This window comes from Passer domesticus, chromosome 5 (assembly GCF_036417665.1).
Source record: "Passer domesticus isolate bPasDom1 chromosome 5, bPasDom1.hap1, whole genome shotgun sequence".
NCBI lineage: Eukaryota > Metazoa > Chordata > Aves > Passeriformes > Passeridae > Passer > Passer domesticus.
The window spans coordinates 30,584,119-30,827,911 of record NC_087478.1 but is presented as its reverse complement, the minus strand read 5'-3'; the positions used below and the strand labels follow the sequence as shown (position 1 = coordinate 30,827,911).

Below are 243,793 nucleotides of genomic sequence, written 5' to 3'. Positions count from 1 at the left end.
TGTTTCTGTTTTTCCCCGTCCTGGAAGATGTCATTACCATTGAAGCAGCATTATGTTAGCATGCACAAGCATATATGTGATTTATATCTTAGAAGAATGGTTTTAAATGGTAAAAACCCCCAAAAACCCCCATAGTGTTTATCTGTATAACTGAAATGTTGTAGGAAAAAAAAAGACTGGTTACTTTCTGTTGTTATTTTGCATCAGTTTTTCCATTTTATGTGGAAGCTTTGAAAGATCAATGATCATTCCAGCATGCTAGTTAAAAACCCCTTTTTCTTCAAAATGCAATACCCAGCATGATTTTAGAAATGCCTGTGGGAGACTTATTAAGGAATCCCAGAATAACTTTGCTCCATCACTTTTTCATTTTCATCAGCTTTTCAGGAGTCAATTACTTTTATTTTTGTATGGAACATCTGGAATGTTGCAGAGCTTATAAAGAACTTAAATTTGGTGGACCAGATTCTCACCTGTGGTAAAAACATGATTGTGCGTTTGTGTATCTGTACACACATTGTAAAGGGGACTTGTAGGCACTTTTGGATTGCCTCAGCTCACACAGTGTCAGGATGATAACTGCAAATAGTTTACAGCAGCTGACATTTGAGATCCTTGCTTTCTCTTCCCCAGCTTTATGGGATGGCAATAAAGGAATGCTGTAGCATGCTGCTGTACATCAGGCTCTACATCACTATACATCTCCTTACACTGAGGTGTTCCTGGTGAGTGCTGTGGTCTGAGCTGCTGCTTATTTTAGTATGTGAAGCTCAAAATTAATATAGGTGGAAAACCAACCAAAATCCTAATTTTTAGGTACAAAATGAGAAACCAAGAACCTAACTGCTAAAATGAAAAGCAGTGCCAAAACTGGCACTTTTAGCTAATTTAGATTATTAGCATGGTGAGTAGTGGGAGGGGAGGTGTCTCTTCAAAAAGATAAAAGAGAAAAACTATATAATTAACAGTACTGACAGTACTGACATTGGCGTCAATTCTTAGAGACTAATCTACATGTGGCTATCAAAATATAAATTTTCCTTTTTATTTTTTTCTATTTAGCAGCTCAGAAAATGCATACTTCTGAGTAAAATTAGTGTCTAAAAGATATACACACCAGATCCTCACATAACTAGTCAGAAAAAAATTTTACTTTCCTGATTTTTATGCTGTGCTATTCACCTTGAAATGGAACTGCTGAAGTTGCTCCAAATATTACACCTGTTGCAAATGCCAATGCCCATTTTCATGTTTTATGCTTGTCTTTTAGCATGGAAGAGACGTACAAATTGATGAAAAGTAAGAAACAGTGACACTAACTCAAAAATGAAACTAGCTGAAGGAATAAAGAGAGAACATTCATGTAATAATTGTGGTTTGTAACTACGTTGTGCTCTAAGGTCACAGTATTCAGCTGGGGATTTTTCAGTCAGAAAGATATAAATACAGGCTGTGTAAGACAAAGACTGCCAATCTGGTGTTTCTAGATTATGGTAAAATTTATCATATTGTACATGTGCAGCATGTACAAAGGTACCTTTGGAGATGACTCAGACTTACCAAGTAAGCATCTGTACAACCAGCTGCACTCTATAGGTGCAACAGATCATTTCAGTTCTTCCCAGGAGTGTTGGCCATACTGTGAAAGCAACCAGAGAAGCTTTCTGAAAGCGTGGCTTTCAGGACATGCTTTCATGTGCATGGTGTCACACAAGCTGTGTGTGAGTACTGCAGATTTGTTCAGATTTTCAGATGTTGTACAAAGAGATTTGGAACTGCTCATGCGCAGCAGCATCATGACATAAACAAAGACTACATTTTTCAATATTTTCACTGACAAAATTCTAGGGTTTCAAAACAGGTCGGCTTACTTACTGCTTCGTCTGCTACTTTTTGTTTGGTTGTTTGCATAGGACTTCTTTGTTTCAACATGGTGATAAGAGTTCTGTGTCTTCATATGTGTTTGCCAGATTTCTGCAACAGCAGGATACCAACATGAAACTACCAAATAACCTCTGGTCTTACAAGATGCAGTCAACTTGAGTTTAATGGCGCATGCAGGAAAAATAGACATATATGCTCCTATAGCAACAGGGTGTTTGCCACATCAACATTGCAACAGCTGCTGTAGTTGCATTTTAGTTGCTCTAGTTGTATTTTTGGTGTGCTTTCACTGTTTTTAATGAAGTAGCAATACCTAAGGTCCTATACTGAGGCAGGGAGCTGAAAAGATTACCTTTTATGCATTCAGGACCCCTGGTCATTTGGAATTGGTGGGGCAGGAGCATCCAACCCCTGTGGATCAACTTGAGTCTGGATCTATCTCTTTTCCTGACATTGTGGTGCCGATAGCAGCACAATCTTGGTTTTTTCCGGGTCCCTTTAAATTATTTTTTAGCTGTCTGCTAATCTAGAAACATGGTCACCAAATAGGGAAATTCTGAAGTTATTGTATCAGCTTCCAATGAATGAGACAAGACCATATTTGTCTTTACAACCAGCAGTCTTTTAATTCAGCTGCAGTCAGCATCCAGCAGTGTGTACTGCAGTGCTTTCTGCAACAGCTCTTGTGACAGTCACATACCATGCTACTTTTAACTTGCCCTTTCAATACCAGCCTCTTTGTATTTTATCCTACAGCTGCATCACTGCATGCAGAGTAGTCTACATTAAGCCTTCATTTTACATCCCCCCCCCCCTTTTTTTTAACTGTATGGATCTTTCAGTCTGCTTTGGAAAAAAATTTCAAACATTCTACAGATGCTTGCTTGCATGGAAGAACTCTAGCAAGGACAATAACAAGAAGAGAACAGTTTTCCTTCCCTCTTCTGTTCCTGACAATTGATTATGAACATCAGGTAAGATGTGGTAACAGTTAAGGACTGAGCAAAAGGTTCTTTTCTGAAAACTGGCCATTATACTAGCTTGTAGAATTGAAAAAACCCCAATAGATGGTCAGGTATATCAGTACTTCTCAATGCTGCATGCATTCATCCCCATTTAATCTAGGAGTGGACCAGAAGTACAGGACAAAACTGAGAACTTGACTCTGATATCACTGTAACAAACAAGGTTTCTTTCTCACCTATTTTAGCTCTCTCCTCTCCACTTCTCTGCACCACCTTTTGAACGGCACAGAACACAGCAAAATAAACCACAATACTCTGCTTTTAATTATCCTCACTCAGCAACATCTTCCCTTATTAATCAATGGTCGTGGCAGACAACCACGACCCGCCACCCGTCTTTCAAGGTGTCTTAAGAGACACAAGAGGTCTTTAGGACCTGACCTGTACTACCTTTACTCACTGCCTCTCGACCGCAGGTACCAAGCTCGGACCAAGCTCGCCACCCCACCGCCCAGGGGAGAAGAGCCCGGCCGAGTCCTAGGCTCTCCTGCCGCCGGAGCTGCCGTGCGTGTCTCCCTTCTCCCTCTGGAGGGAGACACAGTCCAGTTTTTGGCTGCCGCCGGCGCCGCCGCGTCCCTCCTGCCCCTGCTCCGGCAGCCGCGGCCCCCGCTCCCCGGGGCAGCTGCCCTGCCCGGCCCGGCCCGGCCGCTCCCTCCCCGCCCGGTGCCCCGGCCTCCCACCGCAGGGCAGAGGGGTCCCGGGGGTCCGCGGGGATCCCCCGGCCACATGCGCCTGGGCGTAAACTTCGCACCCCCGCCCCGCCGCTGGGAGCGGAGAGGAGAGAAGGGAGAGCCGCGCTGCGGAGCGGGCGGCGGAGGGAGGCGGCCCCAGCCCTAGTGCGCGGGGGCGGCGGGCGCTGCCGGCTGAGCCCCGCTGCTCGGTCACACAGAACGGCGGCCGCCGGGACCTGCTCCCTCCTAAGGGCTGGGGAGGAGAGCCGCGAGTGGCCGGATAAATACGGGGGAGGAGAAGGGCGTCTCTCCTCTCCCCACCTCCCTCCATCTCCTCCCTCCCCCCCGCCGCGGAGGGCGCGCTTGGAACTGGCTCTGTCTGTCCGGGCGCCCGGGGCGTCTCCGCGCCCTTCCGCGGTGCGGTGCGCGCAGGCTGGGTGCGGGAGGCGGCTGAAGGTGAAGCTCTCGCTCTCCAATTACTTTTCCCAAGAGAGAGAAGGAGGCAGCAGGAGGGGGAAGTCGTGCTGTGTGTGGAAGGCACACCAATCAGAGATGCTCTAACGGAGGGACTGCTGCAGGACGCGCCGCTTCTCCTCCTTCCTCTGCCGGCGGGGCTGAACCGGGACCACGCGCAGCTGGCGTAGGGACCGGAGCCGTACTGGGCTGCAAGACTTACCCATCTCCGCTTTTGCAATAGCTCGACCATACTTCGACCTCTCTATTTTTTTCCTTTTTTTTTAATACTCTGAAATCGTGCACAAGAAACACTTCAAGTATTCTCTCCATTCCCAGTTATTTCACCCTTCCTCTAGCATCTCTTAGCTGGATTCCTGGTGTATTCCCAGAGAGGCGGGGTGAGAGAGCCGGGCCCCGCGGACGGCTGCTGCCCCAGCCCGGCCGAGCCGAGGGGAGCCGGGCGGAGCGCGGCACGGCGCCGCTCCATGCCCCCGAGCGCTGGCGGGGCGCGGGGCGTGTGCCGGCGATGCCCGGGCGGTAAGGCTGGAGCTCCCCCCGGACGGGAGGTGGCCGATCGCTAGGCATTTCTAGCAAGAATCGGGACTGCAGGTAGGTGAGCGGAGCGCTCCAGGGTCGTGTGTCTGTCTGGGTGTCTGTCCGGGCGCTGGTGGGGCCGCCGGGTGATTCCCTTCGCGCTTGGCGGAGACCCCGCGGGCGGCGGGCGCGGCGGGGCAGGTGTGAGCTGTGAGCTGTGAGCTGTGAGGTGTGAGGTGTGCGGAGCGGCTGCCGCGGGCTGCGCCCTCCCGCTGCCCTGAAGTTGGAAGCCAGATGTGAAGAAGAGCTGCTTTGCCGTCCTTCCGCTGGGCACCTGGAGCAGCCGGCTACAGCCTTTCGCCGGGCGATTCTCAAGGCTTTTGTTTTTTTTCCCTTTTATTTTTCTTTGATTTTACTTAAAAAAATTAGTTCAACAATGCCGAGAGGGAGGCGGGGGGGGGCAGGGGAACCCACCCGGTTTTCAACTTTTGTGGAACGGGTGGCCGCTAACTCGCAGGACCTTCGGGCACTTGCGGGTTACTGTGCCCGGACGCTTTATCAGCCGCCTTGGAGAGAACGGCTGGAAGAGCGGGGTAGTCGCTTTGTGCCTCCTCTAAAAACAAAACAAACAAGCAAAAAAAATGCAATAAAGGGAAGGTTCATGGCTCCTTTTCTTTCTATGTATAGTGCTCTTCAAGTTGTGCATATATAGTATGAAACATACCTTGTCTATCCACGTTGCTTTTGCAGAGAAAGTTTTAAAATAACCTGCTTTATTCCTGTGGAGCTGTAGGATCGGACACCAGGTTATCAATGCAAAGAATAAAGAGCAAGACCTTGCACTGCCCTGTTAGGGGCTGCCACACATGGCTCTTCTGTATGTTCCCTTCCTATGGGAGTTAAAATGATTGCTTAAAGCATTTTAAATTTTATGTGTAGCTACAGTTCTCTCCAGCTTTTGCTTGGAGCTTATCAGTTTGGTTTTTTTTCCTAAATCTACCACCCTCCCCCCAGTAGACACTGGCTCAGTATTTAAAGAACCGCTTTGACTCCTGCAGAACTGTCAATTTAAATAATAAACATACTCAACTCCTTTCTCTGAAAACCCCATAAAGGTCACAGGGTCTTTGTACCACAGTGGATACATTTAAATTACTATTGACTAAATGATAATTGTTATCTGGTTTCTCTGTCTTAGCAACTAGTTTCTGACTTTAGCATTCAGCCTACTGTATGTTTAACACTTTAAAGCTACTTTATGGGCTAATTTAAGTCAAAATGAGAAATTAAGATTCTTTCCTGTAGTGTTGGGTACACACACGTGAAACTTAGTAGTTCAGTGATGCTAGGAGGATTGCTTAGCTGAAGTTGGAAAAGAGCATACTAAGATATTTTTATCTGAGGTGGCAAAGGTTACAAGTTTCATTATACTTTTTCACATTAATTGGGCTGTCATCGCATACTGATGCCCAAATTGTTTCGTGAGTGTATAATTAACAGTAGTAAAGTAATTCTTATACATTTCACTGTTAATATTTTATTTCAGATAGCTGATGCTGCTGAGGCAGTATTGCAAACCATGTGGGTTTTGTTTCACATAGTCCCAATTTCCAGTAGTTATTATAAATGTAAACTACATCAGTACCATAATTTCAGTGGAAAGCTTTGCTCAGTTGGTACAACAAATCAGATTTACTACTCACTGGTTCTGCAAATTTTTTTGTACATAGAAGGTCCCTCAAAAATATGTAATTAATTTTAGATACACTCATGGTAATGTGTGGCTGAGATAAAATCTTGATTCTGTCTTACTGTTTTAATCAGAGAATGATGACCTTTAATCATACTGGACACACAGGGTAACTTTTTTACCTGTCTCATGATCAGAGGGATCTCAGCTTTATGTGTAGATGCTTGTAGTGCACTTGATTATTCTGGTGGGGAATACACGAAAAACTTGTTCTGAATGAAAGTAAATAGATGTGTGTACAGATGGATATTGGAGATTGTTTTACTGGCAGGTTGCAAAGTGATGATTCATTGAGCTCTATTTAGATTTACATAAAGCAAATAATACTTTATATTGAATTGTTATGGCAGAGAAGAATGTAGCAGCCAAGAAGTTTCATGATTTCATCACAAGTGATGACAGACGATAAAGGACATCTTTGCAAATATAGGCAGTATGTTTTTGGTAAGCAAAATATAACCATGAAGTTTTTCAGATCTGAGCATCTTCACACCAAAATCTATTGCTGTCTGTGTTGCTACTTACCAACCAGTGTAAAGCCTAAATAATGTACTAGAAAGATGTTACATTTATTATGTTGTATGTTTTGCTTACTATAAATAAGTAATGCAACAGTGCTAACTAGTTATCTCACTAAAGTAAATCACTGACTTGGAATACAGAAAATCACAATGCCTAATACTCATCTACACAGAAATGTGATCACCATCTTGAAAAATTATTCTGAATGATACAACTATCAGTGAGCAAGTGGTTCTATGCCTCTGTTTTATCTTCTGCAGGATTTTATTAGAAATGCTTCATTAAGTCACATTATTCTGCAGCTGTTTGCTCACTGAAAATTAAAATAAAAATCAGGAAATTTATCCAGCAGAGCAGTAATATTTCCTTTGTTAAGTACTGAAAGTTCAAATAAAACAAAATCCTTCAGCTTCAGTGTGCCAGAAGCACTGAGTACATCCTATTTTTGTGATGTATGGATGGCATTTACAGATGCAATTCATCAATGTATTTATTAGTCAAATGTCATCAAACAAAGAAGATAAATGGCAGTAAACAAAGACTGCATGGTAATACAGAGGCTAAAGCAACAGAAGACCCTACAATCTAATTAATTAATGTTCAGTTTCATATTTCCAGTCTGTATTTAAATATCTCATTTAAATGTCTTTCATCATTTTTCTGTTGCATGTCCAAGTAATTTAGGTAGCAATAGCTTTTTATTGGAAAATATATTTTTCCTTTACCTTTTGAAATGCTGAATTTTGAAGGCTTTGAGGCAAAATTTATGTAAGGATGAATGTAACAGAAGGGTCCTATGTCAGCAGAACTGAATACTGACCTGTCCCTGTTCATGACCATTTTTGTGTTGAGGGTTATCCCCAGCTGATGTAGACTTTCATTGCTCCCTTGGAGTAGTTGCAGCTCTGACATTTTAAACCAGCTGGAGTATTTGCTCCATTATCCTTAGATCACTGAATTTAAGAGTGTACTACTTAGAAGGATTTTGCTTGTGCTTTGTTGATTTTTTTAGCATGATAAAACAATTACATAGTATACTCAGCTTCACATAGTCCATTGTAAGCACACACTTTCACATTTGAAATATTTTTTAAAAACAGAAGTTCACTCTTAGAGCTATTTCAACAGGAAAATTGGCTCATTGATTTGGTTTTATAAACTGTTAATATTTATGTTGAAACACTTCTCCCCATGACTAAGTTCAGATATATAACATTCACCAGACATAGGAATGAATGTGGAAACATCAACAGTAATGTTGTTCATTTTTCCTGGTGACAGCTACAGAGCTATCTCTTTTTGCTCTTGTAGAACTTGGGAAGATAGTGGGGTTTATGCTTTGCTTCTCTATATACCCAAGCCAGCCACTCTTCTTTGCCATATGTAGTGAATTATTTATCAAAAGAGATAACAAAATAATAATGGCCACTAAGGTACCTTTTCATACTACTAGTGCAGAGCAGTCACATTTTTAAGATAAACAATTCAAGGCATCTTCATATAGCTTCTTTCATGTCGTGTGTTCTGAAAAACACTTTGGAGATAGAAACGAGAAAGCAAAGACCTTATGCTTTACTAGTTAAAGTAATTAATATAACTACCAGGTATGGCATGCCACTACATAGTTAGATAAAATGGCATGAAGTCACTGAAAAAAGCTTTCTTAGCTTTTTCTTGTGTCTGAATGCATCAGTAGAGTGATCTGTAGAATGCACTTCAAGCTGTTGCTTGAAGTAGCACTGAAAAATGCTTTGTATGGATTTGATCCTTAGTCCTTAACTAAACACTTATAGGAGAAGCTCCTATATGTTTTGTGGTGTGGAAGAATAATTTACATAATTGCATGTGTAAATGTTAGAAAATGCTTTCCCCCCCATCTTTGAAGTTTATCAAACCTCCTAATCTGTGCTGTGTTCATAGCTTGCATTTTCTAGTTGCCTCACTTCACATCTTGCTGATCTTGTAATAGGAAACTTGAACACAGGTCTCTTGGCACCAGGACAGCGTTGTATACAGCCGCCTCAGCTGTGAGCATCCCTTGAACCATGCCAAGGGGAAAGCCACGATACAGGGTAGCACTCAGGTGAAAGAACACATAGCTTTTTTGACTCCTGGGTGTTTGGTAATCTTCTGTGTCTGTATCACAAATCCAAGCTAATGTGGCAGAAAGTGCTTTGCATTGGCAAACTTCACAAATAAATAATAAACAATCACAGTTCAACAAACCTAGCTGGTTGTATAAATAGCAAAATATTAATAAATGAGTCAGTAAATAAACACTTTAAATAGATAAATTTTTAGTCTTGGTTATATGCTGGCCTCTTTCTCTGTGGAATATTTCTTGCCTGCTCTGTTGCTATATTAAGGTCCAGTATTTGAAGATGACGTACTGGACTAGACGGACAACTGTCTTGATTCAATAAAGCAATTTCTTTCTTGAAATGCAAGGAGGCAGTATTGCAGTACTGCATATTTATTTTACTTATAAGAACCAGAGTGTAAGAACCAAACTGCAATTGCTTAGTGTACTGCTTTTGGTTTTTTTCACTTTTAAAAGCAGGATATAAAACATTTCTAAAATAAATCTGTCAGTAACATGCAGTCTCACACCAGCTCTTTTAGAGACAGGAGCACAGACCTGACTAGTCTCTCACATTTGCAATGATACTCTCATATTGGATTTCTTCTACTCCCTCACTGCATTTTCTCCATCACATATTGATAAGGCCTCTGATCCATCCTGCCACAAAGCAGACAGTTATGTGCGGGTGCTCTCCCTCATCACTGTCTGGCAGGTTGTGCCAGGGACAGGGTCGAGGGTGTGGCTTACCCCTTGGGTCACCCAGGGGATTTTCATGCTTTTGCAAGCATCTTTATACAGAACAGTCTTTCTGGTTACAGGTTGTCCCTGCCTTGGCCTTCACCATGTGAAACGGTGTATGAGAGAACCTGTACCAAAGCCTTTGATATGCAGTCATGCACTGTTAGGATAGGTGCTGCCTTTGGCCTCGTGACTGTGCATTTGGGAGAGCTGTGAGCTAGATCCCCTTTCAGTTGAGACTTTCAGTATTTGTTCCCTTTTAAGATACCTGTTTCGCCTTTCAGGTTCTAGGCTCAATGATATTTTGTCACTGGGTATTGTGTTACTGCATTTAATGACACTGCAAAGTCACACAGAACGGCTTGATGCCTCTGAGGAAAGCCAAGGTCTTTCTGTGCTATTTGTATGTTGTAAACTGTTTGAAATGTGGATCTTTTCCAGTAAGGGATGAAAGTGAAGCTTGTCTCATGGTTTATCTAAGATGGATTAGTTTTAGTTCAATTTGAATTGTAGAAGTGTCCAAGTCCCAAAAGTCATCACTTGGAAAAATTAGGTGTTCCTGCTGTGTGCAGAGAGGCAAAACTTGGGATCCGATCATGTGAGACATTTCAGCTGGTGTGGCTTCAATGGGACCAATCAAATTAATTATGTGATTGAAGTCTTTTCTGAAGTGAGCCTGAAAAAATATTTCTAACTGCTTAGACTGATCTGTACTGAAAGCATGTAGGTGGGGTGCTGTTTTGATAACTATGTTTGTTTCTCTGTTATGGGTATAAATTTAAGACTTGAGCTTTATTTCAGTGGTTTACCACTCCTACACCTTTTATGAAGCTTCAATCCCATTATATTCAGAAGAGAGACTATATAACAGCAAGTACCTTTCAGAAAAATTCTACTGGTGTGTGGGTACTCTGCATTATAAAGTTAGAGGCTACTATTACAATAATATAAATTTTCAAATATGGTGTTGCTGGTGTGGCACCAAAATAAAACATCACTTTCTGACTAAACATATCAGGCTCTGGTATTTGTGCAGGAAATTAGGTCATGTTTAGAGCCTAATTGCAGAAAAAAAGATCTGTTTCAGCACCATTAAAAGAGAAGAATACCCTCTCTGGGGTATATCCTCTCTCCAGACTGTTACCTGTGTGAATTTAGGGTAAAAAAAGGTCAATCTATGCATTGCAATAAATAAACTATTATTAAACAAGATGGGATGTTTCATCTTAAGATCTGGTAACAGCAGCAAATACAGAGATAAGTTCAGTTCTATGGGCTTACTGGAATCAAGACACAGGAAATATTGTATTTATATGCTAACATAACATGCCATAAATTTAGATATGGTATTATCAGCCAGTACACTGACATTTCTCATTATTATGAGCCTGCTTTTTTCTGTTCAGTCTAGATTCACGAGGGATAAACCTTGCATTGGAATTTAGGTAATATTTTAAATGCATTACTGCCAAAGTGTCCAAACCTTCATAGGGAAGGCATTGCGCTGGTATTTGTGTAATGGATGTTCAAATAAAGAAGTGGCTGTGAATCCTGGTTCAGCTTATGATTTAGGAAATGTTGGAGGTTTATTCCCTAATGCAGATTCATTTTTCCTTTATGGCAATGAGATTTTATTATTCTGGTTATAAACATTGTCATTGTGATTGTTCTGGTTTAGCCCCAGTAGGCAGCTCAGCCCACTCAGCCACTTGCTCACTCCCTCACAGTGAGATGGGGAAGAGAATTGGAACAGTAACAGTGAGAAAACTTGTGGGTTAAGACAGTTTAATAGGTAAAGCAAAAGCTGCACACACAAGCAGAGCAAAACAAGGAATTAATTCAGCACTTTGCACTGGCAGGCAGGGGTGCAGCCATCTCCAGGAAAGCGGGGCTCCATCACACATAGCCGTGACTTTGTGAAATGTATGCCAATTCCTGCTTCTTCCCTTCCTGTGGCTTTGGGCATGACCTCATATGATATGAAATATCACCTGGCTATTTGGGGTCAGCAGTCCTGCACCTCCAATCTTTTCACTGGTGGAGCAATGTGAGGAAGAGAAAAAAGGCCTTGATGCTGTTTAAACACTAAGCTTAGTGCTTAAGCTACTGTGTAGCAGTAACTAAACACATCTCTTTTATCAACACTGTTTTGATCACAAATCTAAAACACAGCAACCTAAAAGCTGCAATAACAATGTTAACTCTATGCCAGCCAAACCCAGTACAATCTCTACCACTTATTCTCATAATTTGCATCACACTTTGGTTCCAGCTAAAACCAGTACACTGATATAAGTATTTTTGGTGATTGTATTCCAGATTTTGTTTTACCACATAGATCAGCTTGTGACCAAAGCCTAACAGCATAAAAGAATGTAACTCTGGGTACTTTCTTCCCCTTGTATACTGCTTTTCTATCAGATGTGATTCTGAGCCCACAGCTTGCAGTTCTTGGTACATTACCTTGGGCCTTTAGATGACTCTGTGAGGTTTTAGGCAGCTTTAGCCCTCCTGTTTGTGCAGGCTGGTGTGGCATCTGTTTGTGTACATGCAAGTACACAGCTGCCTTCTCCCATCCTGCTCATGTCTGCGTCCCCTTGTGTAAGTGTTGGGGTCACTGCTTATGGAAAATGTACTAGGAGAAAGTTTAAGCCTAAATCAGCTGTTCTCAGCTTCTCTCCCTTTGAGGCTGTGGTACAATGCTTTAGGTTTGAGGATTTTTGGACAGCTAAATTATTCTTAAGTATTTCAAATAGTCTTTGGACTTGCTTTGTTTTGTTGCATTAGTATGAAGATATATTTGACACAGTAAATACACACTTGGTAAGTTTTTCATTGGAAGAAAAATTTAAAAATTCTAATTATTCATCAAATATACTCTTCATAAAGCCCCTCTGGAAGAAAAATGTTGACTCAGCTATTTCTATAGCTGCTTGAATACTCTTTGATATGACACCTTATTCCCATTTCCAGTTTCAGAATGGAACACCCAGTAATGACACTCATATTCTCTCCTTTCTCATCATGTCTCAGCTGCTCATAACCTAACTTTTTCTCCTCTGGTTCTCCTTGCCCTTCCTTTTCTCTTCACTGTTCACCTCATCTGCATTGGTGTCATATGATCTTTCCGAATGTCAAGTAAATGCAGACTGCAGTCAGCATTACCAAATTGCTTTTCTGCCAGAAAAGTCTCTTTTCATGTGCATGACCCATCATCTCACAGTTAGCTGCAAGTCATTCTGATTCCCAAATTTACAATGTATTTTCTATTTAATGAGCTATTAGACATTATGCACTTTTTAACTTCATTTTTTCTGACTAACTGCTTTCCTCCGGATAATTATAGCTTTCGAAAGAAACAATTAATTTGAAACCAATTCTGCAACAGAAGTGGCATTATTTAGATAGCATTCCTCCATCTACATGCACTAGGGATTATCTCATTAGGATTCATTTATATTTGGAAACTCCTGGAGACCACTTTATCAATCCAATAGCCACCATGGTGTCATCAATAACATAGGCAAGGCTACTGCATATGCTATTTTAATAAAACGTAAAATGAAGGTGGATATATGGCTGGCTGGGTAGTTAGTTTTTGCTTTGTCTAAATGAAAAGAAATTAGTTTATATACTTTCTTCACCCATGAGAATGCTTTGAGTAAACCTGAGCACAAACACAAGTAATATTTCATATGTATTGCAAAGATTTGGGCATTTTTAATTGGTATGTTATTCTCATATATTCTTTTGGTAAGGATAATATTCTCTTTGTTAGAATAATTCTTCAAATTAAGTGGTTGTCTAATAACAAGCTGGCAAAAATTGCAGCTGACTCAGTTACAATAAAGGAGTGAGTTCAACATTTGTGGCTTACATGTAAAGTTCCCTTACATCCATGTATTTATTAAATCTAATGATATGTACTAATGCAGGCTATATAATCCTGGTTTTGTCATTGTGGTTGATCACACCTAGTTAATAGATACTAACTAAATGTATATGCAACCTGCCAAAGGATCATCTTGTGTAAATCCAAATAATCCTTCTGCGAATGCTAATATTTTTGTTTTTTGCTACTTTGAGTTCCACTTAAGCAAAATATGGAAACGATTAACGGAAGGAAAACTTATCCATGACTCTGCCATGGAAGTTGGTAGAAATGTCCCAGCTGCTGTAAAACAGTCTCTGATAAACTGCCTTCGTTGGTTGCGTATTGGAGCTCATACCTCATTCTCACAGTTACTTTGTGGGAACAATATTGAAAATGTTCCTGCGAGAAAATTTCCTTTCTCTGAATCTGTACATGTTAAATGCAGATTCAAAATGAATACAAGATACATATAGTTGAAAAATATGCTGAGAAGTTTTGGTACTATGTAAAATCCTTGTTGCCTTTGTAGCTAAAGGGTATGTTGTGTACTCCCTTCTGTCTTGGATACTGTAAGGTCACAATTTACCTGTGCCTTATGCACCTTTGCACCCCTGTTTGAGAAAATAGCTACGTGTACAGGTGAGTAACTAGTCAAGCAGATAGCTTTACTTATCCCCTCATCTCTCTGGAGCTTTTTGGTTCAGCACTGCTTCAGTTCAGTTGCAATCTTTTCTGGTTTCTTATCACAGTATCATGACAGGCCTAGTTCTGTCAGCTGAAATAATAAAATATTTCTCACTAGTGAATGATTCAGGTGATTCAAAGCCAGATTTTTAAAGCAAAATACATTTTAGTCTCCCAAACTTCCTACCCATTAAACAAAGAGATACAATAATCTGCGTATACTAAATCCTTCCTAAACTTTACTGTTTTACTGGAAAAAGTAAGAAGCTATGATTTCATGCTTTGTCCACTGCTATTCTATGAGCTGCACATTTCAGTCTCTGTGTCTTTTTAGTCCCTTTTTGTCCTAAGCAATTGTTGGTAATTCATGGCCTTCTTCCTGCAGAGACAATTTGTAGCTGTCTGGTTCTTCTAATTTCTGTGTCAATTCTAGTTTTGACCAGAAGATCTGTATAACTTTTATCTAACACCCGAAAATAACATTTTTCCATTTACTGATCAAGCCATTATGACTTTAAATTATTGTCTCTCCGTAGATATAGTTCTTCTTTCTATTTTCATCTTCTTTCTATTTGGTACTTGCCTTTGCATGTAAAATGTGTTTACAACCCTATAAGCATAACAATCCTAAAAACATTATGTACTGACCAAATATGATGGTCAGTAGCTGTGTGACGGTCTACATTATCAGCTGAAACCATAAGATAAACATTCATGTTTTTGCTGAATATATAGTGTACTCCTAGATCAACAGTGGGCTGTGGAGTTCAGACCTACAGTGATGATCATAATAGGGATGAGACATTGGAAAGATTTAAAGGTACATCTTTCTTTGTTCTTCCACTTTTGGGGTTGTTATTTGTTGGCTAATTAACATTTTTGAAATTGGCTTTGCCAAAGAGTGAATCAGACCTACTGTAATGTTCTTAGGTATTAGACTACAGGTAGTTTTGGAGGTAGAGGTAAATGGATGATGGAACTGTCTATAAAATGATAAGTTTGTTCCCACAATATGAATTCTCCCTCAGATCAGGAGAATTCTTGAACTTAATTCATTGTCATGAAATAAGTGATTGGAGCCCACTGGAAGAGGACATAGAATACTGGACAAGCAATTTCTCTGTTTTGTTTTTATCAGCTGTTGCTGAGGTTCTCCAGTGAGTCTGATCTTAGCAAAAACTTTCAGTTTTTATCCATTACATCGCTTTTGTGAAAGAGAAGTTTCTCTGTTAAGGTACTTCAGTAATGGCCAGAGTCAGGGAACAAGTGGGACTACAATCTAACAAAAGAAGGAACTAAAAATGTAAGAAATGTACTTCTTTGTACTTTGATGAATACTTTGTCAAATTCTTTCTGCTGGTTAGTGCCAGATAGTGTTTCACATAGCACTGTCACAGGACAAATGCAAATTTGTCCAGGCACTAAGTAGTTGTTTCCACTTTGGAGGAAAGAAACTGCACCTGGCCTCTGCCTTCTGTTCTATTTTGGTTTTATGCTCTTTTCATATTTTTGGAAGACATTTCATTAGTGTTTCCCAGAAATGTCTAATCATGCATTGTAGAAAAGAATGTCTGCCTATGACTTTCTATGGAAGCCTGGTTTGTAAAACCGTTTCATTTTTGACTATTGTAAATGCTTTCTAGCACTGAAGAAAACAAAACCATTATTGGGGAACAGTCCATGTCCCTCCTTTTTTTAATTTAAACAATTTCTAACTTAGGCTTCTGCCCAAGAAATACTTCCTTTGAAAAAATGAACCCGAATTTATTGTTCTACTACATTTTTTGGTGTTTTTTTTTTAAAGAATTGTTATTGAATGAAATAATGTCTTTGATTAATAGCAACATACTAACATTTAGAGACTTTTACTTACCTATAAATTAATTCTTCTACAAAGATTTGATCTCTAAGTTCTATGAGAACTACCCCTCTATGAGTTCTATGAGTTCTACCCCTCACCCCAATGAATGAATGCCAATTACATTAAATAGTGATGTAATAAAGGAGCACAACTCCTTGATTTTGTTTCTTCAGCAAAATAAGTTATAGTAGTAATTGTCTGTGAGAGTTTTAATTTTCTAGTATAATATGCAGTGAACAGTAATGGTTCCTGAACTAGGTCTAATTGTTTCTCTTTCTTTGCCATTTGAGGGCACTTCCGCATACCTTTGAATGCCTTCAAGCCTCTAGTCCTTTATCTGTCTTTGAGCATAGCTAACATTTTGCCATTCCACTGACTTTCAACACGAGGCTTCCGTGGTGAATCTAACTGATTTTTGGTCAGGGTTCAATAAAACAGACAGAAACATTTTAAATCCAAAGTTACTTTTAATATTAAAAATCAAATATGAAGTGGATTTTAAGTCTGTTCTTTCTCTCTTATGCTGCAGCTTACCTTTTCCATTTGGTACCTTGAGTTGGTTTGACATCAGCAGTTGCTCAAAGATCTGGGTAACACAGGAGCTTTTTCAGAAAAAGCTAAAGGACTCAAGCAACAGACACTACAATCATTAAAAATGGTTTTAAAAATAGCATCATTTCCCTTCATGGTTAGCTTATGTGTTCAGTTTCTCTCCTAGCCCACAATACTATAAAGCTTTCAGACTGAGTACTGCACACCTCCTTTTTAATTTCAGTCTCAGAGGTGACGAAGGAGGTTTAAAACCTGCTCAGATGGCCTAGATCTGTCAGAGAAAAGAGAGGCAAGCCCTTCACATAACCATTGCAGATACTCTGAAATTCACTCTGAGAATCTCATATAACAAAAGCTCTTTGGGTGGCTGATTTAGACTGAAGAGGTGAAGGTGAAGCCACCTCCCAGCATTTTCAGCACTAATAAAAGGTGTGGTTGGAATTTACCTTTTCACAGATATTATCATATCCAGAAGCTGAATAACAGATACAATTGTGTTTTACCACCCCCTTGTGTTACTTGATTGGCCTGAATATCTTTTTCCAGCAATTAAATTTTGTGACTTGGAATGATACAGCTAGATGTAACAGTCTCACAGGTCTCATAGTATTATGTTTCCTTGCCTGTTCAAACATATGGTAGTAATTTTATTTTTTGAAGTTATTCTTTTTAATCTTGAAGACTCTGCTCAAAAATGTATTAAACCTCCTGGTATTTGGAGAAGAGTAATAATGGTGCATCATCAAATAAAATTCCTGAGCCAGCATACAGGATCTGAAAAGAGCACCTTTTAGATATCTCCCTCTCTTTTTCAAAGACCCCCAAAACCACAAGCTCACAAGATTAAAAGCAAATACACCTTTAGTTGTGATTTATTTTGTTGTCAGATAATGAGCCTTTGCAAAGCTACATTTGAAATGACAGTATCTTATTTTAATGGTAAAATAAACTCCTTTAGAGACTTCAGTGTTCTGCAAAATTAAAACACTACGTATGTCACCTTGATACTACTTTATGAAGTTTAAAAAAGATTCCTGTGCTGCTTGGCTCTAGGTGTTTAGGTGGAAATTTGGCCATAAGGGGCATTAAAGGCAGGATTCAGCTTGAGACTGACACCTAAAATAGGTGTCCAATTTCAATTGGAGGTGGGTGCTTTAGCTTCATAGTCAAGGGAGGTCCAAGGGTAGGATTCAGGTGTATAACATAATTTAAAACTCTTAAACATCTTGTCTGGCCTCCAAGTGCTGCTTCAGATGGTTGCAGAAGCCTATCTGAATCAGATGCAAAATGGCTTGCATCACATCTGCTGATCCCTTCTCTTGGGCATTTCAGATGGCTCTAGATGCTTATGTTTGGGCACTCGAATCCTGTTACTTATCAATAGACCTAGAAACTGATTCTGCTTGCTTTAAAATGCCTATCTACTTTGGATCAACTAAATTGTACTTCAAATCACAGCAAGCTGGTTAAGTTGAATAACTTGCCTTAAAGGTAGCATTTTAACCGTTTTAGTGAACATTTTAAATGTGGCAAAATATTTAAGATATTTGGATGGACTTTGTAGCAATGTGCCAGATCAATAACATGTCAAAAGTTATGTTTCTCTCTGTAGTAATCGCTGCTGGAGCTTCACCTTGAGGACTGTGTTCAGTTCTGGGCCTCTCACAACAAGAAATATATTTTTGTGATGGGCAATGAAACTGGTGAAGGTCTGGAGCACAAGTTGTATGAGGAATAGCTGAGGGAGCTGTAGGTGTTTAAGCTGGAGATGAGGAGGTTCAGGGGAGACCTTATCACTCTTCACATCTGCCTGACAGGAGCCTGAACCTTGGTGGGGGCCAGCTTCTTCTCCCAGGCAGCTTGTGACAGGACAAGAGGACAGAGCCTCAGGCTGTGCCGGGGGAGGTTCAGGTTGGATATCAGGAAAAATTTGTTCATGGAAAGGGAGGTTAAGCATTTGAACAGGCTGCCTAGTAAGGTGGTGAAATCACCACCTCTGAAGGTGTTCAAGAAATGACTGGACACGGCACTAAGTGCTGTGGTTTAGTGGACAAGGGGGTGATCAGACAAAGGTGGACTTGATCTGGGAGGGTTTTTCAAACCTATGATTTAGGTAACCGAACTGAGTACTTACATTTCAATGCCTAAATGTAGGTGTCATAATCCTGAACGTGTTGGTACCTATGCCACGATAGATAACAGAAAGAATAGTAGCATCATATACAAGAATAACAAAACTAATTAACACTGGACACAATTTCTGCTGAAACTTTTATTTTCCTTTCTTTTTTGTCTGTTGTTTAATGATGTAGTCTAATACAAAATCCTAATGTGTGGAAAAAATTCTCTACTGCCCCTTGAAACTCTGGATATTAAGCTGAAGTCTGAAATATCTCATAAGTTATGAGCCTTTTAATCAAACTCTTGAAGCTAGATTGAATGTGATAATTATAAGAGAAATAAATAATCAGAGATTTTTAATTATTAAAAATATATATATGTTGCACATATTATCCATATATGTATTAATAACAAAGAAATAATCAGCTTTTAAAAGTAGGTCTGGAAAGGGTGCTTCCAGCTTTCCTTCTAGTTTATAAGGAGCATGACATTAACTAAATTTTTATTTCTCAGCTCAGGTTTTGTTGCTGACACCATCATCCAGAAGGATAGTTAATTTTAGAACAAGCATTTATTGGACTGTGATGTAACAGGGAAATAAGAGAAGAAGTTTCCACAAGAATGAATAATCATATGCTGAATGTGTGTAGAAATGTACTTACAGAGTTTCAGAGCAGTAAACCAAATGCAAAGTCCTGAAAGAGGTATACTCTGTGTGAAGTGTTTTTGTGACAGGGACACTTAGCATGACCTTTCAGGGCTGTGGTGCTGAACAATAAAAAAGCCCCTTTTACTGTCCTTTGCTTTGGTTCACTTGCAAGACTGATGCCTGCAAGAGAATCTTTCAATTCTTATCCTCACTGCATCTGCTTGTTATTAAATGTACAGCTCTAAGTCATAACAGTGTGTAGCTGTCCATGTGTCCTGGCCTTTGAGGAGTGGGCAGTATGTAATTTCTGACATCTACCAGTGTTCTATCAAAATACTGAGGATGTTATAAGGATTTCTTCTGGGGTTTTGATTCTCTAATGATCAACTTGCCTGTGATTCATTAAGCTCCTCTAGTTTTGGCTCTTTGTAGAATATAGGTCTATTGTCATCAGTCCCCAAACTCCCACTCTGCTCATTGGCCCTGGACAGCATCAATCTATGGAAGTGGAAAAAACAACCATCATAAAACAAAGCAACTCTCCTTCCTTTGTCTAATGGGAGTGAGTAATGCAAGAAACACACCTGCTTTGCTACTTCTTGGATTCTTAAAATCTATACTACAGAATTACAGAGAATTTTATACAGAACTACTTTTGCTTATCATTTGTGTGGTGAAGTGATTCTTAGTGTAGACAGCAATAGTTGAATTCACTTAGTAGATAAAATGCTTGGGCCCCAATTCTGGCATGATTAGGCCATGTACCCTCTCTCCCCATATTGCCCTTTTTTGTCTTCCCCAGAATTACTCTTTTCTCAGTAAATGCAAAGTAATTTTTGTCTGTATTTTTATTTGCTGAGAGTCTTCATGGCTCTTAGGATGTACCTACCTTGATTCTTCCAATAGCTGTATTTGTGAAGTATTTTTTTGCAGGACACTTCTATTAACAGAACATCAATATCTGAATAATTAGACATGAAATGTCCAAGCAGTATTTAGTAATGCAGTTTTCTGACTTTCTAATTAATTGCAAAACAGGAGAAAATATTAATTAGGGTTGGAAAGATCCTAAACATAATTTTGCCCATTTTTACCATTTAATTGCAAGAAATTATGCAAATAACCCAATATATAACATTTGGAAAAAAAAAAGGTTTCTCGTGTTTCTCATACTACTTGTAATACAGTCATAAAATGTTTTATGGTAGGTAAAATTTTAAGCTACTGAAGGAATTTGAGGATTAGAGTTCTCTCAGTGAATAAACATCTTTCTTATGTACTCAGCGGCCATCCTTTATAAATGTCCCCTTCAAAAAAAAGTTTTTTAAAATTTTTCTTTAGAATGATTATACAAATGGAAAAATTATTTGTGGTATCGTATGACAACTGTAATTGCAAGTTCAAAACGAAGGACCTAATCTGTCTTAAAATGTTAGAGTGGATATATACATATATTGATGGATGCAGTTTAAAACCCTAGGGCCTGTCTATAATAGAAAGAATTAGCATCAGCATTTTGAGCAGCTGAACTGATGGTGAGTTCTATTTAGGTAAAAATGAATGAAGGGTGAACTTTGTTCAGCCCTGGTTCAAAGCACCATTACATATTGGACCAGGTTTTGACTGAGCCATGAGCCTGCATATGGCTACAATTCCCATGAGCTGTGTGACAACAGCTTTAAAACAAGATATCTGATGGTTTGCCTATTTTTAGGCTATTTCTTGGTCGCTTTTGTAGGACCCACATTAATGAGGATATGTTTATATTGTGTTTGTAGTGAATATCTGTCAAGAGTCAGTAAGTTCTTTCTCCATAATAAGCAGATGTATATAGATGTACTTAAAATCAGTCTCCATTACTATAATAAAATAGGTGGGAGATTACAGAACTTTGCAAGTTCTTCTGAATACTTTCACCTTTCATTTCCTCAAGTCTCCCAAATAAGTACATCAACGTCATTTCCCAGAAGAAATTTTTCTACCATTACTTAATTCTACATACAATTTTATTTCCCTTTCACAGCAGCACAGAAGAGACCCTCAGAAGAACTCACTAAAATCTTGACTTTCATCCTACTTTTACTCTAAATGTAGATCAGGAAGTCAGCTTTCTGGGAAGCTCACTTGTTTTTTGTAGTGTCCATATGACCTGCTGGGCTACCTCAGCAGCACTGCTTAGAATTAATGGGAATAAAACATGGAGAGACAGCGGATTTTACTTTGGGTGATGCAGATGCCTTTCTCAGAGCCAATAAACCAAATCATCCCCAGTCAAAGCACTTGTTGGACAGCAGGTCCAGCATTTTCTGCCTGCCCATGGTACTTTATGCTAGGGATTTGAAATTCTTAGAGCTTCCATTGACCTCAGTTATAATTTGCAGTTCTGCAAATCCATGTGGGAACTTTCTGTGAGCACAAATTAAGATCGCATGTGCAAACTGTGAGACAGCCTGCATAACTTACTGTCATTTGCACATGTAAAACAATTATGTGCATACAATTCAGGCCATATGTTGGAAAAACAACACTGTATTTTAATCAAGTTCCTTAGTTAAATCAAATTTAAACTACTTTCCAATCTTACCTGCTCAGGAGAGTCCTGTCTCAAATCTGTATAAAATTCTTTTCTACACTAAGCAGATCAAAATTTGAAAATTTTCTGGACATACAGCTTGCTTAAAAGACTGTCAAGAAATCCTGGAAAAAGGAGATGAACATTAGTAAAGTTTGTAATCAATTAGTCTACTCAGAGAAGTTAATTACCATATTCAAACAATCTTTGCCTAAATAATATTTTTGCATGCCTTTACTCTAATGATACCTGCAGTGGGTTTTTTTTTTTTTCCCCAAAGACTTGTGCAAAACATTCCCAAGAGAGGGAAATTTGCTGATTGCTAATAGTGTGTATAATTGCTTTTTTCCCCATTTAATTCAATTGAAATTTTGGGCTTCTAGCCAAATGTGATTTAAAACATTTTTAAGTCTCGACCACTAAACAAATTGTTGTAAGAACTGCATCCTCATTGCACAGAGGGTGGATCAGCATTTCTAGTTCAGCTTATTTAGTTCAGTGACTGTAGCTGTTATGCAGCACAGGTGACAAGAAGGTCCTTTGCCTTTATGCATTACTTAGAAAGCTTAGTTAGCCAGGGGATGCTGTTGTGTCAGCTACAAGGTTAGAATTGCTGTGGACTTCTGATGCTTGAGAAGCTGTTACAGCCTTGAGATGAAGAGATGTGGCTCTTAAGTGCAAGGACTGAAATTCAATACGTTTTGAGTTGTGACATTCACTGTTTCAATCCCTAGTGAAACAACCTTGAAGCAATATTCACCTTTGCTAATCCAAACAGAGTCTGAATCACTTTTCCTGCTCATGGGAGACAAGGCTATCAGGATAGCTGCTGTTACCCTGAGGACCAAATCTGAGTTTTCTGCAGGTGTTTTTTATTGGTTCATGAATGTATCTGAAAACAGAAACAAAAAATCAGCTGATCAAATGTCTTAGTTTAGGAATGGTACTCCCCAGTTTAGTGCTCCCTCTGGGACTCTCCAGATCATGTGCTGCTCATTTGCTTCTCTCTCCTGCTCCAGTGGTGGGAGGGAGAGGAGAACTGGAGGCACAAAATGTGAAGATTACGTGTTGAGATAAGAATATTTACTGGAAACAGCAGTGAGATAAGAAAACAAACAGCAACAATGCTAAAGGAAGCAAGAGCAGGGTTGGGTGGTAGAAGAAATGAATGCTGACAATAAGCAATACCTGGCCACTCCCTTTGTGCCAGCCCTGAAGGTAGCACTTCCCTGCCCCTTCCCCCACTCCCTCCCAAAAATTACGTGAGGTGGTATGAAAAAATCTCTGGGTCCTAGCCATGCCCCTTCCTGGCTATAGCAAAAATTTTCCCAGTCCCAGAACCAGATCATCAAACTTTGGGATTTTTCCGTGGTTCAGGACTGATGGATTTTGATCCTTCATATGTGCAGAATTTAAAAAAATTCTACAGAGGAATGCTTTTGTGACCTTGCTTGTAATTATTAAAAATGCTGTATTTTGACCTTATAGTTTAGAGAGCAGTTTTCAAAGTTGTGGAAAATTAGAACTTGCATAGCCACGCAGTTATCTATGGTGACCTGGACAATTTGTATTGACCTGCTTTAATTTTAAAGGAAAAAGTATCTCCCTTTATAAATGTTTTATTTACCTGAATCTGTACCTTTTACACATTCTGTTTGATCTTATCACCTTGCTGTATTGTTGATGCCTCTGTATATTGGAAATTTACTGTCCTATTTTGGGGATATGGATATATACTGTGTTTCTCAAAACAGGTGCAGTAGAGCATTATTGAGTGCCAGTGATGACTTATGCAAATTGGAACCCCTCATCTCATAGGCAGATGATTTATAAATCAAGCTTTGTATTTTTTATAGGTCTGAACTGAAGTTACTGATTTTCAACCATTCAGTTTGGAGGACTGAAATTTCTCCAGAAACCGGGAAGTTGGGTATGAAATGTGCTCTTTGACATGGTACTAATTAAGGTTGAAGAAAAACATACTCCATGGGTGACAACATCCCTCATGTGGAATCTGCTTGGAGGTAGCCAATTCTTGGAAAAAGGCTTTGAAGTCTTAGTAAACACATAAGACTGATGAGTAGTTCAGCACAGTGTTCAACTCTTGTGCTCTGCCTGAAGCAGAGTAACTGCTTTCAGAATCTTTATGTAGTCAATTAGATTACCCACTTCAGTTATGACGTGTCCTTCAAAGGGCTAGGGGAAGGATGGTGTTCATGAGATGGCAGTTCTGTGGAGAAAGGTCATCCTCATCAGAAAGTGTTTTATAGTAAGCATAGGGGCCAAGCAATTGAACTTGTGCATCTTCAAAGAGTGCCAAATAAAGGAATGTGGCAACATTTAAAAAACCCAACAAACAAACATAATGAACCCACATTGTTTTCACTACAAAGATTTTTTTTAGAAAAAAGTCTGCTCTCTGTGGTTAACTTGAAATACAAAACAAAATCCTGGTAATTATAGGCCAGTTAGCCTGACATCAGTACCAGGTAAGGCAATGGAACAGTTTATATTGAGTGTCATCATGCATCACTTACAGGATGGCCAGGGTATCAGACTCAGCCAGCAGGAGGAGCAGGTCGTGTTTGACCAACTTGATCTCCTTGTATGACCAGGTGACCCGCCTGGTGGATGCAGGGAAGGCTGTGGATGTTGTGTACCTGGACTTCTGCAAGGCCTTTGACACTGCCTCCCACAGCACACTCCTGGAAAAGCTGGCAGCCCACAGCTTGGACAGGAGCACTCTGCTGGGTTCAGAGCTGGCTGGATGGCCCGGCCCAGAGGGGGCTGGTGAGCAGTGCTGCACCAGCTGGGGCCAGTCACAGAGGTGTCCCTCAGGGGTCTGTGCTGGGGCCAGTTCTGTTCAATATCTTTATTGATTACATGGATGAGGCTGTTGAGTCTTTCACTAATAAATTTGCAGATGACACTTAGCTGGGATCGTGTGTTGGTCTGTTGGAAGGTAGGAGGGCTCTGCAGGGAGACCTGGAAGGGTTGGATGAATGGGCAGAGTCCAGTAAGTTTAATAAGTCCAAGGGCTGAGTCCTGCATTTTGGCCACAATAACCCCCTGCAATGCTCTGGGCTGGGGACAGTGAGGCTGGACAGTGCCCAGGCAGAAAGGGACCTGGGGGTGCTGGTGACAGCAGCTGAACATGAGCCAGCAGTGTGCCCTGGTGGCCAAGAAGGCCACAGGCATCCTGGCCTGTGTCAGGAACAGTGTGGCCAGCAGGAGCAGGGAGGTCATTCTGCCCCTGTCCTCAGCACTGGTGAGGCAGCACCTTGAGTGCCGTGTCCAGCTCTGGCCCCTCAGTTTGGGAAGGACGCTGAGACGCTGGAGCGCGTCCAGAGGAGGCAACGAGGCTGGAGAGGGGCTTGAACACAAACCCTGTGAGGAATGACTGAGGGAGCTGGGGGTATCCAGCCTGGAGAAAAGGAGACTCAGGGGTGACCTTATCCCTCTACAACTCCCTGAAGGGTGTCTGTAGCCGGGTGGGGGTTGGTCTCTTTTCCAGGCAGCAACTGACAGAACCAGAGAACACAGTCTCAAGCTGCATAAATGAAAATATAGGCTGGATATTAGGAAAAGGTTTTTTATGGAAAGAATGATAAAGTACTGGAATGGTCTGCCTGGGGAGGTGGTGGAGTCACCATCCTTGGATGTGTTTAAAAAAAGACTGGATATGACACTCAGTGCCATGGTTTAGTTGAGGTGTTAGGGCTGGGTTGGGCTCGACCATCTTGAAGGTCTCTTCCAATCTTGTGATTCTGTGATTCTGTGAAAATGTTAAGGATGTCTTTCTTCTTTTGACCTTTCCCACTTCTCAGCAAAATGTTGTTTACAATGTAAATACATTTAAGTATTTTAGGAAAAAGAAGCAAGACCTCAACTGGAAAGAGCAGAAAAATGATGTGAAAGTTTTGGCTGTCCTTCAAAAACCTTAAATCCACAAAACCTTAGATCAATGAGTTTACCTCATCTAGACTTCTGAGAGGAAGTGGTGTATGTATGGATCTGTGGCCTAAGCATAGATGTTTTCTGAACTATGCCTGTGCAAAATGGATCAAATATTAGATTTCATAATCTAATATTTCATTTAAAAAAGTTTTTATTTTCAAAGTAAATGGACTGTGATTACTAGGGAGATTATTGAAATTGAGATTTTTTTTGTAATGTTCTTGAAGAAGAAGTAAGATACAGTGGAGTGAGGGTTTTTTGGTGTTTTTTGTGCCTTTTTCTGTTTTGGCTATTTTGAGGACTCTTAAATGTAACTGTCAAAAGAAAAGTAGCATGCTAATATGAATGATCAATAAGAAGCTAATGTTGATTAGATTTTTTCTTGCTTATTACTGTGGCTCACCTCTCTGATGTTATGGAAGGGGGCAAAAGTAAGCTTCTCTTTTGAGTGTTTTTAGGATATTTATTTACAATTCAGTCTCTATCCAAAATTGTAATTTTAGGGTGTGGGAAAAGTGATTTCCAAAGTGATGGATGGCATTTGTGCATGAAGCCAAACAGATTTCAAAGTCCTTTTCATTGCCACATTGAGAACTCAGTGAGAGCTGTTGCAAGGGCAGTATGACAGAAGCAGCTCTGGCACAGTAAGGGCTGCTGGTTGTGTCCAAATTCAGCTGCTGCTACCTGGGATGCCCAGGACTAATGGTTTGTGTAGGCAGTGCCAGCAGCTGGAAGGAACACAAACATTTTCAAAAGTGGGAACCAGAAGGCTACAGGTAGGGTCCAGCACATCAACAGTTTTTGCTTGGAAATATGTTCTGAGGACAACAAGATTCTGAAGAAAATGAATTGGCTGGAAAGGGGTGGCAAATGACCCAGCTTCTATTTTCAGTACTTTTGAGCCCAAACATATAAATACGCAAAACTTTTCCTGATATGTAAAAAAAAATAGTCTAAAGTCATAACTGGCTGTAGAATTTGGTGGGAATTAGATGTGTGGAGGCAGAGGTGTGTGTGACTTTTCCTTTCTCCCTCCCATAGGCCACTCACGTCAGTGTTACCTGCTTTGCTTGCTCCCCACACAGAGCTGACCTTGTTCTGGCTGGCCTTGTACTTTCTCATTTCTTTGTCTGTGTTAAAGCCAGCTGGTTCTCTCTATGGAAATTCACAGCCAGGACCCTTTCAGCAGATGTCTACATGGCTTCTGCAGCTCTTCTCCTCTGCCCTTCTGTGGCTTTATTAGACTTTTACCCTCACATTACAAAGCGAAAGCTGGGTTACTCAACTTTCTTGAAGTGTGTAGCAATTTGAAGGCTATTTATAGTTGAACTTCAGAGCATATGGAGTGAGTATAGCCAGAATATTTATGACCTCCAGATCGCTGGCCTTTCTTCACTCAACCTCCAGATTTACGTAAGACATTGTAGCCTTTTATTTTTGAACCAGGATCTGTCCTGGTGCATTATACAAGAAGATTTTCTCCTGGAAACTGCAGATAAGTTAGGCTGCTTTCCAGCAGCATAACTTTATAGAAGTTTTCACACAGTTTATAACAAGATTATAACTGTGAGAAGGATAATGTTTGTTTAATGTGTAAGAGAGACTGAAGTCAGGTTTGAGATGGTATCACTCACAAGACATGCTGAGAAGTCAAATAGCATTGTCAAAGGAGTGCAGCAAACAATGTCTCTACCAGCTTTGGAAAAAATGTTTGAGAATATATACTTGCTACACCTGTTATACCATGAGAATTCTTGCTGCTTTAGTAGAAGTTGAGCTTAAATTGCACCAAATCAGGTGCTGAGATCTCTTTTAGGACAGTGGCTTGTATCAGTGACTGAGCAGAAATACACATGGTTGTTTAGCTGCTGAAAAAGGCTGGGAAACACTCTGGAATGTCTCAGGGGAAACAGTAATCTCTCAGGAGATTTATACATTTACAGCCCAGATTTTAAAACTGCTTTCTGGAAACCTGGGATAGTCTAAAAGACCTCGGATCTATGTTTGCATACTCAGGGTTCAAAACCTCAATAAAAGTATTTCTAAATTTGCTGCTTGCAGAGTGATAAAAATTGGAGATCTTTGTACAAATACATAGCTGAGCCAATGGTGTTTATACCTGGTTTTTTTTTTCAAATAAAATTTTTTCTTAATATTTTTAGAGTTAGCAAGGATCTTGTAAACCTCTTGTAAACATCTTTCTCTGTATACTCGCATTATTCTGAGGAAAAAAATATCTTTGTAAATGGACAGTAAACAAAACATTTTCTTTGGATGAGCATATGATTTTGGGCATTTTGACTATCTCATTCAGTGCATACCAGGAGATACCTGGGTGAAGGAATTACCTCTACTTGGGACTTCTAATGCAATCTTGTTTCCCCTGTGTAGGAACAGATTCTTGAGAGTATTTTTCAAACAGAAAAAGACAAGTTGTCCGTTGTAGGTAGGAGACAGATTCCTCTGTGATATAAATTGACTGAGAGTCCCAATGAAAGTTGAAAGTAGAAAAAAAAAATTAACCACTTAAATTAAATAGTATCAACTCTACTTCATTTTCATGCATTTGGAAAATGTCATTATTATGACAAGGAACTGAATAGAAACCTTTTCCTGTAAGTTTTTCTCCAAAGTCAGAAATCTGTTTTGGAATTCAGCCTGAGGTTTTGGAGAGAAAATGGTGACTAAGGTGACTAAGGTGGCCTTCTGGTTGTGGAAAGTATTTAGTTTTGGGTTCAGTGTAAGCAGTTCCTCTGGAATGGAAGGCTGCATAATATTGTCAAAAAGGCATTGTAGGAGAACTTCTACATTCCCTGGCTAGTTCTTTGCCGTCTGTCTGCCGTGTTGTGACCATCTCTAGTTAATTATTCCTTCAGGCTCTCAACAGATCCTGTACCTTCCAAGGTGATGCCCTGTGGAGGTTATGGTTTTCTTCAGGCGCTTGGCAGAGCATGTTCTCTTAGCTGGGGATCTCACTCAAACTCTGATAATTGAAAATAATGTCACGACTCCTAGGTGTTTGTCTCATAGTCTTAGCAATGTGGGTTGAAGGGAATATATTACAACATGCTTCCAGGATTCTTTAGATGTTTTTGAATACAATTGATAACAGATTTTGATGGTAGTGGTGTTATTGATTTCTGTTTGTCTGAGCTTGCATCTTAACTATCTAGGGAATCTAGATAGGTGCAACAGGTGCACCAGACTGTAAATATTCAACCCAAATAAGGTGGTACTGTCATCTGCTGTTTCCTCTCATAACAAAACTAGAGAACAAGAATATTAATTAAAAAGATGGAGGTCTCTCTTGGGAAGAGCCCTGCAATTGGTGTCAAGATGAGTATGACAGGCAAGGGACATATGTAGCTCATAATGTTTGGAGGCTTCAAGCTTTGTAGTAGATCAGCTGTTGTCAGTGCAGAAGTGATCAGCTAGGGATCAGGAAATTTTGAAATGCCCTAGGTTGGACAGAGTGATGGAAGAATATGAAAGAAATACTGAAGAATGTATGGATGGAGGAGAAAGAGGAGAACAGTGTTGGGTCTTGTAGAGAGGCAGAGGGTATTCTTAGCATGGTTTATGGTGGAGTTACAGACTGCTTGCTGCAGATTGTTGTGGGCTCTAAAAGTGTACTTGAGTCCAGGAATGGTCACTTTCATGAAGAAAATTCCACAAAGTTCTTGCAAAAAAAAAAAAAGTCATCTCTGCCTCAATAATTAACTAAGATGCAAATTGCCAGAATTTGTGAGCATGGAGAAATGGTCACTGCATATTTACCCTCTTACAAGCTCTGTATAAACTTACAAGGCTCTGGCTTTTGATGACTGTTAGAAACTATTTCTAGGAGGAGATGTACTTTCAGTCTCATCCTGTACAACTGTTCTCATGAGCAGGCAGACTGGATTTTGAGAGTGAGACACCTGTGAAGAGTATACTGCCCTCTGGTAGGGGAAAGGACTCTCTTGTGTCTGCTTTCTGTGAATCATGAAGTAAAGTCCTCAGAAAAGATTTGAAAGTTCTGTAGAAACTCTTATTAAAGGAGCTGGCTATTTGGGAAAATGCTGGGATAAAAAGCGATAGACCGCTGTTTTTTTCAGTTGATGATTTTCTCTTCTATTAGAAGTTAATTTGGAATTATTTCAAAAGAATCATAACAAATGTTTCTATAAAATGCTGACTTTTAATCACAATTTAAGATGCTCATTTACACTGACAAAACCTTTCTGTTTCTTAACTGTAAAGGTGATTAATTTTATTTACAATATTTTTAAGACTTTGCATTGATCTATTTTTCATGGTTCTGTAACTGAGATAAAAACCAGCTGAAATTATAAATTATCAGTCACAATGGTGGGAAAATCTCACACTCTAGACAGCAGTCCCTCTTGAAAATACAAGGAAGAAATGAATTTTTAACAGAGAGTTTAGATAATAAAAGTTTATCAGTCTCAAAAAAGCCTTGCAAGTTTGCACTTAAGCTTCTGTTCTGCTCAGTCAAACATGGATGGCACCAACTTTTCAAAATGCTTACTCTTAGTGAGGAGGGTTTTAAACTTTGGAATAAATTCAGTTCTTTTTTGGTTTTTTTTTTTCCCTTCCATTGTGTCAAAAACTCTTATTTTTGCATTGCGTGTAGTTTGTCTAAGTATAGATCTAAGATTTCATTATATCTAATGAGACTCAAAAGTAAGCAGTCTTTAAAAACTTTGAATGGATGCATGAGATTTTTATTGCTGTCTCTGGGATTTAGCCATACAGTTCTTATGGAAATCTTCCAAGGGACTTTGGAAATCAATACCTCAGTAGTGACCAGAGCATCAAGGTGTACCTATCTGCATTTTTTATTTATGCATACTATGACGGTCTTACAGGGGTGGAACAACTTCTTCCCATCTCAATCTGCCAACTGTGAGTTCCCTGCAGATCTGCATTAGGCTAAGAGTTTTGTCCAGTCTTCTCTCATGGTTTTGGTTTATCAAACATAAGATTACCAGTGAGGTTCCTCCACAGATGTCATCACAAGAGTTCTACTTACATGTGAGCATTTTGCTAATCTTTTATTAATCATTAAACTTGTTTTGATTTCCTCTCTGTAGAATTATTGCAAAAGAGAAAAAAAATACTACTGTGTAATGTTTAGATCACTTCTTCCACAGCCATTTCACACAGTCCTTTGGAAAGGGAATGATAGGAAAGATCACTAAACAACAGTATGAAATAATGTAGCATGGACATTGGAGATTGTAATTTACAAGGTAATCTTTTTATTTTACATGTTCTGAGATACATTTTTACTTGATTTACAGGTTCAGGGATGTGGTAAGGAGAGGCTGAAATGTGAAATGGATTGCACTCTGGGAAACAGATTTGGTTGGGGATAAAAAGGGATTTTTGAAAACATAAAAATGTCCTTAGGTTTTAAGGGAAACATCCATGTATTCAAGCCTACAGAATGTTCTAATGTTATAGAAATGAAATTACTTGAATTTTACTTTAAAATGACATTTTTCTTTTGAAGTAACCTGAATTATGAAATGATTGAAAAGTGTGACACCAAAACCATAAAAAATGCCCCTTTGAGTCAGACAAAACTTAAATTTAAAACTTAAATTTAAATAGAATTTTTGTATTCTTGTTTGCTGAAGAGAAACCCATTTTCTGTTTTATTCTATTTCCCTCCCTCTTTATTGCCTCAGTTACAAACTCCAATGTTTGTACACATCTGCAGAAGGTAAATTATGAGGCACCTTGACTTTTTATACTAATGTAAGCAAATACAATGGGGTTCTTTTTCCACATATGTGAAAATCATGAAAAAATTATTTTAATTTTTTTTTATTTGTTGGTAGTGATGCAGTTGCTTGGGATCTAGCTTATATACCCTGGTGTTACTTTCTTTATGAGTTTTCTTCCCAAAGAACTGAGGGGTGAAAAAGGAGGTTTGGGGAACTTCTCTTCTTGTTATTTTTCATTCACTCTGCAAATGGGTTTGTAATATGTAGTATCTTACAGTGCACACTACAGCATTTCCATCAATGTCACATTCAACAGTTATTAAAAGTGAATATATGTCATTACACTGTACCATGCTGCACACCTATGATAAATCAATCAATCAATCAATCAATCAATCAATCAATCAATCATCTAACCTTCTAAATTCTTTAAAGTTACTAATACAGTAAGAATAATGTGAATAGTTCAACCCTAATACATGGAGGTCTATTAAAAGTGCCCCTAATTCAAATAAGCCAGATTTACCACTGTGTAGAATCTAGATTTTTCTTAACATTGTTTTGGATTAAGATGTGTTCTGAAAAGCTTATGAAAAATAATTTTATATAGTAATATTTGTATCTGTGATAAATAGTATCTGTGGTTCCATTAGAAACAGCACCATTGGAGAAGAATTAATTTAAAAATAATTTCAGATGTGCTAAAATGATTTTGTGTAATGTATTTTCATTAGTATTTCAGACGGCACTGCATCTAAGGCCTCACAGATCATGTTGAGTTGGAAGGGACTCATCAGGATGATCAAGTCCAGCTCCTGGCTTTGTAAAGGACTCCCCAGGAATCCCACCATGTGCCTGAGAGCATTGTGGAAACACTTCCTGAACTCAGAGAGGCCCAGTGCTGATAGATGTTGGATATGTAACTTATAGGGTGCTACGTAATCTGAATTTGAAAATATCCAGCTTCTGAGAATATATGTCTAATCTAGAAGAAATTTAATACTAAGTTATTTAATGAGATTGAAGACTTGGTCAAATATCTCTAAATCACTTCCAAGCAGACACACCTTACCATGGAAGCTTATGAGTCCTGTAGATATCATGTATTTTATGCAGAATAGTGGAGAGACTACAGATCTTTTGCTTTTCTATGTGCATTGCTTCAGTCCAACTCATTCCATCTTAATATGAAATGGCATAATGTACTGAAAAACTGTTATTATTTTTGGTGAGTGGCATGCTAATTTTAAACACGGCTGTAGGCGGGAGTCTTTCATATGGTGTGCATTGCCCAACCTGTGTTGCATGTTCTTGTCATCTGCCTGTTTTAGCAAGTGTCTCACCTAAGATTGCTTTGAGCCTGGAAAATTTTATGTCAGACTCCTAATTTTCTTAGTATATTGACATCCCCTGGATTCAAGCTGAGTTGCCACTAATTATGGATTGCTCTTGTATTCTGTTTACAGAGAAGACGATCAGGGAACATTTCTAAATTATACCTTTTTTAAAGTAAGTATTTAAGTTACCTCAGTGCTTAGAGTTTCCTGTACAATTATTTTCACACATACTCATGAGTGTATTTACACATACTCATGAGTGTATTTGTGAATAGATTTAGAAAAGGCTTCCACTTGGATACTTATATTTACCAAATGACAGAATGAGATGCCTTTGTAGATGAGAGGGGAAACCAGATATATTCCTCTGCAAATTATTCAAGCTGACAGAAGGATCACTGAAGAGACAAAACTTGTCATATCCTATATGATTTAGACTGATATCTATTTGACCCATCTGCACCCATATCTGTATTAAATGATTCATAAGACTTATAGGCATTCTGTTTCTAACTAATCTCTCTTCAAAGCTTTCTAGTTCCTTGTTATCTAAACTTGAGAAATTCTCTGAATTTTCCTGACATAATCCTAGACATTTTGAAGAGTACAAAGCTGTTGATTACAGAAGCTGTATTCCACTGCTCCTTTTGTCTACCTTCATATTGAGGCATTGCTGCCAAACCCTGAAGAAATATGTTTGTGTTCAGTACAATAGATGAAAACTATCTGTAGACTAATGTTTTTCAGTGATAGTTATGATATTGTTGTGTCAGCATTGCTATTCTAGCATGAAAGATAACCTCATCTTTCCTGAAACTTCTCATGTATTAGTAAAAGCAAATCAAGACAAAGGAAAATTTATTTACCTTCCAAAAGGCTGTCTCTTTCTTATAAATTCAGTTAAATTTATGAGACAGTTTACAAATAAAATACAGTACGCATCTGTATAGACCAGTCAGAGAGTTTTCAACTAGTATTCTTATTTAAAATAGGTCTGCACAGTCTGTGTTCCATTGTTAATGTAACCTGACTGTAGTTTTCCATGGGAGGCACAATGATTGTTAAAAACTCTTAACATCTGAAGTGGCATTTTGTTATTTAGGGAATGTGGTTAAGATATTTATTTTTCTCTGTCAGGTTGTTTTTTCACCTTTCTCTCTCCTAAATTTTTCTGGTTTAGAATGTGGATTTGCTGCATAATCTCATGTTTCACAAGAGCATGGAAAGCAATTAAGAATGCTTTTGGACTGGTTTGGCTCAGAAAAGCCTTCCCCTGAGATAATTTCATGCTGAAAGCAAACTCTGATTCTTGGCAGCAGAAAGAATTGAACCTTTTAAAAAGCAGACTCCCAGTAAGCACAATTAAGTTATTCGACCAAGCGAAGGTTGAATTTAGCCTCGCAAATAAACAATTCTGCCAGCTGCATCAGTACTGCACCAGTCCCAAATTCCCACTTCTTTGATCTGGCATGGCAAATTCACGAAGAGGAAAAGGCGAGATTCTGCATTTATTTGATAATCTGTCAGATGGAGTACAGGCTGAGGCCAGCCTCCACACTTTTCTGTAGTGTCAGGGGGACTCATGTGGAGGTCATGGGGAGAATAAAGAATTTGTCCCTTAATTCATTTGTATGTATTGCCACTTGGACTGTCTGCATCTTGCCAGTCTTCCTGCCTTTTGCTTGCTTTCCTCTGTGCTAAGACTCCCATTTTGCACACCTTTGGTGTTGTTTCTACACCCTTTTTCTGGATTAGCTTGTGAAAGTATTACAGGCTGTGCCTGTGTCACACTTCAGAGGGAGCAGTGAGATTGTCCCTGTCACTGAGTCATGGTTTCAGCTTGTGTGCAGACTCAGGAAGCCCACGCTGGTGTGATGTATATGCTTCTGCTGGTGTTTGTTTATTGTTGGTTCAGAGGGACAGGAACCTGGGTGACAGTGTCCCTCAGTGCACCCTGAAGTACCAAAAGCAGGAAGAAAAGATGCACTGCTGTGTTGAACTATCTCACTCCAAATTTTAAGGCTTCTAATAATACTGTGAGCAGTCTTTGTGTGGTATTCATAACAAAAGAATAGCTATGAATGAAATAAGCAGTTTGTGCATTTAGTATTTCTCCTGATGGTAAATTCTCCCTAAATAATCCTTACACATAGTATCATGTCCAAGTGCAAAATAATTAAGCAGTGCTGAGGCCTGCAAGGCTGCAGAGGAGAGTCTTGGTTCCTTTCCTCTTCCATGAGCAGCACTCATCTTGGGCAAGAAACCCCATCTTAATTTCAGCTAAACTAGGAAAAGGAGAGCTAGAGGGTAGCTAAGAAGATAAGGAAAACAAATCTTTATTCTGAAATATAATCTTAATAACAGTCACTTTAGTGATTTTGTGATTTGACTCTCTGCCTGTTTCCCAGAAAAGCTGCTCATTTTTCTTAGGCACTGTGTAATGACAAAGCTAGGTCTGAGTGAGCTTTCCACAGAGGAAGGGATGGCAGATCTAAGCTCCTGTGTGCTGAAACAACTCTGAATATGGTGTGGTTCTAAAATGCTCCTTGAGAGGAACAAAACTTCAGTGGTGCATCAAAGTTACCCAGAACCACAGTGAGAGAGTATGCCAGTGCAGCAGACAGTGAACTGCTACTGACCACTTCAGTAATGCAAAATTATGATTGTCTTAAAATTTTTTTTATACTATTCTTTAGCTCTGGGCAGCTATCACAATCCTCCCATGGCGTTTCCTATGTCAATAAGGACTATCAGACACATCCAGAGGATGTTCAGTTCAGAGCATCCACCTTAGGTGCTTTGAGACATCCTGCAGATGATCTGTACCTAATCCTTGTTAGTCTTTAAAAACAAATCTTTCCATTAAAGGGTTCTGCTGAGAATGTCTTAAAATTTGAAGAGGATTTTTTGTGTCAGGTTTGTGCCACTCTACCATAAAGATCACTTCTCTTTTTCTAAGGGTATGCTCCGTGTTTCATTTTTCTTTTGCACATGTAAAAGGAAATCTGAACCAAATAGCTGAACTTCTGCAGGAAAACTCCAAACAATGTAACTGTGGATTCTGTGTTTTTCTGTAATTCTATTTTAGAATCAACCTAAATTTGTATTAAATAAAAAAATAAACTCTGTGTTTTTTTAGCTTTGTGGTTAAGGTTTTAAAAATACATCCAATTGAAACATCTCTTTGTACCCTTGTAAGGTGTACAAGTTGCAAGCAGAGAGTAGAAGTTACGGTGGCAGCTTTGTATTTTAGATCTTTCTTGTTAGAACTTGTTACTACACCAGGAGTCTGGGCCTTGTTTTTGTTTCAGTTTGTTTTGTTTTGCTTTGGTTTTGGTTTTGTTTATTTTTTTTTACACTTGCTACCTAGCAAGTATTTCTTTTAATTCTGTGAAAAGAAAAGATTTGTCATATGTAGCAATTTGTAAGCTTTATTTCAAGTATTCTGGGGATGTTTTGTAGAGTGGAATACAGCAGGCCATCCTCTTCTGATGGGACATGGAAATTCATATTTAGTGGCCTTAACCGAGCCACTGGTATTTCCATTTGATTTCTGCAACCCATAAAAAGAAGCTGACCTCATTCCCTGTTCATCTTCACGGCAGTGTCTATCTTGTGCTCTGAACTGCTGAAATGACTGTTACAGGGATGCTTCAAGGGCACAGGGTAGAACAAGGGAGAGAGATTGGATACTTTTTCACTAAGGACAAGGATTAGGCAAGAGTTTCAGCAAAAAGAAAGTTGAAGATCTCTGAGATCCTACAATTAGGTTAATAGACCTCGCTAGTAACTTAAGGACTAAGAAAAATATTATAAATAATCACTTTCTCATATGGGACCTCTTCATGGCAGCATCAGAGCAGTCCTGTGTACTTGATTTGAAGCATCAATAGGTCTCTTGTATGTATAACCTGTTCAGGAACGTGAGAGGATTTCACCTTTAAACAATGTAACATGCTGAGAGAAATGGAAAAAGATGAGGTTTGAACTGTATTCCCGGAATACATATGGTTCACATAAAAGTACTTCAGGTTGGAATATGATTGTACTTACATATTTTATATCCAAACATATTTTTATTCTTTTCATTTGTTATGGGAAAAATGTTACACAGAGAAAACTATCTTCAGTCTATAGGCTTAGACACAAGATTTCAAAGGTAACACAGCAAGTATGCTGTAATGCTGAGTTGAACATTATAACATTTACTTGCTTAAATTTATTTCCACATTGTGATTATGATGGTGATTGTGGCCTGTGCTAAAAACTCAGTATGCTTCAGAGAGTGAGAATAAGATTTGAAGTTTCCAGGATGAGTGATTTTTTTTCTCTCCAGGAATTAGTGAAGATTGCAATAAAACTTACTGCAGTTTATGTAGAAGCAGTTTCCTAATTGCTCATATATAAGATGTGTAGTGGGGCATATAATGCTAACATGTGTTCCAAGAATTCTTGAAATTTTTGGTTGCCAATAAATGTCATAATAAGGAAAAGCCCAAGATGATTAATGAAGTAATATCTGTGGTGACTAATCTTTATGTAAATAATTAAAGAGTAGTTTTGGTCTGATCTTGGAGCGGAACAGATGTGCACCTTGGTTGTACAAATTTCCATTCGTATTCTTCCTCTTCTCTTAGCTGAGAAAATAACTAATGTCAGCAGAAAACGGCATCAGTTTCTTTGTGGTCAATGAATCCTCAAACTCTGAAATATCCAGATGGTTTTGAGGGTTATTATTACTGTAGAGCTGAAAAGAGAATAATCCATTACCTGCAAGATTGTTTTCAAAACAGCAGCAAAACTTCATAAGGAAGTGCATAAAGTGCTAAAATGGAAGTATTTGAACATTGACAGTAAAATCTTATTTGTATTTATTAATGCTAATTTTAACGTGGGGAGACATCACTCTGCTTTCAAACTAATGAAAACTATTTGCTTCTAATTAATTTACCAGCATTTATGCTGCAGTCTATAAAAAGATAAGGAAGAGATAGGTTATCACTTAGTCTTAGGGCCATAAGATCACAGGGTAATTCAGGAGAAGGGACCTCGAAGTCCACTTCTGCTCAGACCATGGTCAGATCTGAAGTCAGACTGAATTGTACAGAGCTTTATCTAGTATTGTCTTGAAAACATCCAAGAGGAAGTGCTGCAGAGCCTCTCTGAGCAACCTGCTCCCCTGCCTGACTGCCCTTAAGAGTGACATTTTTATCCTTAAATCCATTCTGAACCTTTTATTTCAGGTTACATCCATTGTCTTTTGTCTTCATCCCATGAAGATCTTGGCCCCATCTTCTTGTTAATCACACTGTAGGCATTGGCAGGCTGCTCTTAAATATCCCCAAAGTTTTTTTAGCTTAAGCAAGCCCTGGTTCTCTCATTGTAGGGAAACTGCTTTAGCCTCAGGCATCGTGGGGGCTGTCTGCTGAGCTCCCTCAAGTTTGTTCGTGTCTTTCTGGTATTGAGCACAGTTAGATGAAGTCTAGCAAGTGCTGAGTGGGGGATTAAGGGAGGATGATTTCTTCTCTTGATCTGCTGGCTGTGCCCCTACTAATACAGCCCAAGAGGCTCCTAGCCTCTGGGTAGGACACAGATCTGGCCCGTGCTCAGCTGCCCACTAGGGCAGTTTCTGCAAAACTTCTTCCCAGCTTACCTAACCTTCCCCATCCTGGGCTGCTGCAGGGGAGGCTTCCTTTCGCAGGGCAGCACTTGGCTTTTCTCCTTGCTGAATTGCTCACAGTTCTTTTCAGCACATTTCTCTAGCCTGCCTTCATCTCTCTGAAAGACAGCTCTGCCTTCTAGCAGATCAATTGGCCCCTCTCTCTTACGTGTTAATCTGCAAACCAGATGAGCGTGCACTCCACTGTCTCCTCTGAGCTAGTGATAAAAACATTGAGCAGGACAGGTCCCAGGCTAGAACTCTGCAATATTCTATTTCTTACTTGCCAGAATCTTGCACCCCACCAATGCATGGTCAGCAGAGCCATGGCTGCCACCCACTATCCCATCCCAGGTAGCTCTGCCCTGTCAGTGAACAGCAGATGCTGGCAAGCATGGCCCTGTCTGGCCCATGCACAGGCCACCTCTAGCATAAAGTTCTTCCTGACACCTTCAGTGAACTTGACCGCTTGTGTCCCGCCACGATGCCCTTTCAGCACACATCAGGGAACCTTGGCAATTGTGTAATGAAAATTTTCAATCATATCTCTTGAACTACTAAAACATTTTAGGAAGTTCATTTCTCAGTTTTTAAGACAGGAAGAGATTAAGGAATTAGATGATATTTTATTTATAATTCTGTAATAAATCTCCAAAGATATTAATATTTTCCTGTTCAAATTATGCTGTGTGATGATCAACCCCTTGAGATTTTTGTCTTAAGAATCACGAAGGTGGGAATGATGGAGAACTGCTTTCCATGACTGAATGCTACTACTAGTGCTTCTACAATATGCAAGAAGTTTTTTTTATAATATTATAACAATTATGACAGTCTGATGTTCTGTGTACAGAAATTTATTTCATACAGTATTCATTTAAATGCAAGTAACAACAAGGAACAGCAAATAATTTATAAACCTAGCTTTTCTATAAAAATGAAAAATGAAAAGGAATTTTATTCAGTAGTACAGTTTAGTTCTGAAGCGCTGCTTTTAGATTTTTATTTCATTGAATGTAATTGTGTTAGTCCACAGTCATTACTGACAGGCTGAAATTCTGTACAGACCTGGGTATGGATTTTTAGTATGACAAGCAGAGTGCAGGTGGACTGAGCAGAGCAGGTATGCTGCTTCAGGAATCTTGTTCCAGCAAGTATCCTAGCTTGAGATCCTAATTCATTCCATTTTTGAGACCTTGGAGACTAGAATGCATCAATTCCTCCCTCAAATTTAGCAGTGAAACTAATGTTTACCCTATGTAAACAGTCTTGATAAATTACAGATACAAACCAAATATTGATTCTGTAAAGAATGAATTTCAAATTAATTTTAGTTGTTCATAAGAAGAGCTTTATGAACGGATTTAAAAATCCAAAATGTATTAGAGCTGATAACTAACATCTAAAGTTATTAATTGAAGCTTGTGATAATGTAATTGTATATTTGAGCGTGGCAGTAACATACATTGGAAAAACTTGTATGATCCCAATGACATTTCTGTTCAGAATCTCTTAAAACATAGTTTTAGCCATCATTTGCAAGAGGTTGTTACTATATTCCCTTGTTAACATCTTAACTCTTAATAACATTCTGGATAACTGTTGGATTCACTGCTCTTGCTAATTTTAATAGGAAGTTGTTATTGCTGGCTAATAAATGTTTCATGTTTGGAAATCTGCTTTTTCTGCTGATCTTTTCATTAAGTGAAAGGCTGCTTAAAGGAGGTTCTGAAGAGCATCAGTTTTTCATGGGGTGATAGTTACATTATTAGTCTTGCTGAATTAGATAATTAAGGGGACAAGCATTTAAATAGTTTTCAAGATTCTTGGGTGAATATATTGCAGGAAAACAACAGTTGCAGTTAAAGGCTGTAGATTTCTAGACCATCACATTTCGTGAAAGCAATTGACTTGATTTTATAAGAATATATTTCAAATAATAAGGTGTTTTTTGTAATATCTTCTGTTTCAATATAAGCAGAACTTTGTAGCTTGCCACAGATAAATCTCTATGTAAGTTGATAGGGTGCAAGTTTAATATTTGTTTTTTTTTTTTCCTGAGTATGAGGGTGCTTCGGCTTTTAGGCTTTTGTTCTTTTTTGAGAGAGAAACATTCAAGGAGTCAAGCTGATAACAAGCCAGACTTGTGCACAACACTGCTTTATGAGCTAAATTGTTCCTACAGGTTGAATATTGATTAAATTTGCCCTTCACAAATATGCAGTCTTTGTTAATATGCTGTTTACAATGTGCTAATGTTCCCACAAAGCCCACTGAAGTAGAGCAAATTGTCCCATTGCATTAGTACAGGATTCTGTCTCTGAATAATTTTATTTCATGTCAAATAGCTTTTTAGCTCTACAGCATCAATATAACTAGTATTTATTGTTTTGCAAAACAAGTTGTTTCTGTTTCCCATTAGTCATCTTTCTGCCTTGCTGACTCACTCCAGCTTTTTTTCTGCTCTCTCAAACCATTGACATTCTCCTAAAGATTTTGCAACTGAATGTAACAATTTGCCTTTATGTTCAGTTTTCACTCTCTTTTTGTTATCATGGATAAGTGGAGTCATACAGGGGAAGCTGGTTCAGGATGCCAGCTGAATACAATTTCTGTCTTTATGTAGGAAGGAGCAAGCACTTGTTTTCTCTGTTTACTCTGCTCAGAGCAGGAGAAATTTCCATTTCTTGTATTGTTACATGCCATAGAGGAGCTGTGGACACACATCTGTTGTTCCACACGTGTGGCCAGCACACTTGTGAAAGGTAGTGCCATGTCTTGCAATGACTCCTGGCCTGGTTTGGTGTCTTTGCTGCTTAGGTGGTTTATGGCATTGATAAATGAATATCCTTTGGAGGAGTACAAGCTCATCTGCTCTACATAGAGCAATGTGCTTAAAGTTAAGAATATGTTTAGATAAAATGAATAGTTATTAATTTTTTTTTATGCTGGGCAGAGTTATTTGTATACAGAGACATTTTCTGCTCTTGTGTCTGTCCAGGGATGCTGTAGGAAAATACGAGATTCCCAGTGTAATGAATATATTTTACCACTAGATGGTATTGTTATATGAGATTAAGTGTTTGCTTTGTGCCAGGGGATGCTGAAGGCAAGAGGACTTTTGATGGCTGTTAGTCATGTGGGAGGGTGCCAATGGTGGCTTCTGAGTGAAGGGCAGATGGCCCCAGGAATACGGTTTAGCACTTAATTAAACTATAATTTAGGATTTTTTTTTTCACTCTCTAGCTTGTGGCCTTGTTAGAAAAATGCAAGTCTTTGTAAGTGAGTAAGCTCAATGAGTAACCTGACAGAACACTGGAAACTGGGGAATGTCTTCAGTTGCTTTCATAGTTTGCCATGATATTTTACATCTCGTCTCCACTAAGGATTTTATTTTTATTAAACATATATATGCTTGACATAGAGTGTTTGTTCAGGAAATACTGAAAAGGAAGGGGAAGATACCTGTATGATCAGAAACATGAGAAGACATGACTTTTAGCCTGAGTGAGGCAGTGATACTCATGTGCTTACACATCTACTTCTTAAAGATCCAGGGAGGAACTAATGTGAGATGTATTCAATCATTAGCCGAATTATTATGCATTCTATTTCTTAAAGGAAAAGATAACAAGAATTAACAGCTGTTAATTGTTTGTGTTCTTAGGATGCTTTGTTCTGCGAAGAAAGTCTGCATGAACTCTTTTATCTTGCTGTTGTGTGAAAGGCATTATTCACTTAACTCAGGAGAGGGAAGCAGCTCTGAACACAGCAAAGCAGGCTGCTGCTTTCATTTGAAAAGCTCTACATAAAATAAAAATGGAGAAACATTTTGTATTTTTTTATATTGGCTTCGACAATTGCTTACAGCTTTGTTCTCTTAAATTTTTTGAGAGAAAGTATTTTATACTTTCTCTCAAAAAATATATACTTTAAACTATTTGGAGTATAAATTTATACTTTAAATTATTTGTAGTTTAAATTGCTTTTTCATGGCAAGCTTTGTTTGAGAATCTGCTGCTTTCCTGTTTGAATCACAGGCAGATATATTGCAGGATCTTGGTGCTGTGACTGACATTTACACTGTTCTCATGTTGTTGCTGTGGCAGTGCTATGCTGCTGCAGTCTTAGATCAACCCCTATTTTCTTGGGAATTGTATGAATCCACAACAAAATAAGGTACCTGCCCCAGAGTTCATATTAGTTCATGTATTTAGAAGTGGCTTTCTATACAGAAAAGTGGCAGTGAGCTGCATATTTTCTCAGTCATGCTGAGCTTTCCCAGAGTCCTGCCCAGTCCCCAGCAGTTCACACTAATCTTGGGGGAGACACAAGCACAGAATTCGGTGCTGTGTGGATACGGTGGAGCTCCTGCTGCTTGCTTCTCCCCGACTCTCTGTTCTTATTAGACTGGAAGGTGTAGTGTGTTTACAGTGTGTGCAAAACCGAAGCCTGGCTGTCCTGGGTGCCTGGCAGCAGGCTGGGGAGCAGCCATCCACAGCAGGCAGTTGTTCTTTCTGCCTTTGGCACATGGTGCTGCCTTGAAGATGCTCTCTGCAGCGAGCATCTGCCACCAGGCAGGCAGGCGAGCCCCTGGCACTTGTCCTGTCACGCCAGCTCTGCTGATGGGACACTGCAGGCTCCCCTGCACGACAGCCAGGGCTGGTCTGCAGAAGGGCCTCCAGGATGCTCAGGGATGCAAAATCACCTCATGTGTTACAAGCAAAATAAACAATGATTTAAATGACTGGGTTCCCAGCAGGTATACACCACTCCAGCTCTTATCCTACTGGAAGGCCTGGCAGAAGAAATTTTATATCAAACTCAGAATGATTACTAGGCTAAGATGGCCTGCAGACAGCAAAGTCCAAAACAGAAATGTTGCATCATGCAATGTTGCCAACCAACCTTTAACAGAGAAATGTATTTCATATTAAAAGTCATAAATATTTTAAAAGAACATGAAAGCTACTGGGCTTTTAAACTGTCATCATAATAATTTCCTATATTAATTTATTCTTGCATTCTATTTCTTGTACAGTCTTCCATTAAATAGATGTTGCTGCTTCTTTTTCCCTGGATTTCATTTTCCTTTTTGTTTCAGTTATCTTCATGATGCTGTTTAAAAATATTTGAGAGGAAAAATAAAATCTAGATTATTATTATTTTTTTCTTCAGTGTTTTGCCAGCTTCTCAAATTAGTTGCTGTGTGTGTTCTGTTACAGTTTTCTTGTATGAGCATTTGGAAACTGGTGAAGAAGTTTCTTTTTCAGTGAGGGAATCCACTATTAGAGATTTTCTTCTACTGATGGTATCAGAGGTAGATTGTATTTGGGAAGGAGTGCTTGATCAAAGCCTGTAGCTCTTTATGAATATGTATTTGTTCAAATTTCTTTAAATGAATGACTTTTGGATTGACTCTTTTTAATTATTTTTTAACTTTACATCTCTGACAAGAAACATAAAGAGATAAATTTTAATACAAATAACAGCTAAGATAGTAAGTGGTCTCACTTGTCATAAACATGTTACTATTCCGTTCTATGGAAAGACATTCAATAATAGTTATTTTCATTGTATTGCCAAAAGACCCCAAACAAAGCACAAATTAAAAAAACCCAATTGGACAAATCTTTCTTTCTTTTCCCCTTCTAAATTAAGTTAGTGTCCTGGTTTTTAGGACAGGGTTAATTTTTTGAAGTAGCTTTGAGGGTGCCCAAAGCCATGTGAGCATAGCCAAGACCCTGCTGTTAATCAATACCATCTCAATCACATCATTGCCAGGGGTGGGGGGAAAGGGACTCTGACTTATGAGAAGAGGGGGGCTCCATTGCTGTTTCCAGTAAATTAGGCAATAGGGTAACTTGCATATCAGCAATATTATTTTTAAGAGATATATCCCAGTCATATGCAGTCTTGGTAATAATGAATTAGACCTTCAGTGACCTGTAGGAGTTTAACAAAGTCAAGAAGAGAAAATCCAGCAATTTCAGTGATTTTCTGGTTGCCCTTATTAGATAAGTCTGAAAACCACACTGGAAGGAGAGCATCTCTTTTTCAGTACTTGTTGGCAAATGATGGAGAAAAATATCAAGAAGGACAGCAATTGTTACGAAAGATACCATTTTGTGGGAGGGAAAACTCACCTGTAGCCAGACTGTCCTACAGAAGTAGTTATACACTCACATAAGAGTTCTTGTGTATTCTCAGTATCAGATTTCTGCTTTGTCATTCTCTGGTGGTGGTGGTAAGGTGTGCATCTCCTAAATTTAAATTAAAACTATTAAAAATGATTGAAATAATCCTTCATCTAAAAATTCAGATTGACTAATGGGAGGACCACAGATACTTACTCTGGCTACTAGTCTTGATTCAAACCTTGCATTTGCTGCTAGTATTTCATAGCTCTTTTGCTCATCCCATCAAAAAGGAGTTTTTATTTTCCTCTAGTACCTGTACACTGAAAATGTACTATGTATTTCCCCTGCAAGTTTAGCTACTGTGTCATTATAGTGATATCAATAGCCTTGATTTATATTCCTTTAGCAACACTACCTAACTTCTTGTTTACTTTCTTTATTACAATGGGATACTTGGCTAAGGGCTTTAAAGGATTTTTCTGTAATAACTTCCAATCTCTTTTTATGCTTCAGAATCTTTCTTTTAGCTGATAGTGTGCCAGTTTGGTTCTTTGTTTCAGGGCTTGTCAGTCTGCATTCATCTACATTTGCTTTTGGCAAGACCAGGGTCTTTAATGATAGAAATCTTTTCCTCTTCAATTGCAGTTTCCATATGATATGTTGTGGCTCCTCATCTAATAACATTTACAGACTTTGAAATCTTCCCATTTAACACTCTGGTTTGGGTATTTTAGCAGGAGAAAAGGCAGAAAAAATTAAAGGCAGGAGAGAATAAGGCATTCAAGGACACATCTCTGACATTTGCAGCATCTTTTTGCTATATTCTTGTTAACCTGTTTATGTCCAAAATTTGACCAAAACCCTTACAACTAATAGAACCTTCTGGATGCAAATGTGCACTTTGTCCAGTAGATTATCCAAGTCTTGTCTTGAGAAAAGCACATCTCAGGTGTAAGTCTTCGATCCTAATTCAACATAAGGTGTGAGTCACTTCCTAAAGGGCTAAAATCCTGAAAAATGTTTAACATTTCTTCTATTCTGAAGGTTGAATGGACTTGGTTAAAAAACTGAACATTTGCTGGGGGGTTCTTTTGATGCATCATTTGAAGTGTATTTAGTTTCCTGGCAGAGAGATGCTATGACTGCTCCAGCTGTGAGGCACTGGATTCTCTGGTCCTTGCAAAATCCTCTCAAGGATAGCACTCATGTCCCTGTGCTGTGCCCTGGATCTCTGCCACTTGTGGGGACACCTGGCCCACACTGGGGCAGAAGTCTTTGACTCCACCAGCCTTGGCACCACTCCTCTTCTGCCAAACAGTGAGGTTTTGGGGGTATTATAGCAGAAGCCAATAGATTAGGGAGCTGAACACCTCTGATTGTCTGAGGAGATATCAGTGCTTGCTAGGGTTCTCCAAAGCTTGTTTTGTGGATGCAGAATCAGGCTAAACAGAAATGAAGGTTAATTTCTCACTGTTTGGAAGTGATATCTTTCTTAACACAAGCTTAAAAAAGTTTATGGAATGACATGTCCAACATTAAGGGTGAGACAATAATTAACCCTAGTTTCTGGGAAGGTACTTTAAACACTCAAGAACAAGAATGGGTAGAAACTATGAAAAGTCTCTTGCTAAAAGATACTTCCACTTGAATCTTTTACAGCCCTTCTGATTTCTGCCCTTTGGCCTCCTTCCAGTTCAGTGCATCTCCTACTCCAGTACCAGGGAAAGCTTCACACTGTTCCATCAAACTTTTGTCAAATGATTCTCCAGATAAAATGTAACTGACATTTTTTTTTCTCAGCCTCTTCTTTCACCCTGTCAGAACAGTCAGAGCAGTGATCAAACCATCAAGCCAGTGGTGTGGAAACACGCCATTCTGGTATTTTTGGCATGGCCTAGAACATCCTTTTCTAGGCAGACACGTGGAAGGGTGTAGTGAGTTGACCCTGGCTGGATGCCAGGCCAAAGACTAAAGCCTCTCTATCACTCCCCTCTGCAGCTGGACTGGGGAGAGAAAATATAACAAAGGGCTCATGAGTTGAAATAAGGACACAGAGAGATCACTCACCAAATACAGTCACAGGAAAAGCAGGGTCAAACTGAAGATATTAATTGAATTTATTACTAACAATATCAGAGCAGGATAGTGAAAAGTAAAATAAGAACTTAAAAACACCTTTTCCACACCCTTCCCTTCTTAGCTCCAGAAGCTTAGGGAGACAGGGAATGGGGTTTATGTTCAGTTCATTAGATGTTGTTTCTCCTGGTGCTCAGGGAAAGGAGTTGTTCCCCTGCTCCACGGTGGGGTCCTTCCCATGGGGGACAGGTATCAGTGAACTGCTTCAATGTGAGTCTGTGCAGTGGGCTACAGTCCTACAAACTGCTCCAGAAAGGGTCACTTTTTCATGGGGTGCAGTCTTTCAAGCACAGCCTGCTCCAGCATGGGTTCCTCACGGGGTCAAAATTCCTACCAGGAGATCTGCTCCAGAGTGGGCTCTTCTCTCCATGGATCTGCAAGTCCCAGCCAGGAGCCTGCTCTAACACAGTTCTCCCATGGGTTCACTCTCAGTCTCCTCTCAGGCACCCACTTGCTCTGGCGTGGGGCTCCTCCACAGGCTGCAGGTGGATCTCTGCATCCCCATGGACCTCCATGGGCTGCAGGGGCACAGCTGCATCACCATGGGCTGCACCACGGCCTGCAGGGCAATCTCAGCCCCAGCACCCGGAGCACCTCCTGCCCCTCCTTCTCCACTGACCTTGGTGTCCTCAGAGCTGTTCATCTCATGTATTCTCACCCCACTCTTCTCTGGCTGCAAGTGTGTGCAATAACCTTTTTCCAAAATTCTTAAATCTGTAGTCACAGAGGCGTTACCTCTATTTCTAAATGGCCCAGCTGACAGCACATCCATCTTGGAGCTGCCTGAGTTTGTCTCTGCTAGACATGGAAGAAATTTCTGGCAACTTCTCACAGAATCTACCCTTGTAGCCCCCACTAGCAAAACCTGAACATGGAAACCTGATACTAAGGTAGAGAATCCTTCACATCCCTTCCCAGGGAGATGGCAAGGACATTGAAGGGAGCTGCCTGCAAATTGGATCTCATGTTTCCAGCATGGAAGGCCAGTTGCAGGCTGGGCCCCTTCGCCAAGTTTATATTCTTCCACCATGGACTTCATTGTTGACTTCAGATCATCTGCCAGATCACCCCCCGGGGACAGCTGCTTTCATGAATCCTCAGTGGGAGTGTTGAGCAGAGCGTGGGCAGTGCCCAGTGCCACATTACTGTAATTCAATGTTGCCAGTTTGTGCTGGGCATCAGATAGACACTGTCCATTCTGTTTATTGTTCCACTGCCCAGTTCAATCTCCTGTGTGTCACTCTGGTGTCACAGGACCACATGGACACAACTCCAGGGATTGTGGAGGTAGACATGCCAGCAAATCTGTAATGAATTCTGTTTTTTTGGCGCATGTCAACAATAGTTCAGCATTAGCATGTTTTCCATGGGATGGCTTTCCTTTGTCTTAAAAAGATGCCTGCTTCAACTCTCTCTTGCACTTGCAGAGCATAAACTTTATTTTTAAACTAGATTTGAAGATACTGTGTTATATGGTGGAAAGGCAAGGGGAGAAGGCAGTTGATAACATGTTAGCAAACAAGAGAATCAGGTAGAGAGGTTTTCTCAAAGTCTCTTGAGTCATGTTACCTATCCTGGCCTGGGATGTGATTAACTGAGCCTAAAGATTCTTGGACTGTGCTTGTACTGCCTCTTTGTTCACAGAAACTTGCAGTATTTGGATTGGGCATCTTAGGGTTTCACTAGCCTTTATTATAGAAAATGTTCCTCATGCCAACAAGAAGGGGAAGGCAAACAGCAGGTTGGAATTGGGTAGTTTAGACTGGAATCTGAAACTTTCAGGCATGAGATTAGTACTGAGTTACATGCTTGATTGGAAAATGATCCTTTTATTATGAATAGTAGCCCAGAGGAGCCCACGTTCTGGATGTAGTTAAATCAGCATGAGAGTATCTGGCTTGTGGCAGTCAGAAAAGCAGTGGGATTCTCTGGTTCCTGCATGCCATGGCCCAGCAAGGCACATTGGGAACAAAGCATCTCAGTGTGGTCTGAGATGTAACATGGCACTGCTACCACTCCAACCCATTCAGGTGGTGGTGTGGAGCTGTCTTTTTTCCCACCAGCCCCAATTTTAGAAAATTAAAATTATATGGCTGTGTTATAACACCTTCCTCTTGCCCCTCTGTCTGCTCTGGCTTCCTAGGTGTCATGTGGGGGGCAGTGGGGTCCTATACCACAGCAAGTGAGGGATTGCCCACCTTTCCTTGAAGTGCCAGTGGTGTCTGTGTCTCCAAAGTTGTTACCTGGATGGGGAAGTCCCAGGAAGTATTACACAGATTTATGTAGCACTAAACTGCTGAATTTTTCAGGAAGGCAGAGCTGGAGGATGAGGGTAAACAAGCTCCTCTCTTGTAGTCTCTGTTGTCAGTAAATTTTTTATAGAGTTGAGATTTATTCTAGTGTCAGCCTTGTGTGGTTCTGTAGTGAGGGCAAGATGGAATAGCCTGTATAAATAAAACTTTTGGCAGTGTGTAAAGCCACCTTTCTTTTTTTTAATCCTTAATGAATGTTTTGTTACTTCATACTACTCTTTCATTGTTAGCCCCTTACATACTGTTCTTCATCAGAGCAATCCTGTGCATGTTAATTTTTCATAGAGGGAGAGAGTGGGAGACAAATATTTAGTCAGAACTCCCTTTGTTTGGCAATGTACAGAACCAATGTGTCAGTTAAGAGAGAAACATTTTAACTACCAGTTCTTTGCTAAGTTTTTTTTTCAGGTATGGTCTCTGCTAGCAGATTGATTTTTTTTTCCACCAGAAGGCAGCTAGAGAAAAGCCCACCCAGCCATTAGGATGCTTGACATGTTTCTTGGCACATGTGGTGGCACCCTCCCCCTCCACCCGACAGCCTGGACTAGGGACAGCGTCAGGGGCTGCTGGGGAGGCAGGCAGAGCAAAATGTTAATACGACACTGTGACATCCCCTGGCCACCAAAGAGCAGTGTGTGGTTCCTTCTCACCAACAACATGAGGCTGTGCAGGGAGCTTCTGCAAACTGGCAATTGTAGAAGTGATTTCTTACAGTGTACAGCCCTTCTGCTGCTGTACAAAGGCTGAGTAAAAACAAAATGCTTGAGAATTACGGCAAGCCACAGTGCAACAGAGAGATTTCCTTAGTACTTGGAATAATACAAATGAAATGTAAAAAGCAGCCAGAACTGTCTGACTGGAAAAATATTCAAACAAGGAGGGATGTTTGTACATAATGAAGTCAATCTGCAATGTCAAATGCAACCCAAGATTTTGAAGTGTGTTGTACTGTAGATTGAGATTTTTGAAATATTTTCAGTCAAAAGTAGGACTTTATAAGAGTAGACATACTTTGTTTCTCAAGAGACTTGAAAATTATGGCATTTCTTTATGTTTATTTCAGATTCTCTGCAGAGAACTGCTGTGACAGAAGGTAATACATAGTCAACTTTAAGTGGAATTTAGTAAGAGAACTAAAAAACATTGAAAGTAGATGGGCTTGGTATTTTAGTAAGAAAATCTAAGTATAATACTACCAGAGGCAGATATGATTTTCCTAGAAGAAGAATTTGTTTTTTAAAATGCAAAAGACAAAATCACTTTAAGTTAAAATCAGAATTGTACAAGGCAGAATTACAAACAAAAAACGGAGAGGAAATATCCTGATCTATTGAAATCGGAAAGGCAAAATCATTAGCATAACTGGCATTACAGTGATCTTTTAAATTATCCACAGGCTTCCATAAACTGAATTATTTGGCCTGATATTAATAAGAAAAAATGGCAAGCTCTGAATAATGGTGCTTTCTCTCAGCCCCACCTCCAGAAAATAATCTAGCAGTGGTGTTTGAAGGCATCCTCACGAAATGTAACCAGTTTGTTTCCTTGTTTGTGTGAATAGAGGATTAGGACTCATAATATGTGTGTGTGCAGTGTTTGTGTGCATATATAAAATAGCCATTCCTTTTATATAATATTGATTTTTCTCACAGTTTTATAGTGATCACAGCTGTTATCCCTGGCAAAACCCAGTCTGCCTTGCAGAGTCACACAGAATAACTATGTCAAATAAGATTTATTTCAAGGAATGTAAATGCAACTGCCTTAACTCACACAAAATTAAAGGCTTAAAAAAAAAAGAAAGAAGATTTTGCAAACTCCTTGCTTGCTTTGCTTTCTCGCTTGACCAGCTCCAAGCCAGTGAAAGACTCTCAGTGATTGAAGCAGTTGCAGAGGCTAAATGAAGTTTTTAGGTGAACATTTTAAATTGAAGCTGGCTAGGAGGTTCATGAAGTAATTTGAACTCTCAGTGTGTGCATGTGTAGAACACAGGTAAAAGTATTTTCCCCATTATCAGCCAGAGTCTGTCTGTGAGCCAGGGTTGATACAGGGGTATAGCTGTTGTGACACAGACTTATCCACAGCCACAACCACTTTGAGGTGCATCTTGCTCCAGTGTGGCCTTGTACATGGGCTACAATCCCTTCAGAAATCAACCTGCTCCAGCATGACTGACCCGTAGCTGGGGGTGTGCCTGCTCTGTCATGGGCTCATCTGTAGCCACACGCTTTGATGTACTCCAGCATGTCATCATGCACAGCCACAGATGCCTCAAGGTGTACATTCTCCAATATGGACTCTTCCTTGTGTCGCTTCGGAGGACACCTGCTATGGCACAGACACATGGACACTTGGTGAGGCACAGACACAGCCAAGGGCACAGATGCTTCAAGAGGTACTTCATATGGGCTTGTCCACGGCCACCCTCTTTGAGACATCCTGCTCCCGTGTGGGCTAACCGTAGGTCAAAGTCCCTTCAGTTCGAGCTCTCACTGGATTTTCAGCCTGTCCAGTACAGCAGTACAGAAACAGCAGTGATGCCTTCATGATCTGTCAGTGCATGGGCACTGCTGGGGTGGAAATGTTCCCAGGCACTATACAGTAAGGTCATAAGCAGTACAGCACTACAAAAAAAGCAGCCGCTAACAAGCACCACATTCTAATTTAAAGAGAAGCAAGCAAGCCCCATTGCAAGCACAGGAATCTGCCAATTAATAGATAAACAGCAATAACAGCCATAAATCCAATCTGGCACATTTCAATCAAATCTGTTGTTATCTTGAACCTTCTGAGCCCCATGTTGGGTGCCAAAAAAGGACTGTTGTGGTGTAACCCCAGCACTACCCAGCTGCTCACTCCATTCCACGGTGGGATGGAGGAGAGAATCAGAAGCATAGAAGTGAGAAAACTTATGAGTTGAGGTAAAGACAGTTTAATAGGTTAAGAAAAAGCCGCACGGGCAAGCAAAGCAAAACAAGGAATTCATCCACCATTTCCCATGGGCAGGCAGGTGCTCAGCCATCTCCAGGAGAGCAGGGCTTTAGCAAGCATTACAGCTACTTGGAAGGACAAATGCCATCACTCCAAATGTCCTCCAACTTCCTTCTTCTTGCCCCAGCTTTTATTGCTGAACAGGACACCATAGGGTATGGGATATCCCTTGAGGCATTTTGGGTCAGTTGTGCCAGCTGTGTCCCCTAAGAACAACTTGTGCACCCCCAGCCACCTCACTGACAGGCACCAGGAGAGGCCCAAAGATTTGATGCTGTGTCAGCACTGCTCAGCAGCACCTAAAATATCCCTGTGGTACAACACTGTTTTCAGCACAAATCCAGAACACAGACCTTTACTAGCTACTGAAGAGAAAAGTAACTCTATCCCAGCCAAATCCAGCACACGTGTATGTTTGGATTTTCTCAGCTGTATTCTCTAGAAATTTTGGCACATTTCATATTCTTTATAAATGTGTCTGGGATTTAGGAATACCCGATAAACATAGTCCAGGTGCCCCTGCTCCAGCTGCTGCACATCAGCATTTCATAGTAGTCTCATATGGGACTCTGGACATAGGAATGACCACATGAACATGTGCTGTGTTGTAGAGCCATGTGTGACACTTCTGAAAGGTCCCCCATGTCTCTACTCTCCATGCTGTTTATGCGTGTACAAGGGTTCTGATTGCTCTGTGCACAAAAGCATGTGCTTTACAGTGCACACACATCTCAGCCTGGTAAATTCTCTACATGGAGGTTGATTTCGTTCCCATGGAGACCTCAGACTCTGTTGTCAAGTTTGAGGGTCATATTCAAGTATTTTACTTTTCAGGAATAAAACTGTGATTTTTTCCAGTTTTGTCTTTAACTTAGTGAAGCATAGCAACCCTGCTAGCTGGGCACTCTGGTTAACAATGGAGTTTTCTAATAAATTGTATTCAACACAGCTTGTACCTTTATGCCCGTAACTGAGTAATTTTTCTGGTCAGCACCTTTCAGACACTTGATCCCCTTTCCTAACATAAAGATAACCTTTCTTTTATGGTAATAAAAAGCATTATCTTTTCCCTTCTTAGCCTGCCCTAAGTGACCTGTGATTTTCTTGACCTAGAAAGGAAATACTGAAATGAAAAATATAATTCTATAAAGAGTTAATGTGCTGTAGATTCATTACTATTTTTGCAGAAACTATTCTCACTTCATTAGCTTGCTCTACCCTTACATCCATTTTTATAAGAATTACTATGAAGCCAGAATTTGATTAGTCTTACCTTTGTCAATTCAAGTTATTAATGATTAGTTAATTCTCTCAAGGAATCTATTTTTACTGTGTCAGTATTCATTTTAAGCCATTGAATCTCATGTTTAAACATTTTTAGTACATACTTTTCAATTATGTAGTCACAGTAGAGTAAAAAAAAAATTAAATACTTCCTTACAGGTGACTTGTGAAGCAGGAATGATTTATGTCTGATTTTCACAGCTCTAAATATAGTGCATAATGTTACACAGTGTATATGATGCAACTCATGAGCAAAACTGTTCTTATATTCTTGTCTTAGCTTTGAATATCACTTCTGTAGAGGAACAGAAACAAGTGACTTCTTACTTAAAAAGAAGCTCATTATTTCTTCACTAGTAAGGGATGTGAAAAGCTATTAAGGTGATTTTCCTGTTGATAATCTAAGTCTTGTCAACATTTACTCAGCTCTTCACGGTGTTTGAAGAAACCTTTTCCTTCCAAAATTTGCAGATTAGAGTACCAATTGTACGTCTAGAATGACCTGACCTGGTACATAAAAATAAATGTACTATTCTAAAAATGACTGTAAATGTAAATATAAAGCCATGAGTATATGATGTAGGACAAAGAAAATGGGACACTTGCTGGTTGGGTTGTCTTTTTCTTACATTCTTGTGAAACTACAGTAAGCAAGAATAAGCAAGTAGTGTGTGCTTTTTGGAAGTTTTAGACTGCCCTATTTGCACTTTTTATAATGTACGTGGATGTTGGGAGGAGAGAAAAATAGAGTTTCCTACAGAATGTGCATGAGGATATGTGTCAGGTCTCCAGGGAGTGTTTGCCTGGCTGTACGGACAAACTGCATATTCTGCAGAGGGACTGTGACTCGTGTCTGAGGGGAATATTTTCTTACTAAACTTTTTCAGTGCAGCACAGAAATTCCAGGCGTGTCTCATGAGGATACTGTACAGATGAGAGCAGCTGGAAGTGCCTGTGCTCGCCCCATTAGAGTAGCCATCTGCCAGCCCTTTGGGAAGGTACAGTTGCATAGGAAGCACAATGAGGTTTGCAAAAGTCTGCAGAAGACCCACTACCTCTTAGGCAGCCCGACTGAGTAAAACATGTGGAGACCCAGAAGCACCATACTCTGCCCTTTCTCTTGTGGCTTTGAAACCTCACCAGAGCTGAAAGGTCCAACTAGGACTCTCTAGAGACATCGTTTAAGAACTCACAGCTCTCAAGCTCCCTCAGTTGGCTCTGTGTCTTTTTTTTTAATCTCACACAGACAAATTAAATAATTAATTAAGTGCATATTTTTAGTTTCTGACTTCCAGGATCAGACCATGAAATGTTGCATGTTGTTTTAGGAGATTGCCTGCTTGCTGCTATTGTTAAAAATACTTGTTTTCCACCAGTTTTTCAGGGCTTTTCACATCCCTTCTAGAAGTTGTATGCTCACAATTCTGCCTCATAATTTTTCATGAATTAATGCTCAATGTTAAGATTGTATTGCAGGGAAGATTTGCTGGTCTGGAGAGGAGTGACTTTGTAAGTGTTCTCCAGACAAAGTATCATTACTCCTCGGGCTCAGAGGCTGGTAGTATTTCCACTGCTTGTGGACTGTTGGTGTCAGATTTTTGTATACACTAGCCAAATTAACACAATTCCCTTCTTGCCACAGTTGCACTCCAAGTTCTTAGCTGGTTTTCTGTACCTAGTTTTCTGCATGTTTTTTTGCTATTGACATGCATTGTACCTAGTATGACATTTCTTCCATTTTGTCATATTAAACACTATTTTGTTAGCCTGCTAGATTTCCTCTACAAAGCAGTATTTTGGTGGAATATTTGTTATAGATTAGTGGTGAGATATTTTTAAATTTTTGGTGGGTTTTTTTTGTAAATCCATTAACTACATCTAGGCAAACTTACATTGTGTTGCCACTTTTTGACAGCATGGTGCTAAAACCACTGAAACTGGATTGACTGTTTCTGAAGAGTGGTTCCATTACTTAACTGGGCTCTGGAGATTAGATATACTGAATGGCAAATTCTATTTCTTTTTCTTTCTTAATTCATTTCTGTTTCATGGTTAAATACACTATGTGCTATTGAATGAATTCAGATTGTCTAAGTATTCCCAATATGCTTTTTATCAATAGCTATGCTCTATAAAGTTATCACTGCTTTTTAACTGCTTCATCACTTTCTTCCTGTTGTTCCATGTTCATGATTTTTCTTGATTCTGTCTCCTTTGTAGTGGTCTTTGTTTTTTTTTTCCCCTAATCACAGTAAAAAAAAATTATTTTCCCCCTTTCTTAAGGATTAACTAATTTGATTTTGATTTTGGTTTTCTTTTGTTCATTTCTTTTGTGGCTGTTTCACAACTGTGCAAATCATTGTATATAAAGCACCAGTTCCCATTTTCAGCAAGATTTTTTTTTTTTTTTAATCCACAAACCTCCAATCAATCTCTCTGAAGCTGAACTGGCCTTCTTGAGCTCTTATAGAATAAAATCCTCCCCCAATTGAATTCAGTGGGAATTTTGTCATTCATGTCAATGACTTCAATGCTTCACTCACAGTTAACACACATTAGGTTTTAATTATAATGCCTTTTAGGCACCTCCAGCCTTCTTCCTGCTTTATGGCTTTTAATTACTTCCCAGCGAGCACACTGTTTACTCCTCCTAATTCCAGTCAGCTTGGTTTTTTTTCCAAAGCATTTTTTTTCTTATTGCTTGTCAGTACACAGGAGAAGGATGACACCTTAGGAAAATAGAAATATAGCCAAAAGGGAATTAAGGTGGATGTTAAGCATTATTAATTCTCTAAAGGCGAAAAAGACCTATTATTTTTGATGGGCTTCATAGGAAACACGGACTTCTGCATGCCATCCAGTGAAGGAAAGTATTCTTGCAGTACACAATGATCAGATCTTAAGCAAAAAGTGGTAAATGTTTCAGAGTAAAGGAGGGAAAGAAACCTCATTGTCTGTGACATACCTTGTGGTTCTATGATTTGTAAGATTTTTTTGCTTGAGAAATTACACAGAAACAAAAATGATTGACAGTGATTGCATATTAGAGAAAGACATACTGAATTTATGGTCATCTGCTGTTTATCAATTTGTTGATAACAATATCATGTTTACTGAAGTACTGTGCCTTTCTAATTTTTATTGGCTTGCTTCTTTATTACCTTTTGAATACTGGTTAAGCAATTTTGCTAACTGCATTCATATAAAAGTGTCCCATGTCCAAGGAATTAATGATCACATAAACTCTGTTAATGAAATAAACCTGAATCACTCTGTGAATTTTCTCGTGGCTGGTCTACAGATCTGAAGTTGCAGGTTTATTAAGCTACTAGGATAAGCAAAGATGATTTTCCATGTTTATCTGTGCATCTCATGATCATATATGGCTTTTCTCTTACACGGGACGATATCTGCTATTTGCTTCAGCTTTGTGTAACACCTCGATGAATAAGGGCTGATCCTACTGGTTTCTGCATGCTCTGACCTTCAAAGCTGCTCCCTCTTTACATGAGACAATACTCTGTTGGGTCATGAAAAGGACAGTAGTAATGGTGCTAAATTTCTTCGAGCAAGATGTTCTACAAAGAAACAGATCTACTGGAAAATGCAACTTGGTATCATTACTTACAGCTTTTTGGCATTTCTTGGAAAATGTAACTGGTAAATAGCATCTGAGGAGAAGTTCTGTGTGCATCTGCAGGCTGCTGAAGGGGAGATCATCTTACTGGTCTACGTAAGTGCATGAGTTTCTTTTGTGGTGGAAGCACATGAAGTGAAATACCACATCATCGATCAAGTGCTGAATATGTGAGACAAGGGCCACCATGTTTCTTCAGGAATAGCATTAAATAAAATTCCTAAGAGCAGAGGAGGAGAATATGGTGCCTGCAAATGTCTAAGCAGGAGTAAATGGTATTGTCTTGTAGTCAGATAATAAGTATAGTAGTCCAGCGTGGTGATGTTCTTGTTAGAGAACTGATCAGTTTCAAAAGGTTTTGTCAGGATCAATCCCAAAGAATTGAGGTGCTATCTAAAATCAGCATATATTTTTTCAGAATTCTGAATACAGCAAAGTAATTATTGAAAAAAAGGGTCCTGTATAATAGTGAAAACAACCATCCTCTTTTGGAATTATTTTATCTCTCAGAAGTATTGCTGATGGCTAGAATCCCGCTGTATGCAGCCATTCCATTGTCATGTCTATCCTGTCCCTGTCCTGGCTGCACAGTGGAAGTAGATAAGAAATTACTCTGGTCATTCAGTCTAAAAATAGTTTTGACAACTATTTCACCTCACAACAAAGAGGTGAAGATAGCTAGCTTAACAGTAGGCAGGGCAAGAGGCATTCTCATTTGTTTCTTACTGAGGCTGGTACTCCCACAGCAATTAATTTTTTAAACAAAAAACCCACAACCTTTTGTTTACAGAATTTTGATTCTGACAGTCTTGATCCGTCCATCAATCACTTTGCCTCTTATGTACTAAAACGTCAATATCGATATTCTGAACTTTCTGCCTTCTCTTTGATGTCTTTTCTGATTGGTAACACTATCTGAGTCCTCTCAGTTGAAGTAGTTTAGCAGTAAAATATAGAATTAGGTCATTGAAGAATTTGTAGATAGTGTTACTTTTCTGACAATTAAACAACATTATTTCTTATTTACCATAGTATTGGTAACAATAACTTAACCTCTCCATCCCTCTTTTCAAAATGTAGGAAAGACAATCCTAGTTTGCTTGAGGCCTGTTTCCTGGTTCTGAGACCCCAAAAAGAAGTTTGAGCAAAATACAATAGCAAAAAGAATAATGTTAGCATTGTGGGAATTGATGCTGCTCTTTGAAAGAGGTCTAAACCTTTTTTGATGACAGAACAGGCTGCTACTGGCACTGGCTCTTTCATTGGGGTTGTAGTGACACTGAAGTAGACAGACATTCTTAGAGTAGATACTTCTTTTGGTAATGGTAAGTGCATTTTATTGAGCCTCTTACATTCTGTCTGGAATTTTTTTGCCATTCACACAAGAAGAGTAATCAAGAGAGCTTGGACTTTGCTGCTGTGACAGGAACTCACTGCTGCTCTGTGTTTTTTTGTGGAAAGGACGCTCTTTTCCATCGTGGTTCCAGCATGGAGAATGGGACCAAATCCCAAAAAGCCTTGTTTGCTTTGAGTGGGATGTTTTTTCTGAAGTGTTTCTCATTCAGCTTCTCTGTAAGAGGCAAAAATATCTTGTAAAAGCAAAAAAAAAATCTTGTAAAAGCCAGAAAAGCAAAAAAAAGCTACCAATGCAGCAAAACTCCATGCTGGTGGAAAATAGTAATGTACTTCCAATGTACTTAGCTGTAGCTAGTGCTGACTGCTTTGGCAAAGCAATTCTGAGGCTTTGAAATTCCTTTATTTACTTCTTCTGTGATCTTTCAGTTATCTGCCTTGCTGTAAGGCAAGCTGCAGATCCACTGTCCTGAAAAGATGTGTTGGGACCTGGGAGAAATAGGAGAAAACTTAGACCCTCTGGATGTTGTTCTTTGCTTTAAAGAAGTCATCTGGTTCTCCCTCACCAGGTGGTGGGGGCTGTGTTCTGCAAGGGGGAGATTCTAGAGCAGTAACTTATTACTCACAGGTTTTGTATACACTCCTAGAATTTACGCTGACTTCTTTGTTTCTTTCTCAAACCTGAGGATTTCAGAATACGTTCTAATTAAAGAATTGGCTAGAAATAGTTTTTAAGAGTGGGGGAAAAATATTTATCAGTTGTAAAGAAGGAATTTGTTATACAGACATGAGATAGGGCAGGTATAAACTAACTCTGTCGTTATGTCTAATCCCTGTAATCACTGTGAATTATTACAATTATTACAACAGATGTCTTGTTCATGGGTTCACATAAGAGCTGCCTTGTAGAATCTGATGTCTAGAGAACATCTGTTGCACAGATAGTCATATATCATCCATAACAAAGTGATTCCTACTCCTCTGTGACAAATGCTAAGACAAGACAAAAATAGTGAAAGGCCAAAAAGAGACAACTATAATGTCACAGTAAAGCAAATAAGAGAGATTGAGGGACATGTGCATGTCCTATATCTCTGAGATGTCAAAGATTTATCCAGCTACAACTCAAACTCGAGAGGCAATCAAAAGTCCAGTGATCCCCACTGGGTTTTATTCTTCTGAAGGAGAAGTTGAAGTTCAATCTGATGTGAAACTGGAGAGTCATTTGAAGTTCCAATGCAACAGTAGCATTCATGGTACTGGATCCCCTCTTTCTTGCTTTACCAGTGGGGGTAAATTCCAATGCTTCAGAGAAAAAAACAATGTAAATTAAGCTGTCTGTTAAAAGGAGTCTGAAGCCTTAGTCACACAAGAGAAGGACCCAGCTCCTGTGATGTGCAGGGTTTTAACTTAACACCATCTCTCTGCTAATATAGCATCCATCTTCATTAGTGTGAGCTATCTGTGGTTGAAAGCTGTCAGAATTACCTAGCAGCACAATTTCATTTGAGAAATTACTAGTATCAACTCTTCATGCTGTTGTTCCAAGTCTACATATTTGTTAATGAAATGAGAAAACTTGTTGGTAAGGTCAGCACTTCAGTTTGCTTATAAATTGTTTGCATTTTTTCCTGAAGTTTGTGAAGCTATATGCACTAAATGCTACTTGTAGAAATGAATTTTCAACAAATGACCTAGAAGAATATTTTGAAGGGAAGAGTTCCATCTACCCTCATTTCTTGGCCTGATGAGATGGGACACTACTGTTGACATGTAATTCCATGTATTGCATGTAATTTGACATAATTCTTGGTTCAGTATCCAATATTTCTTTTGCATGGTGTCATAGTTTAGCAATGGTATTTCCAAATTTGGTGCTCCCACCAAGGGTCTCCAAAACATGTCCCTCCTGCTTGCTCCCCCTTTCCCTTCTCCTGTTGGGCTGGAGAGGAGAGTTGGAGGCACCAAAGACGAACATCAGATGTTGGGGTAAGAACAATTTACTGGAAAAAGCAATGAGGTAAAAGACCAAACAGCAACAGCAACAGTACTAATGACAGAGAGTTCAAGAAAGAGCTGAACAATTCACAGAGAAGTCCCCCCCAGGAATAGACAATGGCTGACTGCGCCCTCAGCCACACTATGTGGACCTGAAAGAGCCCTTCTCCACCTTTCCTCCTACCACTGGCAATGGCAAAGTGGTCCAGAATAATTTCTGGGTCCTAGCCATACCCACTTCTTGCTACTGCCAATGTCAACTCATTCCTGGCGAGAACCAGGATACTTGGAGGGAATATAATATATTAAAAGATGGTCCTATTTTATCCATTAGGATCCTGAAAAATTAAATACATTGAGAATGATTTATTGTAAAGCATATACTGGGGAGTATATTTAAAATTAAAATAGGCAGTTCTATGACCAGATGCAGGCCTCTGTCCAATTCTGTTATCTTAATAAAAATTAATAAATCCTAAACATGTATTCAGAATCTAGGATTTATTTCTGTTTATCAAATTAGCAAAAGAAAGTGACAGCAAATCATAGAACCATAGAATAGAATCATTAAGGTTGGAAAAAACTTCTAGGATTGAGTCCAGCTTTTCACCAATCAGCACCTTGTCAAATAGATCATAGCATTAAGTGCCATGTCCAATCATTTCTTGAACACTACCAGGGACAGTGAGTCCAGCACCTCCCTGGGGCAGTCCATTCCAATGCTTAACCACCCATGCTTTTAAGAAATTCTTCCTGGTGTCCACTCTGAACCTCCTCTGAGGCCATTTCCTCCTGACCCATCGCTAGTTGCCTGGGAGAAGAGGCCCAGCCCCACCTCACTACAACCTCCTTTCAGGTAGTTGTCAAAAGCAATAAGGTCTCCCCCAAACCTCCCTTTTCCCAAGATAAAATATCCCAGCCACTTCTCACAGGACTCGCTCTCTAGACCCTTCACCAGCCTAGCTGCCTTCTTTGAACACACTCCAGCACCTCAGTGTCTTTGGCGAAGTGAGGAGTCCAGAACTGGATGCAGCACTTGAGGTGCGGCCTCCCCTGTGCCAGTGAGGGGGGATCATGCTGTAGTGAGGTGGCAACTTACTGTGCTGTACCTAGAAATGACAGCTGAGATGTTTAAAAATTAAAGGCAAATGTTTATTCACGTCCTCAGATGATATTATGTTATAGGAATAGGAGTTACACTGATGTAAGGACTCTTATAGGCTTTAGGAATAACTATAATTAGTAAGACTAATTAATTATCTGTTCAGTTCCTTTTTCAATAATGGGAGCTAATCAGGTGTTTTGTGTGTGTTTTTTAGTGTTTGTGATCTTGTTTCTTGTCATATTAATGCCACTCTTTAGTCGGAAGCAAACATTAATTAGTGCATAATTTAAAGTAGAAGAAGCAGAGGCTTGGGGTGGTTAATCAATTTTAGCAGAGGATTTTATCTAGAGCTGTTTATGGGATTTCTCAGTTATAAATCTTTATGTAGTATATTTTTACTCTCATCTCGGTTGATGCTATATTTAAAGTGTCCATGAAGAATTTTCTGATGTATTTAGAAGCCTGACCTAAGGTGCATGGGAGTGCACAGAAGCTTTAAGGACAGTTAATGCCGAATTTACAGAGTCGTATTGTCCAGTTCCAGATGGAGTCATATGCCTCAGTGATTTTATGGTCCCCAAAGAAATGGTGTTGCCTAGTGTACTAAAAAATTACTTAGGAAAGTGTTTCCTTCCAGATTTTTAGGAAGGGTGGCGGGGGGGGGGGAATTTTCCTTGTCTTTCCCTCTTAAAGCATGATTCTACAACTAACCCATCAGTCATACTGACAAGGCTGTTGCAGGAAAGATGGCCTCAGGTGCCACTGTTTCATCTCTCAGCATGAGAGAGAAGTGCTTCTGGTTCCTGTTTGTGTGACGAGTCACACAACCTCCTACAACCTGGGGCCCTGGTGGGCAGGAAGGCATGGAGCAACCTTGTGAGCAGGGACATCCAGGAGCCTCCTGGGCTGTGTAAGCAGGGTACAGCCAGCACATTAAGGGAAGGGGTTATCTGCCTCTTTTCAGCCCCGCATCTAGATACTGCACTTGGTTTTGGGCCACCCAGTGGGACAAGACACCTATGAACTGCAGTGAGTTCACCTGTGGGAAGATGGTGGAGCTGGGGATGTTCAGCCTGAAAAAAAGATGATTTCAAGGGGACTTCACAGAAATCCCCCTACCCCACACGTAGGAGGATGTCAGCTTGAGACAGGCATTTCACAGTGTTGCATGGTGGGAAAGGAAAGGAAAAAGAAACTGTCAGGAAATCGTCTTCACTGTGAGAACCGTCCAGCAGTGAAGCAGGTTGCCTGGACAGCCTGTGCAGTATCCATCCTTCTTTGCTCCCAAAGAAGTCACTGAAAAGCAATCTGTGGTTTGTTTTTTCACCTGTCAAACACTGCCCGTGGCTTCACTCCCTGAGAAATTCATAGGGCTGTTTCTTTTGCTTGGGGAACTGAATGTCACCATTTAACGAGAAGAAGTGCAAGGTGGAAATGGTTTCATTAGAGGGTGTTAAATTTTATAGTTCCTCCATCACATGTGTCACATTAATAGGAAGAAAGTGTTTTAAGTGGTTGACTTTAATTAGAAGAATGGAGAAGTCTGCCAACAACAATAATCCATTTTTGGTGACCAAGTGTTTAAGTAATTCAGAAGTTATTCCATTTATTCCTAATTATGTTTTCATTTATAGAAGTGTAATCTATTCAGAAAAATACCAGTGCTAATGCTTCACAGAGCACAAATTATGTTGCAGAATATTTAAAACAATTTTTTCCCTTTTTGACATTACATTCTGTAATTCTTTTAGCATCATTTGATACATCTGGTCATAAAGTGTCACATTGCTCTTAGTTTTACCATTTTGTAAGTATTTGCATCTGGTTCAAAGCGTCCTTTTTGCAGTCTCTATATCATTGCCAAGCTGAGACCTTGATCAGCATAAAGCTACGGAAATGCCAATTAATGCTTTTGTCATCTCAATGGCTGATTACTGTAATTCACTCTTTTAGGGACTTTCAGCCCATACTGTTAGGACATTGCAGCTGACTCATTATGCTGCCAATTTAAAGAGAATTCTCTTTAAAATGAGATTATATGAATGTATTATTAAATATTAAAAATATCGTTTGTAGAAAAATTAATGTTAATTATTATATTACATTGCAACAGGCTGCCCAGGGAAGTGTGTGAGTTACCATCCCTGGAGGCATTTAAAAGATGTAGATGTGGCACTTAAGGATGTAGTTTAGTGGTGGAGTTGGCAGTATTGGGTTAATGGTTGGACTTAATGATCTTAAAGGTCTTTTCCAATCTAAATGAGTCTATGATTCTATGTATTTGGGAGATCTTAAACTGTTACTATTATAAGCCTGTCATGTGAGAAATCATTTAATAATTTCTATATATCCTCCTATTTATTGAACTGTCTTGAGGAAATCTATTAAGATTTGTACATCATCAAGACAGTAAATTATCCATGGATACTCCCCAAGCTGAATTTGCATTGTTTTTCAATCAACAAGGAAATACTTTGTATTTACTTGAACATCTGAATTGCAGGTTTTTCTACTCCTATTTTTAATTGGCAAGTGTATAACATGGGCTTGGATGAGTATTCTTGAAAGCTAATTAATCACAGATATTGAAACTGACCAAATGACAGTCCAGATTTCATTATAGTTTTGATATTAGCGCATAGAAGATGTAAAAAGTGTTGCTTTTACTATTTTTCATAGCTATTTTAAATTTTGATAGAAAAAAAATTCTCTTTCTATTTAGTGGATCTCTTTTTCAGTATTATATAGGTGAGAAAAAAAAAGGTTTTTAACTTTTCTAAGCAGAATAATCAGAGTGATTTTATCAATATGGGTAATAGTGCTAATGTGTTTATGCATGCCAGTCAGTTCTGTCTCATTAGCAACCTTGTGTTAGTAAAGTCTTTTTCCCTTCTAAGAGGAAGCCTGAACCTCTAAAAAGTAATTTTGAAAGGTTGGTTGCAAAGGAAAAGCAGCTTATGTTACAAAGCCTAAGTAAAAGCTTTCCATTCTAATAGACTCTTGGGTACCTATTTTTCGGTCCACAGCAACATACAGACTTTGGAAAGGCTCAAAAAATTCACTCCAGCGAATCCATGGGATCAAACATATTTCTGAGAGTTCAGATTTTAGCCTGGGATATAGTATTTCGTTTTAGTCTACTATGCCTACAGAAAGCATCTTTCCAATGTATTCTTTTGCTATTTGAAACATGTGATATTCTTGAACAAAGAGAAGAATGCACAGGCAGATGGTTTCTAGAACATGGAAGCTGAGACTTGGTTTGTGTTGAATAACTGTTGTCTAGCCTTTTATTCACCAGCCCCAGACTGCATAAAATGAGGAACTAACAGAAAATGTTAGCTGTTTTTCGAGTCTGTTGTCTGCTGAAGAGGGAAGGAATAATGTAGGAGCTGGGTCATAAAATGAGACCCAGAGAAAGGGCCCAGGCTTAGATCCACACTCAGGTGAGTGTGCTGTACAGGTTTCTCTCTGGGTTAAAGCTCTGAGACCACCTAAAGGATTTTCTACATGAGATGCCAAAGTAGCCAAGAAGGACTCTAGAATATTTCCTTTTTGCAGTCTGATTTCTAACCTTGTAATGAGTTGCCTTGTTAAAATAAGCACGTTCTATTTTGCAGAGCACTGTAAGAGTCTTTGTTAGTCTGGTGAGATGGAATATATTCTCTCTCCAGGAGTAATTACTATAAATGAGCAGAATATATAGACTTTTTCATCTGGGTATATGCTGCAGGGAGCTTGGAGATGGGAAGCATCCCCTTGCTGAGCGCCATGGGGCAGTGAGGCTGGGGTAGCTGAGCCTGGCTGCAGCGCAGAGCTCTGTTGCTGTTTGTCCTGTGAGAAGCTGGCAGCGGAGACAAACTCTGAAACACTGCAGTGAGAAAGTCAAAATAACTTACTTCAAACCAGATAATCCTCCCAACACAATAGAAGGATTTTCTTCTTTTTCTGTATGATTTATTTAAAACTTGCTGCAGAAAGCAAAAAGGCTCCTTGGAGGGCCCTTTTTCTGGGTGTTTGTTACTTCAGTGATAGCCTGCATTTATATTTCTGGGCTGTGAATTCTTTAGGGTGGACATCATATTATCTACATTTAGTTGAGTGCTGTCTGCTTTTCCTGGAGTTGAATCATATTTGTAAGAAATCATCTCTTCACTAGGGAAACAACTTATCTTTCAGCCAAGTTAATGTGGAGTTAATTTGGCCTATATAAAAGAGTGGTGGAATTTGAGCTGTGGACATCATGTTTTGGTGACTGTCAAGATTCATTATAATGGATTTATAATATGAATTATTGATTTCAGATTCACCTTTGTCATCACCTCTTTTGGGAGGCTAATGCCTTTTAATGATCTTGGTTTATATTTTCTAATTTAATAGCATTATAAATCATGAGAGTTGAAATAAACAAGTTTCTACCTGTCAGCATCTTGGAGACTCCTCCTCTTCCCCCCCCCCCATTTCAATAACTGTTAAAAAGGGCAGAATTGAAATGAAAGGAGTTTCTGCACAATGAAGTTATTTTGCTTTATGTTATAAGCTAGGAAAGCAACAGCCTCAAGTCTTTAGTAGACCTATCAGATTTCAAAAAATTTATATTACTGAAATCTTTTAGTGTTCTGTGAAAATTTTGGAAAAATTGGTATTATTCCAAATATCTGATATATTTTATTTCTTACTAAATATTTCTTAATTTTCTTCCTTTATTCTAGAAACGTAATGTAAGAAAGATAAATTTTTAGCTGGAGTACTGTGGTGATTCTTTGTGAGAAGGTTTGGGAAATTTCCTCCACATGAAAAGACACTTTAGGATAATAAATTGCTGTATGGATATATACAAGACAATAATTGTAGAACTACTTGAAACTTGTCTCCTTAAACAGACAATTTGAAGGTCTGTTTAAATAAACTCTTCTTTCAAGTGATATTTTTCTCTACTGGCTGACTTGCTAAGCTTCTTAAGCTCCACTTCAGTTCATTAGGCAGCAATGTGTGTTTGCAGTGCCAAAAGCTGTGGGCTTGACTCCTGCTGACAGTGGCGGTGGATCAGGATGTGCCGCTGCCGCTGCTTGCCTGAGTGAGGCAGCCGCAGAGGGTTGTGGCCATTAACCATTCTGGAGCAGATCTGACTTTATACTCTTTAGTCCTGGTAGAGCTCCTGTGCTGCAGCTTATAGTGGTGAATGAAGGAGATGGAACTTTGCTTTGATATGCTGCATCTCACTGCTCTAAATAATGGAAAAAAAAATATGTAGGGAATTACAGTGACAAAAGAGGTATGCTTGCAGCTGTGTAACTTCAATAAAATCCCTCTTCAGTTTACACAGCATCAGTGGTGCTGAGAAGTCAGTTTTGTACTGATAAACATGATGTTTCCCAGTGGGAAAAATAGTTGGTATAGTAGATAATGTGTATCTGCCCCTTGTTGTGGAGAACCCAGTGGATGAAGGCTGGTTCTCTAAGCTGAGGAAAAAAGTGTGGTCTGTTTTCTTTTCCACAGATTGTTCTTTCATCTTCTTGATACAGAATCATTTTTGTGTAGCCATTGGTGCCATTGTAGATCTGATAGGACTCTCTTGTGTTTCGCTGAGTGTTTAAATTAATTTAGAACATATTCAGACATCTAGAAAGGTGTAGCATGCAGCAGTGGGCTTTTTAAACAGAGGCACTTCCAGCACATGTTATATGAGACTGACAATATTCAGCTATTGGTTCTCAGTGTGAGACAGCATTTTATTCTAAAATAATTGGTTTTTAATCTGTGTGAAAAAGTAGGTCACTTCTTAGGGACTGGCAAAAGCAGACAAGCTGGATCTCTCCTTGTTCCAGTGTTGGAACACCATTCTTCAAGGAAAGGGTCTAATGTTTTCCACTTCACTTGGTGCTGTTGAATTTTGGGGTATGAACTTTTAAGAGTTGGAGTAAGAACTTTTTAGAGTTCTTGTGGAGGTATATTAAGGGTAGAACATGACAGGAGTAGTCCATATTTCTATGACAGCATGGTTTATTTTATTTATTTTGGCTTGGATTTGGGATAATGCTGTACTATTCTGTTTATTATAATATTATATTTTAATTGATATAAAGCACCTTTTTATAGTAAATAAAGTTATTGTTTCTCTAATGCTCTTCAAATATTCCTGTATCAAGAATATACAGCTTTGAAATATCTTCAAAGTTAAACATAACATTTCATTGCTATTGAAGTATGAAATAAAAGCTCCTAAAGTGTTGAAAAACTTTGTAGTGTTTTCTACTATAAAAAACTATCATTTGTACAGCAGTGTCCTTGAAGCAATGCATTTTTGCATCTATTTGTTGTAAACTAGGACCTGGTTGAACCATGGCAGCCCAAGGGCTATGAATGCTGTTGGACACTATACATGAGGCAATGGGGATAGGCAGCCTGGAACTTTAATGGGATTTACTTTTTTTTTTTTTGTGGTACAAAAACCCCCACATTGCCATGTAAGAATAGGATTGTGATAAAGAGCTAATAATGAAAATAAACATAAATAATTAAAATAAACATAAAATATTCCTACTGCTAAAGTCTGAGTGTTACAGGGACATGGCTGTATCACTGCTCTTTTTCTAGGACCACTGGCTCTTTTTCTAGGACCAGAGCTTCAAAGCTTCTCACATACCTTTTCTAAGACGATCCCAGTGCTATCAAATTTGTATCTATTTTTATCTATTTTTAAGGTTTATTTTAGAAGATGTAGACAGTAGTATCTCTGAGAGTGTTCCTGAAGAAAATTATAAGCTAATTACAAGCTAATAAGCTAGTAAGCTAATTATAAGCTCATAATTATAAGCTAATATTTTGGGGTGTAGATCAGACATAATGTCAGAACCTCCTGCTAGGTTTTCTTTCTAGAAAAAGACTTTGATGAATACTTATGTCTCTGTTTATCTACAAGAAAGCATCTTGGAATACAGGAGGGTTAATTCTATTAATTTTCTTGGATTCACTAGTAGTCTGTTTTTCAAAATAAGCAATTATAAAAAGTGACTTGTACATCGACCCTTCTAACTGTTCAGTAATTCATTGATTAGTCATATGACAGCTATCAAAGCTTCAATGTGGGAAACATTAGGAGGGCAAAGAGTTTCTGAGTTATTTGTCCATTATTAGCAGTTGTACAATAATTTGTGATGATGTTTCTATAAATACCTTTGAAATGAATGAAGGGAATCCAAAGAAACAGGTTTTAAACAGAGCAATATAGCATACTGCTGTTTGAACAGAGGAAAAATCCAAGACAAGGAAGACAGATAAGTCTTACCACTAACTTAATAAGATTTTGGATTAAACCCAATGAGAGCTGTGAAGTTGTTTCTACAGAAATCACTCTAAATCATATTGTGAGTGTGAAATCACTCCCAGCTTTTCATTTACACTCCTAGGACCAGCAGCATCCAGGGACTTTATTTTGTTTGAAATATTGTTCGGGTTGTGGCTACAGCTTCTGTATAATTCTTAAATCTTATGTCAGTAAATATCTGATACCTCATAAAAGTCTATTGATCTAATGATCAGAAAAGTTCTGCTATCAAAACAAATCCCACCTATTCAAAATATTTGTTTGGAAGGGTCCATGAAAATTGTTATCTTCTAAGTACTTACTGCACTTTGACTCTGTGAAGCAAATAACTGTAATCCAATGAATAAAACAAAATTTCCAAGCATATATTAAAATATGCATGAAATATCCATGCTATGAGAAAATGTCAGGATTGCATTATTTACTTGTGATTTTATTTCCTAAAGAACTCATGTACTACTCATTTGGAAGTCTGAATCCTATGTTTGGAGTCTTGTCTTTGTAACCCCTGAAATCCTTCATTTGTCTTATCTTTCTGTGCTAGTATGAGGCTCATGTGCAAGAAGTTATGACTTATTAGCAAAAAGTTGTCATCTGATCAGAGGGTATAGGAATGGTCACAGTGTCTTGGTGGTATTTACTAAATGGTTAGCTTACATGTAGCTTTCTTGTATAGAATAATAATTGTGTTCCAAATACAGTTCTGACTGATCTGTAGTAACTTAGAGTTCTTAACACTTGTCTCAGCACACCTAAATCTTTGGCCAAATATATCCTTGAAATTGGGCCATCTTAAGGGGAATGCCTGATTTCCCTGTTCTTTGACTACTCAGCTGTAAAACAGGAACATTTTGCTCCCTTATCAGAAGGTATGTGAGAGCACATCATTATTAATTACAGCATAATTCTTAACAAAAAAGTGATGTAATCATACTAATCAGCAAATTAGTAAGACCTGTTCATTAAAGCAAAGTTCAAACATTTCAAATGCATCATCCCATGTGTGACTGTCACAGCTCTGCTCTCTGTGCCTTGGACTGAGCTACTGGATTTGGATGGTCATGTAAAATGAGTACTGCTGTACTCATCCATGAGTACTGCTTCATATAAGATCAGCTGCACTGGGTCATTTCAGCCTGGGCTCCCTTGGTGAATGGAAAACTGAAACTGCAGAAATAGGACAGATTTTCAGAGGTCCTGCCTGCTAGATATCACCCCTTCAGCTTCTCTGCATCAAGGAGCCTTTTGAATCAGAGGTTGCATCTTTGTGTTGGATAGACAGTGATAATTTTCTTGCATGACCTCATCTAACTGAACCCATATAAAACTTAGATACTGACATATCCCGTGAGAGGGATTACTATATTATCTGTCCAAACACTTCTATTTGTATTTGTTTCTAACTTTGTCTGATTTCATCTTACACTTCTTAGTATAAGTAGCATTAATTATTTATTATGAAAAAACAATGGATAATGATTTCCTCTTCACTTTTCCATGCTATTGCAAGCCCATCATTCTTATATTCTGATGGTTATTTTTCTGAAAATAATGCATTTAATTCCCACTTTCAGTTTCTCTGGAGAGAACAGAATGTTCAGGAACTATAGAATATTGTCCTGTTAAGCTGCAAAACTTTTTGACAGAACAAAGGAAAATGCAATTTTAATATTTCAGTAGCTGAAAGGAGGTAGTTCAAAGAGTGTAGGCAAACAATGATGAGGATGTGTCGACAGTGCATGAAATCTTTGATGTGGATTTCTTTATAAAATAAAATGACTTTTTGGGGCTGCAAGGATGGCTGTTAAAAACTCCAGTTATAAGCCCTCATGAGAAAATAAGAGAGTCCTTTTGGTTTTAGCCTTTCTCCTCAGCTGAAAGAATGATTGATGATTTTTAAAGAACATCTTGTAGAGCAAAGGACTATAACAGAGGCTATCTAACAGATGCTGATAATCAATACTGTGTTTTTATATTCATTTAGTTACTCTTTGTAGGAAATTAAAATAGATTAATGGGAGGGATTTTTTTTAGAAGGGAGTAGAATTTAGGAAACAGAATTGTCAAAATTTATATTTACATGACATGGTTGTGTAATGTTTGTCAAAGAAGAAAAGAGTACTACAAGTTTTTTCTGTGCCCCACTAAAGAATGGTTATCTGTAGGGTGCAAGCAATGAACTTCTTATTTGTCACACACACCTGAGACCCACGAAAAAATGAAAGTGTTCAGCTGGATTCCATTTTATAGACACAGCTCTGCTCAGGTTTAATTGTTCTGTGTGCTGTAAGAACATGAGAAAATAGCCTGCCTTGAAAAATTTGAGGCTAAGTACTCTGCAATTCATGGGAGAGGACCAGAGGCACTGAAATCTGCCTGCTGATCTCTGAGGCCCTGGATGAGGTCTTCCTGGCTATGGAGATCATGGCCTTCATTGAACCTTCCTAGCAGGCTCTGAAGGGACACTTAAGTGGCTTCCTGTCTTCCCAGCTACTCATGCTGAGCAGACGTGCTTTATTTGGAAAGCACTGTTTTCTGTAAATGATCTTAAAAATCCTCCCATCATCTGGCTGAGGGTCCTGCTAAAGAGCGAGTCAAGTAAATCCCCGTCCCAATCAGATTGTTTCTGGCATTTAACAGTCCCCATCCCAATCAGATTGTTTCTGGCACATAACAGCTGATGGGCGTTTGTGCTTCCTTTCACAGACAATGAAGAGCCCAAATAATGAGCTCTTCTTTACTAAAATAAATAGGTCAGGTACTTGAAAGTTCTTTTATGAAAAAGAAACACTTGTTATTAAAGTAGCTGGGAGATGATTCCAGTCTTTGACTTGAGATTATATTTATATTTATTCTCTAGATGGAGAACTATGCTGAATGATTTCCTAATCCTCTGGGAACACCTCTGTAGAAACAAAAGTAAGATGTGGGGATGGACAGATGTCTTTAAAGGAGCTGATATTCTGTATGGAACTTGTGAGAAGCATCCTTGAAATTTGGTCACACACAAGACCTCACAGCCTAGCAGCCAACAAAATCATGCCCCACCACTTCCAACTCCAAACAGGAAATAACTGCCTGAGAAATAATCATGAGTGTTAAGAAAGTGCTCTTGGGAAAATAGCACAGGTTTTGTTTTGCCTACAGGTAGGTACCCCCCAGCAGTGTGTAAGAATGGTACTGCAAGCATAAGTGTGATATTTGAGTGGTAGTCTTTTTAGAATAGTATAAAGACTTGGTCCCCCAAAATTCACTTAAAATCTCTAGAATTTAACTAAGATGCCGTGTCCATTACATAAGCATTATTGTGTTGGCACCTGCTTGGTTTTTGCCCCTAAATGTTACTTAACATCTCTAGGATATGGCTGATGAAAATGGTGAGAAGTTTTTGTACAGTGTCAAGCACAAGTCAGCTTGTCAAGACAAGCTCTAAGCAAGGTACCACCCAGTACTGTCCTTGTTGCTTGAGTTCTTTAGTCAACACCAGTCCTTCAGCAAACCTCTCAGAACAAGCACAAGTACTGCAGGGAGCCCAGCTTCTGATATTTCTAACATTAAAAACAAGCACATTCTAATTTTATGTCATGGAAATCTACTTTGTAGCAGACTTAATTTCCCCCTATAAAGGAGTTAGATTTTCTTTACTTGGTTTCTCAATAAATTTGCAGCACATCACATTTGTATAATAACACAATTGGAAGATTAGGTATTGATGGTAGGTATATGATCCTCCTTTGTTAACATCATATTTGAGTGTTTAAAAATTTTTATACTGTAAGGTGATTACTTGTCTTACTATGCCTCCCAGTTTTATGGATGTGGTCTCTGTATAAGAAGACTGACTGGGTCGCCTAAGGTCCTGTAGGAAACCTGTAGAAGGTTAGAGAACAGAGGCAGACTCTTCTAGTCCATTCACTGGACTCCCATTTCTTACTGTCTGAATCTTTGATCCTCAAGACAAAGGAAACATAGCTGTTCCAGACTACTGCTTCTTTTCAAACATGCAAACAAACATCAGGTATGCAGTACTTCTGAAAACACTTAAATAGTAAATTATGTGAAGGAAAAGGACATCCCGTAAGCTGAGAATCCAAGTAACTTGAACTGGATTTCAGAAATCTCTTACTGAAGGGGTACTAAGCAATCCCGGGATAGAGGAAATGGAAATTCTTTGAAAGATCTGTATTTCTGTGAAAACTAGTGATTAGAAGAGGGTAGTGCCCTTCAGCTAATGCTTTCACAGCAAAGATGGAAAGGCTGAGAAAAGTGTGTGTGCAGTAATGTGTGACAGAGAGAGACAGATTGTTAGGTGCAACAGTACACTTAGATAAAACATCACAGTTGTGCTGTGAGATATGACTAAATTATATAATACCGACTTTGAAGAAAGTTTATGGCTCTTAGGATCATAGAGTCACAGGTAATTCAGGTTGGAAGAGTCCTTAGGTTGTCAGCCTCCCCCTCCTGGCTGGCTACAAGGGTTCTTCTTTCCCAGGAAGAGTGCTTTGCATTTCTCCTCCTTGAATGTGAAGACGATCCTTGAAACTCCTGTCAGCCAATTTCTCCAGCCCACCTGGGTCTCACTGAGTGGCAGGTCTACCCTCAGCATATCAGCTGGCCCTGCACCTTGGTGGCATCTGCAGACTTGAAGAGAGTGCATGCCAGTACCTCCTCCAAGTTCCTAATAAAGGGGTTCACCCGGACAGGTCCAACATCCCTTACTGGCCTGCAGACAACATGTGACCCATTAACCATTACTGTCAGAACCTATAATCTCACAATCTTTTACACCTCTGGACGTCCACCCCTCCAGAGCATAATGTCCTAATGTTTATAAAGGAACACTGGGGTTAAACAATGTTGAAGGTCTTCCTAAATTTGAGGTAAATAACATTCACTGCTCTCTCAGCAGATATTTTTCTTTAGTTATATTTCCGTTATTCTCCATGGAATTTTAATTTGAAAACAAAGCTATAATGGAGTTAGTATGTACAGCTGGACAGAGTGAGGCCAGAAGCAGAGAGAGCACAGTGAAGGGCAGCTCCTTTTGCCAATAGTTCAGTGAGTTCTGTTCTCTGCTTCAGTTCGGCTGGAGAAACCACCTGTGGGTAACAGCACACAGCACTTCCATATGTACTTAACTGTAGTGCAGATGTTAAAAATATAAGCTTAAGGGTTGTGCCATATTAACTCATTCTACTGAGTCTTGTTAGCCTATTAAAGCCAATATTCATGTTAGGAATGGCCAAAGAATATGTTTAGTGCCTGTATGTGCAGCAGACTCAGTAGTAGCATTGCAACCTTTTAAAGCTGTGAATTGGATTGTAAAACTGCTGAAGTTGTAGTAGAATAGATAGAACACACACTTGGGAGACTGACTTGCTGCAAGACTACAGGGATCATCATAAAACAGACATAACCTTCAGCTGAGGAATTGAGTAGCTTGTCTATAGCTGGTGTGATTTTTTAGTAGCAGCTGATATCAAATCAATTCTCTTGGCATATGCTTGAGGAGATAACTTGCAAGAGAAACCCCAACGTTTAAAAAAGCTATTGTATTAAAACCAAGTAAAATAATATTTTTTCTGTACTATTGCAATTCTATAAAATAACATACAGAAATTTAAAGTAGAACATGGATTTATTTTAAATAAAAAAGCACTCATGGTGTAGCATTGTCTGTGCAACAGTCTATTGGGATTTCAAAGATGGCTTTTGTTCTGTACCAAGAGTTTTCTTACCAGAAAAAGTGAACCCTTGAACACTTCCCAAAATATTAAATCCTTCCAAAACAGGATCTATTCAAAATACAGTAATCTGACTCCAAATGATATGATATTTAACCTATGCAGACTCTTAAAAATAACATGAAAGGGAATAATCTGAAGGAAGGATTGTGGCTGATGATTCATATGATGACCTAGGTTGTGGCTGAAAGAAGTAAGAAATGATTTCTCTTTTTACCCTTCTATTTGAGGAATGAAAATAGATGATAACAAGAATTGTAACAGGATAAGAAGAGAAAAGTGACTTGTTGAAAGGGGTCTGGTTTATAGCATTGGAACTTGGGGATCTCTGCTTAGTGAACAGCAGTGCTGCCTTAGTGTCAGTATACATCACTTCTTGCTACATTGGGAAAATATTTGAGATTTGTTGTGTGCAGTACTCTGTTATTAGGTATAATTTTTATTTTTGTCTGTGCTGGTTTTTTTCACATGATGCTGATTTCCTGGCTTAAGATGAGTTTTCCATTCAAAATGTCAGTTTTTATGTACAAATGCTCTCCCTAAGTTGGGTGAGGTGGTTGTTAAAGAGCAGTGGCTCTTCTTGGAGAACATGGGTCTTTGCCACACTTTGCTAAATACTTGGTTCTGTGTTACTCTTCACAGATGACTGTGAATTGTTATACCTTAATTTTATCACAGGTAATGTGGTTTGAAAGGGAAAATGAAACAAAAAGTTATACTCCTGCTTAGTTAACCTGCTGTGAAATTCTGGCTCGCTGGGACAGAGACATATTTAGACTGGGATTAAAATGTATATCCTCTGGGTAATGTGATAGTGGCATTTGGAAACTTGTATGCTGGAAGGGTTAGTGCTTATTAGCTGGGAATATTCTGTATGTCCTGCTGAAAGCAAAAATGCTGAAGTAGGGAGCAGGTTTCTTTTCATTGTGACTGAAATAAAGAACATTAAGAAAAAATTTAATGCAGTTTAGTGTATGTGTAGAAAATTGTCTTGGTGGTGTGCAGGCAGTATTTACAGTAATTGTAGTACAACTAGGAGAATATTAATGCATGCTGCTTTGACCTGCTATCAGTCATTGTGAATTGAATATAATTTGCATTATACTTTGCATATGAGTAACATATTACTCATTAGATTTTATACTGCTAGGATGGTGGATTAAAAAAATATAGTAGCATTATTCCAATGAAAGGGATAAACTGCTGTGTTTCTCCTTTTCTCTTAAGATTTTCCAAAGTAATTTATAACAATGTTTTTAGAATATTAATATTATTTTTATCAGGATTAGTAATAAATCCTGGATGGAACATGTTGATATTAGCTACCAGTTGCCTGTTAGCCTCTTATTTGTGTTTATTCTACTTTATTTAAACTTCCCATGACAGTTTTATTTGTGATAAGAGCTGTGTATTTTCACTATTACTTTTAAAATGTTTAGCATGTTTAACAGTGTCAGTGTCTGTTGTCAGAGAGCTTAAATACAGTAGTTGAAACCTAAAGCTAAACATAAAAGTTATTGATTTGATATAAATAGTTAAAAGTATTTGAAAAATAATGCAGTACATATGTATTAAAAAATGTTATGAAAACTTGTGACTTGGTTGGTATCCATCATCGTTAGCAGAGAAGACTTCCAGGATAAAAAGTTTGTCCAATGTGTGTCTACAGTGATTCAAAGTGTATAGGACTTGGATCACAAGCAAAAACAGAGAACTTGTCAAATAAGGTGGGTTACTTTTTGCTAGGAAGAAAACTTGCTGTTTGTATTCATTTTCCAGGCAAATTGTTGCAGTTCCAGTGCACTATTGGAACATGAGTTGATTATCCAGTATGTAGGACTTTGATTTGATCTCATGCATTTAGATTTTTTAGAGATGCTTTGGAGGTGGACACTGCATAAAATCCAGAATGGCTACTAATCTCTTTCACCCTCAGTGTGAATTATCACTATCAGAGTTTCTTTCTTCCTAACTGCAAATGAATTTAATATACAAAAAAATGTGAATTCCAGTGGCCCATAGTAAAATTCCTGGTTGTTCCAGGAAACTGTATCAAGTTCATAGAACATAAATGCTCTATGTTCTGAAATATTAGTTTATTTTTAGTTGAAAGGTTTACATACATTTGCATTGATATGTAATGGTTTCAGTTAATGTAGGTCCTGCTGTAATGTCAGTAGTCTTTTTTTCTCTATTTATTTACAGCTTTCAAAGGAACTTTTACAATTCTCAGTAGAGCTGTCTCCTAAAGTTCCAGTGACATGCAAACTGTTTTGTTGTTAATCAACCTCCCTCACAGCCAAGCTGTGACATCATGAGAATTCCCAAAGAGCCTTTTTGCTTTCAATGGAAGATGCACATTTATTTTTCAAACATTGACTTTTTAAACTAAAGTTTTCATTTTTGTTTAAAGAAATAATTTTTCACATATCCCAAAAGACTTATCCTTAGACAATATCTCTGTGTACTTTGGGTTATTGGAAGAGATTTGTAATGTAAAACTTGTTTTGTACTACTTAATAACAGACATTGTGCAGTGTAGCCAGCTATTTTTTATGCCTGGTAACAAAGGTACTGTTAGTAGGCCACATGTGTACTACTGCTGCCTTTATCTTAACTGCTCCCAATTATTTGAGAACTTGTCAACCTCTCACCTGTTCCACTCTTTCCATAACTATTATTGACATAAATTCTGTGGGTAAAACAAGTGGATCGAACCCCAATGTATATGTATGAAGCGAATTAGAATTGTATGTAGAATTATATGAATTCAAATAGCCACTGGCTAAACACAACTTGCATGAATATTGAATGGCAAAATATTTCCTAGATGGATTTAATTTAGATTGCAAGTCCCCAGTAAAGTTATGTTATGTATTTGTATAGAACAGCCTGCTCTTTGTATGATGGTAAATTTCAGAAGCTTTAGTATAATTAAGGACTTGTATACATAAATCATAGAAATTAAAGATTTAATTTCAGTTTGAATTCTAAAATTCTGAAAATTTTAAGGGAAAACCTATCTTGGACCCTGGTTAATATACCTCCCCATATGGATATGACACTTAGTTCAAAAGTATCTTTCATGTCTTTCAAACCTCTGGATACTTTGGTTTTCAAGTATGTATGGGAAGAGTGGATGAAAAATACTTCTCACCAAATGTTTGGCCCTTTCAGATACCAACTTGTATTTCTGGTGTTGCAGCTGTTACTGTTTGGGAGGTACGGACTTCTGTGAAGGGACCCAAGATCTAGAGCACACTGTGGATGTGACACTTGTGAATTCAGAGAAAACTAGAATAGTATATTTTTTAGTAGTACATGAAAAAATTCTATGTCTTACAACATAACTGGACAAAAGTCTCCAGTCTTCTCCCAAAGGATTCATTCCTAAACCTTAGCAAATTTTTGTGCTATTTTGAAATATTAGAAATACTACAAGATCTTTGCTTTAGAAATTCAGAAGAAAGATAAATACAAGAAAATTAAAATTACATAATATGTAATTTTAGACATAAACACGCTTTTAAAAATAAAAAAATTAAAAGGAATCAGTCTACATTTGTGTAAAGATGTATTTTTAATTCAAACACTGATAAACAGTTTTTAAATAGAATTCTGAATACTGTAGTTGTAGAGATTAGGGGAATATAAAATTACAATTTTTAATATAGAATTTCACAGAATTCATACTATGGATTTGCAGAGCTCTACTTTATTGACATAATTAGCTGTAATTCAGAGTCAGTATTAATTGAACCAAACATTATTAACAACACTTTAGAATATAAATGCTAATTTAATAAAGAATGACGAATTCATTTAACTCAGCATGGTCATCCTCTTTGCTGAATTTTATCATTTGCTTTCAGTGTGTAGAGTCTCATGGCACAAATCAAGAATAGGTCATGCATGGTTGCTTAGTGGTTTCTTAATTAGTATTATAACCTATTTGCTTTGTTAATAGCTTTGCATTTGCAAATATCATATCCCATTGCTGAGGAGTCATCACTGCAGCTAGTAGAGTAGGCCTGTTAAGGAAGCAGTAGAAATCAAATCCTTTATAATCCTGCAAAACATGTTTGTCGTGTTCTGTGATCCAAGTGACTGTTCTTTGTTGTAGCTTTCTTTTATACTGTTCTGTGAAAACCTGGGCTGACACAAGACCTGACTGCAAGATTGTATCTTTAAGGGTGGTGCTGTCATTCACTGTGGTTTTAGCTATATATGTTAAATGCAAAAGTTCTTGATAGATGTAGGTCAAATATGTAATCTCTGCTTGTTTTTTTTTTAATTTCCCATTTCTACTAAAAATTGAAATGGTGTTATCAGAAAGAAAACATCTGTAGAGTGGAGGTATCACTGCATTGGTCACTGTTTAAAAGCTTCCTTAAACCCTTGCACTGCGTTGCTGAGAAGTGCAGCTGTTGGTCTCGTTCGCTAGCGCCAAACCAGAAGCTGTGATGCGCCGAGCCCCACATCCCGTGGGCACACATTTACTGCGGCTTCACGGTGTGCAGCGGGGCTGGGGAAGTGGGGAGAGAGGTACTGCAGAGCTGAGCTTGGTGCCAAGGAAAGAAAGTTCTGGGAGTCCCTTTGGCTGCTACTCCTGGGCACTGATACAGTTCATAGCCCCATACTGGCTACTACGAGGAAAATCAACTCAGCTGCATTCAAACCCAGCATAATCGCGATAGCTATCTGCTTCTGAAAATGACAGCCAACTACACAGAGGACACAGTAACAGGGGCTTTAGTGTGTTTAGAATGAAATCTTATTTTTATATTAAAAATAGTAGTATTTTTAAATAGGAAAAAAATTAATTTTCTCTTTTCTTGCAACAGAGAAATAGTCATGTGGTGTGATTTGAACTAGTGTTGGTCTTGTTTAATGATTATTCACTGGCTCGTGAAAGAGGCTACAGAGTATAACAAAACCAGAATAAGCTCACTCAGCACATGGTTGGAGGTTTATTTGCAGTTCATGCTGCACAGATGGGTAATAGTTTGAAAGTGCAGATGGAATTTAAGGAACAGCAAGTTCAGTAGGGAAACTGCTGTATTGAAAAGAGGGAAAAACTGAACAAATCAACAGCTTGAGAGAAAAATATTGAGATCCAGCTGGTTATTACGCAAATTATTTCAGCCTCTCCTAATGTATAAACTGTGAGGACAAACAGCAAATATTTTACAGGAATTGGTTGCTTCCCCTTTATTCTCTTATACAAGAAGTACCTCTCAAACCTAGTTAAAATAGAAGGGTTTTTTTTCACTGAATTATGTTATATTGGGAGTTATTGAAGGAAAGAGGCAATGATCTATCTAAACAGCAAGACAAAGTGGCTGGCGATTTTAACCCCAGGGTTTGTTAATCCAAAGAGAGAGATTAAAAAGCCACTTTGGTAAGAAGGGCAACCTGCCAAGCTCACCAGTCTGCAGGTACTTCTAGTGCCGAATGCCTGCCTCTTGGCAGGACTTGTTTCTAAGTCCTTCAACCGCATCTTTGCTGTGCATCATCTTCAGAAAGGGTGGGCACAAAGAAAACCTTGCTACTCTTTTCTGGAAAGAGTAAAGGGAAGAATACTCCCAGCAAGGTTTCACCCACTTGCTTCTTTCCCTGAGCTGTGTCCACTTGTCACACCCTTTGCATTTTCCTGCTTCCCACCAATGCCACAATTCGGTTGTGTCTGCAGCGATTTAATCTAATGCCAGTGTGTTATAGACTTCAGCTCTTGAGTAATTTTATTATCTGAGGATCTGTTTACTCTAAACTTTTCAGTTTTAGCTCAATTGAGTCTTTCATCATAATAAAGTAGCTGGGCTACTCTATGCTTTCAGATTTTCACATCAGAGATTTTTGGAAAACTATCATTCAATAAATAAGATCTGATAAGAAAAAATGAAAAAATATGATGAAAAGTCGTTTTTGCAGAACATTTACATATTTTATATTATTTTCTCAGTTCTCCAATTTTCTAATATTTCAGTAATAAATATGAGGCAGATATTTTTAGCTAAGTTATAAAACAAAGAAAATTATTTTTGAAGTACTAAATTACGTATATATGTAATTCCAAGAATAATGCAGAATCCATCATTCAGAACAGGAGAAGCCTCGGCAATAAATTCATTCCTTCAAGCACTGATTTAAAAAGAGAGAAAGAGAAGAATAAAATTATATAATCAGATGAATTAAGACTATAATTTACTGCTGTGCTCTGATTTATCTCCTGCTGCTAGAGATTGTCTCATACGTGAAGCCAGTATGGTTGAGCATTTAAATTCAAATTTTTTTAGACCTTACTGTTTTTTTCCCCAAAGTTGTATGTTTTTGCATATTTAAATTCTAGTTTATTAAAAAAACCAACCTAGCCCTGAGAACTTGTAAGGTTATTAGCTGTGTATAACTAATTTTGTAAAAAGAGATATAGTAAAGAATTGTAAAAGGCCCAAATAAATAATTCTGCATCATAGTGTGGTAATGGTCTATTTAAAACAAACCACCCTCATGACAATTTTTTCTGTGGAGTTCTGCTGTAGGACCTGAGAGTCTTTCATCATAAGTAAGTGGAAATAACTAGGAAGTTATTAATGTTTTTTGTTGTGTTTATTGGATTAAATACTCAGGAAAAATACATTTTTTTTCTCTTTTTCCATGATCTGGCCTGTTTTTTCTGGAAGCCAATTGAGATTTACTCTTCTAGCTTGTCATGCTTCTGTTTCTTGAATTTTATAAACAGTGTTGGTTGGTTTTTTTCAATATTGAACTCACCATTTTAATTGGTAACATAAATGTCTTGATTGATCTTTGATTAAAAAAAAAATATCAATTTTCAACACTTTTGAAAAAGAGCCTTTCTTTTTCTGGTCTATGGAAAATTCTTTTCATGGAGTTTCTACATCCTGTCAGATGATGAAGAAAGTGAAGGCTTGTCTTGTTTTTGAAGGAAGCAATGATGCAGACAGAAACAGAGAGGTTTCTTTTTGAAGGAGTCACAGCATGGGTTTGTATCTTCCAGCAAAGAGTTTATTATTGAAAACAACTGGAGAGGACCTTGCAAGGTCATCTTGAAGGATTTAATAGGGGAAGGTCCAAGCATTTATACAGAGAATCTGTTGATTCATTTTCTGGACATAAGATAAATAGCAGTGTTTTCAACCCTCACGTATGAAGCGTCTTTTGAAATTCTAGCAGGAGTCTGAAAATGAGAAAAAAGTCTTAGTGGTGTTCAGAGAAAAAATACTAATCCTCCAAGCTAGCAAGTGGTAAAGACATGTCTGCAAAGGTGATCACTGCCCAAGAGGTGCCAGCAGACATACAGTGAATGCATTTCACTGCCCATCAAGCCAGCTTTACTGGGAAATTTGGTATAACTACACATGGAGTATTGTGCCACAGGAGCTATGTCCCTTCTAGTAACTAGGCTAGTTTTGTCCACACTGGTCTGAGCATCTCCAAATGGAACTGCTCACATCTGCACAGATGTGTTTGGTTAGTAAAGACAGCTTCCTTGGATGCAGAGAGACATTAGGACTGTCTGGAGCTAAAACCTGTACAGCATTAAACCTCACTGCCTTCTATTCCCTCTAAGTGTGTCTGTGAAAAATTTCCTTTCAGTAATGGTCCAGGCTGGACTCACTGGATTTTCAGTGGTTTTGGTTACACTTCAAAAGAAAACAGATGCTGGATTGTATTACCGGGATTCTGATAGCTCAAGGGAGAAGGGATTTTGTGTAAAACATCATTCCTTGCAGAGTGTGTATGGAGGTACCACAGCATGAAAATACATCAGCCTGGTTTTTAGAGAACAGACTGACAAATAGCATTTCTTAGCAGAAGTTGACTGGCATATTCTCATTATTAGGTAGTAGCACCATTTATCAATTATTATTTATCAATTTTGGTCATTGACTCATGAGGAAATACAAAGACATGTCTAAATATGAGATGGTGACTGTTCATACTTTGATAATGACTGGAGCAGCAGCTTTATAAATAGAGTAATTGGTCTGCATAGTCCTCTGCTGTGTCCTGCAGATATAGCCTTTGTACCTGACTACAAAGGAGATTGGGTTAAATGAGGTTAAAAATGAATGCATTTATGTTGCTGTGCTTTTGACATGTCAGCCTCCATGTATAGAGGGTGAGCAGAGTTGAGCAGTTGACGAGGTGAGTGGAAAGCACTGATACTTGCAGCCATCAGGCTTCATCCCTTGGTGCCAAGGACTACAAAGAGCCAACCATTGATTTTGGTCACAGAACTCTGTTAAGGAGTACAGGATGCTGATATAGGATGGCATGGATAGACACAGCTGTTCCTGTTCTGCCTGCTATGAACACAGTAATGCTTTGTTCTGTAGGAATATTGATCAGCCAGCAATGGTCCGTGGTTCTTTTTGTAAACCACAAAGTCTCCCTGACTTGTGTGGTTATTTACCAATTTTATCTCTTTGTTATGAAAAAGAAACTAATACTGAGCAGTTTCTATTCTATTTATGGCTTTTCGCTTCAGATTTTAAATATCCTCTTATAGTTTTCACAGTCTTTAGTAATAATGGAAGTCTGACAAAAGAAAAATGGATATGCATGAAAAACAGAGATACATTCTTTGACCATGTCCCCTCAGTGGTACTATATATCCTAGTTTAATTTCTGAAGTCCTGCTTTTTCCTTGCTCTCTCAATCTACAAACAGAAAATAATTGGTGCTTTCAACACAGCTTTGATGTGCCCTCAAGTTCTATTAGTGTAGAGAAACTCAATTTAAAAAGGCATCATTCATATTAATTTCTTTAAGCATCCAAAGAAAAGGCCCAGCTTGAATGAACTAACAGTAGGGACATGTGAGAAGCCTAGATGTTGACTTATCCTTGTCCTGTCAGCCTAAGGAGCAGTTTCTAACTCCTCCTCTGTGACGGGAGAAGCTTTCAGTGGAGGGCACAGCAGGACTCCCAGTTTTGAGCCTTTGCAAACAGTGTTGAAATGCTGCCACTGCAGTGGTTTTGACTTTGGTCATGTGCCTCCTGAGCAACAAGTCTATTGGGAGAGGACTTCTCTGTAGGCTGTTAGATTTTTGCCCTTCTCCTCTGTGTTTTTCAAAGGGATATCCAGGAAATACTGTGTGTCTTCTTTGGTCAAAATGGTTTTTTATTATTTAGTCTGAATAGTTCAGAATTTTCACTATTTTAATCACTCTTTGATTTCTCTTTCTTACAAAGAAGTAAGTGCATCCCAAGTAAGGGGATCCACTTGAACTATGCAGTGTCAAGCCACAGAGAAAAAGATTAAAAATAAAAGGGCCAACTTTTGGTCTTCATCTCTCTGATGCAAGTGCCAACCTTTTCCTCAGTCAAATTTTTTAATTAAGTCTTTAAAAAGAAGAATATTCTTTGAAGTTGTTGGATAAATCAAGGAGGATGGGGATTCAATGGGTTTTAAGCATAGGCTTTGAGTAAATCATTAGGGATTTTATGAGGGTAGTGTTAGTAGAGTGCAAAGAGTGGATGGTGAATTTGAAAGAGGTTATGCAAGGATATCTATGTGCTGGATCTCTGGAAATAAGATTTATTAAAAAAATATATTGGAGATAAAATGATAAAATGTTTAAATCACAGCAAAGAATATGGTATTTTAATAAGATCACCAGAGATAATTATATGTAAAAAAAGTAAAATGTGTTAAAAGGCAGGTTACTTGTTATTTTAACTATAAACTCAAATAAACTCTTTTACCAATGGAAATCCGTTCTCCTATCTGAATTTATGGTATCCCTAGGGTAATGCTGTTTTCTTACTGAAATACTTGAAGTTTCTATAATATTCTGTTCAACAGATTGCATAAAGAATTTTAGAAATAATTTTATTTTTGTTTGATTTACCAAGGAGCAATAGGTAGATAGATGACTGTAGTGCATTCTGCTTTCTTTTTTTTTTAAATCATGTAAATATTTTTGCCACCAAAGCTACAAAGATTTTAAGATATTCTTTCTCTTTTTTTTTGTCCTTTTTGATGTTTCTGAACCTCAAATAATTATAGTGCTTATTGACATTGTGTCATTTAAGTGCTCTTGTCTGCAGGGACTTCGATGAAACAGAGTAGTTTCAGTGGTAAATCCTTAATAAATTCCTTCTTTCTATAATACTAGAGGTAATTTGGAGACTAATGGGAGAGAGTTCAGCTTTTTACTGTTTATGGCAGAAAATTTTGGTCCCTTCAAAACAAACCTCACTACTGATATCGTAGACATGTCAGAGCTAGAAGTATTGCACCATCCATCTTCCCTGAAGAAAACTATGGGCTAAATAGCATTTGACCAATTTATGCCACTATTCTGTTAGGGTTTGCTGTTCTTAGATAATCCCAGAAGTTGTAAGAAACTATGCAAAATGAAATGTACAACATAACTGATAAACTTAACACTGTTATTACATTTATTTATGTGATGGCTCTGCTAGGTTCTGATATGCCATAGCAAAGACCAGATTCAAGGGGTTGTTAAAGCTTTGCACTGCCTTCCTCTCTGCAGTGCAAGGCACTGTATATTTTCTGAGACCTGGGAAAACTCTGTCAGGTGCCAAATACTTCCCCACATACCAAATTAAACAGGTTTGTACAACTAGTGTTTTATTTCCTAGAGGGAAAAAAGAAATTAACTAATATTGTCTTGTGAACCTGGAAAGGATAAAGTGAATCCTCCACTACGGAATATGCAAAAGTTCTGCCCCATCCTCCTCCGTAGTGGGCTGGCTGCTGCCTTGCTGAGCAAGCATCTTGCTGCTCTGCAGCTTGGAGAGTCCAGCTTTTAGTTTTTAAAGCTAGTCTAAGCTACTAATCCCAGCCTACCTTTAGTCAGTGGTGAAACTGACTGCAGGCATCTCCAGGGAATGATTAGTCATCTGGCCATTTTTTAAAGTATTTTTTCTCCCGACTTGGCTATTTTTCTCCATTAACTGGATTTGTTTGCTGTATTTTGATTACATCTGCTGTCTATTACTGACCTTTTTCCCTCCCCAGTCTTTTAGGTATTTTACATGATCTAAGTCTTCTTTTCCAGGGACAAGGATTCAGCCCAACAATGAAGCCCACCTGAGTAGAGGCAAGGTACTGTCAGATCCAGTCCACTAATAAAGTTTACGTGTACAATTATTGCTGAATAATATGCACTGGAAGCTGAGACTGGAACATGAATTTTTTACTTGCTAATTATTTGCTCACTGAGGGCTGGGCAGGAGTTTGGGTTCAGGGATTTTGTAAGTGGCCCGTTTTTTCTAAGTTGATTAAATGGTGCCTAAATCCTATTGCTGACATGGTTACCAGCCTTGCTGGGAGATTCAGACAGGCCTTTTCCTGCCAGCTCTTTACATTTGTAGGTGATTAATCGTCTCAAAATCTTATATGCCTCTGTTACAATCCATAAGAAATTTAGTATGTGATATAGCTTTTTCTGATCCAGTTGTGGATGTATATTCAAAAGGCATTTTCTAAAACAAGATTAAACTACATGTACCTATTTTTCTACAAATACGTTCTGATTGGTACAATAAAAGTTGCAACTCCATCCTCTAATCATTGACTTGGGCTTACAACAGGAGGACTGTGTGTCCAGACAGGGCATCTCAAGGTCAGCCAGCCTGCATTTCTGGAAATAAATTATATGGTGCTTACAAAAATGTTCCAGTTGTCTTTCAAAGTACCCAGGGCACCTTTATACTTGTTGAGGTCAGTATTGTAACTTCTAACACCAAAACAAAACATATTTATTGTCACTCAAAATTGAATTCTGTTACTCCATCTTTTAACTGTTCATTTTTATTGAGCTAATTTGAATTACAAATATAAGCTCCTTATGAACTTCCTGGGGTTGTTGTTTATAAAATCACAACTGAGTAAAATGTTTCGAAAGAATTTCTGGGAATATTAGTATTTTGTAAAAATGCAGAAAATAATTTTTGTGTAGACTCATTTATTTATAGTCAGAAATAGTTTTGCCAAATCTAAAAGGAGCTTTACTTCTTATTGCTTTTCAAGTGTGCTTATGACATGCAAAATATGTTAACAGAGATGATGAGCTATCTGGTCTCCTAATTCTATGACACAAGAAAACTAGTCAGAAATTAAAAGGACGTAACTTAACAATTGGAGACATGAGAAATCCAGTCCTCTGTATTCAGATTTCTTTCTGCAACCAAAAGAAAATTGCCATTTTTCTCATACTTGCTTTGAAATGCTAGAAAATCCAAATATTTTATAAACTCTGTGAACTGATAGCAGCCTAGCTTTTACTGATGAATATAAACCATCTCCCACATTTCGGAGTTACTTATTCAATTTATGCCACGTAAAAATAATTATAGCAGAAGCTGTTCCTAAAAATATTTTTCTGTTGTTGTAAGACTATGTAGGACTTTTTTCAGCATCTTGAAATTACTTTGACAGGACATTAGGTATAACCTAAGAGGAAGAGATCTAAAGCATGATGACTTGTGCTATGCACATGTAAAATTTATATGACCAGAATACTTTGATGAGCCTTAGTAAGGGTAGTTTTTTATCAGTAAAATGGTAATTCTTGCGTGTTAATAATGCCTTCATAGATATTTTGAAGCTATGTTGGGGCAGTTTAGGTTGGATATTAGGAAGCAATTCTTCAGCCAGAGGATGGTAGACTTGGACTGGAACAGCACCAAGCCTGACAGAGTTCAAGAAGCATTTGGATAAGTCCTGTGCAGGGCCAGGGATTTGGACTTGATGATCCTTGTGGGTTCCTTCCAGCTCAGCATATTCTGTGATTTGAGAGCAGTTCTTAGAGCAGTTAATTGTTTCTCTCACTCTTCTGGAGATGTAGTAGTGATAGCTGGCAAGTTGCTATCTTGTCATCACGCTAAGCAAACTTTAAAAAAAAAGGTACTTGATAGTAGAGTGCGATTAATGCTTTGGTCTGCTGAAAAATAATTGCTCAGAAGCAGTAATTATGCAGAGTGCATAATTATGCAGTGTATAATTATACATTAAACACTGCATGTCTCGAGTTGTTTATTTCTGTTGACTTTATTACACAGAAGCAAATTCGAGTTTGAATTCCTTCAAAATACCAAATACCTAACAAAATAGTTGTTAATCGTTGCTGAAGTATGACAAAGATACAGATGTATCATAATCCATTTGGTGAATATGCAGTGTAATTCAATATTCAGCATTTCTTCTACTTTGCACCATGACCTCTGTGTAAATAAATGGCTGTCTTCTGTCTGTGGAGGTTGCTAGACACTTTTACAGCACTGTATATGCTTTTTCACCCCAATTGTTTGAAACACCTTTTCCAGAACAAAACTGGAAAAGGAGGCATCTGACAAATCTTTCCCTTAGAAAGGTTAGAAACCTATATTTGTTCAATTTTCTTAGCATGCCTTGTCCTGAGTGGATTGTGCAAATGGTTCTTAACAAATCCAGGGTGCCAGAGTGACAAAACAATATACCTTGACTTAATCTTTTTTCTTATTATGGAACGGTTATAGCTGTTGTACAGTTAAGGTTGAAGTTTACTTCCATTACAAGCCTGATCTACAGCTCCCATCAACCACTTATCCCCAAAACAAGCCATTACCTGTGCAATTTCACATCATATCTCATGCAGAGTTGTGTATTTCTGTGAAGGCTAAAGAAAGAATACAGAAAAGGGCTCTTAAAGTTGCAAAGCTTGATTCTCTGCTGCCATGAACTAGTTTTAGTCATCATAAACAATGAATGTGTCACACAATGTGTATGTGTATATTTTATTGAAGGGATTACTACCCCTACCTATTGTCAGAATCCCTAATAAGTCCTGTCATAGGGCCCCATTTTCACTTTCTTACAGCTTTGATAGATGTTTACTGTCTTGAGATTTTATTTCCGCTTGATTGTGTTTATGCATGAAGGTATGTGTAAAATATCAGCCAGCTCAATGCAGTTATTGAGAAGCAAGACAATTGCATGACAGATCACTACTTTCTTTCTGTAAACACTATGTTGTAGCTTATGAAATGAAATATGAAAAAAACCTAAAAAATTCCAAAATGATATGTTAGCTACTTGTTTAGCAGAGGACAAAAAAATTTCTGGATAACGCCCTGCCAGTTGGCAGTGGCAGACAATAAACCTTATATTCCACTTGGTAAAGCTGGTGGCAGATTTAAAAAGTCCCAAATGCATACCTGAAATTAAACTAGCTTCAATAAATATCCAAATTATTCAAAACTGTTTAGTCGTTTTCTGTTTAATCTCACAGTTTTGTGGTATGATAATAAGTTGCAGAAAAGTATATGTACTACTCCCTCTCTCTCTATAGTATGCACTAGCCTTGTTAAACTAATTTTTATATTATTTGATCAAATTATTCTTTTAATTCAATTAGGAACCTGTTGCGCTAATTTAAAAATGTAGTCCAATGTAAAGAAAAAGGTCCTTGAAATTCTTGTGTTTTCTTATCAAGCAATTTGCTTTTGAAGAATAATCAAGACTTATATCTTGAACTAAAAAAAATTCCATATCCATGTTAATAAGCTTTGCTTTTTTATAATGACAGGGTCTAAATATAGAAGGGACAGAAACATTTCAATTCTTGTCACATTTTAAAAGGAATATGTAAAAAGTGTTAGACCTGTTTAGTTGCCTAACATGCCTAACAACATTTTTTTCTTCCTTTTGTAACCCGTTAGACAGACCCTATTGGCATTTGAGAGCTGTATAGGAGTTTCACCATGTAACTGACAGTTTTTCCCTGGAATAACCTTCTTTTATTTCTCTAAGATATATCTGTAGAACAGGCTATCAGTTGTGACAAATTGATGTTTTCTTCTGAAGCTCACTGACTTCCTTTGGATTAGGTGTATGAGAACAGTAAATCTCATTTTCAGTCCTGACTTAAACTCAGTGCCAAAGAGCTTTTGCACTTAACCCTCTGTGTCACCTATCTTCTCATGAACAACTTTTTTCCAAAGTGACCATATGAATAAAACTCTCAATTTTGTTCTTCAAAATCATTCCATGTTGAATTAGCAGAGATACCAACTTTCAGCTATTTAAGAAAGATGAAACATCTATAATCATCATATTTTAGTAACACATGTAATTATTTTGCAGTAAAGACTGAAATAAATTTCATGTTACCTTGTAGTATTAATGAAAACAAATAGCAGAAGCTGTGTCTTCTGTTGTGCTTGATATGGATATGTAAAAATTATCTAAAAGTCACAATACACACTAAATAGAGGTTTTTATACAACTCAGTATATGGTTTTGCTGCAGAAATCTAATTAATGTGATTGATAATAGTCACCATTTATTGCATGTCTTAGGACAGGTCTACAATGGCTAGTGCTTGGATTTTGGTTGGCCATATTAACTATTAAGTAGACTCCTTACTGATTCCTTTGCACTGTTCTATTTTAAAATTGATGGTGTGAAAGGAAATGGTGTTATCTGAACTGAGATAAAATCAAGGGTCATAACTTTTTTTAAAACCATAAGGTGTAACAGACTGTGATCTTCTTGGGATGAGACCTCTCTCAAATAAATGTCAAACTGTAGTTCCTTGCCTGGTAAATTAAAAGGCTTGACTTTTTTTTCATTAACTTTATTATTCATGTGCATTAAAGTGGTGTGGTATGTCTTTATTTTTTTTTTTTAAATCTTAAGTCTTTACATTTATTTAACTAAATTATATCTTAAGAAATGTTTTACCATGAATATTTCTTATTCCACTATTAAGCTGAACTGCAAGGATACAATAAAAGATGTATGGGAGTATGGATCTTGATTTCTTTCAGTGCATTTAGAGATCAATGTGCCTTTCTCAAGTTTTAAACATATAAATTAATCCAGTATTTTCTTATAAATTGTAATTTTAGATAATTTACTGTCCTGCATTTTCGTTGCTATTTGTAGCAGACAGTCCAAGTGAAGCAGATTCGTCTGTGACATGGATGTGTAAACATCCAACAATAGCCTTATTTTATTTGACAGCATCTTCAGATAATCTATACATTTCCTTTCACAATATGCAGAACTTTAATGGTAGGGTTGTGAAAGCCTCTTGGGCAAAGGATTAATTTGCAACATTGGAACAAAAAACCACCTCTGTCTCTCTGTGTATGTGTGTGTGAAGGCTATGCAGCTCTTTTGTTAACTGGGAAATTTTTACTGCAGTGTGTGTCTGCAGCAGTGTACTTGCAGATGCATTCTGCAGTGAAGGTGCAGTCCTCTCCTTAGAGTACAGATCTGAAGGATTTGAACGATTTTTTTCAGACTATCTAGGAAGTGATGAAGATATCTTTCTCAAATTCAGGGTGTTTATTTTCCACTGTTTGGGGGGTCTCTCATGGTCTTTGGTAAGACATGTTATCAAAGGGAGGCTGAAAAAGAAACGGCTGATGTAGAGCCATTGAAGGATGACAGAAATTCAGCTGGTTCCCTCTTTGGGCAGGCAGAACATATAGTGACTTTCTATTCTGGTCTTTTCTGTGAAAAATTGAACATTTCCCAGTGGGATCTGGATCAAGATTTGTGTTTGTAAGGCTTGAGGTTTTGACTTCTTTGGTGTTTAGGCAAGAATATTTCAGCAGTGTTTTGGAAAGGAAAAATACAAACAAGGCTGTCATTGATTTTGGTATAGAGATAGCTGTAGTCACTGGTTTGAGAGCTATCCAAATGAATCATCTTGATGGGTCTACACAGGAAAACAGTTTAAAGGGTAAAGAATAAATTAAACAATATTCCTTTACATTTAGGTTTGTTATTCCATATCTATAAAGCTGGAAACAACATATGAACCACCGTAATTTTAACTGATTCTTAAGTTCCTGAAGGCATAAAATAGAGAGAATATATATGTATATATGTTTGTAGGCATATATACATAGATATATATTTATATAGATGTTTGAAAATCTGTGAACATGGATTAATGTTAGCATCTCAGTTTTTATTTAGGTGTATAAACTGCAACTTTTTCCATTATTCTGTTTTGCTGCAGCATAAAAGTTTTTCGTACATATCTAACAAAATGTACTTTAAAATTAATTCATTCAGCAGAGTTCAGCTACTCAGTGCCAGAGGAGGTTGGTCCCAAAATGTGATCCCAAAATAATGAGGGCTAGATTTTGTTGCCCTTTTGCTGCTTTTTCTCTTTTCTCCTATGTAAAAGAAGAAATGTTAATGCTCACTTAGCTTTTCCACACTTAAAAAATAAAAGACAACTTCTATTAGTCACTTTCATAATGCCATGCACAAGATTGCATTAGAGATTGCTGCTTGATCCATCTCTGGGACAGTCATGCTAATGGAACATGCAAGTACTCTGAAGAAGAGGTGCCAACATAGTGCCACAAATGGTTTGAAAAGATACCCTCCAAAATCTCCTGATCTCCTGGTCCTCAGATGTTTTTTTTTGACAAAAACAGTGACAAGAAAAAGCTCCCCAGCTGGGACAAGTCAACTGACAGCAGTGTACAGAACCACAGTAACAAAGTATGAGGACTATGAAGAACACAATTAGAATTTTTGTGATATACTTATTTAAAATACTTGGAATAGCATTACACTGGAGACAATTTATAAAATGAGCTTGTATGACATAGAAAAGGTATCATCAGGGATGAGATTACTGCAGAAGCATAGTTACCTAGCAATATTATTTTAATGTAATTTTCCCAAATCCATGTCTTCTGTTCTGCTTAATATGGGTTTTAAATGGATGGCTGTCAAAGTACAACGTTTATTTTTTTCCTCCCGTTGTTTGAAAATATTTGGGTGGTATTAATCTGGAAAAAAAAAAAGTGTGGAAATTGCCTGCTTTGTGATAGAATTCTGAGTGAAGTAAGAGATTTTCAGATCTGAGCTTCATACCTAAAACCAGGGATTTTTTATTTTTCTTTTGATATGTCTACATTCTGTTGTTAAATATATTTATATCACACTTCAAACTGATGAAGGAAAAGCCATTTGTTGTTAAAAATATATTTCTCTATTCACAATATAAAGATAATGTGATAACAGCAGTATCACATTCACAAGCACATGTAGATGCCACTGAAATTTACTTGTTTTCTCTAGGGCTTCTTCATCCTCCCTTTTAAAATTATATCAATTTATGCTAATATGTATCCTATCCTATCTATCTTAATGTCGTCCAGGACATTATCCTAATAAATATCTCCTAAATATTCAAGGGAGTTATTTATATACAAAAACCATTTATTTATATGTAAATTTTGATTAACTGGTTCTCTCCAAGCAGTATTAGAAGTTGTGGAGCCAAACTGGAAAGTGCAGCTCCCGCAAGCACAGCAGTGGTGGCACCATGGCGGGCGCTGAGCAGCGGCGCTTGCCGGGGGTCCCGGCGTGGAGGGAGCAAAGCTGGGGCTGGCACGAGCTGCCCTGGCTGCTGCTTCCATGGCCCTGCAGAGCAGTTTGCTTTTAGCATGGCCCAAGAACCAGGGAGGAACAAACTGGAAGCTGGAAAGGCTGTTTAGTTAATTCTGAGCTCTTACGTGACCACCCCTGGTGGCACACGAGTGTCTATTGCCACAGCTGAGGTTTGAAAATGCAAATTATCTGAAGTGCAATCTGTAATTATTATTTATGTTGATAAGTAAAAGGGCCTTACTGCATAGCTGTGACACGTTCAATTTAGTATGACATTCTAGTTTCTTGAATTGTTTTGCAATATTTTAACATTTCTTTTTTTAAATTTAATTAACTGGTAATAATAATTTAAAACATTATACATAGACTGTAAAGAGAAAGAATTACTTGAGTTTTTTTTTACAAGGCATACAAATTATTCAATGTTCTCTGCCTTTGGTTGGATGGCTGTGGCTCCTTGAGCTTATCAAAGCAGAAGGTTTTTAACAAATAAGTAAAGAGGTGGTGCCTAATTTGTAATATGCAGAGAATGGGAAATGCTTGCATGAGGTGTGTTCTTGATTGTCCAGGGCTACTGAAAATATAAAATATGGTGGAAGATGTGGGTTTTAAATAAAAATTAGAAACTATTGTGTTTTGATTCAAAAATAAATACTTTGATTTTGAATGTTTTAAACTTAAGAAGGTTTTTGAAATAGTCTTAAAAAACTAGGTTTTGACAGATATTTCTTTAAAATATTTTGATTTATTAAAGGTGAATTCATTAATTGTTTGGGTGTTTGCTTATTGTTTTCTCTGCAAAAAAACCCCTAAACAATGTTCCTGTGAAGTTTCATGGAGCTGCAGCTCTGTTACAGCACATTTTTTATCCTGTGTATATCAGGTATAGCTGTCACATTCTGAATCTCATGGTAAGGATAGACTCTGTCTAAATAAAGTGATGAGGTTTTATGGCTGCCATTAATTTTTGTGAACTCTTTTTGCAGTTGAATGGCCAAATATTTATTTCTGTCTTGACACGTGCAGACAATCTTAATAAGCTGACCAGTACAGGATACTAAAGGATGTGTGAAAATGTGTTCTTCAGTCTAGGCTGTGTTATTGCCTTGGTTTATACAACTCCCCAGGGTCCTTAAGGTGGGAGAATAGATTGTTTAGTAACACAGTAACAGGATTTGAAGTGTTTCACCTCTAGGACATTGATTTATGTCCCAGGCTAGGTTGGTACTGTCTGAGTGTAGCTGTCACCTGAGAGCTTTTGTTTGGCCTATGTGAAATGAAAAGCTTAAATTCACAGTGGACAGATCCAAATCACGAAATTACCCTCTTGTTTTGTACTATAATTATGGCCTTTCACGTTTCAATAAAGAGACAAGGATTAAGTAGACATTAGAACTTCCCTCATATCCCTGGTGAGTAATCTTTGTTAAGGCACTTTGTCAGGTTATCCTTGACAGTCAGGCGCTGCTGTCACCATGCCAAATACCCATTTAATCAGTAATGAAAAAACCTTCAAGAACAGAAAAACTACAACACTACCTTATAAAAACCATAGCAAATGTTCAGGATGAGAATTTCTACTGTTAAGAAAACTGTTATTCCTCAAAGACTTGGGGTCCAGCAATCTCAAACTCCAAGTCATCTGAAATGGTTGATTGTCATGTGTCTAATTTCAGTGAAGAAACAGGGAAAAACTGCATGCATGAATCACATTTCTATTTTTATATCTACTGCCCTACAGACTGATGTGGAATAGTATATTCACTGAATAGAAGCAATTCATGCTGAAATATGGGGAAAGTTCTACTCCTAATTGGCCAAGCATGATATTAAATACCTGCCTGCTGAAGAAGTGTGTGAGTCCTATGCTGCCTAGTTCACAGCTTAGTGGAAGGAATATTAAAACTTTATTCTGGATTTGCTGTGGACGAACAACGTTGGGGAGAAAATTGACTTAGATAGGAGATTTTATTTTGTTGTATTTTTTGCCCCAGAAATACGGTCAAACAGTGCAACAGGTACCTGAGCAATTGGTGATTTCAAGTGCCAGGGGATTCCCAAACAAAAAGATAATGATCCTTGAAGCCCAGCTACTACAAGGGTAGGAAGCACCCAGGTCCCCAGCATGTGCAGCTTGAGGATATCAAAAGGAAATGTCTCTGTGGGAGAACATAGATCAGATCTTGTGCCTGAGGGCTTGGGAATGACTAACATATCTTCCAGGAACAAGAATTAGTCAGGAAGATACTTTGAAATACATTAAATCAGAGAGGAGACTCCTTGACTTTGGATTCCTAAAGCATCATTTATCAAACCCACAATACTCTAGATAATTAAAGGCTAATTATTTTATTTTATTTTATTTTATTTTATTTTATTTTATTTTATTTTATTTTATTTTATTTTATTTTATTTTATTTTATTTTGTTTTATTTTATTTTATTTTATTTTATTTTTTAAGGACTAGTGCATGGCTGCTCTAGTCCTTCCTTAATACTTTCTGGTAAATTGCATGCCAGCCTACAGCCATATAACTGCACAGTCTCCTTCTCTGTTAGTGAAAAATTAGTAAGACTCATTGTGAGATTCCATGGAAGAGGAAAATGGGTTTATTCCAAACAATGATTTAATTCACAGAATGTTTTGCATTAGAAGTGATCTTCAATATATTATTTCATTTCAGTTCATCAATTTTGTCAGGAAAGAAGGCAAAACAGAGGAAAAGATTGGAAAATGCAGGGTTTTGATAGGTCTAACTCAAAATTTTATATGAGCCTGTTGCACGTGGAGAGGAATTCTTACACTATGAAGAAGAATAGTGAACATTTACTGAGTATGTGTCTGAGTCAAAAAAACTTAGCACTCTGCAAGGTGAATTGATTGCATATTTGGGACTTGACAGGCTTTCAGTACATGTTGCTGACATTTTGTCACTAGAATGGAAGCAGAAGAGCAACAACATTTTGCATTAAACCAGTACGGAGACCTTCTCCATAAACTTACAAAATCCTATATTTTTTTACAGTCATTTCTCTAGCTGATTCATTCTACCAATTAAATCAAATTTCTAGATGCAGCTACACAATATTTGTGTCACCATCTCTTTTTATTATGTAAGTTACTAAGTTCATGATTGGTTCTTTGAAAGCAATTGTTTATTACCTCCTTTGTGTACTTTTTCTTCGTGTTTCTAATTTGCCAAGTCAACCAATTGCCTCATTTTTATGAAAGCCAGCTTTTAGCATAGACTGGTTTGTTGGTATCATTAAATAAAAGACACTAAATGATTACTGCAGTTGTAGGGAGTTATGCAGTGTAGTTTAAACCATTAGTGAGTAAAACTTACATATATGCAAATTTTTTCTACTGAAATCTGCTACTAGCTTTGTCAGCTGGCACACTAGTATATAGAAAGAAAAGAAATTAATTATTTTGGAATAGTGCAGGGATAAAGTACACATGGCATTATCTTCTGGGGGAAAAAAAAGCTGAAAGGGAAATGTTCTGTGGTTTGTGCTACCCTTGGTTTTCTTTTCCTTTCAGGTTTCTTCCATGTTCAATGTGGAATGCTCAAGTGGTTGTTCATTGAAAAATGTCTTTATGATCTTTTTGGCTGTACAGTTTGTGTAGATCTAAATGGATTTTTCCCCCACAGATTTCCTTTTCTATAGGGGCTTTTCTCTTCCCATTCTCCCCTACCAGAAATCTCTTTTTAGAGCCAATGGAGGAGGTGGCAAGGCCAAGGGGGGGCCAGAAAAAGAGGTTGCTGCAGCAACCAAATAAATTTGGCCAGGCATCTAGAGCTGCTGTAAATTGTGTTTACACAGTTTGGGCTGGGTGAGCTCCCCAGGGCCCTGCTTTGCAGAGGTGGGAGGCAGCTCCTTGGGCTCAGTGCTGCTGCCACTTGGTGCAGGTGCCTCTTTATGGGGCTGTGTCCATTCCTCCTCCCAAGGTCTGGGCTGCCCTGGAATGTGCTGAGAGGGAGCAGTGGAGTAAGGGAAGGTTCAGGGCTGCAGACCTATGGCTAAATAAAAGCTGCCTATCTGCTGCTAGCTGAGCAGGCATGAGCTGTTCTGTGTGGGTATGTGAAGGGTGTAACACTAGATCTGAAGCATCATGTGCATTTCTTCATAGGGCAAGTTAGGAGATTTATCACTAGAACAAGTCCAACCACAGCTTCTGGCTGCAGAGCCAGTATAGAGCATGAGCAGGACCAGCTCTTGCCTCTTTGCAAAACAGGTGTTTTCTTTACTGAGATTATTGAAGGGAGACTTATCTGTTTTTCAGACAGAGAAAAGACCTTAATCTCCTTCTGGAGTTGTTGTCAGAGCATTTCCTGATTACACAGGGGTACCTTAGAATAACTGTTAATCATGTTCTGCTCTCAGGATGGGCTCTGTGCTGCTTTTGTCAGATTAAGGGCTAACAAGAAGATTGCTTTTTCCCTGAGTAGCTCATTGGGCTTTGCTCGTTGAGTCTGTGACTGCCACTTCATTTGATATCTTTAAGCAAGCTTTTGAGTTGCTGCTTGTAGCCATCTTTGGCTTCCTGGGCCAGCAGGCACAGGGGTGGCGATTGGACCTGGTTCTGTGGCAGCTGCTGCTGTGCCTGCAGCAGAGCCAGTTACTCTGACAGGCACTCTGACACGCTGCTCTGGCCCTGCTCAGGCTGGAAATGAGTGGTTCTGTTGGGCGGACAATTACTGTAAGAACTTCAGTTCCTTCTCTTGCTGGTAGTCTCAGTTATCCATTTCAGTAAAGTGTTTGGACATGTGTTAATTCAAGGAGGAGAAATGCCATCACTGGCACTAGGAGGGAAGTCCCCTGCAGCAGCCCAGGCTGTGGGATTGTTCCTGGCTGGGGAGCAGCTCTCTGGGGCTCTGGAGGGCAGCTGAGCATGGGCAGCCCTGTGCCCTGGCCCCAGGGATGGCCAGTGGGCTTCTGGGCTGCACAAATAGAGGTGCTAGTGGCAGATTGAAAGAAGGGATCATTCTCCCTTACTCAGCAGTCATTACACCTTGTCTCACTGAGCTCAGTTTTGGTCCCCCAAAAGGAAGACACTGGAGTGTGTGCAGCAGAGAGCTCAAGATTTGAGCATTTGCCCTACACAGGGGAGTCTGAAGGACTTACTGCCTCCTGGGGTCCTAACTACAGTTTATTGATGCTCATGTTGTGGTTAATGAGGAGATGGAGACCTGTTTTTTGGGAGACTGAGCAATAATGAGTGTAAGCTGAAAGAGGAGAGGTACAGACTGAATAGAAGGAAAACTTCTTTTTTTACTATAAGACTGTTGTGCTCTCTGTCCTTGGGAGTTTATAAGACTCAACAGGATAAAGCCCTGAGCAGCCTGGTCAGAGCTCAAAGGTGACCCTGCAGTAGACACCTCCTGCCTCCTGATGTTGCTTCCAGCCTTGCCTGACTAAAATAACCTTTCCTTTGCTGGTAGAAAAGAAGTGAACAAAGGAAGATGAAGAGAGAAACTGTCCTTGTAGATCCCATTTTTTTTGTGCAGACCACCAAGTATGGCTTTGACATAGTATTGCTATTGCTTCTGGCTTGTCCTATTCTGTAGTCTGCCAGACCAATGCATTCCTGAGGGATTAACCCCGTGGCTGGTTTTGTGAAAGTCCATTTCTCAGAGGATTACTGACAATCCAGAGGAAACCAGGCACTAATAGACTAATATAAAACATGATGTGATTTTTTTTTTCTTGTATCTTTATCAGTGTGTGCTCCAACACTCAGGTCCAACAGCATGTCTGGCAGAGGCTGGTTGTTCTCATGCCTGAGACTGGCAGTCTCTGCTGCTTTGAAACCACCAAAGAATGTGTCAGCTTTTCTGTGCAAGAATTCACCTCCAACTCAGACTATGCCTTTGTTTTGTCATTGAAGGGAGAACCTGAATGTGTTATATTTTATTCATTATAAGACACATTTTTGTTCTCCAGTATGTTCTTTTGCATGCCTCCTTTTACCTGATCAAATACTTCTTAGCAGTTCCTTTAATGCTTGTGGGTCATGGAACATTAGGCACCAAATAAGGGCTGTATCTAATAGTGCAGAATGAATGGTCCTCCAGCTGCAAGGCCTCACTTATCACTGTCATAAAACAAGGAAAACAATATAGCACGGTGGGCACTGGTTTTTGCTGCTCAAAGAAATCAGTAGGGCACTTGAGGAGACCCTTGCAGCTGTGTCACAGCTGTTATGGACTGTGTGAACAACTGCAGCTCTTTCTGCAGGGGAATGTAAGTACAAGGCTTTGGCACCTGTATCCTTATGAAACCTCAGCTGCTGTTGCTAAAGGCCAGGATAGAAACCAAGAGGCTAGGAAAGGAGGCAGCTTTATTTTTTATTACATAGAATTTGTCTGTTCAGAAGCCTTTTTGTTTTAATAAAAGAAAATCTCATCACATGTAGATTGCAGTTCCGAAATTCAGAAAACAAAGTAATAAGTTAAATTTATTTGGGGGACTTTTAATTTAGTAATGTTTTTCAACAGTCCTAGGAAACAGGTTATGCTGTCACATGGATTTGCCCTAGAGGATAGAGAGTTTATTTGCTCGTGTTCCAGATGTCTAGCTGGTAGATAGCATTCTCTAATTTTAATGCTCAACATACAGAGCAGAAGAGAAAACCAGTTAAAATGGCAAGCTTGCATCTCAGTGTTCATTGAACCTAGTGTAGAGATTGATTCAATTTTTTAGTGATCAATTGACCAGATTAACTCATAAGGAACGGGCAATATCTAGCTATGTACTGTAGCTGTAGTTCTTTCAGATTTCTTTCATACTATTTGAAATTAACTTAATTTGAACAATGTTTTGTCAATAGACATCAAGTTAAGTGCAAGTGGCTCTGCATCCTTACCATTTTTTTACTGAATTTAAGTAAATTTTATTTATGTTAAAGGTTGCATAATTTTGTAAATATCTATGTTGGTGAATTTTTAATCTCTCCCTTCAATTAAAGATAAACTAGTCTGTTCTTAATGTGAGAAAACCTAGGATTCATTATATAAATCAACAACCATATTCTCTGATCTCAGCAAAAATGCTATTTTTAATTAAATGAAATTTCAGCAATGAAAGGGTTTGTTGGAACTACTGCTTGCTTATTCAGAAAGATTGTCACTGTTATTTATTGTGCTTTTGTAGGCACATATTCACACATACACAGTTTATATATTCTGTCCAGACTCTCTCTGAAAGGTTTTACAATCTGAAGGTGTGATATCAAATGGTCCTGTCTTTCTGAATTGTCTGTATTTGAAGTTGATCCCTTTGTAAGATTTGGTTTTCAGAAGAACAGAAGTTATAAAGCTACATTTTAATTTATGTCAATTCTCCAGAGTACCAGTGTTAACCTGTCAAGCTTTCACCAAACTTGGGATGTGAACTATAATAAAAAATGAATCTACTATTTCTCAGAATATTTAAAGTATAGAGCTCACAGTTTTTATGTAAGAGGTGAAGTTTGAAAATGCTGGAGCTTTATGAACATCACCTGATCTTGGTGGAATTATGCAATGAGAAACCTAATATAAGATCCATATTGTTCAGTGATGCATTTTTAATATAAAGTTTTAATAAATAGATAATAATAATTTAATAAAGAAATAATAAATAATAAAGTTTTTATAACAACCAAGCTGAAAAAATTACTTAGGAAAAACTAATTATAAATAGAGCATCAATAATGTACAAGATAGAGTAGATCAAAGTAAATTTTGATTAAACCATTTTTAGTTGGAAAACATTCAGAACATTCAGAACATTCAGAACAGAACTGAGCTTAAACTGCTTGTGGGAGATCCTTTTTGATTACTTTCCTGGCTTAAAATAATTTTGAACAAGTTTTAAAGTTGTGGAAACAACCCACTTTGCCATTTTCCAATGGCTCTTCTAGGGGATAACAAGTACTCTGATAATAGAGAGGAAAACAAAATATGAACTGGTGATAAATCAATGTATTAAGGGAGATAGGAAGGGACAGAAATGAAGAAGGCTAGGAATCACCAAGTGGAGTAAGCTAGAGGATATGCCAGGAGGCAAATGTATTGCATATAAAAGTAAGGAACTTAGAGAAGGTGAAGACACTGTAGTTGTGAAGAGAGATGAGAAACGAGAAATACAGGTAGGGTAGAGGCCCCTACATACTTAAGTATAGAATAACTGAAAATAAGAACCAAAAGAAGCCTGCTAATCCAAACTCCAGCTCCAGTGAAAGGTCACTACTTAACCTTGCATACTTAAATAATTTGCACTACTTTATTTCTGGTAGGTTTTCATGAGAATCATTCAGCATCATTTTAACAAGTATGCTATTGCCTCAGGGATCTTTCTCCTTGGGGAAGCATGAAAAAACTACCTTCAGATACTGGCTTTTTCTTGTCTTGCAGCAGCCTCCTAAATTATCTCTCCAAGTGAAAGTGAAATTAAATCAAAGAGAAATCAAATTCCTTTACTGAAAATCTTGGGAAAAAAAGCTTGTTCAATATAGTACCTGGAGAATTTAAGCTGTGTAAGTGATCTGAGCAAATAACAGATAGAGCAAAGAGGATTATAATACCACAATGTAAGTGTAAGTGCCTAAACTCTTTAAAATGGTTTCTGCTCGGGCAGAATGTTACTGTTTGTTGCAGGAGAAAAACTTTTTCTTCTTTCTGCTTTTTATTTTCTTTTGAGTATTTCAGCTTTCTAGATTTGATCTTTGTCAAATTAATTATTATAGGCTTTATAAAGAAATAGGAAATATCAAGTTGCATTGTTATATATGCCAGACAGATGGATCAATGGTTATTACAATTTCCAGATTTATTTGCATCCTTCCACTGACTTGGTCTTTGGAGGAACAGCAGATTAGCCCTTGATTACTGGGGAGTGAACAATTCACAGTGAATAATTTATTTGGCAAATGACTTATGACTTAGAATAATTTATTTCCCTAAAGGAATTCATTTGATGTTGCACAGGCTTTTTAGGTGAACAGTTTTCATTCTATAGATTATTCATAATAGGTTATGAAATTTCCATAATTACATAAATTTGTATACTGAAAACAAGATAACAGATCTCAGTCTTTATCCTGCCACAGATGCCCTGCTATGGTAGAGGCTTAGCAAAACTGGAAATCTGCAAGGATCTGTAAGAATTCTGCAATTTGGGGCTAAATAACACATTTTTCATTGACTTCTTGCTATTCCAGGTATGTATTTTTATATAAGCAAACATTGCTTATATCTGTTCAGCATGGAAAAATGGCTATTGCAACTCTGAAACTATCTGTGTGATGCATTTGCTGTTCATCTGCAGATGTTTCAAGTTCAATGTCTACGGCCAGTATTGAACAGATTTTCCAGTAGTTTTGGCAGCTGCTTGTACTGAGTGAAGCAACAGGAGAGTGTTGGAGAGCATGGACAGCATGAGGAAGAGGAGCACACAGAACAATATCTGAAATTGGCAGTCTGTTACATGACTTTTATTCAAGACAAAAATGTATGGAGGCAAGACCAGACTGTTGATTGACAATAATGGTCTAGATCTGGAGTGATCAGCAGTTTATAAAGTCTTCTCTGACATTTATGGATCTCGTAATGAGGTGAGATACCACTATGAGTGTCCTTAAACTACTTAGCAGTATGTGCTAACACTATCCAGAATTGCTACCATCTCTAGGTAGCAGCTAAAGTACAGGTAGATAGACTTTAAGCTCCTGGAATGGGTATATGTATACTGACAGAGAACCTAGTAATCAGCCTCTGGCTCAGGAATTTGGAGATCTGATAATGTGGGAGTGCAGAATTATAAAGGTGCTGATAAAATTAATATTTATTTTTGCTTCTGCCCTAAACATTTGAGTTTGCTAACAGAAGGAAATAATTTTCTATTGGACTACAAAGTCCAGCTGATCACAACAAAAGACTGAATGGTGTGATTTTTTTTCTTCCTTTTTTTTTGGTGTTTTTTAAGGAATTCAGTTCTTTGCTTTGTGGATATGAAGTTATGTGATTATTGCTGCTGTCCTGGGAAACTCAGTTGATCTTTAACTATCTTAATGAGTGGCTTTAGTGTTACGCAGTTGACTGAGGAAAACTCATGTATCTATTACCTGCATTCAGGCAACTGTACACTTTGGAGACTGCAAGGGAAATGGTGCTGTCTCTTGACAAAGAAGGGATTTATTGAACAATATTTCTTGGAATTATGGCTGTCTGATGTTTGCTGAAAGCAAACAGTTTGCAGAGAAAGCCTTACTGCACTTTGAAAAATTGTATTGGGAGACTTTCTAAGATTTACAAGTGGCCAATGAGATACTGATCCAAAATTACAGTCTCCAGAGATATCTCATAATACATATTTTGTACTCTTACTTTGGAAAAAATAAGATGATTTAAAAAATAAGTAAGATTTATTTAATTTATATTTCAGATTATTGAAACATTAATGAATGAGTCCAAGAGTTTATGAATGTAGTCCTGGACTACATCATAAATTTATAATACGCATAAATAGATGCAGTTGTCTTATGTAATCACTAGATGCCATTCCTTGATGTCACCCAAATATGATTGCAATGTGCTACAAAGCTGAATCTTTATTTTCTTTCCTTTTATTGACTATCACTTTTAGTCCCAATATTAATACAGTGAAGACTAGGTCATAAATAAAGTAGAGTCTGCAGGGCAGGGTTACAACAACATTAACAGTGAAAATCATTACTATTTTTAAAATTACATCACAAAATCAACTGAAGGAAATATTTTGTAATTTGATAGATATAAAGCTGTGTTAAATATTTGTGTGTGCTTTAGGGCAAAATAATCCCACAAAATGCTTAAGGAAAACTCAAAATAAGTTTTTTTTTCTTTGTAAAGGGGAATTCAAAGTTTTTTCTGCTGTTATGCACAATATGATGATTTCAAGCCTAAAGGATTTTCTCCCTAAACCACCTATTCAAATTTGTATGATGGAAGCATATTTAAATATAAAATTTTTCATCTTGCTTTTGGTTTGAAGTTCTAAATACTTTTTCAGGAAAGCAAGTGCCTCGTTAGTCCTTTTTGCCATTCCGTTCTACTGATCTGCAAGTAGATGAGAATCATCACCTCACCTTTCTTTTTTAAAAAAACTAATTATACCTACTTAGTTTTTAAACCCAATACACATTTAGTCTCATTGAATCTTACCACTTTTAAAATGTTATACAGTAATTCCCTCCCCATCATGAGTGTTGGAATTTGTCCATTGTGTGGCTGGACTCTGTGGTCTTAAATGTCTTTTCCAATATAAAGGATGGTATGATTTTTGAAAATATTCAATTTTCAGTGAATTATTTAAGTTACAGCACAATGATAGAATGGGAGATGACATAGCTGACACTTGGCTGTATTCATACAATTCTCTTCATCCTTTACAGGAGTTGAGAAAGAGCTAAAGATGATCATGCCATGTTGCACAGTTTGGGATAAGAGATCATCTTCCTACGTATAACTCTGCTTATTTCTAGAATGTTTTGTATAATTTTCTTACTTTAATATGAACATTAAATGAAAATAATAAAAATTAAAATAATCAAATAATATAACCTTTAAATAATTTTAAATGAAAATTATTTTGCATGGGATTTAATTTTCTTTCCTGGGGATTTTTTATGGCACTTTTAACATATTTTATGAAAGCTTTATTAGGTACTTTATTATTTAAATTCAGATTTAAACCAAAAGCAAAAATGAAACTACTTTATTGCCTTAGAAACCTATGAAAATATGTTTCCTTAGAATAGGAAGAAAAAAAGTGTGACAAGAGTCACAAATTAAACAACAAATATCTACTAAAAAGTATGAAATTAGCCGTTGGACTCTCAGAGGCAGAATTGAAAGTACAGGGCTGAAGAATTTTAGCTAACAGCAGGGTGCTGTCATATGCTCCATGCCTGACTGCCCCTGGAGAAATGGAATATCCAAAATGCATTTAAGTTGAGCTGTTGCTCATGCTGGGCCATGTTGCTTGGAGGGCTCTGCACAGGTTACTGTCTACATTTTGGAAAGTTCCCTGCCTTCAGCAGTGCAGGACCTGAAAGCAGTACTGGGACAATGCACACTGAATTATAGTCATACACTTTCCTTCAACCCATGACAAAATTTTCTGAATTTTCCTTGCTGAATTACCTGCGTTTGCTTCCTCGTCCCTGAGACCCTGTCCCCCCACACTCACCTCTCTGTGCTTCAGTGTAGTCTAGCCTTGTGTATCTGGCTATTTGAGGAGTTCTCCTATTTTCTTTCCTTATTTTTCTCTTTCTTTCCTAAAACTGGCCAGATACTGGGAGTTCTGGTTTACTTTCCTGCAGTTCTTGTGGGAAACAAGGAAAACAGAGAGGAAACATGACTCCTCCCTCTTCTGTTCTGTGTCACCAAAAATATTTCCCCCTTCATTTTTTTTTTTGAGTGTATGCCCTCAGTCTCCACTGTCTACATAATTTTGGATGTTGCTCATGTGAGTTACTACCATTTCTTTCTGAACAAAAGAACCCTGAGGAGCATGTTTTATTTTTATATTGAGAAAATGGAGCTAAAGTTAAGGTAATTACTGGTTTGAAGGGTTTGGTTTATATTTTGGACAATGTGTAGCTGCTGTGATCTGAAAGCAGCAAAGAAGGTGCAACCATAGCAAGGGAAATGGAAGCTTGAACACTGATGTTGTTAAACAGAACAGTTCTTCTAGATTCCCTTTCTAGCTGGAAAGACTATCTGTCCTGGACTGAGTGACAAGGTCAGTTTGCCCTGTAGTTGTTCGAGCACTACAGAATAATTGCTCTTGCTAAAACTCCTGAATTTACTTTGAAGGAACAGTCTTGTAGGAAGTGCTGAAGTTAGATATTTGCCTCATCATGAAGAGTGCAAGAAAGCAAGCTGACTGAGCTCAATTTGTTTATTGATTAGGATTGTAAAGGCTGTGACCAAGCAGAGATATAAAGTTGTACTTCCAATTTATCTTTCTCTTCTGGTGTTTCAGTGACTGAAACAGAGAAATCTCTGCATCTCGTTTTACAAATCATATTGATACCTTGTTAATGAAATGTAGCACTACAATTTCCAGCCTTCTTGAGCAGCTTTTCTGAAAAGTAAAAGCACAAAGAAGTATAACATTCACAGGTCATCCATATTTGGTATCTGCTTGGCAATTTTGATGTGGTAAATATAAAAGCACAAGATGTAGAAATCATCTGACTAAAATGGAAAGACTAAACAATAGACAAAATGGAAAATGAAACAATTTTGAAAAACTCTAGAAGAATAATGATTCAGCTAAATCTCTTGATATAAGTTCTTTAGTGTTGTGGCATCAAGGTTCATATTGTGCCAGCATACTCATATAAAAATTACACTGAATTAGAGGCAAATCAGCATAGAACACCCTGAAGATAATTCATAGAAACTAATATTAACCTGTGTTTTGGATTGTACTAGCAGATTACTAAACAGATTTCTTGAAGCAGATTTCATTAAGCAGATTTCCTGCATTTCAGAAGCAATTTATCTTTTGTTTAGGTTAACTTCAGTTCATTTCAAACAAGAAGAAAAAAGTATCACTGCTTTGAGAATCTGAAATACTAAAATAGGTAGTAAATAGTCTTTTGGGTGGGTATTGAAGAAGATTATTGCCTCATTATGGAGAGTTAATTTGGAGACTGACTGTTAGCACCTTGATAACATCCTAAATATCTAACACAAGAAGTACACATGACATTTTGGGACAGGAAAGAGAGACATACAAATTATATGTTTTCAACAGCTAAGTGGCCCATAAGCCAATAATAGTTAATGATAGATTTCCTGCCATAAAATTGCCATCTTTAGCAGATAACAGGTATATTTAAACTTTACCAGGCTTGACTTCTAGCAACATCCACCATGCATGAAGAGCCAGGGTTATCATGTTAGGAGTCCAGAAGGGAATAACTGCTGTCTGTGTCTGTTTTTCAGAGCTTCTGTGTTCTGTGCATATGTCATCCTTTTACATGTCCAGCATTTGCTTGGATTCTCATGCAGTGAAGGTGCCTTGCTTTGTTAGTGATACCTTTTAATTTTTTTATTCCTATTGGTATTGGAATCCTGTGAACATCTGCTGGCTTGGTACTTTCTCCAGTAAGCTGTAGCACTCTCCTGGGAAAAAAATCCTGATGTGCTTCCTGTTATAGAGGCCAGTGCCATGAACATTGCTGGTTTTAGAACTTAGGTAACCTAGCTGGAGATAAAGCTATAAGCTGTTTTGCATTCTTTGGTCTTAAATTGTTCCTTCTAGATGTCCTGGGATTTGGCCACGACATGTATTTTTCTTTGGGTAAAGTTTAAAAGGCCTTCTGAACTATGATCTAACATCTCAACAGTAAATGACTTATAAAAAATGATATTGTATGGACTGTGATTATTTCAGTAGAAACAGAAAGCAGTCAGAACTTCCACCCACTCCCATATAAGCAAACCTCATATTTTGGTTTCAATTACCTCAGTGCTTGTCCTGATTTATAAAAAAGTCATTCTTGTGAAGTACTCTTTGAGGCTCTTAATTGAGTAGAACCACTTACATAAAGTTAAGGTTCTTGCCAAATGGAGACTGCTGTGCCACAATGCACTGAACTGCAACAGAAAATCATTCTGAGGTGGTAAACAAAAAGAAAGCAGAAATGAAAACTATTAAAAACATATTTAATCAACAACATATGTATTTTTATGGAAAATTAATTTGGTCAAAAATCAGAAAATTATAAATGAATAAATCAGTTTTCATCAAAATACCAGCAATATTTGCAAATGATTTTTCAATTATACTCTGAAGAGAGGTTTCTAAGAAGATTGTTCATCAAAACTAGTGAAAAATAAAGCTGCAGTGAGACATGGGGGAAGTTCTCTTAGACTAATAAATAGTTATATGTTAGGAAAAAATATCATAATTCTTTTTTTTGCAGTAGGAAAAGATAGGTGGAGTCCAGAAGAAACTGTGCTGCACCTATCTGTTCAAGATGTTCATAAATGATCTAGAAAAATAGGTGAATAGGGAGGTGACAAAGTGTGCTGATACTAATCTTTTCAATGAAGTAAAAATGGAAAGTAACTGATGAGATTTGCAAAAAATTTCAAAATACAAATGAATGGTGTGAGAAAGTGCCAGATGAAATTCAGTGCTGATGGTGATACACATTGGGAAGACAAGCTAACTTTGCATTCCTAATGATGAGCTCTGAATTATTATTTCCACTCAAGGCAGAAATTTTGGAATTATAATAGACCATTCTATGATAAAATTAGCTCAGTGCTTAGAAATAGCCACTGATTCAACAGTGCACAGAAATGGCAAATAAAATGGAAAGAAATACTGGAAAGGTATAGAGAACAAAGCAGGCAACATCATTATGGCATTGTACAAATCTCTGGCCTGTCTTCATCCTTGAGAATTGGCACACTTCTGGGGTTCTAGTCCTGAAAACTATATAGCATATATAGTAGAATTAGACAAGATAAAGAGGATGTGACTCTTGCAAGGTGTGTAATGGCTTCCTTAAATGATGGGTGACTTTCTGTGCCAGTGTACTTCAACCTGAAAAAGACTTTGACCAGCTCTGTCTTGGAGTATTCTATGGGCAAAGCAGAGTTTATGATGGCATTGCCACTATGTGCTTTATTTTATATCGTTCCTTAGGTGTCATTATTCACTATTGCCAAGGACGGATATTGAGCTGTACAAATGTTTGGTCTGACATTCTGCTTCTCCTTTTGTTCTGCCTTTTTCCTATGGAGAGAAAGAAGATGAAATATTTTCTTGTGATTTCATGTTCACTTGTTGACTAATAGTAGATTAGAATTTTGGGACTGAAGAAAGTTGCTAGGCCTTTCTGTCTGTCTGTCTTACTTGTCTGCACATGTATGACATGTTAATGTCACATACTAGGAACTTTTGAAAGCCAATGAAATCTGTATATAATTTTATATTTTACTCAACTTCTCAAAGAGAGTTTGAAATGTTTAGGCTGGAAAAGACTTCTAAGATCAGCAATCTAACATTAACCAGCACTACTAAGTCCTCCACTCAACCACATCCCTAAGTGTCACATCTGCCCTTCCATTTTATTTGCCTTCCATTTCACAGTTGTATATGATCAGTTTTGGTTGGACTACTTCACATTTACCATTGCAATTTGCATTTGAGATTTCTGTTCAATTGGAAGATGAAAAAGAAATTATTATTGCAGAATTTGAATTGGGAAGAGAATTCAGAATTAATTTTTTGAAAGCACAGAGCAGTCTATTTTAGTGTCAGTAGAGTCATATGATATGAACAACATTTTATAAATATTGTTCATTTTTGTACATATTGAATAATATTGTGTTTTGTATAAATTTTTAGAGAAAAGTAAAACCACCTGTCACTGAATATGACTTAGGAAAATGAACAATTTGGTTGATGAGAGATTTCAAAAGTTTTTGCAGTAGAGTCTTCTGATTAATGCCATATATATGTGCAGACACTTTTGGAAATAAACTGTTTTGTAATAAGTCTTTCTTGCTTTACAGTGAGAAGATCCACACATGGAATTAATATGACATAGTTAGTATCTTGTAAATAAACACATTTTCCTAGTTAATATTTGTTTTTTGCTTTTGGAGTAACTGTTAAGTAATCCTGCACTTGATCACTGGTATTCCATATAACTCCCTGTGTATGTCTTCCATGTCCAGCTCCATCTCAGCATTTTAAGTCTAAACACCAAATTTAGAAATGAAAAGGGCTAGCTTTAAATATTATTGGTAAAAAAGGTATCTCTGGAATAATATGGAGAGAAGATATAATGAGGGAGACATGCATTGGTAGAGTGGAAAGGAAATAGAAATGACATGGTAAGACACAATTGAGATTGGTAGGAGTATTAAGTCATATATGGTATCTGTTAAAATAAATCACAGATTTTTATGGAGGTTGCCATGGCTTGCCTAAGTAGGGAAATGTTTATTATACTGTTTTGTTGAACACCTAGCCTAAATCTGACAATGAATTCCATAGTCTGAAGAAATACTAGATAAAAATTGTCCTTTCCATTGCTTGTTGTCAAGTTTCTATTTTAAAATTTCACATAGATATTTGTAATTCCTTTACTGAAACAGATGGTGAATGAAGATTCCCTAGACAGAGACTAGTGCAGAAAACACATAATGTTTAGGTATTTCCATTGCCTCCAAATATGTTGTACAAAAGAAATCTAAAAATCTCCAACATACCTTTTAACACTAAAAAAGTGGATTGTGAGAAAGATGAAGCCTAAAGAAATTAATTGAAGGAAGCAGCAACATGGATAAAAATGCTTGCAGGTAAATTTGATGCCTTTAAATAAACTATAAACTCAGGGGCTAATTGTACAATACTTTCAAAATACTGAAATCATGTTAAATAAGAATCAGAGTGAAACTGTTAGAACTCACAGACTAGCATTCAAAGGAGAAAATAAATGTAAACTTGGCAGCTAAAATGTAAAATTGCAATGTAATAAGACAAAAATGTTTTGAGGGACAACTTGCTAAGGGAAATCTAAAATTAAGACACCTCCCCTTGCCCCCCCCCAACAGAAATGGGAAATTTGCAAGAAGATGCTGAACATAAGGAGATAATCAAAGCCATTGAGTATAATAAGGCCATTCTGTAGAAAATCTGATTAGTTGTGTATATTTATGTATTATGCAGAGAAGGCTAGGAAAATACCTTCTTCAAAGTCATTGCTTAGGGATGATATACCTGAGAGACTTTCTCAAATTAATGTGTAAATAAAAGACTTTTTCTAACTGGTCAATAAATTAATTGTAACAGTTCACCATTATGTGATAGTTTTCATCCAAATGTTCTAAGGAATTTAAGTATAAAGTTGGTGGCCTGCTAGTAGTAATAAGCAACCTACAATTTTGAATGAGTAGGAGGTGGAAAATATGATCCTAGTGTTTAAAATGGGGATTATCAGGATGAGAATTACATACCAGTAAATTTGAAGTTTGCATTAAACAATTTGATAGACATTATTTTAAAGAGTAAAATTGGTTGATGCATAGATAGATAGATGCAGTAAGCACTAATATGACTTAGATACTAGAAGGATGTCATGTATCAAACATCTAGAGTTCTTTGAATGTGTCAGTAAACATTGGCTAAAGATGATTCAGATGATATCATCTAGTTAGAACTGTGAAAGAGATTATAAAAAGATTATAAAAAAGACCCATATTGCCACCTTATTAAAAGACTGCTAGATAGAAATCAATGGTTTGTTCTTTTAATGGAGTGTAGTTACAAAAATATCCTGCAGAAGTCTGTGCTGAGCCTGGGCTGTTCAACATGTCCATAAATTTGAATATCACAGACTCATAAATTATTCAGAAAATGAGATGAGCATTATAGCCACAAAGTTTGCAGACAAAACAAAGTAATGCCTAGTATATAAAACAGTCTGTGATGAGATTCTGATGGTACAATACTGGGTTACTGGGTAATAAAATAGCAAATGAAACTCAATATCAATAAATACCAAGTGATGCATGCAGAGGAAATGGTCTTAATTACACATACAGAATAATGACCTCAAAATTTCCATTGTTATTATCATTTAGCAATATTAGAAACACAGCATATATTTAATACAGAATGTCACTTCAAAGGTGAAGACTGAAAAGGAGAAGTGGGTGTTGAAAATGTAAAGTTTTGAGAACACTGGAACTTCATTAAACTGATACAATTCCATGCTGCAGAGTTGTTTTTTTTTTGAGTACTACATGCAAGATTAACTTATTCTATCACAGAAAAGTGTAGAAGAACTAGGAAGTGTACAGAGAATTTAACCAGATATGAACCAGAGGTATGGAGCACCTGTACTATTGAAAAAGACAATGTAATCTAGAACTCTTTCCTTTGAAAAACAGACAGCTGTGATGAAATGTGAAAAAATGTACAAAATGACAACGCTCATTCTTTCTGGTCACACTATAACTAAAGAGCAGCATCTTAAGCACTCTAAGACAAATAAATGGAAGTGCTTTTTCTTACAACTGAAGAGTAAATTCTAAAATTAATCACTACAGGACATTTTGAAAGGCAAACATTGAGAGAGTTTCTGAAAGTGATGAAACCAAATTATGGAAAATAAGGAATTAATAGTTATTATTTCTATGGTCTTTGTACAGCATAAGACCCATGAGTCCATGTACTGCTGACTTCTGTATGAGGAGCCATGCTGTTTGAACCCTGTCCTGGGTTGGTGATTTTTAAATATAGGACAGAGGTCAGACCAAGCAGTTCTAAAGTTGACTTGTCTCAAAGTTTGCGAATGAACGTGGAAGACCTCATTCTAAACAGCCTTTTGCATCCTTCCCCATGCAGTCATCAGCACTTAGGCAAAGAACATATAATGTAGTGCCTCTATTCCTTGGAAAGGTTTTTTTCTTTGTGCTGGAAACAGGGATGTTTTAGGTACTGCTGAACAGCACTGTCACAGCATCAAGGCTTTGGGCCTCTCCTGCTGCTCTGTCAATGGTTTGGCTGGGATGCTCAGGAGGCTGGGAGGGGACACAAACAGCTGACCCCAAGTGACCAAAGGGGTAATGGAGGCCAGTGTTGTGTTCAATAATAAAAGCTGGGGGAAAGTAAGAACAAGGGGGGACATTCAGACTGAAGGTATTTGTCTGCCCAAGCCACCATTATGTGATGGAGCTCTGCTTGCCTGAAGATGGCTGAACACCTGTCTGACCAAGGGAATACTGGAATTAGTTTCTTGTTTTGGTTTGCTTGAGTGCATGGCTTTTCCTTTATCTATTAAACTTCTTTTATCTCAGCCCATGAGTTTTCTCCCTTTCAGCCACCTGATTCTCTTATCCATCCTTCTGGAGGGAGAGAGTGACCTGGGTGGTACTGAGCTGCTGGCTGGGGTTAAGCCATCACCGGCAGTTTTACAGTATGGACACACATGTAATGATACTTTCTAACAGTAGTCTTGTGTCCAGTTTCTTATTTTATGTGATGATTCATGTATTTAGACACAGTGTTCACTGTATAGGAATCCCTCCAATAATGAATACATTGTGCAAATTATTTTTTAATGGTTCATTGTACTGAAGAGTGAACAAATTCATTTTAATAAAAAATATCTGACAGTATAGTATGGCTCCTGATTCAGCATGCAATTTACAATTTTACTCCAGTGAACAACATGTGTACAAGGCAATGCTTTTTTCCCATTGCAGAGATACCATGTACACATTGTTTACTTATAGGGTAATATTAATACTTAATTATGTGTGAAGCAGTGACAAAGCTGGGTAATTATGCTGAAAGGACAATGTTATTATCCAGGCTCAGCCTTCTTCTCCCTTTGAGGAAAGGAATGGAATAGAAAAATTGAAAAGTTTATAGGCTGTACTTTATCTACAAGGAATTTCCTCTGTGCTTGGACATTCTTTAACGTTACCAAGGGACTTGGACTGCAGTCTTCTTTGTGCATTGCTGAGGTACTTAATCTCCTGGCAAATGAACTAACTGGAGTTACAGAAACAATCCAGCCACAGTGGCATGGAGCTGTGTTTAGTCTGGCGGCTCCATTACCTACAATGTACAGGTCTCTCACAAGTACTGGGATTTTTAGTTTCAGTTATATCACTAAGACAGTAGGAAGTGCAATTATCTTTTCCTGAGTGCTCCTTCAGCAGTGCTAGGCTTTCACTATGTTACTTTTTAATTAGAGGGATGAAGACCGAAATACATATTTGGAAATAAATGGCATTTAAGAGGGAAAGATTATGTTTAAAACCAATTGTATTTAAATGAAAGGATTTACTTATTTTGTCCTTACATGTGTCCAAAGCATTGGCATTCTGGAGCTCTCCTGGAAAGATATCTAAATTTGCAGGAGAAATGCTTCAGGTCATCACCACTATGTGGTGTTCCCTCCATTAGAAGTCAAATAACCTGTATTTATCTATGTGCAGATACTTAGAATAATTTGAATATAAATTTTGTAAGGAAGATTATGTGAAAAAGACTTCCCTGAATATTATTTAGAATTACTCTTTTTGTCCTGTCACTGCATGCACATTTTTAATGAGGGCATGGCTTTAAACTGGCAGAGAATAGGTTTAGATTGGATATTAGGAAGAAATTCTTTACTCTGAAGGTGATGAGACTATGGAATTTGTTGTCCAGAGAATTGTGTTTACCGCCCCTATAAGTGTTCAAGGTCAGGTTGGATGGGGCTTGGAGCAAACTGATGTATGGAAGGTGTCTATGACCAGGGCAGGGGGTTGGAACTAGATGGTTGGAACTTGAAGGTTCCTTCCAACCCAAACCATTCCATGATTCTTGTTTTTCCCTAATAATAATTTCAGCATCAATTTTTCAATTCATACATATTGGTGAAAAAAGATGCTTAACATCTGAAACCTAACTGAAATAAAAACTGCATCTGCATCTGTCAGTGCTACAAACTGTCATAAAATAAATAGGAACCAGGGCTGATTTTCACGTGGGTGCTATTTTGCTTTGCTTCTGTCACAGACTGAGAGGGAAGGTGAATTAATTGAATTCTGTTCTTGAAAAAAACTAGAATTGTTCATAGTAACAAAAAAGCCTCTTTTAGATAATGAAACCTGACGTATTTTAAAGTTATAGTGTTATCTGAACTAAAAACTGGGAAGAGGATTACAGTGCATTTTCCCTATTGGATTAGGTTCAGGTATATATTTCTGGGTGGAGTGTCTCAGTCTCTAGAACTTACTGGTGGTGGCAATTTACTCTTCATGAATTTTGCTACAGAAGAATCAGTAATATTTGCTAGTTTAGGGATTAAGATTGACTATGTTCTTATAGAGAAAAATACATCCCTCTTCATTATCCTGAACATATTTGCAAAAATTAAAAAGTCAGCATTTAAGAAAAGCAATGTGTAACTCAGCAAAGTCTTCCTCTAGAAGTGTCTGGTTTGTGTCCCAAATGACATTTTCAGCTCCTGTAGACAGATCTCCTTGAACTGTGAGCATTTGTATTGGGATCATTATTGTGGGAAATACAGTATTGTGTGCCAGGTTGCCTCCACTGATAGCCATGTGAAAAAGACAATATTCCCTGAGTCCTTCAGATGGCAGGAGAGGAGGCTGACTATATAACTGATATAACTGCATTTCTGGGGGTACTGGATTGTGTTCCCAAAGTTTTTTGTATGTAGTGGTTTTGGCCTTCAGTGTGAGAATGGTCAAGACTACCTGAAATGTTTGGATCTACAGGCCAGACCTAGGACTGGTTCGCATCCATTAAAGTTCCATTGCAGGGTTGTTATGGTACCTAAAGAACTATACTAAAATGAGAATGCAGTTTGTCCTGTAAAAATATTGTCTTGTGAATTCTCAGAACTGTGAACTGAAATCTGACATAATGGACAAATTTTCATGACGAGTCTCATTATGGACAGCTTTGATTTCTGTGTAACTGAAGTCTAGGCAGAAGTTATGTTTTTGTTTACTTGTCCGGTTTCAAAGATAAACATTTCACATTTTGAACTAGAGATGGTGTGTTTTGGCCCAGTATTAACCTGTATGCATTTCTTTGCACTTAATTATTTAGGTAGTGTCTTTGATTATTTCTTCCCTGTAATTTTAACGTTGCTATTTCACCCAGATTTTAGTGAGTTTGGTACTTTCCTTCTTGATACTAGTTGTTACTTTTGACTGTTTAATTCCTAAGGCAGAAACAGTGAATTAAATTATGTATTAAAATCAAGGATATTTGCTTTTTTTGAAGTAACTGTCAAAAGGGTTTTTCTGTGAAACCTTTCATTTTCTATAACTTCTTGTTGGTTTTGAGCCACAAGTCCAAAGTACCTTTCTGGGTGTGAAGAAAGGAGACAAGACATTCACTAATTTCTGCTGCCTTTTTTTATAATGGCCAAACTTTAGGCATCTGCTTATCTTTGTGCCAAATTAATACTTTCAGTGAAGCTCTTAGGAATGAGTTATTTAAATCTATCTCATAGGTTGAAAGTTTTATGACAGTTCCCTCAAGTTTAAAAGAAACCAACTTCTGGTATTGCTCCACTGAAATGCTGTGACATGCCACAAATGTTGCCAACCTCTGCTGCCCAAATGGAGCAAGTACCACTTTGTGGAAGTTTAATAAACACTAGATGTTGATGAGGTTTGACTTTGTAGATAATGAGTTTATACTGTTTTTGTAGTTAATAGATGGATGGAAGTACATATCACTTCACTGGAAATCCATACCTGTCAGTCTTGAAAACTGCGTCTTTTTTAGGCAAATTATTTTGATATCCTGTTCGCTCTGGATGTTCATATGTAAAGGCATGCCATAGCTATGATGGAATTGTTCTCTGGACATACAGGTTGTGGCCATGTTCTGGCATTCATCAGGTCTTTGATGGGCTTATGCATGGCTTTTTGCACTTACAGGACTTATTGCATTCTGGACATGTAACTGGCTGTGAGGATATTCTACATTATTTTGTATACAGCTTTCATTTTGAAAGAATATTGCTATTGTAAGTGCAAGGGAAGCTAGCCCGTAATAGCAGATGCTGTTACCAGGCAGTTAATTTGCAAAAGGCCAAGAATTAACAGTTTTGCTATTTATGTGGCACACTAATTTTTCTGCAAAAGGAAATCCGCATTGATGAATAATTTAAATCCCAGTCTCCCTGCGAGTCTATAATCACGTGCCCCACAGAGACTGGAGTACATTCTACTGTGAGCATTGTGCAAAAGATTAGTAGCTCTGTGGTGGCAGTGCTGCTATAACAGTGAGAATTGCACTTTTAATTTGTCTTCCCATCTGACAGAGCATCTCATTATACTTACAAAATCTATTTTAAATTATACTTTTTAAATTCTCAGTTGAAGGATATTTACATAAAAAAGGTGAAGATTAAATAAATTGTTTTAAGTCATATCAGCAAATCATTTTAATGAGAACATCCTTTCTTCTTGCATTTGGAAAAGAATGTGTGTTTTATTCCCACCATGTTTAGTTCCAGTCAGTCAAACCCAGCAATGACTGGATCCAATTTTTTACATTACAGTCTAGGTGTGAAATGTGTGATAAGCCCTACTTTGTGTCATAAAATTATGCAGGATCTCTAATAGCTAACTTGTTAGCTATCTTGAGCTGAGAAGTATTTTATACAAAATCTTATATAAGATGAAAACTTGTTTTTTCCCCCATAAGTAGTACTGAGCTGAAAATTATTACATTTTGTTAATCAGATTAAATTTTGAGGGAATATACACATAAGGTCCTTGGGCACACATTTTTAATAACAACATTACATTTCTTTCACTCCTTCTTTTTGCCCTATTTGTTCTTCCTTAACTACATTATTGAAATCTAGGAAGCATAATAGCTGATCTATTTAATGCCACATCATTATCTTCCCACAGCATAATGCATACTATTCATTCTCTCATATTATTCATTAATCCATTATATTTATTCTATCCTAGTCTTTGTGTAACAGTGTAAGGAATCAGACTTTCACTGTACAAATGAATAATATTTTGCAGTATTCAAAGATCCCAATTAATATCCGTGACCTGCTAATTTGATGGTTCACTTGTTGGTAGGAGTTCGTGTTAGTTGGACGGTATTTGTTGTGGCTCTCATTTATTTTTCTGGACATCTGCTACTGGAGTTAGTACTGTGCTGAGCACGGTGTGAAAGCTGTGGCCATTTATATGTGGCTTCAGCGTGAGTAGGACTGTTCTTATGTGAAACAATTGTATTTAATAGTTTCTCTATAACATCTATGAGGCAGGTCCTTTGAGGTAAGGGGAGGTTTAGGAGGCTGTTGCAGTGCTCTTTGCTTCTGGCAATTGTTTTCCAGCAGAGCACAGCTCTCGGGCTGTGGCTGCTGTGGCTGTGGCCGAGAGCTGCTGTGACTGGGTGGGGACACGAGCACCCCTTGCTGCAGGACAGAGGTCTGAGGCCACATCAGGGCAGACAGGCTCATGTCCCTAGCTGTATTCCTGTGCTTTGTGGGGGGTGTCAAGAGGTGGTTTTACTGCTTTTTAGTTTCATTTTTTTCTTATTTACACACAGGTTATTCTCAAATATTACAGTTCTTAATGATTGGTGAGGCATGGGCTTTGGGTTCAGGTCCAGATTTGAACTTCAAAGGCTGCTGGGAGATATTAGGGCCTACATTTCTGACTCATGTTACCTACTGTTGTTTTTCATACTTTTTATTTGCCAAGAAGAGTTCATGTAAACTCTTCATCTTTATACCATTGTTCTAGATCACTTCTGATTTTGCAGCACCCACAGATTTACCTTAGAAGTTAAAGTATAATTAATTTAAAATTAGTTTTTATTATATACCTATTTGACTTGTACAGCTGTAAATTGCCCACATTTAAAGCTAATAAAAGAGTAGATATATAATGAAAGGGTAAAAAATGTCCAGAATGGACACCAGTGTTAATTAAGTTCTTCTGTCTCCCAGGAATTGAAGGTGTAGCCCCAGCTCCACAGAAACTGGAACATGTGCAGAGTTGTAAATAAAAAAAACTTTTTCTAGTGCAGAGTTCCAGGCTAGAGAGCTCAACACCTTGCATCCTTGGCCTCTAACTGTATACACGCTCCTGAGCTGATATTCCATGTGCATACCAAACAGCAATTAGGCTTCATAAAGCTATGCAAGAATTTTGGAAAACAAGTCTCACTACAGTGTTAAAATCAACTTCCACCATCTGTTTGGGAAAAGCAGTGGGTTGGTTTCTTGTGAACTTGGCAATTCAATATGCTAAAATATAGTAGTGGCAGGATACAATATTTTCCATAATTATTAAGAATGAAAGCTAAAATCCAGCTAAGTAATACCAAACCTCAGACCAAGAGTTGCCATCTGGCTACCAGGTTAATCAAAACTCTTGATACTGTCAAACACTCTCAATTGGAATACACTTTTAGTGATTAATTTTAAATCAACAGAAGTTAAATTCTGTTTAGAAATTAGAGTTTTTATTTCAAGGGTTTAAAAAGCTGAAAGCATATAAGTCTGTATATTATGGGGTCTTATGTTCAGAATATTTTTCTGGCTTTAGTTTTTAGAGTTCTCTAATACTGAAGAAGTTAAGGACAGCACAAGAACATAGTAGACTACTGTTCCAGTTTTTGAAATAATGAAATCACAGGTTTTCTGTGTGAAATATAATTTCTGTTATTTCCAGTAATAAAGAAAGTTAACAAACAGAGAATACCTTTTAAGTGTATGTTAGGACTTCACATATTCTGGAAAATTATGTCAAATAATAGACTTGTTTCTAAATCTTGTTTGGGTGTTCAATTTCCAGAACCAGTACCCTGGAGTATTCTATGAACGATAATTTGAGTGGAGAACTCGGTGTGGCAGAAGAGTAGAGTGAACAAAATGCTCTCAAATAAACACACTTCAGTATCTGGCATAAGTGTGCAATTGGTGCTGCTCCTACCAGGGGAAGATAGTTGTCATAACTGTGTGAAAAGAGGAAATTGCAGCTGTTTACTATACTCTTGCTGGATGAGTAAAGGACTCCATTGAGTGGGTTTCATCTCATCCATCCCTGTTTTTCAAATTATGAATTCATATATAACTACTGGCATCACTCGAGCAATAATAACACATAGCATTTTTATTTTTAATTAGTATTTAACAAATATAATACTTTGAGGAACAGGCCACAACAGAAAAAAAAAAACAACTTATGGTGCAGCTCAAAGACTAACTTTTTTTCGTTATACTTCCTGTAGATGAGTATTTCTGAATTAGAGCCATCATGACAAATGTCCCATTTATCTTTTACCTCACGTAAAAGATTTTCATTATAGCTGAGCAAAGAATTGGTATTTGATAAGCTTAATCTGGTTGACAGTGGACTGGAAATATATAGTGGTTTATATTTATGGGAACAATACATATTGGGGAATTGCTTTCCCACTTCATTCCATTGTTGGTTCTTGTAAATACTTTGCACATCTCGCAGTTAATGACACGACAAAGAGTTTGAGATGACTGCTAAACTTTGAGGTCATAGCATATAGTTTAGGTTCATCAGCCCTGTGCTATCTTAGGTGAAATACAATGGGAACATAGGATTGGAAAAGGACGCTGCTCTCAGTGTGCAGATAAGTGTCCTCTAGGTGCTTTCTTCTGACTGGATTTTCGTCCTCCTTTTTCTGTTGCAGAAGCATGAATTGGCACCATCAAATAAAATATATTAGACTGGACATACAGGAGAAAGCCAGCCACTGGAAATACCTGAAGATAATGTCTTTGCACATTCATGGCACTTCTTGTTTCCAGATTTATTTTTGAGATGTGAATTCATCCTCATTCCTGCTGTTCATAGGAGATATAGCAGCATTTGGGTTAGCCAGTAAAAACCAAACGTGCATTGCTGTGATACAGTAAAAGAGGAAGGTGCATATACTATTAACTATTATAAGAAACAGTAAAAAATCCAAACCAGAAGGATCAATCTTAATCAGACTTTTATTTCTATTTATCTTACTAGCTTTTTGTTAAATATAAGCATTTCTGTGGTAAGTAATTTTTATCATTTAGGTAGCATTTTTTAAACTGTTAACACACCTTGACCATGAAATTTCAATTTCATTTTTCTCTGAAATTTCAAAGCTTACATAAGGAAATTATGGAAAAATTTCCCTTTCCAGAATTTGTGCCTTATTTTATGCAAATTGTTTATATTCCTGGTTCAGAAATTATATTAATGAAACATGAGCAATAGCGATATAAGTGAAATTATTGTACTTAATATAGATATCCAGAATAAATTTCCATACAGCATCAGTAGATAATTTGGAAAAAGAAGCATAAAATAAATATGTGACTCCACGGATTATTTCCAAACCAATAATTTGGCAATACTTGCCAAATCTGATTGTCTGGAAATTTATGTTCATATTTTTAAAGTTCTTAAGGCTTTAATACATGAAAATGGATCCTTTTGTTTCATTGCCTTTAGAAACCCCATTTTCTGTGAAATTACAAAGGATAATTACAATTGAAGTTTTGTCTAATTATTGGACTTCGGGAGCTTTCAGAGAAACACTAAATATCAAAGACTCCAGAGAAGTCTGGAGTCTAAATATCAAAGACTCTTCCTTCACTGTGCAACTGAAATGGAGGCCCATAGTTAGCAGCTGCAACTGAAAATTATGCAAGGAGCAACATAAAACCAGAGAATGTCCTTTCTTGAGTCAGTGCTGTAAGAAGACCTTTCACCTTTAACTGGCAAGGATTTTGGGAAGAGTGAGGCAGATAGCTGTTAAAATGAAATAAAATTAACTGATGCAGAAGGAAATACACTTTGGCCTGGATTGTATTTTGTTTCTCTTTAAATTTTGAAAGCTGTGTTGATTTTCCAAAATTAAAAGAATATATTATGAACTGCTGATCTCAGTATCGTACATATAGTCTCCTGCAAGTCTGGCAAAGTCATAATCATTTCCTTTAATGGTGATGGCACTACAATAGCTATATTTGTGACTGAAATGATATGGAAATATTATTATAACAGTTTTTCTTAGTAAGTAATATATGAACGGTATTATAACTGTGCTCTTGCAAAATATGACATTCCCTTATTTAAATTCAGTCATCATTTCATTGAAACAGCATTCTAAACCTTTCTATCTCACCATTTATGCTTAAAAGTTTTGGTAATTTTCTGACATCTTTCATTTATGGCCATTCCTATGTTGTACTTACTAATTCTATTTCTTACCTAAAGACCCTTTTCTGGTCTTGCACATTTAGAGAGTGTGCTCTCACATTTAACTCTCTTATTAATGGACTCACATAAAATGCCTTTCTAAGACAGCACTAAAAGAATCCTAGTTGACTACTGCTCTTGTATGTTACCAAATTTAGATTATTACTGTCAGCAAATCAGACATTACTTGGTTGAGTTCCTATACAGTTCCAATTAATTATTATAAAATGAAGAATGAAATAGAAAAAAAACAACCCTCTCTTTAATCAAGAATACTACAAACACGGACTGTAATCTCTTGTTTAGAAACAAGTTGCATGAAATTCTTCATATCCTTGTCTCTAATATGGGTACTGCTAATGTAATTGTTATGAAAGTATAATGACAGAATCCTCTTTAAAAATAATATGCAAATAAAAGTAGATAATTTTTTTTTGTTCCACTAAGCATGCATAAGAATGCAAATGCAGAATTTGTTAGAAACATTTAAACCCGTTGTAAATATGGTAACATCTGAGTATTTTCTGAGCCAAGTCTGCATTAGGAAGAAAAATCATCTTTATTGAAATCTAGTTCACTCTTATAAACTTCTAATTCAAGGACATGTCACATTCACATAGTCTGAAATAAAAGGATTTTTATCTAATTATGAATAATGACTTATATATTTTGTTGATAAAATCAACTGAAGTGTTCTTAGGCTCGGTTCTTTACTCAAGTCCTGTCGACCAGGGCAACATGAAGCCAGTGCCTTCCCTCTGGGCTGGAAGATGTAGGTGGTGAGCAGGGCAGGTCATTGCTGGCCAGTGTCTGTCCCACTGCCAGTCAGTAATTTGTTAGGCTTTCTGCTTTGGCATGTCATTTTCTGTATGTTATTCACCTAAAAGGGTCAACCTACTCAGCAGTGTTGCTATTGGTAGCTTGGCTACCAGACTCAGGGAGAAACTGTCAATATTCTGATGGCTGAAAATGGCAGGTATGGAGTCAGTAAAGCATCCAGTTTGGCAGTTTTACAATGAGTTGTGCTTTTCTTAACAGTAGAGCTGCTTGTAGGTGAGGTAATACTCCCTGTGAAAAAAAAGACAGAAAAGCTCTTGTTGTTAATTGCATTAAAAGATAAGGGTTTTGCTGTTTCACAAAAGGGAACAATTCACTGGGTAATTTGAAGTAATTTATTCTGCATTCTATGCTCTAAATTAGGGGGATGTACTGCAGGTAACTGTTCCCTGACTTCGGTACACAAGCTGTCTTTTCCCTATGCTATGGTGTCACAGTAGGAATAATGGCCCTAAAATGCAGATCAGAACTTGTCTGAGGGCCTCCTGAGTGACAGGTCCCTTTCAACATGCCATTGAAGTTTTCTGAGGATCTGAAAAGGCTTTTCAGATTAATCACAACCAAAAGGGCATCTTGTACAAGTATAAAATAATTATAATAATTATCTCCTTCCTCGTGAGATTATAGGGTTGCATCTACATTAGCAAACAGTTTATCCCTGCAGAAGTGATTTTGTAGACCCCAACTGTTGTTGCTGAGGGCATGATGTCCATATTATATTAATTTAGTGGAGGAGGTTTTTTTTGACAAGCCCTTGTGTCCTGAACGGAACACCCCTAAACTGTAGGAATGCATTAGATGAACTCTCAGGCTCATTTTTTGCTTAATTTTCATCTAAAAGGGATTAATTTGCTGTGAATCATTCAGGAATCATTCCATGTATGATACAGACCATAGTAAATGGACAAAATTTGAAAATTTGTTTGAAAATCAAAGTCCAGCTCCTAATTGAAATGCAGACATGAGTGCACCTTGTAAGAGTCCAAGGAACTAGAGGAACAAAACACTATTTATTGATTTGTTTTATCATCAATTCTCCCGTTGTACACTACCTACAAGTCTCAAACTGCATATCATGCAGCAGAAAGCTGTGTATAGAACTTTTAAGAGGTGCTGGTTATGGTTGGTTTCTTAATGAGCTCCTGGTCATATTAAAATGGCATTTCAAGGCAGGCATTAGTACATGCCAAAGAGAGTGCAGTATTTCTTGAGGTAGACTCACTTGGATGAAAATCAGGGTTGAAGCTCCATATGACTCTTACACAGCTGCTGTTACCCTCAAAAGGCAATATTTGAAAAGGAGGTGGGAAATTGATTTTATTTTTCAAGGAAAACTGGATGCCATTTAGATAATTCAGCTATCATTAAGCAATGACTTAATTACTAGCAAGCCATCACACGAATACCCTGAATTTTCTGTTTTCAGTATGAGCTGGTATTAATAATATCTTATTCTTTTAGAATATTGGCAAGGAAGTAGAGACTGAGAGTCAAAATTATCTAGCATATTGGGTGATTCTAAATACAGCATTAATTATTACAGTCTATGCAACAGATTAGATAAAGTGCCAGGGCCAAAATCCCACTAATATTTGATAAAGCCCTGTGCAGAGAGAAAAAAAAAAATCATTTTTCATTTGTATGAGTAGAAAATTCTTATTTTCTTCTATGTGGGCATACCTCTGCTGAGTACAATACACTGTATCTGGATTACCTGCTGGACTTCATGTTCTACTTCCCAGCTGGTGGCTGAAGGTTGTTTGTGCAGCCTGGATGCCTTCCTTTAGCATCTCTCAGAGTGAAAAAAAGTATTTTTCTATCCATATCCTCAGGAACAGAGATTTGCATTATGTACCAGATTCATATTTTGGAAAAGTCTGGTCTAACTTTGATCTCACTTTTTTTCTCTGAAGGTTGTGCCTGTGGTGCCTGTGACAAATGAGCATGGGTTAGAGCTTGACATTAAAAGAGTGGAGGAACATATTCCAGCTGTGTTTCAACTAGGTTTACTCCCAGTTGACAACTCGCCTGTCTTCTTAGTGTGTTATGTCAGCTGTTAGAGCCGTTTTTGGTCATTGCACAAGCAAGCTTCATATTTTTCTGTGATTTGAGCAACCTGTCATTTTTATTTCCACTTGAACCCTTACTTTCAAGTGTGGCTCAAAATGTGTAGGAGTCAGGTATAAAACATAGATTAGGCTCAGACCTACAATTATTTGTCAGAAGTGCTACTATGCCTATTGACAGATATAATTGTCAGGAAAATAGCAGGGTAGAACTTGGAGTCCTGCTTCCCTGTTCATCTGCAAAGGTCTGTCATAGTGTTATTTGCCTGAAGAGTTCTTTGGAAAAAAAACCCAAAAACCAAAAACATTCAGTTGGATATTCATACAATAGAATCTGAACATAAAAATTTCAGGTCTGACAAGATTGTGTAATATAATGATGGCCTTCATCCATACCCACATCCATGTAAGAATACCAGAATTAGTCCTCCACTATTGATTGAAAGATACTATGTTTAAGACAGTAGCTACTTTAAATAGATCTAATAGCAACAGAGATTTTTAAGTTCCTGTATCCACACTTTCAAAATACTTCTAATATATATAGTATAGTTTCTTCTGTTATCTAAAAAATATTTGCACTTGAAAGTACATAATTTTTAGGTTCTACATCTCTACATTTTCTACATATTTTCTACATTTTCTTTGTTTCTACTTTTGTGGGAAACAAGACTTCATATCTCTACAATTGTTATGCTTGCCAGTTTTACATTTCCGTGTTGTCATTGTTAAAAACGGGATGACAATACAAACATTCAAAATTTAAAACATAAGTGATAGAAAAGAGAGTGTGTTTTAAATAAAGTGAGGGAGCCTTAATTATGGAATACTCATGCTCGACAGTTTGACTTTAACTCACTGAAGTTAGTAAAAAAGAGGTTTTGGTACTGAATAATTCACCTGTATAGTACTGTGACTTTTTGGGTCACCTGAAATGTTATGACACAGAGATGGCAATTATGCCTTGAAGACATTAAAACAATAAGAAGGAATATTTGTCTTAATCAAATGTTCATCACTAGGGTTAGTTTTTGAGTGGAGCACAATGTGGGTTCAGGAAATTAGTGAGAGCACTCAGTGTTTTTTACTGTGAAATGCTGTTACTTTAGGAGTTTTTCTGAGGAGAATGAAATGACATGGAAGAAATCACTTCACTAATGAACTTGCAAAGAACTTGCTTAGAGTTTTCTACGTGAAAAAACTTAGTTCTTGTGTTCCTGTACTAGAGTACAAGAAAGGAATCATGGTATTGATATAGAGACATGGTATTGATATAGAGACAAGACCCCAGAATAACTGAGCTCAGTCTCCTGATTCTGCCTGCTGGCAAGATACCATCTACTGCACTTTTTATGGATATGCTTTTTTGCCTGCAATGTGTTTATTTCCTTTTGATTTCTCTGTTTCCCTGCAGCCTTTCCTTTGCTTCACAAGCCAAGCTCTTTAAAACTCCTCCTGTGGTAGAAACTTTATTCATCTGTCTGGAAGACTGTCCCCATATTTTTTGTGGGTTCAGTATCACTTTCATGAAGATGATTGGCCAGAGTTGTACAGATAATTCTGAACGATAGTTTAAGAAACTTCACACTTATCGTTCTGTGTCTTTATTAGAAATATATAATTCAATAATTCATGGGATTTGCCTTTTTCAAAGCCATCTTGTGTCGTATTAATACTGATGTGCTCTTGATGATCAAGATTGGTTTTACACATGTTGTTTCAGATTATAAGTTCCCAATTTGCAGCACAAATGCTATTAATCCCTGATATTCCCTTTCACTACTACATGCTGGTACTATAGCTGGATTCAATTCATCTTTCAATTCTTGTAATCCACTGTGTCTTCTGCTTAATGTAGAAGTTCTGTAGTGACACTGTAGAAAATGCTTTATGTAAAACCAGACAAATTATATCTACCTCATTTCTTTGTCTGGAAAATGAGTTGTCAAAAAGAGCTGTCTGGCATGAGCTGCCTTTGGTAACACTGCTTCAATTTATCCTATGTTCTGTTTACTTCCCTGTCTTTAATTTATCTTTTTCTTCAAAGCTTTCAAAGCCCTTGCAAACTGAAGAGGTCAGACTAATAGGCTTACGCTTGCACAGATCATTTTTGTTCTTGCTTTTAAATATGGGCACTTCAGTTCCCATTCTCCACTAATACTTGATGCTTTCTTTGCCTTAGATTTGGAGGCTTATCTCTGCCACTGCAATGGCCTTTATGAAATCACAGTACACCTAGTGATCAGATCTTAGTGAGACATTTTATTCAAAGCTCATTGCACAGTTGTATTTTTTTTTCACAGTTAAGCTTTTGATTGGTTAGTGAGATATGAATAAAGAAAATTTAAATAATCATCTGCAGGCGGATCACATGTAAGATATGAGCAAATACTGCTGCCTTGATGATTAAGTGAATAGCTCATACCTCCTGCAACTTAAAGCTCCCTTAAGCATAGAAACTGGGAGAGAAATAGTTTAAAGTGGCATGATAATATCAGAGAAAATGATGAGAACTGGAGCCTAAGTACCCTCTAATACTGAGCACTTCATGGTCAGAGATTATTTCACAAAGCTGTTGGACATCATTGGGCAGCTTAAAGATATTTTAATGCCTTGGATGTTTAAATATTCCATAATGCTTTATGCTAGTATTTAAAAAGTCAGTGAATAGAACGTGTAGGTTTAATCCTAGATTATTACTTTAAGTTTTATATTTTTGTAAATATGTAGAAATATAGAACCTGACCTCCCAAAAATTAATGGGATTTTATTTCTCCATCCTGAGTAACGTGTCAGCATTAATGTTCGTCAGGTGAACATTCTTTTGCTGGTCCTTAGGAAATGACCAAGAAAGCAATTTAGTCAGTTAAATTCATCTGTATTATTTGAATTGAAGCTGGCTAGAAGGGCTGTGCATTTCTTGTTTACAATTTCTTTGCTTTTTTATTGCTTTCAATTAGGTGTTGTGTTGGAAAATTAATGAAGATGAAAATTACTATCAACTGTGTGCACAAAGAACTGGGGTTAATTTGGAAACAGGGGACATTAACACTGATAGCAGTTTAGAGAGAAGACCAGTATCACAACCATACATCAGCTTTTGGAAGAAATAAGTTCTTTCCATCATCTCAGTGTTTCTAGCTGGGAGATGGAATGCAGCTAGGTGCCTAAAGCATTTTAAACCTCTGGCAATTTGAGCATTCATCCTTATCAGATTTTGGAAACAATAATATATATGTAAATTTCTCATCCAAGTGCTGTGAGACTGTTGGCAAATGTAATTACCTGTATGTGCATCTGTCTGCAGTTTCCCTCTGCTGGGAAACTAATTGAAGTAAGCAAAAAAGAATTTTTTTTTGTTTATTGCATGTTTTCATATATTCCATAACTTTTTATTTTTCAGATATTTGAGACATTTTCTTTTCTTGGAACTGTCTCTTATAAAAGCTTGCTTGCTAATCTGTTTCCAAGAACTCATGTGTACATACATTTCAGTATGTTCTTAAATTTAAGTATGTGCTTAAGTTACACTGATTTAAATAAAAGAAAAATAGGAGCATACATATCAATCATATGCTATAGGACTTCTGTCAAGATTTAATGTGCCTCAAAGTCCTAAGTTTTAGCACAGTAGCATTTCAAAAGCCCTCTTTATGGCATTAAAGCATCAAAGTCTTCAGTCTGCTTCCACTGCTACCCTTAACAAAGTAACAGTGACAAGACTGGTGTATCCATCTGCCCAGAGTGCTTTAACTATTTCTGAATGTTTTCTTAGTAGTGAGGCTAAGCTCTCTATGACTACTTATTCTGGCTATTGAAATATTCACACTGTTAAACAACTTTTTTTAGAAAAAACCCAACAAACCCACACCTTTTGCTTTGTATGCAGGGATTTCCATCATCTCCTGTGTGACACTAGTGTGCATTGCTAGGCTGAATGCTTATTCCCTTTCTTTCATTGCCCACCTGCATCAAAGAAAGTGGCTTGTGAGAATGTACTCATGTCTGTTCCCCAGCTTCCTTTTGGAATCAGAGTGCACTTTGTGTCTGTTACAGGCTGTGTTGTATGAAGCAGAAGGAAGATTGATTTTCACGAGCTACCTTGTACCTGATGTAATGAAAGTGGCAAATTACTTGTTCCCTGAGCAAACATGACACGAATGTCATAGAGGGAATTTATATATATGCAAATATATAGGGGTCACATTGGTGTAATTTTTACAAAGTGACCTTATTCACCAGGGGGCCATTTTTAAATCTGCATTTGTCTACATGGGAAAGGCTGAATGAAACTGCAAATACCTGCATTGTGTGGGATGTAGCAACTAACACAACTAATAATAATGTACGATTCAACACAGTAGAGAAGATAATTTAAATGGCTGCTTTGTTTCTGTACAAGAGACTTGGGGTCTCTAGTGATTTCTACTACTCATTTAGGCTTTTTCTGAAGTAGCAAATAAAATATTTGTCATACAAAGAAAACTAAGAGGATGTGGGACTAATTTTCTATAAGATTTTTGTCTCAAGCATTTTGTCATGATTCAGTAGAGAAATAGGCTTGTCTCTCTTTGTGAACAGTTGCATTCACAGGATCTGTGCATTTGCAAAAGGCAAATGAGCCTTACTGACAGTGAAACTTCCCACATAAGTAAAGCAGGAACAAATGAACTTTAAACAACTTCAGAGAATCTGTTTTATGTAAAGAAAAGAAAAATAAGGAGCAACAGAGAAGAATGCTGTTACTCGGTAGGAAACATGACAATTTTACTTGTGTATAAGTTATTAAAGGAAGAGTAAAAGCTATTTTTTCCTTTCAGTTTTTACTCCTCAACAACAAAAATAACATGAGTTTATACTTCACCTAAAATCAGAAAGCAAGTCTGTTTAGCACTGGTCATGCAATGTAAGATAATTCCCACGTGATTCTCCTTTAATTCTGAGCTATTGGCAAGGTGGCTGATCTCAAGTCCAGAAACAAAGAAGGAAGAAAGTAGAAATACGAAAGCTTATGGATGCTACATTGAAAATACACATCTGTGCATGGCATTGTCAGTACAGCTGAGTGGTTGGACCCCATCTGCTGTTGAAAATGGGCTGACAGCGAGGTGCAGCAGTGACAAGGAGAGCCTGTGCAACACTGGAGTGTATTCACGGTTTGCTGTTGTTGAGCCACAGAGGGCAGGGGGAGGAATTCTGCTGATGTGGCAGCTTGTGAAACTCCTCTGCAGCATCAGATATGGTTTCGCCCTGAGAAAAAAAGTCCTGCAGTTTTTTTGTCACTAATCACCAGAAGAGTCTATTCTTGAGTTCATGTTACCAGACTGGTGTTGGTCTCATGGAGTGTGCTTCAAGCAAAAGAAATCTTAGGGAGCAAAAGTAACAAATCCTGTGAATGAATCCTTGTGTTATGGTGTCAGTGAAGAGCCAGGCATAACAGAGCCATCTCACACTCAGCCACTGCCTGTTTGAATTGTGTGGGTGACATCTTTTTGTTATATTTTGAAAGCATTCCTGAACCACAAAAGGATCTATCTTTCTTTTTTCTTGCTTCAGAGCACATTGAAAAATGTACTCAAACATGGTAGACTTTCATATCCTCTTTTGTGTGAAAGTGCAGAGAATTTCTTGGGTTCATTTCCAGTATCTTAGGTTAGAAACTGAAGGAAATTGTTACACATAAAGCTCATGTGTAAAATTGATTTTCACATGTAGGTGTTTCCTATAGCATGGCTATTCTCTGTTTTGATCAGCTTTGTCTTATGTGGCATTATTGAAGGCTGGATGGATCACAGTGAGGGAGAGGTTCTGAAGAAAAGAAAGTAAATAAAATAATGTCTCAAAAATAAAACTATTCAGGTTAATATCTCTAGTTTGTCTGTGGAGCTCTGCATCACTTCTAGTAAAAGCAGACATAATTTCAGAGCTTATTTTTCCTACTTATCGCAGCCAGTTATGTAGTGCAATAACAGTACTGAAATGGACTCAATTTTATTTCCTGGATGCACTTGCCTGACATAGATCAGGGTTGCAGGAGGCTAATAGTTATCTCAGAGCTGAGGTCAAATACTACCAAGTCCCAGTGTTTTCTCAGTGCCCTATCATGGGCTGTTTTGCAAATCCATAACAAAATAACCAGCATCAGGGTTTCAGAGCCCGGGTGATAATGCATGCAGTGAGATACTGGGCATATCTCATGGCATCTCTGTCCTCTCCTTCTTTTCTAGCTCCTGACTCACTTTGTCAATGATGTGCATCCATCCCAACCTCTCAGCTTCTTGGACTACAAACCCTTCATTTTTTGTTTCAAGGGCTGTGTTGCTACAATGTGGTCCTTGTGTGTAGCAGTACTGCTCGGAGCAGAGAGCTTCACGTCTTTGTGCTCATGCAGCCTCTTGTCTGTCCTTGGACTGACCACTGAGGGTGACAATGCACACCATCACACTCTGGGTCTGGGGTTGTATAGCATAATTGCTTTGAAGGTTAACATCATCTTTGAGATTTTTCTATTTGAACAGCTGAATGTTATGAATGCTTTAACTGATCAGGGTTTTTTCTGTAGTTCTTCTGGTGGCCTCTGAACTATTAGTCCCAAACTGCTCCTTGCACTGATTTTTCTGTTAATTATGTTTATTATGAGACTATTATTAGACACAGTTCAGATTTTTGTCCTTCTAAAGGTGAATACCACTAATAACTAATGCAGAAAAATGTAATAAGCTTGTGGTGCAGAAAGTGGTGAATAATTTTTCTCATGATTGGGAAATCTAGCAATGGCAATGAGCCCAGACTTTCTGTGTCAAAGCTGAAACCCTTCCCTGACTTTGCAGTCTCACTCAGTGCAAGCTTACTCCTTTTTGGTGTGCTCAGCTGTGTGCAGGGGTTTGCATCTTCACTCTGCCATGCATCCTGAGGGCCACTGTTCTCAGGCAGAGAGGTTGTTTTTTTCTCTTTCCCTGCCACTACTGTTTTTCCTGATGCATTTGCATTTTCTGATGTGCATTTGCTGCCAGTCTCACAGCACAGTGAGGGAGTCTGGCATCAGCAGAATACAGGAAGAAACTGTATTAGATTCAATCTTGCTTTAATGGTGCAAGTCCCACTGGGTTTTGAGCAATGTTATGTAGGTGAGGAAGAAAGATTTGATTTTAATGAGAGATGACTTGGCACCAGGAGCATAACAGGTGCAATATGAGAATCTAGAGTGAAAGAGTTAATTCATATTCTTTTCACAGAGATAGCTGTGAAAGAGCATATGCTGAATGTGCATTCTAGTCTCATTTTTTTCTTATTATTTACAGTGACAAATAATGTATTTCCCTTTAGCTTTGAGGGGTTCATAAACCTGGAGCTGATGATGAATATGCAGTTTACACTCCAAAGGCACTGGAAGCAGTGCAAGAAGGCAGACCTTAGAGTGGTTCACAGCACACTGCGATCTCTGCTGTGATTATTAATCAGTCAGGCTTTCAGGGGCACACACACCATCCTGGCTACAGCACTTTCTCACTCCTCTCTCCTTTTGCTTGATAAACGTGATATCTAAACCTCTGGGAAACACATAATAAATGTGTGACTTCTGTAAAAGGATGCTCAGCACTGTTTGCTCTGAATTCATGTTTGAAAGGGTTTGGTGCACTCTTCAGTGGGTTGTTAGTTTCAGTCATGTTTTCTTACACACAGCCTGCTCATCAATCTCCTGGAGAGCAAAATTGGCCATTCTGGGGGAAGTGGTCTGGTTTCAAGTCTGGAAGTCATAAGTGTAGTTGTGGGGTGTGTGTTGCCTTATCAGATTGTGGTGTTATATTTGAAAGAAATTTGCTGAAAGGAGAGGAATTGTTTTGAAGAAGTGGAAAATGATTTAGGACTTTCAACATATTACTGGTTAAATCTGTATTAAAGCAGTCTGCATTTCAGAGTTGTGGTTGCCCAGGATAGCACTGTACACAAGCAGAGGAGAAGAGGTACACATGAATTCCTTTGGGTTTCTTGTGAACACAATAGGAGAAAAATGTGCAATCATAATCAAGTAATGCATTTTTTTCTGCTCATAAAAACAACCTAATTCCAGGCATTACAAAACAGCAACAACTTTGTTCAAGTGATCAAATTTTCAGCTTTTTTGTATAAGTGGTTTGAAATAGTTGTCATTGTTCTGTTGACCTATCAGCAGAAACATGACCATTGTGTAGAGCTGTTTCATAGCCAGCTCCCTAGAATTCTTCCACAGGGAGGAAGTGAGAAAAGGACTCATTACTGTACCTCTTGCCACTTTCTGCACAACTGTAATCCTTAAGCACTAGAACCTACATGCTTGAAGTTGTCTTTTTGGCAGGTGGAGGGGTATTTTTACTTTGGAGGAGTTTAGTGAGAAATAAGTCATGTGTTATCTTGTGCTTGAACCACTCTGGTGGCTCGCTGTCACAGTGAAAACATCACTGAGTGAGATGAGGGGAGCTCTGTGCAATTTCCCTTGGTGCAGTAAATCAGATCTTTTCATTACCCAAAGGTAGTGAGGAGAGAGGGTACTGAACCTGCCCTGCTCTACTTCATATTTCCAAACCCCTCAAATCTTCCTAACAGGATTTCTCTGCAGGAGGACCGGGACATGAACTGAAGGTCTATTCAAATCTGTTATCGCCTTAGGACTTGTGGGCAAAATCCAAAAAGAGCTGCAATCCCAAAAGTTAAAAACACCACTGTATGATCAGAGACAGATGCACAACCATGACTGGCTGCAGACGCAGTAGTGGAACTGCTCAGTTTATCAAAACCTGCTCAGGGATGCATGGGTTCATCCTTCTTGCCAGCTTTGGAGTCTGCTGTGGTTATGAACACTCTTTGTGCCCTGAGAGAAATGATGATGCTGCTGAATTCTCCTGGTACTGATGGGTGGAGGAGTGCTGTCAGACCAGGATGGGAGGTTATGTTGCTACTTTATGTACCTCATTTAGAGTTCAGCAGAATTCAAGACTTTAAGATTGTGAGCTGGACATTTATAAAAACTTAGTCAATTCTCCTTAAATTAAGAAAAATATGTCTTTTTAAGTAATCTTAAGATAAATATTTAATTTTGTGTATTTTTCTTTTCAGGATGAATAAGAGATACTTACAGAAAGCAACAAAAGGAAAACTGCTAATAATAATATTTGTCGTAACACTGTGGGGGAAATTAGCATCTGGGGCAAATCATCATAAAGGTAAGAAATTCTGTTCTGTTCTATCATACTGTTGTGTCTGTGGCCTCCATCAACAAATTCAGAAGAGTCTGATCTATGTGACCTTTTCTCCTCATGTGTACTTGTGTCTTGTGATACTGGTTCACTAATCAGCATTTCACTAAATGCTAAAAAAGAGGAATAAAAAAAATAATTATTGACTATATTTTATCTCACAAAAATAGTTATCAGCAGATATATATGATGCAAATTAATTCCTGGAATGAACCCTAGAAAGAAGCAATTTTTAGTAGCTTATATGATGCTTCTGTGTGCAGTTTTCAACCAAGATTAACCTCATGGATAATGTATATTGAATGACACTGTTTCATCATCCAAAAAAGACTGCCACTTTGCAGTATTGTCTGGTTTCTATGCTTTCCTCCTAACACCTGAGCAGGAACTTTTTGTGACAATGTGAGATTTGTTTTCTCTTGGTCATTCCAGCCCTTAATATGTATGTATACATACCAGCATAAGCTGTGATGGATTATTTAATATTGCAAAAAGGTCTTTCTTTTGCATGTGTGCTTCTGTTTACCCTAACACAAGGAACAAGCTCTCCAGATTCACAAACTAATGCCTTCTTATAGGCTAATAGGACTTGTGATCTGCAGTATAACAGGATTTTGAACTCCATTTCTCATTGTCATATAGTGTCTGTTGGCTGTTTATCTGCTTATACAAGATCAGAATAAACTCTAACAATGTGGGTAAAGCAAGCTAAGGAGTTAAACCCAGAGGAAGGATTCCAAAAAACCCCAGTTAATTAATTTCTCTGGTTTCATGTACATTTTACAATGTTCATCTAATGATAGGATTTTATGAGCAGGTATTTTTATATATCAAGCTGCTTGATATTTTTCAGTTGTGTGAAGATACCTTTCTTCAAAATGACCCACTGATTAAGGACTTCAGGATGCAGAGACACTTACGCAGTCTTATACAGTTTGCAATTCGACTGCAGACAAAACAGTCTGATGTGGTCCAGCAGGCCACCAGCTGGGCATCATGCCAGACAAGAACTGTGCTGATACCCTTTCCTCAGCCTTGTTCCTCCTCAAACCAGAATACAGATTCCTGCTGTGGCTTCCCAATTTAGTTGTCTATTGGAAAAGGGCCAAGATATCCTGCATATAGCCTGCATTCAGAGTTCTTTTGCTTTGGTTATTTCTCTTAAAACATGCAAAAAGCCAATATCCAGACCATTTTGATTCTATGAGCAAGGGCTGGTCAAGCTGTGTTTGCTTCTGTGAAATTCAAACTTCAAGTTATGCTTGCTGTACTTTTTGGAAAACTGACGAGTAAAACCTATAACCATGTATTTCATAGAAACAAATTGTAACCATAAGGACTATTTTGGGATTTAGTGTTTCATAATTGAGAAAAATAACATCCACCACTAATTGTAGCTTAGCTGTATGAGGGAAACCCCAGCAGAACTATACATTGATTATCTGGACAGTGTTTGTTGTTTAAACCTCAGCCTTAGAGCAGAGAGAACTTAAGGAATATTTATTTTTTTTTTAGATAAAAAAGTGCATGGCCCCCCTTAAAAATGAGATTATAATCTGTAGGGTCTTCTTTATATTCCTGCAAGCTAACAAAATGCTCCTTTTTCATTAATTTGTGTCTTTTCATGGCTTTAACAAAATATATAATAATGAAAAAATAATAATGAGAAGCATGACTTGAGTATTTAATTTGGGAAAAAAATTTGGAAAAGCATCTACTTTACCTGTTTAATTTCTTTTGGAAATAAAAAAATATTCAGAAACATTTTGGCTTGTGGAATTAGTAAATCAGCTGCACTCACTATACTGGGGATTTTTTTAAAAAAAGCAAAACTCAGAGTTATGCAGCTCAATTGCCATTGATTTCCAAAGGTACTGGGAATTTGAATTCCCATTGTATCATAGAAAATCTTCCCCCTGCTCTCATGGCAAAAATGGAGCCAAGGTACATTGAAGGAGAAGTTGATGCTGTTCACCTTTGCATGGAGTTTCCAAATACTGAGTAACATGTGAGTTTTTTCAACACTAATTATCCCTAGCATCATTAATCTTCATTTATAGAAGTCCTTACTAACATATTGACATGACAAACCCTTAATGACTTTGAAGGAGCCCCTACAATTCCAAAAATCAATAATCTGCATCTGAAAAAAATCTTTATTTCCTATTGACTTACTCATATTATTCACCAGTTGCACTAACTTTCAAACCAATCTCTTTTTCAGAAAGCTATTGTTAAAGAAAAGAAAAAGTACAAGAAGAAAAAGATCATCAGTGTGTGAAAAATTGTTTAATGAGCATTCTGCTCTCCAGGCAGACTTCAGGAGGAATATAAACAGATAACTCTGACAGGCTATGAGTAGGCTTGTTGCATTTATTTCTGGGATGTGGCACAAATGAAAACTTCCAAGTCAGCAGCAAGAAAAACAGAGGTCAAGGCAGGGCATGGGAAACAAGGCTCTGAGGACCAATTGAGCAACAGGGTTACAAGCTGGGATTTCAGATTACATCTTTTCAGTGTGATGTGTGCGGGTGCCAAATCCACCCCTCTTTCTCTTGAAAGTCTGGTTTGAAGACACTTCTGCTCCCATTATCTTGACTGATGGTTGGAGTTTCATCATTCTGGACAGTAAGTCCAAGAGCTAAGAATGTTAAACAGTGTTTAAAACAACACAAATCTTATTCTTTTACTGCACACAGGATTATGAGTTTTTCAGTGTGATTCCAGGATATGCACATGCTTATATTCCATTTATCCTGTCTTTTGTAAAAAAACCCAGTAACTTTGCTATTTTTCCATTTTGCTGTGGAACCTGATACCATGGTGATGGGTGCCTTACCCAAGCATGTGCACCTGAGAATCAGCTTGCAGTACCAGAAGCATTTGTGCTGAAGTGGCTGCATAGAGGAGAGAGGCATATCAATCTCCAAAAGGACATTGTCAAGTGTATGAGTCAAAAAACTGATAAAGACTAATCCTGATCCTCCTACACATTGCTAGCCCTTGGAAAACAAACAAAACAGTGTTTGCTGGCAGATATGGCAGGCAGGCATCAGTTCAGCATCACTGCCTTTTTGCTATTTCTGTCATAGGGAGCATGAATTGATTTGATGACCATTGTATCACAGCCCATGTTTAACGTGTCAAGTGTTGAACTGGTCCTTTGGAGAAAAAAATGTACTGATACCCCCTTACAAGCACTCCTTTCTAGAGAAGAGACTACTGTGGCACAAAATTTCTACCCTAAAATTAAAAACTCTTTCAAGATACATAAATTTGTGAACTTTTTGATCACTAAGGTTTTTTAAAATTGATAATGCAATAAAATATTCTAATTAAATGAAGAGCGCTTTTGAATCTAAGTATAGTTTAATATTTCTCAAAATGTAAAACAACAAGTCTAGCATTGGTTTTAAATCCTGGAAAAAATAAGAAGTAACTTAAAAATATGGCTAATGATGAATGCTTACATGCCAGAAGGAATTTGTTACAGAACCAGAAAACACTCTAGGTAGATAAGTAATTGTGTCTTTTTTAACTTATCATGAAAAGTCACAATAATTTATTTTCATTTAAAAAAGTCACTCAAAAGCTGGACTTGTTAATCTGATGCCTATTATATAGATACACTAAACTATCATATGAGATGCAGAATTGCTGCTCCTACTTGTCTGTGAATTTGCACTAAATTAGAAGTCTGAGGGAATATCTTTCTATTCACAAGGAGATAATGCAGAGGAGGAGCTGTTCCAAAATCCATCTGAATGAAGGAGCCCCTAAAGCTGATGGTTAAGTCACCCTTCTTGGATAAGTCTGCCTTTCTCAGCTGCCTTGCTGAGGCAGGAACACCGCTGGCACCAGTGCTGCGATGCAGCCTGTGCCAAATGTGCCCGGATTTGGGAATGGGTATCACTATGAGAAACAAGAAGCTACATTCCTAATGTTTTGGGACTCTGTCTAGTTAAGACTAGAGAATAGTCCCAAAGCTTACATAGGACATCTCTGAAGTATTCAGTATTTCTGTAAAAATACCTTCATCATGAGGTTATAGTGGTTTAGTATGGGTTTACATTTGTCCTTGCTATTGAGGATTTTATATTGTGTAGAAGACAGCATTCATAACACATAAATAGAGGGCATTTGTATTCAATTTAAAAACAGAAAGTAGCCTCAGTGCAGAATACAGAAACCAGATATAAGATATTTCTTCCACCTAAGTAACCACTAGAGAGCTACATGCTCCCTCTTGTTTTCCTTCCAGTGAGCTGAGTGAGCCCGATTTGGAGGTAATGCCATTTTTTGGGAATATAAGATATGTGGTTTGAGGTATGGAGGGCACCAAATTCAGGACTCCCAGTTCCACTATGGGGGATCTATTATAAGGGGTAAGCAGATGCAGTATTGTTTTTTCCTCAGTTTGCACTTTTTTGAAGTACCTATACTGTAACATTTGTTGAGGGATCTGACCCTGCTGATAAATTCACCTTCTGGTTGTGTGGACCTGTCAAAGGACAAAAGAGTTGTTCTGCATATTCCCAGGTTCTTTACTGGAATTAGAAAATAAAATGTCCAATATTTAAATGAGAGAAGTTGCAGGCATGAAGAGGAATGTGTGTGGATGCCTTAGGAGCTGCCAGGTGAGGCTGGAAACTGGTGGGTACAGTCTGTCAAAATATTAGATGGACACATCCGCTCATGTATTATTTTTGTGTCAATCAGTCCTGCTTCATTCAAAAATTCTTTTGTCATATTCGCTGTCTCAAACATGGACCATCTTATCTCTTTTAGAAGTTTGGCGCAGAGATAAATTCTTTTAAATGAGAATGCTTTGTGTGCAGCTTTCACTAACCTAATTCTAAGTGTAATTAATGTTTAAATATAGAAACAAAGGAAGATGATAGTTATTTTAGCAGGCATAGGGAAGAAAGATATTAGATGTTCTTATCTAGCTTTAGCCTGATTTGGAAGTTTCAGTCATCAGGATCAGAACCTAATACAAAAATTGCCATTTCCCTGAAGATAAAATAGAACAGTCAGTCAAAAACTTTTGTATCAGTATCTGTCACTGCAATCTAAAATGTTAATACCATATCTGTTAGAATTCAGGAGATAACATTCCTTGACCATCTGCCAGGATCTGAAGGGAAAAAGAATCTCTTATTGTTAAGGTGCCAGTAGTTCTGATGTTCACTAGGAGATGGGTGAAGAAATCTTTGCAATAGCAGAGTTGCCTATTTCTTCCCTATACTGCCAGCTCCATCACAACAAAAGTCTGTCTTCACTTTTTTCCCCATTCCCACTGTCACCTTGGCTGTGAATCCTGTCTGTCCTTGAAGCAGCCATGGAGGGACAAGTTCCAGGGTTGCAATGATGCAGCATGCATTTTCCCTTATCCTGATCACTTAAAAATATTTCTATTTATATTTGGCAAGTAGTAGGGCTTTCTATTTATATTTGACAAGTAGTATACATACAAGTAGTGTGAGGTTTTTCTGAGAAAAGGAAAAGGACAGGGTTTTTTTTTGGGCCTGGTCTTCTAATCCCTATGCCAAATTTTTTATTAACTTGCCACAAGTAAGTACCCAGAGTAATTTTCTTAAATATATTCAGATTTTTATATTGTAGAGTAAAGAAGATGATTGTAAAAAATGTTACATTCTTGTAAAAGGTATAGTTTACAAGTTTACAAGGTAGATTTTACAGTTTCAAATTCCAAACTTTTTAATATCTTCCTTTAGATAACTGTCCTACCAATCAAATGTTTCTTTAGCCAACTTCTGTTTCAGAAGATTAAAATTTCCTATACTTCTTTGTTAGGAAAATATTGTAAGGTCTTAGGACTGAAAAAAACCACTGATAATATGCTTATTCTTCTGTTACTTGTTCCTATCATAAGTAAATGTTGACATTTCCCTAATACTGGAATCTGATCCACTTTTCCAGCTTTATATTCTTGGTCTCAAATTCCTCCAGTAGAGTTATGCGTACTGAGTAATACATTCTGCTAGATTTCTTTATTCTTATGCCTAGGAAAACAGAGCGTTTACATTTGCATGCCACAGTTTTTACTAAAATCATAAAAATAGTATGAAATAAACTGTTGCGCAGTTTATTTGCACAGTTTTTGTTGATCTCTTGGATCTGTTGATCAGAATTTTTATTTTTGTGTTAACTTTTTAAGTGCTCAATAACGCAGCATATAGTAATGTATATTTTTGTTAGCCATTCCATATTTAAAATATTAGTTTCTGGGCTTGCAGTTATAGTCTGAATTTTTCATTTGCCTAAATGCATATCATATCATAGAGAATGTCTTAAATAAAGATGTTAGATGCAGCTGTGATCAGGAAGGAAGAGAAGGACTGTTTAGTGACCTGGAGACACCAGTCATACATCCTGGAGCAGGATGCTGTGCCACAGCAAGCCATGGCATTGCTGCAGTTGCCTGTGCCCACTCTCCAGAACCTTTCCTCTTTCTGAAAACAATTTTACTCATTGACTGTACTGGCTGCACTGCCTTTATGAGGATCCTTCCAGTACAGATATGTACTATAGGAGTTGTAAGCAGGACAATTGTTACAAAATTTTAAAGGTAAATATCAGATGAGTTTACACAAGTAAACCTTTTGAGGAAATGTTATTTTTCTGTCTTTATATAAATACTTAATTCTGGTAACAAAAGTTTGCTGAGTTACTCGGAGGATGTGAATCCTTATGTGCAGGAAAGTTCTGCACGTACTTATGGTTGAAGTTTCCAGCCTTGGAATTGGACATGAACCGTAGAAAAGGCAGTATTTGGATCCTCTGATGCCTTTGGAGCCAATGGATGGATTATCTTGAGATATATTGGACAGTTGTGACAAATTTATATCCAAGACCCTGAAATCAGCTTTTTGTGGTAGAGAAATCAAGCAGATTTTTCTCCACTAGTATGACAATTTATTTTTTTTCCTGTCTTTTTTCCTTGAAGAAATACATCTGGGACTATCCAACAAGAATATAATTGAAAAGAAAATCTGATTAGTTTAAAGTTTCCTTTACATTATATTTTCTCAAAATTTAATATTTTAAGATCATATAATTTTTATAAATCAAATATAATGAGTCAATATCATGTTATAATTGCAGTCTGAGCCTTAACAGTATGTGTGTGGAACTTGATGATCTTTAAGGTCCCTTACACCACAAACCACATGGGTAAAACTACTGCAGTGTCAGGATTAAAACCAATTCTATCTTCAAAGTCAACATCAGCTTTCCTGTATGGAGAACACATATATATTGTAGTGCCAATATTAAGTTTTTTGCACTGTTCCTTAGACTTTCCAATACACATTCCATGCAATCAACAATTACTGTCCCATATGTGTGCTGGTGCCTACTGCATACCCCATAATCCATCTCAAAGGATGTCACATACTCAGATTGATTGATCTGTGCCTGAAAAAGCACATCCCATGTAGAGATTATTTCTCTAACATTCAGGGCATATGTTAATCTGATTTTCATCTGCATTAATTTTCTGCTGCTGATGTATAAAGACTGTGCCCTTCTCTCTTGACACTCTTCACTTAATTTACTCAACAACAGTGTTAGTAATTGCTTGTACAGTGTCATATTTAGAACAGCTGTTCTTTCGTCATACAGGTGCCAAGAAAACATTCAGAAGAAGTCAGCTGTTCTGGGAAGTATCCATAGAATAATGTTTTTCTTGTTTTGATTTGCAGTTTTTAAAGTTTCTTTCTGAACCAAAAATTAAGTTGTGTTTACTGGGAGGCTGAGGGAATTTTCTGTTTTAAGGCTCACTGGAGCAGTCTTCCTCTGCAATAGAGAGTTATTCTATTATAGAATGATAGAATTTTTCAGGTGGGAAAAGGCCTTTGAGGTTGTGAGTCCAGCTATAAAAGACTCGATGCAAATGTGTAAAATTTGTAATCATTTTGGAAGACAATGTATATATGTATGCGTGTGAATAGATAAAATGTAGGAGAATAGAGATGGTGAAGGTAATCTCACCCCTAAGGAGTTAAAGCTGTGCTAATTATCAAGCATTAAGAACAAGCCTGCTCTTAATAGGCCACAGCTGGATCCAATTAAGAGGGGTGTTATAAAAGAGCAGGTTGGCTGGTTGAGATGGAGTTTGTTGGCTGTGCAGAGGAGAAGGAGTCAGTGCTGTGAGGAGCTGCCCATGAGCTATCACTGAGAAGGTATAAAACCTTTACAATAAGATGGCAACATATGCATCTGTGTGTAAGAGAGACTTGGATGAAAGAGGAAAATGCAAGATCATCACTGCTGAAATAGCTTATGTGGACCATTTTAGTTTTTTAAGTGCTTATAATTTATTTATAGGACTTTCACAAAATAGTGGTGATTTTGAAAACTAACTGAAAACTCAGGGAATTTTCCACAACATCTTGTTTCAGGCATCTCTTCTGGATTCTCTGAAACAGCTTTCAGAGCTCATTCCTTTCAAAAAGTGAGAACTCAAGCTTTAAGTGTACATGTGAATTCTTCCCTGAATTCCTATATAAAATAATTTACAAACTGTTGGACAGCTTCTGGAACATTTGAAAAGTCTCTTAGCAGGAGAACTTGGTTTGGATGTTGTTCCTTCATCTGCCTAAAACTCTTCTCCTGTATCAGGGTCATAATGTCTGAATAAATTTCTAAAGGTCTTATTTTATTTCTAATTTTCAAGTGGAGTCTCATTTTGCCATTCAGAAGCCAGTGAAATCTGGTCTGTGACAGATTTATTTATATCTGTGTATCATTCTGCAAATGTCATTCTGTTGTTTAAAAAAAAAGGTTTAGCTGTTAAACCTGGATTTTATATTTGTTCAATTCCTCCTTGTAGAGCAAAAATACACAGAATCAGAGAATTGTTGTTGTGGGAAGGCAACAATCTCTGAAGATCATCTAGGTTCACCTGGAGCAGGTTACACAGGATTGTGTCCAGGCAGGTCTTGAATGTCTCCAGAGGAGGCAGCTCCACAACCTCTCTGTGCAGCCTGTTCCAATGGTCTGTTACCCTGTTAATATCTGCTTTAATTAAAACTTTTAGAGAGATGCTTCTGCCTGAATTAAGGTGCAAATGAGACCATATGTTTAAGTCAATAATATGGCATTTACCTAACAGTAAATAGGAGATAGAGAGATAGAAAGAAATAGAAAAAGGTGGAGGGGGGGTGGGGTGGGAGAGAAAAATAGTGACAGAGGGATAGATTAAGTAGAAAATGTCGCCATTCCATGGTACCTGATGGTGTCCCATTGATCCTCTTTGGTTTTCTTGGTGGTTGGGGTCCCCTAAAACTCCCCTAAAGAGTTCAGTGGATTAATACATGTTCAGGCAAGGTGGGAACCCTCAGATGACTCTCCTGGGGGAGACAAGTTTGCCACTGTCTCTTGTAACATACTCTGGATGTGTTGTGACACTTTGATCATGTGCAGTCCCCTGGTACAAAAAAATCCTTCATAACAATGTCTAAGCCATTTACTGTAACATTTCAGTCTCTCACACACTCTCACAGAAAAGCAGTTTTGCATCAGATTCAGACTGAATTTCCTGGTTTTTCTGTTTGTTGCCCCTTGTACTGTTACTGGGCACCACTGAACAGTCTGGCCCCATCCTCTTGGCAGCAGCCCTTAAGATATTTGTGTGCAGGCAGAGAAAGTCTGGAAGAACTGTTAAATTTGCAAAGAAATAGTGAAATTCTGACCGTGCTTTTGGGAGTGTGAAAGTACTATTTAAGTGTGGCCAAGAAAAACCCACTTCTGTACTTAGATGGGAGCAAAACCATGGCATGCTTACTGAGGGATGGAGGCTGGCTTGGGGGTTCAGATGACAGAAAGCAGGAAAATCATAAAAGAGCAGTCTGCCTTGTGCAGCTCTCTTTTACCAGGCTGAGCAAGAATTCTGTCTGTAATGATGAGGAGGCTGAGGCAGGAGCTGCCAAGTCTGTCTTGTTCTTTTTTCCCCATAGATTTGTATAACTCTTGTACTCAAATTGTTCTCAAGTAAATGCAGTAGACTTAGAATTCCATTTTGCAAAATACTTCTGGCTTCAATATCAAGTGCCCTTGGATGACTAAAGTATAAACCTGAATGTGTGTGTTATTTTGGGTGAATGCAGAGCTGCAGAAAGGATATACACAATAAAAGTATTTTGTTAAGACCAACACAAATCTTGGGTGCACTGTGCCATTGAATTTTTAGGTGCAAGTTATTAGAATTGCTTCAGCTGAGTCTATGCTCCGGAGCTGTGTGTGAGAGGAGAGGTGTCTGAATTACTGAGAAGGTCAGAATTGTTCTGGATCCAGGTTTTGAACCCAAAGCTATGTATATATGTGTTTGATGAATGGGGAGCAAGCATGAACACTTCAGCTTGTAGTTCTATCTCCGTGAATAGAACTGGTCACAGAAAAGACCAAAACCATCATTAGATTCCTTCAGTGAGCTGAAAGACTGAGGAAAAAACAAAATTTTCAAAATCAGACACATAGCAGAAAGTATTGTACCTGTGAAAAACACAATGAAGCTAGTTCTTAAGTAAACAACTTATTTAAAACTTTGTTCAACTTTGTTCTATTATGTAAATACGCTACTGATAGAAAAAATATTACTAGTGCTAAACTTTCATTTAAGATGCATCGGCATGTGTTAGATTAACTGTGGAAATTTTGTGAAATGGAGCCCAGAAGGTGTGCTAACTGCTACACACCGCAGAGTGGAAAGTAAATATATATCCAGTGAGTGAATATTGAGAAAAGAAGCATCTGGAAGAAATGGGAATTTTGGATTCTTAATTGCCTCATTCACCCCAGAACATCTGCCAGAGATATTAGGACCAAAAATGACTATATCTGAGAGAAGATAAAAGTTTAAATAAGGAAAGAGGAAGAGTAATTTTGTGCCATCTTGTTACACTGCTGCACACTGTGCATATGAAAGCTGTTTAAATATCTTTTTTCCCTGCTAGTTTTGGTTAAAAATTGTCTTAGGAGATTTAAAATACTGTTCTCTCTGACTGATATAATTTTAAATTTTCTTTTAAAAAAAACTTGAAAAAGCAAACTAAAAGGATCACTGCATATTTTTGACTATTAAAATGTCATACTCTAGAACAGCTGCTTCTTAGTAGTAGAAGTATGAAAAAATCTTCAGAATCAGTCAGCTATTATTGGAAACAGAAAAGCACAAAAATATTTTAATTAGTTTCAACTACGACCTCCACTGATAGGATATAAACAACTTTTGTTTGTGTTAAAGGCCTTTAGAACTTAAGTGCTTTGTATTTTTTCTGAAAGTGAGAGCAAAACTAAATTAAAATACTCTGGCCTATGAAAATCATACTCTTATTTTTGAAGTACATGTGATTTATTTCATCACAGGCAATATTTTAGCCTCATTTTTACTTAATCTTTCTGAAATAAAAAGTGCTAATCTCTTTAGACAGTAGGACAGTATCGACAGTAATTACTGATAGTATTTTTAAAAATAATGATTTTGCTGAAGGAAATATATTTCTCAACTGTAATTCTTGTTTCTATTTTCAAATACAAATTAGCCTAATGAACATTTCAAACCTAGATATGTAATAAATCCTGTGAAGAGCTCCCATTTAAAACTGTCATATTAAATAACGGTGTATGGAAAAAGAAAAAAAATCAAAGGTCCCACTAATCAGACTATTTTTGCCTGCCAGAAAAGCTCTCCTAAAAATCTATCTTCAGAACAGATCTGTAGGAGTGATTATAAACTAATTTGCTTTTCTGCTGGGTGCTAGGAATACAACAGTCTACACTTAAGCAGCATTATGACCCACACTGAAAATGTAGGAAAATGCCAAATTATGGCTTATCCTAATAGTCATTGTAAGAGAGGGGTGTTAAACTGTAAAATATCACTCAATTTTTCATAACAATAATCATTAGGGGGTAAAAATTTCAATAGTTTTTAATAGAGTTTTTATGCTTTTTTGGCATTTATTTTTTACTTTATATTACTGAAAAGTCTCCTAGGCTTATGCATAGCAATTATGAATAATTAAAGGGAAGATAGATGGGAAAAAGAGATTTCTTTCTTACAGCCAACCTGGAGAAAAATGCAGAAATGTTACTTTAGAGCAGAGATTTAAAAGCTGCAGATTTTGTGTATTTTTGTGTCCCTTCATTAATAAAATGAAGAAATAAATTGGTGATGCATTTTAAATCCAGGATATCTGAGTCTTCTAAGTATATCTCTTTTTCTTTTTTCTTTGAAGGAGAAAGTTTTCTCTTTAAGCAGAACTTTGAAAATCAGTCTTGATATGCTACTACCATAACTAGTAAAGTTTTAAAAGCTCCTAAAATAAAAGCTAGGGGAGAGTGTTTCTTCCTCTGACTCAAGTGTTCTGTTTTGACCTGCATGTGACTCCTCTGCTATGTCCTGGCAAATGCCATATATCTTAAAACCCAGCTTTACAGAGGACAATAAATCAGTGGATATATTTTAGCTTAGTTTAGTTCTACATATATATTATGACTGTTAGAGCAGACGTGGTCATTGCAGAGCACTGATCTCTGCTAGGCCTGTTTCAGTATTGTGGCAATGTCAGATTCCAATGAGGGCAGTCTCACGGGTTAAATTACTAACCAGGGATCAAGTAATATCTTTCCTGATGTAGCTGTTTCCCTTAAGGAGGGATCTAATCTTGCATTCTTAAGATTTGGGTAATACCTTCTGGAGGTGCTTCTTTCTCTAGCTGCATTGATCATACAGGGATGTCCAGCTCAGATTAGGCACTGTAGACATCCAGTGTATGGTGATGTGTCTGGTTTTGTTGAGAACAGTTGAACACCCACTCTCATTATTGTAGTAATAATATAGTAAATGATGCTATAAAGATTCAGAAAGTTAATTGAAATGTTAAGATGCATTGTTATGTTAAAACATTGTATGGTTCTACCTGGAGCTTCTTGTATGTCCTTGATTGTATATGTGTTTATGTCAGTATGCTTAGGTATAGTAGTTGAGAAAAAATAATCAGGGACAAAATTCCAAAAATCTTTCCAGTTTGTAGGTTTGGACACTGCTGTGTACTGCTTTTGGGACCTTGAACCATGCATGAACTGCAGAAATTTGCTTTCTGTTCTATCAGATTACAGTATATTCATGTAATAGAAGCAGGTGTGCTGCTGCTGGACTCTAGAAATAACTGTATGAGAAAGGAAAGGTGGGTGAACATGTGATTTTTTTTTTTTTGAGAGATGAAGCAGAGGATCAGAAATAATCAGATTACATCTGTGTTATGAAGCATGTTCATTAAAGTAAGAATCCAAGTGAATAGCAAAATAAATATCAGAGGGGTTGTGTGTGAAATAAAAGATTCACAGTACCAATGTTTACTATTTTGTTGTTCCTTAGAAATTATAGGTGCCCAGTGAACATAGAATTCCTAGACAAGGCACCACTTCCAGGTAATAAATTAGGTGTTAAAGCAAGGCTGTCCCACTGAAGTTGGGAAATGCTGGCTCATTCTGCTGCATCTTCAGTTTCTGATCTCTTCATATTTTTATTTTGTTTTACAATGATCTGCTAACTACAGCTGCACCTGAAGGATATGTGCTAGGATTATTCTGAAGATTTCCCTGACTTGTGAGCCCTGTAAAGATAAAACTCCTTCAAGATTTTTGTGTGCGATCAGACAAGGTGTCTCATGAATGGCATTTTGTCAAATCCTCTGCTGTATCCCCTTGCTGTTCAGCTTTTAAGGCGGTGAATTGAAGGGAAAGGCAATTTTTTTCGAGTTTTGTGACAGTCTTCCACAGACTAAAGAAGATTACGCTTGGCTCCCTTCACAGCATATCAGTGCTGTGGACCTGGACAATTATTTATCAGTCATGTATTTTTTCTGGTGTGCATTTTAGAACTAAAGCAGTAAAAATATTTTGTTGCGAGGCAGTGTATTTGGAAGGAATTGTGGGTAGTCAGTTATTTCCCCATTACAATTTCATCTAACCTTAGAAAGAGGCACAGCCCTATGGCTATTTATAAGCATTCTGCTGTCATTTCCGACACATTTTTAGACCCTGGCAGACAAATACACTGCAATGTATTGTATGTGGCATTCAGCTTTGCACTAGGGACTTTGAAAGACTCAAACCAGCCCACAGATAACAACTGCTACCCAATCTCCCAGTTATTTGACTAAAAACCACACTTCAGTGCAATGTGAGGTCTGAGGTTTTGAGGTTCTATTGTTGACCTCTGTGAGGAAAATCCTACATTAAAGTAGCAAAAAGATCAAAGAATATGCAGTCATAAAAATGTATGAAGCCAGCAGCGGATGCTATAATTTTATGTGCAGTAGGTAATTTGTCTGTTTGTCTTCCTTGCAAGTTCCTATTGGCAAGAGTTGCATTAAAATTCAAGCATTTTTTTTCTTTTAGATTTCATGTCTCTCTGAGACACAACCACTGTCCTTTTCCCCCTTTGCACTTTTACAATGGTGAGAGATGTGAATGCTGTGGATGCTCCTTTGGACTCTCCCTTTGGCATGGCCAGTCTCTGGCACTTGGACAGGGCCTCATTCCTGGCACCTTCAGAAGCATTGCTCTGGCTCTCGTGGGAGAATGATGGATTTGGGTGCTGGGTAACATGGCAAAGGAGGAACTGTGGGAGCTGGACCTGTTTGGAAGCTTGTCTTGAGCAGCAGCCCCTTCACCAGCCCTTTCAGCAGGAGCAGCACAGCACCACAGGCTTCTCTCTGCTCCATGAAAGGAGACAGAGTTCCTTCACTGGCCTGTGAGTCTCATATTCAATGAAGAAGGCTTGAATATGAGACTTCTGTGGGGTAATAAAAAAATTAGTTTAGTAATAATTTACCTTTATTTTTCTCCAGGTGTGCAGTCCCAAAAAACTCATGTCCAAGAGCTGCCCAGCAAGCTCTGCTGTGGTCAGTACTTGTGTCCCAGCAGTGGTCCAGCTCCACAATGTGCCTGGCTCATTTTGTGGATAGGCAGGAAAAGGAATCCTGAGGTGGCCTGGTGTGGCCTCTTACATCCCTATGTGCAATGTATGAGCTTCCATAAAGATACAGGATTAAGATGCGAAACATGAAGCCAAATCTTCATTGTCTGAAAATGTTCCTGAATAATTATGATTTTTTTTTTGGGTCCATATTGTTGTTTTGTATAGGTTTTTTTTAAGATGTGAGTTATTTCAGCTGCTTTTGTTACATGATAGTTGTTAAAAACCACACTTCTGGAGTTCTGGGTTCTGTGACATTTTTGCAGCTTCTGACTTTGGGTAGCTATGGGAGTGGTGTGTATGTTTCCAATCAACAGCCTCGGTTAACCAGAGTTCCTTCAGAAACAAATGCCAGGGAGTCTGCAAGGAGCATCTTAAAAGGTATATTTTCAGCAAGAAGACATATCTGAAATTATTATCTGCTGGGAATCCTTGGGCAAAAATATTCTTCATTGCACTACTCTGAAAGGTTGTCCTGGCAGTTTCTCCGATTTTACTTGGCTTGTTGGAATGTGCTTTCTTTTCTCTGTCTTGAAGAATAGCCAGCCTCTTCCCAGGCCACCCAGTTTCAATTCATAGACTCTGTCTAGATCCTTATTGATTAATCATACCCATGGCTCAGAAACCTGCTATTTATGTGGAATCAACAGTGTGGAGGGAAGGTTGCAGCGGGGGAGATCACTCCAAAGGAAGGCATTTCACGGTAGTAGACATGTGCCTTGTTAGCAGTTTTTTTCTAAAGGCCTGAGTTAAGTTTCCTGACTCTACACTTCAAAGAGCTTGCCTGGGGCTCTAAAGAAGCAAGCTGAAACTTAAAATTAAGATCTTTCTTTCAGACAGTGGACTGTGTACTGGGACATCCTATGGAGTTTCTCTTAACACATGTGGAGGAGTCTGAAGGATGGTGGTGAAGTCCTAGAAGGCAGGGGTGTAGAAAAGGAAAAAAGGAAAAAAAGGCAGTTATATAGTTGTCAGGAAGGTGAATGTGCATATGTGTGCCTATGATTTGTGGGAGGAAAATTCCAAAGTGTATTTGATAATTTTCTTTAGCTGATTAAGTAAAAATGCACTACAGAACTGCAAAATGGAATGCAACATATTATAAAAATACATTAGAGAATTAAAGAAACTGTAATTAGTACATCCTCTCCAGTCATGAAAATAGATAAGGTGAAGAAAAACAAAACTAAACCAAACACCAAACAACAACAACAAAAAAATTAATACACCATCTAGAACTATGTGTAAAATAAAATGAGCCAACTAGACAATGATCAAAGCAAGCAAGCAAAAGTCTTGCAGAACTTTTAAGAAGTGAAATTTCAAAATTAAATGCTTTTTGTAGATATTATGTTAAATGTCATCACATTTATGTGATGAATGTATACACACATATAAGTGCTAAAAGGTATTTTCAGTACCTTGAGGTATGTTTTCATGCAAATGGTGAGTGCAGAGCTGTACATAAACACCTTTCTGCATAGAAGAGGGATAGTGATCTTGGAGTGCTTCTGTTATAGCAAGTTTAATCAGATTAATAGATCTTCAATATAAATGTTAAAAAAGTGATGTCCGTATTTGCCTTCAGGAGAAAAAAAAATGGGCTGCTGATGTTTGGAAATCATGGCTTTCTCTTTACTCTTCTTTATTTGATTTGATTTATAAGATTTTCAACATAAATTCGGAGGACTGTTGCTTGAAAAGCTTGAAAAATCTTAGGCTGAATAAGGGGGGCTAAGCATAATTTTTTGAAAAGTGAAATGAAACATGAATACTTTGAATGTGAATAGTCATAGTTTGAAAATGAAAAATCAAATTCTTGTTGACATGCTTAATTATGAATCAACCATCTTATAACTGAGGTCTTTTACCTACAAGAAAAGTGGAGAGGGTCTTTTTACAAGAGGATGTAGTGACAAGGGGGAATGGCTTCAAACTGAAATAAAATAGATTTAGATTAGATATTAGGAAAATATTCTTTATCATAAGGGTGATGAGGCACTGGAACAGGTTGCTCAGAGAAACTGTGGGTGCCCCATCTCTGGAAGTGCTTAAGGCCTGTTTGGATGGAGCTCTGAGCAGCATGGTCTAGTAGAAGGTGTGCCTGTCCACAGCAGAGAGGTTGGAACTACATGATCTCTAAGGTCCCTTTCAACCTAGGCCGTGCTAAGATTCTGTGAAAGTAGCTTCTGGACCTTAATAAATGAAGATCTTAATTGCAGAAGAAAGATCACACATAAGCAGTTAGATGTGTGTTGCAATGGAACTATAATGCAGGGACACAGCTGCACCTTTCTTTGGGGAAGTCATGGTTCCCCTTCCCTGGGCTTTGGCTGCTGTCTCCAAAGAGGCACCTCTAAGTTCTTGAGATACTTTTTAATAAGCATGAGAAGGCTGCAAGCAGGCAATTCAAAAGCACTGCTGAATATACCTCTCCACCTTGTTGCACTAATCTTATTCCATAGAAACTTCCACACACAATATTTTTTCTTGAGGCACTACACACTGTTTTTTTTTTTCCTGATGTATCCCTGAGAACATGTTAATTCGTCATCTATACAATGTGACCATTTGGGTCAGCTAGAAAGAAAAGAAAATCAATAATGAGAGTCATCTAGGGGAAAAGGAAATATATTCCCCATAATTGTGTAAACAACAGGTTTCTGACTCTCTGAGACTGAGGAGAAGATGTAGGGGTTTTTGTATTTTGCCAAAGGCTGAAGGCTGCACTGAGACATGTGCTACTGCTTCTTGCTGAGTCGAGATATTTGGCAGAAGGCCCAAAGAGGGAGTATGAGAGAATAAAAAGTCTTTGTGCCAAATGTTCTTTTGAGTGCCTGAAAGCTGGATTAGTCTTTTTTCTCTGTGAAATCATATAATTAGTAATCTCTAGCATCAGCCTGGTAATTTGCAAAATGTCTGCACACTTTAATATATCGTTTGCCTAACATGTTTGATAACAACCTCAGAGATACTGGGGCTTTTGACTTGTCGTGTTTATAAACTGCACCTCGCCCTGAGTGTTTTTCTACTGGTTCTACACAAACTTTCTCACAAATTGTGTCAGCTCACAGCTGCGGGAGAAGAAATGTGGGAAGCATCTCATCTGCGAAAAGCAAAGTGGCTCTATTTCTGTCCCATAGGAAACATTTCTGTCCCTTTGCTGCTGTCATCATCCTCTCATCCACTGCCTGGCCAATGGGGTGGCTGTGGTGGAGCAGCTCCTCTCCGGGCCCCTGCAGTGGCAGGTGGGGTAAGACCAGGCAGGCAGGCAGGCTGCAGTCAGGGAGCCTGTCTTGAGGTGGGGAATGGGATAAGGTGCAGAAGCTTCCATTAGGAAGCTGTTCCTCTTCCATTAGGTGCACATATGCAGAGCTGGAAACCCCCCAAAATTATTGCTGGTTGTGATCTTGTCTCTAAATGCTTTGTGGTTTTGTGAACTTAGAGACTACCCAATTTCAAAATTAAAAAGTCAGACATAGGGAGGGCAATACTCTAGGCTGTGTGGGGTCATATGTAGAAGAGGAAATTATTCTTCAGGCTACCTGAAAATCAGTTGTGTTTTGAATTCCTATTTCTTTGGCTAAAAGTTTGGTATGAAGTAATAATTTGTAGCCATTGCCATAAAAAGGCACTGACTTTTCTGAGAGAGAGAGGAGGTAAGATTATTTAAGACTGGCTCACTCCTGCCAGAGGACTGACTGAATACAATTAGCCTCAGTAAGGCCTGGAGATGGCTGTGGGCTCTCCAGGTTCAAGAAATCCTGCATGAAGTGCTCCATCTGTAGTTTTAGTTTGTGAGAACAGCTGGGACTATGCCAGCTTGCTACTTTATTCCAGTAAGTCTTTTCCTCTCGTAGTGGAGATATCTCAGCAGTCCATTTCTGTGCATAGAATTTGCTATGGGAATATCTGAGGCTACATCTCACAGATTCATTAGTGAGCTCTTCTCAGGGGAATGCTTATATTGTAGTTTTTCCTTGATGTTTTTCCAAAAGGGAAAATGTCTTCCCATACAGATGGCTGTAAATGATGGCTGGCAGACAAACTGATGGATGAGATTTTTCTTTGGCACCGTGCAGAAGATTATGCTTGGCAGTGTGACTGTGGCAAACCATTCATTAGTTCAGGTTTTAAAGGCTACTGGAGATGCTGTGTGCATAGTGTTGTCTGCTCATCATCCTTCACCCAAGTGGACTAATTGGGTTAATTGAGGGGTAGAGGAGCTGGGCCAGCATCTGCAGAATAAACACTTACCAAGAATGACTCTTGTTGTTTTAAAATGATTCTCTCAGGAGAGAAAACATCATGTTGAATCCAAGGAGCCTGGGAGGAGCTGCAGTTAGCAGTATTTCCTCTGTGTGTGCTGCCTACAAGTGGCACTGCAAAATATTCCAAGCAATCAGCTATGGTTTTTTTAGCAATTCACCTGAGAACCTCTCCCAAGATGCAAGAGACATCAGAGTAAAAGAGAAATGAAAAACAATGCTGTACTTTTAGCCAAAAAATTGATTTTCCACTGGTGTAAGTAGAGCATACTCTGTCTGGAATTTGTGCCCAAAGTGAACAAGTAATTTTAAGAACTGTAGCTGAGGTACAAAGGATGGGAATGTGAATGCAGTAAATAGGACCTGTCAATAAGGTGTGTTTGTAGGGTTTTCAGAAATAATTGTATGGGAATATATGATATATACACCAATGAGGGTGGTTTCAGTTGCCTCTTCTCAAGGCTGAACAGGCCAAACTCCTTCAACTTTTCCTGGTAAGAGAGATGCTCCAGTCCCTTAATCATCTTTACATGGTCCACTCCAGGAGCTCTGCACTGAGGAGCCCAGAAGTGGACACAGCACTCCAGGTGTGCCTCACTGGGGTGGAGTAGAGGGGCAGGATCACCTCCCACGACCTGGCAATGCACTTCAGGATACCACTGGCCTTCTTGGCCACAAGGAAACTCAGCTGGCTCCTGACAGCTTGTATATATACAATGTACATAAGTATCTGGAGGGAGGCTGTCAAAAGGACAGAGCCCCACTATGGTCCCTTTCAACCTTACCCATTCTATGATTCTGTGATAGCATAGAATAGGACAGCACAAAATTAGCATTTTTGTCCTGCTGTTACTATAGCACAACACCATGTGTCATCTGAAAATAAAGCAACATGAGTGCCTTTCCTGAGATGCTCCACAACTGTGACATGCCTCATTGTCACCACTGAGGACACAGGAATTACTGCTGTGTGTGTAATTGATTTTTCTGTTCACTGGCCAAACAGGGAAAAGAAACCAGCAAAGAAAGACGAACACCAAGAAAGTTTTTAAAAAATAAAAAAGCTTTGTTTTTGATAATTTTCCCAATTTAAAAAAATGCCATAAGATTTTCAAACAAATTTTAAAACGTGTGAAATAAAATGAAAAAAACTACCTTGTGGATACAATTGTCTTTGTTTTTGTTTTTTTAAATAATCTTAATTGACCATAGTTTTCACGTCTAGACTATATATCACCATTTGCTCAATCATTGAAAAAGGTGCTGCATATTCAGTCATCAGAATAAATATCTCAGTTGCAAATCCAAATGTCACTCTTATTGGGAAAAAAAAAAATACTCTGTCATTGACATTCGGATCCAAAACCACCTATCAAACCAAAAACATTGAGTTCAAAGGGTTTTGAATTTGATCTTTAAAGGTAATGTTCGCGAAGGTTGCTGTTGATGTACGACTACCGGTGCTGCTTTGGGAGCTAGGCGTGTTTTCCCAATGTCTGTGCTGCCAGTTTTCTCTTTGGCCCATGGAGCTGAAATGGAATTGTGCTTTGTTTTTTGTTCACAAAAGCAAGTTGAAGCTTGTGTTCCCAAAAACCTGGCTGCTTTTTTTCCCAACTGCACTAATGACTGGTCAAATCAAAGATTTCATCCCTAACAAAAAGTGTCACATTGCTTGTGTCCTCACATCACAGAACTGCAGTAATATCAGAACCATTGCTGGTAGAGTAGAAATAAACTATGTTCAAGTTTTTCCCTAACAGCTGTTACGTGGATATTGTAGAAAATATTGAAGAATGTTAAAATTAATTGAATGAAGAAATTAGGTAGTGTATTTGTTTTCATATATCTTATTCTGACATTTAAAGAGCAAGTTAGATGGAAATCCTGACTTAGCAGTGGTTATATAAGATTTTGATTGCTTAGAAATGGCAGCTACCAACACTTATTAAAATATTGAAAAAATGCAATAATATTGTGTGAGAGTGTGTGTTTTGTGTCTGTGAGGGAGATTTTGCAAGTTTGTTTGTATCCTTCCTCTCTACAGTGACACATTAAGACTGATATGACATACTGAAATTGCTGAAGTGTAGCAGAAAAATAACCTACATTTTTTTTCCTTGTCAATCAGTAGGAACAAAGCAAATAAACTATGTGAACAAGAAAACCTTTTTTTTTTCCACCTGGTCATTTAAAGGTAGGGCAGTGATCTAGAGCCCATTCTGGAAAAATCTTATGTTATAACCACTAATTTTATTAATTTTAACAATAGCATCCAATCACACATTTGTTTGATTATTGTGGTATAGAATAGTGACTAATCACTTAGGAAAATGGATTAAGCAAGTTGATAATATCCTGAATTACTGTCTATTTTTCGTTACAAATGATAATTTAAAAGAGTAATTCCATCATAATCATTAATTTAGATATGCTTTACATAAATAAAAAATGCACATGTACCTACTTTGAAAGCATATGTGCCTACTTTGAAAGAGTGGGTTACTGGAGTACTTCATATGGGAAATCTTCCTGATCATACCCAAGATGACAAAAACTCTATATACAATATTAGATGCAATGTGGATTGAGACTCATGGCTATGTGTAATTTCCATTATTCTATTTATTGTTGATGCTTTTTTCCTCACATATAGCATAGACTCAAACAAAGTTTTGCTGATTTTAAATAGTCCCTGTGACCTGAGAAAAATTACCTGAAATAGAGTAAAATAAGATACATTTATTTCAGATTACAGAGCTGCAGTTCTTGCAAGCTGATATAGGAACTGGTTTCTGCAGGAGCTAATCAGGTATCTGTGGTTGCCATCTTCTTTCTCTTCCCTTTGGCTGAAAAATGCTTCTCACTGGTCTCTGCACCTAGCTGCAGGAGCTAAATTGGTAGAGAACTAACCCTAAAAGAAGGGAAATTTTTCTTCCAGTCCAAATCCCTGGCTTACCATCTTCACTATCAAATGACAGTGTTCATGCAAGCGGGGGATGAAAAAAATGCTGGAAAAGAGATAAGGGATCTTCTTTTGCTTCCAGTTGCTCTTAGTCATTAGATGGATTTAACTGTATCACCCAGCTGTGCTGGTGTCTTTGCAGAGAGCATATAATAGAGCCTTTTTGATTATTTCCCCTGCTATATGTGCCTACTGCAATGATGGGGATCCTGAAGCTAGAAACATAATAATGCTGTGACTTTAGTTTTTTAGTTCTTGGCAAAATGATTTTTTCCTCTTTGTTAATGGCCAGTGTATGTGTTGAAGCATGATCTATGCTACTTTCAGGAAAGAAAAGATTCAAATGACTAAGCAGATGGGTGACAGAATTGGACATCAATGTTTAAGCGTTGAGGCTAGGAAAGGTGATCATAATGAATGATGCTGTTCAGATTTTCTTGTTTTAATGCAAGGTTTGCATTCCTACACTAAATACCTTATATTCATATTTTTGAGTTGAATTACAAAATAACAATCTTGAGTAGTAACTTCCATTCTTCTCTGGAGTAATCTTTCCACAGAAGCAGAGGAGTAAGGGTAATAGACCCTTAGATGCACTGTGCCAATGTGACTGAAATTTTATTCACCTGAAGGAAAGAAATATAGCACTACCATGAAGGAACAAGAAAAGTTTATCTAAAATGAAGACTAGTAATTGTTTAGTTTTTTTTTTTTTTTTCAGGACTATGATACTGATCACTGAAGTTTCTGGTTCTGATTTATGAGATAGGGATTGATGATTTTGCTACATGAAAAAAAAATCTGTAAAAGTGGCAGGTTGATTACAGGATATGCTGTTAATGGGTGAGATAGGGTAATTCCTGTTTTCCAAGCTCCACTCTCATGATACAGTGTTAGATCTTCTGGAACATAATCTATATGTATATTATGTTATGGACAATCATCAGGAAAACTTTTAAACATGTACACATAGAGGTCTCTGAGTCTCTTTCTTCAATCCCTCTCCTCACTGATAGCAGGAAGGACTGCTTTCATTAGCAGCAAATGAAATACTGTTTGCAGTGGTTTTGAATAACTAATTTCTGTGGGATTACAGAAATGACATTTGGTTCTTCAGGCAATTTCTGCAAAGCAAGCAGCCTACTTTGAAATCTGTGCTAGGATGAAAAGAAACAAAACCAAAATGTGACTCCCCCAAAGTATTATCCCCCTTTTGTGGAATGATCCAGTGGCTTAATGAGGTTAATTTGTTTTAGGTTGTGTGGAATTCTTTATCTACTGTATAGAAAGTTTAATTTCACATGGATGTGACAGATCCTGTACTTGCTGCACTGGGACTTAATTATTTGATAGCGTAAAGACCTGAAATCCCTACTTTTCCTCTCAAGGAATTTTGATGGCATTTTCTAGATAGCAAATAGAAACTAGATGATGGTTAGCCCAGATTTCTCAATGTTTGAAATATTTTTGTATATTTTTCTAAGGTGTTTTTGCTTTATACCCAGAAAATTTCAAAGCATCTTTATTAAAGATTCCCCAAATACTATTGATAGTATGTGGTTATTTTTTGTTCTCTTCCATTTTTCATATGCATTTTCATCCTTTGAAATGCTTTTCTGTATTGTACGTGAATATGACTGTTTCATTTCATTGCACTTTTTGTCCCATAAGTCTTACAATACCTGATTTTCTCCTCCTAATTACTGCAAAGGAGGCATTCAAAATTTTTGTTTCAGTGTGAAAATTTCCCTCACAGAATTTTACAATAGCTCTTTTAAATGGCTTCCATTCCTGATGGCTACTTTTGCACATTGTACTTAGTTTTCCCTTAGTGGTTGTATTACGGCATTTGTTTAGACACAATAAAGCAGTATAAAGTTATACAATAAGAGAGTGAGGACAGAAAATTTCAGGATCAGTGATATGGAGAATACAAATTAAAACTAATATAGTGAAAAAGTAAGTAGTTTGAAATTTTTATCCTACCACTAAATTTGCTTTCTTTTGTAGATTCAGTGTCTAGGGTTTTTAATGTACCTTTCATAAAATGAAATTTAGTGAATTTGTGTTAGAATGAGTGAATATAAGATATGTAATTCCTATCAAAATTAAAGTTAATGTGAACCTGCAAAAGTGGGATATGTTTGTTCTACTATATATTATACGTACCCAATATATCCTAGGATAATTTTTCCTATTCACAAATAAAGAACTTTACAAGTGTTTCATTGAGAAAAAATTGAATGTATTTGTTTAAATTGCTTTATTGGCATGTATACCAGTGGAATTGTTTGGAAAAGAATTAAAAGTCATTTTTGGGGCAGCCTGTGCTAGTAGCTGTAAAAATATTTACTAAATGTCATTAAAAGTGTAAAATAACAGACTGCAAATTTCAGGCAGAGAGTATGAATTACTTTCCTCATCCTCTATTGAATTAAAAATTACAGTTATAAAGTGAAGAAAATCAGTGTTTGTGTATAAAGACCTTTTTTTCCTCGTAGATTTTTGATTTAAATGTAACATTTCAGCATATCAAAATATGATGTATCATGGGTTAGTTGCTTGCATTGTGTTATATAATTTCAGCTGTGGCACAGCATGATGTGGTCGAGTGTAATCAAACCTGACATAGTACAATACATTGAGTGATGACAAAGACCACAGACTGTTCACTGGAATTTGTTACACTGAAAAATGCATAATTCCCCAAAGAAATGTTTAGCAGTTTATGTTTTGTTGATGAAGACCCAGAGTCTAATTGCAATCTGTGGGTTTTGCCTCTAGGAAATTCATGGGGTCTGTAGCCTACATCAAGTTTTGTTCCCTCCTCAGGCCTTTTAGGAGGTGACACTGTGAAATAACAACGGGTGAATCCAGACATCAGTGTTGGGCTCCTGTTCTAGGGCTTTTTCCTTGTAATATTAAAGATAGCCGTTGCATTCAGTACACAGCCTTTGCATAAAGCACACAAAAAATTAAATAGCACAATTAAGGGACACATATTGCTTCACATAATTAGTATTCCTGCCCATACAAGGTTGTAGGTCAATATCAGCTAAAGTTCGGATTTTTTTCTCTCTTTTTTCTGATGGTAATGAGCTACCCCCAGGAATATCTGGCCTTGTATAAGCAACTGCTGAAAGTTCAGTTAACTTTTTCCAAACTTCAAGTTCTTTAGTAACTGGCTGCTGAACCAGAAAGGGTATTTTGGTGGCTCTCTTCTTATCAAATTGTTCCTCTCATTGGACGCTAGCATATGATTCTGGTAATCAGTTAGAGAAGCATGAATGGAAGAGTACAGATATGGAATAATGAGGATTGTCCTGTTGTCCCCCTTGTTTGAAAAATTTGGGTCACCTTGTTCCCAAATTACCTTTGCAGTGCCAGGCAGAAAAATTTAAAGTGTGATTCCTTAGTCAATTTTATTTCTGGATTTCTGGATTTCATTTGAGTGTTTTCCCTGTATCCTTCCAGTTGTTCTCTGTTTGCTTGTCAGAAGGTTTTGGAATACCACGTCAAACTCTCTTCTGAGCATAAAGTCTGGAGACATGGATTGTGAAAACATATGCATGTATGGGTATTTTAGCGTTGCTATACATTCATTTCAAAGTTTCTGCCATAGGGAAAAAGAAAAAAAAAAATTGGTAGAGGTACACAGCTGTTTATGGAAGTCCAGAAATTAGTGTAGTTTCTAGGTTAGTTTTATGTTTCTGCTTCATTAGTAGATGATCATATACAGCCTTGTCCAACTGCTCTTTAGCCAGTGTTTCTTGCCTGAGATACCACCTTTGGAAAAGAGATCAACTCTCCATTCTAGTGTTAATACCATTGCACCTCTTACTTCACGTATGGCAGATTGTCTTACAGAGCCAAGTTTAATGCATTTCAATAAAAAAAAGTCCAAACAAAACAATATGATGTTACTTCTCAAAGATACTAAATTGTATATATTTTTATTTTCACAGCTCACCATGTTAAAACTGGGACCTGTGAAGTGGTGGCGCTTCACAGATGCTGCAATAAGAATAAGATAGAAGAAAGATCACAGACAGTGAAGTGTTCCTGCTTCCCTGGGCAGGTAGCAGGTACCACCCGGGCAGCTCCTTCTTGTGTTGATGGTGCGACTCCTTCTATTGCTTCCTTTCTTTGTGTTCCTGGGAGTTTTTGCTGACTTAAGATATTAATGGTACCCACTCCATTACAGTAAACTATTTAAAATAAAAGTAGGAAAGCTTCTGAATTTTGAAGGGTGTGTCCAAGGTGAATGGGAGAAAGATGGAAAAATTAATTGTTTGCTATTACTCTGTGGAAATGCTAAACAAAATTATTAGATGTCAGCAAAAGAGGCATCTTGAGAGGCTAAATTTGATCTAACTAAAAAGAGGACTCTTGGAGTTGTATGAAATTCACTTAATTAAAAGCATTTATGCAAAACCTACATAAGCATATAATTTTCATGTGCTACAGTCTCACATCTTATTTACATATAATCTCACTGTAAAGAAACAAGCAAGCAAACAGAACACAGTTCTGTCTGTTTTTAAATCTTTTTAGACCTACACTATTATTCCTATTCACCGTGCAATATTAGTGTCTTACTTAGCAATTCTGGTATAGACTCATATGTTTTATTTGGGAAAATACTAGCTGATTTTTCACATCTCTTTCTCTGAAAGAGTGGCAGGATTCACCCTTTACATGATCTCTTTAATGCTGATATGTTGTTGGCTGTCAGAGAAGCTGTAAATATGTCATCATTGGGGAATAAATTTAATCAAGCTATGCTAGGCTATACTATAGACCAAGCAAAAGAAGAGATTCTACTTAAAACTTTGAAATCTGGCTAAGCAAGATAAAAATGAAGTTGGGATGAAATGCTGTGAAGAGATTGACTTTGAAGCACATAGCACTTTTTGCAAATTGGAAACCTAATTTCTTCTGAAGGTTCTGAGGTGGCTGAAAATCACAGACTAGCTGTCAGTCAACATGTTTCTCATATTTTCCTGGAAAATAAAAGAAATGTTGCAGTGTAATGACATCTTAAAGTGTCCATTTCAACAAAGTAGAAATACATTTATTTTCTTCTCTTGTAGCTTCAATAGTGGAGCAGAAATGGTGGTGCCACATGCAACCATGTCTTGAAGGGGAGGAATGTAAAGTTCTTCCAGATCGTAAGGGATGGAGCTGTTCCTCTGGGAATAAAGTGAAAACAACTAGGGTAGGTATGATACCAACCTGACATGTTACCAACAAGTAAAAAAAAAGAAAGGTGCACAAGAAATTGGGTGCACAAAGAAGACCTAAGTTGAGAAGACTAAAGAAGCATGGGAAGAGAGTTATACTGGGATTGGACTTGCTGGTCCCTCACACTTTTCTCAGCATACTTTTCAATTGTTTGAACATAGTAAGCTGTGTGCCAGCCCTTCTCAGGTAAGCACTGGGGATAGTAGAGTTGATCCCTTCAACTAACAGTCATGATCAAATAAATTATAATCTAATATGTATTTCTCTCTGAAATCAGTTGCACTATTTCTGTACACTTTGCTAACTTCTTCATTCAAAGGATAGCAAACCAGCATTTTTTTTCAGTTACATGGAATTACCACGTTTCTATGTAGAAACTGCTGAGCATGGTAAGCAGTTGATGTGTTATTACATATCATCTGGTCCTTTCTATCTTGTACAACTGTGATTTGCTAAAAATTTTTGACAGAGTTTCAGGGAATTCCTTTCCCCCAGTTGACACTTTTCATATTATTGGTTCAAATTTATGTTAACAGAAATATATTTAAAGGTCATATACAATGCCTGACAACATAGTAAAGATGCTGTCAACTTTGCATTTTAGTGGCTAACAGAAACAGAAGAAAAATAAATTCTTCAGATAAGCATTAAATACTCAAACTTTCTAAAATTATGGCATTGTATCTTGTCAGAGTCAACACAATTCTTCATCAACAGGCAAAAAATGAAAATGTACTCTGGAGACACATACGCTTGTGTTTAAGTATAAACACCTTCCCCCCTGCACCCCAGCACACGTACTCATGACTGATTTTTCTTTCATGTATTTAATAGTTAGTAATGTCAGGCCATAATATGCTAGATTGGTGTTTACTCTAAACAGGTGTTTCAATATCTATGTAATTTTATTGAAATATTCCTTACATAGACACTAAATTTCTGGTACATTTTGGTTGTGATGAAGCACAGCATGCACTGACTGAATTATACATTTTCTGTTCCACAGAGAGCTCTATATGTCTCAGTTTCTGAACTTATAAGGCGCCAAAACATTTTGACATTCTTTGAAGGAAGGATGCTTCCTAAATGTTTGTTTAACAGTTGCCTTCCTGAATCCACTTCTGGATGTGTTTCTTCTAAAAATGACCTTGCTGTAATGCTGCCCTCACTTAAATCTGTACATGCCAATACAAATCTGATTATATGCATGTAAAAGTATGTGCATATAGAATATAATAATAAGGAACCAGTTAGATTTTTAATAGAAATAGAAATGTGTGTGTTTTGAAATTTTTCCTGGTTACTACTACATGACACTACCAGTGTTACAGAATACTTGCCATTTTATACGTATTGAGAGGGTTTAGCAAATGGTAAGTAAAAATGTGGACCTGGATTATATTTCTGTAGGAAAAAAAGAGGTCACAAAAGGGGGAAAATCAATTATGATTGCTTTGATGAGATTTCTTCTTCAAAGTTTGTCAGAATATAGGTTTTTCTGCATTGGTTGAAGTGATGAATTTTTTTCCAGTGCTAGGGATCTAAAGAAGCCCAAGGCTCCTGTCCTCAGGAGCTTATGCCTTTGTTGTTGTTAGACTTTTAGGTTTGTCTCTTTGCAGCAGCTGGAATTTTCTTGTTCTCCATGGTGGGGGCAATCCTCAGGATTCATTTCATACCTCTTCCATAATGATGCTTGGGAAAAGCCAGTCCTTTTCTATATCTGCTCTCATAAACACTGATTCAGTACAATGGCTACCATAACCTGCTAAAAACCTAACACCACTGAAAGGGTGTTACTAGTCACCTTAAATCCCCACTATTTGTTCTGCCTTCCAGTTTGTCCAGATGCTGTCTGTTTTCCTCCTTTCCCTTTGATTTCCCACAGAGCTGCAAGGCTATTCTGAGACAATAGCAAACTTCAATTCAAATTTCTGACTGCAAGCTGACCTAAGTCATTGAAACCAGGTCAATGACAGGTGAATGAAGGTCTCTTTCAGAATCAACAACCTGTGATTTTAAGAGACATCATTCTGGTGGCCAATAAAATATATATTGCTACTAGAAATATGTGTGGTTCTTTGTGTTAAGACAGTAGCTTATTATCAAAGGGCAAGTACTTTTCCCTAATATATGGTCAATACCATATTTTTGTAGCTCTTCTTTCTGGTCCCCAAGGTCTATATAAATTAAAGGAAAAAATTCTAAAGTGTTCATTTTTTTCCAAAATTCCCCCCTTTTCTTTTGAGAAAAATAAAAAATAACTGTACAGAGACAGAATTAAGAAGTTATTAATAATAAGTTTCTGATTGTCAAATGAAATAAACCATATGTGATTATCATTTATAATGTAAAAGCATAAAGAAACGGATCGAAACAGCTTGGGTGATTTAAGTAAATTAAGGAAAAACCTTCTCAAGGCTTTCCTGAAAGGCTGGAAAAAAGTTTTTTACCTCCAAGCATTTTCTGTAAGTTTGCCTTCTTCATGTGCCAAAATCCTAACCCAATTACCTGCTGGAGTACTATCTTCTGCAGGATACCAAATTGAAAAGTAGCACATACATTTCCACATCTTGAGCTGTTCATAGTTAACCTCTATGTTAGAAATAAAAACAGTGGAGGAAGGAGGTATTTTGCTTGTCCAGCTCTGTTTGCATACTTAATCTCACTGTTGTAAAAAATTATGATACTGACTTCCTAATAGTTATGGTATTAGTCACTAAGCAAAAGAGGCCAGATCAAAAAATGGTACAAAACTAATTGATTTTTAAAAATGTGGTCTACCTGAGGTTTTGTATTTTGTTCAGTTATATGGATCTAATAAGGTCATACATGAATAATGAATTAAAAGTACTCAGAATTCAAATGTTAAGAAATATAATGTGGAAATTATTTACTTTTAGAATACAAACTCAGGTATTATTTTCCTAATTTGTTTGCATATTAATGGGAAAAGGCTGATATTACGAATTAACCATAGAAAAGAACTGAATATAGGAAAAAAAATGTGTATGAATGAGTACTGACTATTTTGGGTCTATGTAGCCTGCAGGAGAGGAAGGGAGAAAAAGCCACTGACAACATAGGTAAATCAGTGAAATTTTTTACTTCATATAAAGAAATATGGGCTCATGTTCCCAGTCATAATACCACAGCAAAAGAGGATGTTCAGGAATACATTAGAAGAATTATGTGAGGATTATGAGCAGAGCTGCGATTTTACCAGGCATGCTTGGGCATTGTCCTCCAGGCTAAGAAAATGTTGTGAAAGGAAACAATTGCATTTTTTCCCCCACATGGTTAGTCTCAATTTTTTGATACATAAATATAATAATTTTGTCACATTGCCCTCTTTAAATGATGAGAAAAGTTTCAAAAAAGTGAAAAATCTTTTTTTTTTTTTTTTTTTTTTACATTTGAAGTACTCTTTCTTCTACAGCATCTTTCTAACAGAATTATTCTAGTTCCAGAAGTTCTTTTTGTGTTACCTTTCTCTTCTTGCAATACAGGAAAGGGTCTGTGTTAAAAAAAAAAGTAATTTTCCCATCAGTTGAAAAATATATTGTTATTACGTATAAACTGAGAATGACATTTAAAAAATTCTCTGACTTCATATCAAACAGACAGGCTCTTTACAAAGACTGAAAACTAATGTTTTGCAGTCAGATAGCAGCTGAAAAGAGCAAATTAAATATTTCTGTTAGTTATGGGATATATTCCATGTGAGAGGTCTCTCTCTGGATAGGGCTTTTCCCTGGGCAGGTCTAGATGCTAGGCTTTATTTGCATTTTTAAAAAGAGTACATTGCCTGCTATCTTTATGATACAGGCAGGCTTTATATAAAGTGCCTCCTGGGGTCCCAGTTCTCCAGACATCCACCCTGGGACTAGCTTGGAACATGACATGGCTCCTGGGCAGCTCATAGATCTGTGTGTCTTTCCTGCAGAATTTAGAGAAAAAGAACAAGGTAAAGTGGTGTATCCTGGGTCTCATACTGAGGTTCTGGAAGTGGAACATGACTGAAGAAGAGTGTACTTGCTCCAGGAAGTGGGAGAGTGTTCCTGGGCTGATATTTTATGAACATGTAGAGAAATATTCACTGGTATTTTTCATGAGAAAAAGTACAGAAAAAAATAGGTTATTTCAGTTGAAAGGGACCTACAATGACAATCACATCTGGTGACCTGACAAATTCAGGGCTGATCAAATTAAAACATGAAAATAACAGCATTGTCTAAATATCTCTTAAACTCTGATAAGCTTGGACACCTCTCTAGGAAGCCTGTTCCAATGTTTGACCATAGTCTTGGTCAGGAAAAGCTTCCTAGTGTTCAGGCTAAACCCTCCCCAGTGCAGCGTTGAACCATTGCACAGTAATTAAATGGTACCTTGCTCTCAGTCTTTCAATTTTCTTTGGTACAACTGCCTGTGGAATGAGGCGTAGTTTAACACTAAATTGTGGTTAAATTATGGGGGGTAGAATTTATTGGACTTTGCTTGGGTTAGGACTCTCTAAAGTGAGATAACTAGCCCAAGCTCTAGACTGTCTTTTTACTTTTAGATAGAGTTGTTCAGTTCCAGAGGACAATTGATTTTGTTCTAAGATAAGTCTGATGAATTGTCTTCTGAAGGTGCTTATGTTTCTCAAATAATCTAGAGGAAAACTACCATGACTAACGTAGCCCCTAATGTTTAGATATTTAATGTTGAATAGGAAGCAGCTAACTTAGATAATTTAGTCACTTTGATGTGGCCTTCAGCAGGAAGATGACCATAAAGGCCCATTCATTCTTTGTCAGTTTGGGAAGCTTTGGACCTTGACCACTATCTAATGGAATACAAAATAATAAAAGTATAAAAAATGCTCATATTCCGAAGGTACACAGCTATGAGCTAAATTACTGACTCATACTATGATGAGCAACATGTCCAGTATCTACTACTCACTAAAAATTGGCAACAGTGCGTGTTTTAGAATTGTTGGTGTAATACTAATACTAATAATATAAATTAACAACAACAGAAAAATCAGATTCATAGTAGATATTGATCATTAAGCCCTGAAAATCTATAGAAATTGAAAGTGAGTAGTGTTTTCCTATAAACAAGGGAAAGAAGTATTTTCAGCCAGGTTATAAAGGGCTATGGTTTGGAAATGAGCATTCAGCTTCTGGAATAGCTGATGGGCTGAAGGAACTGCAATGTGGAGGAAAGCAAACTGCAGAACAGAAAGAAATCAATACCTAGTATATTACTATGTAACTATATGCCAAACCAATAGCAGAAATAGAGTATTGCAATAAAATAAAATAAATATTACAAGGGCAGAAAGAAATAAAAGAGAAATATAACAGAGCCAAAAATAAATCCATATTGAGTATATTTATCTACATTCCAAATCCAAATCTGCATTCCAAATCAATACCAGAGACAGACAACTAGTGTGAAAAGAACAGAAATATTGCCAGGATGGTGAGAAATCCATACTCATACTGAGAGCATCTATACCTTCCAAAACAATATAGGAGAGAGCCTGAACTCAGTTATTTGAAATATTCCAATTTATCTAATTTTACATTATGGCTTCCAGAATTTAAAGGAAAATCAAAATTGAATAAGATCCTTGGAAAAATAGAAAATGTACTGTCTGAACACACCAACTGGCTTCATTTGAAGCCAAACTGTGTATGTGCATCCCACTGCTCTCAATCAATGCAGTGTTGTTGCTATCTATAAATACTGCTTACATTTTTACCCTGTCTCCTCTTTCTCACTTGCAGACGCTGAGTTGTTTCTAAATTAATTACAGCTGGTGAAAGGAGAGACAGTAATTTTATTTATGTTTCAATTTATAAAATATGGTGTTCGTAACCCTTTCAGCATAAGGAATGGAAGGACCTTTGTTTGGTACCTTTACATTTTGGTGAGCTACTCAGATTCCCAGTATCAAGAAGCAGCATAAAGTGGTGACTCAACTGCTACCAGTGCTGTCATAACTGCTGCTTGAGTAAGACAAGAGAGCTGAAATGTGTCCCCGGATATGAAAGGAGAATGGCATTTTTCTTGTAACTGAGTTTTGCCTAGTGTTAGCAATGCAACAATGTTAGTTGGTCTGTACTTCACACAAGCAGCAGATCCATAGGTTCTTTATGTGTTACTGGTTTTTCTGCCAAAGTTAAATATGTGGTAGCTTCTTCCTTCATGTCTTTGTTCCTCTTCCTCCTCCAGGCTTTTCAGAAACAGCAGTAGTGTATGGAATATGGAATTAGAAAAAGCAGAAATTCATCATCTAAATGCAATGCATAGGCTATTCCAGGATGTTTCTGATAGGCAGAATGTATGGCGTTGTGGTCAGTGAGTGCTAAGGAAGCAGTATATTTCTCACATGACATGTTTTACAGTGGTAAACTGCTACTAACTTACATGACATAAAAAATTTGACCACTGAGAAATGTGAAATAATTGTAGAATGGATCGATGATCTGCCATGTGTCAGGTACAGGAAGTACTTTTCCTGCTATTATGTAAGGGGTCTTATAATTGAAGAAACCACCACACTGTAAAACTACTTTGCTTCTCTGCCTCACTTCAGAGCCTCTGTATAGACTCCTCAGCTCCTACTTTAATTTAAAATGAAGATTTATTGGAATAATGTTCATATATACAGTGACCAGCAATACCTGGAGGTTCATAAAAATGATGTGATTACAATATAAATGAGTGCACAAACTGTAGCAAAATATTACCCATGGAAAAGAGTGATTGCACTTGTGACAGCCTCTTTGTTGCTATGGTATCTCTTTCCATGCCTTTGGCTAATCTGTCACTAGGAGAAATTTGCAGCTGTCTCAGCATGTTTCTCATTGCTAACTCAGAGACCACTGTATCTAATCTGTCATTAAAATAGCAGTAAGTGGTATGCACATATTTTCTAAGAATAAATGCAAGTTTTAGGGGACAAATAAGCTGGTAATGGAAACATGATGACATTTTCTAGGGTCAAGCTACACTTTTGTATTAATCAGTAATTATTGTTAGCACCACAGTTCTTTCATTTTGAAGCTTTTTATTTTTTGTAGGGCACCTAAACACTAATCTTTTGGGACACTTGGACATTTTGATGGAAATAGTTAGCATGCCAGACAACACATGTTAAAGGGAGTCAGTATTCAGGGCAGTGAAAGTTACTGATTTTCCTAAAAATAGCTTTTATATACCAAATTTGCTTCTTTAATATGAAGTTGATGTGCCTAGTTCTATCCTGTGTAAAGTTGTGAGTCCCCATTTGGCAGGAGTCTAGGCTACAGCTTGCTGATGTTCCTTTGTGGTCACAGAAATCTAGACATGTCATGGTTCTTTCTCCAAAAGCAAATGTACTCTGAAATATCTGTAAAAAGAGCAATTATGGAATAAAGGATTAAAGGAAGAAGCATTGCAGCTGAGGATAATCCAAGCATTTGAATTCTAAGACATTTTCAGTATCAAATTTTGTTTAGTTCTGCTCTGAGTTTGAGTCCTATGGATCCTGAAATGAAGAATGAAAGTGAGTAACATCAAAAGAGGGAATGGATTAAAGGCAATATTCACAGGTACAGATCTTTTGAAAAGGGGGAGCCTGATGATACATTACGTTGCTATATCTCCCTGTGAATACACTGAGTATGGTCTCAAGCTATTCAGAAGGGGCAATATAATTTTTTTTGGTGAATAGATGCACTATAGAAGTAATGAGAAATGAAGTGTTTTGCGATCCCTTCACCACACTCACAGCATAGTAGTATATGTTGTTGTTTATGTATTTTTGTCAGGGAATAGTTTTTCTGAAGGTAAGACTGCAGCTAGGATGCATTGTAAGGCACCATTTTAGCTTCTCCAGAACCTGAACATTGACAGAATTAGTCTGCAATCAAAGGAAACTATTCAATATTTAAAGAAAAATGCAAATTGATTTCAACTGCATGTCATTAATTACTAATCAGTGATTTTTACAACCATTACTTTCTTCCATGTGCAAGTCCCCCAATTCATCTGTCCAGCCAAGATGTTTTCTGCCTTTGTCCCAAAAGATTCAACTTGTGATTTTTTTTTTTTATTCTTCTACCTTGTCCTTTGCTGGCATGTTTGAGATATTGAACTCATGTCTGAAAAAATAATTTTCTGCCTCTGTGATGGAAAATAAGAACAAGTTCTTAAGGCTGTTTGTTAATGACTGGTTTTCTTCAATTCATTCACCCCATGAATTTCCACTTTTTCAATGTCCTGACACCAAAATCAAAGGTGTTTCCACTTCCATTTGCAGTTTCATTCTGCCAGTCTCTTTGCCATTCACAGCTGTGCAAAAAGGGCTCTTTCAATATCTAGTAGTTCCTTTAAATTTTCCTGGAAAATTTTTTTCAGCTTCTAATATCTCAGAAATTACTGTACAAAATTATATTCAAATGTCAGTATCATGTGAGTCATGCTGGCATGCTCTAAAACTAGTGCTTCTTTTTTGTCTCAGCATCCTTTTTAGTCTGTAGATGCTTCTTTGGATCATTTCTGCAAGTCAGAAATTATATATTTCTGGTCAGAGAGACTGGGATATTCTGAAAACTCACATGATCTGCTGCCTAAATAGCTGGAGGCAGAAATTTTTCATCTTTCCCTGGGTATTTGGCACACACTTCACAAACTTTACATCACTGCTTAGTTGCAGAAATGTATGAGGGAGTGGAAAACTGGCTTTCAATTGTTCAAAAGGTAATGCTTTCATTTCTTAAAAATAACATTGTTTTCTTGAGTTTCCTTACTCATTAGTACCAATTATAGAAAACATCAGAAACATCCCCTTGGCACAGCTCTGCTTTTCTGCCTTCTTATAGGGAAGGAAATGAATAATAATCACTATGTATGACGTGGAGAATCAGACATACAGAGCATTCTGAGCCTACTGAGTCACAGAGCTGGAGGAGTGAACAACTCTCAAACCAACTGAAATCAAATTACTCAGACATTATTCCATTGCATAGCAAAGTGAGCATGGTTGTAAATCTTAACTATTTCTCCCAAAGAGTAATGAAGGTAGTCCTATCCTTTGTGAAAATTCTTCTAAACAAAGAAAAAATTCAGGCAGGAATAAGTGGAAGATTGCTTCCTATGACTAAATTAATAAAGAAAACAACCAACATAGAGTTAATTTCCATGAGAATTTCAAAATTGCTCATTTTTTTCACGACTTGTAGTTTACTCTTCTGCCACCCTGGTGAACACCAAGTCAATTTCAGGAAAGACACTACTGCTGTATATAGAGAAAATACTCCAAAGGACTTTCCATGTTCTATAAAATGGACTCTGAGCTTTCTTCTACTGCATTATTAGAATATGCAGATGATCCCTTCTTAGCTCTTACAGTCCTGATTACTATCTGTCACCTTCCATAGCTGCAGTGATAAACGCCATAGAACTCTGAAGTGCAGATTCTGGATGAAGCTACAAAATATCCAGTCCACGAGGGTTTATTTGTATGATGAAACCTGTAAAATTATGTTGGCAAGACCAAACAAAAGTTTGTCTGAAGTTTGTGAAGATCAATGGGTTCTCAAGGAAAAAATGCACTGCGTCTAATCAACATGTATCTACAAACTCAGTAGTAATAGATCTGAGAATTTTAATAGAGCTGCAGATTGTCTCTTCAGATTGAAGAATGTCAGAAGAAAAATTACTGATGCCAGCCAGAAGAACTTATTTCCTCATCCTGAATTCAAACTTTGTGGCTTAGGAACATATTCCTTCCAAAGGAAGACCAAAGGACTGTGTTTCTGCTCATGCTGTTTCTAATTCAGGCAAATGCACTCCAAAATCAGATTAGCTGTTCTAGAAATTTGGCATGTCTCTGTCCTGATTCCTTGTCACCTTTTCAGAGTCACCTTGGAAAATACAAATTTCTCATCTTCAAGGCATCTTTCCAATTCCACTTGCTAATAATTATTATTGTTCATCCACAAAGAACAAAAAAAGGAGCAGGAGACTTTGTTCTAGAGTGCAACTTGACAAATTTGAAGCCTATTTCTTGGAAAGCCAATTACTTTTTCAAAGGCCATTCAGGAAATTGCCAGAATCCTTTTTCTTTCTCGCAACCTTAAAGCACATCATTGGTACTTACATTCCTGAAATTTGAAGGCAACAACCTCTTCTGAGCCTTTTGGTCTTTCCTTCATTACATGAGATTTTAGAATTCCAGAATCTAATTGCAATTTACTACTTTGATTCATTTATACTTTGTCTTAGGTCACGTTCCATTCAGATAAGATAATGAGAAAATGCATATATGAAGACAACTGGACAGGTTCTATAAGAAAGATAATTTAAATTACTGAATACCACAGTAGGTTCTTAGGTGAAAGTCCTAGCATTCATTTTTGGCTTTGACAGAATACTTTTCTGTGTACTGTGAAGTTCAAAAATAGTATCCAGATGATCCTCAGTACAGAGATTTTACAAGGTGCAGCTTTCACCTGGATGTCTCCATAATGCTCAAGCAAGAAAACATTACCTATTAAACAGACAGTTCTTGTTTTTTTCATCTTTGACCAAGATGACTACAAGTATCGGGAATCAGAAACCATAATCTTGACTGTGTCTTAGTGAAAGAGACTTTATGCGTTGTTTTCCTGGGCAATGAGAAATCCTTCTTATTGTTCAGCCTCTGACTGAAAAGCCAAGTCTTCCTTTTTCATAGTTCTATTAGGACTTGAGAAAAGATATCAGAAATTTTTCTGAAATCGTCCAAATCTGTCACCTTTCTTCTCTTTCTTCTCATTCTTATCTGTATTGGAGTGATGGCATGATGGGTACTCATACAGGAGAAGGTTAAAATTATATTTCCTGAAATTAATTTTATATTCTCTGAAAGGGTACCCACTACTCTGCCAGTACCCATTTTTTAAGCCAAAATTTCTCCAAGCACAGAAAAGTCTTTTCATCATGTGGAAATTCTAAATGGATTATCTAAGGGATTCAAGTTGATGACTGATTCATTGCTTTTAAATAATTTTTCCTTCCTGGATATTGGTTCTGTTGTTTTCTAACTTGTTTTTTAGTTATCTTATATTCCCTCAGCTATGGCAGTATTCCTGGAGCCAAATGTGAGTGCACTTCCTCAAAATGCCAGCAGTGGAAGCTGGTAAACAAGTGGGGAAAAATCACCAGAGGAATCTCTGAAGCTTGGGACAAAGGCAGAAAACACATCAGTACTGCACTAACAGAACAGCAGGTACTCTTATAGAGAAGATAAAATTACAGGTAAGGAAATAATTTAAATTTCTATTTTGAACTTGTCCAAATGGCTTGTTAGTCTCCATTCAAAATACCAGGAAAAACACTACAGCATAAAATTTGAAGAAGAAAAAGATCTCAAATTTGATTAACTGTATTATAAATCAGACGACCTGATTTTTTTAGTGGGGATAATTGGAAGTTCAGTCTGACCCCATTTCTGGAAAAATATATTAAAAGATGAAAATTCTTCATGCTTATTAGACAGTTTAGAACCTTAGTCTAGTTTTGAAACAAGGTTGGATTTGGGTTTTTAAAATTTGTTTTGCTTTTTTTGTATCTAGAATGTAAACACAGGAAAATGCCTGTTATAGGTTTCCCTTTCCAATAAAAAAACAAGTGTAGCCTTTTCTATAGGTAAGTGAAGTCAGATAAAGCCAAAGACAGAAGGACTCTCTCCATTTCCACTTACTTCCTGATAGGGTAATGTGACTCTTTATTATGCTTCAGTTTCTTCATATATCAAAAGAAAAGAGGTTGTTTTTATCTCCCAGTGGGATGATTAGGCAGGATAAGTGGTGTAGAAGAGAAAAAATTACATTTATTTAATTAATTGTATTGCAGTCTTTTATGCCACCATGCTGCAATCCCACTATGGAGTTGTGAGCACCATAAAAACCTCAAGAGGATATATCCTTGTCTGAATTGCTGCAGTTGTTATCTGTTACAGAAAGTAAAATAAGGTTTTTGTTTAAGTCTTTTAATTTAAATTTTTTGTCTGTAAATGAAACATTGTGTTACATTAAAATAATTCTACCATAAATTTTGTTCTCTACTGAGTTACAGAAACATTGAGAAAATTAGGGTATGTTCAATACAGTGGCATAACCTTTTGGAAGACAGAAATAATGACTACATAGGAAGGACTAATGAATTGGATTTAGCCTTGATGCAACTCATAGATCTTCATCAGCTATTCACTATCATAATTATCCCAGTGAGTTGTACCAGTTAATTTTATTTTGTAAACTATCCATTTCAAGGAAGTATGAATACAGGACCATATTAATTGGTTTCATAGTATTAAAATATGTAGAGATTTTATTTATGCAAGAATTTTTTAAAGTTTTGAGCTTAATCTTGTATATTTTCAATGATTTGCAGCATGATATTTAAGTTAAAAGGGTCAAGAAAATAAAAGAGGGACACTTAAAGAAATTTTGCTGGTCTTTTGAGGTGCTGTGTATAATTTCTGAAGCAATCATTATTGGCAGGTTCAAAATTTATCTCAAATATCTAGATAAGAACTATCTGTCTGAATTGAATATTGTCTTTTGAAATGTGTAATGTGTCCTTTGTTAAAGTGTTTCCTGTAACCTTCTAATTTTTTTTTCTTTTACTTTAAACATATATGAGGAGAACACATTCAAATCTTTCATTTTGAAGGAATTGTCTTCTGACTTCATGACTCCTGTCTGTACCACAGGTCTATGTATGAACTTATTCTCAAAGAACTTTTCAATTACTGTTTTGTCATACTTAAATTTTGCTGATATACTTTCAGAAGTGAGTGTAATCTATCAGTTTCTATTGTTTTTTGGTTTGAATTTGAGTATGTTTGGGTATTTTAAAGACCTTGCAATTTTCCTAAGATAATTTTCTCTGATTCTGAAATGTTTTAACCTGTAATTTTGTATTTTTCCTTGTAAGTTTAAAGAATATTCCAACTATCCCAGTTTTGTTTCTGTAACTAATTTCATAACAGTGTAGTACTTGACATGTGTTTGTTTCTTAGGCAAACGTGTAAAACCCCTCAAGTCCGAATGGAGAAGTAGAGAAAGGAGGTTTCTGCTGTGCCTGATGACAATTTTTCTTTTTTCCACACATAAAAAATATTCTGGCTCCACGTTGGAGCACTAGTTGTGATGAATCATAGTCTTGGTCGGATTCTAAGGAAGGGCCAGAACGTTCGTTGAGGAATAAAGAGTCAAACCACTCCAGAAAATGTGTTCCAGCCCCGCTTTATTGCTCGCAGAGCAGCAGGTGTGTACAAATACAGGTTTACATGGTATTAACAGGAATTGTTGTACCTTACTCCTCATTGCAGTTGCTTAGTTTACTGTGGACATTAAAGACTTGTGGCTCATTTGGGCAGAATTTCTGAAGGGTGGTTGGAGAGATTCTGACTGTGCTACTAAGCAGCCTCAGGGTGTTACTTAGATGCTTCTGGGAGACCTAAAATATCTTCACACTCTTGACTTTCAAAGATAGACCCAGTTGGTAAGCTTAAGGTACTCAGTCATGGCATAACAGCAGATGCTCTGGAGGACAGGACTTGGAAGAGAAGTCCGTCTTAATACATCCAGTCTGGTGTGGCATCTGTAGTTGAAAGCTCAGTATCACATACTGAATTACTTAAATTTAATAAAAAACCCCTAAGAATTGGGTATTTCCATTATATTCCTAAGACAGGCTAGAAATTGTTTATCTATCTTAAAACTGTGTTAAAAATTAAGACCTTTATCATTTACAGGAATATATGCCATGCTCTGAGGTATTTTTCCATGACCTGCTTTACAAGTCCTACCTTTCAGACTATTTGAAGTACGTGGAAAGATCACTTTACATGGGAAAGATTTCCAATGACTTTTAGTTTCAATTAAAATTTTTATCACTGACTGTCTAGATCTTCACTTTACCACCAAAAATTTCCTGCTGAAATCCTTAACAGCAGTAGGAAATAAAGGAGAACAGTTATATTTCAAATGGCATTGTATGAAATGAGTTTTCAGAATGTTTGTCTATAATGGAAGTCCTAAACACAGGAACTATCACAAGTGCAGTTCTGATTAGTCACTATGCAATAAAAATATGAAAGAATGATGAGATTTTAGAGTCTCGTGGTTATCAAAGAACTGGGAGCCTTTTGAGTCATATCCTGTGAAATACTCTTTTTAATTAATAAAATGAGCTACTCATAGCTCCTGAAGGACAAGCATGAGGATCTAGGATTCTAAATTGCTTAACAGGCTTGAGAACATGTTTAAATTAATACTTTTCATACTGCAGTGCCTAAAATAAAACTAAGGGAAGAATTTGAAGCTCTTGAGCCCTTAAATAAAAAGTTAGGTAGGATCAAAATTTTATAAGCAGGAACGAAACATTTGGTGACTTGAAAAAGTCTTTCAATACAAAACCTTCTCTGAAGGTAATTGAATCCATGTAGTTATCATTAAATATCTGGTTTCCAGACTGCTCAAAAGTGACTCAAATTTTGCGTTTTGTCATTAGCCCAGCTGTCTGTACTGTGTCCTCATTAATGGGTCTCTCTTGCAGTTCCCTTGAAATGTGCTTGAGTCACCTTCATTTCTCAGGCTTTTGAAATGGTTCCTCCTGCCTCCAGAAACCCAGTTATCTAGCAATAAAGACCCAAATACACACCTACCTACTTTAAAGGGTCTATACATATACGAACCATATTCCAGAAAGGTTCTTAACATCTTTTTGTCCACTTTCCCCTATTCATTGGAACATAAATTACATGATTATCCATCTGTAAGGAAACCTGTCTTTTGCTAACATTTGTGAAGTACTTTGGATTATCCCTACAAGATAGTAGTACTAGAACAGAAGCATTTTCCAAGCTTACAAGTGAAAGTGTTTCAGTGAATGAACATATACAAGTGGCAATGCAAGCTGTCATTTGCTTTCACAAGCGATCTATGAATGATAGTGCATGGCAAACACACTGCATGGATTTTAAAGTTCCAGGAAACAGTGTGCTTCCATCTGTTCAAAAGATCCATTTCCAACCTCAACCTCATTTTCAGAGGCCATGAGTAGAGAAAATGCACTGGCAGATGTTTTTTTTTCTGGTTATATTGGCCCTCCTGTTTCTATACTGTAGTACATGTTAAGTTCTTACTACCACAACAAAATTATTTATGTTATAGAGAAAAAAAGACTGATATAGCCCTCCTGTGTTCATTCCTTTTTAGAAAAGGTTTGCTAAAGAATCACTTTATTCATAATTTTATTAATTTTTTGTGGTGTTTTGCATACAGTATAATAAAGGATACCACAATAACAATGCAAAATGGACAGTAATATACTGCACATAGACAAGGGCTGTTTTAGTATGGGATCTCTGTCTTTTCTCCAGGACTTGGAGGACAATCCATTGTAGGCATTTCTTCAAGCATTCCTTATAGCTTTTGTAATTTCCTGTATTTAGCGTATCTCATGTTGGTTGTTAAAAAAAATCGTGAGATCCCTTTTATTTTTGCTTGAAATCCCCATACCATTTTTGTTTCCCAGAGGCTTTTAATATTTTAGAGAAAAATTGAAAGGGTGCTAAGGCAACTTTGTCTCATGAAATTACACTTAGTTCAGGGTGAGCTATCAATTGATTTCACAAGAAAAATAATTTCCTTTCTGTGTCTTACCTATCTCAAGAAAAAAATAAAAGGAAAGAAAAGAAAAAGACAGCCTGAGTATGCTTAGATGGCATGACCTATAATCGCACACAATCCTATATGGTCGATGGAACAGTTCTAATTAAAAAGAAAAAGTCCTTCATTAAGTACATATTGTTTATTTGGAGAAAACCCAGAACAGAAGGTCCATAGATTCCATGTGGAATCATCTGTCAAGGCAAGAAACATTGGCTTAAAAATTTTGCCTTTTCTCCATTTGCATTGATACATAGTCCTGTCTTCCCTCCAACTCTCCTCACACACTAAAGTCTCTTCTTTACTGTGCATGATGGAAAACAGAGAGAATTGAATTGGAAGCAGACATATAAAAAGGCAAATTGTTAACTTTCAAGTGCTTGGCTTTCCAAACTTTAGAGTCAGTTTTCATTATGGATTTTGTGTATGGTTTATGATGAACACAGAAAAAAATTCAAAAAGCTGCCAGTCAAAAAATAGTAATGTACAAGTTGTGTTATAAAACTTTCCAGCACACATTTAATTTCAATATCCCATATATTGTTATCTATTTTATTCTAACATTATTATATAATAATTAATTATGTGCCTAATTTTGGATGTAGAAGAAGGATGCAGAACATATTCTGTAGTTATCTAATGATTTGTGATATATTTGCTTCTCTGAAGAAACAGAAGACTTTTACTCTACCTAATTGGGGTTGTGTCACTGATGCTGAGGTGCCTGAATTTTGGGAGAAGTGCTTTATTATCCAGGGAATATGCTCTCAGCCATTCTTTACATTCTACAGTCTTGATTTTTCTTCCTTCCTCTTCTAAGGCAGAAGAAAGTCCTGTGTAAAAGTATCAGACTTAGTTTTTATTGAAAATCTATTCTAATGAAATAAACAATATTATCTGCTGTATTCATCCACATTTGTGGATTTCACAAATGAGGATATTTTTCACCCATTGTGGTTGTCCAGAAAAATCTCTTAAGTCTGGTAGCTTTTATAATGTGATGTCATGAGATCTTTTCATCTCTGATCCATTCTGCATTATCCTGGCAAAAAGATTTAACCCAAAGACTGAGTTTGTTCTGAACATTTAGTGAGCAGAATAAAGTGTAAATCTTCTGGTGAATTTAGTTATATATTGTTGTGTTAAAATAAAACAAGTGAGTCCACATACAATTACAGCCAATTTACAGCTGCCACTCACTAATTTAAATTAAAAAGTCTGCAACTGCAAAGTAATTATACTTTAATTGCATATTTAGGATAAGAAAATGAAGATAATCAAATGCAGTGTATTTATGATATAACAACGATGTGAGAAAATTTATTAGTATAAAGAGAGTAATTGCATTCTAAGAATGAACAAATTAATTCAAATCAGCACCTAGGATGCTAAAGGTTTAATGTATTTTTAAAATTTGTACTGTTAATTTTCCATACGTATCAATTATTAACTGAAAACTTGATTTGCACGCTTCAGGGTGTTACTATTCTAAGGATTTTAAAGATCAGACCCATATTGTTATTGGTCCCTCTTTTCCTATGAAGGCCTTTGGCACAATACCTTAATAGCTTACTTCCCAGACACTTGAATCAAATAGAATTTACTATATCCAAAATTAAGCATTTCTGGGATTACCATCACTAGGTATTAGCTAAAATTTCATTGCTTCTGTATGAAACTGCCTTTAATAACCAAGAGTTTTATTCACTCCCTGATGTGTATGGATATATCACTGACATTAATGTTGATGTGCAATCTATCTATCTTATGCTTGAACTTAAGAAGTATTAACATCATACATAGAGGCAAATCTAATATATATATACATATATATGTGTGTGTGTGTGTGTGTGTAGGTGAGTGACCTGATATAGAGCAGGAATTTGGATGGCTGTCTGCTTTTTTTTTTTCTTATTTTTATCACCTATCTAATTCACATGATAGTGTATGTTGATTTTGTGGGGATATTTTCACCACAGGGTTGTTGTGCTAGGTGGAGTGAGAAGATAGGCCTGCAGATTATAATTTTACTGACTTTTCTTGTGACTGAAAATACATTTGAACTTCCAAACAACCATGTAACTGAGCAGTCATGTATGTGCAAAAATACTGTTTTTGTTATCTGAAGTCTATCACCTTAGCCCACATGTAGATCTGGGTGTAATAGAAATAATACATCACAGGATAGTTGATGTTGGAAGGCAGCTCTGGAAGTGCCACCCCCTGGCTCAAGTAGAGACATCTAAAGCCAGTAAGGACAAGACAGCTTTTGAATATCTTCAAGAATGGAGCCCACAATATCCCTGGGTAATATGTGCTAGTGCTCAGTCACCCTCACAGTAAAAAAACATTTCCTGAGAGGCAACTGCCTGTATTTGCATGTTTTCAGTTTCTTGTCTTGCTGCTGGGCACCACTTTAAAAGTGTCTGGCTCCATTTTCTTCCTACCCTTTCTTCACATATTTGTACACATTGATGTATTTCCCCCTGAGCCTTCTCTTTTTCAGGCTGAACAGCTCCACTGCTCTCAGCCCTTCCTCGTGTGAGATGCTCCTGTGTCATATTTGCCTTAGTGGCTCTTTACTGGATAGACAAATAGGTAGACATAGATATAGATATAGAGACGTGTCACAAATGAAGCCAAAAAAATTCCACCTGCAGATAGTATCAGAAGATGTGTATTTTACATTGTGTAGCTCAGTGGCACCTGGTTCCATGAGTAGAATTCCAGATTGCTACAATAAAGCAAAAAAATAAATAACAGTAAGATAGTGCATCAGCCTTTTGAGCTTTGGTGCAGGACACAGAAATATGTTGCCTGACTGTTAAATTAATTCTTTATTATTTTTTCAGGCAATCTTTCACTTTAGAAGGGACCACATGAGGCTGTTTCCAACAGCAAGACCAAAGCAAAATAAAAGCAGTGTAATAAACAAGCCTGTGTATCATAAAAATCACAACCACAATTTTATTATTGCCTCAAGTGCAGTTCCTAGAAACAACTCTGTGGAGAAGGCAAACCGAAGTAATGAACTCCTTGAACAGTATGTTTAATATTCTGTTTGTTCTGCGTTTATGCTCTGCAGAGCTGACAAGAGCTGTATGCAAACAGTTTTGCTGAGGGCAAAAGAATGTTTCATCATTAAGGAGCATGACCCTTCTCTCTGTGATCAAAATGAAAAGCATATGCCCCTTGATGTCATAAAGTGTTGTGACCATTCCAATGAGTTGTTCCTCAAGCCTTGGGATGTTTCCCCTGACACAGTTTGATATTAAAAGATTACATGATGATTAATTGTATCCATTGACACAGCAGAAATATTCCTAAAAGTTGTGTTTCTTTGATATGACAAATTTTTTCTTTTAAAGTTTAAAATCCAAATCAGTTAGAGGGAAAGTCCAATTATTGTGAAATGCTTTGACCCCCATTCTTTCTCTGTGGTCTTCCTGTTTCCTTCTTGTTTCATGTTAGGCTGGGTGGAACCACTCTAAATGAAATCCTTTGTAATTTTTTACTTTATGAACAACAGGATCTCTATCACTACTTAACTTCTGCATGAGTTTTGTCCTGTTTCTCCACTAAGTGATTATTGCTTGCTAAGATACATTAATCCTTTAAAAGGACACTGTCTTTTCCAACCTGAATGATTCTATGATGTTATGATAGTTTTTTAAAAACGCATGCAAAGAATGGAAGAATACAGCCCAGTATCAGTCACTATATACTCAATAGCTAACATTTAAAAAGCATAGTCATAACCATACAGAATTTTTAACAACAAAAAAAGAATAACAGAAAACATAAATTCGTGGGTTGCCAATTCATGACTTTATTATATTTTTAATCATGGTCACATTTCAATTTCTCCTTGTCTAATCATATTCTCACTAAGCACTTAAAAACACAATTTATTTTGGGGAGGAATGCCATTTAATATCATCGGGGTTTATTCCCTTATTTAAAAACAATTGAAAGATATTTGCTGGACAGAGATCTTACACTTCAGTCTCAGTTTCCAGTATTTGGAAGCAGATTCACTATACCAAGTTTTTGATTTTCTCATTTTCTTTCTCTTTACAGGTAACCCGATAGCTAAAGACAAATCAAGCCAGTCTCAAGGCTGATAACATACAACACATAGGAATTTCATTCCTCCAGGCAATCCTTGAAGTGAAATTTTATACTGCTGGGGTGTATCCTTCAGAATCAATTGTTTCAATGAGAACCTGGCTTGCAATCAGCAACAGCCTTGAGATCAAAACTACTGGAAAGTTATTTTGAACTTCTGTGTCACAAATATTTCAACTGATTGAACTGTGTACACTTGTAAAATTGCACTTGCTGAGGAATTTGCAGCTGTAATCATGAGCTAATATTCTAAAGGTGCAGAAAAGCAGCAAACTTTTGGGTTCTCCATTGCAAATCAGTGGCTTTCCATCTTGAAGTCAAACTCTGAAATGTATTGGATCCTTCACTCTAAAATGATCCTTGGTGCACTGTTCAGATTGCTGGTGGGACTGCACGCTGCTTTAATTAAATTTCTGTTGCAGAATTTGTCCTCGAGCATGGCGCAGTTTTAGACATTTTTATTTGTGTTCTAATCTTGCAGGTCTCAAAGCTACATATTTCAACATCTTGAAGTTGCTTTGTTATAGGAATGGAATTATATAACCATTGCTAATAATTATTGTTGACAAGTAATAGTTATCTGAATACATCAGTCATATTAGAATGTATAGTCAGGTTGACATGTTTCCCTAAGGCTAACCAACTACTGCAGTTTAACAGTTAAAGAAAGTAGTGGTCAAAACTCAATTACTACTTCCATCATAAGGCATTTCATATCTTTAATATATATATTTCCATTTAGTTTGAGGGAAATGAGTGTTCCCAATATGTACTTTACTTTCTTAACCTTTGATTCATTTAAATTCATGGTAAACAGTCAATTCCACTATTTCATCCCTTTTATACAAAAGTAGGCAGGGATGTAAATGAGTTTTGCAGTTATGATATTGGATGGTAATCATTCAGAATTTTTGTCTTTTTATTAAAAAAAATATCTCTTGCTTGAACTTAAATACTGATGGATGCTTATGTAGATGTTTGCTCAGTCTGTGTGACATAAAGGAAAAAAGTCCTAGTACTCTCCCAGTTTTACACTTCATGGATATTTTGCCTGCGTACAGTCATCCAATTCAGATCTGTTTTGTTTTGTTAGAAAGTTTTGAACTTTTCAGTGTGTTGTTACATGAAAAAAATCCTCAATATTTGAAGGCCTTAAGCATCTTTGAGCTTTTTTCTAAGTTATTACAGAATGTATAATTTTATACTCCATTTAATGTATATTGGACCATCTGTAATGTTGATACAAAAGAAATTTGGCAATTCCTTTTAGTGACACTGCATAAACACACTGACTAGAGGGAGTTCTGACTGTATGCTTTGGTGAATTGAAATGAAAGCCACACGCACTTAATGGTAGTCAAAAATACATAGAGATAAGCTTGTTTAAGTCCTGTGTGGTTACCAAACACAACAAAAAAACCCAAAAAATAGAAAAAGAAAAAAAGGAATAGAATGAAATGGTTTAATCATTGTAAGCCATTGACATGGCTAGTTTAGTTATATATTAAGTTTTGTGATGGATGAACACCCTGGCAAGCTCTGCCTGTCACTGTAGCCCCCGCTGTTCCAAAACCATTTCATTACCGCTGCTGTATTATTGCACAGGAGAGCTTAAATAAAATAAATGACTGTTGGGAATAAAACTGAGAAGTATATTCTATCATTTTGCTAGGAAATAATAAGAAATATGTTGACAGAAAAAGATCTTATTTTCTGATTAAAATTTAATTAGAATAAACCGTTTGTAGCAGAAACGAAGTCTCTTGGTATTTTAGGATGGATTAGTATTATATGGATTTGTGCTAAGAGGTTCAGGACGGAAGGTAGCATCTTAAAGAGGTTGTCTGGGACAGTGCAAAGCATAAATGTGCTGTTTTGTAAAATTTAAATATGACCTCTATTTGGTTGAAAATCTACATCATGCTTCTCAATACTAGTTTACTTTGTTTCCTTGTTCTTAAACAGCGCTGAAAATAATGTATTATATACAAGTGTAACACATGCATACCAATAAATGAAAATAAATGGATTTTCAAATATACTGAATAGATTCTCTGCAGTAGATTAATGTTGTGACTATTCATAGCAAGTGAATAAAATTGTAATATAAAATAGAGTTCCCTGTATGGATGTGTGCATTGGAGATCTGTTTACTCATGGAACAAAATAATTTTTTGGTGAATAAGAATCTCAAAGGTTTTATTAACTTTATATTTCCTACCACTTTGAAACGTCTTTTTTGGAAGGAACTGATACCTGTGGGAAATTCTGGTGGGTGTACTGTTGCTTTCAGTTCAGATTGAATAAATTTTTTTTTCTTCACAAAATGCGAATCCTGAAAAATTGTCATTTAGATGTTTTAAATAACAACAAGACATGGTAGACAATCCTGAAAAAGCAATGTTTCAGGTTAATTTGTGTAAATGTTTAAAAGAAAATTAAAAAGAAAGCTAGTTACTCAGATCTGCTTGTCCACCTTGAAGCAAGCTGGGAGCCACAGTTCAGGTGTCCACAGTGCAGGTTTAATGCTCCTTTAAAGGTGGAGTACGGGTGACAGGATCAGCTATGTGCATTCATGTTAGAATGTGAATGACTTCAATTAATCATTTATTCATTTATATACTATTTTATAGATTGTTCAATCTGATTGCAAAAATGATCAGGCATTAGGATCAGAGAGAAATCCATGTTACTCTTTGAATTGAGTAATCATCAAGAACCCTTAATTGCCGAATATGAAGTTCTGCAGTTCCAAGTGGCAGTGCATTGAGAGAGGAAGAAAAATCACTGCTTTGTGATACCTCTCACAGTTAGATGTATTGGATCAGTTCAGCAAAGCACAAAAGGAAGTCCTGATATGAATCTTAATGAAAAAAATTCATATCAGATCAAATCTAAAATAAAACTTAAAAAAACATTCAAGTCTAGATCTCTGTTGTATGTGGTTTATTTGTCATAAAGAATGTCAACCTTTAAAACAGCACTGCTGCAGATAACACTGTTACTACCTATAAATACACCTATTGTGCTATATATTTTGAAGTCTTGTATTTATCTTGTATCTTTTAAATCTTGACTCCTTCAGCTCTGCCTAAAAATGTTATGGGTGTAGCATTTCAGTACTTCACCAAACCAATGCAGCTCTGTTAAGTATCTATATGCTTTAAGAGTGCATCATGTGCAATTATTGTGAAAGTACAGAATCTGATATAAAGTATTTTAATTTGTTAGTTTTCATAAAGATACATGCAGGGATTTTTTTGCTCATTATAATTGTACAGCTGGCTTTTATAATTTCTATGTGATGCATGAAAGTCTGTAACAACAAAACAGAAATATGTGATTGGCATCCTTTTCTTTTGATTTACTGCCTCCTCCTTCATGCCTCAAATTTTACACATCTGTTGTTAACCAGTCTATTGGCAAAGAAAAGGAGCACAGTTTTGATTTGCAAGAGAACTGTTGCCCTAATTTCTAGGTTTTTTTGCCAAAAGTTAGATAGCTCTGCATCAAACCTGTCACACCTGAACAATCTGATGCCATTAAATGATTTCTCATGGATTCAGTGGTCTTACATTGAAAAATAAGAATTTACTAATCACTTTGTCTTTATAACACAGTTGTATCCTGAAAAATTTCTTTTTATTCTTTCACAGAATGGGTGAATATTTCTGGATTACATCTTTGGTCTTTTTTCTGTGAGAGCTTATTTAACTTTTGGACACTACTTCACAGACAGTCATTGCAAATATTTTAGCAAAAATGTGGTTGGGGTTTTTTGTATGTTCTGTATTCATCTGTACTACAGAAGAGGTAGTACATGAAAAGGTTGAATTTCCCACAACTTTGTTTTAACATGTGAGATTACAAGTGTTGTCAATGTCTTGTTATCCAAAACTAATTTAAGACAATCTGGCAGGAGGGCCACTGATGGTGACACTGGAAACTCTTGTGTAAGGAAGTGACAGTTCTTTATCAGAGTGCTGTGAATAGGATGCCAGGAGAGTCAAACAACTGAAATATGGTTTCATCACCAGAGATGCAGGGTCTGGGGAAGTGGATGCAGTATGTGAGCACAGGGCTACAGCCAGCACCCTGAACCTGTGGCTGTGGGAGGGACAGTAGGACCTTTAGACCTGTTCTCTGGGTTGTAGGAAAGGTCTGACTTGTGTCTCTGGGATTTTCTCCACAGCCAGATGACAGAAATGGCAAGGCATTGTGTGGTTTGTATAAGGCAGTCAGATGCAGATGACTGTTTAGCATTTGTTTAGAAAATTCTGATTGAGCAAATTCATTAAGGCTCACATATCTCTCTCCATTCAGGTTAATAGTTAAAGAAACTACTCTCTATTTTCACTCTTTCCTTGCAAGTATACAGGTCAACCTGTGTAGCAGTTGGAAGTGAATTCCAGTTATTCCTTGATAATAGATTCTCTTGATTAAATGTTCCTAATCACATTAATATTAGCTGTGACTGAAAGACTTGAAATAAATATTTCAGTTATGAAAACCAGTTTCTTGCCCAACTAAATAAAATAATTTGTGTAATAGAAATATTATTGCTTATATGTAAGCCTAACAGTAAAACTTCTATATCAGCTCTTCAAATTATAGTTCTGTTCATAACTTTAAAATTTAAAATTTGGTATAGATCCTGTATAACAGCAGGAACATACTTTTTTTTTCTTCTGCTAAAACACTGAGGTAACCTAAGGAGTTTGGGATTTATGCCTTTCACTGTTTCAACTGCATAGCTGGGAAAACAACATGTAAAAATACTTATGTTCCTTACATTGCTGAGACATTTTTCTTGAATATGGGGAATATGTAGAGTTGCAAGTTAATTCCATATGAGCATATTGGTTAAATCTCTTGAACCTTTTTCTTCTTACTGCCATAACAAACATGACAGAAACTGTACTTGAATCTCCAGCCTTAACTCTTAGTACTTAAATAAGAACTTACCAAATACTACTTTAGTCACTAGGTCTCCATAAAAAGTAGTTTTTTTAAAAGTCTCTTTCCTCCTTATGATTAATTACTGATGCCTTGTCATATTTGAGCACAGAGAATAAAATCCCTACTATTACTGATTTAGAGTTTGTGCATATTTTTGTTATTTTTATTTTTCTTTTATCATTTTCTCATGCCCTGCAATCCAGTCAGTTCTTTCAAAACTCTAATAATGATGAGAAAAGTTTTTTAGTAAATAGTGGCCTGGAACTGAACATGGGAGAGGACAGAGGGATTATGTGTTTTTATAATTTTATCTTCTATTCCAGTTTGAACTATTCTTTCTAAAGATAAGCATTTTTTTTCTAACTATAAATGGACTGTGTTTCAATATGCTCCCTGATCATAAAGCTGATGAAATGGTCCTCTCTGTATGTCAGATTACCTCAGCAGAATTTACAAATGGAAGATGATGATTTTGCTAATGTCCATGGGCAGGTAGACATAATTTGGTCCCAGATGCTCTGCCTAATGTTCATGGCAAAAGTGACTCAAAAACAATGCCTCCATATGCCATAATTGCTGGAATTATTTCTCAGGCATATTCCCTTGTCATCCCTCATATGTAGAACTCATTAGATTCCTAGTGGGAGAACATATGGAGAAGAGAGTTGATGGAAAACATTGTAAAACAGATTGTGTATTTAAATTTATATTATAAAAGACCTCTGTGCACAGGCAAACTTAGCAGAGAAACTTCAAACTCTTTCTTTCCGCTTCATAAAGAAATTGGCATTTATGGAGCTGTTATCTCAGTGCATTCAAATCTGCTTCTAGATGGCAGGTTAAAACCTGGCTTTAGGGGTAATAATGGTAATTTTGCTGCTAATTTCAGGTCAACTCTGTATTCCCCATGTTTTTCCAAATATTTACTTAAACTACAATTAAGATCTTTTCACTAATAGGAATGACCAGAAGTTCCACCCATACAAATCTGTTGGAAGAATCAGGCCTTTGGCTATGGGTTTGTAATTTCAGTGTCAACATAATATCTTTGATGAATACTTGTTTCTGTTTCACAAAAAAATGGTTAATATTTCTTTCATCCAGCTCAGCTGACTAATGGATGGGGATTGTATCCAATGCAGAGATGTTTTAGTGACTACTATTACATAATTATTAGTATACTCTATACCTGTTAAATACAGTAAAAATAAGCTAATCATACATTTATTCAAAGTATTATACACAGATGTTTGTGATGCTTTTTTTTACACTTAAGACTCTCGTAATTTATGTTATTTTTTACTCAAGACTGAACATGAGACCAGTTTCAATAAAGTGTCCCTCCCTGCAGTAGAGCTGGGAGCTACCAGTTAGACAGGTGGGAGGTGGACAGACTGGTGTCTATGACCTTGCTGCAGTGGCTGGTAAAATATGGCCTATCACCAAGAGAAAGTGCAGAAAATGCTTCTAGAGAAACACATCTGCCCAGCTCCTAAAGGAACAATTCTGACAGGGAGCCGAATCAAGTGTTATACCCAAATCAATGGAGAAGGACATAGGGAAACTCTAGGGCATCTGTTACAGCGTGGCTCTACAGGCCTTTGAAATGTCTGGTATGTCCACAGGACGTCCATTTAGGGCACTGCCTCTTTAAAAGAAGACAGAACATGGCTCTTTAAATAGTATCTGCAGTAGAGCTGTGTGTGTATTTGCTGGCCAATATGCCTTCCTATAGCCAAGATTTGGTGTCATGTTATGAGAGACAGAAGTTCAGATCCCAACCTCCCCCTTTGCTGCTGGAAATGGACTGTGTTATTATACTGTTCTAAACCAGAGTCACACAGTACACTGCTGGCAAGTGCCCTGCACCTGTCAGAGCAAAATAGTTACTCTGACAAGCCTCAGCAGGAAGCAAAACGCGCATTACCACAAGTGCTTTGTCTTAATCCTGACAACCCTGATTGTTCTCTATGTTTGGATTTTTTTTTCCTGAGAGCTACAGGAAAAATGTTTATTATTAGGTGAAAATGAACGTCTGAACAGTCTGACCATCACACTTAAAAGATATATTTTGCAGTTTCTTCTTTATTTACCCTATTATGATTTATTAATTTGTGCTATATATGTATAAGTCTCTCTGTCAGGTGCTGGTGGTACCTTTTAAAATAGTGTCATCCATTCCTGATTCTTTAAATCACTGCAGAAAAATGGTAATTGGGTGGTAAGTCTTTCATCAGCATTTTGTGGTTTTTCCATTCTCTCAGTATGTTCATGAGAAACTCGATGATGAAGTAGTGAAAGAGCCTTGAAGATGTACTGATTTAATTAATTTCAGGCAAATAGACCTGGATTAGTGAAGAAAGTTATAGCTCCTCTGTGTAGGATTGTGTTCCATCATTCAGAATATCCAGTCCTCTGCTTTGATTCAAATTTGATTATAAGAAATTTGGGCAGTAGTAATATCGATATAAAAGATTAATAGCAACTTGAAAGATGAATCCTGAAGTATTGATGTATGCTATCAAGTATCCAGCACATTTTAAATCCTGGGCTTTACCTAATGCTCCTAATGGATAAGGAAAGTAGCAAGTATGTTCCACATTTTTATGTCCTTGGAAGGAAATACAGACATACCAGAAGACTGGCAGCTGAAGTGCTCACTGTACTTCAGTTAATGATGTGTTTATTGCTCAGTCCATATAGCTTGGATCTTACCTCACCTTTTGTTAAAGCATGTAACATAAGGACCTTAAACCAATCAATTTCTGCAATTAGCAGTTCTGAAAAGAAACACAAAAGCAAGTTCAAGGCTGTTTATGCCTGGGTTAACTCCACTGTCTTTAGTGAAGTTATTCTCCAGTTAAATCTAATCATAACAGATGACAGAAAATTTAGGTTTCTTTTACTGCTTCACCAGATATCATATTGTTATATGATTGTGGGAATTATGGTTCTGGTCCTACCTCCAACAGAGAAATATGTGAAATTCAGTCCTGATATAATTCCTGCCATAAAACACATACCAAAGGCAGTTTATGAATGTCATTTGGCACAAAAATTTTTTCTCAAAACCCCTCTGGGAGGCCTCTGTTCCATGCCTGTGCACCTTGTATCCTGAAAACAGAGCTTTCTGGGAACTTTGCTGATGACAAAATCTTCTTCTGGACTTCTGCTGAGGTCTGCATTTTGTAGTGACTACTTGTGTGAGCTGTTCCAAAAATTGTGTCATTGGTTCATATTCCTGCATTTCTTCACTTTTTTGTTGATCAATATAGTAAAAAATATGCTTTATAAATAGTCTTTGAATTTGATGTATCTGATAATTTACAGCAATTCCAAAATGGTATTTCTTACTTTATTTCAAACTTGTAAATGATCCAAATATCATGAACAGTAATAAACTCAGTCAACTCATTCACAATAAAGAAATGTGATGCCTTAAGCTACTTTTAACCAGTCAGAATATTGTCAAGGTGACCTTTCACGCTGTTTCAATTGCATAGCCTCGCCATTATTTAACTATTAGAATGATGGAAAGCTTGCACTTTGCTATTTGAGTGGCAACATTTCTAGACATGAGGACCTGAAGGAATGGAACCATTGAGAGGCTGTAATTAATATGCCACATTTAGGAGTTAAGGATAAGCAGCCAAAGAAAGACTAAACCTGGTGGAGCAAAGCAGCTGCAGTCTAGTCTTGAAAACTAAAAATTCATTTGCAATGCCTTCTAGAATCCTAATATCTGATGCTGGTATCTCAACCATCCACTGTTGAAATGTACATGAAAAATGCAGCTCCTGGATTGCTATTAAAACTCTTAAATCAAAATATTATTGAGATAAATGCCGTTCCATATTATTACCTTCTATTTTAAAAGGACAAAATTAATTTTTGTTTGTTTTAAAGTTTTTATATACATATTTATATGAATAGAAGTGACTAGAAAAAAATAATGATAATAGTAAAAATCTGTCCATTACAATTTTAAAATGTAATTGTTTCATGGCTTTATGGTTAGATGTATTCTGTCTACATGAAGCTTGACTCATGTTGACAGAAAGCAAAATCATCAGAAAGATGTGGCTGTTGAAAAATCTTTTGTCTTCACAATGCTAATGGAGGAGGATGAACATCACAGACTGTGGGAGCTGAGTAGAAAGCAGAACAGAAGATGGTTTCTTTTTCCGTCAGCGGTTAGGTGATTTATATACATGACTCTCATTAACATTAATGGAAGTTATCTGCCTCATCTTTTATGAGCCTGATGTGAAGTTAATGGCAGTCTTCCCATTGTCTCTAGTGGGCTGTGGATCAACCAGTAAGTGCACAAATGGGTTTGGTTGAAATATCGGTGCTTGTAGAATGGTGCTTGCTTAGAATTTCAACATGCTTCATTCACAGTTACAACAAAAAATGCTGTGTGAATGCCTAAGTGTCTGATCTGAGGAGTGTAATGGTGCAGAGCGTGCTGATCTGTGGCACTGTGGGGCATCCACGTGGCAGACTGAAGAGATGCCTGAGCCAGCTCACAATGAGCTGGTGTGAGCAGGAGCAAAATCTGTCCAGCTGCATGAGCTGACTCGCTTTTCAGAGATTTGGACTGGACCATTAGGTGCAATGGGGTTTGTGGTCCAGACTACAGGATGGGGGAGTTGCAGTGCCATGCAATGCTGTACTTCTATCAGCAATGCAGTAATGTGCAAGGCCACTTTTTTTTGAAATCCAGCCTGAGATCTGCCTCTATGCTGAGTTCTCCTCTACTTTTGATAGTTTTTGTTGTGTTTCGCTTTGGGTTTTAATTTTTTTAAACAGAGGAATAATATTTTAATTTCAGTAAACCTTTCACTAACTTATGATGCTTTGCAGTTTTAACAAACCTAGACTCTGCTGCTTTTTCTTCTGTGAGAAAGGGAAGGAGACCTGATGTTACCAGCAAAATTTGAAGGACATCTGTCCACATCTGTCCTGGGTTTCTGCTCCTACTCTGCCAGACATGAACACTGATGGACTCAATCTCGGGTCCAGGCTGTAGCAAGGCCGGGCATGTACTTTGAAGATGTAGATGTACACACAATGTAAACCAGTCCAACACAGGTGAGAGACTGGCACTGCTATCTGAACCTTTAAGCACACAAAGTTTGCGCGGGGCCATGAGCAACATGGAGTGCACAATCATGTCCTCTTCTCCAGATGCTCAGGATTAAAACCTGTGCAGCAACGCTGTTTGCTGCAGCTGAAATGTGCAACAAAATGCAGTTAATTCCTGCTTCACACCGAGATTCTGCTATGGTCTTTTTCTCTGCATGACATAATGAAATGCAGACGCATTGGATTTTCCACAGCTCTGGGCTCCTCGCAATTTCAAAATAAGAGCTGAGAGAAGCAGGGAACATGATATTGGCAATCCATCAGGTAGGGAACAAGCAGGTACCTAAATGTGGGATTTACTAGCTACATTCACAGATTTTAGGGGATGCACAGCTGGAGTAATTGTGGGAAGAACAGAACAAATACTCCCTACTTGTTCAGCTGTGCTGCAGCTCTACCATGCATAACAGAAAAGGTAGGTGTAGGGAAGAAAATAGAGATTTGCGCCATTCAATTTGCCTGTAGAATGTTTTAAAATGTGTTTTACAAGCTGTGGTTTGGTCCTTTAGTTTTAATTAACTTTTTGTTTTATTTTATTTATTTTTTATTTTTTATTATTTATTTTTAGATTAAGAATTGTCTGATAATTTAAAAAAGGCCTTTCATACCTTGTTAGCAATCACAAGTTGGACTGCACTGCTCTGGAATTTTTTTATTGTATATAAATCTAAGTCTAATAAAGTTCCACATTTTTATTAAGGACTTGTTTTCTGCTTAATTGTAAGGAAATGAGAAACCACAGCAATGCCAAAGGGTTTTATTAAACTATCAAAAATCAGCAAGCAATATACACAAGCCAACTAAATAGCACTCTATGTCCCTAAAGTAGAAGGCATAGACACTTGCACTTAAATTAATACTTTCTTTGACAAAGAAATCAACCCCTATAGAGTCAAATCCATAAAATTTATCAGATACAATATACTAAGTGCTGTTCAGCAGTCATTTCACCACAGCAAAAAAAAAAAAAAAAAAAATAAAAATTAAACAACAATTCCTTAAAAACCTGATATCAATACTACAGGTTTTAAGTTATTTCCATTAAAATATATGCATTTGCAATCAATGATTGCACCATGTGTGCCATAGATATCAGCGTTTGGAAGAGTGCCAAAGTTTTCTTGCCTGCATTCCTACTGCGTCTGTACTGCTTCTAGGATTCATTGTAGGGGTTGTGAATGTGCTGTGGAGTACACTGAATTACGTGAAGATCCCTCCATAAAAAAAATCGCTATCCTTTGTGACGCAGGTGCTTCTTTGGTGCCTCGGAACAGGTGTAGATCCTCTGAAAGCTGTCTGGATATGACTAACACTGGAGCTTACAGAAAGCGCTTTCTGCTTTGGATTCTGCTTTTGACAGCAGAGACACAGAACTGATGGGTGTGGCTAGCCAGCAAAAAATCCCTATCACACTAACAGGAGTCCTTCCCCAATGTGCATCATGTAACTATTCTTCGTACAGTTCCATAAATTGTTGGCAAATCTGAGATGGCTCTGAAGGCATTCCTGGACAAGACTCTGGTGAGAATCGGGAGGGATATTTAGATGCAGGCACTCAGCACTATGGTTTTTTTTAAACAAATTTTTGAGGAGGTGATAGAAGTATTTTGCTCACTGTCTACGTGCTGGATGTAGTTCCAGTAAGCCTTTCCTGGGCCAGAGAAAATCCTACCATAGAGCTAGCAACCAATACAAATTAGACTAATTCCTATCAGTTTGATGCTGAATCAAGAAGTGATTTCCATTTCATGAGGATTTTTTTCCCCCAGTGGATCTTACAAATCTGTTCAGTCTTTCACTCATTTCTATTGGATGAGTGTTTGTATTTCAAAGTCATCATCATTAAACATGCTGTGTAGGCAGCTTTATCAAAAAGGATAAGGGTAGAATAACAAGGTATTCAAACCTCGCTTTTGAGATGACTCTTTATTGTAGGACAGGAGTATGCAGCATAATCTGTGGATACTATTTCTCAAGCATTAAATTTTACACAGGTCCTTAGTGAATTGGGAGACCTTTTTAGACTCCAGAACCGTTAATAATCAGCTGTATAAATAAAAGCATGAAGGCAGAATTGCTTAAAATGTTCAGTAAAATAATGGCAATTTTTTATGGTTACATCACCACCTGGTGATGGTTAATCTATCCTTCATGGAACCATAAGAAATGAGGCTCAAAGTGGGTTCATTCACCCCTGCAATGTTTAATCTCCTCAGTCTACAAGAGAGAATTAACAATGTAATCTAATATATGTTTGAAATGGAAAATACTAGTGAAAGGTATTAGCAATTAGCACATCTGAGCAAAAAACAAAGTATGTGTCATTATTTTATCCTCTTTTATTAAACACAAATTTTACATTAGCTGAAGATTAGCTTCCAGAAAGGTGAGAAGTTGTTTAATTTCACAGTATTTGAGAAATGTGCAGTGCATCATGATTGGACATTAGCATACAAAGGGTCCAGAAAACAGTGCAGAAAATAGACTCATGATTAATATCCACCTGTATTTAGTGTTCAATGTGTAGGTGTTCTAATATTTTTAGATCTCTATTCTGTATTTGTTTTTGAAAACCAAACTGTAGTAATATATGATGTGTAAAAATATATAATATGCTCAGGAAGAGCATAATAATAGGAAGAGAAATAAGAATCATTGATATACAAACATGAGTGTTTACACCATAATAACATTCCATGCCATAATGAGAAAATGCTTTACTGCTATAACCACCTTGCTGAGATGGCAACTAAGATTACACTGAAAAGTTTATACAAATTTTCATATGACTTTTCAGGTAAGGTAGTATTTTTATCTTTTCTTGGTTCATGCCTGTCTGCCATACAGTAAAAAATGTTTCATAGGTCTTAATTGTCATGGGCATAACTTAAATGGAAAGAACAACCTTGTTCTCAGGACAAATCTCCCACACCTATAAAACCCTGCTTAACACTATTTCCCTTTGAATGAATTTACTCTTCAATAGTTTCCTGCCCTCACAGAGCAAGCATGACATTTGAACATCCCACCAGTTGCTGCATGCTCAGCGTAGTGAGAATTTCCCCCAGTGCTATGAATGACTGCTTCTAAAGGGCACCAGTTACTCGCCTGAATGGAAATCACAATCTTGTTCATGGTTAAGCTTTCTTGCTGTTCATGTCAACACTTTTAACACTCAGTTTATGAAAGGGACGTCTTTTTTTCCAGCAATTGTTCTCCCAATTCTTGCATTATTTTGTATCTTTTGCATTCTCTTCTTTGCATTTTCTGTATGTATAGAAAATTTTAAGGTAGGGGTGAAAGAACTTGAAATGAAAATATGAACTGCTTACAGGCAGTTAACCAAATTAAACAGGGACAGTGGAAAGAGGGTTTAAACTACATTTGAGTTTTATTCAGGTGAAATGAGATGTTTACAACTTTTAATTTTTGTTAATTGTTAATTGTTTTTAATAATGTTTCTGGGTTGATTCTGTGCTTCCCAGCACATCTCCAGTTGGTGTTTACCAGCTGATTGTATGCACTGTTTCAGAACCATTATTGTGATCATTCCTTTCTATCCATTAAATGAAACAGGGAACCACGAGGGGTGACAGTTCCACCTTCACATCATTTTGCCAATGCAAAGCTCCTTGGCAGAGCCATAATTCTCATCAGTTATCAATTATACCCTTCACACAGCTAGGAAAAGGGAAAGCGGGTTTTGCTGACAGAAAAATCCATGTCAGAAAGTCACAATGAATTTAAAAAAGAATAATGTGAACTTCATCCTGCAGTAACTCTGTTATGGCAACATATAAAAACCAAGAACATCAAGAGTCTGCTTAGAGCAGACAATTGTCAAGAAAGGAACTACTGGTACGATTCCAAGATCTGTTGTCTCATCCCTGCAGGCTAAAGAGGCTGACAGCTCCTCTGAGTGGATGACTCCTCCCTGAAACTCACCCTCTTCTTGTGTCATAGTTTGATGACATTTATACTGACAGATGTCACAAAATGACATTCTAAGATGATTTGGGTTCAAGCTCAATGGAATGCTTGGTTTGAACTCAAAAGTTTTTGAGGTAAAACCACCCCAAACTTCTATGCCATGCCTTTATCTGCAGTTGAAACTGATAGCCTGCAGAAAGACATCTGCAGATATGACATGTTTACAAACTCATCAGAACATGCCCACTGCCTTGACTGCTTTCAGATATGCAAATTAACTTTTTGATGTACAAAGTTTCTTAGGATTGCAGAATCACAGAAAAATTCAGGCTGAAAGAAACTTCAGGAGGTCTTTAGTGCAACCTCTGATGCAAAGCATGCTGAGATCAGACCAGGTTATTCAGGGCTTCATCCAGATTAATTTAAAAAATCTCCAAGGATGGAGAGCGCACAATTGTTTAAATAAATCTTTCAATGGTGTTTTCATAAGGAATCTAACTAGGAAAAAAAGGGGTATCTTAGTGCAGGGAAGATTAGTATTGGGAAAGTGTCTGACAAAATGGACTTGACATCTTTTCCCTATTCTGTTGCTCAAAACGTCCATTTCTATTACTCCTTCCTTTTGCTTGTCTTCCTCTTGTGCATTCCTTTTCTTCCATTACATAAAAAATTTTGTGAAGGGCCATGGCATGAGGCATGCATATATTGACAAACATCTAGCAGGCTTTCTTTGTTATGAACTGTAGCACGTCTCCTCTGTAGTACAGATATCACAGCCTTTTGGTTTCTTTGCAAGGTTGAAAAATTTTACTTTACCTGAAGTTGTTTTGCCAATCTGAATCAAATATGTGATGAGTAAGTGACTTATATGACTTACAAACACTAGTTTGAGCTTCTGCCCCCTGTGTGTTTTGACAATGTTTTATTAGATATTTTTTAGATATGAGGCAGAAAACTTTTACTGTGAGGGTGGTGTGACACAGGAACAGATTTCCCAGAGAGTCTGTGGATGTTCCATCCATGGAAGTGTTCAAGGACTGGGCTTAGAACAATCTGGTCTACTGATAGAACATATCTCTGCTTATGGCAGTGGAGTTGGAATTTGGTGACCTTTTAGGTCCTTTTCAACACTAAACATTCTTTTCTATGATTCTCTAGCTGTGCTCAGTGAGATACATTTTTCAGAACCAAACCAAGTCCCTACATATTCATTTGTTTTCTTAGAGGGTTATTGAAGAACCCTTTCCTACAATTTCAGGATTTGCCTCAGTTTTCTGTAGATTTCCCTTACAATCCTGAATAGGCTTCTCTCCTGGATAATTAACTACCTCCTTCCCCTCTCTGAATGTAATATACAGTCACTGACTACCTTGTCCTTGCCAAGCTGTGCAGTTAAAGATGGTCCATGAAGGTGAAAGGAACACGGAGGGTCAAAGCACAGCAGGGTTGGCTGCAGGGACCATGGCAAGCATGAATATCTCTTCCCTCCTCTCACTCTCTCCCCCCTTCTGTCTGAGATAGAGAGGTGTATGAACTCTTTCACTATTGGTATTCCATTCTGCTCAGTCAGAAGTGGGAGCAGGACGAGGCAGTTGTGCTGCATGTGTTTGTATGAGTGCTGTGTGTGTTGCATACATCTCATAATATGCATAATGCACACCTGTGCTCTCTTTATGCCTGCTAAGAAACCACACAGCCTCCTTACTGGCTGAACCCAGGTTTTGCTCATGCAGCACCCTCACAGCCCTTGATCTGCTGAATCTGGCCTCATTTCTCCTGACTTCCTTTTACTCTGGGCTTAACTTGGAAGCTGATAACTGTGCATTTCTCTGAGATCTTTCTCATTCCTTCATTGTGATGATGTGTTTAAAATTCCTTAAACTGTAGGTCTTTCTCCATTGGTGACTATAAATAGAACAAGCCCTGATATAAGAAAAGAAACAGTGTGATTTAGGAGCATTTGTAATCTCTGCCTTCTCTGCCACCACTCCCACCCCTTCCATTAGAAGCAATTACCTTACTGCTTTTCTCTCTCTATTTATCTATCCATCTATCTGTGAATCCTTAGCAAGTAATTAAGACCTTGTACTGTCATGTCAAAGTGCAGCCCAAAGTAGAAAAAAATAGTAGAAAAAGATGCAATGCTAAAACTCCTGAGAAACATTCTAGTTCTTATTCATGAGCTTTAGTGGGTCATCACTCTGTCCTAGTCAGATGTTAGGAGAGAATATATTAAAAAAATAATTTTAAAAGTAGAAATAATACTTGTCTGCAATGGAAATATGCTATGAAATGTGGAAATGCTGTCTCCAGCAATGGAAAACTGAAATGGAGGAGGAAGTACAAGCTTACTCTAAAGTCTCTGAAAACACACTCCTATATCTGACTGAGCAGCCAGCTTTGCAGGTTGTCTATATTTAGTGGTGTTTGGGCTGAAAAATTTGAAACATTTATTTCATTTTTACCTGGAAAAGAAATTGACATTCTTTTGGCATTCTCTGCACTTAAATAAAGGTTCAGCGCCTCATGTAGTGCGTGGCATACAGGGTGAGGTGATGGATACCATTCTTCCAGCTTCATCTTCCAATGTAAACAAGGGTGTATGACCTTCCAGCTGAAATTCTCTACTTACTGAGCCAACTGATAAAATCTAACTGTTATTGCCATCTACCTGAAGTCTTGTAAGAAACTTCACTTTACTCAAGTGCCACAAATGAGCTAAGTTTCTTCTGTGAGAATGTATCCCTTGTTTATGGTGCTCTGGGAGCGAGGTAGCACTAAAAAAGCAGAAATCAGCTGAGAAGTATGATTTAAACTGATATGATTTTAGAGCTGATTTAGAATAGCTTCCTGATAACAGACTGTATTTTTATCTGTATCTTGCATATTTTAAGGATTATGCATATTATCAAGTATCTGGTCCTAAAAGTGGCAGATCAATTTATGCTCATAAATGTATCAGTGAATAAGTCATGCACTGAACTAAATCTAGTCAGGAATGTCTAGCTGCACTTTTTCAAAGGCAGATTAATTTACATACTACAGTCACAGAATTATTAAGAAATGCTGTAAGAAATCAGGATTTAGGTGGAGAAGTAGGCTGTTTTAGTTTTAATTTCCCCAGCTATTATTTTGCTGGTAATATGAAAGAATTCAGTCTAGATTTTTTTTTTAACCAGCTGTCAAGGAAAAGACCTACTCAGGATGAGTCAGCTGAGGTATGAAGATTGTGACAGACCATGGAGTAGCAATGACAGATTGGATCTTGACTTTCCTTTTGATTTTTTCAACTTAAAAGTACCTTGTTCTTTTACTTACTTGTATCTTCCTGAAAGTTTGCTGCTGAAAACTGGACTTCAGTGCCTGCCACTCTAGTGCCTTGGACAGCAGGATGGCTACCTTCTATTTCTTATATGCTAAATTCTTAATAATACAACCCTTTTTTGCATGGGGAGCACACTGTTGACTTGTATCCAGTTTTAAAGCCTTTATATACCTCAGATCCTTTTTTGCAGTTTAGCTATCTAGGCACTTGTTATATGTATGCACTTGAGTTTCCTGCAGTACTTCACAGGTGCTGTTATTGAATTTTGTTGTACTGATCTGAGCCCATTTCACCAATTTATCAAAATAATTTTGAATTCTAAACCTACACTCCAAAGTGTTTGCAGCTCGCCTCAGCTCTATTATCTATAAATCTGAAGAGCTTTTCTGCTATTAATATTGCTCATGAAAACACTGACTAGAATTATGTGTAGTGCAACCTTACCTTGTTCCCACCAAATATGGTCTTACAGTGTGATGCAACCTAGTGATAATTATGTTAAACCTGACTCTTTTACCTGCAAGTCAGCTGTGTTCAGCCAGAACGAAAACACCAGACATAGCTTTTTCTCCTGAGAGTGACTGTCCCAAAGACATTTCTCAGTTTCATCACAGTTTGGCCTGTGCTTCTACTCTGTTTACTGAGGGAGAGACAGCCAGTAAAGACAAACAGGTTGGCCATTGAAAACCTTTTGCTTCAAGAAATGGATAGTGGATGCTTAAAGCTACTTCTTTGTTTTTAGGAGCTTATAAATTGATTATTTAATCATTTACTTCAGCATCATTCTGCAAAGATAAAGTTATGTTTACTGATCTCTAATTCCTCAGGTGTTTGTTTTTTCTTTTCCTAAAGTTAAGATCAATATTTATCCTTCTCCATCCCTTTCAGATTTCATCTATTCTCTATGAAGTCTAGAAGATAATCACTAACAATTCAAAGATGGATTTGCTCTACGATAAATTTTCTCAAGCCTTGTGACTTGAATATATATAACTTTCCTGAATACCTAAATATTCTTTGATTTATTTGTATTCTATTCTGGCCTATGTTCACATCCCTTTGTTGTTAACAGCAATCTTACGAATCATCTGATCACTACTAACCTTTTTGTGAAAAAGGAAGTGAAAAAACCTGGGACATTTCTGCCTCTGATATGTTATCTGTTAATATCAGATTTCCTCCATGAGGCTCAAGATATTACTTCATTTTGCCATGCCTTCTAAAGCTTTTATATATTCTGCCTATTGTTTTAATTTAGGCTATCATTTCCAAGCTTATTACCCATTGAGGGATTTTACACATTTACACTTTTTACTCCTTGTTTTGTCTGTGTATACTTCTGTACTGCTTTGTCAATCATCCTAAGTATTTTTTCCCCATTTATACTTTTGAACAATCCTTATTTGATTCTGAAATACTCAGAAAACTCCATGCAAGCCCAAATTAGTCTTACCACATTTCATATGCAGAATTGTTTAACTTCAATATTGTTTGTTTTTGCACTGGTTGCAATATCAAAATAATTTTCCCCATTATTCCCTTGCCCAGGATTTTAACAAATACTGATTTTATTTGTTTATTTTTGTTTTAGTTTCATCAGCAATAATTTCCTACTCTTATTCTTGTCCATTGAGAAATCATGAATTCTAAAGAAATGAAAGCTAAAGTTCTTGTTGCAGGAAATATGGTTGTGAAAAAGCTGGGGTATCTTTTTTGCTATGTCCCTGCTGGGGCATCATTCTGCTGAACAGGACTAATCTGCCATGGTATTTTGTGATACCAAATATAAGAGAGAAAGAAGATATTTCACAATGGGATAGTCTCCTGAAAAGTACTAATTTTGCATTGTAAAGAATGGACTGGAAAGGAGTTAATAATAAAAATGGCATTTTATTTATATGCTAGGGTTTTTTTGGCATATGAATTAGGAAGAATGTTATTTAAACTCCTATTGAAATGCAACCATTCCAGTGCAGGCAGAATACAATAATACCACATATTGTAAGACTGAAAGGAGTACAGCCATTATTAGGAAAGATGAAATTCTTTTTGTGAAAAAGCAGTATTTGAAATTCACAGATTACTATCTTTGAAACTGACCAGGAGTTCAGTTACTCCTTCTGAAAATGGATATTATTTACAATTGATATTAGAAAACTAGTTTTGCATTCGTATGTTCCATAATTATTATATGTTGAAAGTAGTGTCACTTCCTCTAAATATAGAGGAAGAATTCATCGCTGAGTCTATAAATAGGGTATTATTGCTGGATGGGAATGTATGAGCTCCTGGAGAACTTACAGTGCTTCACTCTGGGAATGAAAGGCCCATGTGCCTTATGTCAGTCTGTGTGCCTTAGGATCTGACCAGGCTTTGTGTCTCACTATGCTCAAAATTCAGTTAGGAGCAAATAATATCATATATATGGAGAAAAGAATTTGTTGCTAGGCCAGTGAATGTTTTAACAGGCTAATAACACAAACTAACACAGAGCATTTTTATCAATAGTATTAATATATTTATATTAAACCTTCCTGATATTTCTCCCTTTGTTCACTGGGATTGTCCTCACCCTTTCAGTATCCCTCTGAGTCCAAGACTGACCCTTCAATACTTCAGTAGAATGGAAAAGGGAAGTACAAAAAGTCATCAGACTCCTGAGTTTTTTGTCAGATGAAGCATGATGTTTGTGACATGGATTTTTCCAGTCTTGCATCTTGCATCTTTACTTTTATATGTTTTCTTTACAGAGACTTCTTATATGCTGCTTATTTTAACGGTTTTCAGATTATTCCGCTTTTCTGTTTGCTTTTTCCTTTACAACTAGTGACACGTTAATCATGAGGCTGCACTTGTATAGTGACCACTTGTTGGATTCTTGTTGATTGTCAATGGCATTTGCAGTCTGGTACCTGAAAAACCTTTCAATTTTTGCTCTAGAGTTCTAGATTATTTGACTCACTTGTTGTTATAAAATAAAACTAAGATGAAGGAACTTGTGACAATAGTTGCCTCACTTCTAGACAATTGATATAATGGATAAGCCATGCCAACACAATCCCTGGTGAGTACTCAGGCCCTTGCACTGTAGGGGCAATATGAGGCCTTTTGCTAATTACAGCAAAAATGTATTTGCTGATTACTCTCTATCACCACAAAGGGTGTGTGGTGTGACTATACTCCTAGCATGACCCAGTTAAATGCAGCTAAATGAATTTGTGTCACCATTTTTGGTTTTTATGGTTTCAATGTGATTCACCATTTATGTTTTGTCTAACAGAATTTCTGTTCCTCAATTTCCTCAGTTTACAATGCAAATAATGTTATTTCCTGGACTGTCATTTGTAAAGTAATTTAATTGCCCTTGAGGATATGCGTCTCATTAACTACTAATATTACCAAATTGTTAGTAGAGGAAAAGTCCTAAAATAACTTTGTTACTTCTGGTTTTGACAACTTAATTATTTGATTCAGTATTTAGATGCATTAATATAACCTTTCCCTTTCCAGCAGCTACTCATGTTTAAGGTACAAAAATATTAATGAAGCTCTGGGAAGCACAGCATACATTGTAACTGACTGATTTTATTTGGGAGTTCTGAAACAGGTAATAATAACAGAGCAAGTCTGTTGAATCACTTTGTCATACTGTATTAATTTATCTTGGGTAATGGAACCGCAAATTGTGGTTATGCTCTATTTTTTGGCAGCTATAAAACGCATTTTATCTAAATATTCAGCAAAGAAAAGATGAGAAACCTTAAATCCTCATCTTCTGTAGAATTAGTTACTACTTCTCATCTTGCCTTTAGCCATGAAAATGAACCAAGAGTTCAATGGGCACTGTTACATTGCTGCAGCATATATTTCTGATGAAATGTGTTTTATATCTTTCAATGGCACTATGTGAACAGTTATGCAGGCATGCTACTACCAAAAAAGGGGTTGGTTATCTGTGACGAGATCATGGAGTTCTACCTCAACATAAAAGTATGAAAATCAGACTTAAAGGAAGGAAAAAGGAGCACAGAAATCATGAGCAAGTACAAAATGGGAGGGCATAGGCTGTTGGGAGATTTTGCTGTGCCTAGGGAGGACTGTGTACAGCTGTCTCTGTGGTGACTCTTTTCTTGTGACCTTCTGCAGATAGAGGAGGGGCCCTGTGACCTGATCCATGTCTTGGGTGGAAAGTTTCACCAGAGAATATCTCAGAATTACAGAATAATTTGGGCTTGAAGGGACCTTAAATATCATCTAGCTCTAATCCCTCTGCCATGAGCAGGGACAACTTCCACGAGACTAGTTTGTTCAAAGTCCCATCCAGCCTTGAACACTTCCATAGGATGGCATGTCCACAATTTCTCTGGTCAACCCATTCCAATGCCTCACCACCCTCGACCTTCTTCCTAATATCTAATCTAATCTGCCCTTCTTTTTTTTAAGCTATTCCTCCTTGTCCTATCACTGCATGTCCTCATAACATCTAAGGGAAAAGAATTTCTAAGAGAAGAGTGGTCCACTTTGTATTTATTTCTGCATCTGCTTTTCTTTCTGATTATGGACAAACCCAGAAAGGAAGGACTTCCATGTCAATAGCTAGGAGACTCTTTCCAGTGGTAAGGGTAGAGGACCTTCCTGAGGCTACAGACTCAATTCTGGGTAAAGGTAAAGCCTTTTGATACTTTTAAATCTTCAGGAGAGGAAACCTGTGAGAGCCATGATACAATTTACAGTTAGTATTCAATTGAACTGGGAGCAAAAAATGACTGATTTTATTTATTAAAACAATCACACAAAATACTTACATATTCTCTGTAGAAACAAATGGGTGTTTTGTTGGGGGACTTCTAAAGGTTCCAAATTAGAGTCTGACTTAGTGTTATAATATATATTGTTGTACATACTTATATATTATATTATTTAGTATACATATGTTTATGAGGTATACCAGTTTTTTATTGTATCTATGGTACTATACAGCCTCTAAATGATTGCATGGAGTAATCCTCTTCAGTGTGGCACATACACAAGTACAGTAACCTTTCTGACAGCGAACATCAACATTTTTAATAAAAGAAGAAACATGAAAAGGGCACATGAAGACCTTTAAAAATATGCTTGAAATCAGACATGAAAAAAATACCACCTTTGTAGCAATAAATGCTGGCTGAAACATGGTGTGGTCTCCTTGCACCACTTCCTAGCCCCCCCCCCAGTTATAGAGGCACTGCTACTTATTCGTTAAAAGAGAAGGGCTTAGCTTTTATTTTCACAATGGAAGTTTGTTAAAAGGAAGAGCTCAGCTAGTGTTTTTATACCAGTGTTTAATGAGCTGATATGTCTAAAATCAGAGGAGAGAAAGGTACCAAATGTACCTGTAATGTCATGAGAGAGTTATTTGCCATTTTTAACTAAACTGTCAGTACTTCAGAGTAGAATCAAGGAGATGACACACACTTAGCAGGAGGGCATTTATATGAAAAGCAGTCCTGAAATATAATTGGTAATTAAAAAAAAAAATCTATTAATATCCTATAATATGTTAACAGGATCTTAAAACCGTGTTGCTGAATGATGTAAGTAGAAGGTAATAATTAAGAAGTCAGAGGTTAGAATGTTTTTAGCAGCTAAATGCATGGATATGGAAACCCCCCAAAAAGTCTGACTGCTTGCCTTGGACTTACACATGCTGACTCAGGGGGAGAGGTAAATATTGTGCCATGTCATGGGCAATTTTTAAGCATATTTTCTATTTTATTCTCTACTTGCTGCAGCAATAGAGCTGAAAATTTTAGCTCATGCTGCAGTTTTTGGTGGCAGCAAAATACATTTCTGAAATATTCACTAAAGAGAATATGATGAGATACCCTGAATCCTAATTTACTGAGGATTTTCTCATGACTTCTCATTTTGCCTTTGGCCATGAAAATCATCCAAGAATAAGATAGCTACTTTGTCATTTCCAATTCTATATATTTCTAGTATAATTCTTTTACAAATGAATTGTATCCCATGCCAGGTCACGCAAAGCTCCTATCAATCAGCACAGAGTTAATAAGAAGCACTAATTGGTATACAGGGAGTTAACTCTCATGTGGCTACACTACCTTAGCAAGCTCTGTGGTATCTGTAAGTGCCAGGATGATGTCTACCAAAAGTCAGTGTTACCACACCTTTATCCATGACAGCCTGAAGACTAAAGCAGACGGCCACAGGTGGTACTTTCACTCCTTAACAGCTACCAGTTACACCCTGGTCTACACTGAAAACAGGATCACTGACAGCCCTTGATTAAAACCAGAGTGCAGAGGAAGGGTTACTGCTGCTCTTTAAACTCACCATACACATTTTAATTGAGGGAAGAACACACTTCTCTGTTTTCTGGGTTTCTTTTGACCTTTCCACCTCCTTTCTGGACAACATTTAGGACAGAACTAAATGAAGCTTCACAAATGGCAGGCTGAATTTGCCCTTTTGCCATCAGGGGAATCCTTCTGGTTTAAGAGGTCAAAAATTAATGCCCCAGACTGGAAACAATTGTCACAATTGCAGTCAAGAACAAAAAACTAGTTCTTTGCCAATGTTGCTATCTAGTGAAGATGGTTAATAAAACCAAGCACAGCAGCATTACTGGTTTCCTCAAACCACAGTTTAGAGTTCTTCTGGGACACTCTTGGTTCTTGTCAGGCTGGGACAGAAGGTTTAATTGTGGGGAACATATTGCAAAAATAATCCGCTTGACTTTCACTAAGCCACTAAAGCAGTCAGCCATAAATTAATGCTTTTTGAAATGTTGTCATATTTATAGTAACAAGCAATATATTTAAGTAGCAGAGGAGTCATAAAGGAAGCTCAGTATTAAGAGTTTTGAAGCAGAAACTAAATTAGGCTTAATTAAATTATTTTCTCCCATGATTTTTACATGACTCCCCACAAGTGCCTCTTTTGACCAAGGAATGCATCTCAATCTCAGGATTATATGAATTCACCTACATAATCAAAATCATCCAAAGGAAGTTCAGGAATGATACCAATCCTGTGAATAATGAAAAAATATGAATATGTATGACCAAAAAAGCCCTTTCCATCCATGTAATCCAGATAGTGAAGATTTGAAAATTTAAGAGTTCCTTTCGAGTGCCAGGTGAATTTTCCTTTAGGAAAAAGAAAAGGAGGAATTGTATCTGGATGCAGGCAAATTAATTCAGAAGCTACTGCTAGTGTGATCCATCATGCAATAGATTTAATTAACTCTAGAGTTTTCTGCCATAGCCCTGTACTTTTTGACAGACTTTTTCTATTTTTTCTTTCCACCCTAAATTTCATCACAGTCACTTTTTACTAATTTGTTGTCCCTCTGTTCTGCTAATGAATATCATTATAAACTCGGTTGGGCTAAACAAGTCTCCTTTCCTCTCATCATCATAGTATCATGCTCTGCAACAGTTCTAGTCTGAGTGTATTTTTCTTAAGCACGACTGATTACAATTATACTGAGAATCCACATTTCTATTTTAATTTAGTTTCCCTAATTAAAAGTTTAACTGGCTCAATAGATCTAATCTTCTACAAGGTAATAATTTGGAGTTCTCCAAAATTTAGGTAATGCAGCCTGAGAAACAGATCTTAAAGATATTTTCTTCAGGAAACTCCAGGAATTTGCTCTGTGATATCTCAAAATAGTGTCAGCTTAAGTACTCAATGTCCCTCAGTTCCTGATACTCTAAGTTGCTGTGTCTGTTTAAATATTTATATAACTGATATAGCTACCTCATTAATAAAGTTTTTTGTTTTTAAATATATTGTCTTCTGGATAAAAAATGGAAACCTTTCTTTTTAAATAACATTATATAGCTTGAAACTTGGAAATGGCAGATAAAAAAAGAGGAACCCCATGTTTTGGAATGGTGTCAACTTATGGCTTAATGGCTTACATCAAAACTATGCTTTCTAGCACGTCACACTCACACTGTGAAATAAAAGCATTTGACTTTTTCTGACCTAAACTAGGATGATGTCTCTCAGTAATATTTGCTGTAATTTTATTGCACCATGGTGACCTAGCTGAGTGGTAAGATGAGGATGTAACTCTTGTTATGAAGAAATTTATATTCAAAACCTTGGCTGGGATGGACAATGACTGTTTACATGAGGAAAAAGGGAGCTGGACAACTGTGTTATAGACATGATGGGGTTTGGCCCAGGAAAGAGTTTGCTCTTAGGAACACTGAAGTTGAGAACATTTAACAGTAGAGTCAGATGTCTCTTTCTTTCCATAATATATAGATATTATATGGATACACAAATATATATATAATAACCCAAAAGTTTATATGTTATTATTTAATTATTATTCATGATGTTGTGTGTTATGCTAATTTACCTTTCTGTGTTTCCTTACTTGGAATTTATACTACTAGCTATTAGACAATATCTTGGATCTGATTTTGTAACATAAAATATAACATTCATCCTTTATTCCTACACTTCATACAGTTTCCTCATGTCCTCTGTGAATTCTGCCTTTTTACCCCTAGAATAGGGGAGATTCTCTTTTAGTCCTGACTAACTGGGAGAGAGTTATGACAAAATCTAGATGGGGACTTTTTAGTGAAATTAGTCCCATAGGATAAAAAGCAGCCAAGATTGCTTCATTTGTTTATGGGGAAAAGGTAAAGAGGGAAGACCTATGCCTCTGCTTCATATGAAATTAGTCTAATGCTATCTTTCCTTCTGAGAAGGTGAATTTGCTGGACATACAACTGCAGTGGTTATGATAACCCTGAGTCATTTAAACCAAGAAATTAAATTACTATCCTCTATTATTTGAAATCGAATATCTGTAAAGAAGGATTTTTCTGAAAAATAGGAGCAAAAAATCATTTGAAAAATTCTTGGGAGATAAGCAATACACTGAGAAACTTGTTGACCATTATACTATCTCCAGAAGTGAGGAAACCATCCTGGGAGATGTATTTTCTTTGTAATGAACTATCAAGATCTGTGTTTAGTGATTTTTGATCCTTTTAAAACAATTTCCTCTGAAAGTTGCCTCCTTAGATGTAGAACTAACACAGTGTATGCTTTGAAGAATTGACAAATCAATAAGAAAAATAAAAGGTACATTTGCTACATTATTTCAAAATCACCAAGATTGATATTGTAGGAAAGAACAAGAAAAAGCAGAAGGATGTGTTCTGAAATAGCAATAAGTCCTCTGCTCAAACAATAGCAGAGGTTGTTATTAAGGGTGAAATAGTGAAGAGTAGTCTTCATTGTTTTAGACAAACTGACTGGACTAAATAGAGTTGAAGAAAGACAGGAAGGAAAAGAAGTAGGGGTGAAAGTAATTTTCCTTTCCTTCTTTTACATAGCCTCAGAATTTTCAAACTCAAAGCTGATGGTGTTCCCCCTTGTGCTCCACCTTTTGTTTGGGCTTTGCTGGGTTGGATGTCCACCCTTGCATGTGGGTTTTGCTGGGATATTATTAATTCATAAACCATAAATTCATAGGATATGAATGTGTGTCTTTCAGTGTGTAGTCTCTGTTGAACTGAGTCGTGTGCTCACTAAGTGCCGGACGGCATGCAAGGGCACTGGGAGACAGCAAATGCAGCACTTGAACTGATATTGACAAAGTTAATCTGAGTCAGTCACTGACAGTGTCTTTGAAAAATATACCTCCACTGGCCAGTGCATACATCTTTGGAAAGGAATTTGACCCACCAGCCTGTGTTGTTCCCTGAGCTGAATGACTGAGTACTTCATATTTCATCATTCAGCAATGCTCATGTCTTGTCACTTCCCAGTGCAGAGGCCTGATATCAGTGAGAAAGTAGGTAGGAAAATTTCTTCCTTCTCTTTCACAGCTCCAAGAAAGAGCCTCAGTCCTTGAAGAATTGGATAACAACTCACCAAAGAAGCCATCTCATTAAGTTTCTTGATATATTGTGCATGTATTATCTGCTTTCTTTCATGTTTCATTGTTGCCACTAGCCTTTGTACCCAAATCACAGTCCAGGTAAAGTAATTTCTGCTAGTTTCTTCTCGTGAATTAATTTTCCAGAAAGAGCCTTTCCCCCCACATTTTCCTTCCTTTTCTTGCTTTTAGAAGACTAGTTTATAAAGACCATTTCTCTGTGTCTCCCTAGACTGGTTGCAGGAACAAGGCAAAGCTGTCCAAACAGACTAGAAGGTCCACGTTCCCTCTTTTGAGTTTGAAAGAAACTGTGTTTCACTCTGGTTTTCCTCTCAATTTTCTAAAACTGAAGAATAAAAATGGAGAAGGGAAATTTAGATTATGCAGATGCAGATGCTGTTGTTTCCTACAAGAGGAAGAAAGGGGAAACTTTGCACCGTTCAGAAATGCTGGAGGAATTATGTCTGTTGCTCTCCCCGTTTTTTTTCACTACAGGTGTAACCACATGATATAGAGATAAGGACCAACATAGCTTCAGAAAAATTAATTGACTTAATTGAAGTGTGTCCTGGATTATGGCTCAAAGTGCCTACCCTCAGCTGGTCAAAACTGAAACCAAGCTTAACCAATAGGACAATGAATGGAGTGATGTGGAACTTAAATTAACTATTCTGTCCTCTGGTGGAAACAAACCCACATAGCTAGTCAAAAAGCTACAATGGTAACAAATCAACAGAGGGCTTTTCAAACTGCCACACAGCCGTGTCTCCAGAAAAGTCATCAAAGTCAAAAAGGCTGTGGGAAAACCTCTGTGTTCAACAAATGGATATAATTAGGGATATAGTTGGTGAAAAAACATGTTTAACAGGGTGAGTTTAAAGGCAAGTTAAAGATAAGATAGAAACAATTAGAGACTGTGAACTTTTTTTTTTTTTCTTCTCCAAAGTTGCACTGTGAAAGATGTGGCTATTTCTAAAGATTTGTAATCCAACCTGGAAGATATTGAAGTGGGGTTCCACCATGGGAAGGGGACTAACAAAAGGAAGACGAGGTGGGCCAAGACAGCAAGATTTCTGCTGTGGAAACTGGTCAGCCACATGCCCACCACATGCTCCCTCAGGAGAGCAAAATAGGCAGCATTACAGCTTCAGCACTATCATCATGTAGAAAAACTTCCTGCACAAGGGACTAAGAATCTGGATGACTGTAAGTGTAAATCCTAAAAATCTGCTGTAACATTTTCAAAAAGTGCAATTTATTTAGAAATTGTCTTTTTATGTTCCCCCTCCCTTGTGAAACTTGAAGTACTGTTCTTTTGAGAAGCAACATAAACCTGAACTCCCTCTGCTGCCTCTCTACAGCAGTCTGTTGTTTTCCAGTGACTGACATCTTAATAAACTATTTAAAGTTGTTCTCCAAAGGACAGTAATGAAATGATTGTTTGGTGTATACCTATCATTTGTTTGAGTACATTTCTCTGTGAATGTCAGCATTTTATACTGCTTAAATAGTTACAAACTGAAGTAGTGGGCTTTTGTTACTTCAATCCACATCAGACATTTTAATGTTTTTTTTGCTGCCTTTATGTGGAAAAAACATTCTTGTTTGAATGACGCTTAAACTTTGTCAGTTTGTGTAAGTGAGCAGACCATATTACGTGTTGCTATGCTCAAAAATGCCATGGAAAGATATCATGCTGTCATTCTCCTGCACTGTTCTAAAAATATAAATAGAATAACTTAACTCCAAGAAAGAATGAAATTCTGTAATTATTTGCTCTAACAGAATAAAATACATTTCTATTTGAAGTGGAAAACACTAATTATTAAGAGTGAGCAATTTTCTCCATTAACATATTACTAGACAGTTTTTTCATTCTTGCTCTTCTCTTTGAGTTTACTAAAATGAAAACAAATATTACAACTTTATAAGTGCACCTATGTAAGTATCAATACCAGGAGAGTATAAATAAGATGCTTTATTCAAAAGAAACAAAGCTTTTACAGCCAATCTTAATACCACTTTTTCCAGACTGCTGGTTTTTCAGTTACATTCATTACTGACTTGTTAGTTTTATGTTACCTAACATTGAATTAAGTTATGGGATGAATCTTCCCAAGGGCTATCACAGTGCAGATGAAGAGCATGACTTGGAAAATCCAGCATGGATTCATCAAGGGCACATTATGCTTTACAAACATGATCCTCTTCTAGGACAAATAACCTGCTCAGCTGATGTTGGGTGAGAGTGGACATTATCCACCTGAATATCCCCAAGGCTTTCAATGCAGGAACCATAATCCAGGAGTGAAGCACAAACTGGGATCTACCTGACTGGTAGGAGTGAGGAGCAGCTCTATGGGTAAGGACCTAGGGACCTTTGTGGACAACAAGCTCCAAGGTATGAGTGCATAGTGTGCTCTGCCGCAGAGAAACCCAACAGGATGCCAGGTTGCATTAATAGGGATATCACCAAGAGATAAAGATGTTATCCCATTCAGCAACTATCAGGCCACACAGTGTTTGGTTTTGGTTTTTGCTATGCTAAAAAGGTGTGCACTGGCTGGAGAGGGTGCAGGCATGGGCTACAAGCATGATCAATGGACTAGAAAACCTGCCATATGAGGAAAGGCTGAGAAAACAGGATTTGTTTAACTTGAGAAAAGAAGGCTTAAGAGAGACCTTATCACCATATTCCAGTGCTTAAAGGATGACTGTAAAGAAAATAGAGACTCAAGCAGAGTCACACGGAAAAGAGGAAAAGTAATGGGCACAATTTAATGTTATCTAGAATAGGATTTTACCAAGAAAAATTGGACCAGAAAATGTTTGAGGTCCCTTCCAACCCAGGATTCTATGATTCTATGAATTATAATCTTCAGATAATGTTTAATGAAAATATGACAACTTTAATTAGAATGTACTTTGCTATTATGCATGTAAGTCTGTTGTGCCTTTTAGTCATTTTGCCTTTAGAATAATTTACTATTTTCACTTTATTTTTTATGCTAAAGCAGCTCTGTAAAAGCATTTTGTGCAAACTGGCCAAATGATTTATGCTTGCAAATTCTGATTTTTAAAAATAGATAGTATTTTATATAGCTTCCAAAAATGGTTGTATCGATGGCAGATGATGAGACTGGTGAAGTGCTTTTCCAGATTGCATTAAACTAGAATTTCCTCAGACAGCCTTCTCTGCTGGTTGTAATTTTATCCTGCTTCTGCTTAAGAAAGAGCAAGGGTATTTCCCTCTCTTTCCATCCACAAATCATCCCCCTTTCTCTCTTTTTTTAGCATCTAGACCTCTGATCCCCAGTGTAGGGAATACTACTTGTCAGACTGTACAGGCACCAGCCTATGCTCATCATTTCTCAGGACAAAAAAAAGAAAAAGCTGCTGATGGCTAATGCATCTTTTAGCAGAGCTTTTCTTTGATTGGTAGCCCTGCTAGGGAATTTTCCCAAGTGCTATACAACACCAAATCTTCTTTACTGTTCTGCAAGATACAGATGCTGAGTGAAACATTGTTGTGCCTTAGTACCAAACATGGAATATCAGTGTGTAATAAGAGAATGTGTGAACAACTGCACTTATCACAGGAATTCTGAGACTTGATATGTCTGTAACACACTCCAGAAACCAGTACAGAAAATATTTGTAGTGTTTGCAAATCAACACATTGGCCTCTGTGCTTTTATGATTTCCCACACCTTCCACTCTCTGAAGCACCATGTTTTGCATGAACTAGAGGATCTTTTAGGGAGGACTTCACTTGATCTTTGTTTGTAAAACTCTTTGACCTAATATCATCGTTCCCTAATGATAAAAATTAATAACATTAATATTAATGTAGAAATAACTCAAATGTTTCTGACTGCCCTGAATTTATCTCATAATGCCTTTGCTTCCTAATTCTGTCATGCATGACCAAAACCACTATTAGCTACTGACCTCTTTCTTAGTTCAATTGATTGCCATAATGCTGCTTAAATATTTGGAATTTTACCATTGAAAATGTGGAATAGTAACTGAATTTTAGTATTGCAGCAGTCTCTCCCTTGCCAGACCCCAAAAGTTTTAGCTATAAGAAAAGTCCATGTGACTGAAATTCCTCAGTATCTCATTCATCAACATATGGCCCTTCTCGAGTCACAAAAAGGATAGCCAAGACTTCTACCCACAAGCATCAAATTAGAACAAACACAAATCAGTAGAAATGGTGTCACTGGAAATGCAATAATGTTGCCTAATTTAGGCATTCATATATGGGTCTCTCAAACAATGCCATTTAAAACTTAAAAAGAATACATAAATTTAATTTTCTTTGATGAGAGAGTGGATACTCCTTTAAGGGTATCTGGTCAAGGAATTTTTCAATACAAAAGGAGTAATAAGAAAAACAATAAGCCATAAAAAATACACAAACCTGAGAGATGAAAATAAGAGAGGCAAGGAGCAGAACACACCTCTTCAGACACATAATTGATCAACCATTATCAATCCTTTCTTAACTATGTCTCTGTGTTATCTCACCTAGTGCAGAGACTAGATGCCAATTATTTGGGCAGTCACTGTGACCAGATTTGGTGCCAGCTGGAGACAGACTGTGTCTAGATACCCCACAATCTGTGGTGTCACCTGCTGGATGGAGCAAATGGGATCTCAGTGTCAGCTGCCTCCGTGGGTGGGGCATGTCTGCCTCTCTCCATTATGTGTTAAAAAAACCCCCCAGCTACTGTGGGTCACCACTATAAATGAGGTCACTGAGGGGCTCAGTGCTGGCAGCTGGAGGGGGACAGCCCATGTGCCTCATACCAGCTTTAGGGGAGCCTGTGTTGGCATCATCCCCAGACTGGGGTGGCTGTGGTGTGACTGTGTCATTTGCCAGCAAACCTTGGGCTGGAGCAGCCAGCGATTATGGGGGTCTGGGTTTAGGCAGGGGATCAGGCTCCTGGGGGGTCTCTGCAGATATTCAGGGGACCTGAAAAATCTGTGTGTGTGTGTGTAACTCCAGAGAGTGCCCTGTGTGTGTGTGTGGGCGTGCCTGGGGTATGTGCTCACCTTCACTACCTGTTGAACCTGAAAACCTGGGTGGAACCCCTGCATCCACAGGCATACCAGGCTGGGGTCCAGTGGTCAAGCAGGAAGAGTCCTGGTCCACAGTTGCTGGAGGGAGTAGTTGCTCCTAATATTCCTTAATAAGAACCACCAAAAAAACTTCTAAATAAAGGAAAAATACAGGAGCATTCCAGCCTGGAAAAGTTATATTGTGGAGAATTATATACCCAGGCATGGTTTAGGGGAGGTGAATAGGAGCTGATAACTTCATCACATAAGAAGCAAGGAGCTTGGTGAAGACAGGTGTCTGTCTTGACTTCTTTCATACAATTAATGATGAAATTATTGTATTTGTTGTCCCAAGAATCCGTGAAGGCCAGGAGTAAAAATGGATTCAAAGACAGGTAAGACAAGTTCATGGAAGGCAGTTCCCCTGGTAGCTATCAAATGATGGACAGATGCAATGTCCAGCTCATGAAATCCCGAAACACACATTGCTGGAAACTGTGAGGCTATGCTTGGATACTATTCCTACTCTTCCTGATATAATCTTTCCCAAAGCATCGATAAGCAAACTGCTACTGGAAGCAGCACTGAACTAGTTTGGCTGTTTTTATGCCCTTATTTTATTAAGGCCTGAGTATTAATATTGATTTGCTCTGAGTACTGCTATAAAATCTTCAAATGCAGTGCTCCAGCACTGAAAACAGATGTATCCTCCAGGTCTTTTGCAAGGGGATAATGTTTACCTGGCCTGTGACATCCTGTGTTTAAACATCTTCCTTCACCATGTGCTGTATGTAACGTTGAATACATTGCTTCAAAGGCAGTGATTTAGGAGAAGAGAGGGAGGTTGCCTTTCTGCTTTGTCAGGTGGAGTCCTTTCAAGGCAGAAGATGAGATCCTTTATCTGGGCCGATGGGTGTGAAGGAGAGCAGAGGGAGCTGGCAGAGAGAAAGGCGTAATCTGCAGGATGCTCCAGTGACAGCCAGACTGGAAGGTTTCTGAAAAGCAAGGGAGACTGAAGCATAGACAAAGCTGTGATGGAAAGTAGCTTTTTTCCCATGGACCAGAGGAAGATCCTAGGATGATAGAATGTTTTGGGTTGGAAGGGACCTCTAAGGGTCACAGAGCGACCCTTAGCAATAAACAGAGACATCGTCAGCTAAAACAGGTTGCTCAGAGCCCACTCCAGCCAGGCCTTGAATGTTACTGGGGATGGGGCAATGTATTGTAGAGAGCTTTTGAAAGTTGCTGGACTGAGAACAAAACTGATCTAGGAAGTACACAAGAAGAAAGGTTTTGAGGTTTTTTTTTTTTCTGACTTAACATATCAGTTTTTCTACTTTAAATGTCAGATTTTTCCAATATGAGTTTAAGTAAAAAGCATCTTTTAAGATTGTGATTTGTGAGACCTAAGTGTGTTTACTATAACATGTAGGAAATTAATCTCAAAACTTTGGCTCCATTGGACTCCTGTCACATGGTCCAATGTCATTTGGATGTTATAAAAAAGATTTGCTGAAAGAAGCAGACTTAGACCACAGTGAATATGAGATTTATTAAAACTGCTGTTGTCTGATCTAATTTTCCTTTCCACTGGCTTGAGCTTCATTCACAGCACTATCTTTTTATAGTAAATGACTGTTCAAGATGTATTACTCTTAAACTATGAATGACAGGCTCTTGGTGGTGGCATAATATCATTTAGCTCAGCTTGGTAGGTAAATTCTAACACAACATTTCTTTGGAGACAAAAACCACCTTGTTTTTGCCTTTGTAGTCCTAATTTCTATCAAGAGTGGGACCAAAAATAGATCTCTTTTGTACTTAATGGTGACTTAAATTTGGAAAAATATCCCTAGAAGGTAGATTTTGGAAAAGGAAGATAAAGCTAATATGTTCATGCATAGGTTGAATACTGTCTGCAATTACAGCAAATTATTCTTATACTAGGGAGTCAGTTTAGATTAGGAGACCTTTTCCTTGATTAGTGTGCATGTGTATGAAATGTAGCAACACTCAGTCAAAAGAGACTCGCATCAGAGGAGAGAGAGGTGTGAGAGAAAACAGCAGCTACAAACAGAACAAGCCTGCATCAATGGAGGAATGATACTTTGGAAAAGACAGATTTCTGGACAGAAAGTCCCACATAAATTATTAAAACAATGGAACCAAACCCCATCAATTTTCAGAACTGACCATGGGAAATAAAGGAGAGGAAAAAAGCAAGTTATTGTGGCAGGAACAATGCTGCTGCTGTGGGAAAGGCTGATAGCAGTGTGTGTGTATTGCAATGAGACTGGAAAGAAAGGGAGGTTACTTTGATTTTCATTTATTTTAATCTGAAACCGGGAAGTAGAATAATGACTGAATGCATTAGAGAACTAAGCATTCTGGCATATCTAACTGCTCTGAAACCTCCTACTCTGTAATTTCCTAATTAGAAAGAGGCTCAATTGTAGAAAACTACATAAATGTGTTCAGCTAAACCTGGGGAACTAACTCCAAGTAGGTTTTTGAACTGCTTGGTGAAAGGATTAGGGCAATGATATCCATGAATGGAGATCCCTGGATCTCTTGAAAGAAACCTTGGATTCAGAGCAGGGAAAGACTGTGATAATGTTATTACTGCAGTTTTTCATGAAAGGAACAAAGAGGAATACTATTGCCAGGATTATGGGATATAAACTCACTTTAATTTTATTCTCCCAGTATTGCAGTAACTTCATAAAGAACAGAGAAAATTGATGTAATAACTGAGACAATGGATTTTTTTTTTCACTGGAATTCTGTAGCTGCAGGGTGAATTTACAGATCCAAAGATGCATTAAATATGTGTGAGGCAAGAGGATGCTTCTGGCCTTTATGGTGTGTTCATATGGCTCTTCATCTGCATTTTAAAAGCACTACTGAAAAGCTGAACCAGGTGGACTTGCTGACCATCCATTAACTTGGGAATATTTGCACTGAGCTCTGCTGTGTGATGCACACACACCTTGTAGCTTGCTGGGTGGTGAAAAAAATCTTTATAGAGCAAATAATTTAAATTTGTCAGAAAATAAATTACTAGTTAAGGGATAAAGGCAGGAAAACATTAGAAACACAAGTGGGCTTATTTTTGGTGGTAAGGATAACTTTTTCTGGAATATGATGGCTTGTTTATCATGGAAAATTTTCTGATCAAAATTCAACATCTTTCTAAATGTAAAGGCACCAGCTGTAAAGGAACAGGAACTAGCTTGCCTGGGGTTTCTGATATGATGCAGGAAAGGATGAGTTGAATTCAGTGACATATATTATGCAGGTCAGATTATGTTAGCCCATTAATGCCTGTTGGCTTTAATATCCTTGAATCTATAGAACTTTGTGCACTAGAGTAGCTAACAATGCTGACATTTTAAATTGTCATCCTCAAATTTCAGATCTGGAAAAAATGGGGCAGTTCATCCATGTGTTTGCTGTTTTCTTATCCAGCATGAAGGTCAGAAACTTTTTTTCTAAAATACAAAATCTTTCATTGTACAGCAAAAGGTCCTTGTTCTGGGAGCAGGGGCGGCGGGGGGAGGAATTCTTATCCTAGTATTGTTAAGTGTGATATGATGTAAAAATTCATCCTTTTTTTGGGTGAAGTTTCATATTTAAAGAAAACCAAACCAATGCAGCTTTTTAGGATAATAATTTTCAAGATACATACAAGGAGACAAAGAGGCTACTTAAATTACTTTTCATAGCAAGTAAGCTGAAGGCCCTTGAACTCAATGGGCATTACTAGATCTTTGCAAATCCAGTACTTTAGCTAGACATTCAGTTACTTCCACTTCTTTCCCTTAGGGTTTTCTGCTTGTCTGCCTTTCCTTGGGCTTTTTTTTTTTGGAAGGCTATGGAGAAATTGCTCAGTGCAGGTGGATTTAGATATGAGGTAACAAGCAATTAATATCTTGGCAAAGGTAAGATGGTCTCCAGCAATTGATTTTCTAAACTTCAGGAAGGGTTTCCAACAAAACCCAAATTGAAAGGTCTCATTTCTCCTAAAAATTCCTTTAAACACTTGCAACCCAAGCTACTTATTTTGCTTAGTTTGACCTCAATAATTTCTCAACTCATTTAACTTATTTAGGCATTTTCTCTTAATCAATCTATAGATATTTCATGCTCTGAGTATTTTCTGTTAAATTGTTCTCTCCACACACTCTTACTGCCTTCATGGTTTTAGTTCCCTCAGCTTTTCAATGTCTATTGGGTTGTGCTTAGAATTGAATACATTAGTCTAAATTCTACAAACTTTGTATAATGAAATATTTTTACTTTCCTGTAATTTAAGGTAGTTCTGTATGTGCTGCTCAAAGTCATACTGTCCTGTATGGGCAATATGCTGTTGTGTAATTCATACTTTACTGCCCTGGTATGGTAGTAGTAGTAGTAGTGTAGTGGTATTGGTGGTCCAGTTTATTTTCTCATGTTTTGGAAAACAACTTCATCTAGTTTCTTCATCTTCTACATATTTAATAGAACCTAAGGAAATTCTATACTGCATTTCTGTGCCTTTGCTGTAGAAAGGTCATTTATTACACTTCTGAATTTATTATCATCTGCTAATTTAATTATTGTGCTGTTTAACCTCTTCTTAGTTGCTAATGAAGATGAATGTGTGACATTTTTTCCATTTTCAATGCTGGTGAAAAATGGTATGTTAAAAGAGTACAAATCCAACACTTACAGATCTTGAAAAAAACCCTCTAGTTCCTTTTACTGCTATTTATTATTATATTATTACTTTATTGCTCGTGTTTTCTTCATTTGGTTTTCTGATGATGAGATGTTTATTTCCAGGACAGATTGGTTGAACATCAACAGATAGCCCAAAAATACCTGCAAAACTGTTGTAAAATTAGAAATTGCATCCATGTGTTTGTATTCCTAGAACATATTAATTTCATCCAGTATGACAGATTTTTACTAAAGCAAGAGTTTATTAAGTTCAATTAACATATGGAACACAGGCATTTTTTAGGTTATCTACTTCATTTTCTCAACTTGCAGTGAAGTTTGCTAGGAAATAACTGTTGGGTTCATGTGTATATTTTAGAACACTGGTTCTCTATTAGCTGTATCTCAGATTATGCAGCACCTGCACTTTTCTACATATGTCCTCCAATACCTGCTAGTAGGAAAGGGTATTCATTTGCTAACTGGGTAACTCATGGATTTGCTAATTGACCACCTTCCTATTCCTGTTCCTTATTTATCAATATACTTACTTCGCCATTGTCAGTTTTCTCTTAATATGTAAGTCAAGGAGGATGCTTAGAAGGTAGTTCAGCTTTTCTTTTGCAAAGCTGTTTTTGATTCCCTCACCATGACATGCCTTTAGAGTATTTTGGTGATGTCAGTCCACGGCACTGTGAGTTCTCCTGCAGTAACAAACCACTGCTCTGGGGTGTTTCCTTTACATCTTTATCCACTCTCCTGTGAAGCTTCCCCCTTGCAGATTTCTTTCATGAGAAAACTAGTGCACTAATTATATGTGCCAAAAAAGATGAGAATCTGCTAGCCTAAGTTCTCTGTTGGACATAGAATATGAGAAATTAGAAGATTGTGTTCCTAAGCAGCCTGCTGCACACAGTGAACCTAGAGGGGAAATATAAATGTAAAGAGTTTGCTGTCTTTCTGAGAATCAGAGATAACAGAAGCTGATAAAAAATTCTTTGAGCCATGCTTTTCCAAATTCATCTGGCCCATGCTGAGATTTGAGATCATGCCCATTTCCTGCAGGCAAGGTTCCTGAGCTGAATGCCTGTTCCTGGTTTTGTTATTGTGAAGGGATGCAGGTCATTACATATATTGCCTAGGTTTCTGTGTCTACCCAAGGCACATTTAGTCTTAGTACAGAAAATCAAGGTTTTTCACAGTGCTATTCAAAACTGGACCGTATCTAAGATGTTATCTTTAAAAAGCCCATTTTTTTATAAGGGGCATAAACTCTAGCAGCTATAGTAAATGGTGTATAAATTGCACTGTACCTCTAGCAAACACTGCATTTTACAATATACCTACACTCACAGTAAATTAATGAGATTTAAAAATGCAATATAAGATTAGCTCTCAGATTCAGTGTCATAAGCAGATTCAGCATATCAAAAAGTATGAGCATTAACTAGCTGTGGGAAGGATTTCAGTTAAAGTAATCCAAAGAACAGAAGATGATAGTTGAATCTACAAATGGATTCACATCAGAAACAAAGTGATTAAGTTCTTAACACTGAAAAATCCAGTAACTTCAAAGATAAAGTCCAGAAGGACTGGTTTAATCAAATGTCACATTGATGCTGGCAATAAAGATTGTTATCGAAATGCCTTACAGAGCTTCATTTATGAGGATAAAAGTCATAGAAGATCAGTGGAATCAACTATTAAAAGGGGCCATTGTGTCTGCTGCAGGTTGTTTTTGGGCATCTCCACTCTTACTAGTAGATTTGCTCTGGTGAAACTTTAGATGGACTATGGGAAGTTAAACAGTGCCACTCAGTGAGAACAGTATCTGCTGTCTGAGTTTTATGACTCATTAGGTTTTTGAAGTGACGCTTGGTCCATTAACACCCAAGACACATATAAGGATAACAGTCCTGCACATGTTTCTGAACCTAAGTTGAAAAACAGCATTCTATAGTAGGAGAATGCTGGATCATTTTCAAGTCTTGTTCTTTAATTCACCTGCAGTGTTGCAGAGATTTGGGAGTAAAGTTACGGCAGCTTTAATTTTCAAAATGTATGTTTCTATTTAGATGATTTAGCAGAAGCACCATCTATTTTCCAAAAGCATCCTCAACATCAGCTTTTGCAAGCATAGAAGCATTTAATAGAATATGAAAAGCAGGGATTACTTGTATATTAGAGAAATGTCAATTACATTTCCGTTTGGAATAGTGAGTAAGGATTAAAAGCAGATTTTTGCAAATGCTAAAGTGGGATTGAAAACACAATCTGAAGTCAATTAAAAGAAATTAGGTCATTTTGAGGCACCATCAAGTGCCACTGAAACTACATGCCTGACTGTTCTGCTAAAGCTTCCCCTTCAAACATCTCACAAGATATGCCTTTTGAACAGACTTAGATATGCTAATAAGCATTTCAGCTTAAAAGTGTTTGTCAGCAGTTTTAAAATATTCCCAATTCAATTCATTGAAATGGCTTTCCTAAGATTTAGTGGCATGCTTGGGAGGATCCATCACAAAGCTTTTCCACAAAGGATCACATAGTGTGGTAGCTTATTCTCTATTTCAAGAGATAAAGAAATACTATACATAGTATGAGGTGGGGTGATTTCACATTCATTTCTGCTGCTTCTTCTTACAGAAGCAGTTACTCTGGTATTCAGCAACAGAAAGCAATGGTCCAACTTCCCAGTTGCTGTAAATTGGCAGAGATTCACTGACTGCAAATTCATTAAAAGTCCAGTGTAGTTCATAAAATCCTAAAGGTGTGACGCAGTAAGAGGGTCCAGACAGTGAAAAATATTCAGAACTAATTTTTAAGGTTTTCCCATAGTATTGTTCATCACAATATCTAACCTTACATTCACTACTTTCAATAGGTAACCAAAGTAATAACTCAGTTTTCAAAAAGTTTTGGAATTATGTGAAGATGAGAACTATAATTTACCCTTCTCTGCACACAGGTTCAGATTAAAACCTGGAATGCAATTACCTTTTCAAAGTTTGTTCAGTCATTTCAAATTGTAAGGAAAGAATATAAGTATTGTAAGAATAGTAAAAAAACCCATAAAAAGATATAGAAGGAAGATATTTTTCTTCCTGTCCCTTGCACTTCAGCAGGATTGTTTAGAGTGACTTTTAGGCACTTCATTTGTAAATGGGGTAATGATTTTACCCCTGAACTGTAAAGTAATTTATTTTATATTTCTAGAAGCCTGCCAATTGATCATAGGTATTATAAAGTGAACTGGATGAATGGCAACTGAATGTGGGACCAGGAGTTATGTGTACTTTAACAATCCAGCATTAGAGTAAGTAAAGGCTAGTTTGCCCTCTGCTGGGCTGAAACCTTGGAAAGATGGTGTTAGTTTGATGGTTGATGACACCCTGGTGTAGAGTAGTCTAAACATAGAGTGTAGCTGGTGAACAGTGAAAGAAATGAGAGAGTGAAGAGCAAACCAGTCCTTTTCCAGTGTGGGAGTCCCCTCTCCACACAGGGGAGGGGGAACATGTATTTCTGTCTTTCATCTCTAATCCCCACTAATAGTGCACTGTGCCTGTCTGTGATGGAGTCCAATTTCTTCATACAGTGCTGGTTTGGATTTGTGATTAAACCACCTGGTGTTTGGCTGCTGTTGAACAGTACATGCAGAGCATTGGAGGCTTTTTCTTTTTCCCTCTTTGTTTCCTCCTATTCCTGTGAGTAGCTGGAGGTGGGCAAGAAACTGGGAGGAGACACAGCTGGAACAGATGGTCCCAACTACTGAATAGATACTCCTTGCCATAAGATTTCAGGCTCAGCAGTGAAATGGGTAGGAAGAAAAATAATGGGATTTATCTTACAGTTGTTGCTCAGAAACTGGACATTGATCTTTTCGTGGGTTGTTGAGAGTTGCCTTTGCATCACTTATTTCCCCCCCTCCTTTCTTCGCTTACTAAATTGTCTTTGTCTCAACCAAGAAGTTTTTTTGCTCTTGTCCTTCCAATTTTCTCCCAGTCTTGCTGGGGACATGAAGAGCTGAGTGTATGCTTAGCTGCTACCTGGGGTCAAACCACAACAGAGAGCAAGCTGCAATAATATTGAAAATATTGTTCTGACTTAGTTCCTAATAAGGCTTCTAAATGGGAAATGGCTAAAGAAACATGCTAAGGTTCCTCCTGCCTCACCAACAGGTCTCAAACTATTCCACCTTCTCATAATGCACTTTGTCTCTACTGTTTTTTCTTCAGCACAGATATAGTTCTGAAAACTGCAACTGATTCCTTTCATTTGTCTGAGCTCTGTTAAAATCAAGCTGTGTAAAAATACTCATCTGGAATTTAGATATTTTCATGCAGTTCCTTTGCTGTTGGTGAGGACAGACAATTAGGCTTGTGAATGGTCTCTATTGGTATCAGCATAGGAAAATTTGGCTTTTACTCTCCTGGTGTCACTAGTCTGCATTGACCTAGTGTACCACCTTTTCACCTCAGAGATCCACCATGGTGGCAGGTTCAGGTCTGAAGGGCCTGTTACTTTACAAGGTCTGAAAAAATATTATCTAGAAGCATAGGCTGGTGCCTCTGCATTGTGGATGGGTTTTTGTTTTGTTTTTAGGGGAAGAACAGACCTGGAGGAGATGGGTGGTAACACAGAGAGAATCGAGATGTCTGATAAAGATATTTAGATAGAAGCAATGATAAGGGGATTTCGTTTCAAATGGCCTAAGTCCTAATGTCATGTATGAACTCAAAGATATAACTGATTCTATTGTTAGAGCATGCCAGATATACTTTATGAACTCAGTTGTGCAAAGAAGGTACAGGTTGTCTTTGTTGCTCTGTCAATGTCAAAACAAGAGGATGTAATGAACACAAAAGAAAAAAACAAATTCTTAGCTTTCTTTTATAACTGACCTTTCTGTATTTTGCAAGTAATTAGATCTTTACCAAAACAATACTAGCTAAGTAACCAGCATCTAGTGTTGTGTAACACCAAGAGTCTTCTGTGGCTTCTTAAATAGCCCCTTTTATTCCAGCCCATGCTACTCTTCTCTGCTACAGTAACCCCTTGGGGAAGATGTGTAGTGTAAGAATGTATTTATTCAATCTCCAAAACAGCAAAATACTTTGACATTTGGTCAGGTCTTTTTGGATTGGTTGTCTACATTTACAATCCTGTTTAGAACATCCTCAATTTGACCTTGAGGCAAAAAGCTAATCATATGCTGCTCTCAAGACAGCATCAGTCTTGAGATCTGTGATGTGGTGCTCCTGTTTGCCTTCTGAAATGGAGCCCTAGGTGTGTCCAGCAGGCTGCAATCGCATCAGCCGTGAGATTAGCCTCAGCAGCTGCTGTGCAGGCTGCAGAGGACAGCACTGGTGCATCTGCCTGCATCTGCCTGCATCAGGCTGCAGGATCTAAGCTGAGTGACAGCTGCTTGTGCTAGGGCTGGATCAATCTTGGGGGTGGCATGAGCACTAATGACATATATAGTTGTAGCTATGTTTCAGGTTTCTTTGTGGTTCAAAATTTGTCTGGCATAGACTTTAGCTGACATGTATCTATGCTGGAAGTCCCTCAGAGAGAGCCAGTGTCATGGGCAAACATTGTTCTTCCAGGATCACATATGTTTTTGGAGAGTTTAGGTTTGAGATTATTTGTAGGTTGTTGGATAAGTCAGTTATTACTATCTCCTCTCAGCGATTGGATAATTGCAGTGTATGTGTCTGGTGTATTTTCCAATTTCACTGTTTAAACTGTTTTTAACTAGTTTCTGGGCAGTTTTCATTGTCCTCAAATAAGAAATACTGTTTCTGTGACTGTATAAACTACAGCACTTCAAATATAGAGATATCAGCAAAATAATTGTAGGTTAATCTTGGATAGCTCTCTGATGTCTTTGCAAACTTAACAGACCAACAGGTCTAAGACACAAAAAATAAACATTAAACTCTAAAGTCAGCAAGGTCAGACTGGGGCAGATCACTATAATGACTCCCACAGGTGGCTGCTGATGAAAACTGAGCAGAAATTGGGTAGCCAGATCACCCAAATGCCTCTGTGATAAAACATTTAAGAAAGGGGAAGAAAACCTCAACTAACCCAAATCATTTTGCATGCACATTTGCAGCCAGAGAAGAGAGGAGTGAGAATTTGTGAGAGAAACAGCTCTGCAGACACCAAGTGAAGAAGGAGGGGGAGGAGGCGCTGCATATACTGGAGCTGAGATTCCCCTGTGAATTCCCATGCAGACCATGGTGAGGCAGCCATGCCTCTGCAGCCCCCTGAGGGCCAGGAGGAGTAGATATTCCCCTGCTGGCTGTGGAGGAGACCCATTCTGGATCAGGTGGTTGCCTGATGGCATCTGTGACACTGTGGGAAGCCCACAGTGAAGGAGCTCCTGTGAGGAACCTGTGGACCCATGGAGAGAGGAGCCCACACTGCAGCACATTGGTTGATAGAATTTGTGACCCTGTGGGGGATCCACACTGGAGCAGCATATTCCTGAAGGAATGGAAAGGGACCCACTCTGAAAGAACTGTAGCCCGTGAGAGTGATTAACTGGAGAAGTTTGTGGAGGACTGTCTCCTGTGGGAGAGGCCCATACTGGAACAGGGGAAGGACTCCTGTCTCTGAAGAGAAAGCAGGAGTAGAAACAATGTATGATGAACTAACTGCAATGCCCATTCCATATCTCCCTGCACCAGTGTGGTGGAGAAGGTAGAGAACTGGGAATAAAATTAAGCCCAGGAAGGAGGGAGGGGTGTGGCAAAGGTGTTTTTAGGACTTGTTTCTCTTCTCACTCTCCTGCTGTGATCTTAATTGGTAATAAATTCAACCAGTTTTCCTAAGTGGAGGCTGTTTTGCCTCTAATGGTAAATGATGAGTGTTCTCTCCCTGCCCCTAATTCAAGAAGCTTTTGTGATATTTTCCCTTCCCTGCTCAGGTGAGGAGGGAAATGATAGAGTAGCTTTGGTGGGTACCTGGCATCCAGCTGGGGTCAAACTACCACAAGAGCTACCTGCTGTTAAAAGGAGTGTGAACGAGGAAAAGGTAAACCAGATATACATCATTCATATGGGAAACTTTTTTAAAAATCAAATGATAAAGCACATGCCCAACTGTGATGTTACCCTGTCCAAAGATTGGTCTGAAGAGTTATTTATAGACCTGCTACGTGAGGGCTTTCCTTGTTTACTTTGCACTCTTTTAGGGATTTGCATTTAGACTTCCAAAGATGGATTTTTCATTGCTAGTAGTGCATATTAGAAAGTAAATTTTATTTTTAAAATTTAGCCCTAGTTTTCATTAGCAGAGTCCCTCATATGTCCCATTAAAATTTGGATTTATTATTCTTAGGTTCTTCTTGTGAGAGGATTTATTTCAGTGTTTTCGGGTCCATTAGAATCTGATACAGGTGCAAGTAAAGTGCTTTCAAATATGTGATTTCTGTTTCTTTCTTTCTCTCTGTCTCTTTCTGCTCTTTCCCACTCCTGTAGCTCAAATTCTAATTTTTTGCTCACCTTGAACAGTGCTCAGCACTCTACTTTATGTCTGTAGGTCTGCTCAAGGTACAGGCCTTCATTGTGAGCTGAATTCTCATGGTAGTTCCCTCTGTGTTACAAGAGAGATTTTATTTACTAGATTAACTAGATTTATTTACTAGATTGTGTACCCCCCTTTTTTTTTTTAATAGACTAACAGGTATAATCTATATATGAAAAGTGCTAAAAATAGTATTTCTCTGCTTTCTCGGAATGAGGTTTGTGTAAGAAAGTAAGTGGAACATTTGAACGTGCTGACCTTTAATATGAAACACACTCCAGCTGTAACAGAGGACTAGTGTGCCCTTCAACATGAATCTTTGTCACCCCCATGTATCTTTCTCTGAACACCAAATTGTTATGTACAAGCTCACCTTGAAATGTGCAGACTGCCTTTGCTCCTGAGTTAATTCTGCAAACTGCCCTGTGGTTTCTGAGATGTCTCTGGAAGCTTAATCTGCTTTTTTCTGCTTTATGCAAACTGTTTCTAACTGACCCTGATTATTTTCATTTCCTGTAACTTTTCCCATCCTAATAAACTGAGGATATCCAATCCACATGTTCTTAACAGGACTGAGAAATAAATCAGGTTCTGGTCAACCTTTGGTATGGATCCTGGGTGTCCATAACTTTTAAACTAGGAGAGACCTGCGTCTATGTGAACAGGTGCTTTCAACTGGAAGAATTAGAATTGCTTCTCTGAAGGGACAAGGGCTTAATCACTGGTGTGAGATTAAAATTAGAGGTTAAGACACTTAAAATTGTGGGTATACAGGTCAGTGAGGTCCAAACTTCTGCTATGGCAAACAATTAACCCGTCAAGCCAACCAGTGGAGTCTAGAGAGATAATTAGGTCACCATATGCTAAATAACTTTAAGATGAGCTGAAGTGTTCAACTTGTTGTATCCATTAAATTGGGAGTTTAGACATTAAATTTGTACAGATTAACATGTATATCTTTTAATTTGGAGTTATTTCAGCATGCAGGTATGTTGCCTACATATAGAGTCTTAGTGCCATTAGAGATGGCCTGAGGTAACCAAGGCATCTGCACAGTTCTGTCATGTCATTGTCCCCATGTCCACTGCCTGCTACACTATACTGTATTTCTCTTTCCCTACACAGTTAGCCAGCATTTAGTTTTCAATGGGATTTTCCTTTGTTCTGTTTGTTTTGCATTCACACTGAATTACAGCAAATAAGAAAAATTTTCAAACTAACTCCTCCAAATCTTTGAAGTTCTCTTCTTTTCTGGGAAACTCGAGGGATTATTCAGTATCAAGGCCAATGTCATGCTGTTTTCCCAGGAAGGTTTGGTGGTCTGGTGCACTCTGCATATTTTGATTTTTTTTTTACTTTTTGACAAAATAATATAGGAGGTATTACAGCCCTCTGGCTAGGAACAGAGTGTGTATTCACTAAGTTTTGAGGCCCTTTTTATAGTATTACTTTTTTTATGATAGGGTTAGAAAGCCACTGCTTCCACATTTCTTGTCTTTGTAGCACATGGATGGTAAATAGAGCCAATGTTGCCTTGAACCTTGCCTTCAGTGCAATGAAAATTACTTGTCACTGAGACATTTATGAAAAGAAATTTTGGGCTTGATGGACACAATATTTATATAAAATTATTCTCCTTTGAAGTTCCCAGACTCCTTTATTTCCACAGCAAGACAAATTTTCTCTATTCTAATACTCAGTTGACTGTAATTTTAAGGGAAAAAAAATCTGACTTTTGGTTATTACAGTTGAAAACAGTTATTACAGTGTAAGGGATTTTAACAGACATTGTTTAACACATTTGTTTTACACTACTTTCCTGTGCCTATGCAGGCTTTGCTTCTTCCTACCTGCTAGAAAAAAATAACCCTAAATAAATTTCAGCCCTTTTTTTCCCCTCTTGTGGCTTGGTATAGTCCAAGAGAATGGCAGGAGACAAGAATGGAAGAGAGTGTGTGAGGATTTAGGCGTCTCAAAGATTTTCTTTCCAGGCTAGAATAAATGATTTTCTGTGTGCTGTTAGCTTTCAAAAGCTTAATAGACTGAGTATTTGAAACATTAATCCACAGTAAAGTCCTACTGTTTCATAAGTAAGGCCCATCAGATATTTGAGTCTCAGAAGCTTTGTTCATTCCAGAAAAGTGCTGTGGTGGCAGTTCACCACATCCTTTGACTCAGCTCCTGGAATCATCAGTGCCACTGGTATCAAATATGCTAAACACTACAGCAGATCCCCTTGTGAATACAAACTGCAAACAGAAATGGTTTTAAGATAAAATCCTCGTGCCATTTTCAGATTAAAACAAATTTATTTTGTTATTCTTTGTGCTGCTCTCAGAAACTTTGACTGCCTTTGAAGAGTAATTTAAAGGCAGTGGCCTAAATTTCAGAAGTGATTAGGAAATTGATGATTTACTTTCAGGAGGACCAACTGCTGCTACCCAGAACAAGGTGTATTTCTCTAAGAGTACCTTCCTTCCCTTCAGTGTGTGATACTGGCTTTCACTAACACAGAATTCCTTTTAAACTGAAATTCCTTTTAAACTCTGGGAGCAGGAGTTTCAGTTGCCATTTTTGAGTTTTTTCTGCCTCCAGATCACTTTACAACATAACCAAAAAAGTGAGCACACAAAATCACTGACAGACTCAATTAACACAATGTTCAAGAAATTTCTTGACATTTAGAATCCTTGGTTATCCCTTTGCCTTTGAACTATCCCCTTTAATCATTTAGAAACACAAACTATGCCACTGATTGCTTCTTTTCCATGTTAGCCAATTGCTGTAGATGTAGTAGTGATTTCTATGCCATTTTTGTCCTCATTCATCCCCAACAGCTGTAATGCCCCAGCATATGAAAACCCCAAAATATGTAGTGCTAATCAGCCATGCACACTGTGCAGATGCCTGACTAGGAGTATGACATTAGAAATTGACAGTATTTATGCCAATTCTTCCTTAGGCCCAAGAGCTGTGACTGGTACCATGAAGATGAAGGTCCTCACTTCCTCACTGTCAGACTCAGCCCGAGAACACAGTTCTGCATGGCCCCTGCTCGAGTTCTTCCCACTCAGACAAGACTCATGGTGTGTGGGAGTACATGGCTGCAGGTGGGAGAGATGAACGAGTGGTAGTGAGAAAGGTCGCTTTGGAATTTCAGTGGGGAGATCTTAGCAGAGCGAGGAAAGGGGAAAAGGATATGGTGGTGAAAGAGACATATCAGAGAAATGTAATCAGGTAACAGAAGGTTGAAGCTATTGAAGCTGTTGGTTTAATACTTGGAGATTTCCTCCACCAGCTTAGAACTAATACATGGTTTTCATCAGGAGCAAGAAATTGTAAATGCTTCTTTTGCAACTAAACACAATGATGCTAACAACATTTTCAGGGCTGGTGTGGGATGTACCACAACATGCTTGGGGCACTGGCTTCTAGAATGGTCTGCCAAAGTGCTGTATGTGTCAGCACACACCTCAGAGCACCCAGACCAAAAGTCTATCCAAAATAGACTCACTGCGATGCAAGGTAGTCACTGTGTCAGAGAAATTATAGAAAAAACACAGGCACAGGTTGTAAAAAAAAAAAAAATGTTGTATTTAACAAATGCCAAGAATAGAGAGTAAACAGTACAGTCCATAGTGAATATTTCTGCTGCCTCTGACAGGTTAGGAAAGAGGTTGCTTTGCTGTAGCTTTCAAGTCTCTAAAGCCATTTGAGAAGGGAGCCAGAGGAGAGGCAGGGTATGCTTAGCTGGTTGCAAATTTTATTTTCATTTCTTTGGCAAATATGTTAGTATATTTCTCAGTAAGACAAAAATGCAAGAGTTGCCTAAATTCTTCTAAGATCAAAGATAGTAAGCCTTTTATGCAAAATCTAACTAACCTGTTTCCAGCTGTGTTGTTTCTGACTTAACCCCTTTCTGGGCACAAAATTTTTCTTATCTGAACACATATGGTGTGTTCAAATATGATGTCCAAAATGAAAATATGACAGGTTCCTTTTACTTTCCTCTCTGCCTATTCATACTTTTGTCTCTTTTTTAGGGAGCATCTAGTATTTTGCTTTGAAATATAGCATTTAAATTACAAAGTAATTAAAAAAAGGATAACTACAGGGTTTCAAAACTATGGTGACAAAAAGAGAGAAGATGATTGTGTTTCCAGATGATAGCTGACACTTTATTTGGTTTCTGCTATGTGCCACTTGACTGACACCACCAAGGAAGCAGTATTTTCTAATTGCCAACTACCTGTCCTAATTTGTGCTGATGTAAACTACTGCCACTAATTGTCTTATTAAAAGAATTTTTTTTTCTCTCTCTCCAAATCCCTCCCTAATTAAGACCCTGTTCTTGTTAAAATCCACCCTACATCATTTATTTCTCTTGTTAGAAGCTTGCTAGCCTCTCTTTTCTTCTGCAGTGCTCTTGAATCCTTTTTGTTGATGCTGACAGTATTTTAGGTTATAAGCTGTTTGGGGGTAGTGATTGTAGTTTCTGCACTTTTTTTGCCAGTATGCTGTAAAGGTGATTTTCAGGGCTGCAAGGATTTGCAAATATGGAAGGTTTTCTAAAATATGATTCTATGAGTGACAAGTATAATGAAATAATCAAATGCAAAAAAAATCTAGTTCTGTATAAATGGATTTTATTTTTATTTCTAGTTCTCAGAATCTAAAATATGGAAAGACTAATTTCAGGAAGATTGCAGAAAAATATATCATGTGTCATTTAGGAGTTTTAAATGAAGGCATAGCACTGGAAATTCAAGAATGATATCTATTTACATAAAGAGTAAGGAGGTAATTGTTCTATCCTTATGCACAAGAAAACACTAGTTTTAGATCTGCTTGGTACTGAGCAAATAATGGTTAGTACCTTGTGGAACTTTCATCATGTAAATGTGCAGTACTTGAAACACAACTTCAGTAGGTTCCTCTGAGAGGACGAGGATAACCCAACCTATAGAGCACGGTCCTATTTGGAAAAGTTAATATAAGTTTAAAGTTTCTGTAATTTTGTAGAGGAAACACTATTAAGGCTGTCTCACTGTATAGAGATGGAAAATTAAAATAACTTTTTGCCAGTCACTGAAGCCTATATAATCTTGAATGTAGAAAGACAATGCATTATGATTACTTCTGTTATTCAGTCTGGGTGTTAAAGAAAAGTCCATGTAGTAATGTGCTTCGACTTCCAAGCGCAGTTTCAAGCACACAATCACAGAACAGTTTGGGTTGGAAGGGACCTTAAGGATTACCTGGTTTCAATCCTGCTGCAGTGGTCAGGGACACCTTCCAATAGATCAGGTTTTAAGAGTCTCATCCAACTAGACCTTGAATACTTGCAGGGCTGGAGCATCCCCAGGTACTCTGGGTAGCCTGTTCCTGTGCCTCACCACCCTCACAGTGAAGAATTTCTTCCAAATAGATAACATAAACCTAGCCTCTTTCAGTTTAAAGACATTCCCTCTTGTCCTATCCCTACATGCCCTTGTAAAAAGGTGTGTCTATCCCCCTTGGAATTACAGGGAGCAGGTCACCATTTGTTTTAAAAAAGATCAAATTTAATCACCATTAAATTCAGTGTGTTTTGTTTATGTGGTGAGCTTTGTGTAGTAGGATAGTTTTATGGCTTTTTGTCTTCTGTCGGAAGACGCAGGAGCTGCCCCCAAGTAGGGCAAAGCCAGTTATGGCTGGTTCCAAAACGGACTCATTGTTGGCACAGGATGAGTCCACCAGTGATGCTGATTGCATGTCTGTGATAATATTGAGGAAAGGAAAGGGTAAAAGTTACTGTGCAGCAGCTGTTATAGAGGAAATGTGAGAGGAACAGCCCTGTAGGCACTAAGGTCAGAGAAAAAGGAGGGGGTGCTGCAGGTGTCAGAGCAGAGCTTCCCCTGCAACCCATGGAGGACCCCACTCCCCTACAGCTATGGTACAAGCTCTTCCCAGAGCACATTAACCAGAACTTTCAAAACACAGGTAAATTTATTGATGGACCATGGTGTTATGAAGCACAACCTTTTTGTTTATTTAATTTTAAGAGTCAGTAATGTTTAGAAGCTGGAAATTTAACTTTCACTGGAGTTCAAGCACCAAGAGCATTAGGTGGTGTCAGTTTGAGAAAGTGTTTGTAACACCTCTCTGGAAGGATGAAACTTGTGTTGCAGAGCTAATGCATATATCTGGGGGAAAAAAAAAAGAAAAAAGAAAATATGATTTGAGTAGAAGCCTACTAGAAGCATAATCTAGGTTTATTTCTTCTTTTCCAGATAAGTAACTTTTACATAGAAATGTTTTTCCAGCCATATAATCAATGTCCTCTATCCTTACACTCAAATGAGTTAAAGCCACCAGCAGGAATGAACAGAGATGCAAGACTAGGTAAGGAAGTGTATCAGAGAATCATAGGCTATACTGAGCTAGAAAGGACCCACAAGGATCATAGAGACCAACTCCTGGCCCTGTGCAGAGCACACCAAGAGTCACATTATGTGTCTGAGAGCATTGTCAAAGTGCTTCTTGAACTCTGTCAGGCTTGGTGCTGTGACTGCTTCCCTGGGGAACCTGTTCCACCCAACCACCTGCTGGGTGAAAGAGTTTTTTTAAAAAAAACACTTTGAACATTTCTTCTTTAGGCAAGATTTTTCAACAAAGAACCTTGAAATGAATTGCTAAATCAGTCTTATCTTAGTAGTATGTTTCTTAGTAGCAATAGTACTAAGCTGCCAGCAGTAGCATTCATTTTTGTTGGGGTAGGTAACTTCATTGAATAGAGGGAATATGTATCACTTCCTTGGTACAAAGATTTATTTGAACCTAGTAAGAAACAATATTGCCTGAAGGGTGTGTTCATTTTATTTTTTAACACATTGTAAAGAGGCTTCCAGAAAATTATTGTAAATTTATCTGTTTCAACAGAAAAGTTAAAAGCATTTTCCCCTAATTTTTGAGCTAGAGGGTTACTTGATGATAGGATGGTGGTAGTCTCTTTGGTCAGTTTTGAAGATCTTAATATTTGATGCTACTTTTTTTTCCCCACCTTATCATTTTAATATTTTATAACCATTTTTAACTTTCCAACCATCTGTAACTAATTTTCTTTTGTAAAAAAAAACCCTGCTAACATCTGTTTATATGCAATTGCAATTGGGGCATGTAGAATATTACTTCAAACTTAATATTTGGCTAAAAGCTTGAGAATCTGGAATGATATTAAAATTAACTTCCTATTTATTATGCTTAGACATGGGTTTAGAAAAATATGTTGAGTTAAACAATATGTCTGTTAAGATACCCTTAAAGACCCATTAGTGTCTTTAACTAACTTTAGACTTCCTAGACACTTCTAAATATTAAAACACAGTCATATCCAAAATTAATTTTTGTTATTCTTAGGAAAAATTATAAAAATTCTAAGAATTTTTCAAAATAAAGCCTAAATGAATTGTGATTAATCTCTCTAAAAACTGAGGTATATTTTTGTAGTGTTTTAGTAATCTAGGTGAAAATCTCATAAGGGAAAATTTATGGTGAATAAAAAAGAGAGCATAATTTTCTTTAGTTCTACAAAAATTATTTATTTTGTATGTCTGGATTCCTGTTTCAAGGGAGAAAACTTTCCAACCAGTGATGGGTCTGTTCTAGTGTACAGAGATTACAAAGTGGAAGTGGTCCATGAGTTCTTATTCTCAAAAGCAACCAAACTATAGAAACAATTCCTCCTCCATGCCCTTTCCCTCCCCCACCCCCCATAATTTATGTTTGTAACCACAATAAAAATTCTTTAGCAGTGAATTTTCATTAGAGTATTCATCTGAATTAATATTCCAGGTGACTATGTATATTCTCTCCTACCATAAAATAGCATAGGAAGTTTCAAAAAGTAATTGAAGGAAAAAACATTTCTGACTTAAGGAAGAGGGTAAAAATAGATGGTGCTGGGGATTTTCTTGCCTATAAAATGTGCAATAGATTATGACTAGTGACATTAGCACTTCTGTTTTTATTGGTGACAGATTGAGCCTGCTGTGAATACATGGCATGGATGCAGGTATGAGACAATGAAGATGGCAATGTTAGCTCAGAGGTAGAAATTAAGTTAATTACTCCACTTTAACATTGCCATAGTTTTGGATTCTGTAATGACCCTCCTGATTCAGCTGTTACAAATGGGTTTTGTCTCAACTTGGCAAGACAGTGATGATACAATGCTTAATTTTTGCCTTATATTAGAAAGGGAGTTTGAATTCAGACTATAACTAGGTGATAGGCAGCTTGTGAATTTACAGTGTGATCAAGCCAATGCAGTCATCAAAGCATACTCACTCCTGGAATAATAAATATGCTATACTGAAAAACCTGAAGAGTCCAGAGGACTCAACACAAACAAGACCTTAACTTATGTTTGAATGGAGTTTTGATAGAAGAGATAATATGAGACAATTGCCCTCACTTGGGGATTGTACCCAAAGCTAATGGAAGAGATCTGTATGACTGTACTATTATGTTCCACCAAGAGCTATGCCCTCCTGTGAAAGGCTCATGGGAAATGAACTACTGCTCATAAATAATAAATTGCTGTTCGTAATCAGTTTCCATGATAGCTCTTCAATGACTGGTTATGGAAAGTAACTGGACAGCTGCAGAAATCGATTTTTTGGTGTCCTCCTTGCATACATTTTGCTTAATATTAAAAGGCATGAATACTGTGGGATAAAGTTTGGTCAGAAAGGCAAAATATATGTTAAATGCATTTAATGAATTTCATTTTACTTTGAGTGAGACTCTTGTGAGTCACTGGAATTTGGGACCAGATGTGTCTACAAGCAATTCTGTCTTCTGCCTTGATCAGTCTCAGTCTGATCATGTTAAATAAGTCTTGAACTGGAAGAGGATTGGGAGGGGAAAATTCAAGCCAGTTTCTCTAGTGAATGACACTTAACATTTAATCCTTAATGTGCTGATAATGCTTTTTTTTTTTTTTTTTTTGTGAACTCCTTAGTATGCTTGAACATTAAGCAGCTGCATGAAAAATGCTGCCAGGTTATTCTGTCTCTCTTAGCAACTTTGGTGTTTTAAAAACAAAATAAATATTTGAATTTACAAGTGCTGATCAGGGATTTTTGTAGTCTTGTTTTTTCAGTCCGAGAAAAATTTTATTGACATTTCAAAATCCTTTGGAACTCCACCTGAAGTTGCTATTTAGGCTCTTAAAATCTGCATGACAATAGAATCTGAAAATGTTTGGATTTTCTTTTTAAGTACCCAGTAAGATGACTGGTGATTTCCATTGATTATTTTTTCTTGTTTTTCAGATAAGAGACTCATTCTCTCTATGAAGTGATTCAAATGATCTCCTTCTACCATCATTTCTCTTTCCTCTTTTCTGCTTTCACTTTTTATCTTTTCTATTCCCATACTCCGTGATAATTTTTTTAGTGGTTAATATTGAGAGCGATACAAATACTTTTGAAGAATTCTATGAATTCTACTCAGTAATTTTAGTAATAATCTGATGTTTTCAAACAAGTTTAAATCTAACCCCTAGTATTTCGGAGAACTCTCAAGACTCATCTATATCTTGTTGATGAGTCACATTACCACCTTTCATTGATTTGTATAGCATTCTGTAAAGAAATTTCAAATATGGACTAATTCTAAATACACTCCTATAAAATCTGGATTACTGAGACCCCAAAGGAGAATATGGATGACATTTGCTGTAATGTGGTCATAGTAGGAGAGGGAGAAGAGGAAAACAGACATCCCTCACAGGCAGGGGCTACTGCAAAGATTCCTGTGTCAGGGTTTCTTACTCACTATTAGAGGCAAAAGAAGTCAAGTGACCTTAGTAGGATTGAGTGCACATATCTTAAAAAAAAAATACAGGAGTCTGCAATGAAAGAAGGCTGAGCTGAATTATGTTGCATTTGCCATAAACTAGGAGTGTGCATGTGAGCAGTGTAATACATGATAATGTATTCAGCTACAAGACCTGAGCCCTGATACTGTGCATTCATATGAAAGAAACAAATTTTCAAGCACTCTGCACTTCTTGTGTATGTCCCTCCTTGATATTTGCTATGTTACAGTAATAATGAAAATATCTAAGTATACTTGGCTTCTCAAAACCTAATATTAATGCAAATTGTCTACTTTCAAAAAACACCTGGTATTGCAGATACAAGGAGACATGGACAGTAGCTTGCTATACCTGTAATTGTTCTTAAAATAAGAGAATATAAAAGGGGATTGTAACTCATTTGCTCAAATCTTGTAGAATCTCAGATGCACTGAAGCCTAAGTGTGTTTCTACACTGAAATCAGCGGGAACATATACCCTTTAAAAACTAAGTCCTGCTACATAATGAAGCCATGTAATGGACATCTATCATTAAGCTAATATTTCCATTCACCAAAATTGCTCATTCATGATATCAGCTTTTTCATGCACATCAAAAAACCACAGATTTATGGAGAGCTTCAGTGTTGTGCTGATGTGCAGGCTTAAGGGAAAAGGCCCTGCTGCAGTAGTACATATTCTTGAGTACATCATTTGAGTTAAAAATCCAGGACCTGATTGTGTGCTGAGTCAGAGTCTTAGAAGTCAATAAAAGTATCAATCAGCTTCTATAAAGTGACACAGGCTAGTTCTCCACACAGTCCTTCACACTTAATTAGGCATGAATTGAATTGCAATGGTGTCTGTATGCCCATTATGTCTGCACAGTGCTCCCTGCACTCCTCGTCTCCCTGTTGGGAGCACTGTGTGCTCTGTGTGGGAAAGAAGTGCCCAGATACAATGATATGTAAAGAAGGTGAGGAAAAGATGGACTGTAGCTTGATGAATTTAGTGACGAGTCAGGTTCCAATCATACCAAGACCTGTTTGTTAATTTTCTGAATCAAGTAGGTTGAATGGGGGTTTGACAAACCTGGCAGGGAGGGTTGGAACTAGATGATGATTAAGGTCCCTTATAACCCAAACTATTCTCTGATTCTAGGTAAGAAAAGATTTAAATCTTTTGAAAGATTTGAAATTTTCAGTGTTTGTGTACCCTCATTTATTTCAATGTGTTCTTTCCATATTAATGCCTAATTTTTAATGATTCTGAGTGCATATTAGGTATATAAAGTTGCATGAAAAAAATCAGTCTTTCTCTTTCTTGATGTCAGTGACTGTTTCCTCTCCTTGCTGTATGTATGCTTCTTCTGATGTTTGTGAAGCTTTTTTGTCTCAGTGTTATTTATTGTAGGAAAGAGATTGTCCATTAAGTCTTCCTAGGTCAATTCAAAAGCTGTTATTTAGACTCCTGATTCCATTAGAGCTTACATCAGTTAAAGTTCCTAGAATATCATGATGAACAGTTCTCTCCAAATCTACAGTCTTTTCTTTGACATAGTACTATGTGTAAATTCTGTTTTTCTTCTGTGATGATAATTTCAGGTAAAGGATAAAATAGATGAAAGAGCTGAATCAGGGAGGATAACATTGGCTGAATTGTATAATGCTGTGTGGGCAGGCCTGTTCAGCTACAGAAGGGCCTATACTCTCACTTGATAAAGTGCTCTGTGAATGTACTATTTCTCAGAAAGGTGTGATGTGTAGGCAGAATAAATGGAACTCAAACATGGTGAAAAGAATTTTGCATTTATATGAAAGTGCAATTACTTTTCAGGAATGTGGCAGGAGAAAGTAGAATACTGTGTGCTACACAAAGTCAATAGAACTAGTTTCTCGTGAGCTTAAACTTTTTTTTTGTTGATGCTGGAAAAAACTGATGTCTATATATATAACCAAAATACTTTCCTGATTAAAAAAAAATAAAAGGAATCTTTGAGTGTCTATTTGCCTTCACGAGATTGGCTAGTCTACCTACTTACACTGATTTAAAAAAAATCAAAAGTCCTGGTGAGTTCATCATATCTTCTGATTAGAAAGCTCTAATTAAAAAAGAAGCCATATAATGAGATTTTGGTGAGGAGTCATAGAGTTTGAATACTAAACTGCCTTGCTGATTTTTACTGAGCACCAAACAATATGTTCAGTCATTATCTGCTAAGTTCTATAAACCTGTGTATTTATTGGTTTCTGCAATTTCCATACTTGAGCTTTTTCAGATTGACCACTAACCCTAAAAATGCTCTGCCAATAAGGCCTAAAGATAATTTTCAAAGTATGGCATTTTAAGATGTTATACTGAGATCATCCCCTGATGTCCTGACCAATAATACCTCATTGCTTTATGCAATATCCCGGCTGGTTTACATTAATATTTTTCTCTTACATTTAGTCAATGCAAGGACAGTGACTGTCTTTTGGTTTCTTTTTTGCAATGTGTAACAGAGTATGATCCTGGTTCAAGAAGAAAAGTACCCAGAATAAATTGTAATTATAAGAATTAAGAATTTTCAGGGGTGAAATAGTCCCTTGTTTTATAACACAACCTTTGGGAAACCTGTGAAAGATGGGGGATTAAATTTAAAAATTTAAGGAGAAAATGTTGTTAGTTTCAGTCAACACCTGAACTTAACTATGTATTGGTAACATCATGGTGGAGGTCACAAATTACCTCTGATAGTTATACTCCAGAGGGTTATTAAATTGTGAAACGTCCTCAGAATATTTTGTTCCTGCACACATCAATGGGCTGTCCCTTTAGGTTATTAACATCCTGTGAGTGAAAACCTGGTGAGAACTCAGCTTGATGCTCTGTGGGCTAGGGACAGACAACAAATCTTTTTCTCTGAATCAGCCTTGGAATTGCACTCTGCTATGCTGCAAGATTTGCACTGGGGAAAAAATAGAAGATATTAAATATTTCCTAGGACCTATCCTATTGAAATGTAGCTTCTTCTTGCAATATTGCTTTACCTGTTGGCATGAGGAAAAGCAACATGTGACATGGAAGTAATAGAACATTACACCTGAAGGACTGCAAGAACAGAAAAGGTCTCTCTATTGTGTATGCGGGGGGTGGGACTGTGAGTGGGTTTTTGGGTAGGTTTGTTTGTTTTGTTTTATTTGGTTTGTTTGAAGGTTTTTGTTTGTTTGGGTTTTTTTTTCACAGAAGACAAAGTAGCGCAAAAAAATATCTGGAGTAAGCATTTTTGGACTTTTACTGATCCAATATTTCCAGGAGCAATACTATATTTCATTATTCTGGTTTGTTTTTCACAGGAATGAATATAATTTTAAACTATTTGGTACTGTTGCTATATAGATAGTACCTTGCCTACACAGTTTGCATACTTTTGCATTTGAATATTCTTTACTCAGCCTTTTCAAAAAATGAGATATTTAGCAGAGTTGATTCATTTTAGTTCAGATATGCCAGTCAGAAGAATGCAGATGTAATCAGCATTCCTTGTCTCATTCTTCCTCCCCTCCTTTTCCAAAGAGGGGCAACATGCTGCAGTCAGTCCTATCACAGCTCACTGGGGTCTGGCCATTTAGAAGAATAAGAGTCTATCTTGCCTGCTCTAACCTCTCTGAGTGGTGCAATGGAACCATAATGCCACACTGCTCTTATCTTCTTTGCTGAACATCCCACTGTGTTAACCCCATGCAATGTGCTGCTATTGCTATCCTACTGGAGTTTCAGTTGAGAAAATTAAATGGATATGGTAATTTAAAGGTGTCTGAGGTAAGTCTATTCAGGCATGTCTTACTTTACAATGGAATACTGACAGGTTTCAGAAAGGGATTCTTCTTCTATTAGAATGCAAATAAACACCGTTTTCTCCTAGAGCCCCCTGTCTAACTATGGAATAATAACTCTAGACAAAAGCTGTGTATTGTCATATTTGACATTTTACCTTTATTACATGCTTAGTTTTTCCATAAATTATAACATTCTTCAAATATGATTAGATGTGCACAGTGGTGAATCAGGAATTGTTAATCAAAATTGCTTTAAACAGCCACTTATGAGAACAAGTATCAGTGAAACATGGGAAAGGGCATAATGAAGAGAATATCTGTAGTATAAAAGGTACCCTTTAGCAGGATGCAATTTTAAACAAGATGTTGGAAAGGTAATGTGGGTGTGTGTATCAAGCACTGTGGCAGAAATTGGGTTCATAGTGATGTGAGCCTCAATGAGCTACTTAAAGGTTGAGGAAGATGTAATAAGCCAAACTGAAAACGGAACTTTTTTTTCTGTTCTTTTTAACTGCAGTATGAGAAAGAAGAGACAGGGAAGAAAGAGGAGAAGGAAGAAGAGGAGTGGGGTAGAGAAAGAACTAGTGAACCCAAGGAAACCATACTGAATGTTTGAGATGCTTGAGTATGAAATTCCAGGTGCTCAGTTGTAGACACAATATTCATCTACTGAGGGAGCAAAACCTGAAAGTGTGATTCCAAAACAACTTCTGCTAGGGATATTGGTGTGCGTCTCATAGGTTGCATAACTGCTGAGCTTCAGGCTTCTATCTCCTTTATCTAATGCAGATCATTGATACTTGGAGGATGACCCTAGCAGCATGGTGTCCTCAGGTAGCCAGTCTGTAAATCTTTAATTACAATCAATACATATGATTGCACACAATATGTTTCAGAATGCTAAAAAGAATGATTATGGTTCCTTTTTTAAAATTAGGCATTTTGATGCAAAATTATTTTTTATTAGCTTTACGTGATAAATATTACACACTGATCCTAATTCAGTTTCGTAATGATTTTAAATTATTTCTATTTGTCTGAGATATATTCAAATAGCATTAATAGCAACCCTCTTTATTTCTTTGGAAAGGGGACTCTGGTTTGGTCTGTAAGGGTTTTCTGCTAAAGAAGTTTTTTAAGCCTATGTCTGTGTCTGTATTCTACCTAATATTGTGTTATTTTTGTAGTGGCATATCTTGCATCTTGCATATGTGGAGCAACCAAGAGGTTGAATTGTTGACATACTGGTTAACCTGTGATTCTGGGGTCCATCTTTCTGCTTTGCATGCACAGGCAAATCCTATTTATGAACTAAACCAGACATATTAGCAACTTTGAACTTCTATTTACCCCTTTATATGAGTTTAGTGCACATAGTTTTCCAACATTCCCCTAACAATAAATCCCAAACGCTAGCTGCAGGGACTTGTTCTCTAGTACGTGTCTAAGCACTTCAAATCCTTAGTCTTTAGCTAAGATTTCCAAAAAGTCTAAAAATATTTTGCAAATTTGAAATGTAGAGGCTATAATCATAATTTTATATAGGCTAACAAACCCATGTGTTTTTTACACTATGATATACATATATAAATTTTGCATAACGTCTTAAAATATCAAAAAGAAATACAATAAAATATAAATATATTGTGTGTATGTGCATTTGATTTTACTTGGATGAAGGTTTAGTACATATTTTCAGAATGAATAGCATTTTCTTCCCAATCTGCTACAAATTGGAACCTGGTGGTTGTCAACAGCCTTTAATGAAATTCAGTCCTGGGCGTAGGATCACTCCAGAGCCTGCGTAAGCCCTCCAGCAGCTTTTAAGTGGAGGATTGGACCTGTGTTCTTAACTCCCTTAGCAGAAGTGAGCTGAGTGCCAAATCACCCTGCAGATTTGGGAGAGCTTCGCAGTGAAAGTAGGAGTAGCTGATTAGTGGGGAAAGCAAAATATCCTTGACTGTTGCCAGAAAAACTTAATCCACTTCACTGTCAATAGCAACAATGCTGGAATGAATCTGCTAAGGCTCTACTTAGACCATAGGGCTTGAAAATCAGATTTTCAAGCAAAGAACTTGATCAACGTGTCCTCATTTTCATTTTGCGGAGGTTGGGTGTGTTCAGCTGTCAGATACTAAAAGGGAGCATAAATATTTTCTATGTCTCTTAACTGAGTAGAAAATAAACATCCTAATGCAAAGTTTATCTGCACCTTAATGTTTATCCTGTAGCAGATCACACTGTAAAATTTTTTCAGAAGTTGGTTGTTTTTATTTAGAATAAGATTTTAATCACAGGGTTAGATATTTCTCTGTGGTCAAATGTGCTTTTCTCAGACCATGTAAATACCTCAGACAGGGTCAGGCTGAGGTATTTTCAGGCTTTTCATGACAGCTCTTCTATATTCCTGGAAGACCAATAGACTTTTGCTGTCTGAGGTGTGAATGAAGTATTGATTCTGAGGGGATCAAACCTCTGTGGTGCTTTGTAAATCAGGAAAACATCAATGAATCAATCTAAGGATTTTATGGCTGGAAGACCTAAAAAAGAAGTTACTCACTTTCTATGATGGTGTTCTAAGAAAATAAGTGCAGTTCCAATCTTAATAAAATCTAACAACTGTGGGTGAAACTGTCTTTCACCGCCACCAGCAAAGCCGAGATCTGACCTGTGTGACAGCCTTGATGATGACACTCACCTGTTAAGATTTGATTCAATGTGCTGTTTGGGTTCACCATGGTCATTCATAATTACTGCTGACCTCCTTAGCAGTGTCTAATATAATTATGATTTATTTCATTATGGTTGTCATTACTGGTGACTCATTTATGCTTCATACAAAATGTTGCCCAAGTTCTTTCAAACTGATGCAAGCTTCCCTTAGGAAGCTTGAACACAACACTTGAATGTCAAAGTTCAGATGTATGAGGGTGAGAGTAACAAGTTCCATTAAGCATATTTTCAAGGTCTGTGCAACTTGATTATTTGGCATAGTGCTCTTACATTATTCTTGTAACTGTACCTTAAAATTCCAGCTACAAACTAAATATTAATTGGGATGCTGACATTTTTAATACTGCCAGGCAAAAGAATGTTTAGGAGGATGTAGGTGCCTCGAGTCTCCCGAACCTTAATTAACTGGTAATTTCCATTCCACCAAAGTGCTGTAACACTAACCCTGGTGATTAAAAAAGTACTTACAATGAAGGCTAGAGATGAGTGTTATTTCTTCTTACACCATGAGAGGAGCTTCATTAGAAGACAGACACCTGCTAGGGAGCAGAAGGATTACAGCTCTTCAAGTGCAGTGATGAGATGTCAGTCATTAAGAAAGCATGTAAGACTGTGGAGTGCACCCGCTTTTGCTTTAGTGCAAGTTAAATACACAATGAAGCCTGGAATGCAGATTTCTGCTCAACTGGAAGTTTATTACTTTTGGTGGATAATCCTTTTCAACACAATGTTTTCTTCAGCCACTACATAGTTGGAAACAACAGATTGCTGTTTTCTTTCTGATCGCATTCCTAGTCCAGTCCTCGTGGTCATATATGCAGTCTGACCAGGGGTACACACTGTTAAATTTCTTACCAGCCATCCTGCCTAATGAAGTGCATTTGAGAGACTGATTTGCTTTGAATCAAACTAGTGTTTGTGGCTACTGAGTTCTAGGGGCAGAGGCTGACTCGGTGCAGCTGATTGTAGAAAATCCATGTGTACTTTAGGACGGATTCAAGGTAATATAAAGAAGCATAGTGTGCCAACAGGAAGGAAATATTAGGGATCTGGGACTGTGAGCATGAAAGTTATTATTATCAATGTATGTGTCTCTCTCTTTCTCAGTATAGATATATTACCTTCTGTTCTCATTCATTTTCAACATTGACTTTGATTTCAACTCTTCTCTGAGTTTATTCACATTCACTATAACTTGTCTGCTGAAAAGCAAAAATAATCTAGACAGGAAAGAAGAATATACAAAATGACTGATATATCCAATTAAGCCTTCTCTGTGGAGATATGAGATATTCAAAATGTGATGCTGGTAATCAATTCACAGGGCAGAACATAGTTGTATGAAATATTATTTTAATAAACAAATTCATCTAGGGAACCCTTGATCTGCTGACAAACTTTTTTTTTTGTCAACAGGAAATAAGTTTGAAGAACATCATTCCTACTTAATACATTCTCATACATGCTTTGT

General features: G+C 37.4%; 1 protein-coding gene across 4 annotated transcripts; it reads left to right on the top strand.

Moving 5' to 3' along the window:
* The first annotated feature begins 3,511 nt into the window (after positions 1–3,511).
* TAFA2 (TAFA chemokine like family member 2) lies at positions 3,512–183,458 on the top strand. Of its 4 annotated transcripts, XR_010363682.1 has the most exons (8): positions 3,512–4,645; positions 85,747–85,793; positions 133,890–133,996; positions 160,235–160,387; positions 161,363–161,487; positions 172,608–172,790; positions 174,559–174,806; positions 181,295–183,458. XR_010363682.1 is itself a non-coding variant. In XM_064422529.1 (5 exons), the coding sequence occupies exons 2-5, from the start codon at positions 133,891–133,893 to the stop codon at positions 181,304–181,306; spliced, it is 396 nt and encodes a 131-aa protein (XP_064278599.1). In that variant the 5' UTR covers positions 3,526–4,645; position 133,890; the 3' UTR covers positions 181,307–183,458. The 4 variants fall into 4 exon arrangements, 1 of the variants encoding a protein (XP_064278599.1); XR_010363681.1 differs by lacking the exon at positions 85,747–85,793 and having other exon boundaries at positions 3,519–4,645; XR_010363683.1 differs by lacking the exons at positions 85,747–85,793; positions 172,608–172,790 and having other exon boundaries at positions 3,532–4,645.
* Positions 183,459–243,793: the final 60,335 nt, after the last annotated feature.

Excerpts from the sequence above, each read along its gene's own strand:
- TAFA2 (XM_064422529.1), top strand. The coding sequence starts at position 133,891 with ATGAATAAGAGATACTTACAGAAAGCAACAAAAGGAAAACTGCTAATA. Across the intron at positions 133,997-160,234 it reads TGGGGCAAATCATCATAAAG|CTCACCATGTTAAAACTGGG; the intron begins GTAAGAAATTCT and ends TTATTTTCACAG. Across the intron at positions 160,388-161,362 it reads AGCTCCTTCTTGTGTTGATG|CTTCAATAGTGGAGCAGAAA; the intron begins GTGCGACTCCTT and ends CTTCTCTTGTAG.